The 280,561-nt window shown below is 41.8% G+C and overlaps 3 protein-coding genes and 4 long non-coding RNA genes across 18 annotated transcripts; 4 read left to right on the top strand and 3 right to left on the bottom strand.

Moving 5' to 3' along the window:
* Positions 1 to 26,543: 26,543 nt before the first annotated feature.
* CDV3 (CDV3 homolog) lies at positions 26,544 to 42,997 on the top strand (the record flags this gene model as incomplete). 7 transcript variants are annotated; one of them, XM_082393553.1, is made up of 5 exons in its annotated part: positions 26,548 to 27,188; positions 27,917 to 27,993; positions 37,866 to 38,011; positions 39,298 to 39,451; positions 40,638 to 42,997. In XM_082393553.1, exons 1-5 carry the CDS (start codon positions 26,949 to 26,951, stop codon positions 40,786 to 40,788), a joined length of 768 nt encoding a protein of 255 aa, XP_082249679.1. In that variant the 5' UTR covers positions 26,548 to 26,948. The 7 variants fall into 7 exon arrangements, with proteins under 7 accessions (XP_082249684.1, XP_082249679.1, XP_082249681.1 ...); XM_082393555.1 differs by lacking the exon at positions 40,638 to 42,997 and adding an exon at positions 39,897 to 40,617 and having other exon boundaries at positions 26,554 to 27,188; positions 39,292 to 39,451; XM_082393554.1 differs by lacking the exon at positions 40,638 to 42,997 and adding an exon at positions 39,894 to 40,617 and having other exon boundaries at positions 26,554 to 27,188; positions 39,292 to 39,451.
* A 22,423-nt stretch (positions 42,998 to 65,420) lies between these two features.
* Positions 65,421 to 145,273, bottom strand: TOPBP1 (DNA topoisomerase II binding protein 1). 4 transcript variants are annotated; one of them, XM_082392616.1, is made up of 28 exons: positions 145,109 to 145,272; positions 144,379 to 144,469; positions 142,231 to 142,365; positions 140,615 to 140,758; positions 139,760 to 139,941; positions 138,328 to 138,524; positions 136,692 to 136,871; positions 135,807 to 135,952; positions 133,939 to 134,102; positions 133,540 to 133,790; positions 114,112 to 114,455; positions 113,289 to 113,461; positions 109,031 to 109,242; positions 107,477 to 107,763; positions 100,992 to 101,165; positions 100,790 to 100,899; positions 98,080 to 98,203; positions 97,340 to 97,486; positions 97,120 to 97,222; positions 95,340 to 95,532; positions 93,670 to 93,890; positions 92,651 to 92,817; positions 92,299 to 92,410; positions 90,224 to 90,387; positions 89,547 to 89,684; positions 86,682 to 86,771; positions 86,383 to 86,544; positions 65,421 to 75,028 (listed from the first exon to the last, which is right to left on the bottom strand). In XM_082392616.1, exons 2-28 carry the CDS (start codon positions 144,460 to 144,462, stop codon positions 74,885 to 74,887), a joined length of 4,548 nt encoding a protein of 1,515 aa, XP_082248742.1. In that variant the 5' UTR covers positions 144,463 to 144,469; positions 145,109 to 145,272; the 3' UTR covers positions 65,421 to 74,884. The 4 variants fall into 4 exon arrangements, with proteins under 4 accessions (XP_082248742.1, XP_082248741.1, XP_082248743.1 ...); XM_082392615.1 differs by having other exon boundaries at positions 135,807 to 135,967; positions 145,109 to 145,271; XM_082392617.1 differs by lacking the exons at positions 144,379 to 144,469; positions 145,109 to 145,272 and adding an exon at positions 141,601 to 141,730 and having other exon boundaries at positions 135,807 to 135,967; positions 142,231 to 142,363.
* Positions 75,990 to 86,364, bottom strand: LOC309629134. 2 transcript variants are annotated; one of them, XR_014244877.1, is made up of 3 exons: positions 80,784 to 86,364; positions 76,429 to 80,480; positions 75,990 to 76,107 (listed from the first exon to the last, which is right to left on the bottom strand). It is a non-coding gene; the product is annotated as an uncharacterized lncRNA (long non-coding RNA). The 2 variants fall into 2 exon arrangements; XR_014244878.1 differs by having other exon boundaries at positions 76,036 to 76,102; positions 76,427 to 80,480.
* An 11-nt stretch (positions 145,274 to 145,284) lies between the features above and the next one.
* Positions 145,285 to 203,630, top strand: LOC309629055 (inhibitor of carbonic anhydrase-like). 2 transcript variants are annotated; one of them, XM_082392726.1, is made up of 18 exons: positions 145,285 to 145,361; positions 145,793 to 159,108; positions 168,644 to 168,816; positions 172,078 to 172,186; positions 173,006 to 173,167; positions 174,460 to 174,607; positions 175,426 to 175,481; positions 179,318 to 179,496; positions 180,814 to 180,985; positions 181,891 to 182,039; positions 184,077 to 184,167; positions 185,326 to 185,382; positions 188,067 to 188,222; positions 191,102 to 191,243; positions 197,291 to 197,355; positions 197,996 to 198,180; positions 199,440 to 199,626; positions 200,461 to 203,630. In XM_082392726.1, exons 2-18 carry the CDS (start codon positions 158,949 to 158,951, stop codon positions 200,493 to 200,495), a joined length of 2,226 nt encoding a protein of 741 aa, XP_082248852.1. In that variant the 5' UTR covers positions 145,285 to 145,361; positions 145,793 to 158,948; the 3' UTR covers positions 200,496 to 203,630. The 2 variants fall into 2 exon arrangements, with proteins under 2 accessions (XP_082248852.1, XP_082248851.1); XM_082392725.1 differs by lacking the exons at positions 145,285 to 145,361; positions 197,291 to 197,355; positions 197,996 to 198,180; positions 199,440 to 199,626; positions 200,461 to 203,630 and having other exon boundaries at positions 145,374 to 145,929; positions 146,181 to 159,108; positions 191,102 to 192,644.
* An 8,546-nt stretch (positions 203,631 to 212,176) lies between these two features.
* On the bottom strand, positions 212,177 to 217,679 carry LOC309629118. The gene is made up of 3 exons (XR_014244850.1): positions 216,649 to 217,679; positions 213,968 to 214,638; positions 212,177 to 212,299 (listed from the first exon to the last, which is right to left on the bottom strand). It is a non-coding gene; the product is annotated as an uncharacterized lncRNA (long non-coding RNA).
* Positions 212,293 to 224,259, top strand: LOC309629117. The gene is made up of 3 exons (XR_014244849.1): positions 212,293 to 212,990; positions 215,554 to 216,395; positions 221,714 to 224,259. It is a non-coding gene; the product is annotated as an uncharacterized lncRNA (long non-coding RNA).
* A 1,055-nt stretch (positions 224,260 to 225,314) lies between these two features.
* Positions 225,315 to 236,319, top strand: LOC309629133. Its single transcript, XR_014244876.1, has 2 exons — positions 225,315 to 225,973; positions 232,942 to 236,319. It is a non-coding gene; the product is annotated as an uncharacterized lncRNA (long non-coding RNA).
* The last annotated feature ends 44,242 nt before the right edge of the window (positions 236,320 to 280,561 follow it).

Here is a 280,561-nt window from a genome sequence, read left to right as displayed (position 1 = left end):
AAACCTACTATAGTAAAACAGATCAAAGAGAAACTGCTGGGGTGGAGGTAATAGTACATCTGAGGAACCCCCTAGGGTTTGAAGAAACACAGTTTGAAAACCATTTGCTCCAGGTGGGTTTGTTATATCCTTCCTGGCTTAGAATCTGAATATCCCATCTTGATCCCCTTCCAAGGTCCATCCTGGTCTCTGGAGGTTTGGCTTAGAGAGGACTCTCCCCATCTCTATTTTATACTTTTAGGAAAGGCCTGAGATTACAGCGCTCTTCAGTGTGTGGTATAAGGGCCACCAATGAAGGAATCAGCTGCTTCCTTTTTTTTTTTTTTTTTTGGCCGTGCTCCGCAGCATTTGGGATCCTAGTTCCCTGACCAGGGATTGAACCCAAGCCCCCTGCATCGGCAGCTCGGAATCGTAACCACTGGACCGCCAGGGAAGTCCCAGCTGGTTCTTGTTAAAATAAAAATTCTGGGATCCCATCCCACACTTAGAGAATGGGAATCTTTGGGGAAGAACCCGAGATTTTTGCATTTTTTTACATACTTCCTAGATGATTTTGATGCCCCTAAATTTGAGAACCACTGAACTGGAAGGTACTGAGAGGTGAAGGTTAGGAGAGTAAACACCTAAGATCGATAAGGCCACCATCTTACTGAACTGTTGTGAGCTTCCTCCTCTGCTCTTTGAGTGGGAGAGAGAAGTTGGATTTTGCTTTGGGATCCAAGTGCCAACTGGGACTACCCAAAGGTCATATTGGCACCACCTCTGGCCCACAGGACAGGGAAGTTCCAAAAGATAAGGACGCTCTTATGACCTCAGGAACTGTGCAGAGTGTTCAAGCATTTCCAAGTGGTAATTTTTTTTAATGATGGTTATTAGGTTACTTTTTGAAATTTAAAAATATAGCAAATCAGTCATAAAGCAATGACTGTTTATGTGAGTTTTTGCAGCATTAAGCCATGCCTTCTTTGTGCTGAGAATCAACATTATTTACTTTGGGAATCTTTCCCAGATTTCTGTCAACTCATTTACACACAGTTTCTCCTCCCAGACTTGTGACTCAATGAAGTTTTCCCCATCTGGGGCAGGGAACAAGGAAAACTGTCATATATAGACCCAGTTTAGTGCACTGAGCTCATAAGTATCATCAAAGGCCCCCTACCACAGTTATACCCCCAGAGGAGGAACCCCCTCTTCAGGCTCTGCTGGGATTCATCCAAGAATGAGGAGCTCCCCACCTGCTTTGGTTACCCATTGCTACGTAACAAATCTCACCAAAACTCAGTGACTTGACACAAAAACTATTTTATTATTAGTTCTCACCAGTCTTTGGATTGGCTGAGCTCAACTTAGCAGTTCTGCTACTTGTGATGTTGGTTGAGGCTGCAGCCAATTGGGGGCTCGACTGGACTGAAGAGTTGGGCTGTAGGGTCCAAGCTGGCTCACTCACATGGCTGAGAGCTGATGCTGGCTGGCAGCTGGGAGCTCAGCTGGGGCTGTTGGCTGAAATGTCGACACATAGCCTCTTCATGTGGCTTGGGATTCCCACAATATGGCAGCTGGGCTAGAAGAGGGAGTATCCTAAGAACAAGTGTTCCGAGCACTGATTTGGCTCTAAGGCCTTGGATAAATTACCTAATCTCTTGGAGCCTAAGCTTCTCCATCTTCCAAATGAAGATAATATCTTCCCCATCAGATTACTGTGAAGACTAAATGAGACAATATATGTAAAGTCCTTCACACAGTGCTCCATAAACAAGAGTGGGTTATGATCATGGCCACACCAACACTTAATCCTGGAGCATCCTTGATAGTACATGCTGAATCTCTCCATTCTTTCTCTCTGGTTCATACAAATTGCTGAGCTGCCACCCCTGACTTGAAGAAAAGGAGGTTGCCTTCTTTAGTGGGGTCCTGTAGGACTAGATGCAGAAATCAGAAACTATGACATGACTCCTTGGAATGTACCTTTTTAAAATAAATTTATTCATTTATTTATTTATTTTTGGCCGTGTTGGGTCTTCGTTGCTGCGCGCAGGCTTTCTCCAGTTGCTGCAAGTGGGGGCTACTCCTCGTTGTGGTGTGCAGGCTTCTCACTGCAGTGGCTTCCCTTGTGGAGCACAGGCTCTAGGCACGCAGGCTTCAGTAGTTGTGGCACGAAGGCTCAGTAGTTGTGGCTCGTGGGCTCTAGAGGGCAAGCTCAGTTGTTGCGGCACACGGGCTTAGTTGCTCTGCAACATGTGGGATCTTCCCCGAAAAGGGCTCGAACTGGTGTCCCCTGCAATGGCAGGCGGATTCTTAACCGCCGAGCCACCAGGGAAGTCCTGGAATGTACCTTAAAGGGAAAAAAAAAATCTTACAAGTATTCAAAGATATTTGAATGTTCTTTGCAACAGTGTGCATAACATCTTATCAATAGAAGCTTATCAACCTAAATATCTATCAATAAGGGATGGAGTATGATACATCCATATTCTACTGGATATTTGTTGCGTTTAGGGTATCTAGCATCTGATCATCCTTCCTTTTAAGGGAAAATTCTAAAATAAGAAAGAAGCACCCCTGCTTTCCACTACAGAAGCAGGAAGAAGGCAGATATGCCTACTCCCTTCTCCCTGGAAGGCAAGGTACAAGCATGTGAGCTGAGTGGCCAGTGTGATGCTCCTGCCTAAGGTTTTGCCCACAAAGACACAGGGACAGTTAGTGCTTTTCAAGATTGCCACGTTGGCAGTGGAGCCTAGATTCCAGTGGCGTAGAGGTAAGTGTCTGGTGGGGCAGAGCTGCCTCAGTGAGCTAGACTACTCACCTTGGAACTGTTATGTGCAAGAGAAATAAACTTCTATATTCATTAAGTCACTCTTAGTTGAACTTTCTTTGTTATGATGTCTTAGCTTATCCTAATTATGGTGATTTTAGAACATGGCCACAAATTCTCTGATACTCCTCCCATTGGGAAGTAGAGAGTATGTCCGCTCCTTTTGAATCTGTGCAGGCTTGTGACCACTTCAATCAATGGACCTTGGTGGAAGTGACTTCCAGGGCTAGGTCATGAAAGGCCATACAGCTTCCTCCCTGCTTGCTGGGACACCAGCTCCTGGAGCACTGAGCCACCTTGTAAGAAGTCAGACTACCCAGAGGCTGCCACACTGTGAGGAAGCCCAAGCCATGTAGAGAGACCTCATATAGGCACTCTGATCAAGAGTCCCCACTCAGCCCATAGTCCAACTCATGCCATCCCAATCTCCAACATGTGCATGAAGAAGTCTCCAGATGATTCCACCCCACCCCACCCCAGCCTTTCATTTCACTCCTAGTTTGAGTTTTCCCAGCCGAGGTCCCAGACATTGTGGCATCATCCCTGCTGTTCTCTATTGGAATTCTTGACCCACAGAATTTATAAATATATTAAAATGGTGATTCTTTTATTCCACTAAGTCTTATGGGTTGTTACACAACAATAGCTAATGGAACTCTAAACTGACATATCATAGATTCTATGGGCTATCCAATACCCTTCAAAAAATTTCCTTTTTTGCTAATTAAGTTAACCACAGTTTGTTTCTGTTGTTGCCATCAACAGTCTCAGTTGGTAGATATACAATGAAACACTATGCAACCCTTAAGCTGAGGTAGCTCTATATTAACTGTCACAGAAAGATGTTCGCAATGTAGTTTTAAGAGAAAATGGCAGATTCAAAAATAGTAGGTACAGAATGGTTACAGTTTTGTAAAATAAAATTAGTTTTCTTTTTTCATAAATTTATTTATTTTATTTATTTATTTTTGGCTGCATTGGGTCTTTGCTGCTGCATGCGGGCTTTCTCTAGTTGCGGTGAGAGGGGGTTACTCTTTGTTGTGGTGCGCGTACTTCTCACTGTGGTGGCTTCTCTTGTTGCGGAGCACGGGTTCTAGGAGTGCGGGCTGCAGTAGTTGTGGCTCACAGGCTCTAGAGCGCAGGCTCAGTAGTTGTGGTGCATGGGCTTAGTTGCTCCACGGCATGTGGGATCTTCCCGGACCAGGGATCGAACCCGTGTCCCCTTGCATTGGCAGGTGGATTCTTAACCACTGCACCACCAGGGAAGTCCCAAAATTGTTATTTTTGCATAGAATAAATTCTAAGATGCTATGTACCAAAATTATACAGTATTGTCTTTAGGTATTGGAATTATAGGGTTTTTTCTTATGCTTACCTGTATTTTCTATTTATAATGAAGCTCATTACAGTTACATGTGTAATTTTTTAACTAAGAATATTAAAAAAAAAATAAAGCCAGGGCTATAGATGCAGAAATTTAAGAATGCCTGGAATACTTCTCCACCCCTGGGGATTTTGCACATTTGCCAATGAGAGGCCTTGCAGCACAATCTTTGGGGAGTGGTAGCCCCATTAGGCAGTGTAGTAGCCCCTAATAATTTCTCCCCTTCCTATAAACATATGCTGTTCCTCACATCAAGAAGTATGGTTTATTTCCCCTCTCCTTGAATCTGGGCTGTCTCTGTGACTGCTTTGCCAGTGGAATGCAGTATAACTGTTCGAGGACTTCTGATCTCAAGTCTTAGGAGATTTGGCAGCTTCTGTTTCCTTGCTCTTACACACTTGTTCTTGGGATGTTCCCTCTCAGAACCTAGCCCAAGCCACGTGCAAAGGTCGCATGAAGCAGAACCAAGACGTTCCCATTGGCAGCCCTAGGTGAGCTCCTAGCCAACAGCCAGCACCAACTGCCAGCCATGGGAATAAGTCATTTGGGATTCCAGCCCAGTTGAGCCCTGAAGACTGCAGGTCCAACAGACATCATGTGGGACAGAAGAACCACCCAGCTGAGCCCTGTTAACCCACAGACTCATGAGAGATACTAACATGGTGGTTGCTTTAAACCAATGAGTTTGGGGTCCTCCAAGATGGCTCCACTGATCCCCACCTCTTGATATTTACACCTTGTACAGTCACTTTGCACACTGTACCAGGGCTCGTCTGTGTGACCAATAGAATAGACCAGAAGTGATGTACACGGTAGGTCACTTCCAAGATTAGATGATAAAAGACCTTGCGGCTCCTGTCTTGACCACTCTCTCAAGTCACCCTTCATGTTCTGAGCAGCCCCTGGGAGAGAGGTCCACATAGGATGACCAACTTGTCCCCAGGTTGCCCAGGACTGAAGTTTTAGACTGAAATTCTCACATCCTGAGAACGCCCTTAGTCCTGGGCAAACGAGGATGATTGGTCACCCTATGCCTATGTGGTGAGGAAGTGAGACTTCTGGACAACAGGGAGCAAGAAACCAAGGCCTCCTACCAACAGCCACATGAGGGAGGCATCTCAGGAGCAACTCTACCAGCCCCAGTCAAGCCTTGGGCCAACTGCAGCCCCAGCCAACAGCTCAACTGCAACCTCATGAAAGACCCTGATCCAGAGCCACCCAGGTAAGGTGACCCCCAGAGACTGTGAGATAATAAATATTGATTATTTTAAGCTGCTCAATGTGGGGTAGTTTTTTAAACAGCAATAGCTAACTTATGCGGGTGGTCTGTTACCCCCTAATAGATAACAGGAACAGGGGTGGCTAACAGATATTGATCTCCCCCTGTTTTAAACAGCTGTGATGGTCTTTCTGTTTGGGGATTTCTTTTCCTTTCCTGAAAATCAACCTGAGGGAATTCTGCTTCTAGAGTTCCTGAAGAACAGTGCCTGGCAGGGCCCCTGGTTGCTGCTGCTTCAGTTCTTTCCAACTCTTAATTGTTTTCCAAGTTTTAACAATGAATCTCTTGGGCTCACAAAGTCCTCCTGCCTCTCCATTTCTGAATGCTCTCTGAGGCTGTCCTGATTTCCCTGAAGGCCTGAGGTGCTTACCTGGGCTGCTTAAATCACCTTCTCTGCTAGAAAGTATCCCTTGATCTCTGGCACCATGGATATCTGCGTGCAGAGAGCAGTGCACGGGGTGCATGGCCTGTCAGACATGCAGATATTCTCTGGGGGCCTGAGGGGTCTTAACCTAGAATCTCTTCCAACCAGGCACCGAGGTATCTGAGATTTCGCCTTTCAAGTGTGATTAATTCATTTGGGAGGCACAAATTATCCACCAGCACCTTCTTCTGAATGAGTTTATTGAATACGTTCTGCCCTGCCTGGGATAGCATAAGAGTACCGTGGTTGGAACTTAATCCAGGGAGGCACAAAAGGCAGGTGGGATCTCAAAAAGCTGACCTTGGTCCACCTCCTAATATGTTAGACTGACTCTGTGTACAGTTAGGCTGCAGGGCTACTGTGTGTACCCAGAGACCCAGAGACGCATTGCAGAGTAAATGAAGGCACAAGTACCATTCACTGACCTATTAGATCCCTGGGGCTGCCATAGCAAAGTGCCACGAGCTGGGTGGCTGAAAACAACAGAAAGGTATTCTCTCATAGTCCTGGAGGCTAGATGTCCGAATTAAGGTGTCAGCAGGGCTGGTTCCTTCTGAGAGCTGTGAGGGTGAATCTGTTCCAATCCTCTACCCTAGCTTCTGGTGGTTTGCTGGCAATCGTTGGCATTGCTTGGCTTGTTGATGCATCACCCCTATCTCTGCCTTCAAGTTCAGATGGCACTCTCCCTTTGTGTCTGTCTCTGTGTCCAAATTTCTCATCCTAATTACCTCCTTTTAACTTCATCATCTCCAAAAACCTTATTTCCAAATAAGGTCATATTCATAGGAACCAGGTACTAGGACTTCAACATCTTCTGGAGGAATACACTTCAACCCATAACACTGAGCAGTTAGTAAAAAGTTAATATCCATGAAATGCCAGGCACTTGCCATGATAGTCATTTTATATACATTATTTCTAATCCTCCCAAAGATTTCCCAACTTTATACATCAGAAACTGAGGAGCAGAAAGATTACAGGGCTTCTCCTAACTCACATAGCTGGAAAGAAAGTATAGGCTCTGCAATCAGATAGCCTGGTTTCACCACTTAGCTGGGAGGTCTTGGGTAAGTTACTTAATCCTTCTGTGCCTCAGTTTCCTCATTTGTAAAATGAGGATAACAACAATCATACCTCCATCCATATAGAGTTGTTGTAAGGATTTTAAAAGATGCACAGAGCGTGGTATATAGTAATTACTGAACTCATGGTAGCTGTTATTTTAGTTGTAGAGTCAAGTGAAATAAGATAGAAAGTGAAAAACAAAAACCATATGATATCACTCATATGTGGAATCTAAACAAACAAACAAAACAAAACAAAAACAGACTCACAGACTCAGAGAACAAATTAGTGGTTACCAGAGGGGAAGGTGTTTGGGGGGGGTGGGTGAAATAGGTGAGGGAGGGTCAATCGTATAGTGATGGATGGTAACCAGACTTTTGGTGATGATTGCTTTGTAGTGAACACAGATGTCTTATCATAAGAAAAGTAGTGGAGTCAATATTTAAATCCACATCTCCTTAGCTCTGATACCTTCATTTATTCCTCTGATTCAGCATAGCTGGGTGTCAGGCACTTCTGCATCCATAGTCTCACTGAATCCTCACAATACACGAGGAGGTGAACACTTGTGGTTATAACATTATAGATGAGGGAACTGAGACGCAGAGAGGGGAGGTGACTGGACCAAGGTCACCCAGCAAATAAAACATTCTCACCTAGCTCTGCTGCTTCTAATATTTCTTCCACTATGTTATGTCATCCCAACGTATAGACATAATAGAGCAGAACATTTTCCTCTACGAAGGTTTGCTGATAACCTCTGGATGCAAGGTAATCAGCCAAGATTATGAGTTCAGTCAGTGGCCTCCCTCAAGTCTACAGCGGGCAAAGGGTTCTGTTTCCATAAAGGTCAGCTCCTGCCAGGTTCAGAAAGCCCAGTGCAGAAGATCTGCTAATCTGTTAATTCTGAATTCTTCAGAAGGAAGAACTCTTACACACACACACACACACACACACACACACACACACACACACACACAAATGCTTATATGAGGCCTCACCCCGGGACAAAGCAACAAACCACTGAAAGAGGATGGAATATATGACTTTTTAGTGAGAAGGCCTGAAAAGTGAGAACCAGCTGCCAGGCCCAATCCAAAATTCCCTGGCAAACCAGCCCTAGGGTAGAGAGGATTCCAAAAAACAAAACCAAAAACACATGCAAAAACTCTGGAGATGAATTCCCTCGGATTTCTTCGGCAGGATAGAAAGAAAACAAAAGTAGCTAAGTCCTCTGGCCGTGCCGTCCCCTGGTCTTCCCTCCACCCCCTCTGCCCCAGCCACCCTTCCAAACACAATTCAGCCCTACAAATATCCAAGGAGAGCAGACACCCACAGGCCTCATCTGGCCCATAGTTTTTACGTATTGTAGTGGTAAACATTTTAAAAGTGAGAAGTTTTGGGACTTTGCTGGTGGTCCAGTGGGTAAGACTCCGTGATCCCAATGCAGGGGACCTGGGTTCGATCCCTGGTCGGGGAACTAGATCCCACATGCATGCCACAACTAAAGAGTTTGCATGCCACAACTAAGTCCACATGCCACAACTAAGAAGCCCATACGCCACAACTAAAAGATCCCGCATGCTGCAACTAAAGATCCTGCATGCCTCAAATAAAGATTCTGCATGCTGCAATGAAGATCCCACATTCTGCAACTAAGACCCGGCACAGCCTAATATATATATATATATATATATATATATATATATATATATATATATATATATATATATATACATATATATATATATATATATATATGTATATATATATATATATATATACATTTTTTTTTTAAGTGAAAAGTTTTCCCTAAGAATCTGGATTTTTTTTTTAACTTCTTTCAGAAAATCAAAGGTTCTGGCCAAGTGGCTTCATATCCCTGAATGGTAACTATGACAAAGTTGAGTAGTGGCTGCCTCCAAGTTGATTATTTTTATACCCAGACTATTTGACTCACTTATCATCCCTGCCTGACCCCTGTGGGAATCTTTTTCACTCAGGCCAGGTGAGACTTCCCCTCTGCCTATCAAGTGAAACAGATCTAATCTCACCCTGGCATTCAAAGATCCTTCACAGCACAGCTTACTGAGACTTACCCCTGTGACTATACCTCATGCCGAATCTATATACTCCTTCATGCCCAAACAGGTCCCTTACCTTCCCACATTCACACATTTGCTGGTGCTTTTTTATTTCCTCTAAGATGCCTTCCATCCCAACTGGGCCTGGGAACTCTCCCACACCCTCAAAGGTCCATGTGAGGGCCTTTTCAGAATCTCTCACACAGATATAAGCTTTCTTTCATTTGAGGCTCCAAAGTACCATGTTATTTTGAAGTATGGGCATACCTCATTTATTGTGCTTTACAAGTATTGTGATTTTTACAAATCAAAGGTTTATGGCAACCATGCGTTGTCAGATGATGGTTAGCACTTTTCAACAGTAAAGACATAAAGCCATTGCACACTTAATAGATTACAGTATAGTGTAAACATAAATTTTATATGCACTGGAAAACCAAAAAAATTCATGTGACTCACTTGACTGCAGTATTTGCTTTACTGCAGTGGTCTGGACTGAACCCACAATATCTCCCAGGTCTGCCTGTACTTGCTCTGGACTTTCACAACTTCACACATTTGCATATTATAAGTTCTCCTGTGATCACTTCTGTCCTGGCCAATAGTCCGGCTGAGCCCAGCCTGCCAAGTCATCTTCACCAAGGCGTTAACCTGTGAATGAGGAAGCTGTCTTAACCCTCCTGACCAGCCCAGTCACCAGATAAATACCATGGAGTGGCCTCAGTTAATGCCATGTGAAGCAGAAGAACTGCCTGTGAGATTTGCACAAATTCCTGACTTTTGTGACAATTGTGTGATATGATAATAGTGAAACAGGAGGGAAGGGGGCAGGGCACAACCTTTGAAAGAATGACATAGCCCGAGGCCATGACATAAACTGATTAGAACCAAATGGGTCCAAGATGGTGGACAAGTCGACTTCCACCAGACCTTGAGCTTCAGTATATGTTCACTGTAACACAGCAAGCTAAATGACACATCCACAGGCACCATGACAGTTCCAAGACCGACCATAAGGATCAAAAAGTGGGTGGTGGCCCAATTCCTGGAAATCCCAGTCCCTTCCTGAAATAGCTGGAATACTCCTCCCACTCTTTAGCCTAGGAAATTACCCACCCCTATAAAAACTGACAACCCCATACCCTGGTGCCTTTCTCACCTTCTGAGATGGCCCACACTCTGTCTGTGGATTGTTTCTCTCTAAATAAATCCACTTCTTATCTATCACTTTGTCTCTCACTGAATTATTTCTGTGAGGAGACACCAAGAACCTGAGCTTCATTAAGTCCTGAAACCAGGTGTGTGAGCTCAGTTGTAAGACTGGGTTTTGGCTGGGTTCGAGTCCCAGCCGCTTGGGTTCAAGTCCCAATAAGGGTTTTGGCTGGGTTCGAGTCCCGGCACGTGGGTTCAAGTCCCAATCTGAGGTGCACGGTTTCAATAAGGTTGTTGTTTTAAGCCACTAGGTTGTAGGCTGCTTTGTCACACAGCAACAGATAACTGAAATGGTTCAGAAAATAAAAGTCTTTAATTTTGTTAATTATTTTCAAGTCTTTTTACAAAATTAAAAATATACACACACACACACACACACAAAAAATATACACACACACAACTTAGAGAAGGGGAACTAATATTTACTGAGCTCCTGTTTTGATTTCTGCCTGGCAATTTTATATGCATTATCTTATCTAACACTCAAGACAGTCTAGCTTGTGTTACTATCTACATTTCTAAAAAAGAAGAAACCAAAGCCCAGAGAAGTTAACTTGCAGATGATCACACAGCTTGTGAGTGGGGAGAGTAGGGGCGATTGAATGGCCAGTCTATATATCCAGCTAAAAAATCCATGTTTTTGTCACCATCTCCCATCCCTACACCACCTCTCTTGTCTCAGACTGTGATCTACATTCCACTTAATGTGACATCATATATGCTTCTTCATGTTGCAAAGCCTTCAAAACCTTCCTTTGATTTTTTAAATTTTATTATTTTTTTTTAATTTTATTTATTTATTTATTTTTGGCTGCGTTGGGTCTTCGTTGCTACTCGCGGCGAGTGGGGGCTACTCTTCATTGCGGTGCGCGGGCTTCTCATTGCGGTGGCTTCTCTAGTTGCCGAGCACGGGCTCTAGGCACGAGGGCTTCAGTAGTTGTGGCAGGTGGGCTCAGTAGCTGTGGCTCGCGGGCTCTAGAGCGCAGGCTCAGTAGTTGTGGCGCACGGGCTTAGTTGCTCCGCAGCATGTGGGATCTTCCCGGACCAGGGCTTGAACCCATGTCCCCTGCATTGGCAGGCGGATTCTTAACCACTGCCACCAGGGAAATGGCCCAAAACCTTCCTTTTAAATGGCAGCATATTATTCCAACCATAGTTTACATACCATTCCCCTATTGTTGAGTATTTAAATTCCTTCCAAATCTTTTGCCATTAAAAGGAATTTTGACAGTTGCATAGTGTTGATATAGAGTAGGAATTTTAGAGGGAGGGGTGGGCCATTCTTTGGTATTACTAGGAATCTCATTTACAAGACTCCACCTCCAGCCCCTTCCACAGTCCTCTCCACCCTGACTGCCTTAATGAACCTTATCACCAGCAGTCACCTAAGGAGAGTGTCACAGGCAGAGCAGAGAAGGGGGCAGGAAAAACAATTCCCTTGGAATTCACACCCATTCAAGCCAGATGAGTTAAACTTAATGCAGACCTCATAGATCTTAAATAGTTTTGACAGCTGGAAAATTAAGGTTGTGTCAGGATTCTTGTTGGTTTTGAAAAGATTATAAATCCTCTTATTTCAAAAGGGCCAGGTGAAATGTTTTTAAATCCTGTTAAGAATTTTAGCTGGTATCCTGAGAGCAATGAGTAACCATTGAATGGTTTTAAACAGGGGAGTGATAACCTGATCTGACTTTTTGATCCAGAAAAAAACACCCTGGTTTGGAGGGCAGGGTTTAGTGATTAACGGGATGGACCGTGAGGAACAAGGAGTACTCTAACATGACCCTAGGGCTCTGCCCAAGGCAGCTGGGTGGGTAGGATGAGAAGCAGAAAAGGAAGGGAATGATAAGTAGTTCTTTCTTGGACCAGGTGAGCTAGGTGTGCCTGAGGGCAGGGCCTGGGGCAGGCTGTGATGGGGGCAGGCAAGCAGGCTGACTTCAGATGCTTATGCCCCAGGGCTCTAGCTGGCTGGCTACTTGGTCACAGGGACTGAAGACCAGAAGGAGGGACCCATAGGCCAGGCCAGCTCATGGAATCAGGGGGTTCTAGGAAGGCACAGGTGGCCCAGCAGAAGAACTGAGGACACTGGGGAAGGCCCTGAGTCCATGAGGCCTTAGTAATCCAGAGACTGTTAATCCCCTCCTTTCTACCAAGGGACCAGGACTACCCCATTTTCAGGGACTGTTTGTGCTAGAGGTCATCAAATCCCTGGAGCTTTTCAATTTGAAGATTCTGACTGATTCTATACCTAAGGGAAAGCACCAGCTCAGATGTAGCCTCAGGAAGAAAATCCCCTGGGTCCCTGCCCTCTCAAAGATCTACAGCCAGCCAGTGACAAATACCAAGGTGACTAGCACAGGCTGGGATCAGTGCTTTAAGAGAGGTGCAAACCTGGGAAAGGCAGAGTTTAACTCCATCTGGACACCTGGGAAGGTGAAGAAGTGATGGCAGACCTAAAAAACAGGTTGACTTCCACAGGTAGACAGGAGAAGGCAGAACATTCTAAGAGGCAATGGCCAATGAAAAAGTCCAAAGAGGGGAGATACAGGACGTGCGGGAGACAGAGAAGCTTTGTGGTGGCATGATTCTTTCCAGATGTAAGGAGGCACAGCTGTTCATACAGCTCAGACTCACAAGACTGTGAGGGTCTGGGGCAACAATCCAAACATGGCCCCCAAATCATCTTCATTATCAGTGGCTAAAATCAAAATTTCTTGTGACATCATCTGGGAAAAATGCTAGGCAGCTCATTCTGAGCTTGCCCTGTCCCCACCTCCAAAAGCAACTTTCCAGAGCATTTGGATGTGCATTTTTTGTACTAGCTTCATCTCTCCCTGCCTTACTTTCCTACCTGTAGTTTTCCTTTTGCCTTCTTTCTATTTGCCTTTAGACGAGGAAATAACGTATGTAAAAATAAACCTATAAAACACTAAATCATATCTTTCAAAACCATTCCAATGTCCACCAAATCTCAAAGGGGCCATGAGTCTCGTGGGTGGAGCCAGACAGAGCAAGGATCCAGGAGAGGACCCTAAATGAAGTGCAGGAAGGAGCAGGCTTGGGAAGGGGACTCTGGGGACAGTGCTTTGAGTGAACTGGAACTGAATACAGGAAGTCCTCGGGAACCTCGGAAGGTTATCAAAGTCGACATGCACCTGGAGTCAGCTTCCACCGAGGCTGGTCAGGCAAGACCAAATGCCAGGTCGTTTTCATCCAAATGTCACACTCAAGGGTAAAGGGAGGAGATTTTCAGGCTGCACATTTTCCACATCCAGGAAATGAGGTTCCCTTTTGTGTAGGCCATCCTGGGGAATGTGAGGACCCAGGGACCTGGGAATTGAGTTGGAATATGGTGATAAGCATTCTTGGAGCCATTGCAGATTTGCTGCAGTTTGGCAGAGCAGGACAGGGTAAGCTGGTATCGGAGCTTCTTTGTCATGGATGTGGGGCTAGGGGAGACGGAAGGGCACAGCATCACTAAGAACCTTTAATTAACTTTGCCATTTTACGGAGAACTTACAAGCAGAGGTATTCTTCATTGAGCTGCGTTTAGCAGCAGCTTTAATACATAACCTTTGATTGTGTCTTATTGATTTTATTTTACAATTATTTTACAATTGGTTACAAATACGTGACATGCTTTTTGCTCCTCCAGGGCCAAGACCCACAGAGACCCATAAGGAGGAGGTTTGCCAACAAGGGTGAAAGCTCCCAGCAGCCTCACAAAAATTTTCCAGTTTCTACCGTCTGGCATTTCTCAGGCTGGGCATCCCACTGCATGGAGATGTCTGCCTGAGGATGGGCCCTGGGGTTGACGGGAGCGAGGTGCAGACCCCAGAATCATACCATCTTGGATGAACTCCACACAGGAGGTTGGTCCAACTCATCAAAATACTTTCTTCCTCTGTGTAACCATTTGACTGGGGGCTAATCAATGATTCCTTGAGGCAACGCCAGGCACCTCCCTCAAACCCCAGACTGGGGAGTAGGCCAGCAAGTCAAGTTCTATTGGGCTGAGAGGGAGGGTGCCTCCTCAGCTCAGAAGACTGAGCGGATGGCAGGTAGCACTGAGGTCCTCAGGGGAAGCCACGGGAGCTCTAGGCAGATGGGTACGTTGTGGTGGCTATTTTTGTCCAGCCATTTTGAGGTCACAGGTAATTTTGAGATTTGAGAGAAGAGGCCAATATACCAAGTGATTTCATATTTAATAACTACAATTACGCAGCATGAAACTTTAATTTTTTTAATTGTCTTTTTTTTAATTTTGTTTATTTTTTTATACAGCAGGTTCTTATTAGTCATCCATTTTATACACATCAGTGTGTACATGTCAATCCCAATCGCCCAGTTCATCCCACCACCACCCCCACCCCCCGCCACTTTCCCCGCTTGGTGTACATACGTTTGTTCTCTACATCTGTGTCTCAATTTCTGCCCTGCAAACTGGTTTATCTGTACCATTTTTCTAGGTTCCACATACATGCGTTAATATACGATATTTGTTTTTCTCTTTCTGACTTACTTCACCTGTATGACAGTCTCTAGATCCAACCATGTCTCTACAAATGACCCAATTTCATTCCTTTTTATGGCTGAGTAATATTCCATTGTATATATGTACCATATCTTCTTTATCCATTCATCTGTCGATGGGCATTTAGGTGGCTTCCATGACCTGGCTATTGTAATTAGTGCTGCAATGAACATTGGGGTGCATGTGTCTTTTTGAATCATGGTTTTCTCTGGGTATATGCCCAGTAGTTGGATTGCTGGATCATATGGTAATTTTATTTTTAGTTTTTTAAGGAATCTCCATACTGTTCTCCACAGTGGCTGTATCAATTTACATTCCTACCAATAGTGCAAGAAGGTTCCCTTTTCTCCACACCCTCTCCAGCATTTGTTGTTTGTAGATGTTCTGATGATGCCCATTCTAACTGGTGTGAGGTGATACCTCATTGCAGTTTTGAATTGCATTTCTCTAATAATTAGTGATGTTGAGCAACTTTTCATGTGCTTCTTGTCCATCTGTATGTCTTCTTTGGAGAAATGTCTATTTAGGTGTTCTGCCCATTTATTGATTGTTTGTTTGTTTTTTTAATATTGAGCTGCATGAGCTGTTTATATATTTTGGAGATTAATCCTTTGTCCGTTGATTCGTTTGCAAATATTTTCTCCCATTCTGAGGGTTGCCTTTTTGTCTTGTTTGTAGTTTCCTTTGCTTTGCTAAAGCTTTTGTTTCATTAGGTCCCATTTGTTTATTTTTGTTTTTATTTCCATTACTCTAGGAGGTGGATCAAAAAAGATCTTGCTGTGATTTATGTCAAAGAGTGTTCTTCCTATGTTTTCCTCTAAGAGTTTTATAGTGTCCGGTCTTACATTTAGGTCTCAAATCCATTTTGAGTTTATTTTTGTGTATGGTGTTAGGGAGTATTCTAATTTCATTCTTTTACATGTAGCTGTCCAGTTTTCCCAGCACCACTTAATGAAGAGACGGTCTTTTCTCCATTGTATATCCTTGCCTCCTTTGTCATAGATTAGTTGACCATAGGTGCGTGGGTTTATCTCTGGGCTTTCTATCCTGTTCCATTGATCTATATTTCTGTTTTTGTGCCAGTACCATATTGTCTTGATTACTGTAGCTTTGTAATATAGTCTGAAGTCAGGGAGTCTGATTCCTCCAGCTCTGTTTTTTTCCCTCAAGACTGTTTTGGCTATTGGGGGTCTTTTATGTCTCCATACAAATTTTAGGATTTTTTCTTCTAGTTCTGAAAAAAAATGCCACTGGTAATTTGATAGGGATTGCATTGAATCTGTAGACTGCTTTGGGTAGTATAGTCATTTTCACAATATTGATTCTTCCAATCCAAGAACATGGTATATCTCTCCATCTGTTTGTGTCATCTTTGATTTCTTTCATCAATGTCTTATAGTTTTCTGAGTACAGGTCTTTTACCTCCTTAGGTAGGTTTATTCCTAAGTATTTTATTCTTTTTGTTGCAATGGTAAATGGGATTGTTTCCTTAATTTCTCTTTCTGATCTTTTGTTGTTAGTGTATAGGAATGCAAGAGATTTCTGTGCATTAATTTTGTAACCTGCAACTTTACCAAACTCATTGATTAGCTCTAGTAGTTTTCTGATGGCATCTTTAGGATTCTCTATGTATAGTATCATGTCATCTGCAAACAGTGACAGTGTACTTCTTCTTTTCCAATTTGTATTCATTTTATTTCTTTTTCTTGGTTGGACTTCCAAAACTATGTTGAATAATAGTGGTGAGAGTGGACATCCTTGTCTTGTTCCTGATCTTAGAGGAAATGGTTTCAGTTTTTCACCATTGAGAATGATGTTTGTTGTGGGTTTGTCGTATATGGCCTTTATTATGTTGAGGTAGGTTCCCTCTATGCCCACTTTCTGGAGAATTTTTATCATAAATGGGTGTTGAATTTTGTCAAAAGCTTTTTCTACATCTATTGAGATGATTATATTGTTTTTAATTCTTCAATTTGTTAATATGGTGTATCACATTGATTGATTTATGTATATTGAAGAATCCTAGCATCCCTGGGATAAATCCCACTTGATCATGGTGTATGGTCCTTTTAATGTGTTGTTGGATTGTTTGCTAGTATTTTGTTGAGGATTTTTGCATCTATATTCATCAGTGATATTGGTTTGTAATTTTCTTTTTTTGTAGTATCTTTGTCTGGTTTTGGTATCAGGGTGATGGTGGCCTCATAGAATGAGTTTGGGAGTGTTCCTTCCTCTGCAACTTTTTGGAAGAGTTTGAGAAGGATGGGTGTTAGCTCTTCTCTAAATGTTTGATAGAATTCACCTGTGAAGCCATCTGGTCCTGGACTTTTGTTTGTTGGAAGATTTTAAATCACAGTTTCAATTTCATTACTTGTGATTGGTCTGTTCACATTTTCTATTTCTTCCTGGTTCAGTCTTGGAAGGTTATACCTTTCTAAGAATTTGTCCATTTCTTCCGGGTTGTCCATTTTATTGGCATAGAGTTGCTTGTAGTAGTCTCTTAGGGTGCTTTGTATTTCTGTGGTGTCTATTGTAACTTCTCCTTTTTCATTTCTAATTTTATTGATTTGAGTCCCCTCTCTCTCTTTCTTGATGAGTCTGGCTAAAGGTTTATAAATTTTGTTTATCTTCTCAAAGAACCAGCTTTTAGTTTTATTGATCTTTGCTATTATTTTCTTTGTTTCTATTTCATTTATTTCTTTTTCTTTTTTTAAAGTTTTTTGTTTTTGTTTTTATAAATTTATGTATTTTATTTTTGGCTGTGTTGGGTCTTCGTTGCTGTATGTGGGCTTTTCTCTAGTTGCGGCGAGCGGGGGCTACTTTTTGTTGCAGTGCACAGGCTTCGCATTGTGGTGGCTTCTCTTGTTGCAGAGCACGGGCTCTAGGCGCAAGGGCTTTGGTAGTTGTGGCACGTGAACTCAGTAGTTGTGGCTCGCAGGCCCTAGAGCGCAGGCTCAGTAGTTGTGGCGCACAGGCTTAGTTGCTCCGTGGCATGTGGGATCTTCCCAGACCAGGGTTTGAACCCGTGTTCCCTGCATTGGCAGGCAGATTCTTAACCACTGTGCCACCAGGGAAGCCCCTATTTCATTTATTTCTGCTCTGATCTTTATGATTTCTTTCCTTCTACTAACTTTGGGTTTTGTTTGTTCTTCTTTCTCTAGTTCCTTTAGGTGTAATATTAGATTGTTTATTTGAGATTTTTCTTATTTGTTGAGCTAGGCTTGTATTGCTATAAACTTCCCTCTTAGAACTGCTTTTGCTGCATCCATTAGGTTTCGGATTGTCCTGTTTTCACTCTAATTTGTCTATAGGTAATTTTTGATTTCTTTTTTGATTTCTTCAGTGATCTCTTGGTTATTTAGTAACGTATTGTTTAGCCTCCATGTGTTTGTGTTTTTTACGGTTTTTTTCCCCCCTGTAATTGATTTCTAATGTCATAACGTTGTGGTTGAAAAAGATGCTTGATATGATTTCAATTTCCTTAAATTTACTGAGCCTTGATTTGTGACCCAAGATGTGATCAATCCTGTAGAATATTCCATGTGCACTTGAGAAGAAAGTGTAATATGCTGTTTTTGGATGGAATGTCCTATAAGTATCAATTAAATCTATCTGGTCAATTGTGTCAATTAAAGCTTCTGTTTCCTTATTCATTTTCTGTCTGGATGATCTGTCCATTGGTGTAAGTGAGGTGTTAAAGTCCCCCACTATTATTGTGTTACTGTTGATTTCCTCTTTTATAGCTGTTAGCAGTTGCCTTATGTATTGAGGTGCTCCTATGTTGGGTGCATATATATTTATAATTGTTATATCTTTTCTCAGATTGATCCTTTGATAATTATGTAGTGTCCTTCCTTGTCTCTGTAACATTCTTTATTTTAAAGTCTATTTTGTCTGATATGAGTATTGCTACTCCAGCTTTCTTTTGATTTCCATTTGCATGGAATACCTTTTTCCATCCCCTCACTTTCAGTCTGTATGTGTCCCTAGGTCTGAAGTGGGTCTCTTGTAGACAGCATATATATGGGTCTTGTTTTTGTATCCATTCAGTGAGCCTGTGTCTTTTGGTTGGAGCATTTAATCCATTCACGTTTAAGGTAATTATCAATATGTATGTGCCTATTCCATTTTCTTAATTGTTATGGGTTTGTTTTTGTAGGTCCTTTTCTTGTGTTCCCACTTAGAGAAGTTCCTTTAGCATTGTTGTAGAGCTGGTTTGGTGGTGCTGAATTCTCTTAGCTTTTGCTTGTCTGTAAGGCTTTTGATTTCTCCATCGAATCTGAATGAGATGCTTGCTGGGTAGAGTAATCTTAGTTGTAGGTCCTTCCCTTTCATCACTTTAAATATATCATTCCACTCCCTTCTTGCTTGTAGAGTTTCTGCTGAGAAATTAGCTTTTAACCTTATGGGAGTTCCCTTGTATGTTATTTGTCATTTTTCCCATGTTGCTTTCTGTAATTTTTCTTTGTCTTTAATTTTTGTCGATTTGATTACTATGTGTCTTGGCATGTTTCTCCTTGGGTTTATCCTGTATGGGACTCTCTGCGCTTCCTGGACTTGGGTGGCTATTTCCTTCCCCATGTTAGGGAACTTTTCAAGTATAATCTCTTCAAATATTTTCTCAGTCCTTTCTCTCTCTCTTCTCCTTCTGGGACCCCTATAATATGAATGTTGTTACATTTAATGTTGTCCCAGAGGTCTCTTAGGCTGTCTTCATTTCTTTTCATTCTTTTTTCTTTACTCTGTTCCAGGGCAGTGAATTCTACCATTCTGTCTTCCAGGTCACTTATCTGTTCTTCTGCCTCAGTTATTCTGCTATTGGTTCCTTCTAGTGTATTTTTCATTTCAGTTATTGTATTGTTCATCTCTGTTTGTTCTTTAATTCTTCTAAGTGTTTGTTCTTTAATTCTTTTAGGTCTTTGTTAAACATTTCTTGCATCTTCTCAATCTTTGCCTCCATTCTTTTTCTGAGGTCCTGGATCATCTTCACTATCATTATTCTGAATTCTTTTTCTGCAAGGTTGCCTATCTCCACTTCATTTAGTTTTTTGGGGGGGGTTTTTATCTCGTTCCTTCATCTGGTACAAAGTCCTCTGCCTTTTCATTTTGTCTTTCTTTCTGTGATTGTGGTTTTCCTTCCACAAGCTGCAGAATTGTAGTTTTTCTTGCTTCTCCTGTCTGCCCTCTGGTGGATGAGGCTATCTAAAAGGCTTGTGCAAGCTTCCTGATGGGAGGGACTTGTGGTGGGTAGACTGGGTGTTGCTCTGGTGGGCAGAGCTCAGTAAAACTTTAATCTGCTTGTTTGCCGATGGGTGGGGCTGGGTTTTCTCCCTTTTGGTTGTTTGGCCTGAGGTGACCCAGCACTGGAGCCTACCTGGCTCTTTGGTGGGGCTAATGGTGGACTCTGGGAGGACTCACGTCAAGGAGCACTTCTCAGAACCTCTGCTGCCAGTGTCCTTGTCCTCATGGTGAGCCACAGCCACCCCCCACCTCTGCAGGAGACCCTCCAACACCAGCAGGTAGGTCTGGTTCAGTCTCCCATGTGGTCCTGCTCCTTCCCCTGGGTCCCAATGTGCACACTACTCTGTGTGTGCCCTCCAAGAGTGGAGTCCCTGTTTCCCCCAGTCCTGTCGAAGTCCTGCAATCAGATCCTGCTAGCCTTCAAAGTCTGATCCTCTAGGAATTCCTCTTCCCAGTGCCAGACCCCCAGGTTGGGAAGCCTGATGTGGGGCTCAGAACCTTCACTCCAGTGGGTGGACTTCTGTGGTATGTGTTCTCCAGTTTGTGCGTCACCCACCCAGCCATTATGGGATTTGATTTTATTGTGATTGCGTCCCTCCTACCATCTCATTATGGCTTCTCCTTTGTCTTTGGATGTGGGGTATCTTTTCTGGTGAGTTCCAGTGCCTTCCTTTCGAAGATTGTTCAGCAGTTAGTTGTGATTCCATTGTTCTCACAAGAGGGAGTGAGCGCATGTCCCTCTACTCTGCCATCCTCTGAAATTGTCTTTTTTTTTTTTACTTGTCAGCAAATGTTTAGTGATTGTTTACTATGGGGCTGGCACCTGCTCAGCAGGAAATGAAGACCCAATAATGAGCCACAGGGTCAGGGAGGACAGATAAAGGAACAGTCACCAAAAACCCCTATGCAACTATAAATCATGTTACATTCCTTAGTAATAACATGAATACTATTAATAATAATAACTAACCTTAACTGGGATGACTATTTGTCAGACACTGAGCTGGGTGGGCTTCAATTCTATCCTCTCATTGAGTCCTCATAGCTCCACAAGGCAGGTGTGTTTATCATCCTTACTTTACAGGTGAAAAAACCTGAGATGCAGAGAAGCTAAGTGACTTGCAAGGAAGAGGCAGAGTTGTGATTTGAGTCCAGGTCTGACTCTAGAAAACAGGCGCTTGACCATGAAGTAAAGAGCAAGGAGCTTGAGAGAATGTAAAGGACTTGCCTTCAGTATGGGACGCTCTCTCTAGACTCCCTACACCCTCACCCTTTTCCTGCTTTTTTAGTCCAAGATGGATGACAATACTATTGACCTACTGACCTGGTAAACAAGACTGGGCTGGCTCTGATTCAGAAGCAGAAAATGTCAGACAATTTCATATCTACTTGTTGGGTCATGAAATAGGATTAGGACTGGAGTTAAGGTCAGGGATAGGATAATGGTATCTTGCCAACATAATTATATCCTTGCACTCTATGATCAAAATGATTGAGTCAGAAGGTTTTGCATTGTGCCAGAGTCACAATGTGACTGGCTCCCAAAGAGGCCACCTAGGGTAGTTTTACCTTGATCAATTTACCACAGAGCTGAAACTGTTTCACAGCCAAGTCAGTGTTCTGAGGTTTGCCTGCCTAGAGAAGACTGACTCCCAGCAATCCAACTCATAGGAGGCTGAAGTATATAACCAGATGCCCATGTATTCATTAACAGTTGGTGTTAGTCCTTCAGTAACTGGCTGTCTCCTCCCTCAACCAGAGCACCCTTTTCCCAATATAAGCAATCCCTGGGAGCCAAATCAGTCATCAGCAGGCTGGTTGGTGAGTTAAGGGAGGCAGATGTAATCCAAATCAGGGTGGGGTTTGGAGAGTCATCTCCACCTCACAGCAGGGTACGGTGTGAGCTCCAATTTCATGTTGCTCTTTCCTGGACAGTGGTAGGTAATAAGTGCCAACTTCTGGCCTCTTGGGTTTACCCTTCTTCTTTTTCCTTCCTCTTTCTATATGCCAGCCTCATTCTTTATCTTTGTTTCATGCATTCTCCACAGAATACAATTGATTAGATTGCTGATTATTCAACTGTCATCACATTCCAGCCCTTCCCCCCTAAGATTACATCAAGGACGGCACCTTAGTGGGTGGGTTGGTTGTTCCCAAGCTCTTCATTCATTTACAGAATTTTTTTGTTTATTCTCAGATATGTTAGGTTGAACCATATGGAACTGCTATTTTGGTAGGTTAAAAAACAGATAGCTGCAACTTCGTGTGGTTCAACAAACAGCAGACCTGATCCACTAGGGGTGGGCTTAATGAGTCCAACTCCCTTTTACAAGCCTTGGTGGTAGGTTTATATATGGGGGGGGCGGTGCAGGGTCATGCATGGCAGCCCTTTACCTCTTTCTAGAAACAGGCTCTTCTGGGTAGCCACTGGTGTCTGGGACCTCATTCCTCTTGTTATCCATTTATCCTCCAACTAGAACCTTAATGTCAGGGACGAGCTAATGAGGGACTTGAGGTTGAGGAAGAAGGTCAAATTTTTGGCTACACATGACTGACTATGTATTCTAAAGCCAACAAGGAACAATGTTAAGGAACACTTAGATAGTCCATGGTTTGTACAATCCCCTGTTAATGTGGAAAACTGGGGACTAGTGGAGACATTTTACAAACTTCGGTCAAATGCCTCTGTGACGTAGGCTGTACGCCCAACACCATTCCTACCTTAAAGTGTTTTTGTTACCGAACACAAGGCCGTGTGTCCAATGCATAGTGAGGCGAAACAATACCAAAACATCAGAGTTTGGAGCAGAGAAAGGTTTGTTGCGGGGCCATGCAAGGAGAGGGGTGGCTCATGCCTTAAAAAACCCAAACTCTCCAAAAGCTTTCAGCAAAGCCCTTTTATAGGAAAGGTAAGAGAGAGGCGTGGTTAGTTGTTGCAAACTTCTTGGTGTCAGATCCTTTGTTCTTGAGGTCAGGTCACCATGTTCCTGTAAACCTCCACCAAAACAAATGTTATCCTCTGTTCTACCTAGAAAAGGCAAGGTTCCAAGGCTCAACTTTTGCCCTCCAAGGTCCAGGCCCTGGCTAAGGGGAAGGGGTCCCTGCATAGGCTGGTTACCCTGCCCAGGAGCATTTGGCCGGCACCCAGTCTGGGTCCTCCCTCCAATGCCCAGGCCGGGCTGAAGAGGCAGATCTCAGCTGGTGGCTCCCTCAGGGCCAGGTGCCCAGACCCTGCCCAGCCTTCCTCACTGAGGGGGCAAGGCGCACAGGACCCCACTGGCCCTCAGGCTCCTCAAGCCACCCAAACGGGGGCCAGGTCCTGCAGAAGACAGCTGCCGCCATTAGGTCACGGAAGTGGGGATGAGGGAGAGGTTCTCGGTTGCTTCAAGGCCTGGGCCTGGCCAATGGGTGCCTGTGGCGAGGGCTCTGGAGCCCCGCAGGACACAGCCCTGTCCCCGGGCCCCCCAGCTCACCTGCTGGCCACGAGGCCGGAGGGCCTGGAGGGTCCCAGGGAGAAAGCCATGATCCCCTTCTCACCGCACTCTCTGCTGCAAGGACCACTGCAAGGCTGACTGTTGGTGAAGCGGACCTCTAACCCAGGCTCTAAGGGCTGCGCACCCACCCGGCCCCTATTACATTTTCAATGTGCTATAATTGTATGTATACGTGTGTGCTTCTGGCTACCAGTTTACCATACAGTAAGCTCTGTGAGGGAAGCGCCTGTATCTGACTTACACTTAATTCCTAACATCAGGCCTGGCATACAGTAGGTGCTCATTAAATAAATGTTTTACATAAATGAATGAGTTAATGAGTGGATGAACAGTTAAACAACAAATCATGCAAATACCAGGAAAGCATCAAACACCCATACCAAACAAAAGGTCTCTGGGCCTTTAAAGGTCAGGAACCAGGCTGCCTGTAGAAATCAGCAGAGGTTTCACCAGAGGAAGTGACCTGAAAGTAGCTGCTCCCCAATTGGAAAAGGTCGTCGGTGGAACAGGCCAGGCAGCAGCTCACAGATCTGAGAGAGGAAGCCACAAATGAAAAGTTACTCCCCATTTCCTGGCAAGTCTTTGGCCAGCATGAGCTGCATTCCTTTGAGCTGAGTGTGTGTGGAATTTCCAGCCTAGGTAGCAGAATGGAACTTGGAATGAATAGCTCAGCAAAAAAGAACCCAGGGATAATGGGGCTGGGCCCAGCTGCCCTGTGCCAGCTCTTGAGCTCATGGAATATTGGAGCTCAGTGGGCCTTGTCGAGGGAGATAAATGATGTCCTTTGGATTATACCACTTCAGAGGACCCAGAGAGAAATTTCGACGTTCAGACAGCATTAGGATCCTTAGAAGATGTGCTGAAATACCTGGTAATGTTCCGAGTGCTCACCACTATTCAACTTTCCATCTACCAAGTAGAAATGAAGGCCTGTTTTGCTTTGAAGATGGGGAAGGTCCAAACATCGAGAGAGCTGGATGATGCTTCACGATGAGGACGGGGTGAAGATGAGGATTCGGGGCTCTGTGTAACCCATCTGGAGGAGGGTAGCAAGGGAGATTTAAGAGGAAAACCTGGTAGGAATATATGCTGTCAGTTTCAGGTCAGGGGATTCAAAGTGGAGGAGACTAGCTTTATGGAGGAGAGTATTAACTACAGATAATGACACAACCACAAAGACCCTGGTCTCTCTACTGGCCTGACCTGAGTTTTTTACATATGATCAAGTTTGGGGAGCATGCCATCAATCACACTGAAAGATGTAGCAGGGAATTTTACTGCATTAACCCTCAACTACTGTACCTTCTCTGCTTTTTCCCATCATTAATTCTTTCAAGACACGGATACATTGATGAGGACCTAAGAAAGGGAGGACTGAATTTCATTCATATCTAGATATTTTCTTCTAGATTATAACAGAGTTGAAGGCAGGAATGACAAATTACTCTGCCTAGAACAAAGCACATTGCCTTAAATATAGCTAAATAGGTCCTTCACAGATGAGGAAAGAAAGAACAAAAGGAAGGAAGGGAAGGAGGAAGGAGGAAAGCAAGGGAGGGAGAGAAAGGAAGAAAACGAAATTTGATCAGAGATGTTAAGGAAGGTGGGGGAGGGGCAATACTGAACTTGGCCTGCATCACAAGAAGATACCTGGTGTCACAGAAGGAAGTTACCTAGAGACCCATCCCAGGTGGTTGAGGTCAGTTTATGTTTGGGGAATTATACGTAAGCTTGCTGTTGGCCAAGGCCAGGCCCTTGATTTGCTTCTTTGACATATTCTAGACTTAGTTCGTTAATAGTAGTGGAGGTGGAGGAGGCATGGGGGAGACAAACTTTAACGGAAAAACTGTAAAGAAAAAGACAAAGAAGTAGCTCCATTTACTGGCTGTGCTCTATCTACCCCACAAGGCTACTAACATAAGTCTGAGTCATTTCCTCAGTGGTTGTGACAGTTCTCTGTCTTTAGAAGGAGGAAGTGGAAAGTTTAATACCTTACATTAGAGGCCCTTTTTCATATGCAAGGATTCATTTCATTCTCAAGGCCCAGAAGGTACTTAAATGGGACAACCACGTATAGCATGGGCACATTTGGTCCCCATTACTATGGTATGCCATTCCCCTCCTCTTATCAGGGACTGAAAAAAAAGATAGATTACAGTCATCATCTCATCAGGGCAGGGGATACTATTTAAGTGTAAAATCATTTATCGCATCCAAGTATTAAGCACTGCAACTAAGAGGTACTCTTTCCCCAAGTATCTTGCAAGAGCTAACATCTCCATTTTACAGATCAGGAGCTTGAGGGTCAGATTTATTTAGCTTGACCTTGGTAGATATATCAATATCTAGTAGAGGGTGGAGTATAAATAAAACCAATCTCCTTTTAACTACCTACTGGCTTACTAAGATCTTTTAGTAAATGAGAACTAAACTTCAAGGCCACTGCTCCTCACTTTCATAATAATCATCCCGTACGATGAAAATGAATAGTTGCCAGACCAGAGAGGGTTAAAGTACAGAGGCCTGCAGAGCGGATGGTACCATCTTTTAACACAGCTAGCTTAACACAGGGCCTTTCCGTCTCGCTAAAGTTCAAACGACTACAAGGCCCCAGCTAGCCCCGGACGAGCAGCCACTCGTGGATCCTACGCATGCGCCCAGACGGAGCCTACCCGCCCCTTCGACCGGACCTCTTTAGCCAAGTCACCAACCAGCCCTCTAAATGCCCGCCCCCAAGGCTAAACCTTCGACCAATTGGGAGGCAAGAGTCATCATAACGTCACTTATTTAGCATATACCCTCTCCCCGCCCCCAAGCCATGGCCCCGCCCCGTCCGAGACAGCGATTGTCGCCTAAGCGCTTCGTTCTGGCATCTGATTGGCTCCTTTGCCAGCCCCGCCTCCGTCTCCTCCCGCCGCCCTCCCCTCCACGCTCCCACAGTGGCGGGCGGAGCTAAGTACGCAGGCGCGGCTGCTGCCTCTCTCTTCTGGTGGCCCGCCCGCCCTCCTCCCACTCACTCCCCTCCCCACCCCCCTTCCCCTCCTCTCTGGGCCTGCGTGCGCGCGTCTTCCTCCTTCACGCGCCGCCGCTAGCCTAGCACTCTCACTGGAACCTCTGGCCCGCACGTTCCCTTTGCCCTCCGGCGGCGGAGCGGGCGGGATCCTGCACCGCTGTCGCTGCAGCCCGGGCGGGCGGGGCGGCGGCAGCGGCACGCGAGCCCCGAGGAGGGCCATACCACCGTTCGCCAGCACGCGGGGGGAGCCGCTCGCCCCGCCGCAAACGCCTCGGCGACCCCGCGGGGCTGAGGCGTCGCTGCGCCCGGGAGCTTGAGCGCCGAGCCGGCCTCGACCCCGAGCTCGGAGCCCCGCGGGCAGCGCCCGCCGCCGGCCCCACCCATCCGGGCCGAGGAGGCCGCGACCATGGCTGAGATGGAGGAGCGGAGCCTGGACAACTTCTTCGCCAAGAGAGACAAGAAGAAGAAGAAGGAGCGGAGCAACCGGGCGGCGAGCGCCGCGGGCTCGGCCGGCGGCGCCGGCGGGAGCAGCGGAGCCGCGGGCGCGGCGGGCGGTGGGGCGGGCGCGGGGACCCGGCCGGGCGACAGCGGGACCGCGGGCGCGGGGGCCACGGGCCCTGGGGCTGCCACCAAGGTTGTGACAAAGGTGAGGGGCCAGGGAGACTGGGAGTTGGGGCCCGGGCCGCGCGCTTGCGCCCATGTGCCCGCCCCCGCCCGCCTGCCTGCTTGCCTGCCCGGGGAAACGGCCGGGAGGGGCGGCCGGGCCCCGGCTGGCGGGCTGATGGGCGCGGAGGCTGCCACGTGACGCGGGCTTCCCACGGCGGGCCGCCTCGCTGTCCCCGCTGGACCCCCCGACACCCCGCTCCCGACCCGCATCGCTTGGCTCGGGCGAGGACGTAGGCCGCCGGCGGCTCCCTCCCGGGGAATCGGCCCGGGTCGGAAGTGCATCTGTCGAATGACGTCTACTCTGAGTAATTTAGCGTTCTGATTTCAGACCAGTAGTTTGAGCTGAATTTTCTAACAATCACATTTGTGGCAGCTCTAACTGCCACGACTTGGTCTCGAAGCCCGTAAAAGAAAAGTCTCATGGCAAGATTGAGCTAGACGTTTAGTTGTGGGCTTACTGTTGATTTCATCTGGCGTTTCCTGGTTGCTTTTAAAGTAACAGGTCTCATGAAGGAACGCGGTGGAAGTAAAGTTTACTCACGTTTGTCCTCCAGCCTAGTTGGCCTTGGGATTGAGCAAGGGCTTTGGCCAGAAAACGAGTCCACACTTTAGGTTCCAGCCGCTTGATCCCTTTTTCATAGTCTGATAGTTGTCTTAGTTGTGTTTTTACAAATAGCTTTAATTGACTAAGTGGTACCTGTTTTACAGGATGAAGATGAGTGGAAAGAATTTGAGCAAAAAGAGGTTGATTACAGCGGCCTAAGAGTTCAAGCAATGCAAATAAGGTATGGTTTGGTTACAGATGTGCTTAGATAACCCAAGGGATAGATACTGTATGTTTGGGCTTTTTTAGCCCCAAAACAGCATCACAGTACTCTTGTGCTTTAGATACGCTTATTAGGACTCTAATGGATTGTGCCTATTCCTCTGATGGCAGCCCTTTTATATGCTGGTCAAATTAGCTGCCAGCTCTAAAATCCTGTGAGAGCTTGCCTGCTTCAGATCTTGGTTAGGCCTTTTTGAGACAGCGAAAATGGATTTTGTGGTTTCAGAATTTTTACTTTTAATATCGGTGGGTCGAACTTAGTTTTTCTTTTTGTTTCAAAAAATAACTGGGGTGGTTTTCAGATCCTCTCTGACAGACAAGTTATATATGTATTCGTAATAGAAGCATAGTTAGAGGGAAATAACAGATTTTACCAACAAGTTATGTATGTATTCGTAATTGAAGCATAGTTAGAGGGAAATAACAGATTTTAGGTATTCACACAGTGAAACCAACTTGTGTAATTAGCAATGAGGTCAAGAAACTGAACATTACTGGTAGAGAAGAAAGCCGCCTCGTAGTCACTGTTTTCACCCCTCAAATAACCACTAACCTAACACTAGATTAATTTTCCTAGAAATTTATAGAAATGGAATCATAGTACATTTTTAAAGTTCAAAAAACAGTAATTTCTGAAAATTGGATTGGTTGGCTTAGAGGATTTGAAATTAACGTATTTTCTGAAGTCCAGTCTATGGTAGTCACATGAACTTTAAATTCATGTAAATAAATGTCATGTTTTTGAGGGTCTCGTGAAGTAGAAAATCCATTGGTTTAGATTAAAAATCCTTTATTCTCAGTTTCAAGAAATGAGTGATCCCTGGGAATTCCCTGGCAGTCCAGTGGTTAGGACTCAGCACTCTCACTACCAGGGGCCTGGGGTCCATCCCTGGTCGGGGAGCTGAAGTCCCGCATGCCACACAGCACAGCCAAAAAAAGAAGTGAACCCGATGCACTGCCTCCCAGTTTGAAGTCTGTGATTTATATATGCCCGTGACTGCCTGGCACAGTGGAGGAAATACTTTTCCTTAACAAAATACTGTCTTTTGACCTCTCTAGATGGTAACATTTATGGTGTTAAATAACTTATTAAAAAACCAGGGCTAACTTTTATGACATTTGTTGAATACTTACCACAACTAGGCATTCATGTCCTAGGTTCTTTCACGTCGCTGTGTGAGCTTAAGCAAAGTGAAACCTGATTGGTAGTGGGAAACTTTTAGGAAATGCAGGTTCCCCACATTTGAAATACCTTCCGTGGTGGTGTGAAGTAGAGGTGATTAGCCTGGAGGTTTATTCCCAGCTGCTTCTTGGCTTCCTTCGTGTGTTATATGTTTTTTGTTTTTGTTTTTTCTTTTTTCTTTTTTTGACTCTGTTGGGTCTTTGTTGCTGCGCACGGACTTTCTCTAGTTGCGGCGAGCGAGGGCTACTCTTCGTTGTGGTGCGCGGGCTTCTCATTGCTGTGGCTTCTCTTGTTGCGGAGCATGGGCTCTAGGCACACAGGCTCAGTAGTTGTGGCACGCAGGCCCTAGAGCGCGCGGGCTTCAGTAGTTGCGGTGCACGGGCTTGGTTGCTCCGCGGCATGTGGGATCTTCCCGGACCAGGGATCAAACCCGTGTCCCATCCATTGGCAGGCGGATTCTTAACCACTGCACTACCATCTAACATTGGAAGTCCCAATGTTAGATGTTTTTGAAGAGACATAGTTTAGAAAATATCCATTTTCTTTCCCTTGGGGCTTGACTTTTAAAAATGGGGAGGTAGGGATGTGGAGTTATGAACAGCCATTTGTGATTGTGGAACTGCCTGTGTTTGGTTCCTGTGTTCTGTTGTAGAATAAGGCTCTTGCTCTGCCTTTCCTGACTGCAGGCCCTAGACTGCATGTTCTCGAAGACTCAAACTTACTGAGCAATAGCAGCCCTTTCTGAGGGAAAGGTTTCAAGTTCATTGAATGCTAGAAGTTCATGAGGATATTTAAACTGCACCTATTTTTGTCCTTGAATATATATCCCGTATCCATTCAAGGTTATTTTTTCTTCATTTTCGGCTACTCCCGAGGTGGTGAAACATTTCTTAAATCACTTATATCCTTCACCTTTGCCAGGGGCATAAGTAAATCTCAGCTAGTATGAGCATTAAGGTCTGCTTGACCTGAAGTAGACCAGGTTTTATACTGCATTTTTCATTATTTAGCATCTAGTCATTGCCCCTAAGTGGCCATCCAGAGATCTTTCTCTTACCTGCTAACATTGAGAAACATACCTTCTTCAGGAAGCTGCTTTTGTGGATTCTCAGTCACTATGGAGTCTGGGGTCTATCTCCGTTGCCTTCATAAGTTAACAGAGGGGAATCTAACGGCTTCCAGGAAAGGCTTGAGAGTGAGAAGCCATCAGAGGGTTAATAATAATGACAAAAACTTTCACTTTATACAGCTGACCCTTGAACAACATGGGTTTGAACTGCATGGGTCCACTTATATGCAGATATTTTTCAACAGTAAATGCTGTATTACACGACCTGCGGTTGGTTGAATGTACCGATACGGAGGAACCGCAGATGAGGCATGTTAACACCCCTTTTGTTCAAGGGTCAACCATGTACTGAATATCTTTATAAACTTTGTATTAAATGTTCTTGACATTGAAACTCGGTAGGGGTGGGAGTCTACACATTGGTTCAATAGAATGGGAAGTAGGTTACTCACACAAATAGTATATAGTTGATAATGTGGCAAAAACATGGACTTCAGGGAAAAACAAACCTCGGCTTGCATTTTAGCCCTGCTGCTTATGTGTGACCTTGGGCGAGTTACTTTACTTGTGAATGTTATCTGCAAAATTGAGATGACTACTCAGGATTTTTGTGAAGATTTTGAACAGGATGTTCGTAATATATCCACTTGGTTAATATTAATCAACCTCTCTATTTAGTGGGTAAATTAGAATGTCTTACTCTTGGGTATTTCTCTGCTATTTAACCATGAGGCACCTGCTTTATAATACCAATGTTTGAGGAGAAGGGGTAGTGGAGGCACATAATATTATCATAACTAAAGTCCTACTCTGGTGAGTCAGTTCACTATGGACTTAATAGGAGAACATGACATGTTCAGGTTGGCATTAGTATAACCATACAAAGAAAAATCCTTCTCAGAGTTGCTGGAGATCTTGAATGATTGTCTTTTATGACTTGGTCTTACCTTTTGGGCAGAAGCCCTTAGAAGGGGAGAGAAATGAGATCTCTTTCTTCTCTGGAATTGGAGGGGGGTGGTTATGCCTTTAGTTTGTTACCTTTTCTATCCATGAGAGAGACAGCCTTGCTATTTCAATATGAAACAAGGGAAAATGAAACTTTGAAGTTGACTTAAAGATATCTTGAAATTCTCCATCTATAGTCTTAATTTTTTTTCTCCCAACTTTTTGTGTTGAAAAATTACAAACCTCAGAAAAGTTGCAAGAATAGTGGAATAAGTACCCTTATACTCTTGCCGTAGATCTACAAATCACTTTTGCCACACTTACTTTCTCTTTAGTTAGCTGCATACAGTCTTAAAAGTTCTTGGCACTAGTCCTTGTAGTAAGTTAGCATGCTGGACGTTTGTTGAAGGTGAGTGTGCAATTGAAAGGGGGAAAGTTTTCAGCAGCAGCAAGCGTACTGTATTAACGTCCTAGCTCACATTTACCCATTAGCTCAAGATTTAAGTACCAAGGGTATTATGAGGTCATGTGTCAAGTTTTGTGTCTAAGTTAATAAATCTTATTCAAGATCACATCATTGTTTACAGACAAGTTCTGAGAGGGAAGCCATTGAGATGGTGATAAAAGAAGGGGCCTAGCGCTTGAGCTTAGATTATTGTTTGATAGTAGGACCTATAGGCCTTTCCCATCTTTAAAATGGATTTGAGGAAGAAAGATTTCATTTACTACTTATTACTAAATGGTGAGCGTTTGTCATGTTTCAATAAAAAATTGAGTCCTTGGAGCCCAGTGGTTTTCTAGGAATCTTAAGAAATCTAGACTTTTAAACCCATTAGGTAGAGCTGGTTAAGTTGTCCTTTGAAGAGAAGAAATTATTACAGCATCCAAGCTGGATTCGTTGTAGCAAATATTTGTGGGACTGCTGTGTCCTGGATATTGGGCATCGACTGCTGGGTCTTGGAGTTGTAAAAAAATAACTCATGCTCTACTGAACACTAGTAGATCATTTCAGTGATGTGTAGGAGCCGTGGAGTCCAGGAGAGACGCTTAGGTCTACCATGAACGGGTCAAGAAAGAGTCCTTGGATGAAATACAGTGACATTTTAAGCTGCCAGCCATGGCTCATCAGGCCATTTCTATCCCCCCGGTTTACTGTTGTAACAGTGGTTGGATAATAGGGTCAAATCAGTGGAGCTGCCCAGCATTCCGGCAAAAGTGCAGTCAAGTCCGGATTTTGTTTTAGCTGCTTTTGGGGAAGGGGGAGTTAGGATACATAAATTCTCCTGTAATGTCCCTTGAGATGAGGAGGTAAGAATGTTCTGTTCTTTATAAATACACTGCTGTAGAATGTGTGATCCTGATCAATCTTACTAAAAAAAAAAGTGAATTTCTCAAATCTCAAAAGAGGGAAAATTTTTGTTTCATATTTTAGAGCTATAAAGAGAGTAAAATGAAGTAATAGGCAACCTGAAAGAATATGGGCTCCAGAGTCCCACTGACTTGGCTCTGCTACCTTGTAGCCCTGGTGAAGGTACTTAAGTATCTGAATATCAGTCTCCTCATATGTACAATGGGTCTTCTCCCTGCCTTAGTGTTATTTTGATTTTTAACTTTGTAAAACGGGTACAACACTGCCTGGCATAGTAGATGCTCAGTAAATATTCCTTTTTGTAGCATTATCATTCCCCCTACCCCAAAATAGTGCCTTACAGACTAATGCGTATTTAAGACGGTATACTTTGGATTGTGATAATGAATTTACAGTAGCATTGTAGTTTTTATTTTTATTTTATTTACTTATTTATTTTTTAAGCATTGTAGTTTTTAAAACATCAAATTTAGCTGATGAGACGTTGTATATTATATTTGGGTCAAACGCCAAATTTTAGCCTAGTTGTCTTCTGTGGAAATAATTCTTTGCAACGTGTTTTTTGTTCTTTGGCATTTGGAGGTTTGACATTTTCTGGAATATGTAAATGTGAAAGAGTAGTAGGCTATTTAAATTATTTCTATCCTGCCATTGTTACTATAGCACTTTGGCAAGGCTCTTAGCATCTCTGGGCCTTATTTCCTTCTGTTGGATGAAGTGTCTTGACTAGACAATTTCCAATGTTTAGTTTAGCTGATATTTCAGAATCTTATGAAGCAAAATACTAAGTTGTCTTGTGCCTATTATCAATATACAATCCCTCTAATTAAAACATCTCTCTTATTTTCTAGTAGTAGTTTGTAATCTAGAGGTATTTTAGATTTGTGATTTTTTAAATTCATTTCTTCACTTGTCTCTGAGGGTGAAAAGGTGATGAACACTAGACAGTAAAGGAATCTTTTCTTTGAGACTCTCAGCATTCTATCAGACCAAATTGGAGTTTTTCTTCAAAATTTTTTTTTTGCAGATTAGGAAAACAATGTTTTTGTTCTTTAGAACATTTGAAGAGTATAACAGCATAAGGAAATATGCAAGAATTATTCATAATCCCTTCTGCTTAGGGATAATCAGTGTTAAAATTTTTTTGGTTTTCAGTTTATTGCAAGCTGATAATTCTGGAGTTTAAATATTAAAATAATTTAAGGGAAAAGCTATTTTAATTCAGTGCATTGTTGAAATTAACCATTTCTAAATGTAACTGACCAAATGAAAGCTATCACAGTTTGGGGATATAAGAGTGTAAAAGTGCCATGAAGTCACTTAAATCTTTGTGGGGATCTTATCTCCCTGTCTGGCATGGATTGGGTTGCTGCGACATTGCTAACTACAGTCAATTATAGCTGGGTGAGTAACACCTGTGCTTTTACTCATGGACCAAGCAAATTACATTTTAGTGTAATTACATAGGTGTGGCTTCAGAGGTGGGTAACTTTTTAAAAAAACTTCTTTTGGGACAATTTTGACATTTGGATACCACTGTTAGACTCCTGGATAAATTAGGACTTTCATACTCTTACCTGATCATTCTACTTAAAAGCTTTAGGAAGCAAGGTCATACTGCTTAGTGTCCATTTTAAAAGAACATGTTTTCATGTTGCTTTTTTTTTTTTTTAATGAAAATTATGTTTTTTCTTATTATAAAGGTGGTATATGTGGTGCTTATATGAAAACTCAAATATTAAAATGCTGGAGAGGGTGTGGAGAAAAGGGAACCCTCTTGCACTGTTGGTGGGAATGTAAATTGATACAGCCGCTATGGAGAACAGTATGGAGGTTCCTTAAAAAACTAAAAATAGAACTACCATACGACCCAGCAATCCCACTACTGGGCATATACCCTGAGAAAACCATAATTCAAAAAGAGTCATGTACCACAATGTTCATTGCAGCTCTATTTACAATAGCCAGGACATGGAAGCAACCTAAGTGTCCATCGACAGATGAATGGATAAAGAAGATGTGGCACATATATACAATGGAATATTACTCAGCCATAAAAAGAAACAAAATTGAGTTATTTGTAGTGAGGTAGATGGACCTAGAGACTGTCATACAGAGTGAAGTAAGTCAGAAAGAGAAAAACAAATACCATATGCTAACACATATATATGGAATCTAAAAAAAAAAAAAAAAAGGTTCTGAAGACCCTAGGGGCAGGACAAGAATAAAGACACAGGCGTAGAGAATGGACTTGAGAACACGGGGAGGGGGAAGGGTAAGCTGGGACGAAGTGAGAGAGTGGCATGGACATATATACACTACCAAATGTAAAATAGATAGCTAGTGGGAAGCAGCCGCATAGCACAGGGAGATCAGCTTGGTGCTTTGTGACCACCTAGAGGGGTGGGATGGGGAGGGTGGGAGGGAGACGCCAAGGGAGGAGATATGGGTATATATGTATATGTATAGTTGATTCACTTTGTTATAAAGCAGAAACTAATACACCATTGTAAAGCAATTACACTCCAATAAAGATGTTAAAAAAATAATAAATAAAAAGCATGTAATACCAAATGTTTACGGCACTTACCATGTGCCAGGCACTGTTCTCAGTGCTTTATGTCTGTTAATCAATCTTCATATTGGGGCTGTTACCCCTTTTTACACGAGGAGACTGAGGCATACAGAAGTTAGATGCCGTACTTAGTCTTCCTGGCTAGTAAATGGCAGAGCCTGGGTGTATTGAACCAGGCAGTTTGGCTTTAAAATCTGCTCATAACTGCTTGCTCCATGAAGAAAATAAAGTCATGCATTCTAGCACCCACTTTTTAACATTTACCCAAGAAATCATTCTAGTTGTCTTTCTACCTATATTAGGTGCAGAGATTTTTAGTATTGATACATTGTTGGTTTATGTGACATGGGTATTACTTCCATGTTAGTGTAGACCTAACATATCATTTTAAATGGCTCCATGGGATTCTTACGTGTTAGCAAAAAAGGAAGACTGAAGGCTGGCTTAGCCATACTCCCCACGCTTTTTTCCTCTCAAACTATAGTCTTAAGTAAAATCGTGCTCTAAATGCAGATTGAAGGTAAGTTTGTTCCCTTGTCCGCCTCTGTTGCCACCCTAGGCCTCTAAATTCTGGAATCATCTCTGGTTGGTGGGCAATATGTGATGGTACTATTATCTGAGTGTCTTTAAAGAAGACCATTAGCTATTCAAGAAATTTGTCACATAGCCAGAACTTACTATAATAGACATGGAAAGAAAGCACCCTTAGATGTCATTTTGCAGAAACCAGGATATACCCTGATGTTCCCAAGGTCACAGTCAGGGTGGGAGTCATATATACATTGTTATGGCCATTGTCATTGTCATGGATCAGATATCAAAAGGAGAAAATGTCTGAAAGAGTGGAAGGCCAGGGACAGAGCTTTAGGCAGCAGCATGTAGCTTTTTTTTTTTTTTTCTTTTTGTTGCGTTGGGTCTTCACAGCTGTGCACGGGTTTCTCTTTGTTGCGGTGCACAGGCTTCTCATTGCATTGGCTTCTCGTTGAGGAGCATGGGCTCTAGGCACATGGGCTTCAGTAGTTGCAGCATGCAGGCTCAGTAGTTGCAGCATGTGGGCCCTAGAGCATGTGGGCTTCAGTAGTTGAGGCACATGGGCTCAGTAGTTGTAGTGCGTGGGCTTCAGTAGTTATGGCACATGGGCTCTAGAGCGCAGGCTCAGTAGTTGTGGCGCACGGGCTTAGTTCCTCTGTGGCATGTGGGATCTTCCTGGACCAGGGATCAAACCCGTGTCCCCTGCATTGGCAGGCGGATTCTTAACCACTGCTCCACCAGGGAAGTCCCGCAGCATGTTTTTTTAATAGAGGAAAGGACAGTTAGATTGATGACAGACACTGATAAGCTGAAGACCTAGGAAACACCACCACTGTCATGGAAAATAATCCAGGGAGAAGGTTGGTGGTCTGTGCCAGGTGCATCATCTGCAAGGGCAAAGAGTTGCAAAAAAGAAGTTTGATTTGACAGTTATCTTTGTGCTGTCAAGCCAGCGGTATAGAGAGGCAAGATACATGTACTTGATAATTTAGCAAATTCAGGCTTACATAAAACAGTAATAAGTAATCCAGCACAAGGAGAAATAATCAAAGATACCTTGCAGAGATCACAGACTTCTGACTCAAGTCAATTCAAGAATAAAGAAATAGGGACTCGCCTGGCAGCCCAGTGGTTAAGAATTTGCCTTCCAATGCAGGGGGTGTGGGTTCAATCCCTGGTCGGGGAGCTAAGATGCCACATGCCTTGTGGCCAAAAAACCAAGAAAACATAAAACAGAAGCAATATTGTAACAAATTCAGTAAAGACATTAAAAATGGTCCACATCAAATCTTAAAAAAAAAAAATTAAAAATAGGCATTAAATAGAACAGTTAAATCAGTCTTAGAATGGTATGTCACCACTGAGGATATATTTTGTATTTATAATCACTAGTAAGCCAAAGACTGAGTTCTTGTATTCTCTTCTTTAAATGGGTGACACATCTCTGATGGTAGGGATCAGTTCTATATATTTCCTATGTCTAGACAGTAGAGACTGACACTAATAAAGTATGAAGCACTGATGTAAATACTGAACGCTAACTTGTTTTCCTCTGTTGGAATGTGAATTAATTTTGAGAGTATTTTTTTACATGTACCCAAAGGATTAGCAAATGAAATTACACAACTTTTAAAACCCATTCATTTGATCACTAAAAATATGCTTACCATAAGTGCCTGTTTGCACACTTTGGTCCTAGAAAAAAATCAAGTAATTGTACTTTTAATCTTTCAAGTTGCCCTTTTCTCTACATTTCAGGTTAGATTGACCTGTCTTCCCTCCATCAGTAGAGGCTGCTATAAATAATCAACACAGATTGTTAAAAACCTGGCATGTCAGTATGTTAAATATTTCTAGATGTTCTTGAGTGTATGGAGTTTGCAAAAAGTGAAATGGAGACTGTCAGACAGAGAGGTTTTCTGAACCTTTTTCCAGCGATGAATCCTTTTACATGAAGTCCTAATGCATAAAATAGATAAAATCCCCTAATTCTTCCTCTTTTTTTTTTTTTTTTTTTTAAAACAAGTGAGGCATTTGGGCTTAAAGAGGTTAAAGTACCTTCTCCAGAATCACAGATCATTATTGATAGAATTAAGGATTTGGACTGACAGTTTTCCTGGTGTTTCTGTAATTGAATTAACTTGTTTATTTTCCAATAGTGAAAAGGAAGAAGATGAAAATGAAAAAAGAGAAGATCCAGGTGATAACTGGGAAGAAGGCGGAGGAGGTGGTGGTGGTGTAGAAAAATCTTCAGGTCCCTGGAATAAAACAGCTCCGGTACAAGCACCTCCTGCTCCAGTAGTTGGTAATCTTTATATTTCATTTTCATAAAGATGTCCATTTGTGCATAATTTTATATGCAGTCAGCTTTCAACTAAATGCATGCTTGCACTGGGTGAGTAGGGTCTTCTTTCCATTCCTAGGAGAGAGATTTGTGTCTGATCTAAAGACTTTCATATCCTCAATAAAGAAATTTGGAAGTTAAGGCTGTAGGCTGCTTAAATCTTACTGCAGTCCTATAGCTTGCCAGATTTACATGTTTAAGCATTTTTTTTTCAATGTTTGACAGCTGACTAAGGAATATTGGGTACCTGTGTCTTTTTTTTCCCATTCCCCATTTTACTCTGTCTAGAGAATGAATTCTCAGAAAGGTGGATTTTATCACTCCCAAGAGGGTGAAAAGTGCTTCTTGGCTGGAGGGAGAGTGGGAATGGTAAAGAAATCTTAGATCTTACAGTGGTTTGTGGCCCATAAGAGGGGCAGAGTATGTAAAAATATGTACAGTGTATCTGTGGTATTAACATTTTTTGCTTGGGGCGTGGGGATGGTACTGTTTAGGAGAAAGTTGTCTTAAAAAGGCTCTTTTAGGAAGGCAATAATGAAAAACTGTTGAGAAATAATGCTCTAATGTATACCCATTTTATACAGAATAATATAAAGAATAACAAATCACCCCAAATGTTACTGTCCAAAGATCACAGATTACTACCATGTATAGGTCTTGCATGTTTCTTTCTAGCTGTATTACACTTGAGCTGATAAATGATGTAGAGATGTTCATTTGAAAGGAAGCTTTTGATAACTAGAAAACGTGTAAAACACTGAATTCATGTTTAGGATGGGGGGGCGAATGGTATGTAAGAAAAGCTGGAAGGCTGTGTCCCCAAAATCTTGGTCATGGTACAAGACTTTGGACTGCTTAATTTTTTCTCCTGTTTTACTAGAAAATAAAAAATTCGTTGATGATGTAAAAGTGGTCATACTTTGAAAGGTAGTCCCTGATGAGGCCTGTCTCCCAGGACCAGCAGATTCCTTTCCCACTTCCAATAAGTTGACTTAATAGAACTCATTTACATAGATAATTAAAATTGTACATGGAAGAGAAATTGGAAGACTACTTTTACCCTAGAAAAATAGGCCTTTGCTTTTGGACATTTCCTCAGATTGCTTTCCTTCTGTTGTTCAGAGACCCTTAATGTAAATATTGGTTTTTTCCATAACTGTTAAAATGATCAGGAATTCAGGAGTAGCTTATTAAAACGCCAAGCACTTGAATAGTTTCTCTAAACTGTTTTGAAATGTTAGTTACAGAAACCCCAGAACCGACAATGACTAGTGGCGTGTATAGGCCTCCTGGGGCCAGGTTGACCACAACAAGGAAAGCCCCCCAAGGACCACCAGAAATCTACAGTGATACACAGTTCCCATCCCTGCAGTCCACTGCCAAGCATGTAGAAAGCCGGAAGTAAGTATTCTCAATATTGTGTTTTGGAGCCCTATCTTTTGGCCAGGGAGTGGGGTATTTGGGATTTGAAAACCCACCTGGGTGTTGCAGTAAAGCCCAAGCTGCAGCTGAGAGGCAACTGAGAATTAAGGTGGGACTTATATGCCCAGGACTTGGGGGAGAAGGGGGGAAGGACCCTGGTTGGGGTGGGGGGGGAAGAGCACAAAAGACAAACTTCATCTGCAAGTTTCCCTTATCCCTGGTTTATGTCATTCTGTAGCCATGACAAGTCTCATCTAGTGAGAATTCTTAATAAATATTAAGTACATTGTTGCTGCTTCTATGTTCCTTGTAATATAGAAACTAGAAAAGTCAGCAATATTTCATTATATTCCCAGTTAATGTGAGTAGGTGAAAGATGTTGGCATTTATAAATCTAATATTAAAAATAATCTTATTTCAGCAGGTACTTAAAATGAATGCTACCTGGAGTTAAATGACCACATATGGCACATCCACATCTTACTTAGGGACATGAATTTCTTACAAAGTAAATAAAATGGGAAGAAATGTAAATGACATCAGATGGAAATTTTTCGGGGTGGCTTTTAAATTAAATCCCAGCGTTTTTGCCTCTTTGAGAGCACAGCTGGCTTGAATTTAAACCTCCACTTGACTTGTTCCTCTGCTCTGTCCTCCACAAGAGGCAGTGATTCACCACACTCATCTTTATCTGACCCACTCCCATAAAGTAGATGTTTGGAGACTTCTTTGACTAATGAGTAGAACTTTACTTGAATGAGGAAATTGTTGTCCTTACTTTATGCATAAAGAAAGAGATGTGTATTGTCTATTATTTGCTAAGAGTAATAGTGAGTCTTAGAAGGAATCACCATGTCATTAGACAGCTTTTTAACTTTCCAGTTGTCTTGAAGTTGGTCCCAAAATAGGTTTTCAGTTAATAGTATTCAGTAGATTTGCTACCACAGAAAATAGGACCCTAGAGCTTCAGTACAGTATTCTATATTTTCTGTTCAATTGAAGCCTTAAAAATGGTTTTGGTAAGGACTTATATACCAGTTTCCCCCTCCTGTCCCTTCCTCAAGATTTTTCCAAGGGGTGGCTTTTTTTTTAATTCAAGAAAGGATATTTTCAAAACAACCTAGTGAAGAAGAAATATTTACTGATTACATTTCTTTTCCCTTAGGGATAAAGAAATGGAGAAGAGCTTTGAAGTAGTAAGACACAAAACTAGAGGTAGGGATGAGGGTTCAAAAAACCAGGCCCTTAAACTTCAGCTAGACAACCAGTACGCTGTGCTTGAGAATCAGAAAAGCAGCCACACACAGTACAATTAAGGAGTGGTGTTTGCTAACCCTTCTAAGGTAACTAGACCACAGCTAACCACCACGGACAGCCATCATCATCTGATCTCTGCTGGATCTACAACTGATGCAGACCACTCGGTGTACGGGACCGGCCCTATCGCACTATGGAAGTTTAAAGTATCACAACTGCTCTTTATGTGTATTGGATTTAGGGGGATTTTCATTGTTATATAAATGGGTGAACTAGATTCAGCAGTGTTCTTTCAGAGTTACTCTGCAAATACAAAAAAAATCAAAAACTGCAGCCAGTGGTCATTTCAAAATCTTTTTATGTTCAGATACTGAGCCTTCGTAAGGGTTGACTACCTCAGATTTGCTGCACTCATTGTGGACTTCATGTGGATCACAACTTCTGGATAAGAAGGTTACAGCTTTTAAGTGTCGATGTGAAACTTGAAACCAGCTCTACTGGATTCCTATCAGAAATTCTGCAGAAAGTCAGCCATCTGGGTTCTGATCTGCTGTAAAAGATGAAGATTTAAGTGACCTTAATTAACCTGTCCTGTGCCCCATTCATAAGGAACACTCTGTAGTGGGTATTAGACTTCCCGGAACATGCCGCTCTCAAAAGAACTGAAGTGTTCAGATAATCTGTGTAGGGCTGTGATTTATAATTTAAACTTTGAGTTGTATTCTGAGGTAACCACAAATTAAATTCAACCAAACTCGGGTCACCAAGTGGGAAAAGGGGTGGGGGGGGAATAATCTTATTTTTTTAGTAATTTTTTATTTGGGTAGTGCTTTTTCTGTGTTCCATATTAAGGCTTTTTTTTTCTTTCTTATTTTTCTTTCTTTTTTTTGCTTTGACTTGGAATAGTTCTTTGACAGAGCATATTGCTTGGCTAAGTAACCTGAAATATGCATTGGAATTGTGAAACGTCTCGTGAATTTGCCAATCCCTAGAGCAGAACCAGATGGCCTTTGATGTAAAGGGCAGTAGATGCAGGGGGCTCTACTTCAGGTGCTGCTAAAGCTTCCTCTAATCAGGTCTAAGTTGTATAGTAAACTGGTGGAAAGAGTATATTTTCTGCTCAGGCCAAGGGAGTCACAGATGTGTCCTTATAAATTCAAAGCAGTGAGAGCAGAACCTCAACCTAAAACCCACTGAAGTTTCATGGATCTTGCATGATCTCTGACAAGAATTCCAGATGCACTTGTGCCCAAACGTTTAAGGTATTAGACGCAGTGATTGTCCCAGCCTAGCTCTGTCATCAACCTCCTGGTGTGTCTTTTTACGTTGTTCATTTGGAGAGTCAGGGGCGAAAGACAGGTGATGTAGCACTTCTGTTTTTAATGATTACAGCTTAAACTATCCAGTAATTTTTAGTCCTGGAAAAGGACATCAGGACGCTACCCAGGATTACTGAAAAGTCTTTCCATCTAATGAGATAGTCTGGTAATTTCCTAGTTTTGTATCTTCGGTTCAATAGAAATATTTCAAAGTGGCTTGTGACCACTTGATGCAGAGTCTGGGTTTCTCTATAATAAAATCCCTTTGCCAAATGTAGGAGTTGCAGACTTGCTACTGGCAAGAGTGAAGCAAATGGGTGAGTAAATCTCCTGATGTGGGAGCATTTTCCTCTAGGAGTTCAGTCTTGATAAGTGTCAGTGCAGGAATCGCACTCCTAGGAGTGTTACAGAGTCATCTGCTGTCAGATGCAAACCATATCTGGGCAATAATGTTGGCATTATTTGAAGTGGCAGGCAGGATGCCTACGTTCTGGTGTACTTGGGTGAGTAGCTGAGCCAGCCAAGGAGAGGTTGGATGAGTGAGAAAGGATTCTTGGTTAATCTGAAGACTTCATTTGAGAACCAAAAATCTTTTAACAAGTAACCTCTTGGACCTTGAGCCACATATTTCCCCTAAAAAGTATGCTTTTTTTTCCAGCAAAACTTTGTTGGGGGTTATGTTATTGAGGAATGAGATGAATATGTGGAAATGTTACTTAATGGCATAGAAATCTGAAGACCTGCAGGAGATTTAAAAATTCCAACCCTTGTTATAACTTTTTAAAAGATTGTGAAATTATCAAAATGCACATGAATCAAGTTTTAATATGCTGTATGATGGGTGGATGAGGCTGTCCATTGTACCATTTCTTTCTTTGAATTCTCAGGCATGGTTTGGCAGTGCAAAAACTCTGTAACATTAACAAATTCAATAAAAAGTAAATATGTAGATTTTGGAGTCTGGTGGTTTTTACTCTTAGCTGGTAACTGATTCTTTATCTTTGAAAATGGAGAATTGATGACATTCCTCCTTTGCTCTAGGAGGCTGATAATGTCATCTCAAGTGACCTTTCCATTTGAGAAGTGTTTGTAGAGTACTCTTAATGTTAAAACTAGACCTGGAATGAAATTGGCTGTGAACTTGTGATTAATATTCTTTTCCAGAGATAAACATTGAAATGTACTCTTGTCTTCATTGCTATATTAAATTGTGTTATCTTAGACCATGGTAGGGAAATCTACAGTCTCTACTATGTAAAGATTTCAGGGCTTGTCCTCTGAGAAGCTTACAAATTTCTCAAATGAGAGCCATTTTAAATTTCAGGATTTAGTCTGGATTATAGTCCCTAAATTTCTAAACTGTAGGAAGTATATTTTCAGTCATTTTTGGTTGGAGTGTAAATTTTTTTGAAATACCAAAAATCAAATACAAGTTTTTTTAACTGAACTGTTCATTTTGGAATGTAAGTATATGTATTTTTTTCATACCTACAACTCATTTATTTTGTAACTGGAAGTGTATACCTGTTAATGTTCCTCATCTATTTCACCCATCCCCACACACACCCCTCCCCTCTGGCATGTGTTGTACTCAGTATCTATGACTGTTTCTGTTACGTTTGTTCTTGTTTTATAAATTCCACATATAAGTGAAATCGCTATTTGTCTGAACTATTTCACTAAGCATAATACCCACCAGGTCCATCCATGTTGCTAATGGCAAGTTTTCATTCTCTTTTACGGCTGTTACTTCATTGTATCTATGTAACACATTTTCTTCATTAGGTTGCTTCCATATCTTGGCTGTTGTAAATAATGCTGCATTGAACATAAGGATGTACATGTCTTTTCAAAATAGTGATTTTACTTTCCTTGGATGAATACCCAGGAGTGGTATTGCTGGGTTGTATGGTAGATCTATTTTTAATTTTTTGAGGAGCCTCCATACTGTTTTCCATAGTGGCTGCACCAATTTACATTCCCACAAATAGTGCATGAGGGTTCCCCTTTCTCCACATGCTTGAGAACTCTTGTTATTTGTTGTCTTTTTGATAATAGCCATTCTGACAGGTGTGAGGTGATAACTGTGGTTTTGGTTTGCATTTCCCTGGTGATAGTGATGTTGGAGCATCTATCTGTATGACTTCTGTGGGAAAATGTCTTCTCAGGTCCTTCAGGTCCTCTGTCCATTTTTAAATTTTTTTTTTTTTTTGGCTATGCCATGTGGCATGCAGGATCTTAGTTCCCTGACCAGGGATCGAACCCATGCCCCCTGCAGTGGAAGCGTGGAGTCTTAAGCACTGGACTACCAGTGACGTCCCTGTATGAGTTCTTTTTATATTTGGATATTAACCACTTATTTGATACATCCTTTGCAAATATCTTCTCCCATTCAGTAGGTGGCCTTTTTATTTTGTTGGTAGTTTCCTTCACTGTGCAAAAGCACAAAAGCTTTTTAGGTTTATGTAGTCCCATTTGTTTATTTTTTTTTTGTTTCTTTTACCTGAGAAGACATATATATACACACACACACACACACAAAACTAAGACCAACGGTAAAGAGTATCCTGCCTATGTTTTTTCTTCTAGAAACTTTATGGTTTCAGGTCTTACATTTAAGTCTTTAATCCATTTTGAGTTTATTTTTGTATATGGTGTGAGAAAGTAGTCCAGTTTATTTTTCATGTAGCTGTCCAGTTTCCCAAATCATTTATTGAAGATGCTGTCTTTTCTGTTGTATATCCTTTATCATAGATTAATTGATGATATAAGTGTGGGTTTGTTTCTGGGCTCTCTGTTCCATTGATCTATGTGTGTTTTTATGCCAGTACCATTCTGTTTTGATTACTATACCTTTGTAGTATACTTTGAAATCAGGGATCATGTTAACCTCTAGCTTCGTTCTTTCTCAAGATTGTTTTGGCTTTTTGGGGTCTTTGGTGTTTCCATACAAATTTTAGAATTATTCTAGTTCTGTGAAAAATAGCATTGGTATTTTGATAGGGATTGCATTGAATCTGTAGCTTGCCTTGGGGAGTATGGTCATTTTAACAATATTCTTCAATCCATGAGCACAGTACATCTTTACATTTGTTAGTGTCATCAATTTCTTTCATCAGTGAATACAAGTCTTTTACCTTCTTAGTTAGATTTATTCCTGGAATTCTTTTTGATGCAACTGTAAATGGAATTTCTCTTTCTGATAGTTGTTAGTGTATAGAAATGCACCAGATTTCTGTATATTAATTTTGTATCCTGCAACTTTACTGAATTCATTGATAAGTTCTAATAGTTTTTTGGTGGCATCTTTAGGATTTTCTGTATATAGTGTCATGTCATCTGCAGACAGTGACAGCATTACTTCATCCTTTGAAATTTGAATTCCTCTTATTTTTTTTCTTGTCTGATTGCTGTGGCTAGGACTTACAATACTATGTTGAATAAAAGTGGTGAGAGTGGACATCCTTGTTTTGTTCCTGATCTTAGAGGAGATGCTTTCAGCTTTTTACCATATGATGTTACCTGTAGGCTTGCCACACATGGCTTTTATTATACTGAGGTATGTTCCCTTCTGTACCCACTTTGTTGATAATTTTTTTTTAATATTTATGTTTATATTTTGGCGGCTCCAGGTCTTAGTTGTGGCATGCATGCAGGATCTAGTTCCCTGACCAAGGATCAAACCTGGGCCCCCTGCATTGGGAGCACAGAATCTTAGCCACTGGACCACCAGGGAAGTCCCTTTGTTGAGAATTTTTATCATAAATGGATTTTGAATTTTGTCAAAAGCTTTTCTGCATCTATTGAGATGATCATGATTTTTATTCAGTTTGTTAATATGGTGTATCACATTGATCGATTTGGGGATATTGAATCATCCTTGCATCCCTGGGTTAAATCCCACTTTATCATGGTGTATGATCCTTTTAATGTATTGTTGAATTTGATTTGCTAATATTTTCTTGAGGATTTTTACATCTGTGTTTATCAATGATATTGGCCTGTAATTTTCTTATTTTCTCAATATCTTTGGTTTGGGTATCAGGATGATGGTGGCCTTGTAGAATGAATTTGGAAGTGTTTCTTCCTCTACAATTTTTTGGAGTTTGAGAAGGGTAGGTGTTAACTCTAAATGTTTGGTAGAATTCAGCTGTAAAGCTGTCTGGTATTGGACTTTGGTTGGAAATTTTTGGGTTTTTTTGTTTTTATTACTGATTCAATTTCCATTACTGTTAGTCTGTTCATGTTTTCTCCTTCCTGAATCAGTCTTGGGAGATTGTACATTTCTAGGAATGTATCCGTTTCTTCTAAGTTTTCCAGTTTATTGGCATATAAATGTTCATAGTGTTCTCATGATCTTATATTTCTGTGGCATTGGTTGTAACTTCTCTGTTTTCATTGCTGATTTTTACTTACTTGGGCCTTCTCTCTTTTCCTTGATGTATCTGGCTAAAAGTTTATCAATTTTGTTTATCTTTTCAAAGAATCAGCTGTTTCATTGATTTTTTTCTATTGTATTTTTAGTCTCTGTTTCATTTATTTCTGCTCTGATCTTTATTATTTCTTTCCTTCTACTTAACTTTGGGTTTTGTTTGTTCTTTTTCTGCTTCCTTTAGGTGTAAGGTTGTTTGAGATTTTTCTTATTTTCTGAGGTTTGTATTACTATAAACTTTCTTCTTAGAATGGCTTTTGCTGTGTCCCATGGATTTTGGATCATTGTGTTTTCATTTGTCTCCAGGTTTCTTTTTATTTCCTCTTTGATTTTTTCAGTGACCTATTGGTTGTTCAGTAGCATATTGTTTAGCCTCCATGTGTTTATACTTTTTGCAGTTGTTTTTTTTCTTGTAATTAATTTCTAGTCTCATGGCATTACGGTTGGAAAAGATGCATCTGTTAAGTCCATCTGATCTAATGTGTCACTTAAGGCCAGTGTTTGTTGATTTTCTGTCTGGATGATCTGTCCATTGATGTAAGGAGAGGGGGGTGTTATTTAAAGTCCCCTACTATTGTGTTACTGTCAATTTCTCCCTTTATGTCTGTTAAAATTTGCCATATATATTGAGGTGCTCCTATGTTGGGTAAATGTACATTTACAATTGTTATATATTTACAATTGTTATATCTTCTTGGATTTACAGTTGTTATTTACAATTATTATACCTTCTTGGATTGATCCCTTGATCATTATGTAATGTCTTTCTTTGACTCTTGTTACAGTCTTTGTTTTAAAGTCTGTTTCGTCTGATATAAGTATTTCTGCCCTGGCTTTCTATTCATTTCCATTTATATGGAATACCTTTTCCCATCCCCTCACTTTCAGTCTCTGTGTGTCTTTAGATCTAAAGTGAATCTCTTATAGGCAGCACATAAATTTGGGTCTTGTTTTCTGGTTGTTTTTGTAGTTCTTTTTGGTTCCTTTTTTTGTTCTCTTCCCTTGTGATTTGATAACTCTCTTTCGTGTTATATTTGGCTTCCTCTCTTGTGTGTGTATCTATTATAGATTTTTGGTTTGTGGTTGCCGTGAGGTTTATACATAACAATCTATATATATATGTGATTACTTTAAGTTGATGATCTCAAGTTTGAACACATTTTAACAACCCTGCATTTTTAATGCTTAATGTTTTTGACACCATATTTTACATTTTTTTTTTGTTTTATGTATCCCTTAACTACTCGTGGATATAGGTGATTTTACTACTTTTTCATATAACATTCCTAGTAGCTTCATAAGTGGTTGATCTACTACCTTGACTATATTTGCCTTTACCAATGAGATTTTTCTTCAGTAATTTTCACATTTCTAGTTGTGGTCTTTTCTTTTCCACTTAGAGAAGTCCCTTTAACATTTCTTGTAGAACCAGTTTAGTGGTGCTGAACTCTATCTTCAAATATATTCTTTGCTTCTTTATTCTCCTGGGACCTCTATCATGCGAATGTTAATACACTTGATGTTGTCCCAGAGGTCTCTTATTAAACTGTCTTCACTTTTTTTTTTTCTCTTTTCTGTTCAGCTTGGGTGATTTCCACTACTCTGACTTCCAGTTTGCTGATCTGTTCCTCTGTATCATCTCATCTCCTGTTGATTCCATCTAGTGTATTTTTTTTTCAGTTACTGTATTCTTCAGATCTTTTTGAATCTTCTTTATATTTTCTAACTCTTTGTTAAACTTCTCACTGTGTTCATCCATTCTTCGGAGTTCATTGAGCATCTTTATTATTATTACCTTGAACTCTTTACTGGGTAGATTGTTTATCTCCACTTCATTTAGCTCTTCCTCTGGGGTTTTATCTTTTTCCTTGTTTGGAACATATTCCTCTATTTCCTCTTTTTGCCTAATTTGCTGTATTTATTTCTACATATTAGGTAGGTCTGTTATGTTTCCTGATCTTGGAGAAGTGGCCTTATGTAGATGTCCTATGTGTCCCAGCAGCACACTGCCCTCTGGTCACCAGACCTATATTCTCTAGGGGTGCCCTCTCTGTGAACTTCTGGGCTTTTCTCTTGTGATGGAGCAGACTGCCGTGGGCATGCTTGTAGTCATGACTGGTCCCTGGTCCAGTTGGTCACAAGGACCTGCTTAGTGCACAGGCCACCAGCCACTGGTGGGCAGGGCTGATTCATGGGCAGCTGGCTTCAGGAGGTGGGGTGGCGGGGGGGTTCCAGGGCTGGTGCCAGCTTGCTGGTGAGAAAGCTGAGTCCTGGGATGGTTGCTTGCAGGCCCAGGTGTCCCAGAGCTGGTGTTAGACTGCTGGTGGATGGGGCCAGGGCCCAGGGCTAGTGCTAGCCCACTGGTATGTGAGGCCAGACCCCAGGCTGCTGGCTGAGGGGCGCAAGGTGTCTCGGAGCTGGTGTCCAACACTGGTGAGTGAGACCAGGTCCAGGGCTAGTGCTGGCCCACTAAGGGGTGGAGCTGGGTCCTGGGGTCTCTGGCTGTAGGGTCCCAGGGTTCTGGAGCTGGTATCAGCCCACTGGTGGTCAGGGCCAAGTCCTGACATGGCTGGCTTATGGGCTTTGGGGTCCCCTCTAGTGGGTGGGGCCAGCTCCTGGGTTCTATGTTATGAGGGGCCAGGTCCAGGGACCCTGGAGGCCTCAGGGGGCCCCACAGCTGCTGTTGGCCTCCTGGTGGGTAAAGCTGTGTCCCCATGCAGATAGCTGCTTGGCTTGGGGGAGCCCCAGGACTGGTGATGACAAACTGGTGGGTGGGGTGGGGTCCCGGTGCTAATAATCTAGAAGGAGGATTCCAAAATGGCACTTGCCAGCACCAGTGTCCTTGTGATAGAATAAGCTCCCCAGAATGGCTGCTGCCAACCATTAATGTTAACGATTTACTATTTGGTCATTCTTTGTACTTGATTGAGATTATTCTCAATAGCCCTATTTAAAATAGAACAGACACAAAAACACACTTCCTATCACTCTTCCCTCCTCTAAGTTCCTCCATAGATTTTTTAACCAACTTTGTTTTCTGAGATAAAAGTCACCATTTTAAATTGTACAATTAAGTAGTTTTCAATATATTCTCAAAGTTATGCAACTATCACTACTTTTAATTCTGGAATGTTTTCATCATCCCCAAAAGAAACCCCATACTCATGAGCAGTCCTTTCCTACTTCCCTTCAAATCCCCAATGCTAGGTACCAACTATTATTTTTTCTCTATAGATTTCTCTATTCTGGACATTTCATATAAACTGGGCTATATAATATGTGGTCTTTTTTGACTGGCTTCTTTCATTTGGCATGTTTGTTGTTTTTGTTTATTTACTTATTTTTGGCTGTGTTGGGTCTTCATTTCAGCATGGGTGCATCTCTCTAGTTGTGGCACACGGGCTTCTCTCCACTTGTGGCATGCAGGTTTTTTTCTCTATTTGTGGCATGCAGGCTCCAGGGCGCATGGGCTCTGTAGTTGTGGTGTGCAGGCTCCAGAGTGCATGGGCTCTGTAGTTTGCGGCAGGTGGGCTCTCTCATTGAGACGTGTGAGCTCAGTAGTTGTGGCGCAAGGGCTTAATTGCCCCACAGCCATGTGGGATCTTAGTTCCCCATCCAGGGATCAAACCTGCATCCCCTGCATTGGAAGGCAGATTCTTTATCACTGGACCACCAGGGTAGTCCCAGTACTTGATTCCTTTTGATTGCCAGACTTGTGTGGATATACCATATTTCATTTACCCATTCATCATTTAATGAACATTTGGGTCATTTCCACTTTGTCCTTGTTATGAATAATGCTGCTATGAACTTACAAGTTTTTATGTCAACATGTTTTTCAATTCTCTTGGATATATATCTAGGAATGAAATTGCTGGGTCACATGGTAACTTTTTTTGAGTAACTACCAAACTCTTTTCCAAAATGGCTGTGCAGTGTCTGAGGATTTTGATTTCCTCATAGCCTCATAATTACTTGTTACCTGACTTTTAATTCTAGTCATCCTAGTTGGCGTGAAGTGATATCTCATGGTTTTGATTGCATTTCTGTAATGATTAATGATGTTGAGTATCTGCTTATGTGCTTATTGGCCATTGGTATGTCTTTGGAAAAATTCGTCTATGCAAATCCTTTGCTAATTTTTAAATTGACTTTTTGGCTTCTTATTATTGAGTTATAAGAGTTCTATATATATATTCTGGATATTAGTCCCTCATCAGATACATGATTTGCAAACATTTCTCCCATCTTCACTTTCTTAATAGTGTCTTTTGAAGCACGAAAGTTTTTAATTTTGATGAAGCCCAATTTATCTTTTTTTTTTTAATTGCTTATGCTTTGGATGTATCTAAGAAATTACCTAACCAAGATCACAAAGATACTTGTTCTAAGAGTTTTGCAATTTAGCTCTTTCATTTAGAACTTTGATCCATTTTGAGTTACTTTTTGAATATGGTGTGAGGTAGGAGTCTAACTTCATTCTTTTACACGTGGATATTCAGTTGTCCAGCACCATTTGTTAAAAAGACTCCTCCATCATTAAGACTCCTCCATTATTTTGCACATTAAACATCTTGTTTATCTCCCCCACTAGAATGTGAAATTGGAGTAGAAACATATGGGAAGTGATGTCAGGTTCGGAGTGTGGCATAGGATTTGGGGAGAGAGGTCAGGCGGAGGGTGGTAGACATGAAAGGATTGTGATCAGAATCTGTATTACAGGGACTTCCCTGGTGGCACAGTGGTTAAGAATCTGCCTGGAAATGCAGGGGACACGGGTTCAAGCCCTGGTCCAGGAAGATCCCACATGCCGCAGAGCAACTAAGCCCATGCGCCACAACTAATGGGCCTGTGCTCTAGAGCCCGTGAGCCACAACTACTGAGCCTGCGTGCCACAACTACTGAAGCCTGCACGCCTAGAGCCTGTGCTCTGCAACGAGAGAAGCCATCTCAATGAGAAGCCCACACACCATAACAAAGAATAGTCCCCACTCGCCGCAACTAGAGAAAGCCCGCAAACAGCAATGAAGACCCAACACAGCCAAAAAAAAAATGTTTTTAATTAAAAATTTTAAAAATTAAAAATTAAAAAAAAAGAATCAGTATTACACAGTGGAGACAGAATTTAATTGGATAATCAGAGCTAGGAAGGAGAATCAAGGAAGTAGAGAATCATATACACAGATGCTCTAATAACCAGTGTCCTGAAACTGCAGGTGTATAATAGTTTTAATTTATCACCCAGCTACTTTGACAAGGCATAATGGGGCCTTCAGAATGCAGGCAAGTTATGAATTGCTTCTTTTGTTTGTTTGTTTTTTTTTTTTTTTGGCCATGCCGTGCAACTTGCAGGGTCTTAGTTCCCCAACCAGGAATTGAACCCAGCCCTGGCAGTGAAAGTGCCAAGTCCTAACCCCTGGACCACAAGGGAATTCCAATGAATTGCTTCTAGAGCTTGATATAAAGGTAAAGAATATTATGAAGAATAAATTAATCAAAGAACATAAATAACTGCTCTAAATAAGTGTTTTTATAATCTAAAAATCAATGAGAAGGGATTATATCCACATCAAGGATTTCGAACATACATATATATATAAAATCATTAAGGTATTTTAAGCCTTTTGAAATTATAACCCAAGTGAGAACTAACATTTTAGACAATAACTGGATATAGTAACAGAATATGGGTTGAACTTAAGTTGTCAACTCTTATTTCACCCGTGAATATCCTCCCCACTGAGCACCCTCCTGCAACTGCACTCCACAGGGATCCAGTCAGAGCAGGCAGCAAGAAACTTGTGTGTAAGGATAAGATCCTTTGTCTCCAAATATGATGGAAGATAGTGTGTAAGTATGAAAGAAGCGGCATCCATAGTCTGTCTTAATTGGTAATAGGCCTGAGCAGACAGCTTTAATATCAGGTGAAAACATCTAAGGAGGTGGCCATTTTCTCCTTAAAAAGGGTAGCAGATTCAACTGAGGGGATGATTTTTAAAATTTATTGCACATATTTAGGGACTTCCCTGGTAGCGCAGTGGTTGAGAATCCATCTGCCAACGCAGAGGACACGGGTTTGATCCCTGGTCAGGGAGGATCCTGCATGCCATGGATAAACTAGGCTCGTGCACCACAACTACTGAGCCTGGGCTCTAGAGCCCACCAGCCACAAATACTGAAGCCTGTGCACCTGGAGCCCATTCTCCATAACAGCAGAGGCCACCACAGTGAGAGGTTCATGCACCGCGGGCCCCCGGCAGCAACGAGGACCCAGTGAGCCAATAATAAATAAATAAGAATAAATTTATTAAAAAAATTTATTGCAAATATTTAGTATGATGTTCTACATATTTGCAGTGCCATTTAAGGAAACATGGTCTTCTTTTTTTGTTTTTCTTTAAACCTGAGCAGTTTTGACTGAAGCTCTCGGGTTTTAAACCTTAAACCAGGGTATTTACATTTCCTTTGTTATGACAAAGTGGCAATAATTTTCTATACCATCTCTTAACTTCTGTTGCATAACTTTACCTTTTTTTCTCCGGAAAACTCAAACTTTGATTTTTTAATCTTTTTTGTGTAAGGAGGCAAAACGTACAAAATAAACTATTGGTAATTTTGAATGTGAGCATATGGAAACTCATAACATTACCTCGGGACAGAGACTGTGTCCTTGATTTTCACCTCCAAAGTTCAGCCAGTGTATCATCCCTAAGAAGACTGCAGCTGAAGTTTTTATCCTGTAACGATTTTCTTCTTAAGAAGTGAGGCAGGGCTTCCCTGGTGGTGCAGTTGTTGAGAATCTGCCTGCTAATGCAGGGGCCACGGGTTCAAGCCCTGGTCTGGGAAGATCCCACATGCCGCGGAGCAACTAGGCCCGTGAGCCACAACTACTGAGCCTGCGCGTCTGGAGCCTGTGCTCCGCAACAAGAGAGGCCACGATAGTGAGAGGCCCGCACACTGCGATGAAGAGTGGCCCCCGCTTGCCACAACTAGAGAAAGCCCTCACAGAGAAACGAAGACCCAACACAACCAAAAAAATAAAAAATAAATAAATTAAAAAAAAAAAAGAATAGCTCTTAAAAAAAAAAAAAAAAAAAAGAAGTGAGGCAGCTCTATGGGTTACATCCATGGTTCTCAAACTGCTTCATTTTGGAATAACCAGGAGATCTTTTTTAAAATACTGATGTCTGTGGGAGGAGTTCAATCAAAACAATATATCAGAGGGCAGACAACAGAAGCAAGAAGAACTACAATCCTGCAGCCTGTGGAACAAAAACCACATTCACAGAAAGATAGAAAAGATGAAAAGGCAGAGGGCTATGTACCAGATGAAGGAACAAGATAAAACCCCAGAAAAACAACTAAATGAAGTGGAGATAGGCATCCTTCCAAAAAAGAATTCAGAATAATTATAGTAAAGATGATCCAGGACCTCAGAAAAAGAATGGAGGCAAAAATTGAGAAGATGCAAGAAATGTTTAACAAAGACCTAGAAGAATTAAAGAACAAACAAACAGAGATGAACAATACAATAACTGAAATGAAAACTACACTAGGAGGAATCAATAGCAGAATAACTGAGGCAGAAGAACGGATAAGTAACCTGGAAGACAGAATAGTGGAATTCACTGCTGTGGAACAGAATAAAGAAAAAAGAATGAAAAGAAATGAAGACAGCCTAAGAGACCTCTGGGACAACATTAAATGCAACAACATTTGCATTATAGGGGTCCCAGAAGGAGAAGAGAGAGAGAGAGAGAAAGGACCCGAGAAAATATTTGAAGAGATTATAGTCAAAAACATCCCTAACATGGGAAAGGAAATAGCCACCCAAGTCCAGGAAGCACAGTGAGTCCCATACAGGATAAACCCAAAGAGAAACATGCCAAGACACATAGTAATCAAATTGACAAAAATTAAGGACAAAGAAAAATTATTGAAAGCAGTAAGGGAAAAACAACAAATAACATACAAGGGAACTCCCATAAGGTTAACAGCTGATTTCTCAGCAGGAACTCTACAAGCCAGAAGGGAGTGGCGTGATATATTTAAAGTGATGAAAGGGAAGAACCTACAACCAAGATTACTCTACCCAGCAAGGATCTCATTCAGATTTGATGGAGAAATCAAAAGTTTTACAGACAAGCAAAATCTAAGAGAATTCAGCACCACCAAACGAGCTCTTCAAGAAATGCTAAAGGAACTTCTCTAAGTGGGAAACACAAGAGAAGAAAAGGACCTACAAAAACAAACCCAAAGCAATTAAGAAAATGGTAACAGGAACATACATATCGATAATTACCTTAAATGTGAATGTATTAAATGCTCCAACCAAAAGACACAGGCTTGCTGAATGGATACAAAAACAAGACCCATATATATGCTGTCTACAAGAGACCCACTTCAGACCTAGGGACACATACAGACTGAAAGTGAGGGGATGGAAAAAGGTATTCCATGCAAATGGAAATCAAAAGAAAGCTGAAGTAGCAATACTCAGATCAGATAAAATAGACATTAAAGTAAAGAATGTTACAAGAGACAAGGAAGGACACTACATAATGATCAAGGGATCAATCCAAGAAGAAGATATAACAATTATAAGTATATATGCACACAACATACGAGCACCTCAATACATAAGGCAACTGCTAACAGCTATAAAAGAGGAAATTGACAGTAACACAATAATAGTAGGGGACTTTAACACCTCACTCCAATGGACAGATCATCCAAAATGAAAATAAATAAGGAAACAGAAGCTTTAAATGACACAATAGACCAGATAGATTTAACCGATATTTATAGGACATTCCATCCAAAAACAGCAGATTACACTCCCTTCTCAAGTGCGCATGGAACATTCTCCAGGATAGATCACATCTTGGGTCACAAATCAAGCCTCAGTAAATTTAAGTAAATTGAAATCATATCAAGCATCTTTTCTGACCACAACGCTATGAGATTAGAAATGAATTACAGGGGAAAAATGTAAAAAACACAAACACATGGGGGCTAAACAATACGTTACTAAATAACCAAGAGATCACTGAAGAAATCAAAGAGGACATCAAAAAATACCTAGAGACAAATGACAATGAAAACACGATGATCCAAAACCTATGGGATGCAGCAAAAGCAGTTCTAAGAGGGAAGTTTATAGCTATACAATCCTACCTCAAGAAACAAGAAAAATCTCAAATAAACAATCTAACCTTACACCTAAAGGAACTAAGAAAGAAGAACAAACAAAACCCAAAGTTAGCAGAAGGAAAGAAATCATAAAGATCAAAGCAGAAATAAATGAAATAGAAACAAAGAAAACAATAGCAAAGATCAATAAAACTAAAAGCTGGTTCTTTGAGAAGATAAACAAAATTGATAAACCATTAGCCAGGCTCATCAAGAAAAAGAGGGAGAGGACTCAAATCAATAAAATTAGAAATGAAAAAGGAGAAGTTACAATAGACACCACAGAAATACAAAGCACCCTAAGAGACGATTACAAGCAACTTTATGCCAATAAAATGGACAACCTGGAAAAAATGGACAAATTCTTAGAAAGGTATAACCTTCCAAGACTGAACCAGGAAGAAACCGAAAATATGAACAGACCAATCACAAGTAATGAAATTGAAACTGTGATTAAAAATCTTCCAACAAACAAAAGTCCAGGACCAGATGGCTTCACAGGTGAATTCTATCAAACATTTAGAGAATAGCTAACACCCATCCTTCTCAAACTCTTCCAAAAAATTGCAGAGGAAGGAACACTTCCAAACTCATTCTATGAAGCCACCATCACCCTGATACCAAAACCAGACAAAGATACTACAAAAAAAGAAAATTACAGACTGATGAATATAGATGCAAAAATCCTCAACACAATACTAGAAAACAGAATCCAACAACACATTAAAAGGATCATACACCATGATCAAGTGGGATTTATCCCAGGGATGCAAGGATTCTTCAATATATGCAAATCCTCTCACCACTATTATTCAACATAGTTTTGGAAGTTCTAGCCACGGCAATCAGAGAAGAAAAAGAAATAAAAGGAATACAAATTGGAAAAGAAGAAGTAAAACTGTCACTGTTTACAGATGACATGATACTATACATAGAGAATCCTTAAAATGCCACCAGAAAACTAGTAGAGCTAATCAATGAATTTGGTAAAGTTGCAGGATACAAAATTAATGTACAGAAATCTCTTGCATTCCTATACACTAATGATGAAAAATCTGAATGAGAAATTAAGGAAAACACTTCCATTTACCACTGCAGCAAAAAGAATAAAATACCTAGGTATAAACCTACCTAGGGAGACAAAAGACCTGTATGCAGAAAACTATAAGACACTGATGAAAGGAATTAAAGATGATATCAACAGATGGAGAGATATACCATGTTCTTGGATTGGAAGAATCAATATTGTGAAAATGACTATACTACCCAAAGCAATCTACAAATTCAGTGCAATGCCTATCAAATTACCAATGGCATTTGTTACGGAACTATAACAAAAAATCTTAAAATTTGTATGGAGACACAAAAGACCCCGAATAGCCAAAACAGTCTTGAGGGAAGAAAAACGGAGCTGGAGGAATCAGACTCCCTGACTTCAGACTATACTACAAAGCTACAGTAATCAAGACAATATGGTACTGGCACAAAAACAGAAACATAGATCAATGGAAAAAGAAAGAAAGCCCAGAGTTAAACCCATGCACCTATGGTCAACTAATCTATGACAAAGGAGGCAAGGATATACAATGGAGAAGACAGTCTCTTCAATAAGTGGTGCTGGGAAAACTGGACAGCTACATGTAAAAGAATGAAATTAGAATACTCCCTAACACCATACACAAAAATAAACTCAAAATGGATTCGAGACCTAAATGTAAGACCAGACACTATAAAACTCTTAGAGGAAAACATAGGAAGAACACTCTTTGACATAAATCACAGCAAGATCTTTTTTGATCCACCTCCTAGAGTAATGGAAATAAAAACAAAAATAAACAAATGGGACCTAATGAAACTTCAAAGCTTTTGCACAGCAAAGGAAATCATAAACAAGATGAAAAGACAACCCTCAGAATGGGAGAAAATATTTGCACACAAATCAACGGACAAAGGATTAATCTCCAAAATATATAAACAGCTCATGCAGCTAAATATTAAAGAAACAACCCAGTCCAAAAATGGGCAGAACACCTAAATAGACATTTCTCCAAAGAAGATATACAGATGGCCAAGAAGCACATGAAAAGCAGCTCAACATCACTAATTATTAGAGAAATGCAAATCAAAACTGTAATGAGGTATCACCTCACACCAGTTAGAATGGGCATCATCAGAACATCTACAAACAACAAATGCTGGAGAGGGTTTGGAGAAAAGGGAACCCTCTTGCACTGTTGGTGGGAATGTAAATTGGTACAGCCACTATGGAGAACAGTATGGAGGTTCCTTAAAAAACTAAAAATAGAATTACCATATGATCCAGCAATCCGACTACTGGGCATATACCCAGAGAAAACCATAATTCAAAAAGACGCATGCACCCCAATGTTCAATGCAGCACTATTTACAATAGCCAGGTCATGGAAGCAACCTAAATGCCCATCAACAGACGAATGGATAAAGAAGAAGTGGTACATATATACAATGGAATATTACTCAGCCATAAAAAGGAATGAAATTGGGTCACATGTTGAGACGTGGATGGATCTAGAGACTGTCTACAGAGTGAAGTACATCAGAAAGAGCAAAACAAATATCGTATACTAACGCATGTATGTGGAATCTAGAAAAATGGTACAGATGAACCGTTTTTAGGGCAGAAGTTGAGACACAGATGTAGAGAACAAACGTATGGACACCAAGGGGGAAAGCCATGGTGGGGTGGGGATGGTGGTATGATGAACTGGGCGATTGGGATTGACATGTATACACTGATGTGTATAAAATTGATGACTAATAAGAACCTGCTGTATAAAAAAAAAATTAAATTAAATTAAAAAATTTTAAAAAGCAAAAAAAAATACTGATGTCTGACTCCCACTCCCAGGCATTCTGATTTAATTGGTTTAGGGTGTGACCTGCACACAGGGATTTTTTTTCTCTTCAGTTAATTCTAATGTGTGGCAAATTATGGGAACCACTGGGTTATGTCAAAGTGAGAGACAAATGATCTCTCTGTGACTGAGTGGGAAAACAGTCACAGAGATCATTAGATTATGTAGGAAATCCTTTCTACTGTATTCTTAGCCCAGAAAAGATTATCATATTTCTAAATGCATTACTGGAGACTGTGAAATGGAGGGAAATGGATACTGAAATGGGGAGGTGGAAGACCTGTAAGCTGAAATACTAAGTTTTTTTGATTTTTCCATACACCTTTTTATAGTTCAGTAATTATCAGCATAAAGACTATGTTAAATATTTCCCAGAAAACTGCCTCACCATCAATATAATTACCGTAGCTACTTTGTTTTCCTTTTCATATAGTAATTTGTTTGACTTGTGTCTTGACAATAAGTCTGACCATTCCAGAAGTTACTCACTGTACATGTTAATCTGCCTTACACTGGCTACTTTTAATTTGTCCTTCCATTATGTTGCCCAGTGACAACACCTCTCGGTTTTATGGGTTTCTTTGGAATGCTGAGTTCTCCCTGGTGACTATGAAATGAACATGATTAAATTTACCAGAGACAGGCTTTAGCAACTGCACTATCCTACGGCTCACCTACTCAGCCCTGGAACCTCAGACGCTTTACTGCCCACACTCCTGGCCGGTGGCTGACTTCAGTCACCTTCTAGGGGTTGCTGGGTTGCACTGAAGCATCCTTTTGAATGGCGTGTGGGCACAGAGAGGAATCCTCTTAGGCTTGTCTTTGTCTTTAGATTGCTGGAACTAATGCAGTTGTCTTCCTGGGTTTCTCTGATTTTAGAGTTCAGACGTATGCCTTTAATTAGGACCTGAATTAAACTTGCACGTCAGGGACTCCCAACCTCAGTAACACCACATTAGTGTAATGGGGATGAAAGCAGGTTGCAGCTTCTGTTATGTTCCTGTGTCCTTCTCTAAGACTCCCTTCTTCCTTCCCTTTTTTTAACCTTAGCTCTAGTCTGGCAAGAGTGTTAAATAGCAAATCATTTGTTAGAATTTTTTTTTTAGAGAATTATTATTTTTTTAATATTTATTTATTTATTTAGGCTGCACCAGGTCTTAGTTGCAGCACGTGGGATCTTCGTTGTGGCATGCGGGATCTTTAGCTGCGGCATGTGGACTTCTTAGTTGTGGCATGCATGTGGGATCTACTTCCCTGACTAGGGATTGAACCCGGGCCCCCTACATTGGGAGCATGGAGTCTTACCCACTGGACCACCAGGGAAGTCCCCATTTGTTAGAATTTTTAAAAATTACTCATATAGTATTTAACCTTGGGCCAGGCACTCTTCAAAACAGGTAACAAGTGTTACTCATTTAATTCCTGGCAGTCCCTTAAAGATGGGAAAATAGGTTCTGAAAGGTTAGGTAAACTTGCCTGAATCACAGAGCGGGTGATGAAGGAGCCAAGATTCCACCCCAGGTGTTTTGGCCCTGGCGTGTTCTTAACCATGAGGCTTTGCTTCCACTCCACTTGCTAGATTTAAGGTTCGAGAAGGAAAGTGGGAAACTAACGTTTCTTCGAATTTGGCTTGAAAATGCCTTTTGCCATATTCCCATCCCAAGGTCGGCATGGGTGTCCTAGAGGCTGGCTTCCTTACAGTCTCCCTCTCAAAGGAGTAGAAGATAGAGTTCCTGATACTGAGGTGAGGTGTACTATCTTTAAATTTTTTTCTGGGTGTGGGATTTTATTTTTTAGGATGTTTTATGATTCAAATACATTAGTACAGAGATAGTATAATAGATGTCCTCAAACCCATAGCCCAACTTCAACGATTATCAATCTGTGGACCACTCTTATTTCACCTGGGAACACCCTCTCCATTTCCCGGATTAATTTAAAGCTAATCCCAGACTTATTTCATCCATAAATATTTCACCTAGGGGTAGAGATCCCTAACCATAACACCATTATCACACCTAAACAACTAACATTTTCTTTCTTTTTTTAAAATTAATTTATTTTTGGCTGCATTGGGTTTTCTTTGCTGCACGTGGGTTTTCTCTAGATGTGGCGAACGGGGGCTACTCTTCATGGTGGTGCGTGGGCTTCTTATTGCAGTGGCTTCTCTTGTTGCAGAGCACGGGCTCTAGGCACGTGGGCTTCAGTAGTTGTGGCTCGCGGGCTCTAGAGCGCAGGCTCAGTAGTTGTGGCGCACAGGCTTGACAACTAACATTTTCTTAATATCAGATATCCTATTGGTGTTAAAATTACTCTGATTTCTCCTGGTGCTTTACAGTTGGTTTGTTTGAAACAATCCAGACAAGGATGCATTTAGTCTTTAAGGCTCCTATAATTTTCCCACTGTCTTCTTACCACAATTCTGGTCATTTGGCTTGTAGAATTGTCCACATTCTGAACTTAGCAGGTTATTTTCCTATGTCTCCTATAAATGAGTAGTGTGCCCATTATTAATTTATAGCCTTATTTTGTGCTTCAAGAACTCTGGACCCTGTGCACATCTCTGCTTTGCCAACAGGGGGCGCCGGAGGAACACTGTAGAGTTAGCAAGAGGACGGTGTCGTTCTTCAGGTCCTCTGGAAGGATTGGCATGTGGATCCTGGGATGCTCACCTCAGCAGCCCTCATGGTTCAGCCACCCTCCAGAAGTTACTTCAGCCCATATTCTCCAGCAGGTTTCTCTGCCACTGGCAGGTTGGCTGTTGCAGTGGAAGCCATGCTCTCCCCACACAGGTTTGAACCTCAGCCTTGGGAGGGACCTTTGCCTTTAAGTTTCTAAGTTCCTTTCTTGTTCACTCTTCCTCAGCTCTAGGGCTAGTGGCTGCTTTCTGTAGTTGCTACTGCTGTACCCCTAAGCACACACTTTTACCCTTCTTAATCGTTAACCACTTTTACTAGTTAATAATTCTTTATATTTTTCCTGTCTAAATTGCTGGTTTAATGTTTCCTGACTGAATGCTGGCTGATGAAATGGTACCAGTAATGGTCTCAGGAGACAAATCTTCAAAGATTGGATTTGGGGATTGGTTTGGTGGTACCTTTGGACTCAAGCAAGATGATGAGCTCCTTGCCAGTGGGTAATGGGATACTCATAATCCACGACATGCATGACAGTTCAGCTACCACCTCTGCTTGTGATGAAGTGTCTGCTGAAGCAAGTGCTTTGGGAGCCCCTGGGACTTGGGCTGCACTTGAGTTTTATGGCAGTAATGATGCCTGCAAGGGCTAGTGTGGGGCTGGTTCTCCATGAACTGGAGTGCTTCCAAGAAGAAATGACAAGCTCAGGTCCTTAAACTCTCAGCTCAAGTCACAGTCCAAGGACCAGAGAGCATCCATGGCAAGCCCTAAGAGAATCATTTCATGGAGCCAGGGAGCTGATGTTGCTGAAAATCAAACAAAACTTAATTGTGCAGGTTGCAGAATTATGACATCAGTTGAATTCACAACCTCATTAAGTTGCTCATGTGAAATTTAGGATATTGACTGGGAGAGATGGGGGAACTTGGAATGGCAAATTCTGCTTGGACTCAGACTAAACTGAGAGTGTTAAAGTCAAGGCTCTCTGAGCCTTCCTTGTCAGTGGACATAGTTTGCCCTCCTGTGTTAGCTGAGGAGGCGAACCTTTTCTTGAAAATCCTGAGATTCTTCACTTGGGTCAGAGTGCCTTGCAAAGACATGCTCATTCTCAAGAACTTCTTTGATGCCAGTAGTTATGTCTGGCGGGCTCTAGAGCGCAGGCTCAGTAGTTGTGGCGCATGGGCTTAGTTGCTCCGTGGCATGTGGAATCTTCCCGGACCAGGGATCAAACCCGTGTCCCCTGCATTGGCAGGCGGATTCTTAACCACTGTACCACCAGGGGAGTTCCTTCTGCCCAATTTTTAATCAGATTGTTTTTTTGCTATTGAGTTGCATGAATTCTTACATAATTTGGATATTAACCTTTTATCAGTTATATGGTTTACAAATATTTTCTCCCATTCAGTAGGTTGCCTTTTCATTTTGTGGATGGTTTTCTTTGCTGTGCGGAAGTATTTAGTCCCACTTGTTTATTTTTGCTTTTGGTGTCAAATCCAAAATATCATCACCAAGACCTATGTCAAGGAGATCACTGCTATGTTTTCTTCCAGGAGTTTTATGGTTTTAGGTCTTATGTTCAGGACTTTAATCCATATTGAGTTTATTTTTGTGTATGGAATAAGATAGCGGTCCAGTTTCATTGTTTTGCATGTGGTTGCTCAGTTTTCCCATCACCATTTATTGAAGAGATTATCTTTCCCCCATTGTATATCCTTAACACCTTTTTTTGTAAGTTAATTGACTATGTATGTGTGGGCTTATTCTGTTCCATTGATCTATGTGTCTGTTTTTAATGTCCGCACCATGCTATATTTTTTATAAATTTATTTATTTTATTTATTTATTTTTGGTTGTGTTGGGTCTTCATTGCTGCGTGGGCTTTCTCTAGTTGCGGCAAGCGGGGGCTACTCTTCATTGCGTTGGGTGGGCTTCTCATTGAGGTGGCTTCTCTTGCTGTGGAGCACAGGCTCTAGGCACGTGGGCTTCAGTAGCTGTGGCGCGCGGCTCAGTAGTTGTGGCTCACAGGCTCTAGAGCGCAGGCTCAGTAGTTGTGGCCCATGGGCTCAGCTGCTCCACTGCATGTGGAATCTTCCCAGACCAGGGCTCGAACCCGTGTCCCCTGCATTGACAGGCAGATTCTTAACCACTGAGCCACCAGGGAAGCCCCGCACCACACTATTTTGATTATTATATCTTTGTAATATAGTTTGAAATCAGGAAACATGATGCTTCCAGCTGTGTAATTCTTTCTCAAGTTGCTTTGGCTATTCAGGTCTTTTGTGATTCCATACAAATTTTAGGACTACTATATATATGTATAAAATATATATTATATATATAATATATATTATTTTTAATCATCAAATTATATATATAATTATATATATATTTTATTGAAATATAGTTGATTTACAAAGTTGTGTTAGTTTAAGTGTAGAGCACAGTGATTCAGTCATATAGCTATATATATAGATATATGACAATATATTCTTTTTCAGATTATTTTCCCATATAAGTTATCACAACATATTGAGTATACTTCTCTGTGCTATATAGTAGGTCCTTGTTGGTCATCTATTTTATATATAGTAGTGTGTATATGTTAATCCCAACTTCCTAATTTATCCCTCTGCCACCGCTTTTCCCTTTGGTAACCATAAGTTTGTTTTGTATGTTTGTGGGTCTATTTCTGTTTTGTAAATAAGTTCATTTGCATCTTTTTTTAAAAAGATTCCACATATAAGCAATATCATATGATGTTTGTCTTTGTCTGGCTTACTTCACTTAGTATGACAATCTCTAAGTCCATCCACAGTGCTGCAAATGGCATTATTTGACTCTTTTTTATGGGTGACTAATATTCCATTACACACACACACACACACACACACACATCTTCTTTACCCGTTCATCTGTTCATGGATACTTGTGTGGTTTCTGTATCTTGGCTATTGTAAATAGTGCTGCTATGATAATTGGGGTGCATGTATCTTTTTGAATTAGAGGTCTTGTCTTTTCTGGATATATGTCTAGGAGTGGGATTGCTGGATCATATGGTAACTCTATTTTTAGTTATTTAAGGAGCCACCATACTATTTCTCATAGTGGTTGCATCAATTTACATTCCCACCAACAGTGTAGGAGGGTTCCTATTTCTCTGCACCCTCTCCAGCATTTATTATTTGTAGACTTCTTTTTTTTTTTGGTCATGTTGCACAGCATGTGGGATCTTAGTTCCCTGACTGGGGATCAAACCTGCACCCCCTGTATTGGAAGCATGGAGTCTTAACCACTGGACTGCCAGGGAATTCTATTTGTAGATTTTTTGATGATAGGCATTCTGACTGATGTGAGGTGATTTTGATTTGCATTTCTCCAATAATTAGTGATGTTGAGCATCTTTTCATGTGCTTGTTGGCCATCTGTATGTCTTCTATGGAGAAATGTCTCGTTAGGTCTTCCGCCCTTTTTGATTGTGTTGTTTGGGTTTTTTTTACATATTAAGTTGTATGAGCTGTTTATATATTTTGGAAATTAACCCCTTGTCATTATATCATTTGCAAATATTTTCTCCCATTCTGTAAGTTGTCTTTTCATTTTGTTTATGGTTTCTTTTGCTGTGCAAAAGCTTATAAGTTTGATTAGGTCCCATTTGTTTATTTTTGCTTTTATTTCTTTTGCCTTGGGAGATTGATCTAAGAATATATTTCTACGATTTATGTCAGAGGATGTTTTGCCTATGTTCTCTTCTAGGAGTTTTATGGTGTCATGTCTTTTTTTTTTAAATAAATTTATTTATTTATTTTTGGCTGCGTTGGGTCTTTGTTGCTGCACACAGCCTTTCTCTAGTTTCGGCAAGCAGGGGCTACTCTTCGTTGTGGTGCACAGGCTTCTCATTGTGGTGTCTTCTCTTGTTGCAGAGCACGGGCTATAGACACATGGGCTTCAGTAGTTGTGGCACGCAGCCTCAGTAGTTGTGGCTGGCAGGCTCTAGAGCACAGGCTCAGTAGTTGTGGCGCATGGGCTTAGTTGCTCCGAGGCATGTGAGATCTTCCCAGACCAGGGCTCAAACCCATGTCCCCTGCATTGGCAGGCAGATTCTTAACCACTGCGCCACCAGGGAAGTCCAGTGTCATGTCTTACATTTAGGTCTTTAAACCTTCTTGAGTTTATTTTTGTATATGGTATGAAGGAGTGTTCTTTTTTAAAAAAAAATAATTTTATTTATTTATTTTTGGCTGCATTGGGTCTTCGTTGCTGCACGTGGGCTTTCTGTAGTTGTGGCGAGCGGGGGCTACTCTTCATTGTGGTGCGTGAGCTTCTCATTGCAGTGGCTTCTCTTTGTTGTGGAGCATGGGCTCTAGGTGCACAGGCTTCAGTAGCTGTAGCACATGGGCTCAGTAATTGTGGCTGGTGGGCTCTAGAGCACAGGCTCAGTAGTTGTGGTGCATGGGCTTAATTGCTCCACGGCATGCGGGATCTTCCTGGACCAGGGATTGCACCTGTGTCCCAAATAATTTTAGGATTATTTGTTCTAGTTTCGTGAAAAATGTCATGGGTAATTTGATAGGGATTGCATTAAATCTGTAGATTTCTTTGGGTAGTAGGACTATTACAACAATATTAATTTTTCCAATCCAAGAGCATGGGATCTCTTTCCATTTCTTTGAATCATCTTCAATTTCCTTTATCAATGTTTTATGGTTCTCAGCATATAGGTCTAGGATTGTTTTCTTAATTTCACTTTCTGATAGTTCATTATTAGTGTACAGAAATGCAATTTATTTTTGCATATTGATTTTGTGTCCTGCATCGTTACTGAATTCATTATTTAATTCTAACAGTTTTTTGGTGGAGTCTTTAGGGTTTTCTTGCTATAATACCATGTCATCTGCAAACAGTAACAGTTTCACTTCTTCCTTTTCAATTTGGATGCCTTTTATTTCTTTTTCTTGCCTCATTGCTCTGGCTAAGACTTCCAATACTATGATGAATAAAAGTGGCAAGAGTGGGTATCTTTGTCTTGTTCCTGATCTTAGAGGAAAAGCTTTCAGCTATTCACTGTTGAGTATGATGTTGGCTGTTGGCTGGTCATGCATGGCTTTTATTATGTTGGGGTACATTCTCTCTATAACCACTTTTCTGAGAGTTTTTTAAATGGATGTTGAATTTTGTGAAAAGCTTTTTCTGCATCTACTGAGATGATCATAGGATTTTTATTCTTCATATTGTTAATATGGTGTATCACATTGACTGACTTGTGGATATCGAACCACCCCTATCCCTTGCATCCCTGGAATAAATCCCACTTAATCATGGTTTCTGATCCTTTTAATGTATTGTTGAATTCAGTTTGCTAATATTCTGTTGAGGATTTTTGCATCTATGTTCATTGTTGGCCTGTAATTTTCTTTTCTTCTAGTGTTTTTGGTTTTGGTATCAGGGTAATGCTGGCCTCATAAAATTGGTTTGGAAGTGTTCCCTCCTCTTTTGTTTTTTTGAAAGAGTTTGAGAAGGATTGGAATTCTTTAAATGTTTGCTAGAATTTACCAGTAGAATCATCTGGTCCTGGACTTTTGTTTGTTGAGAAATTTTGGATTACTGATTCAATCTCCTTACTAGTAATCAGTGTAATCAAATTTTTTATTTCCTCATGACTTAGTCTTTGTAGTCTGTATGTTTCTAGAAATTTATCCATTTTTTTATAGGTTGTCCAATTTGTTGGTGTATAATTATTCATAGTAGACATCGTAATGTCTCTGCTTTCATTTCTGACTTTGAGTCCTCTTTTGAGTCTAGCCAAGGTTTGTTTCTTTAGTTTATGTTTGATATTTCATTTTCAAAAACAGCTCTTAGTTTCATTGATCTTTTCTATTGTCTTTTAGTCTCTACTTCATTTCTGCTCTGATCTTTGTTATTTCCTTCCTTCTAAATTTATAAGTTTAGACTTAGCTTTTTCTTGTTTTTGTAGTTCCTTGAAGTCTAAAGTTAGGTTGTTTGAGATCTTTCTTGTTTCTTAATAAGGCTTTTATCACTATTAACTTCCCTCTTAGAACTGCTTTTGCTGCATCACATAAGTGTTGGTATGTTGTATTTCCATTTTCATTTGTCTCAAAGTATTTTTTTATTTCTCTTTTGATGTCTTCTTTGACCTATTTGTTGTTCAGTAGCATGTTGTTTAATCTCCACATATTTGTTGATTTTCCAGTTTTCTTCTTGTAATTGATTTCTAGTTTCATATCATTGTGGCCAGAAAAGATGCTCGGTATGATTTCAGTCTTCTTAAATTTATTGACTTGTTTTGTGGCCTAACATATTATCTATGCTGGAGAATGTTTTATGTGCACTTGAGAAGAATGTGTATTGTTGCTCTTGGATGGAATGTTCTATATATGTCTGTTAAGTCCATTTGATCTAATGTGTCATTTAAGGCCAGTGATTCTGTATTGATTTTCGTTGTGGATGATCTATTCATGAATTAAAGTAGAATATTAAAATCCCTTACTACTATATTGCTGTCTGTTTCTTCCTTTATGTGTGTTAATTTTTGCTTTATATATTTAGGTACTTCTATGTTGGGTGCATAAATATTTACAAATATTTTATTCTTTTGTAGGGTTGACCCTTTTATCATTTGTATAATGACTTTCTTTGTCTCTTTGACTTAAAACCTATTTTGTCCATTATAAGTATAGCTACTCCAGCTTTCTTTGGGTTCCATTTCGTGGAATATCTTTTTACATCCCTTCACTTTCAGTCTTTTTGTGTCCTTACATCTGAAGTGAGTCTCTTCTGAGACCCATATAGATGTTTTTTGTTGTTGATGTATTGTTTTGCTTTGTTTTTTTTGTCCATTCAGCTACTCTAGGTCTTTTGTTTGGAGAATTTACTCCATTTACATTTATAATAATTATTGATAGGTACATAGTTATTGCCATTTTGTTAATTGTTTTCTGGCTGTTTTGTAGTTCCTCTGTTCCCTTGTTCATCTCTTGCTCTCTTACTTTTTGATTTGATGGTTTTCTGTAGTGGTATGCTTTGATTCCTTTCTCTTTGTCTTTTATGTATCTACTGTGGGTTGTGCTTTGTGGTTACCATGAGCTTACATAAAACAACTTATGTTTTTATTTATAACAGTTTATTTTAAGTTGATAACAACTTAAGTTTTATCTCATTCTAAAGCTCTGCATTTTTACTCCCCACACTACCTTTTATATTGATGTCACAATTTACATCTTTTAATCTTGTGTATCCATTAACAAATTATTATTGTTATTGTTATTGTTATTATTATTAATATTATTAATAATATTGTTATTACTGTTAACAAACTGTAGTTATTTTTACTACTCTTGTCTTAACCTTCCTCGTACCTTTATAAGTGATTAACTCACCAATTTTACAACATTAGATTATTCTGAATTTTACTGTATATTTATCTCTAACAGTGAGATTTATACTTCCATGTTTCTCATTACTAATTAGTGCCCCCACCCCTCTTTCAGCTTAAAGAAGTTCCTTTAACATTTCTTGTAAGTCTGGTCTAGTATTGATGAACTTCTCTAGCTTTTCCTTGTCTGGAAAACCCTCTATCTCTCCTTCAATTCTGAAGGACAAGTTTGCCAGCACAGTATTTTTTTCTTTCAGCACTTTATATATATCATGCCACTCCCTTCTGGCCTGCAAAATTTCTGTTGAAAAATCTGCTAATAATCTTCATGGGGGTTCCTTTGTACATAACAAGTTGTTTTATCTCTTCCTGCTTTTAAGATTCTTTTGTTGTCTTTAACTTTTGACACCCTAATTGTAATGTGTCTCTTTGGGTTCATCTTATTTGGAACTCTGTGGGGTTCCTCGATCTGTGTACCTTTTTCCTTCTCCACTTTAGGAAAGTTTTCATCCATTATTTCTTCATAAATATTTTCTGCCCCTCTCTCTCTCTCTCTCTCTCCTCCTTCTGGGACTCCTATAATGTGAATGTTGGTATGCTTGATGTCGTTCCATAAGTTCCTTAAGCTATCTTTACTCTTTTTCATCTTTTTCTTTTTTCCCTTTTTGCTGCTTGATTCAATGAGTTCCACTGTCCTGTCTTCACATGCATTGATCTTTTCTTCCACTTCATCTAGTCTGATGTTGAACCCCTCTATTGTATTTTTTTAAAGTTTAGTTATTGTATTCTTCAGCTCTAAGACTGCAGTTTGATATTTACATTTTCTATCTCTTTGTTGAAATTCTCACTTTGTTCATTCATTGTTCTCATGAGCTTGGGGAGCATCTTTATGATTGTTATTTTGAACTCTATCAGCTAAATCACTTATCTCTGTTTCATTATAGTCCTTTTTTGAGGTTTTAGCTTATTCTTTTGCTTGGAACATATTCCCTTGTTTCTTCATTTTTCTTGCCTCTCTATATTTGTTTCTGTACATTAGATAAAACAACCACCTCTCCTAGTCTTGAAGGAGTGGGTTTGTGTTGGAGATGAAACTGATCATTCAACCCTGCTCTAGCTCTTGGTTGTCCTTCAAACCGTTGTGATTGTCCAAGCAACCTAATTTATTCTTAGTGGCTCCCAGTAGTTGAGGGTGTGCCAAGACCTGTCAGTGTCCTAAAGGATCTCAGTCAGCATCTAAGGTTCAGTCTGATTGGAAGCCAGACCCTTAGGAAGCAGCTTTTAAAGTATGCAAATATGCCTTTTTCAGGGGAAGACTGGGAAAAGAGCATTTCTGTTTGCTCCTCTGCACTGAGCCCTGGGGCGATAACCAGTTATGAACTGTTTGCTACCATCCCGTTGAACCTGTGAACACAAGTCCCCCTGACCACCAGAGCTGGGCTATCAAGGGATGTGTCCTCTGGGTGGTAGCCACAAAAGTTGGGACACCAGACATGTACACAAGCAACTTTCTCAGAGATACCAGTGACCTGGGGCAGGGCAGAGGGGGAGCAGGAAGATGGCGTCCACCTTCTGAGGTCTCTAGAGAAGACTGTAGCCAGCCCTTGTGTGTGTGTATAATTAGAGGCCTGCCCCTCAGGCCAAAGCTATGAAGACATGCTAATCTACCTCTTTCACAGAAAGGCTGGGTGTGTTTTAGTCTGCTGTCCTTGTGATGTGCCCTGAGGTTGGTAGCTGGTTAAAAACAGTTTTTCTATTTGTTACAGTTTGGGACCTGTGAACATAAGCCCTGCTGGCCACCAGAACAAGGTGATGAAGTGGTGTCCCCTGAGCAGCAGCCACAAAAACCTGGGTGCCAAGCGTGTGCACGCGCTCCTTTCCAGGAGATACAGGTGACCTGGAGTGAGGCACAGGGAGAGGTTGAAGGTGGCTCCCACCAGCCTCTATAGACTTTAGAAAGTATTTTAGGAGGCCTCTTGATGTGAGTTTAAATAGAAGCCTGCCCCTCAGGCTGTAGCAATGAAGGTAAGTACTATGCTTCTTTCACAGAAAGAATTGGTGTTTCGGTCTTTTGCCTCCCTGCTCTGCCTTGGAAGTGGTAGCTGTTTAAGAACTCTATCCATTTGTTACAGTCCCGTGGGACCTGCTGGCCTAAGCCCCAGTGGCTGCCACAGCCAGGTGATCAAATGGTGTCCTGTGGGTGGCAGCTGCAAAAATCAGGGCACCAGGCAAGTGCACAAGCTCCTTTCTTGGAGGTACTGGCGACCTGGAGCAAGGCAGAAAGAGACTGCCCAGAAGGCAGGCGTGGTGGCCTCTGTCTTTTGGAGATTGTTTCAGTGGTCCCTTCTTTGTGTGTTAAATGTCTGGTCCTCAGGCCAAAGCTTTTGTTTGTTTGTTTTATTGAGGTATAGTTGATGTACGATATTATATAAGTTTCAGGGGTAAAACAGTGATCCACAATTTTTAAAAGTTATATTCCATTTATAATATAAACGCCAAACCTTTACAATAACCAGCTGGGCCTCTTTTACAGAAAGACTGGCCCTTTTCAGTCTGCCTCTGCACTGTGTTCTCAGATTGCTGTAGCCTTGTGGGTCTTGTGGACACAAGCTCCATTGGCTGTCAAAGGTATATGTTTTGGAGGCTTATCTCTCAGGTACAGGGCTTAAAATTTGGGGTGTCAGATGCGGGGTTCAAAGCCTTTGCTCCTCAGGGAGAAGCTCAGGGCTGCCAGTTCCCTTGATTGTGGGTTGCTGTGCTGGGGGTGGGGTTTATGGTGAGATTGTGTCTCAGCTTCCTCCTACCTGCTTTGATGTGGTTTTCTCATTTGCCCGATGGGTAGGAGCCACTTAGCTAGTTTTGTGGTTTCTTTTAGAGGAAATTGTTCTGTATGCAGCTGTGGATGCAGTGTATCTGTTAGGTGAACCAATGACTGAAACCACCCACCCTGGCCAGGCACCATAGTAACCACTTGCATGAGTTAGTTATCTTACAGCAGGAGGTCCTGGTGAGGAACATGGAACTAACAAGCTACCACCAACTGGAAGAATTCAGGAAAGGTCAAAAGGAGATGCCAGTCCATAAGTACTACCAACCTCCCAGAATCCTTCTCACTGGAACTCATCTTGGCTGAGCTATGCACGCACAACCAGGAAAGAACCTGAGTTAGAATGATTGGCCAGAGACAACCTGGAAACTAACCCCATTGCCATAAAACCCAACACTGCAAGCCACATGGCAGAGCAGTTCTCCTGGTTTCCCTTACCCTGCTGCTCTCTGCCCAGGCGCCCCTTCCCAATAAAGTCTCTTGCTTTGTCAACACGTGTGCCTCCTCGGACAATTCATGTCTGAGTGTGAGACAAGAGCCCACTCTCGGGCCCTGGAAGAAAAGTGAAAGTGAGTTTATTTGGAGGGATACACACTCCATAGGCAGAATGCAGATGTCTTCAGAAAGTGAGAGTGGCCCCAGGGCATGGGGTTTTTGGGTTTTATGGGCTAATTTCATAGGCTAATGAGTGGGAGGAATATTCTTGCTATTTCAGTGAAGCGTGGGTATTTCCCAGGTATTCAGCCATTGCTCACTTTTCTGGTCCACGTAAGGGGGAGTGATTTTTAGTATTACAACAGGGGTCCCCAACGCCCGGGCCACACAGCAGGAGGTGAGCAGCGGATGAGCCAGCAAATCTTCATCTGCCGCTCCCCATTGTTCGCATTACCACCTGAACCATCCCCCCACCCCACCACCCCCCATCCGTGGAAAAGTTGTCTTCCTAGAAACTGGTCCCTGGTGGCAAAACGGTTGGGGACCACTGTATTACAATATAGGTATAATGAGCTAAAGGTCAATGACCAGACTATTCTTGAAGCCTCCTTGGTTTCAGCCAGTTCCAGCTTGTTTTCATTGCATCCCAACAGCTGTGCCCTTCCTTCATTTTCTAGCTGTTCTGTCCTCCCCTTTCCCTCCTGTCTTTTAACAGGTTTGGACTAGAGTAGTGGTTTGTGTCTTTTTTGGGTGGGAAGTCACGGATATGAACTCTAAAACTCTGAGCTCTACCCTATGAAAGTGTGCTTATGCCATTCCTGAGCATTATGGTGCAGCTTGTGAACCTCTGCACAGTAATATTGTATTAGTCTGCTGGGGCTGCCAAAAGAGAATACCAGAGTGGGTGGCTTGAACAACAAACTTCTCACAATTCTGGAGGCTAGAAGTCTAAGGCTGAGGTGCTGCCATGGGTGGCTTCTGGTAAGGCATCTCCTCCTAACTTGCAGACAGCTGCCTCTGTGTCCCCACATGGTCTGGTCTTTCCTCTCTGCCCATGAACTCCTGGTCTCTCCTCATAAGGCCACCAGTCTTATCAAAGTAGGGCCCCACTCACAGGACCTCATTTAGCCTTAATTACCCCCTTAATGGCCCAAGTTCCAAGTACAGTTATGTATGGGGTTAAGCTTCAACTCACAAAATTTTTTGGGGGGTCGAGGAAGACACGATTCTGCCCGTAATATAAATACTGAGTATAACTGACTGCTGTGTCTGCACTGAGGGCGCTGCCTCTGTAAGCTCTCTGAGAGAGCACATGCTCTAAGTGGTTTGCTCCTGAAGCCCACGCACTACCTTACAGCTAAGGTGTCTTATTTGTTGAATTAATGGTGATGAGATCAGACTAATGAACAAGAAAAATTCATGGAGGAATATAAGATGCTAATTTAAGTGGCACAGATTAAAATACTGTAGTAATTCTAAGGAGAAAATAAGAATAATCAAGGAAAGGTTTTTGGGTTTTTTTCCATTTTAAATGAGATACCTACCTATGCTTGGAATTATTTGCATGTTAAGAAGAACTTGCTGGCATTAGGACATTTACAGTGTAAGAGTCAAAGCCTGAGTTGAAATGATTTATGAATGGTGTAGACCGATGTGGAGCCTTAAAATTGTAAACTGTGTGTTGAAGGCCTGAACTGAAAAAATAGTTCATAATCTTGGCAGAAAAGAAAATGGTACATTAGTTAATTTTTTCTGGGATAGAGAAATAGGAGAATAACATTTGTTTTGTCAACAGTGCACTCATCAAGAAGATTTGTAGAGTAACTATTTCAAAGAATTTTTAAGTAGTGAAATTCAGGGAGAAACTTACTGCAAACTGCCAATGAAAGGACCCAGCTAACACAAAATGGCTCTAATAAAACCAGGCCCATGTGTTTTTTTGCTTGGGGGAGGGACAGGAGTACCGTTTATATAACAGTGCTACCTGTTTGGCGGTGTAGGAATTCGTATTGTGAAGGGCAGGGATAACCCCTACTCGATTTAGAGGAAAACCTGATGAAAACTTCAGGGGTTTGATGTCCAGGTTGAGGACTTTAATCCATCACCATTTGAATTTGGCTTTAAAAGAATTATTAGGAATTGAACAGTTTACATCAAAATTACAGTCAAACAAAATAAGGTAGCTTTATAATTAGAGAATTGTGGTATACATGTAGTACCTGGTGTTTAGATTTAGATTAATAGAGGCTACTGCAATTTTGTAGTTCCCTTTTTTTCAACCCACTAGAACAATATTCTATATAAACAACATCAGAAACATGACTAGATTCACTTTTTAAGGGTGTTTTACAAATCTTTTATTGCTTCAACAAGAGAATGGATACCAGAATGTTTTTCTTTTTAAAAACTTATTTGAACAACTACTTTGAGTCACTACTTTTATTCTTTATTGTCCTTATTTTCCAAGTTTTGGCGCCCAAACTTGGCAAACATCATGGAGATTTGTATAAACATGCATATACATATATACACACACATTTAAGTTTAAAGCCTCAGTTCCTCATTAAACCTTGTGCTCAGGCTCCTGTTAAAAAGAGGTAAAATGGTGAGAAGCTAAAAATCATGGAAAACATGAATAAATCCCAATTGATAACTTCCTCGTTGTTATGAATTAAAAGACATTTTAAGGCAAAATCTGTCACCTTGCTAAAAATTCCACTAAGCTACAGACTCAGATATTTACAAGAAAATAAATAAACGAAAAGCCCTTTACACATGTCAATATGGTTTAATGACAAGCTAGCTGAGGAGTTGAACTTTGTTATTTTAGGTAACTTTCCATTCAGGAACAGTTAATATTTCAATGATTAAAATTTCAGGTGTTAAAAACTAACTTCAAGCAGGGTCATTGTTACACTGAAGATGAATTCTTCAAGTTCTTGTCTTTAAATTACGATACAAATCCATCACAGTTACATTCAAGCTATTAATTTAAAACACATTTAATGTTTGGTAACTGAGTAAATACAATTACTGTACTCTAGGTCGTTTGATTTTATTTTTCTCTGTAGGAGCTTTCCTCTTTTGTGAGAATCCAGGCCCAGGTTCCTTATTATTCTGAGGAAATGAAACAGCTTCTGGTAGACAGTAATTTTCTACTTGAGGAGGGGATTCCTATAAAAGGGGGTAAAAAACCCAACATTATTCATTTTTTTCAGATTTCAAACTGTTAATTAGGTAATAGATTCCTTTACTCTGCTTTATGACCAAAAAACTTAAACATTTGTCTTTTAAGGTAGCTATTTAGCACTTGTCACCTTCAGTGAACAGATCCTGTGTAACAAAATTTCACCTTTTATCAGAAAAATGAGTTTATAGCTCAGGCAGAGTGGGGCTAGCTCAGATCTTAATGGTTTCATCTGTAAAATATGGATTAAATACAGAATATGGAAAATATGGTAAAATACAGTTAATAGCTATCATTTAACTGTGAAATGTTATGTTTAGTGTAAATTTTTGAAAATCTTTGAGTGGAATGGGATGAATTCCCCTTTTCATTTTTTATGGCTTTTAGTCTGAGGAGAAGCCCCTGTCTGTGTCATGTTCACTGGCTAAAACTCTAACAGAAAACTTTGAAGAACCAGAGGACAGAATGGCAACCACAGCACTAGAAAATGAGGTGGGAAATTCCAGAAAGTTTGGGAGGAGCTCCAAACTCTGTGTTATAAACGCTGACCAAATCCTTGCTTGACCCCTAAATCATGTATGTGCAGAGACTCAAGGTAAGGCTCAAAGAACCCAACTAAGATTTGAGCTGCCCCTCACTGTGGAAGGTCAGCCAAGTAAACTGCCTGCTAAACAAATAAAATGTTCCTCTTCAGAAGAACATGACAGGATCTAGTCTCTACAACTGATTTGTAATTTCTAGGATACATCCAAAATTACTATACACGTGAAGAAGCAGAACATGAACTATTCTCAAGAAAAAACAATCACCCCCCCAAATGGAAATACTTAGGTATCAACTTAAGAAAAAAATATATATATACTGAAAATTACAAAATGCCCATGAAAGAAATCAGACAACCTAAATAATCAGAGATAAGCTGTCCTCAGTGACTAAAAGACTTAACATAGTAAAGATGTCAAACACTCAAACTGATCTGTAGGTTTAATGTAATTCCTATCAAAATCATAGCAAGGTATTTTTATAGACAAACAGGCTTATTTAAAAATTTACATATAGGGCTTCCCTGGTGGCGCAGTGGTTGAGAATCTGCCTGCTAATGCAGGGGACACGGGTTCGAGCCCTGGTCTGGGAAGATCCCACATGCCACGGAGCAGCTGGGCCCGTGAGCCACAACTACTGAGCCTGCGCGTCTGGAGCCTGTGCCCCGCGACGGGAGGGGCCGCGATAGTGAAAGGCCCGCGCACCGCGATGAAGAGCGGTCCCCGCACCGCGATGAAGAGTGGCCCCCACTTGCCTCAACTAGAGAAAGCCCTCGCATGAACCGAAGACCCAACACAGCCAAAAAAAAAAAAAAAAAAAAAAAAAAATTTACATATAAAGACACAGGCAAAAAAAAAAAAAAAAAGTACAGGCCCTAGAATAGCAACAACAATTTTGAAAAAGAGGAATAAAGAGGAAGGAATCACTACCTAATATTAGGACTTATTATGTATACAGTAATTAAGAGTCTTGCAGAGGGAAAGACACATAGATTGATGGAACAGAACAGAGAATGCAGAAATAGACCCACACAAAATGCACATCTGAATACTGACCAAGGTGCAAATGCAACTAAATGGAGTACAGTTCTTTTAACAAATGGTGCTGGAGCAACTGGACATTCTGAGGCAGAAAACCCCTCAACCAAACTCCTAACAATTTTGACCTAAACCTTACACCTCTACGTATTATCATAGACATAAAACGTAAAAACTATAAAACCTTTTTTAAAACTTCTGTTTTGCAAAAATTCCTGTTAAGAGGATAAAGGTAGGGGATCCCTGGTGGTCCAGTGGTTAGGACTCAGTGCTTCCACTACTGGGAGCATGGGTTCAATCCCTGGTTGGGGAACTAAGATCCTGCTAGCTGTGTGGCTAAGCCAAAAAAAAAAAAAAAAAAAAAAAGGATAAAGGTAAATGGATGAATACATAAGCCACAGACTGGGAGAAAATATGTGCAAATACATATCCAACAAAAGACTAGTATCTATTACAAACAACTCTCAAGCGTAAAAAAAACAATTCAATTAAAGTGGACAAAAGACATGAAGAGACATTTCAAGGAAGAGGATATGAACATGGCAAATAAGAACACAAAAAGATGTTCACTTTGACTAGCCATTAGGAAAATGCAAGTTAAAACCACAAGAGAGATCATACACCAAATGAAATGGCTAAATAAAAAATGACAACTAAATGCAGGTGAGGATACAAAGAAACTGGATCACTCATACATTGATGGTGAGAATGTAAAATATGCCCACTTTGTAAACACACTCGAGCATTTATCCCAGTGCAATGAAATCTTATATTCACATATGAAGCTGTACATAAACAGAAACAAGCCAGATGTCCTCCAATAGGTTAATGATTAACTGTGGTACATCTGTACTACTCAGAAATAAAAGGTAATAAATGTATTCATTGTTGCATAAAAATGCAACAATCTGGATGAATCTCAAAGGAATTTTACTGAGTGAAAAAAGCCAACTGCCAAAGTTTACACACTACTATTAATTCCATTTATTTAAGATTTAAAAAATGAGGGATTCTTGTAGTGATAGAACTGTTCTGTATCTTGACTGTGGTGACAGATACATGAACTTACACATGATAAAACTGCAGAAATCTAAATACACACATATACATGAATAGAAGTAAAACTGGGGAAATCTGAATAAGCTTGGATTGTATCAAGCCAATATCCTGGTTGTAATACTGTACTATAGTTTTTGCAAGATGCTACCCACTAGTGGAACCTGGAGAAAGTGTACATGGAATCTCTCCGTATTATTTCTTACTACTGCATGTAAATCTACAATTATTTCCAAATAAAAAGTTTAATTAAAAAAAAAGTAACAGAACATCTTGCTCATGACCCAGATGTTGGAAATAGTAGACAATTCCAACATAGCTATCATAACTGTTCTTAATGATATAAAGGAAAATATGCTTGAAGTGAGTGAACAGAGGAAATCTCAGCACAAAAACAGAAACCACAGAAAAGAACCAAAGAGATTTTTAGATATAAACAAATAATACTTTTTAAAAAATTTTATTTTTGGCTGTGTTGGGTCTTCACTGCTGTGCGTGGGCTTTCTCTAGTTGTGGCAAGTGGGAGCTACTCTTCATTTCGGTGCGCGGGCTTCTCATTGCAGTGGCTTTCTTGTTGTGGAGCATGGGTTCCAGGCACGCAGGCTTCAGTGGTTGCAGCATGTGGGCTCAGTAGTTGCGGCATGCGGGCACTAGAGCACACGGGCTTCAGTAGTTGTGGTGTGTGGGCTCAGTAGTTGCAGCGTGCAGGCTCTAGGGCACGCGGGCTTCAGTAGTTGTGGCGCACAGGCTCAGCAGTTGTGGCGTGCGGGCTCTAGAGCACAGGCTCAGTAGTTGTGGTGCACAGGCTCAGTTGCTCCGCGGCATGTGGGATCTTCCCAGACCAGGAATTGAACCCGCGTCCCCTGCATTCGCAGGCAGATTCTTAACCACAGAGCCACCAGGGAAGTCCAAAAATATAAGACTTAAAGTCTCACTGGATAGGATTAAGAGCAGATGAAAATAACAGAAAAAAATCAGTGAAGTTGGAGATAGAGACATAGGAATTGGGCAATCAGAAGAACACAGAGAAAAATAATTGCAAATAAGTGAATACAGGCTTAAGGGCCTGTGGGACAATATCAAAAGAGTAACATGAGTAACTGAATTCCAAGACAGAAAAGAATGAAGCAGAAAAAATAGCAGAATGAAGAAATAATGCCCCAAATTTCCCAAACTTGGTGAGACACATAAGTTTAAAGAAGCTTTGCGGATACCAATCAGGATTCATACAAAGAAACCACACCTGGAAATATAAATGGTCGAAAATCAAAGATGAAGAGAAAATCCTGAGAACAGCCAGGAGAAAAATGACACATTGCATAAAGGGGAACAATTCAAATTACCATTAACTTCTTATCAGAAACAATGGAGGCCTTAGGACTTCCTCAGTGTCCAGTGGTAAAGAGTCCTCCTTCTAATTCAGGGGACGCAGGTTCGATCCCTGGTCAGGGAACTAAGATCCCACATGCCCTGGGGCAACTAAGCCCGTGCACCTCAACGAGAGAGCCCGCATTCCACAAAACTACAGAGCGCAGGCGCTCTGGAGCCCATGTGCCACAACTAGAGAGAGAGAAAAACCCACACACCACAACAAGAGAGAAGCCTGTGCGCCACAATGAAGAGTCCATGCCACAAAGATCCTGCATGCCTCAACGAAGATCCCAAGTGCCGCAACTAAGACCCAACGCAGCCAAAATAATATTATTTATTTAAAAAAATAAATATTTTTAAAACAAGTAAAAAGAAAAAGAAACAATGGAGGCCAGGAGAGAATGAAGTCTTTATTAAAGTACCAGAAGAAAAAAAACTCCACCCCAAATTCTATATCCTGCCAAAAATCTTCAATAATAAAGGTAAAATAGACATTTTCAAAAAAAAGAAAAGTGGGCTTCCCTGGTGGCACAGTGGTTGAGAGTCTGCCTGCTAATGCAGGGGACACGGGTTCGAGCCCTGGTCTGGGAAGATCCCACATGCCGTGGAGCACCTAGGCCCGTGAGCCACAACTACTGAGCCTGTGCGTCTGGAGCCTGTGCTCCGCAACAAGAGAGGCCGCGATAGTGAGAGGCCCGCGCACCGCGATGAAGGGTGGCCCCTGCTTGCCGCAACTAGAGAAAGCCCTAGCACAGAAACAAAGACCCAACATAGCAATCAATTAATCAATCAATCAATCAATCAATAAATAAATAAATAAAAAGAAAAGAAAAGAAAACTAGCATTGGTCCCCATCATATTTGTACTACAAACTAAAGAAAGTTCTTCACGCTGAAGGAAAATGATACCAGATGGAAACTTAGGTCTTCAGAAAAAAATAACACTCAAAATGGTATATATTAGGGTAAATATAAAAGACTTTTTTCCCTTTTGATTTCCTTAAAATACATTGGATTGTTTAAAGCAAAACTTACTTAAAGTATAACACTGTACTGTGGGGCTAAAACAGATAGATGGGCCAGACATTAAATATTTTAGTAGTTGCAAATTTCTGTTGCGACTACTCAACTCTGCAGTTGTAGTGCAAAAGCAGCCAAAGAGAATATGCAAATGTATGAACGTGACTTGGTTTCAATAAAACTTTATTAATAAAACAGGCAGTGGGCTGGATTTGGCCTGTGGGCTATAGTTTACTGGACCTTGGTTTGAAGAACAGGGGAAGCAAAGGAATCTATATGGTTCAAGATTTCTGCATTTTATGCAAAGTGGCACAATATTAACTCTAGGAAGATTATGAAAAATTAAGGAAGTATATTGTAATCTGTAGAGCAAAACACCCCCGCCCCTCCAAAAAAAAGCAGAGAAGTTTTTGCTTTAAAAAGAAAATGGGGGCTTCCCTGGTGGCGCAGTGGTTGAGAATCTGCCTGCTAATGCAGGGGACATGGGTTTGAGCCCTGGTCTGGGAAGATCCCACATGCCGCGGAGCAGCTGGGCCCGTGAGCCACAATTACTGAGCCTGCGCGTCTGGAGCCTGTGCTCCGCAACAAGAGAGGCCGCGATAGTGAGAGGCCCGCGCACCGCGATGAAGAGTGGCCCCCGCTTGCCACAACTAGAGAAAGCCCTCGCACAGAAACGAAGACCCAACACAGCCATAAATAAATAAATAAACAAATACTTAAAAAAAGACAATGGAGGGTCTTCCCTGGTGGCACAGTGGTTGAGAATCTGCCTGCCAATGCAGGGGACATGGGTTCGAGCCCTGGGCAGGGAAGATCCCACATGCAGTGGAGCAACTAAGCCCATGCGCCACAACTACTGAGCCTGTCCTCTAGAGCCTGTGAGCCACAACTACTGAGCCTGCGTGCTGCAACTACTGAAGGCTGTGTGCCTAGAGCCCATGCTCTGCAGCAAGAGAAGCCACAGCAATGAGAAGCCCACGCACTGCAACGAAGAGTAGCTCCTGCTCTCCACAACTAGAGAAAGCCCACGAGCAGCAACGAAGACCCGACACAGCCAAAAATAAATAAAATTAAAAAAAAAAAAAAAAAAAAAAAAAGAGACAATGGAGGGGACTTCCCTGGTGGCCCAGTGGTTAAGACTCCACACTCCCAATGCAGGGGGCCTGGGTTTGATCCCTGGTCAGGGAACTAGATCCCACGTGCAGCAACTAAAGATCTTGCAAGCCGCAACAAAGATCCCGCACACGGCAACGAAGATCCCCCATGCCACAACACAGCCAAATAAATAATAAATAAATATTTTTTAAAAAAGACAATGGATGAAATGGAATTCTAAAAAAATACTAAATATCAAAAAAAGCAAGAAAAGAAGAACTGAGGAACAAAGAACTGAAGAGACAAACCAAAAACAAATGGCGAAAAAAAAAATACAGTATCAGTAATTACATCATGGACTAAACATTCCAGAGAATAAAAAGCAAGGCCCAACTATATCCTGTTTACAAAAAAGCTGTTTTAAATATAAAGACACAAATAATTTAAAAATTAAAAAAAGAGAAATTAAATACCTGGGAAAAAATTTAACCAAGGAGGTAAAGCATCTGTAAACTGAAAACTGTAAGACACTGATGAAAGAAATTGAAAAAGATACAAATAAATGAAAGATAATCTGTGCTCATGTACTGGAAGAATATTGTTAAAATATCCTTACTACCCAAAGCAATCTACAGATTCAATGCAATCCCTATCAAAATTCCAATGGCATTTTTCAGAGAAACAGAACAAACAGACCTAAAATTTGTATGGAACCACAAAATATCTCAAATAGCCAAAGCAATGTTGAGAAAGAACAACAAAGATGGAAGCAACATGCGCCCTGATTTCAAACTATATTACAAAGCTACAGTAATCAAAATAATATGGTATTGGCACAAAAATAGATCAATGGAACAGAATAGAGAGCCCAGAAGTAAATATATGCATACATGATCAATTAATTTACGACAAAGGTGCCAAGAATATACAATAGGGAAAAGATGGTCTTTTTGATAAATAGTGTTGGGAAAACGGAACCCCCACATGCAAGAGAATTAAACTCGACCACTATCTTACATCATACACAAAAATAAACCCAAAATGGATTAAAGACTTGAACATAAGACCTGAAACCATAAAACTCCTAGAAAAAAACATAGGCAGCAAGCTCCTTGACACTGGTTTTGGTGATAGTTTTTTGGATTTGACACCAAAAGCAGAGGTAACAAAAGCAAAAATTAACAAGTGAAACTATATCAAACCAAAAAACTTCTGCACAGTGAAGGAAACCATCAACGAAATGAAAAGGAAACTTATCAAATGGGAGAAAATATTTGCAAATTATATATCTCATAAGGGGTTAATATCCAAAATATATAGAGAACTCATACAACTCAACAGCAAAAAAAAATCTGATTAAAAAATGGGCAGAGGGTCTGAATAGACATTTTTCCCAAGAAGACATACAGATGGCCAACAGGTACATGAAATGGTACTCAACACCACTAATCAACAGAGAAATGCAAATCAAAACCACAATGAGATACCACCTCACATCCGTTAGGATAACTAACATAAAAAAGACAAGAGATAACACATGTTGGCAAGGATGCAGAGAAAATGGAACCTTTGTGTGCCATTGGTGGGAATGTAAATGGTGCAGCCACTCTGGAAAACAGTATGGAGGTTCCACAAAAAATTAAATACAGAAATACTATATGGTCCAACAATTCCACTTCTGGGTATTTATCCAAAGGAAACAAAAACACTAACTCGAAGATATCTAATAGCCAAGGCATGAGTGTCCAGCAATGAATGAATGGATAAGAAAAACTGGTATGTATACACACACACACACAAAATGGAATATTTTTCAGCCATTAAAGAGGAAATCCTGCCAATTGTGCCAACATGGATAGACCTTGAGGGCATTATGCTAAGCAAAAAAAGTCAGACAGAGAAATACAAATACTGTATGATCTCTTATAAGTGGAATCTAAAAAAAACAAAACCCTCAAAACTCAATAGATACAGAGAACAGACTGGTGGTTGCTTGACAGAGGCAGGGGGGTGAGGGGTGGGCAAAATGGATAAAGGTGGTCAAGAGGTACAAATTTGTTATAAAATAAGTAAGCTGTGGGAATATAATACACAGCATAATGGTTATAGTTAATATTACTGTATGGTATATTTGAAAGTTGTTGAGACTCCATTTTGGAAGTTCTTATCACAAGATTAAAGAAAATTGTAATTATGTGTTGTGATGGATGTTAACTAGACTTACTGTGTAGATCATTTCATAAAATATACATATATACTGAATCATTCATTATTTTGTACACCTGAAACTAATGTTATATGCCAATTGTATCTCAATTCAAAAAAAAAAAAAAAAAGGTGGCCAGACTCATTATTTAGGCAGATCAGAAGACTCCTCTTTGGATAAAAATGAAACAATTCAAGAAGCACATAAAGTTATGAATCTAAGAGAGGTGTCCAATAACTAGTTCACCCACACCATCTCACCCAGCTCAAAATGGACAAGACCCAACTGTGCTCAGTACTTCTAATCAGTTTTTTACCCCCTATTTTTTTTTTAAAGTGATTTTTAAAAAAATTATTTATTTTTATGTTTGGCTGTGTTGGGTCTTCATTGCTGTGTGCAGGCTTTCTCTAGTTGCGGCAAGTGGGGGCTACTCTTCGTTGCGGTGCGCAGGCTTCTCATTGCAGTGGCTTCTCTTGTTGTGGAGCACGGGCTCTAGGCGCGCAGGCTTCAGTAGTTGTGGCACACGGGCTTAGTTGTTCTGCAGCATGTGGGATCCTCCCGGACCAGGGCTCGAACCTGTGTCCCCTGCACTGTCAGGCGGGTTCTTGACCACTGCGCCACCAGGGAAGTCCCTACCCCCTACTCTTAATCATGGACAGAAAACCAAGAATTACTAGATATCTGATAAATTCTTCTAACATGGAAGATAAAAACCCAGATAAAGGGAAAAATACACCTTGGTGGAAGTAGAAACTATGCAGAGATAAGAAAACTTAAAAAAATACATCAATAAATCCTCTGAGAGCTCACAGAAGGTATTAATCGATGAAACAAGAAAACATTAAAACAATAAAATGTAAATTCAAAAAATGAAAACACGTCTAAAACATGATAGCAAAATGAAGTTGATAGAATATTGAACTGCAAGAATCTCTCAAAAAGATAAAAATAAGTGAAAAATAATAAAATCTAATATACAAATAGCAGAAGTACAGAAGGAGAGAAGAGAAAGTGGAAAAAAAACCCCTCATCATTGAAATCATTCAAGATTTCCCAGAACTCAAAGATAGAAGTTACCAGACCAGAAAGGGCCCAAGTGCCCAGCATAATATAAACAGATCCTCATGAGAGTGTATCATTTTGAAATTTCATAGAACTGGGGCAAAAAGAACTTCCTAACTAGATTACAGTTACATATAAAGGATTAAGAATCAGATGGCTTTAGGCTGCTCAACGGCAATACTAGAAGCAAGGAGACAATCAAAAGTCTAAGAGAAAGCAGTTTCCAACCTAGAATTTGATGTCCAGCCAAACTATCAGTCTAATAGGAATGAGCATAGAAAAAAGAATTTCCACACATAGAAAGTCTCAATTTACCTTCCATGTGTTCCCTCTCAAGAAGTTACGAGAAGAGACCTCCATCACAATGAGACAGCAGATCAGGATGACATGCGATTCAGAAACAGGAGATTCAACAGAAAAGAGACAAATGGTGGTGAATGGAGCTCCTGGGATGATGGCAGTGTACAGAAGTAGACAGAGGGTGACAACCAGACTGCAGCAATGTGACTGAAGACATGCTGAAGGCTGTCATCACCAAGATCCCTGCAGCCACCACACCTAGTTTCTAAGCTGAAGTCAGAACACTGGGGTGAGCCTATCTCAGAGTCCTATCTGTGCTTGGCTTATCTTGGCCATGAACTTGACATGATGCTGCTGCTCTCCCCTCCTTAGCCTGCTGCTTCACGTTATAGAAGTGTTCTGTTTTGACCTACTCCTGAGAGCTAGAGATAGGCAATAATGAGCTCAGATGCAGAAATACAGAGCAGCTCACTCCCCAATGTGTTTCTCCAGACATCTAGTATTTGACACACATTACAACCCTGAGAAAGGCAGGGACATGAACAACCGGGAAGGAGCAACAGGGAACTCCTATGGGACTAGCAATCTTCTATTTCTTATCCTGGGCACCTGATGACATTTTGCTATTCTTTAACCAGGACATATTTTCTATACACTCTTTTTTATGTAAAAAGAAAAAATACCCCAAAATTATAGCACATGTACAAACATTTAACACAGCACAAGTTTAAGCAATTAATCTATGTTGGGTCCCATCTTAGATGGCAGCTGTATCCCTGAAACAACCAGGAATTTCTGGAGGGATGAGGTATGGGAGGTTCTCTACATTTCCCCAATCCCTGCCCTTTTCCCAGTGGGTAATATTTTAAAACCTCATGTCTCAACAAATAGAGATTTTTAAAAAGTTATTTAGATGTTCAAGGAGAGCTAGTACTGGTTTACTAAGTCCTAATCAATACACCCCACTGCTTTATGACAGAGGCTTTGTATGCATGTTTCAGGCACTCCTATTAAAAGCTGACCAACTTCCAAGCACAAGCAGCAACAACCACAAAGCAGGTTAGTTTTGGTTTCTCCCTATTTCTACACTAATCTGTTTGAAATCCTTTGTTGTAAGACATTTACAATCATGTGTCATATCTTGCTGATTCCTGATGGCATTTTAGGCACTCTGGTGTCAAGAAGATTTTTCTTTGCCCATTCAAATCACCCAACATAGGCCAATTCTGAACAGGAGTATAGTGAGCCCTCCATGTAGTAAGTGCTTCATTTCCCTTACTGTCTAACACAGGTATTTACAGTGTATCAAAACAAAAGGTCAAGAAAATTTAAAAAGGACCCTTGGATAAATGTTTCTCCTTGGACTCCTGGAATCAATTTCTGCTTTCTTTATATTCCAACATTTTAGAGGGCACTTTTAGAGGTACCCAGATTTTTATACCCGTTTCATATTTAACTTCTAGGCTAAATGTTTACATAGGTTTTCATTATTTTAAAAAATAGACTGAAACTGAAAGGGGTTGAATGGGGGAGACTAACAAGAGATTAACATTCTATGAATAACAAGCCGAGGGTTTTGTTGTGTAGTTATGTCTCTATGCATATAAGCACATTTCTGGTGGCAAGGAGGTCAAGGACAGGATCTTACAAACCTGCATAAGAAAATCAGCAATGTATTCCGTTTTCAAGCAGTATACATTCTGGGCAGCAGCTTCTGCTATATTAACTCCCAAGTCATCTGGTTTTAGTTTATTAAAGTCAGAAAAGAGATGTGTAGCTTCTTTAAATAAAGATACAGAATGACCAGGTAGCACCTAAGGAAAAAACAAAAAGCATCACAATCTATCAGTGTTTCAAAGTAGTTCAACTGTATAATCTACACGTAAAGGATTACCATCTCAGAAAGCACAGAAAATCAAGAATTGATCACAGCAACCTTGTCAATACAAACCTTTGCTCCTCCTGACTGAAGAAGACGTTTGAATCCTGCTTCTCGGGACTGATCGACATGTAAAATAACCTTCCATCCACTAAATGCCCCCTACAAATAAAAAAATAATCAGTGTTGAAATTATTTGGAAAAATAAATGACAAAATAATACAAAAAATACATTATTTTCTCTGTAGACTTAGTTTTATGCCAATGAATAATCTTATAACCTTTATTTCTGATGAACACACTGATAACTATCTTGGTCAGAATACTCTGAAACACATAGCCACGGTGTCTGGCACACAGTAGGCCATCAATAAATACTTGAAGAATGAAGGAAAATGATTTAATGATTAGGTAACATTAAAACAAAGCAACTTGACATTTGTTTAGTCTTTTCTACTATTTTTTTCTTACAACTAATCAAAGGTAGAGCCTAAAGCACAGCTTCTTAGATTAGATGTAGCCTCCAGTTAATATTTCTCTTGAAAATGTTTACAAATTTGAAACATAAAATATTTAAGTACAGAATTAACAATTAACAGAAGCCAGTGGAATTACTTTAAAAGAAAGGGAATCAAGGCTAACAGGGACTTGGAGACAGCAGAGAACTCAGAATATAACACAAAAGATGATATAACTCGGGTTCTTAACCTTTTTGTGAGCCACGGACCCATTTGGAAGTCTAGTAAAACCTATGGATCTGTTCTCTAAATAACTTTAAAAAAAATAACAGCTTTATTGAGATGTAATTTCCATACCATATGAATGTTTTTTAAATGTCCAAAATAAAATACAAAGTATTACAAAAGAAACAATTTTATTGAAAAGTATCAAAATATTTCAAAATTTGTGACATAATAATAGATGTGCTTCTATATTAAACCCATCATAGGGTTGAAAATACGGTTTAGTCAAAAATGCATTTAGGGACTTCCCTGGTGGTCCAGTGGTAAAGAATCTGTCTTCCAATGAAGGGGATGCAGGTTCGATCCCTGGTCAGGTCCCAGGGATCCCACATGCCACGGGGCAACTAAGCCTGTGTGCCACAACTACTGAGCTCGCATGCCTCAACGAGAGAGCCTGCATGCTGCAAACTACAGAGCCCACATGCTCTGGAACTCACGCACCACGACTAGAGAGCCCATGCGCCCTGGAGCCTGCGTGCCACAACTAGAGAGAAGCCTGCACGCCAACGAAGAGCCCATGCACTGCAATGAAAGATCCCGCGTGCCTCAACGAAGATCTCATGTGCCACAACTAAGATCCAACACAGCCAAAAAAAAAAAAAAAAAAGCATTTAAATACACCTAACCTACTGAACATCATAGCTTACCAGCCCAGCCTACCTTAAATATGCTCATAACACTTACATTAGTCTGTGGTTGGGCAAAATCATCTAACACAAAGCCAATTTTATAATAAAGTGGTTGAATAGCTCATGTAATTTATTGAATACTATACTGAAAGTGAAAAACAGAATGGTTTTAAGTGTATCGGTTGTTTACCCCCATGATCACGTGGCTCACTGGGAGCTGTGGCTGCTGCCGCTGCCCAGTATCACCAGAGAATACCGTACTGCATAATGCTAGCCTGAGAAAAGACCAACATTCAAAATTTGAACTATGGTTTTTACTGAATGTGTATCACTTTTGCACCATCATAAAGTCGAACCATGACAAGTTGGGGAGGTCTGTATGTACTATTTTAAAGTTGTGACAAACATAAACAGTATTTCAAGTTGCAATCATAATGCAAGCAAAAATATTTGATTCCTGTGGGGCAAAATCACAGTACTGTTAATAGTGTTGCAATTTGTTGCCTAGACTTACAATGAAGGAAATGTTAACTTTCAATTAGAGGTTAGTAAAAATAAGGATGTATTTCTTCCCCCATCCAAAGTGTATAGCCTTCCTGGATCCCAATGTTCATTGTAGCACTATTTACAATAGCCAGGACATGGAAGCAACCTAAATGTCCACCAACAGAGGAATGGATAAAGAAGATGTGGTACATATATACAATGGAATATTACTCAGCCATATAAAGGAACAAAATTGGGTCATTTGTAGAGACGTGGATGGACCAAGAGGCTGTCACAGAGTGAAGTAAGTCAGAAAGAGAAAAACAAATACCATATATTAACGCATATATGTGGAACGTAGAAAAATGGTATAGATGAACTTATTTGCAAAGCAGAAAGAGAGACACAGATGTGGAGAATAAACGTATGGATACCAAGGGGGGAAGGGAGGGGGTGGGATGGATTGGGAGATTGGGATTGACATATATACACTACTATGTATAAAATAGATAACTAATGAGAACAGAATGTATATAGCACAGGGAACTCTTAGGGCTCTCTGGTGACCTAAATGGGAAGGAAATCCAAGGAAGAGGGGATATATGTATACACGTGGCTGATTCACTTTGCTGTACAGCAGAAACTAACACAACATTGTAAAGTAACTATACTCCAATAAAAGACAAAACAAAACAAAAACAAAGTGTATATAGCCTTCCTGAATTTGATCTATAAAACTCCTTTGGGAGAGTGTGTGGACCTCAAGTTGAGAAGCCCTGAAGCTGGATGCTAGAAAGACTCTTTGTAAGAAATACAGTATGGGTCACATTTTACACATATAAATGATTTTTAAGAGAGCTATCAACATTATATATATCTTACTGTTGATCACAATTAGAAGAATTAGGAATTAACACTAAGCTCAATTTAGAATGTCCAAATTAAGTATATCAATCAAGGGATAAAAGACAAACAGAATTATTATTTTGTCAAGCACATTCTCTGAAAAAAAAAAAATCTGGACTAGTCATGACATCGAATGCCATTTATACTACCTACATAATTATATACGTTAATACCTCAATAATGCCTGATTGTTGTCTTTGCTGGATTTTCTTCCTCCATCTCATTGCTGCAAGTGCTAGTTTTCGTTGCTGTACACTGATTCCAGTCAAAACATCAAGTATGGAACTACTTCCCCATTCATAGTCTTCTTCCTAGAGAATTAGTCCAACAAACTTTTGAGTTCCTAGAATATGTCCTCAAAGAATCCACAATCTAATAAGAGTTACAAGCTATACATTCCATTCTTCTAAATACAGAGGATACTAAGTAAGCATCAGTTTATGAGCATGGAGGAAATGTAGATTAATTCGGCTTCATATGAAAGTCAAGTACATCTGGCTTTTGATTAGAAATCAGAAGAATATTGCATACATTTCTAAGAAACAGATAACTATACCTTAGCAATTGGTAATAGATTATTGGGCTTCACCTACTGTAAGATGAACTTCACAGAAGGACATGGTCTCAGAGGAGGTATGTATTAACAGCTTGATTACCTGTCTACACAGGCGAGATCCCTGAATGATCTTGATGGAAAACTTCAAAAAGTACATGATAGATATTACTGCGATGGTCAGTTAGGAATCAAAATATTTCAAATAATTAGCTTAATATTTTATGTGCTGGAATCAGTTATTACGACCTTTACTCTTAAAGAAAAACAACCCTTCACATGAATTTGCATACACACCAGCATGAAGCGCCCAGCAGTCCTGCAAGCTTCAAGGTAGGAGCGATGGAGCACCCACTTCCCAGCTGCCACTGAAGCTAAATACTTCTCGTTTCGAAGTGGATGTCCCACAACAATGTGTGTACAGTTGGGATCAAAGCACTGCTTCTCAATCACTAATCCACCTTGATTAGAAAAAAATAGGTCCTTTATTGATTCTTAACTTTTCCTGAGGGAAAATGTACCTCAACTATGCAGAGGAATTATTTATAAACAAAATGCACCAATAAACAAAACCCCTAACGTACTTTACATATATTTTTTTATAAAATAATGTTTATTATGAAAATTTAAAATCCAACAGTAGATGAAACAGTAAAATGAACTGCCATACACTGGCTACCTAGGGTCTAAAATTATCAAAATTTCACTATCCTTACTTCAAACTACCCCCTTTTTTTGCTTAACAATTTTAAAGCAAATACCAGATATCATTTTAATCTATCCCTATGTATTCAGTATGCATCTCTAAAATACATGGAAATTTTCTCATACAGCTATAATGCCATTATCAGATCTAATATAATTAAGAAAAATTCTTTGCTATCTCAATACTAAATCCTTGTTCAAAGGGGGAATCTACAGACTAAAAGCAGAAGAAAAAATTTTTCTTCTGCTTTTAGTGGAAATAAGGTCAGTAGACCAACACAGAAGTTTGGGAGGAAAACACTACGTAAATAGAGATGAAGAAGGTGGGAGCTGAATCCTTTTTTCAGATATGTATTATGAAGTCTGACTTTGAGGACAGAAGAAGGCATAAGTAAATGTAAGCTTATGTAAAGCATGGCTTTTGATTACACTTTAGAGGTTAGGCAGAGTGGTATCAAGAACTTTCTAAGATTTCAACAAAACAATGGAGCTCCACTCATGCTTTACAGATGACTCTAATAATAATAGCAACAAGACTTTTTGAGCACTTACTATATACATGTCAGGGACTGTTGAAAGTTGAAAGTATTAACTCATTTAATCCTCACAACTCTATGAACGTACTATTATTATGTGCAATTTACACATGAGGACACAGGTACAGAGTAACTCACCCAGAATCACAGTGACAAAAGAACAATAGGTAAAGATTCCGTTATTAATATCAATATCTAACTCTACATAACAAATTTAGTCTGTGACCGACAGAATAAATAGTTCTCCACATCCTTAAAAGGATAGCACTAATGACATTTAATCTTTTCTTGATGATTCAGGGCCACTATTAAAAACAACCATTATTTCTTAATGTTTTCTCTAGGTCAAGCTGTCATATTAAGTTCTTTCCAGTAATGTTCTTAACTCTATAGGGCTGCTTTGTTCAATACAGTAGCCACTAGCCACATGTGGCTACTGAACACCTGAAGCACAGCCAGCCCAAGTTGAGATGTGCTGTGCGTGTAAAATATATCCCAGATTTCAAAGACTTAGTAAGAATAAAAGGTAAATTATCTCACTGATATTTTATACTAATTACACATTGAATATAATATTTTGCATATACTAGGTTAAATAAAATATATATTTAAAATTAATTTCACCTCTTTCTTTCTTCTCTTTAAAATGTAGCTCCTAGAAAGTTTACCTTTCTAGTATGTTGCTTTCAAAATGGTGTCAGATGGAGAGCCTGACAACTAGTGGAATAAGAATGTCACATGAGGAGGAGCTCCTGTCTGGATGTCACTGTACCTTCAACTTCATAAAAATGTAGTTTTAATCATATTTTAAGTCTATAATTCCATTGATTTTGTCCAAGGTTTCAACAATGAACAAACGCTCAAAGCAGCACAAGATTCTTAAACCTTAATGGTTGGTTTCAATTTAAATCTTTAAATATTTAAATGCTATGACCCAGTGACTTTAGATTTAGATTAGAGCTTTATAAAATCAAAGTTCTACTGGTGACTCAGTGTATGGCCTGAGGCAAGTTACCCATCTTTTTAATCTCAATTTCTACAGCTTACAAATGATATCAATAATTAGCTACATTTGACTTCCAAATAAGGTTACCATATGGGATATTTTTGACCTAAGTAAAATACTTGTACCTAGTTTTTCAATCAGATGACAATAATCAATACGTTCTTGAGGATTCAGAGATGACAACTGAAATATGTACTGTTTTTTTAAGTCTTCGTGAGTCTCCTCTATCGTTATAATCTGGAATGGAAGAGTTTATTTTAGAAAAAATTAACATTAAAAAAGTTATCAGGCCTATGGTTCTTTTATAGTGACATTTTACTTAGTCTTCTGAGTTATCAAATATAGAAATAATAATAGAGTGCAAAGAAATGCAGTTTTCAACATTCGACGAACCCTTGATATTGATATCAATAAATTCTGAATGCAGCATAAGAGCAATATCCAAAAGCCTTACCACCAAACTAAGGATAAACGAACCTTTTCTCTAGGGTGTGGAGCCACAGGTGGGTTGGCTAGGGGGAAGGCAATACTGGGGGCTTGAGGCGTAGGGATCAGGTGGCTGTCTTTTATTGGAGTCTCCAGTTCTTCAGAGATCGGGTGTTTTGGGGCTTCAGTCACACATATGTTCTCAGGATCACAGACAGCTGAGGGCAATAAAATGCTGCAGTGTGATATTATCCAAATACGACTAAGAACAAAGTCTGGGAAATATTCTCATCTGTCTTAGCCAAGATGAAATTAAACACAAATTCTGGAATGTAAAAAGTACATCCAAAAGAAGTAACCTATTTCTAGAGCTTATAATTAAATGCAATTAGTTAGCTTTAAAAGGGCAAATGGCTTATCTGTGGGTTTCCCTACCCCTTTCTTTAAGTACCACGCTCTCACCAGTAAAATGTAAACAAAATTTTTAAAATGAGAGCAATTCTACACCTGAAGAAAATCAGAAGCAGAGATAAATCTAAATATCTAGTATAGAGAAATAATCATGTGAAAGAGAAAGGGGGGGAAAATGACCAATGATGAGAGATGGGAAGTATTTTTTTTTCAAGGTAAAGTCCAAGGAAGAAAAAAATAGGGAATTCAGAAAGAAACACATACAACTCCAAATGTAGGTATGTGCTGGGTGGAATTCAGAAGAAGACTTAAATGAAAATAAGATGACTGGAAGAAAAACCAAGCATTAACTACACAATGCAAAAAGGACTGGAAAAATGTACGGGGAAAAAAATGCCTAACCCTAAATTTCCAAATTTAAGAATCAAAATACATTTTTCAATTTACTGATAAATTACCTCAATTTATAATTATTTTTCTGACTTCTTAAAGTTTAAACCCAAATCTAAGGTTTGGGTTTACACTTAAAACATCTAGTGAGTTTTTCATTTGCATGTACAATTCAGAGAACCACAGTAACCACAGGTGCTTATCTGTTTATTGTCAAGAGGTCAACATGTACCTAATACAAACAACTAAATAGATTTCTTTCTCGTTACCCTGTTCAGCAATTTCTGAATCATGTAAAGGCTCCTGGAAAGGAGAATCCTCTGATTTTTTAACGTCAGCCTGAAGCTCAGAGTACTGTGTGGGACAACTAGGCCACTGCAAATTGCTGGCAAGTCTTGCTCTCTCTTCCCTGGCTGTAGGGTCATCCCAAATGATCTGTTCATTTTGGGAGGGCTCTGTGTTGACATCAGGTACTGTTTGACGAGACTGCCTAAGGAATAAAAGTCACAATTTTAGTAACGGATAGCCATAACAAAATCCACACTCATAAATTCTGTAAGTCTTGTAAATTGGTGGTTCACCTTTATATGTCCACCATCTAGCACATAGTAAGCACTTGAAAATACTTATTGAATAAGTGAACTTCGGGAAATTTTTTACTTTTAAAATGTTTCTTCCAGAAACTTATCTGTTTTACCTAGAAAATGAAACACATATTTTGACTGAATGTCCATATATTTAAAACTTCAAAAGGGGAGTTTACTGTCAAGAAATTTTAAAAAAATTCTAAATGATTACTGCTTTTAAAAAGGGATTTCTCTTAATTATATAGGCTTAGGGTAACGTGGTAATGTTTAGAAACCTGGTTACTTTGCTGACCAGTCAACAGTTGTATTTTTATCACTGGAAATAGGAAGAACTATAATTACACAGGAAGTGTACTATCTACAGGCTGCCTTAAAAGCAGGTCCTTTTGGCTACTGGTAACCAAACCTCCCAGAGTCTAAGGTAGAACAGCCTTACAGTGAACTAGGGTGAAACATGTTTTATGGTATAACAGTAACAATTCCACTGGAAAGTAAATAGAATTCCAATATCTTCCTTCAATACTGTGTATACTGAATATTTCAATTCCATATATATTCAGTGTATACTGAATATTTCAATTCCATATATATATGGAATCTTAGTAAAAATAATTTGCCAAAGCTGATGGTACTCCCAAAGTGTTCATTTGCCTCAAATACAAGGAAGATGGCCTTTTATTCTCAGAGCGTATTTATTTACTCTGACTTTGACACAAGATTTAGGCTCTCTAAAATGATAAAACATGATCTGGTCTATTAAACAAAAAAACATTTTTGCTCAGCACTCAGATAAAAGAAATAGCCTCATGAAATATACAGTTAATGTAGATAAATGCACAGTTCAGTTAATTCAAGATATAAGTACCATAATTCATTAAACAGTTAGAGATTTTTCTATCAAGGAAAAGACGAAGTTATTCTACTGAATTTATGTCACATCACACTAAGATCTGTAATCACCTTCCCTAGAAGATAGATTTATAAAGAGAATACAAAACGCATGTAGTTCCAATAAGAAATAACTGCTTAAATATATATATACACATATATATATGCACTTACTGTTTAATAACAATATTATTTAATTCTAATACTAAGAACTGAGGGGACTATCCATTGAATCCATTTCAAACAAGGCAAACTGGATCTTAAAATCATTTCTTTCTCAGGGGAGATAATAAAATGTATTAATCATGCCTCGCTGGAAGCAGTTGCTTCATATGGAATAAACCTCTGCTTCCTGTCCCCAAGTAAGAATTCTAGAACTGCCTGGAACAAGAGAAGGAAGAAGGAAAAGTTAGGAAGGAAGGAAGGAAGGAAAAGCTATTCTGCCATCAGCGACAGGTACGGACCTCAGTGCCTCTAGGACTCTACTTCGTCCGCTGCGGGCAGAGCGAGCGCTGTCAGGGGTTGAAGAAGCACTGTTACAACCACTTCTTGAAAGGGAAGCCCTCTGCCCTTGGGGTTTCACTAGTGAAGTTGCAGACATTATCTCCTGCAGCTGCTTTTGAAAGTTCTCTCTCATCTCCAAGGTCTGTGTCAGAGCTTGAAACAAACACAAATACACCAATCAAGGTAAGTTTCTCCTTTCTATCACACCCTATTCACATTAACTATTTTGTCTAGATTTGGTTGAACATAAATTTATTAACTTGACATTTATCAGATACTTACTATAGGCTATAGTAATGTTCTAAGACTATGAATCCTGCAGAACATAAAGGCAACCCTTACTACAAGGACTGTAGAGGAAATAATCAGGAAGCCCTTTGCAGATACTGTGCTAAGACCCACAGTCGTCACCCTTTTGTAGAGCTCCCTGCCTGCTTCTGACCCTCTCATGTTCTGTACTACACCGAGGTACATTACAGTCATTTATGATTTTCCCCTATGGTCCTCAAAAACACAGACCACAACATACTTATCTTTGGTTTCCTTGTAGACTAAACATTGAAGTAGGTACTAAATAAACATTTTTGGAATGAACAGAGTAGGACTAACTAAACAGGTAAATCATAGACAGGGAAAGCTATGGTAGGGTGAGAAAAATAGAAAATATTAATCCATTAAAAAGAGGACACCTATAGATATAAGGTTATTCAATGCTGCACTCTTTATAACAGCAAGAAATTAGAAATAAACTACATTCACATCAAAAGGAACTGGCTAAATAAAGTGGGCCATTCATACTGTGAATACTATACAGTTGCCAAAAAAAGGGAAAATGACTGAAAAAGATCTTATGTACTAATAGACACTCCACAGGTAGAACTGTTAAATAAAAAGATCAGGATCAAAGTATAAAACAGAATATAAAATAGTTCAGTATTTACATATTTTTTTAAAAGTGGGGAAGGAGAAAGCTTATTTATTTATTTTTGGCTGTGTTGGGCCTTCGTTGCCGCGCACGGGCTTTCTCTAGTTGTGGCGAGCGGGGGCTACTCTTCATTGCGGTGCACGGGCTTCTCATCGCAGTGGCTTCTCTTGTTGCGGAGCATGGGCTCTAGGCGCGCGGGCTTCAGTAGTTGTGGCACACAGGCTTAGCTGCTCTGTGGCATGTGGGATCTTCCTGGACCAGGGCTCGAACCCATGTCTCCTGCATTAGCAGGTGGATTCTTAACCACTGCACCACCAGGGAAGTCCCAGAAAACACGTTTGATTGTACGCATAAAACAGCTCTAGAAGGTTCCATAAGAAAATAACATCAGAAGGGTGGGAGAAACTTTTCACACCTCCTTCTGTACCTTTAAAACCATGTGAATTTATGTTAAAATATATTGTGCACATAATAAAACTTTTTGAAAGTCACTGAAAGGAACTGAACCAAAGGACAAATGTTTAAAAAATTACCAACTCCACCTACCTTTAATAGAATAGGGCTGTGTCACACTAACTCTGTAAAATACCTAGTTCCACACATTTCACAGGTTTCACACTTAAATCACTTAAAGCTTTGTTAACTATTACTTAATGACTGTCACGGAACCTCAATTCAATCCTCAAATATATGCTTTACTTGTATTCAGCAACATAGAAAAAAACTTTTATTTGTCCATCTGATGCAAAGGAAGCATTCCATATTAAAGATACATATTTATAAATTTTTTATGTTCGTAATTTAAAATATTTTACCTCCTTTAGAGTCATTCCTTCCATTTCCATTTGATGTTGCTGATTCTTTATTACTGATGGTCATACTGTCTATATCATTTTCTTCTACAGGCAAATGATCTGGCTATTGAAGGAGAAAAATTACCATTTCTCAAACCAAACCCAGTATAAGGTTTCATAGCAATATATGATTGTACATTCAGCTTAAAGAGGGGGTAAATGTATCATCCATATCATCTACCTCATCATCCTTCGTTGTCAAATCAGCTGAGAGTAGTCGGTTATTACAAAGTCTGCCATCTTGCACTGCACTGATATCCAAGCTCATTTTGGGATTATAAGTATGTGGATAAAGAGATTCAGGAAGATGTTTATACTCTTGGGCACACTGCAATACAATGGTGTGCTTTAAAACAGGACTGAAAAAAAAATCTTAGCAAATAAATGATGTTAAGTAGAATAAAGACAGCCAATACATTATGTTCTAAGATGGCAAGAGTCCACAAAATTAAAGTTTTGAAAAGTAGTTGACACTTAAAAATTCCATCAAATGACAAATTGTCCTCACTTTTTAAATGTCATGTCCACTAAAGTATAAAATCTAATTCTATTTCTATGCTTTTGCCAAGGTATCTATCACATTCCAGGCAATACCCAGAAAGAAAAGGAAAGGGAAGAAGAGGAAAGAAAAGAAGCTGTATTGGCATGCTAAATTAATTCTCCTCAAATTATTATAAAATTTTCTTTCATACCATTTTTAATTAGCAAAAAGAATCAGAGAATCTGAAAGAGTACCCATTAAAGACTCGTTAAGCATTTAAGGATTAAAGATCTTAATTTTTTGATGCCAAAGATGTGAAATGTGTAATTAACTAAGGTTATCGAACTTGTTTACATACAAAGAAATGGGTTTGTGCCTTGAAATACTGTTTACATGCATTTTCATTTAACAGGGAGGGGAGGGAAAAAAGTATGGCTTACTTCTAAAAGCCAGTGCTCTGAAACAATGTGTATTCCTCTTTCTTTTACAGATTTATACTCCCGATTAGTGTCATTTGGTCTCCCTTGATAAATGAAATGAGTCACTGTCTCATCAAAACTCCACCTGAAACAAGCAAACACACAAAAAAATGAATACCTGAGAGAAATAACTACATTCGTTTAAGATGATCATTACTGTCTATAAACAGAATACTCTGACCTTCACAAAACTTTCAAGAACCAGAGTAAGCAAAAAACATTAAATGACAGGCTCCACTTTCATTGTCAAATTTTATACATATATCTCTAGGTATATAAATGCAGATATATGTTTAGAAGGATATTCTTGAAAATATTACTTTCCTTTGTATACTTTTCTAAATTTTCAATTTTCTTTTATAATATCATTTTATAAAGGTGATATAACAATAAAAGTATTTTCAAGTTAATGAAATGGCAAAGCATCCAATCTGTCCTCCAGTTGCTGGCAGTCACTATTCACTGTATATTTGCTCTGTGCCCCATAACACACTGTGTACTTTACAGAGCATTATTTCATCCATTCCTCACAACAATCCTAAAACAATGTATTATTTTACTCATTTAACAGATAAGAAAACTGAAAGGCATGGTTAAAGTAACCTGTTCAAGGATATTCAGTGAATAAGAGGCAGAGCCAGTTTCGACTTCAAAACTCACACTCTTAGCTATTACATTATGCTCCTGATTTCTTTCCATTTAATATTTTCTTGATTATTTTAGGAAAATAATCTAAAAAAAGTAAAATATGTCATCCTTCAAAAGATCAAGTAAAAACCAAGGAGGAAATAAAAATTGTAATTCTAAATGTAATCACCAAAATAAAGGGAGGTTTCTCTTTATGGATACCTAACATACTTCCCATTTCCTAAATAAGAAATATCTCTGAACTTTTTTTTTTTTGGCCACGTCGCTCGGCTTGCGGGATCTCAGTTCCCCGACCAGGGACTGAATCCTGGCCACGGCAGTGAAAGCCCAGAATCCTAACCACTAGACCACCAGGGAACTCCTATTTCTGAACTTTTTAAATAGCCAAGTTAAACAAATTAAGAAGGAATATTCCCTCCTAAATTATATTATAAACATTCTATTTCTCACTGCCCATGTGTCCTTAAAAATAATAGTGAAAAACCCCTTGCTAATTGAATTGCCAGTCTTTCTAATAATTGTTTCTATTTCTGCTGTGAGGTAAAACAGTAAAATGTAAATAAATTATCAAGATAATTTTAAAAAAAAGGAATATTTTTTGCCTGAATCATCTTGGTTTACTACTACCCGACTCCACTGTGATAATACAAAAACTGTGCCTTTTAGTCCTTCAAGAACAGACCATCAATGGTTGTAGACAGTAGATGTAGGTAGATCAGGAGTTGGCAAATTTTTTCTTTCTTTCTTTCCTTCCTTTTTTCTTGGCTGCACTGCACAGCATGCAGGATCCCAGTTCCCCGACCAGGGATGGAACCTGTGCCCCCAGTAGTGGAGGCTCGGAGTCTTAACCACTAGACCACCAGGGAATTCCCAGGACTGGCATTTTAAATCTTATAGAAACACAAGTCCTATATGTTCCTTTTAAATCTTACATCAAGTCCACATCCAAACAGAATACCGAAGGAAGCATTCAATTTTGACGAATATGAAAACTCTCATAGGGCTACTGTGAGAATGAAATGAGATAATACTTGCCTCATACTAAGCGCTCAGCAACTAGTAATAGGTAATATAAATATAATAGTAATTGTATAATATTAGATAATTACACAATAATTATTATAGAATAATATATCTATAGACAATACAAATAATAGTTATAATAAGTAAGAAAGCTTTACTCTTCGACAATAGATGAATTAAACACTAAGGTGCTTATAACTATCACAGACCCATTTTATTTTTACATTCTCCTGATCTAATTTCTTTATTAAAAAGAAAGATAACTGAAGTGACTTACCAAAGGGAAAGATAAAGCTAATCATATTCCTCAAACTGTTACTTGTAAAACCAATCATTATGCTATCTATGAATGGCTGAAAATAAGTGATCAAGAAAGCAAGCACCACAGACAGTGGAGGAATACAATCAATTCAGGATTGGCCAGAATAGGCAAGGGTCTCTCATTCCCTGATACTGATGCCATTTATGCTAGAGACCTGTCTCTAGTTTGGCTGTAAGGTTGAGAGTGGATCTGATAAACTATGCCTCCAAAGTAGTAAAAATGATAGCAATTCAAACATCCTCAAAAAGACACTTTTAATTCAGGAGTGCTGCAGTACTTAGTACTACTTACAGAAAGGCTCTAATTTGAAAATCACTAAGAAACATGCTTAATGTCAGACCTAAATGTATTACTAGACTATAAACTCCTTGAAGACAAGGATTTTTTTCTAGATTATACTGATTCATGGATCCCAAGTTTTTAGAATAGTGAGTGGCACAAAATAAGTTCTCATATATTTGTTAAACATGCCCTAAAAACAAACTTGTAAGAGTGAATTGATATGGGAGAGAATATTTTAAAAGGATGTGCTAAATTAAAAATCAATTGGAGAGATTTTATAGATAATATGACAAACTAAAAGGCAAAATAATGTTTTTTGTAGATGCTCACAACAGTTTTAGGTTTCCCTATAAATTTAGGCCGTATCACCAACAAAGAGAAAGATGAGCCAACTACCTGTAGTCTGCACCTAGAGAGGCTGCAATCCCATTTAGTTCACTCTGCCTCTTACTGAGTTTTTTACTAACACATACCACTACCTTGTGAAGTGGCTTTGGAGCTTCTTCCTGCCCATGGAAAATAAAAGAAACAGATCAATCATTATTGTTTTAAGTGTTTTTTATCTAAAACTTCCTTATAATGAGAGATTTAATTCTACCTTTTCTGACTGGGCACCTTTCAGTTGAGGGCTGGCAGAAAGAGCGACAGTATTTCGAGAGCTATTTGCCAAAGCAACTTTCAAGTTTCTGACAATGACTTCTGAGAGTGGTGTACTCAGTTTCCTTTTCTGCTGGCTGGGACCTCCTGGAGTTTCCAAGGCTGCAAGTGCATCCTGTATGTATGGAGGGGGAGAGGGAGAAAGGAAGAGAGGAAAAGGAGAGAGAAAGGAAGAAGAGGGGAGAGAAGGGAAGAGAGAGAAGTAAACAGAATAAGGAAAGAGGGAGAGAAAAAGAGGTAAAGAGAGAAAGGGAATAATCCTCAATATTAATTGGATTATAGCTTTAACCTCCTCCAGTTTTCCTCTAAACAACAATAAAAAGACTGAACTAGTATCTATTATGAAGAAAAAAAATTTCATACTGTCCAGCAAATTAGTTCAAAGAGACTGACAAGCTTACATTTTCAGCAGCACTTACCACATTTGTCTGATCTTAGAGTTGAAGTTGGTTAAAATTAATGATACCAAAAAACAAAATAAACGAACAAGTAAACAAACAAAACACACAGACGGAAACAAGTAAGCAAGGATGGATATAAACAAGACATGAACTATAAAGGTTAAAAAGTTAGATTGAGCTGAGAATTGTGAAAAATCTTCAAAGGTACAAAATGTATTCCTGTTCCCAAGCCACCCACAATTCCCTCGTGAGCAGAGGCCACTGCTGTGCAGGGCTTGTGCTCATTCTCTTTCCCATCTGCATAGTATTCCATGCATACAGCAGAAGGTATTTAACCAGTGCTCAACTGATGAATATTTAGATTAACAATCTTTTGCCAGTATAACGATGTAGTGAATAACCTTGTACACACACATTTTGCACACACAAGAATAAAGGTAACCATTTAAGCAAAATGTGCGCACCAACACTGACATTCTCATGAGCAAAGCGTTAGTGTTTCCCAACATGCTTGACAGCACAGTGGGTAATCAGATTTTTCTTTTTTGCCAATCTGATAGGTTAAAAAATATATCTGCATGCTTTAATTTTCCATCCTCTTATACTGAATGAGATTAAACATCTTCATGCATGTATAATATTTCTATTCAATTTTTTGTGACAGATATCTCTTCCTATCCTTTGCTTATTTTCCCATTAGGTTATTAGTCTTTTTAAAATATCCACTTGCCTAAATATATCTGTATATATTTTTATGCACATATATACCCACTATGATATGCACATATTTGTTCCCAATTTGTCATTTGTCAAATTTTTGCCATGGAGAATTTTTCCTAAAACAAATACTTTTATTGCATATTTATAAGATCTGCATAGTTGAATGTAGAGAATTTTTTAATGCTGTCAAATTCATATGAATCTTTTATTTCTTTTGATATTATGTTATAGTTAGAAAGGCCTTCCTCACAACGGAATTATTTAAAAACAAACTCACTCTCTCATGGCCTGTTCTAGTATTTTTATGCCTTCCTTTCTTGTACTTAAGTATCGGATCCTCTGAAATTCATTCTGATGTAAGGTTTGAGGTTTTATCCTAACTGTTCTCTCAGATGGCTACCCAGTTGTCTGATTTGAATGTCCCCTTAATCATATAATGCATTCTTCTATCTATGGGGTGTAATCTTCTGCATTGATTTGATTATTCATGTAACAATAACACACTGCTTCAATTACTGAAGCTTTATGTTTTAATAATTTAGTAGGGCTAGAGCCTTCCCTTAATTATTCTTTTCAGAATTTTTATACTATTTCTGCTTACATTTTAAATAGGATCTATATTATCTTTTTAGATCTTTAGGATGTTTAATCTTTTTTCTGAGAACATGGTAAGGCTTTCTATTTGCAAGTTTTTGTTTTTTGTTTTTTTTAAATTTCTCTGCAGCATTTAAAAGAATTCTTCATATACAAAAGAAATCAGAGCTCCCACACCATGTCTACCTGCCTTCTGCACCTATGCCATGAGCACTGCTTTCCTTCTGGTACTTTCCCCCACTTAAACATTAGATCCCAACCCCTCTCACTAATTCTCCCCTCTCATCTGCACCATCAACTGGATGTCTACTGATCCATCACGTTGGCATACAGTTATTTCTTCCATTTTAAAAACAAAACAACCTTCTTTTGATCATACTTTGCCCTACAGCTAGCACCCCATTTCTTGATTCCCCTTTACAGTAAGACTCCTCAAACGCATAGTTTATAGTCAATGTCCCAAACTCTTCCCACATTCCTGCAGGAACCCACTTGCTTCCACCTCCACAATGTCATAATAACCGTTATTGTTAAGATCACCAGTGTCCACAATGCCAAATCCCGTGGTCAACTTTCTATTCTCACCTTTGTTGATCTTTCAGCAGCATCTGATATAGTGAACCACTCCTTCCTCAATACTTTCTTACTTGGCCTCTAAGACAATCTCTAGGCTTTCTCTTCCCTAACTGGTGGCTCCTCTCAGTCTCCTTTGCTGTTTCCTTCCCTAAATGTGAGCCCCTATGGGTGTTCCTTAGACCTTTGGCTCTTTTCTTCTTCTGCTCTCTTGGCATCTCTTCTCATATGGCTTTAAATATTACCTACAAACTCGGATCTACAAATTTCTTTCTCTAGCCCAGACCACTCACCATTCCTCAAACTTCAGGCTTTATGTGTAACTGCCTATTTGACAAAAGTACTTGGATGTCTAACAGGCATCTCAAACTTTATGTGTCCAAAACACGAGCTCTTGATCTTTAGGCTCCAATCCCAAAGCGTTCTATTCAACTCAGTTGATTGGCAGCTCCATTTTTCTAATCTCAGACCAAAATTCAGAGAAGCCAAATTCTAAACATTTAAAAACTCACCATGTATTAGGGAAAATTGATTGAGAATGATCAATATCTAGACATATCCTTGTAAAACGATTAGACTTTAAAAATAAAAGAAAAATCCACATGGCTTTCAGGCAAAAAAGAAATAATTTACAAAGACAACATAATTAGATTGGCATTACAATTTTCAAAAACAACATACATAAAAGCAAGGTAGCAGTGGACCAGCATTTTCAGGAAACTCAAGGGGAAAAAAAAAAAAAACCAAACCAAGAATAGTACATCTGAACAATTTGTTGAAGAATCAAGGCCTTAGTAAAAGTTTTAAAGGTGCAGAACTTCATTCCTACCAAAAGAGGACAGGGAAGCTTCACAAAGGACAGACAGTGAGCATTTCATATATTTAAATGCAGAGTTAAGATTAAAACAAGGGTGAGGTCCATGGGTTGAAGAATATATAAACATTTTATTTTCTGACAAAGTAGACAAATGTAACTAAAAATAGTGGAAGAGAGAAAAGGTGGAAACAGAATAAGATCACTGACTGCAATAGAAGCAGTAAGCAGGGGATCTAGACATAATTTAAAACTGACATATAAAAGGTTAAGAAGAAGGGGGATTAAGAACACTATAAGAAACCATGAGAATAAAACAAACTCTTTCCTAAATACCAAAAGGAAAAAAAAAATGCAAAGAGGACACAATAACTGAAGAAACATATAATAAACATATGTAAAACATAATCACAAAGCAATTACAATATATGACAGAAATGAGACCAAATACAATATAAGTCATATTAAATGTGAATGGGCTTAACCTGCCTAACTGAAAGATTTTCAAAATGGCTCAAAAAGCAAACCCAACTCTATGCTGTATACAGGAGACCCACTTAAAACACAGCAATCCAAAAAGGCTAAAAATGAAGGAATGCACAGATTTATAAGGGAAATGAAAAGAGTAAGAGAGAAGCGATTGAAATCCTGATACCAAAGTACACTTCAAGCCAAAAGCATTAAATGAGACAAAGGACACATTCCTACTTACATAACAGTTATGAATATCTATGCACTAAGTAATACAGCAATGATCTATTCAAAACAAAAACCACATCAGATGCAGGGAGAAATAAAAAACACACCAATATTAGGAAACCTGAAAATACCGCTTAGTATAAGAGGAGTTAAATGAACAAAAAATAGGAAAGGATATAAAAGATCTAAACAATATAATCAATATGTCAGACTTTTATCTATAGAGAGAAAACCCTGATAAAGAATATATCTTCTTATCAAAGAATGTTCTCAAAAATCAAAGAATGTTCTCAAAAACTGCTCATATATCAGGGTACAAAGAAAAGATCAGTAAGTTCTGTGAAGTAGAAATATTACAAACAAAAGTCTGATCACAATGCAATAAAACTAGAAATTAAAAATGAAACAAACAAAATCCTTCCATCTGGAAATTAATGGAAACTCTACATATCTGAGTAAAAGGTTATGTGAGTATTCCTTATACTATTTTTATTTTGCAACTTCTCGTAAGTTAGGAATTATTTCCAAGTATAATGTTAAAAAAAAAAAACTTATAATACTTCTTTGGCAAGGATGGGGAAACTGGGTGCTCAATACACTATTGGTGGGAGTATAAACTGATACAACCATTTGGACAGCCTGTCAGTCTCTACTGAAGGTGAAAGATGACCCAGCAATTTCACTTCTAGGTATATACCAAAAAGCAAAGCATGTATACATATTCCAAGAGACATGCACAAGAATGTTCACAGTAGTGCTATTTGTAAGAGCAAAAAACTAGTAACCACCTAAATGCCCATCAACAGTAGACTGAATATGTAAGTTGTGATATATCCATACACTGGATTATTATACAGTAATAAAATCAAGGAATTATAGTTAGAGGTAGCAACATTGACAAATCTTCTAAACAAAGGTTGAACAAAAATAGACAGACTCATAATACATGTTATGATTCCACCTATTTAAAAGTGAAAAACAATCATAACAAAGCTAGTGTTAGACGTCAGGAGTATTACCTTTGGGGAGGAAGGAGGAAGAAGTGATGGGAAGGGGGGACTTGAGGAAGATTCTATAGCATTGGCAATGATCTCTTTCTGAATATGTATTGTGTCTTCCCAACTGTTAACACTAATGTTTCATTTACCAGCACATCTGTTGTACTTTTCTGGATGTGTGTCAATTAAAAATTAAGTTAAATAAGGGGTGCTTTTTATTGTAAGGCCTAATGTATGTTCAATTTTGTGATCCATATGGAATCATGCGCCCTTCTGTTTTCAGAGAAAAAATTCAAAATACTATATTACATCAATTTGAAGAACCACTTATTATAAGATGAAGAACTATTTTATATATCACAAAAGACAGAAGAGAGAGAGACACTGCTAAATACACTATGACTAAACAATGAAACCTTTAAATGTGTTTTGTACCTTCACTGAGACTATTTCAGAACCATCAGCTTTTCATTGCAAGGTAGAAGAATGGTCTCAATGACTAGAAATACTTCTACTATCTTCTTGTCTCCTAATATTATTTCACTTACTATTCAAAGAGTCTATAAGCTTTGAGACCTTGGAAATCATCTAGATATGCTCCATGATTTTACAGACGGGGATAATGAAACCCAAAGAGGTTGACTCGCCTTAAAAGGCTGCAAGAGGAAAAGCAGAGGCCTGACTCTAGATCTTGCAGTTCCCAAACCAGTGGTTTTCCTCTACTTCTTAAGGCACAAGGAACAGTGTTAATCACAGCACAAAATGTTACTTCAGAAGAAATTTGATCAAAGATTTAGCTTGGAGAAAACTGTCCCGGGTATCAATTTACATTTATTTTCTGAAGATGAACAATCTGTAAACTTTAAGTCTGCTCCAAAACATACTAGTAAAAATTATTAAACTCTATGAGTAAAACCTCAATAGATAAACCATACAATAATTTTGCAAACTCATGGATAAAAAAAACATGGTTTGAACAGCCATTTGAAAGGCCAAAAACTACTAAAGGAATAGTGAAGAAATTATCTTTGGGGAATGAAAGGAAACCATTTGAGAAGCTTGAATTAGCCCTTGATTTGTGAATGAATTTTTCAGAAAGGGAGCCATACTCCAGTGCTCAGAAGATCAAAGAAAGATGCACACTTAACTCATCTTTTTAAGGGAAATGATTGAAAAGTAAAGTGATAACAAACATTTTCAGAAAGAGCACCAGGTGTACTCCTAGAATCAAAACATAAGTAGCAATGTGTTTATGTTATTTTACAGTTTATGAAATTATTTCATCACATAATTTCACTTAATCCTTATGATAAACCTGTAAGTTTTCAGAGTAAGTGATACTATGCTCTTTGTACAAAAGGAACTAATGCTCAGATATGTTAAATGATCTGTGAGTCATACCGTTCATGACAGATATAGGACTTGAATCCAGATGTCCTGATTTCACACTATATATCTCTAGCTGTTACCTCAACCCTGGATATATGTAGGGACTCAATACTAGGCATCTATTTGCCAACATTTCTGGAAGTTACTACTACAAACTTCAGAGGTGATGGAGAACTTGGTGCTTTACTTTATAAGCTATAGAACTGTTATCTCCAGGACCATTTTCTATAAGCCTTACCTTCACATCAAAGGAAGGCTTGAAGAGTTTGTCCTTGGACAGAAACTTTGATGGTGTATCCAGGCGTAATGAGGGCTCCTTCTGAAGTGGTTGTCCTGCTGCAGGGGAGACTGAAGCCTGTCCGGAGTGCTGTGAGATCACTGCACGGAAAGCTTTACTCTGAAAGCGGTTCATATCTAAAGGTGTAACGGCTGTTTTTCTGTGAGTTTCCAGGTCTGTGACAGGATGCTCTGGAGTATCTGGATTTAGATTCACCCCGTTTGTTGTTTCAGTTTCCAAACTTTGTTCTAGAGATTTAAAATGAAAAGAAACAAATGTGAGCCACTAATGTCTTTTTGTGTCTAAAGAGGCACACAAGAAGTGATGTTTTTACATCTTATTGTGAGTTTTCATGTGAATTCTCAAGTATACTTCAAACCACAAAGTTATATACCTACTTTCAAAGAAACAAAGCAGACAATATATTAAAATATGTGTTGAGTTAGACAAGTACATCAACTGAAACAAATAATTAATGAAATTAGATTTCCTGTTTCATCTTGTTGTAACTTGAAATATTCTCAATAAACCTCATAATTTGCCCAAAATTATATAAATAATGTCATCTTAGTCAATGGCAGAGTAAAAAAGAAAATCCCAATTACATGTACTCAGAGTTAACAACTACGGTCAAGTTTTTGGAAAGTGCTTAATGAAGTTTTGATATTACTTTGCCTGCATTGTAAAATTTCCAGGTTGTCTAGATAAAAGTAGTAAGTAATAGCTTTGAGAAGCTTCCCTGAAGTTTGCACAGGGATGCCATCATCATCTTACAAGAGAGGCTACTGTGTCCTCCCACCCTGCCTCCTACCTTTTTTCAACATTTAACAAATACACTTATTAGACGGCTGCTCCGTGCCAGGCCTAATCTAGACAATGAAAATATATAATGCACAAGACACACGTACTCCTTGCCTTTTCAGAGCTTATGGTTTAGCGGGGTAACATGAAAGTAAACTAGAACGGTAACACTGGGATGAGAGCTACAAAAGGCCAGGATGTTATGGCAAGACAAAGGCCATACTTGGTGAGTCAAGGAAGGCTTTCCAGGGAAAGTGACATCCAAGTTGAGAAATGAAAGATAAGGAGGAACAGGCAAGCATGAAGCAGGCAAGAGATGACATGCAAGAGATAACATGCAAAAGCCCAAAGATGAGGAATAGAGAGCACTTTACTCATAAGATGTGTCAGTGTGAGCCACTGAAGGAACAGTAAATGGGATCTAAGCTCATTAGACTTCAAACACTGAGACCCTAGAATGCTCCTATATTGTTCTGTACCCTCTAGCTTTCAGATAGTGCCTACACTTGATAGTACAGATACAAATTAAACATTTGTGCTATGAACACATATTTATTTTGCCCACACCCCCAATAATGAGTGCCCAAGAGTTGCTCACGTGAAAGGGAGAAATTTTAATGACCTGTCCTAAAAATAAGTTTTAGCACATTCATATCCCAGAAACCATCAAATTGTAAAAAAATATATATAAAAGGACAAAATAAAAGTATTAACCTTCTTTAGGTGAATTTTTGATCAGAAAATGGCTTTCATTTGCTCTCTCTCCCAATCTAGCAGTCTCCAACAGCCAAGCTATAGTGACCGCTGGTAAATTCCACTTCTTGGCAGCTTCATATTTAGAACCACCTGGTTCTTTCAATACAAGATGTGTACTGGCAAACATGCCTTTCTTTGCATTGGATTTCCGAACAAAGAATTCTTGAACACTGAAAGTTACATTTAAAGAAAAGCAAATGTCATTTGCACAATCAGCCAGCAAAGTAAGAATGAAGTTTCTAATACAATGGTTTTGTTAGAGTTCTGAATATAAGAAAATACTCACAGATTAAAAGTTGGTTCTATTTCTTAAATTAAGCTAATCCCCTTACAAGTGCTTACTCTAGAATGAAAATATATTGCTACAATTAAACTTTTTATAAAAACATAAGCAAATTAAACTAGACTTACAAGAAATAACCAGAAAAACCATCTATTTAATTAGTCATCACCCATCCACCTTGTCTTTCCTCCCAAAAGGAGGCAGCATGGAACAACTAGGGGAGCAAAGGAAGAGTATGAATAACACATTATATATGTTAGCCCACTACAACTTCTCCAAGTATTTTCACATATCTCATTCGATCCTCTCAATATTTGTGAAATACCAATATTTTACAAATTATTGTAAAAATACGACCTGGGAAAAGATGCAGAGAAATTAAACGCCTTCCTCATGATCACAGAATATTAAAGAGAATATGGGGGCAAAAACAGAATATGAGATATAAACAGAATTGTCTTTTCTTTTAGGACTTCTGGGTTTTAGGTCTAGATTCCCACTTTTAAGATTTTTTTTAATATTCCACATTTTTCCTAGTACTTTCATGGATTCATTTTTCACATTTAACCCACTGATCAATTAATTTGGTACTTATTTTGGGATGAGATGTTGCTCCAACTTTACTGAATCATATTTATTAAATAAACCATCTCTTCCTCAATAAGTTGAAATATCACTTTTATCATATACCAAATTCCTGTTTGTGTTTAGGTCTATTTCTAGACTTTCTGCCTGTTCACTGAACTTTCTGCTACTTACAGACACACTATTTTATCTAGTGAGGTTTACAAAATATATTTAAATAACTATTCTATTTCAGAATTTTTATGACTTTCCTGCTTGCTAATATTTTTTTTGAATTTAAGAATTAGTTTGCTATTGCCCTCTCTAAAAAATTTCTTTACAATGTTTAGTCTTCCTGTCCAAGAACAGATACATCTTTCATACTGTTCAAGTCATATTTATTTCCCTCAATAGCATTTTACAAGTTTCTGTAGCTCTTCCAAGTTTCACTTTAAATTTTTTTAAAAAATTGAAATATAGTTGACATACAATATTATATTAGTTTCAGGTGTACTACGTAGTGACTCAACATTTAAATGCATTACAAATGATCAACACCAAAAGTCTAGTAGCCATCTGTCAACATACAAAGCTAGTACAGTATTACTTTTTTCCTTATGCTGAATATTACATCCCCGTGACTTTTTAATTTTATAACTGGAATTTTGTACCTCTTAATCCCCGTCACCTATTTTGCCCAACCTTCCATTCCCTTCCCCTCTGGTGACTACTAATTTGTTCTTTATATCTATGAGTCTATTTTGGTTTTATTTTGTTTGTTCATTTGTTTTGTTTTTTTAGATCCCACATCATGTTGCTAGGTGTTTTATCTCTTACTACAGATTTAGTAAGAGACCTTTGTTTTCATTAGCTCTTCTAACTGGTTGTACATATGAAGGTCAGTGACTTCTGTATATTAATATTCTACATAACCACTTTGCTGAATTTTTCTGTGAGCACCGCTTTAGTCTGTTGCCATATTTTGTTATTGTTATTTGCTACAATTTCAGTTTTTTCCAAAATCTTACTGTTTAGTATAATCCAAGTACAGAACACAGCAAAAAAGGAAATATACAATTTAATGAATTATCATAAGATGAAAACCCTTATATCCACCACCCACGTCAGAAGACAGAATCTTACCAGTCACTCCAGAACCTCTCCAACGTGCCTCTTCTCAGTTACTAACCCCCTTCCCTCCCTTGCTAACAGTAGCCACTATTTGGATATTTATGATTATCACTTCCTTACTTTTCTTTAGTTTTATCACATAGTGCATCCTTAAACACTACATTTAATTTTTTATGTCTTTTAGCTTGCAGGTTCCCTCTTCTTTCCTTGCTCCCTTGCTGAAGACACTATAATGTAGAGTTATCTCAGAGTCTGGATTTTGCTGACTGTATTGCTGTGCTGTAGTAGAACATGTTATTCTCTTGTATTTCCTATAATTCAGTAGTTGAATCTAGGTTTTATTAGATTGAGGTTTCATTATTTTGCTAAGACTACTTCAAGGTGGTGATGTATTCTTCACAAGGAAGCATATAATGTCTGGTTTTCTCTTTAGTATGTGATTAACTGTTGATTTTCAATGCCTAGATTCTTTCATTTATTAGTCACATTTAAGAATCACAATCTTATCATTCTTTTTTCACTTATTTGTTGGAATACTTCTATAAAGGGAAACTGTCTTATCCATTACTATGGTACTCTGATACAGACTGTATAGGAAAAGCAGGATAAATACTTGATCCTTTCTCTTTATTTATCAGCTTTCAAAATAATGAGTTGGATTCCTAGCATCCTTCAAACATGACCAATTAGCTTAGTTTGTTTGGTGCCATTATGAAGTTATGATTTAAACATTATTTAAATGTGTCTGGATCCACTGCCATTATTATCTCTAGTGACACTTAACTTTTCCTGTCTTTGGCCAGTGGAGGTCCTTTTGACACAACCCTTCCTACTAGTCTTCAATAATATATCAATACTTGCTCTCTGTTCTGACAAAATGTTCCAGACTCACTGGTATCTTTTCTGCCCCAGACCTAGAACCAATCATTTCTTTAAGCTTTAGTTTCTTTTAGTGGGAAGTGGTATTTTAAGGTCACAATGTGGGCACTGGTGTTGCTTGTTACTATCAGGTTGATAATGATTTCTAGGCTTAAAAGTGGTTTTGAATTCCTCTTTGAACCAAGAGTTACTAAAAAGTTCTAAAATGTCCAGTTGATAAAGTCTTTTCATTTTCTATTTCTACTACTCATTTCTAGTTTTTTGGTTTTTTTTTTTTTGCACTGTGATTACAGAATATGGTCTCCACTCTTTCTACTTCAGGGAACTTACTGAGGTTTTCTTTGTGGCCAATTTCTATACAGGCAATGTTTATCAGTGTTCCACAGGTGCCTGAAATGGTATGGTCACTGTTTTAGGGTGGATAGCTAACTATGCTGTTTAACTCTGTATCCTTATAGTTTTCCATTTGACCTGTCATGAGGTAAAAGGTGGGAATTAAAGTCTCCTACAATTAACGTTTCTGCTGATTCCTCATTGAATTTCCTGCTGTTTTTGTTCTACGAATGGTAGTCATGCTCTATTTGGTATATACATATTTTTTACCTTCAGTGTGAATAGCACTCTTTATTTACAGTGCTCTTCTTTTTCCTGTTTAATGCCTTTTGATTTGAATCCAAACTTGTCTGACGTTAAAACTGCAACACTCTCCTTTCTTTTGATGTATCTTTGCCCATCTTTTGTTTCTTCCCGAATGTTCCGAATCATTTCGGTTTAGATGTGTCTCTTGTTTAAAAGCATTTTAAGTGCTGCTTCATGATATAATCTAAAAGAACTTTTCCTTTAATGTAAAGTTTAGTTCATTTATATTTATTTATATAATGAGTTTTCTACTTCCTTTTTAAACAGCCACCATTAAAGTTCACTTACAGGTTGGGCTAATTTGGATTTTGGAACTTTAAAATTCATTTTCTTTCTCCCAAAGTATTCATTATTCCTGCTTAACATTTGCATTGCAGAAAAACAACGAATGTACACTGAAAAAGAATAAATCATCCATATGGCACATGGAAGGGAATAAATAATGCTTAGACAAGCAACACTCAATAACGACCCATGTATCAGCTTTAAATATTCCCTTTCCTGGTAGGTAAGCATTAATACCTGGAGTCTTAACATTTGCCAGGCATCCATCTAATAGCATTCTCCCTCTCCCACTTTGAGCCATCACATAGATATGCAACACATTCCTCATAAATATTATAAAGACACCCAGTGAAATCCTAATTTGAATGCTCTTCTATAAGTCAAAACAAATAAAAAGTACACCAAGACAGCAGGTACACTAAAAATACTACATACCTTGCTCCAAGGCGATTTGCTAAGAATGTCAATGAATCTTTTTCAGCTCCTGCACACTGGCTGAATGAAAGAACACAATCCTCTAAAGGAGTCATTCCTGCCATTACTGGGACTGGTGTGAAGAGAGGATTTGACTTTGGATCAATTAAAGTCTGATAGTCTATACAAGTTACCTTTTAAAAACAAGAGAAACAATAACATCAACCTGAAATAAGCGACTAGTGGTTAACACTGGTTCAGTTACAGTAAACGTAATTTTAGTTTAGATGAAAAGCAATTTTACTTTCATATAAATGTGTATATATGCTCATTCTCAACACATTTAAAATTATAACATTAAAGAAATACATACACATCAATCCATTATATAGGATGTTAAAATCAGTCAGATTTATCATCGAATTTATTGAATTTTGCTTAAAATTTAATTTCTTCTGAAGTATTATCATTTTTTCTCTTTGAAAGTTGAAAAAAAAATCAATGATGAAATTATTAGTGATAAGCCAACAAGATGGAATAATGCAAAAGTGTATGTCATGTTTTGGTAGTAAGAAAACTAGGAAAATTGAAATAGTATGAGATGTCCTGGAGTAACTTCCTAAGAAGGAACACTGCTAGTGTGGCCCCTCTATTCTACCAGGATTAGGACCAAGAAGCTTGCATAGTTTATTATTTACAATTTCCTTTGCTAAAAGCAAAATCCAGACAGTGCTCAAACCCAAATACCAATTTACTGAAACTGAACTGCCTAAGAAATAAACGTGTACTCTTAGTTTCAGACATCCTTCAATACTACATTTCAACTGCTACAGTGTTTTCTTACCAGCCACGTATTTGTAACAACTTCTCCCACAGTTGCCTGTACTTCACACCCCAGCAGAGGAACCACAGCATAATCAGCAACAACTCTGCTCTGAAGTGACACAATTTTTCCAGCATTTTCTCTTATGATAGTTGCAATATTAAATTCATTTTCATTACTAAAACCTAAAACAAGAAAACTCTTTTGGCTAAATAAACCTTCTTCAGTAATTGTAGAAGCATCAGGGAGGCAATGACTGACGGAAGACTGGTTTTCTTCTTGCAGAGAAATATGAGTAGAATCATCAGGGGGCTCCACATGAGCAGAATCATTAAAGGGCCCAACTTCAGACTTCGCAACTTCAACTGCAACAGAAAAAGAAATGTTTTCTAACAGGTAGTTTATTTTATAAAGTTTATTTCCTAGTAAGGATATTAAGGTAACATGGAACCTGAGAACTGTGACTACACATATAAAACTAAGGCTTTATAAGTATACAATGAAGAAAGAATATGAACCATCCCATTCTTTGGGTTCCCAGGAGTGTTATCAGTATTACTATCCTAGAAGAACAGCAATCATGTTACTATTCTAAGTATTGCTAGTGTACTAGAAAACTCTAATTAGTTGAAAATTATGAAGCTCCAGTAACTCCATGGGCCTGTTTGAGTTCCGAAACTAGTTCAGATAATTCATAACAGAATTAAGAAAATATCATTAAGGAAAAAATGGAAGCAACAGGCCTAAGTGGTCAAGGCCATCACATGGAAATAACTGAATAAATGCAATAATAAGAGAATTATGGTTACTTCTCTTTCAAAAATTTCTAAAAAGTTTCATAATGAAATTGGAGCTATTTAGCTTCTATATAGATTCTTAAGACAACAACTGATCAAGGACCCAACAGTCTCAACTATTTCATTTCAGGATAAAGTTGGCTAATAAATGGGTAGTAGAAGAACAAAGCATAGCTATTTTAAAATATAAATGTCAATAATGAAAATGCAGCTGCTGCCAGTGTCCTAGTCCTCACGGTGAGACATAGCTACTCCCTGCCTCTGCAGGAGACCTTCCAACACTAGCAGGGTGTTATACACTGGAAAAGTCCTGGTTTAAAAATAAAGGGATTAGGAGAGGGCAGACAGCAGAAGCAAGAAGAACTACAGTTCTGCAGCCTGTGGAACTAAAACCACTTTCACAGAAAGACAGACAAGATGAAAAGGCAGAGGGCTATGTACCAGATGAAGGAACAAGATAAAACCCCAGAAAAACAACTATATGAAGTGGAGATAGGCAACCTTCCAGAAAAAGAATTCAGAATAATGATAGTGAAGATGACCCAGGACCTCGGAAAAAGAATGGAGGCAAAGATCGAGAAGATGCAAGAAATGTTTAAAAAAGACCTAGGAGAATTAAAGAACAAACAAACAGAGATGAACAATACAATAACTGAAATGAAAAATACACTAGAAGGAATCAATAGCAGAATAACTGAGGCAGAAGAACAGATAAGTGACCTGGAAGACAGAATGGTGAAATTCACTGCTGTGGAACAGAATATAGAAAAAAGAATGAAAAGAAATGAAGACAGACTTAAGAGACCTCTGGGACAACATTAAATGCAACAACATTCACATTATAGGGGTCCCAGAAGGAGAAGAGAGAGAGAAAGGACCCGAGAAAATATTTGAAGAGATTATAGTCAAAAACGTCCCTAACATGGGAAAGGAAATAGCCACCCAAGTCCAGGAAGCACAGAGAGTCCCATACAGGATAAACCCAAGGAGAAACACGCTGAGACACACAGTAATCAAATTGGCAAAAATTAAAGACAAAGAAAAATTATTGAAAGCAACAAGGGAAAAACGACAAATAACATACAAGGGAACTCCCATAAGGTTAAAAGCTGATTTCTCAGCAGAAACTCTAAAAGCCAGAAGGGAGTGGCATGACATATTTAAAGTGATGAAAGGGAAGAACTTAAAACCAAGATTACTCTACCCGGCAAGGATCTCATTCAGATTCGATGGAGAAATCAAAAGCTTTACAGACAAGCAAAAGCAAAGAGAATTCAGCACCACCAAACCAGCTCTACAACAAATGCTAAAGGAACTTCTCTAAGTGGGAAACACAAGAGAAGAAAAGACAAAACAAAACACAAAAACAAACACAAAACAATTAAGAAAATGGTCATAGGAACATACATATCGATAATTACCTTCAACGTGAATGGATTAAATGCTCCAACCAAAAGACACAGGCTTGCTGAATGGATACAAAAACAAGACCCATATATATGCTGTCTACAAGAGACCCACTTCAGACCTAGGGACACATACAGACTGGAAGTGAAGGGATGGAAAATGATATTCCATGCAAATGGAAATCAAAAGAAAGCTGGAGTAGCAATACTCATATCCGATAAAATAGACTTTAAAACAAAAACTGTTACAAGAGACAAGGAAGCACACTACATAATGATCAAGGAATCAATCCAAGAAGAAGATATAACAATTATAAACATATATGCACCCAACATAGGAGCACCTCAATACGTAAGGCAACTGCTAACAGCTATAAAAGAGGAAACCGACAGTAACACAATAATAGTGGGGGGGACTTCCCTGGTGGTGCAGTGGTTAAGAATCTGCCTGCCACTGCAGGGAACACGGGTTTCAGCCCTGGTCCAGGAAGATCCCACATGCAGCAGAGCAACTAAGCCTGTGCGCCACAACTACTGAGCCGGCTCTCTAGAGCCCATGAGCCACAACTACTGAGCCCACGTGCCACAAGTACTGAAGCCCGCACACCTAGAGCCCATGCTCTACAACAAAAGAAGCCACCGCAATGAGAAGCCCACGCACCGCAACGAAGAGTAGCCCACTCCCCGCAACTAGAGAAAGCCTGCGCACAGCAACGAAGACCCAATGCAGCCAATAATAAATAAATAAATTAATAAAAATAGTAACAGTGGGGGACTTTAACACCTCACTTACACCAATGGACAGATCATCCAAACAGAAAATTAATAAGGAAACACAAGCTTTAAATGACACAGTATACCAGATAGATTTAACTGATATTTATAGGACATTCCATCCAAAAACAGCAGATTACACTTTCTTCTCAAGAGCGCACAGAAGATTCTCCATATTGGATCACACCTTGGATCACAAATCAAGCCTCAGTAAATTTAAGAAAACTGAAATCGTATCAAACATCTTTTCCAACCACAACACTATGAGATTAGAAATCAATTACAGGGAAAAAAATCGTAAAAACCACAAACACATGGAGGCTAAACAATACGCTACTAAATCACCAAGAGATCACTGAAGAAATCAAAGAGGACATCAAAAAATACCTAGAGACAAATGACAATGAAAACATGACGATCCAAAACCTATGGGATGCAGCAAAAGCAGTTCTAAGAGGGAATTCTATAGCAATACAATCGTACCTCAAGAAAAAACAAACATCTCAAATAAACAATCTAACCTTACACCTAAAAGAACTAGAGAAAGAAGAACAAACAAAACTCAAAGTTAGCAGAAGGAAAGAAATCATAAAGATCAGAGCAGAAGTAAATGAAATAGAAACAAAGAAAACAATAGCAAAGATCAAAAAAACTAAAAGCTGGTTCTTTGAGAAGATAAACAAAATTGATAAACCATTAGCCAGACTCACCAAGAAAAAGAGGGAGAGGACTCAAATCAATAAAATTAGAAATGAAAAAGAAGCTACAACAGACACTGCAGAAATACAAAACATCCTAAGAGACTACTACAAGCAACTCTATGCCAATAAAATGCACAACCTGGAAGAAATGGACAAATTCTTAGAAAGGTATAACCTTCCAAGACTGAACCAGGAAGAAATAGAAAATATAAACAGACCAATCACAAGTAATGAAATTGAAACTGTGATGAAAAATCTTCCAACAAACAAAAGTCCAGGACCAGATGGCTTCACAGGTGAATTCTATCAAACATTTAGAGAAGAGCTAACACCCATCCTTCTCAAACTCTTCCAAAAAATTGCAGAGGAAGGAACACTTCCAAACTCATTGTATGAAGCCACCATCACCCTGATACCAAAACCAGACAAAGATACTACAAAAAAAAAAATTACAGACCAATATCACTGATGAATATAGATGCAAAAATCCTCAACAAAATACTAGCAAACAATCCAACAACACATTAAAAGGATCATACACCATGATCAAGTGGGATTTATCCCAGGGATGCAAGGATTCTTCAATATATGCAAATCAATCAATGTGATACACCACATTAACAAATTGAAGAAGAAAAACCATGTGATCATCTCAATAGATGCAGAAAAAGCTTTTGACAAAATTCAACACCCATTTATGGTAAAAACTCTCCAGAAAGTGGGCATAGAGGGAACCTACCTCAACATAACAAAGGCCATATACAACAAACCCACAGCAAACATTATTCTCAATGGTGAAAAACTGAAACCATTTCCTCTAAGAACAGGAACAAGACAAGGATGTCCACTCTCACCACTATTATTCAACATAGTTTTGGAAGTCCTAGCCACGGCAATCAGAGAAGAAAAAGAAATAAAATACAAATTGGAAAAGAAGAAGTAAAACTGTCACTGTTTGCAGATGACATGATACTATACATAGAGAATCCTAAAGATGCCACCAGAAAACTACTAGAGCTAATCAATGAATTTGGTAAAGTTGCAGGATACAAAATTAATGTACAGAAATCTCTTGCATTCCTATACACTAATGATGAAAAATCTGAAAGAGAAAATAAGGAAACACTCCTATTTACCACTGCAACAAAAAGAATAAAATACCTAGGAATAAACCTACCTAGGGAGACAAAAGACCTGTATGCAGAAAACTATAAGACACTGATGAAAGAAATTAAAGATGAAACAAACAGATGGAGAGATATACCACATTTTTGGATTGGAAGAATCAACATTGTGAAAATGACTATACTACCCAAAGCAATCTACAGATTCAATGCAATCCCTATCAAATTACCAATGGCATTTTTTACAGAACTAGAACAAAAAATCTTAAAATTTGTATGGAGACACAAAACACCCCGAATAGCCAAAGTGCTCTTGAGGGAAAAAAACGGAGCTGGATGAATCAGGCTCCCTGACTTCAGACTACACTACAAAGCTATGGTAATTAAGACAATATGGTACTGGCACAAAAACAGAAACATAGATCAATGGAACAAGATAGAAAGCCCAGAGATAAACCCACGCACCTATGGTCAACTAATCTATGACAAAGGAGGCAAAGATATACAATGGAGAAAAGACAGTCTCTTCAGTAAGTGGTGCTGGGAAAACTGGACAGCTACATGTAAAAGAATGAAATTAGAACACTCCCTAACACCATACACAAAAATAAACTCAAAATGGATTCGAGACCTAAATGTACGTCTGGACACTATAAAACTCTTAGAGGAAAACATAGGAAGAACATTCTTTGACATAAATCACAGCAAGATCTTTTTTGATCCACCTCCTAGAGTAGTGGAAATAAAAACAAAAATAAACAAATGGGACCTAATGAAACTTCAAAGCTTTTGCACAGCAAAGGAAACCACAAACAAGACAAAAAGACAAACCTCAGAATGGGAGAAAATATTTGCAAACGAATCAACGGACAAAGGATTAATCTCCAAAATATATAAACAGCTCATTCAGCTCAATATTAAATAAACAAACGCAATCCAAAAATGGGCAGAAGATCTAAATAGACATTTCTCCAAAGAAGACATACAGATGGCCAAGAAGCACATGAAAAGATGCTCAACATCACTAATTATTAGAGAAATGCAAATCAAAACTACAATGAGGTATCACCTCACACCAGTTAGAATGGGCATCATCAGAACATCTACAAACAACAAATACTAGAGAGGGTGTGGAGAAAAGGGAACCCTCTTGCACTGTTGGTGGGAATGTAAATTGGTACAGCCACTGCGGAGAACAGTATGGAGGTTCCTTAAAAAACTAAAAATAGAATTACCATATGACCCAGCAATCCCACTACTGGGCATACACCCAGAGAAAACCATAATTCAAAAAGACACATGCACCCCAATGTTCACTGCAGCACTATTTACAATAGCCAGGTCATGGAAGCAACCTAAATGCCCATCGACAGACGAATCGATAAAGAAGTTGTGGTACATATATATAATGGAATATTACTCAGCCATAAAAAGGAACGAAATTGAGTCATTTGTTGAGATGTGGATGGATCTAGAGACTGTCATACAGAGTAAAGTAAGTCAGAAAGAGAAAAACAAATATCGTATATTAACGCATGTATGTGGAACCTAGAAAAATGGTACAGATGAACCGGGTTGCAGGGCAGAAGTTGAGACACAGATGTAGAGAACAAACGTATGGACACCAAAGGGGGAAAACTGCTGTGGGGTGGGGATGGTGGTGTGCTGAATTGGGCGATTGGGATTGACATGTATACAGTGATGTGTATAAAACTGATGACTGATTAAAAAAAAAAAAGTGGTGCTGGGAAAACTGGACAGCTACATGTAAAAGAATGAAATTAGAACACTCTCTAACACCATACACAAAAATAAACTCAAAATGGATTCGAGACCTAAATGTAAGACCAGACACTATAAAACTCTTAGAGGAAAACATAGGAAGAACATTCTTTGACATAAATCACAGCAAGATCTTTTTTGATCCATCTCCTAGAGTAATGGAAGTAAAAACAAAAATAAACAAATGGGACCTAATGAAACTTAAGTTTTTGCACAGCAAAGGAAACTACAAACAAGATGAAAAGACAACCCTCAGAATGGGAGAAAATATTTGCAAATGAATCAATGGACAAAGGATTAATCTCCAAAATATATAAACAGCTCATATAGCTCAATATTTAAAAAAAAAAAACCCAATCCAAAAATGGGCAGAAGACCTAAATAGACATTTCTCCAAAGAAGACATACAGACGGCCAAGAAGCACATGAAAAGCTGCTCAGCATCACTAATTATTAGAGAAATGCAAATCAAAACAATGAGGTATCACACCTCACACCAGTTAGAATGGGCATCATCAAAAAATCTTCAAACAACAAATGCTGGAGAGGGTGTGGAGAAAAGGGAACCCTCTTGCACTGTTGGTGGGAATGTAAATTGGTACAGCCACTATGGAGAACAGTATGGAGGTTCCTTAAAAAACTAAAAATAGAATTACCATATGACCCAGCAATCCCACTACTGGGCATACACCCAGAGAAAACCATAATTCAAAAAGACACATGCACCCCAATGTTCACTGCAGCACTATTTACAATAGCCAGGACATGGAAGCAACCTAAATGCCCATTGACAGATGAATGGATAAAGAAGATGTGGTACATATATACAATGAAATATTACTCAGCCATAAGAAGGAACGAAATTGGGTCGTTTGTAGAGATGTGGATGGATCTATAGACTGTCATACGGAGTGAAGTAAGTCAGAAAGAGAAAAACAAATATCGTATATTAACGCATATATGTGGAATCTAGAAAAATGGTACAGATGAACTGGTTTGCAGGGCAGAAAATGAGACACAGATGCAGTGAACAAACGTATGGACACCAAGGGGGGAAAGTGGCGGGGGGTGGTGGTGTGATGAATTGGGAGATTGGGATTGACATGTATACACTAATATGTATAAAATGGATAACTAATAAGAACCTGCTGTATAATAAAATAAATAAAATTAAATTAAAAAAAAATAAAGAGATTAGGAGCAGTTGCTCTACTGACTTGCTGTTTAAAAAAAAAAAGAAAATGCAGTTCCTAATATGTAATAAATATTATGAAATCAATGCTAAAAGTTTAAGGGGTAAAAACTTAGTATGTTTTTGAAAACTCTAGTGGTGCTGTGTTGAAGAGTAATGCCTTACAGCAGAGATAGGCAAACTACAGCCTAGGGGCCAAAGTGGGCCCATGGCCTGTGTATTAATGGTTTTTACATTTTTAAATGGTTGCAAAAACAGAACAAAACAAAATAGAATGTGTGACAGAGAAAGAATGTGGCTGGCAAAGCCCAAAATATTTACTGTCTGGCCTTTTACAAAAACAGTTTGCCAAGCCCTGCTTCATGGGATTCCAACAAGCCTGGAAGCTATTCAAGGATTCTTAACATTTATTTACATAGGCACTGTGCCTAAGTGCTTTACATGCATGTAATTAATGGTCATGATACTATTAGGTTCGTTCTATTGTTGTATCTATACTCTTTCTTCAAGAAGAATACCAGGCTTAAAGAGGTTATGTAACTTACCTAAAGTCATACAGTTATTAGGTGGCAGAAATGAGATATAAACCGAAGTCTGTCTGACTCCAGGGTCCATAACATTATGTTATAATGCCATCTTCTTATTTCTATTTCATCTCCAATAGACATGACCGTTTTCACTTTTAAACTAATTACTGTTTATATATACTTCAATTCCTACTTAATACAAGTATTTAAATTGCTCTTACTGACAACTCTGAAGAAGCAGTTTTGTCTAGAGCATTACTGATCAGTAGGTCAGGAGACTCTATGACCCTCAGTTTCATATTATAAGGAATAAGGGATAACAGTATATTTATAATTTATAGAGATGTATGAGGATGAATAAGCTTAGATGGAAATAAAGGTGACATGATACTATAAAACATTTTGGAAAGTAGTTTTTAAAATAGATATTTCTAATATAAAATGTAAAAACAAAATATTTTGCCATTAAAATTGTTCACAATCACATCTAGGAGGAAAAAAACAACTTTGTTTGATGTCTATATATAGGTGGTGAGATGGGAAGAAGGAAGAAGCCCAGGGGAATTTTAGACTACTAGAAGAACAAACTAGAAATACTAAGTTCTTATAAATGATAAGTAAAACCCTGAAGTTATTAAAGACTCAGAATAAATTAACATGTTCTACAGTAGTTCTTCCCATTTATTTTAGAAATAAAACCCTTTCTCAAATAGATGTCATTCGGTAGCCCAACAGACTACTGAATAATAATAGGCTTTTTGACAAGCCTATTATTGAAAAAGCTCTCTCAAATCAAAAGTAAGTTTGTTTTAAGAAGTAATTGTAAAATACTTGATTACATTCTTCTAAATTAGGTGCTTGGGGATTCACTGAGATTTACTGTCACTAAATCCTTTAAAAGTCAGTAGACTACTAGCTGCTTTAGAAAGGAAGGTTTGAGAAACGAACTGCCTGCCTCCAGCAAGTACCCTTGTTGAAGGATAATGCATAAAACTACTTCCAGTCAATCTGTGGCTTCTTTATACTAGAACATCCTAAAAAATTAGGATGATCTGATATGATACACTACTAAAGCATGAGCAAGTGGTCTGACAAAAGTCAATTCTGCAGTACACCGTGAAGAGAAATAGTGTGGATAAAAAAATAAGAATACTGAAAGTTCCCTTCTAGAAATATGGTAGGCTAGACATTCAAAACCCACTCACTAAAAACACCTGAAATACAGGATGAAATATTAAAGGTATCCTTATAAATACATAGCTGAGTTTGCAAGAAAGCAAGGGAAATTCTCAAGGGCTAAAAATGAAGTAGTAGCATGAATTCAGATCACTAAGTGATTACTAAAGCTAACGATTACCATCTATTTTGGCAGTGACCCTATACCCTTAGAATTTAAGGATATCACATAGAGGGATAAGAGTCAAGCCTTTGGTCTCACACAAATTAGAGGTGGGGCAGAGTATAGCTTACCACTCAGAAACCCTAAAGGGAAATGCCTTCAGTGAAAATGTCGAGCAAAACCCAATCAACCACCACTACCACCAAGTCCACCCTGCAAAAGATGACAAGTACACTTTATTTTTCTGAGGCACAGAAGAACATTTATGAAAACCACTTCCTAAACACCTCATAGACCAAAGATATGGTAAAATTAGAATATATTTAGACTTGAACAAGTACAAAAATGCTACATAAAAGATCTTTTGAAATATAACTGAGTTAGTACTTTCAGAGAAATCTATTGACATAAACACTTAGATAAAAAGACTACAAAAAAACAAATTGTGCAACTTAAGAAATCAGAAGAAAAAAGAGAAGAAAAAAAAGAATAAGACAATAAATTAATGAAACAAAAACAAAAATCAAAGTTGGTTTGTTAAAAAGACTAATAAAACTGGTGTTTAAGTCTCCTAGAAAATATAGCTTACCAAAATTTATTCAGGAAGAAACAGAACAATGAAATAGTTTCATATCCATTAAATAAATCTGTACTATAAAATCTTCCTACAAAAAAACACCAGGCCGTTAGACAGATGAGTTTCATCACACATTCAAGTATAAGGGAACTCCAATCTTACACAAACTGAGATTAAAGAAAAAAAAAAAAAGTAACTCACCAATCCATTTTATCAATAATAACAAAACCCAACAAAGACAACAGGAAAAGGAAAATTATAGGCCAATATCACACTGAATAGATAAAATCCTAAATAAAATATTAGTAAACTGAACACAGTAAAAAAAAGATGAATGTATCATATCCAGAAGAATTTAAACTTGATTTAACAATGTAAAATCTACTAATGCAATTTACCACATCAAGGAGAAAAAACCATATGATAATTCTAATGAGCACAGGAAAAGTACATAGTACCCAGATCAAAGCCCTAAAGAATAAAAACTACAAAACTTTTAGAAGAAAACATACAAGAAAAGCATAATTATGTTAGATTTGGCAATGATTTCTTAATTATGACACCAAAAACACAGGCAATGAGAAAACAATAGATAAATTGGACTTCATCACAATTAAAACTTTTGTCCATCAAAGAATACAGGGTGAAAAGGCTAGGCAAAGAATGGGTGAAAATATATGCAAATCATATATCTGATAAGGGATCAGTATTCAAAATACATAAAGAACTCCTACTACTCAGGAACAAAAAAAAGCAACCCAATTGAATAAACATTTCTCCAAAGAAGATTTATAGATGGCCAATAAAAACATGAAATGATGCTCAACGTCACTAATCATCAGGGAAATGCAAATCAAAACCACCAGTGAGATACCACTTCATACCCATTAGGATGATATTTATTAAAAAACCCCAGAAAAACAATATGTTGGTGAGGATGCAGAGAAACTGGAACCCTTGTGCATTGCTGGTGAGAATGTAAAGTGGTACACCACTGTGGAAAACAGCAAGGTGGTTTCCCAAAAAATTAAACATAGAATTACCATATGACTTATCAATTCCACTTCTGGGACTATATCTAAAAGAAATGAAAGCAGGGACTTGAACAGATATCTGTACAGCAACGTTCACAGCACCATTATTTACAATAGCCAACCACAGAGAAAACTCAAGTGTCCATCAACAGAAAGGAACAGACAATTCCAACATACAATGAAGTATTATTCAACTTTAATAAGGAATGAAATTCTGACACATGCTAAAACATGGATGAAACTTGAGGACATTACGCTAAGTGAAATAAGCCAGACACAAAAGGACAGATATTGTATGAGTCCATTTATATGAGCTACCTAGAATGGTCAAATTCATAGAGACAGAAAATAGAGTGGTGGTTGCCAGGGACTAGGCGGAGGGAGGAATACAGAGTTACTGTTTAATGGCTATAAAGTTTCAGTTTGGGAAGATAAAAAAGTTCTGGCATGAATGGTAATAATGGTGGCACAATAAGTGTGAATGTAGTACCACTAAATTGTACACCTAAGAACAGTTAAAATGGTAAATTTTATGTTAGGCATATTTTACCACAATTTTTAAAAACTCAATATCCAAAATGTTCTATAGAAAAGTTTAAATATGAGATCTAATATTAAAAATATTTCATTCTTATATACCAGCAAACAGTTCAAAAATGTAATTTTAAGACATAAGAATTAAAATATCAAAAAGAACAAATGAACATAAATAGAAAACAAAAAATTAGGAATAGTTGTTAACATAGCATGTGTAAGATCTTATGAATGTAGTTATACTTTATTGAAAAACATTAAAAAAGATAAAACTGTATGCTGATATTCTATATTCATGGAAAGGAAGATCTTTTCATTGTAAAGATGTCAATTCTGCTCCAAATTATAAATTCAATACAATCCCAACCAAATTCCCATACTGATTTATGCAAACTGACAAACTAATTTTAAATATTAGAAGCAAAGGTCCAAGAAAGGGTATGACACTTTTGTAAAGAAAATTGGAGAGTCCTTTTATTTCAGATATCAAAACATATTACACAAAGCTATTATAATAAGATGGTTTATCAGTGCGGTATCTCAATGGAACAGAATAAAAAGCTTAAACACAGATCCCCACTTAACAGACCCTTAATAAATGACAGGGGCGGCAGTGCAAATCAGTAGAGAAAGGATGGCCTATTCAATAAAAAGTTTGAAAACAAGTGATTATCCACTTGGATAATCTGAACGCTTCTTATCAAATACAAAAATCAACTCCATGTGGACTGAAGACATAATGTGGAAAGAAAGGCAAAACTTTAAGACTTCTAAAAAATATACATAAAAATAACTTTATGACCTTCAGATAGGAAAACTTGTATAAAATAGAAAACCACAAACCACAAAATAACAGATTGAAAAATCCAACTACTTTAAAATATTTGTCAAATAACACTCAAAAAGATGCTCTACCTTATTAGCAATCAGTTATACAATTAAAACCACAATGAGATCCCACTTTACAGCCATCAAATTAATAAGAATTTCAAGTCTTATGGGAAATTCGGAATGTTGAAAGGATGTGCAACAGGGATCCTTACTATTGTTCTAGTATAAAGTGGTAAACTAGAACAAACACTTCAAAAAGCAACATGCATTATGTAAGAAAGTGGAAGACGTACATATCCCAGGAATCAGCCATGCCCACCTTAGAAAAATTCTTACTCATGTGCACAGAGACGTACATAAGAACAATCTCAGCAGTACGGTTTGTACTGTATCGGCAAAACAACAAAGCAAAACCAAAAAAAACACAATAAAAATATCCTTAGGTGGGAAAATAGATAAACTGTGGTATGTTCATATACCAGTGTGGTACATTCATAACCAGTTACTTGGATGAGATGAATATCTCTCATGCTGAGGTTAGGATAGCAAAAGAGTACATACCATGTATCACTTATGTAAGTTAAAATACACACAAAACAAAGTAGTGTATATATTACTTACAGATATATACACGTTGTAAACCACAAAGAAAATGGGAAGGGGTTCACAGGAGAATTTTGACCAAGTAGAATATTTTATTTTTTCTAATAGCTAGATTAGTAGTATAAGGTTACTCATTAAATTATTCTTTATATGTTTTTGGATGTATTAAATACTTCATAATAAATTTTTTAACACCTTTATCGGAGTATAATTGCTTTACAATATTGTTTGTTTCTGCTGTATAACAAAGCGAATAGGCTATATGCATACGAATATACCCATACCCCCCACCTTCTTGTGTCTCCCTCCCACCCTCCCTATCCCAACCCTCTAGGTGGACCCAAAGCACAGAGCTGATCTCCCTGTGCTAGGCAGATGTTTCCCACTAGCTATCTATTTTACATTTGGTAGTGTAAATATGTCAATGTTACTCTTTCACTTCATCCCAGCTTACCCTTCCCCCTCCCTGTGTCCTCAAGTCCATTCTCTTCGTCTGCGTCTTTATTCCTGTCCTGCCCCTAGGTTCATTAGAACCTTTCTTTTTTTAAGATTCCATATATGTGTTACCATACGGTATTTTTCACTTTCTGACTTACTTCACTCTGTAAGACAGACTCTAGGTCCACCCACCTCACTACAAATAACTCAATTTTGCTTCTTTTTATGGTTGAGTAATATTCCATTGTATACATTGCCACATCTTCTTTATCCAGTCATCTGTCCATGGATACTTAGGTTGCTTCCATGTCCTGGCTATTGTAAATAGTGCTGCAATAAACATTGTGGTACATGACTCTTTGAATTATGGTATTCTCAGGGTATATGCCCAGTAGTGGGATTGCTGGGTCATAGGGTAGTTCTATTTTTAGTGTTTTAAGGAACCTCCATACTGTTCTCCATAGTGGCTGCACCAATTTACTTTCCCACCAACAGTGCAAGTGGGTTCCCTTTTCTCCACACCCTCTCCAGCATTTATTGTTTGTAGATTTTTTGATGATGGCCATTCTTACCAGTGTGAGGTGATACCTCATTGTAGCTTTGATTTGCATTTCTTTAATGATTAGTGAGGTTGAGCATCCTTTCATGTGCTTGTTGGCAATCTATATATCTTCTGTGGAGAAATGTCTATTTAGGTCTTCTGCCCATTTTTGGATTGGGTTTTTTTTGACATTGAGCTGCGTAAGCTGCTTGTATATTTTGGAGATTAATCCTTTGTCAGCTGCTGCATTTGCAAATATTTTCTCCCACTCTGAGGGTTGTCTTTTCATCTTGTTTATGATTTCTATTGCTGTGCAAAAGGCTTTACGTTTCATTAGGTCCCATTTGTTTACTTCTGTTTTTATTTCCATTTCTCTAGGAGGGGGGTCAAAAAGGATCCTGCCGTGATTTATGTCATAGAGTGTTCTGCCTATGTTTTCCTCTAAGAGTTTTATAGTGTCTGGCCTTATATTTAGATCTTTAACCCATTTTGAGTTTATTTTTGTATATGGTATTACAGAGTCTTCTAACTTCATTCATTTACATGTAGCTGTCCAGTTTTCCCAGCACCACTTATTGAAGAGGTTGTCTTTTCTCCATTGTATATTCTTGTCTCCTTTATGAAAGATAAGGTGACCATTATAGGCAGGGGTTTATCTCTGGGCTTTCTATCCTGTTCCATTGATCAATATTTCTGTGTTTGTGCTAGCACCATACTGTCTTGCTTACTGTAGCTTTGTAGTATAGCCTGAAGTCCAGGAGCCTGATTCCTCCAGCTCTGGTTTTCTTTCTAAAGATTGCATTGGGTATTTGGGTTCTTTTGTGTTTCCATACAAATTGTGAAATTTTTTGTTCTAGTTCTGTGAAAAATGCCATTGGTAGTTTGATAGGGATTGCACTGAATCCATAGATTGCTTTGGGTAGTATAGTCATTTTCACAATGTTGATTCTTCCAAAGCAGAACATGGTGTATCTGTTTGTATCATCTTTAATTTCTTTCATCAGTGTCTCATAGTTTTCTGCATACAGGTCTTTTATCTGCTTAGGTAGGTTTATTCCTAGGTATTTTATTCTTTTTGTTGCAATGGTAAATGGGAGTGTTTCCTTAATTTCTTTCAGATTTTTCGTCGTTAGTATATAAGAATGCAAGAGATTTCTGTGCATTAATTTTGTATCCTGCTACTCTACCAAATTCATTGATTAGCTCCAGTAGTTTTCTGGTAGCATCTTTAGGATTTTCTATGTATAGTATCATGTCATCTGCAAACAGTGCCAGTTTTACTTCTTCTTTTCTGATTTGGATTCCTCTTATTTCTTTTTCTCCTCTGACTGCTGTGGGTAAAACTTCCAAAACTATGTTGAATACTGGTGAGACTGAGCACCCTTGTCTTGTTCCTGATCTTAGAGAAAATGGTTTCAGTTTTTCACCTTTGAGAAGGATATTGACTGTCGGTTTGTCATATATGTCCTTTATTAAGTTGAGGTAGGTTCCCTCTGTGCCCACTTTCTGGAGAGTTTTTATCATAAATGGGTGTTGAATTTTGTCAAAAGTTTTCTGCATCTACTGAGATTACCATATGGTTTTTATCCTTCAATTTGTTAATACTGTGTATCACATTGATTGATTTGTGTATACTGAAGAATCCTTGCATTCCTGGGATAAACCCCACTTGATCATGGTGTATGATACTTTTAGTGTGCTGTTGGATTCTGTTTGCTATTATTTTGTTGAGGATTTTTGCATCTATGTTCATCAGAGATATTGGCCTGTAGTTATTTTTGTGACATCATTGTTTGGCTTTGGTATCAAGGTGATGGTGGCCTTGTAGAATGAGTTTGGGAGTGTTCTTCCCTCTGCTATATTTTGGAAGCATTTGAGAAGGATAGGTGTTAACTCTTCTCTAAATGTTTGATAGAATTCGCCTGTGAAGCCATCTGGTCCTGCACTTTTGTTTGTTGGAATGTTTTTAATCACAGTTTCAATTTCAGTGCTTGTGATTGGTCTGTTCATATTTTCTGTTTCTTCCTGGTTCAGTCTTGGCAGGTTGTGCATTTCTAAGAATCTTTCCATTTCTTCCAGGTTGTCCATTTTATTGGCATAGAGTTGCTTGTAGTAATCTCTCATGATCTTTTGTATTTCTGCAGTGTCAGTGGTTACTTCTCCTTTTTCATTTCTAATTCTATTGATTTGAGTCTTCTCCCTTTTTCTCTTGATGAGTCTGGCTAATGGTTTATCAATTTTGTTTATCTTCTCAAAGAACTAGCTTTTAGTTTTACTGATCTTTGCTATCGTTTCCTTCATTTCTATTTCACTGATTTCTGATCTGATCTTTATGATTTCTTTCCTTCTACTAACTTTGGGGTTTTTTTGTTCTTCTTTCTCTAATTGCTTTAGGTGTAAGGTTAGGCTGTTTGTTTGAAATTTTTCTTGTTTCTTCAGGTAGGATTGTATTGCTATAAACTTCCTCCTTAGAACTGCTTTTGCTGCATCCCAGAGGTGTTGTGTCATCGTGTTTCCATTGTCATTTGTTTCTAGGTATTTTTTGATTCCCTCTTTGATTTCTTCAGTGATCTCTTGGTGATTTAGTAGTGTGTTGTTTAACCTGCATGTGTTTATATGTTTTACAGATTTTTTCCTGTAATTGATACCTAGTTTCATAGCGTTGTGATTGGAAAAGATACCTGATACAATTTCAATTTTCTTAAATTTACCAAGGCTTGATTTGTGACCTATGATATGGTCTATCCTGGAGAATGTTCCATGAGCATTTGAGAAGAAAGTGTATTCTGCTGCTTTTGGATGGAATGTCCTATAAATATCAATTAAGTCCATCTTGTTTAATGTCATTTAAAGCTTGTGTTTCCTTATTTATTTTCATTTTGGATGATCTGTTCATTGGTGAAAGTGGGGTGTTAAAGTCCCCTACTATGATTGTGTTACCGTCGATTTCCCCTTTTATGGCTGTTAGCATTTGCCCTATGTATTGAGGTGCTCCTATGTTGGGTGCATAAATACTTACAATTGTTATATCTTCTTCTTGGATTGATCCCTTCATCATTATGTAGTGTCTTCTTGGTCTCTTGTAATAGTCTTTATTTTAAAGTCTATTTTGTCTGATATGAGTATTGCTACTCCAGCTTTCTTTTGATTTCCATTTGCATGGAATACCTTTTTCCATCCCCTCACTTTCAGTCTGTATGTGTCCCTAGGTCTGAAGTGGGTCTCTTGAAGACAGCATATATATGGGTCTTGTTTTTGTATCCATTCAGCCAGTCTATGTCCTTTGGTTGGAGCATTTAGCCCATTTACATTTAAGGTAATTATCGATATGTATGTTCCTATTACCATTTTCTTAATTGTTTTGGGTTTGTTATTGTAGGTCTTTTCCTTCTCTTGTGTTTCCTGCCTAGAGAAGTTCCTTTAGCATTTGTTGTCAAGTTGGTTTTGTGGTGATGAATTCTTAGTTTTTGCTTGCCTGTAAAGGTTTTAATTTCTCTGTTGAATCTGAATGACATCCTTGCTGGGTTCAGTAATCTTGGTTGTAGGTCTTTCCCTTTCATCACTTTAAACATGTCCTGCCACTCCCTTCTGTCTTGCTGAGTTTCTACTGAAAGATCAGCTGTTAACATTATGGGGATTCCCTTGTATGTTATCTGTTGCTTTTCCCTTGCTGCTTTTAATATTTGCTCTTTGCATTTAATTTTTGATACTTTGATTAACATGTGTCTTAGCGTGTTTCTCCTTGGATTTATCCTGTATGGGACTCTCTGCGCTTCCTGGACTTGATTGACTACGTCCTTTCCCATGTTAGGGACGTTTTCAACTACAATCTCTTCAAATATTTTCTCAGTCCCTTTCTTTTTCTTTTCTTCTTCTGGGACCGCTATAATTCGAATGTTGGTGCGTTTAATGTTGTCCCAGAGGTCTCTGAGACTGTCCTCAATTCTTTTCATTCTTTTTTGTTTATTCTGCTCCCTGGCAGTTATTTCCACCATTTTATCTTCCAGCTCACTTATCCGTTCTTCTGCTTCAATTATTCTGCTATTGATTCCTTGAGTATTTTTAATTTCAGTAATTGTGTTGTTCATCACTGTTTGTTTGCTCCTTAGTTCTTCTAGATCCTTGATAAATGTTTTTTGTATTTTCTCCATTCTGTTTTTGAGATTTTGAATCATCTTTACTATCATTACTCTGCATTCTTTTTCAGGTAGGTTGCCTATTTCATCTTCATTTATTTGTCTTGTAGGTTTTTACCTTGCAACATGTTTTTTTGTTGTGTCATTTTTTTTTTTTTTTTTTTTGATGGGTGGTGCTGTCTTACTGGTTGTTTGGCCTGAGACGTCCAGCACTGGAGTCTGCAGGCAGTTGGATAGAGCCGGGTCTTGATGCTGAGATGAGGACCTCCGGGAGGTGTCACTCCAATTAATATCCCCTGGGGTCTTATGTTCTCTGTTAGTCCAGTGGTTTGAACTCAGAGCTCCCACCACAGGAGTTTGGGCTTGACCTCTGGCCTGGGAACCAAGATTCCGTAAGCCTCATGGGGAAGGGGAGGGAAGGGGAGGGAAGGGGAGGGAAGGGGAGGGAAGGGGAGGAAAGGGGAGGGGAGGGGAGGGAAGGGAAGGGACGGAGCAGTACAATATCAGAGAATAAAAAACAAAATACAATTAGAAAGATAAAAAATATATTAGGAAAAATAAAACTATAATTGAAACAACTGCAACAAGGTAAAATAAAACCACAACAGAAAAAGAAAAAAAAAAAAGGGTTGGGGGCGGGAACAAGCCAAAAGGAGAGAAGAATAACAAAGCATAAAGAATAAAAAAATAAGAAATGCTGCCCACAACTCTTTACTGGCAATTTTGCTTACCACACTGAGAAGACTACATCCTGAGATGGTAGTCTACAGTGCAGCATTATACCCATCAAAGAGCACAATTACCAAGTAAGAGGCATTTGTTACAAGATTAAAATAAAAGCTCAGGGTGTTACAAACTCACACAAACCAAGTGATTCCTGTGTATAAAACAGATCTAAGAGGAACAAGTGAGTTGAAGAGAGAAGAGGGAGTCAGAAGGTCCAGAATCCCTTAGCCTTGCCTGTTTAAAAAAAAGAAGTAACACACATAAAACTTCAAGGGAAGAAAAACGTAAGTTTAAGTAAATTCTAGAGAACCTGGCAGAAATCACATATGTATGTATTCTGCTACCAAAATATTTTAATGACTGTAAACACTAATCACTCTTTCTTACCTATGGTTGGGTTATTAGTCGCATATTGAGAGAGCAGATCTTCATCAGCTTCCTCATGCTTTCCATTAGGAGCAAAGTCTTTCTTAGAGAAGCTGCTGTTCTTCCTTTTTAAAAGGGTTGTTTTACTTTCAGGTTGATCTGAAACTGGAATTTCCACTGGCTGGTAGTTAGCATGGATATATGGCTCTTCAGGAAGCATATTACCTTTACTAAAACACTCTAGCAACCATTTTGCTCCCACTACATGAGGCCTACAAAAATAGTACATAGTTATATATTAGTTTAAACTATAAAGACCACAATCCCACTTGCCATGCAGTTTACATAACTGCCGGGACATGCAATTTAAAAAAAATTATTACAGCGTAGAAATTGCTTTGAATTAAAAACTGACAAAACCTGTGGGCTGATTTATCCCAAAACTGCTTCAATTCATCATCATAATCTCCCACAATAACATGAGTTACATCTTCATTGAGCTGATTAAAACGAACTCCACCTCCACTGTTAATAAGTCTTCTCAGTTTATCTAGCTTTCTGCCACTAAAACCGCAAAGATAGATCTGCAAAGAAAGAAAACATTTACTTTAGATTAATATATTTAAAATGGCTTATTTCTCTCAATAGAAACCTATTTATTAAAAGCATATATCTAAATCCATTGTGTGTAAATAAGACAACTCTTGTTTACATTTTAAGATACATTAAGAAGTGAAGTATATTCTGAAGGTTTGAATTTTAAAGTATTCTTAAATTTTATCATTTCTTCACAATCCCATAGCATTATTACCCTTTACAGTAGACACTACTTGATAAGTATTCTGAGGCTTTAAATAAAATAGAAGCCAGAATAATTCAATTATCTTCTGAACATTAGTGCATAGCAATTTCTAAAATCAGGTAGCTTCTTAAATTGGCCTTACTACTTTTAAATTTTAAAGTAATTACAGAAATAAACTGGCGTTGAACACTTGAATTCAGAAAAGCTAGGTTTAAATTTTGGTTCAGCTGCCAATGATTAACCACATGACCACCTCAAGATACTCAGACTCTTTAAACCAATTTTCTTACTTATATACTGAGATATCTTTTTCACAGAGTTGATTAAACAAGAAAATTTAAGTCAAAGAGCTAAGCAGAATGCTTAGGATGATACGTAAGCAGTAACTTATTTTTAACTATCAATATGTATATATATACTTTTTGAGGCACGGATGGGGTTATGTATATATTTAAACCAATTTAATCAATATAACAATCTTCTTCAACTCTATTTTACATAACGTGTCTTTAAAAAACTTCTTAATGACCAATCTATTCCTAACTGCATTTATATCCCAAACTAAATAACCTCCATCACTAGAATACACTTTAACAAAAATGAGGAATCATATGTTTTTCTGTAAGAATAATTAAGTCATATCCAGAATTAGTATAGTCTAGATAAAAGATTATACAACACACTTCTTGTTCTGCTAGTAAACTGGTAAGTTTTAAAAGTATAGAAAGGAAGGTAATTTGCCCAATTTCCTTAACAATAAAGTTAAATCTTTGCTACTCTAGAATTAATGCTTAGCCTATTGATTCTACAAGCAAGAATATATTAAGTATTCAGTTCTAGAAGATATATATGATGATCCCATCAAAGGCACTTATAAGATAGTTACTCAGACACTAAAAAATAAAATAGCCCAAGAGATATTAAACAAAGCAGTGCACCTAATGGTTAGGAATATAGGCTTTGGAGTAGATGTCTGGCTACTTAATGTCTGTGAAATTCTGAACAGGAACTTCAATCCTCTAAGTATCAGTCTCAATATTATCTGTTTTAGAGTTATTTGTGGGAATTAAATGGGATTATATATAAAACGTATCAACAATGTATATGAAATAATTAGCACAGTGTCTATCATATTATAAACACTTAATAAATGATAGCTATAAATAAAAATCCATTAAGTGGTTCAGAAACTAAATGCTCTCAAAACACAGTAGATGGAAAGATTAAGGTAGTTATTAGGAAGGTTCAGAGAAGAGTTGAAAAAAATGATATGAACTTTTAATGGATGAGAGATGAAGGTACATCCCAGGCAGAGAGCCCCTAATAGCTAAAAGATAGACATGGTCTAATGAGTGCATCTGCTTAGCTAGAGTGGAGGGCTTATGTAAATTAGGAACAAGCCCAACTCTGAAGGGTCTTCAAAGTGAAGCTACAAGTACTAAAGTATATTATCACTTACTGCATTTATTACATGATAAAGACATACCCGACAACCATCTAATAAATCTTCAGGTGCCTCAAATGCACTGACATCCAGATTTTCAAGTGTGGTCTCCACTTTGCTATTAAGAACTGAACTACATATCGATTCATTTATGCAACTTGCACTGATGTTGGAAATATCACTGACATCTGAAAGAGTACGACCTACATATTAAAAACAAAGATGTAATTTATGGAGATAAAATAATTGTGATTACATATTTTCCTACACATGAACTTTTCTTATACAAAAAGAGCCATGAACAATTTCTAAAGTAAGATTCAAATGCTTTTACTGAAATCTTGGTGGCAAAGTATGAAAAGGGAAAATGAAACTAATTAAGGCTCATATCTTATTTAAATGAAAATATATTTAATACATTCTCTTAATAGTGACTTGCTTCCAATAAAAATCTGAAGTTGCTGGCTTTAAGGTCCAGGAAAGTTACATTTGAAAAAAAATTTATAACATTTGTTAAATTGCCAACATAATACCTCCAAAACAGAAATGGTTTTAAATTTTTATGAATAGATGATCTACAACAATTGCAGCAAACTAATAAAGAAAATGTACTAATACCTGCATGCCAGTCAAGTTTTAAAAAATTAATTCTCTTAAGTCTTTATTAATATTCTTAATTTCTTTAATAATCTTGCACATTACATGAGAGTATGAAAGTTTGCATTCATTATAAAAAGAAATATCAGGAGTTCTGGACTAATTTTTAATACAATTTGGTTATTTTATTATACAATTATACCTGGAAGCATAGCAAGAAAAGATGGAATTCCCTACTGTATCTCCCTGATCCTATTAACAAATCAATTCTTACACAGAAAACTGACTGTCTTAAAACTGATTGTTTACTTTAATCCGAAAGAGACTTACTATCAGTTGTGTTGATCTGGCCAGTAGGAGTTGAAGTATCAGGCATAGTCTTTGTTTCTGGTCTAGGCTCTGTCTTATATATGGATTCATCCTGACAAAAACCTTTCTCAACACTGTCAAAAAACCACTGCACAGTCACACAGTGTACATTCCATCTCCTGGCACATTCATATTTTTGACCTATTATGTTCATTAAGAAAGAGAAACAGAGAGAGAGAGAGAGAAATGCAAACCATTAAAATCTTTGCAGAAATATTTAAATGACAGGTTATAAAAAAAATCTACCTGGGACAAAATTAAAGTTACCAGCAATTACTCTTACTTTTAACAGTATGCTATACAGTGTATTAAAAGGTAATATATTAGGTTATTGCTCAATTATATTTTCTATGTGTTGTTAAATACACATGCTATGTGAGGGGGTTTATCTTTTACAAAACTGCACAGAGACAGAGGCAACTGTGGGGTAACTCAATATTTTTGAGTACAGCCTCCATCATTTAAATTCTTTAAACCATTTTCTTAATCTGTAACATGGGGATAACTCACAGAACTATGTGGTTTAATAAACTGTATAAAATAACCGTGAAAATTATAAATGTCTGCAATATAAAAAACACCAACTTTCAAGAAACTACTCCTATGTCAACAGGATTCTACTTGAAGTCCAGGATAGAGAGGCAAATAGTTAAATAAGTCATATTAAAACTACGTATCTTTTATTACCTTACAACAACTTTTTAACACAATGTATTTTGAAATGGTATAGAGAAACTGAGGACAATATATAGTAAACAACAAGAAAGGTTTCTTTGACATTCTTGAGAGCTGAGCGATGTACTGTCTTCAGATTCAGAAAACCAATAGCAATTATCAACTTTACTCAATATCATAATTGGCCATACCCAAAGTTCTCACTTAAAGACAATTATTAATTGATTTTAATTTTTTCCCCTAATTTTACTTATTTAGGGAGCTTAATAAAACACAGTATGGATATAAAAAGATATAATAAAAATATTAATGAAACTCTGCTCTTATCAATTTTTATATATTTTAAGAGTACTGGTAAAAAAAATATTCTCCAGAATAAAGATTATAGAACACCAAAATTAACTGCAATTTTAAAGAATTCTTCTTCTTGGTAATATATTTTTCTTCTTTTGGTTGTCTCATGTTCTGCAAGGTGCATCTTCAAGTTAAAACTTGTAGTTCATTGAGTAAGGCTGATTCATTCAATTAAAAACTAAGCCAAGCCTTTAAAATTTATAATTAGAAAGAAATGTAATTTAGCGACATCTATTAGCTTTCTTGTTATTCATCCAAATCTCTCATCTCTTAAGTACTGGGTAACCGTGTGGGGACTTTAAAAAAAAAAAAACAAAAACAAAAGATCTGAAAATAAATTTAGATAAAACACCACTGGAAATTTTTGTTTTTTAATATTTATTCAATGACCTGATAAAGACTTGGGAAGTCATATAATTTTTCTGAAGATTATAAACCAAACTATGTTTGCAAGAAAAAAAATCATAGCAGATTTATGACATGTCAGAAGTAAAAGGTATTCTATAATGATCTTAAAATGTTAAATAGTAGAAAATGTTGCATTTGTTCATTTGGGAAACAGTTTTACCTTTTGGTTCTTGCACAATGAGGTGTGTACACTCATTCATTTTCAACTGTCCCATGTATTGACCTCCATGCTTAACTGTGAGTTGCTGAACTGCTTTCCTGTCTAAGCTACGTAAGCCAGTGACACAGATTATACAACCAAGAAAAATAGGACACTTGAAGTCTTCCATGTTTACATCGGTATATCTAGCTATTTTTCTGGGGAAAACAAACAATAAAAAAGAAAAAACATTAACATATTAAATATACCAGATAGTTTAAATTTTACCAGAAGAATAATGACAAACAACAGAAATATCACTAATGCTTTCCTCATTTTTTAGGATTTTAATCATTATTAACAAAAGGGAAACTGACAAACACACTTCAAATGATATTAACTGTTCATCTAACTCAAACCATGTCTCTAATAAAAACTAATGTTTCAGAGTCTCTCAAATAAAACTGTTTTACGGGAAAATATGTATTTCATTAACTGTAAATCCATGCTGGTCAAAGTGGTTCATTTTCCAAAATTATAAGTCTAAATTTCTACCTAAAAACCCAAAGGTTCTTTGGTTGCTTACTAGAAAAACAGACTTTTAATTCTTCCATTATACTATACAAATAATAAGGAATGATTTTTGGCAGAATGCCAACAAAAATATCATTATCATTCTGTTGCCATGCTAGGCCGATGTGCTGACGAAACAGGCTAGGAATAAGGGTGCCAACATGGAGACGTGTTTAGGATGTGCTAGATGGTGTTGAAAGGAAGACTGGAAAATGCCTGTTTAATTCAAACAGTGGTACCTTGACTTATTGGTTGTTAATCTAATTCTAATGGAAACTCAATTCTATCCTTTGAAATAGGCTCTAAGTTCCATGAGGGCAGGGATGCTGTCCTGTTTTGCTCTCCACTTACATCTGATGCCTAACTCAGGCCAGGTACATAAAATGGGCTCAGTTAATGTTTACTGAATGATCACATCTCAGTTAATGGCTTATATGTGTTTATATTCAACCTTAAATATGTCCCTTTTGGGAGGGAATACAAATGCCAAAGTGGCTAAAATTTACTCTCCATCTTAACAAGTTGACACAGTACTGAAGGATAAACGCAGCATAAAAGCTACAGTTGCCACACTGATTTTCTCAACTATTTTATAAATGTTTACTTCTGAAAACCATTTTATTATCAAAGCATTTCTTACTTTGTAGCTAATACTAAAGCCGATAGCCCATTCCACCTATCAACTTATACCTTGATAATAAGAGCTTGTAGATTATCTTTTGTTTTCATTGGAGAGAAGAGTAATGATCCTATTTTTGTCCCCAAATAACAAATCCAAAGAGGATACCATAAAACCTCCCCTATGAAAACCCACAATGTGCCAAAATGATTGAATGTATCATTTATTCAAATCTAGAAAATATCTGAATATCTTTCTTACTTCTCTTGTGACTTCTCCCAAAGTGTTTTTATCCAAGAAGGAAGTAAAATAGGTTTCTTCAGGTTTGCAGCAACTAAATACTTTTTGCTACCAACTTCTCCTGCAATAAGGTGAGTTACTGATATGTTAAGGTCTCTGTATACGCGTCCACCCATCATTTGTACGTATTTATGAACTTCTTCCTGTAGCCCCAAAAGAAAATATATTATTAATGCTGAAACAAACACTATGTCTTCCATTTTTTTATACAATATCCCATAAGCACCTTTTGTTGTTGTTAGCTTGAATGCACAAATGTTTCTCACCACTATAAAGTTAAATAATTAATGAAATTACTTTTTGGAAGATAAAGTATAAATTTTAGAATAATTACCTTTATATACATTATTTTCCTACATTTATCTTTTGCAACTTCATGAATTTAACTATGTTGGTTCTACAGTAAACACTATATATTTTAATATACTACATACATATTGATACTTAAAAATATACAAATTATATATAGAATATATAAAAACATACATGTAAATCTCAATCCTTTTTTAAAAGATTAAGTAACTATGGTGGAAAAATGTGACTCAAAAACAAACGGAAAATTACACAGGGAAAAAACTGAGTTTCCTTTTTAAATCAAAACAAAAAACTTCAACTAGCCAGTCTGCAATAAAAGATTCCACTGTATTCAATTTATTAAAAAATAAAATAAGATATACACTGTCATCTTGACTTGGTTATTGGTCATAAACACCAAGTGCAAGGTCTTTCAAAATATCCCCTACACAGTGAAAAGTTAAGTGTGGAAATATAATACATACATATTGACCATATTCCACTCAATACCGCAACACCTACCCTTTTATCATTTTCCAGGCTTGTACAAGATATGGTTACATCAGACATAACCATGTTATAAACTGGATGTTCAGCTCTTGGGACACATCGTTGGTGGTGCATACAAAATATGACTACTTGAGGACCAACAATTCTGCAGCCAAGCTACAAAAACAGAGAACGTTTACTAAGTAGAAAAAGACCTCCAGTCTTATAAAATTACATTTTGTAATACTGTATTTACCAATTCTTTACAGAAGTTGATGACCACTGCAGAAAAACCACCAAATTGTTACAAGAAAAAAAAATAACCATTATATAATTTCTCAGACACACCACACGTTAACATACACACACAAGCAAATCAAACAATGCACGCTATCAAAAGAAATAAGCTCCAAAAGCCACACTCACTCAAAATTGCCATTAAAATTTTAATCTCTGAAACAAACACAATCTTAGCAATAGGGGATATGAGTAACAGTCTTATGCCATAATAATTAGGAAATATCTACATTTACTTTTCAAATGAAGCACCCAGCCAATGAAGCAGTTAAAAAGTGTTGAGAGCCCAACTAACCCCCCTCTAAAAAACCTATTCTGCTACAAAAAAAGTATAATCCTAGGCAGTTCCTACATTTGTTTTTTAAATACTTTGTTTGCAACTCAATGTCTTTCCAAGGAAGACACACAAAGACTTCTCCTAAGGTATCACTTTCATTGATAACTGAGAAACGTGACAATCTTGCTCAACATCAGCACATCCAACCCAGACTAAAAAGCCTACAGCTGCCAAAGTCACCAAAGCATGACCGATGTAAACATCTACAAGGTAAATGATTATTGCTATCTTTTTAGTCAGTCATAAGAAAACTGAGTTTTCGATGCTATTGATTCTATCTTACAAGCGGTGTTATTTTCAAAAGGAGGGTAAGACCAACAATGCTTTTGGCAAAGGTGGGCACAGACCTTCCATATACTGTACAGACAGTATTGCATCTACCTACTCTTCTATGTTTTCTTCTCCTTCAAACAAGAATCACTTCTTTGTAATCTGGATGGAATTACAGCCAGTTTACTTTTATTTCAAAGCTTCTCTCTTGTCCAGACACCAAAAAAGTAATGAGTCAGTAGACTCTAGAATCAACAAAAAGAAATAAGATGGCTCAATGGTATATTAGCAATGCTCGGCCCGCAAATGCTTCCTTTAGCATATAATTTTTCAGACCCTATACAAAGTACAGGTACTAAAATTCAAGAGCACATAGGAAAGACAGTAAATAACCAAGGATTATGTTGAAGTCTTTTCCTACTCTACTATTTTTCCCTAATATATCTTGCAATCAAACTGAGTTTAAGTACAGTAGAACTTCATCAATAAAATGCTTCATTACTACAGGGTTAAATTATTCTAAGTGAAGTTAAATTTCCTGAAATATAAAAATTACATACTAACCAAAGCCTACTGTAATATGATTAACCTTGAAAAATACTATTCTGGTCTTCCAAAACCAAAGGACTCTTCTCAATTCATAATTTGCAAAATACTTCATGATCAGTAAAGAACTTACGTCTACTGAAGCAAAAACAAACCAAAAAACAGACTACCTGAAAGGACACACTAAAAGTTAGCAAACCTTTTTGAGATGATCAAAGACTTTGCCACTAAAAGGGTCACAGATATAAAGTGATCTGTCATTCTCCTTCATTTTCAATGCCTCTTCTTCTGTAATAATCTGAAGATATTCTTCTGATTGGAACTCTTTTATTGACTGAAAGAAAAAGAATGCATATGCAATAATTCACCTGTATTTATGTCCTATGAACTCTATCTTTAAAATTCATCTCAAACCCAGCCCTTCTCCTATTGAAAGGAACTGTCATCTCTCACTAGACCTGGGCAGAAGTCTCCAAAGTGGTTCCTTCTCCCTCCCTTGCCCTAAACCTATTCTCTACCCAGCAGCTGGTAATCTTTTTAACAATACAAAAAAGGTCATGTCACCCTGCTCAAAACCTCCAGCAGCTTCCCACCACACTCAGAATAAAATCCACATTTCTTACAATTGCCTGTAAGACCATAGAGTCTGGCCCCTGCCTGTCTCCCCACACTTACCTTCTTCCTCTAATCCCTTTTGCTCACTCTTCCCTAGCCACTCCTGCTTTCTTTTGCAACCTAGAACAAACTAAGCATGACCTCATTTAGAGGTTTTACTCTTTTTCCCGCTGCCTGGAATACTCTTCCCCCCAGGACTTCACCTGACTTACCTCACTTCAACCACATCTGCTCACATGTCACTTCCTCAGAGATGCCTTTCCTTATCACCCTTTTCTAAAATATTCTTTCCCTATCCCTCTAGTGTATTTTATGAAGAAAAATAGCATAGATATTATATATATATATACACACACACACACACGTGTGTGTGTATATATATACACACACACGTATACACATACTGTTTTTGTCTCTCTCCCTTCTAAGAATGAAAATTTCATGATCTATCTTGTTTGCCAAAATATCCTGGCTCCCAGTAAACACTCGAATATTTTCTGAACAAATTTTGAAGTCCTTACATTAAATACTTAGGGTGATCCTTTTAAAACGATTAAGTCAGATCATGTTACTCTTCCGATTAAAACCCCCCAGTGGCTCTCCATCTCACTGGAAGAAAAATCCAAAGTCTTTACCATGGCCCACAAGGCCCTTCATGACCTCCTTACTCTTACTCTCTAAAGCATACCTTAGCATTCTTTCCACATCCCTTGTTCACTACACTACAGCCACACTAAAGCAGGACAGACACCGCAAGCACTTTCCCAGGGCTTGTGTATGATTATTTCCTCTGCCTGAAACCTTCCTCTGCAGATATCCACATGGCTCATTTTCTCACCTCCTTCAAGTATACTCAAATATCATCTTCTCCATAAAGTCTACCCTGATCACACTCCATTTAAAATAAACTGTAACCTTCCCTTCTCCCCCAACAAACAACCTCCAGAACACCTTAACCTGTTTTGTTTTTCTCTTCCCATAGCACTTGGCACCTTTAACATATTATATAGTTTACTCATTTATATGTCTGATTAATGTCTATTTCCTCCAGCTAGAATAGAATGTAAGCTCTGAGAAAGTATGGATCTTTGCCTGCTCTCATCACTGATGTATCCCAAGTACTAGAACAGTGCTTCTTAGATGATGGACACTCAATAACTGTTTGCTCAATGAATGAACTTTAAAGAAAAACCTGCTACAACAGCGTTCCTTAAACTTTAACGTACACAGGATCTTGTTAAAAAGCAGATTCCAACTGGTAGGTCTGAGTTGGGGTCCAACTCTCAGGCCATGGTGATGCTACTGTGGTCTGTGAGTACCAAGGCTCTACACTACCTAGATGATATAATACTGTACATAATGAGACATAGTTAACAATTAACAACAACAAAAGTGAAGTGTAAACAATATAGGACTGACTCAAATTTTTTCAACACACAAAGGTCTATGGTTAGTAGACAAAAAAAAAACAATTTAATTTCCAAGAATAGTAGGTCCATCACTTTCAATAGAAATGTCATTAAAAATTTCAAGCCCCCCAAAATACATAATGATATACTAATATCAATTCAAAAATGTGTAACAATGAGATACCTACGCATGTAGACTACAGTAAAACTATTACGAAAATAAAATAACTATGACTAAGACAAAAAAGCCTAATAAATCAAAAACACTAAAAACAAGAAAATGAATTCACGGCATCAAACAAGACATTTTCAAGTAGTCTTACCTCAAGAGCTTTAAAAAAACATTCAGAATTGTCTGAAGACTTTAAAAACTTCACAAATAACGGTTCTTTGTCATTTTGGGACATTTTTGAACTGTCAAAATAAAGGAACCATTAACAAGAACAAAAACACATTACATATTAAGTTAAATGTTTAAAGCACCTATTTTTCTGCGAAGACAAGAATGCCAAAGGACAAACATTCCGGCCTTGCCCATGAATTCACCCATTACGGTTTGTAAGAAACACTGGAATGTGGGCACAATCAAGGAAAAAGATGACAACACCAATCCTTGCAAATCAGAGAACGAAATTAATGTCGCTAAACTGCATACATCGAGGACCTTTGCTCTGGGGCTAAGTCCCCGAAGCCAATAGTCATTCAATTGCATTAAGCGTAAGGATGCTCAGAACGAATCGGTCCCTGCGGGTATCCGCGGCCCTCGAGGTAGGTTCAGCCCTCAGTAAACGGACTTCAAATATAAACATGAGAGCCAGCCAGCAAAGTCAGGTGCCTAAAAGGCCGGACGCTCTAGCTCCCCAGGTCCCAGGGAAAGGCCCGGCTCTCGGTCCAGCCGCAGTTACTCCCTCTCCGGCGTCTAAGTCCTATCCGCCGGTCCAGAGGCCGGTTACAAGGTCCGGAAACCAGGGCCCGGAAGGCCAGAGGCAGCATCGCGATCCCCCCAGCGGGGCGGGGGGAGGGAGCTGGGTCCTTACTCCGAGCCTCACTCACCTCCGTGGAGCCTGGGGGTCTCCGGGCGGCGAGTGGGGGGCCGCACGGTCCGCGGGACGGCGGCTGGGGTCGGGAGCCAGCCCGGCACACAACCGCCGCCCCCAGCGGCGCCCCCAGCCCTAGCAAGCGCAGACCCGGAAATTGCCGAACCGCGACCCGACTTTCGCGCCAGCCGCGCGGACGCGCCCGTCCCTTCCGGCGGAAGTGACGCCACCGCAGTTGCGGGAGGAGGGCGGAGGCGTAAGCTGCGGAGGTGGGTGGAGCGTATGTCGCGATGGGCCGGGGGCGAGGGGTACCAGGAGCGTTGAGGTCGGAGACTCGAGGTCGGAGCCTCGCGATCAGGGCTTGCAAGCGCGGGCCTGTGCTCCGCTGGGAGCTGGCCAAGCGCCCACGGCTAACGGGTGGGGCCGCAGGCCAGAAGTGCCTTAGAGGAGGCCCTAACATATCAAAAAATATAGGCAGGGAAAAGGTTTCCTTAATAAATATTTTATACTGAGAAACCATATATTATCATCCAGAACAACTCTGTGAGGCAAATAGTGGTATCTCCATTTTACAGATGTAAAAACTGAGGCTTAGGGAAGGTAAATGAAGTGTTCAAGGTCACAGTAAGTGGTAGAATTAAGACTGCATCCAAGTCTTTTTGACTCCATGGATTGGCGGACTGGATTCTTTTTCCTCCAGTATAGCCCGAATGTACTCACCCGCTACCACAGCCAAGAGGTCTAAAGGGAAGAAAGATGTCAGGATGACGTGAATTACACACCTGGTGCAAAGGGGTCTTTGCCAACTTCTTCAGGAGTGCCACCCCACCCCCTTCAGTGAGCATCTCATTTTCTTTCTCTGTAATTCCCCGAGTGTTGGGCATGTTCTGGGATGGAACCTAATGTTCAAATAGCACAGGTCAGGGGAGAGGAGGTGAAATAGGACTGTAGGGTCTCCGCTTGTTGATGGCCAATGACAAACTACTTAGTTAGCGTTTTTCCTCATTTTATTCTTGACTACTGAGATTGAGAAAATCAGGACTTGAGTAATGTGACAGTTTCATGACCTGTCCTTCGATTGTTTTTAGTGTCTCAAGATGGCAAAGAGCGGCAGTGTGTGAACACACCTGTGGAACGTGAGTCAGAATCAGTAACACTGGGGCTCAAAGGTAAAGGCCTGTTGTCAGGGAGGGAGTGAGGAAAGCCTTACGAATAAACCAAAGTTATTAGACTTGTTAAACAAAAAAAAAGAGAGAGAGAGAGAGATGACCCTGCCGCAGTCCCTCGTGAAGGAGCAGGTCTACGGTGGGGCGTGTCACAGTGGACAGAGGGCTCCTGCTTATACCGCCTCTGCGCACTCCGCTCAGCAGTCCTCTAGAACACGGACATCGCTGGCCGCATCACGTCGATGGGAAAGTGAGGCTCAGGGACGGTGTGACTTGCCCGGGGCCCCACAGCCGGAAAGTGGCTGCACCTGGGTTTGAGCAGAGGCGCCGTGACTGGAACCCTCCTGCCCTTCCTGACCCACCGCAGTGCTCCCTGTCACATACCGCCACCCATCTCTGCACCGGGGCAGGAGCCCGTTGCTGACACTTCTGGGGCCCAGTGGATGCCTTGGAGGAGGAGGAGGGGAGTCATAGATGCTGCTACTGAAGAGGAGGGGGATGAAAATGAAATCAGCCCTTTAGCTTTTAGTGGCTGGCTTTGAATAGCTGGGGAGTCGCCCTCCTCTTCAGAATAGGAGACCAGGTGACAAGTTTTCCCATCTGTGTCTCCCCATGGGCAGAGAGGTTCTGTGTCTGTCCCTGAGGTACCTAGTCTTGGGCACTGGCTGGAGCAGTGGTCCTCTAGGTAGTGCGGTGTCTGGACCAGCAGCATCAGCGTTGCCTGAGAACTTGTGAGATGCGAGCGTTCTTGAGTCTGACCGCAGGTCTGCTGGGGTCCAGGATGGGGCCGCTGCTCTGTGTTTTAACAAACCCTCGGGATGATTCTGATGCATATTAACGTTTGCTTGAATAGCAATCCCTTAGGAAAAGGTGAAAATGGTTATATGGGTTGTGGTCCATGAAGATGTTGGTGACAGCGGGGAATAGTTGTGATGTGTCCTCAGGCAGCTGCCTCTGAAGTTGGGGTCTGGGCATTAACTTCCCCCTTACTTCCCTGTTTCCTTGGCACTTCTGTCACCTAGAGCCTGTCACTGCAGACCCTGCTTGGAGTAGAATTAAAGGGAACTTTATCTGTTTGTAAAATGAAAAAATACAGGAAACAAATATGACAAAATAGTTACTTTTAAAATATGGGTGGTGGGAATATGAGTATTTCTTGTTATATTTTGCTACGTAAGATTTCTGAAAACTAAAACATAAACTAAAAGTAGATTTTTTTTCAGTGATAGGGTTTTAGATTTGTTTCCAGTGCTGTAAATGAATAAATATGTACAAATAAGGGGATGCATAATTAAAAAATGAGATTAGTAAATGATCTTTCTTGCTGCAGAAATAGTCTTTGCAGTGGCAAAATATTTATTTAAACTGTTGTCTTCAGTACCTGGAAGGTAGAACATAGGCCTACTGAGTCTGCTGAAGTGTTGGGAAGAGGAGGTAAAATAGAATGTTAGCGGCACGTGTTGGTTGCTATTGGCTGCATTTAATTAGGCATTATAAGAAAGTGATAAACTCAGGGAAGAACTGGCTTGTTTGCAAGCAAAAAATAAAAGGAATTAAAAAGTTCAAAACTGACGATTTGCAAGTTGGAAAAGCTGACTGCATCTAGACTCTAAAAGTGAGAGAGAAACCCAAGAGAGGTTTTCCAGAACAAACGTACATTACAACCCATCCACGTGGAAAAGACCTAGTTAAGAGTGTGGTCCTCCCACCCAAGCTAGGTAGCCACCATTAATTGAGAGAGAAAGGTTTGGGGCCAAGGATAGCAATCAGGCGTGAAAAGTAGTCCAGGAGAGAACTGTGGGTGTGGCAGCTGCTGTAGGGGAGCAGCTCTGCCATGGCTTCCTGGCAGACATGCACACATCCATGCAGGCTAAGGTTGGGATTGCAGCATATGTAAGCCAAAACACTCTGTGATCCTGCAGGAACATGAGAGGATGGAGGCCACCTCCCACTTGTCTTCCTGCCTCCCCCGGAAGGCTGTCATCAGATAGTTTCTCATCACCTCCCAGATTCTGATGAAGTGTGGGGCTTTCTGCACCACTCCCCTCAGAATAGAGCTACAGAATATAAAACGACTTAGCTACCATCTAGATTTGGCTCCCCAGTGATGGGGTTTCCCACAACTCAAGTTGCAGTCACCAGCCCCTTCAGTGTCATCCTTTTTGGGGTGTGGGTAAGGACCCAGGGAGCTGGCACCTTTGGCTTCTTCCTTTTTGCTATCTATGGAATAATAAACGTGTCTCATGTATCTTCTCCAGCCTGATCAGTCAGGCCTTGCCCTTGACCTTGTCTTGTATGTGTGAAACTGACTGGGAGCAAATAGATCTGAAGGTTACTAAGGTTCTGAAGGTTCATTGTTTTGTGAAGAAAACCAGAAATCCGGAGTATTCAAACTTTGTACAACCTTCAAGCTTGCATAGTCAGAAGTGGGTGAAAAGTCATACAGCCCCCAGGGAGCACAAGCTCCTCAGTACCCCATCCAGACCTGGCTAGAGAGGATAATATTGATAGAAAAGGAAGACCATCCAGAGAGAGGGGCCAGGGACCTTGGAGAGCAATGAGCAAAGGAACTGCTTTCAGAGGGCAGAACCTGGATCTAATCAGGCAGAGGAACCACCCAATGCCTGCCCAGCAGGACTTCAAAGTTAATGCTGATCAGCAACAGCTAGGAGTCTCCCCTCCTTCCCTTTCTGAAAAGGAATTTTATTGTAATTATTCTGTCCCTGCTCCACCATTGTACATCAGGTATGCGATTGGGTCGGGGTGAGGGGTGGGCAACAACTGGTCTTGTTAGTCCACGTGTCACTGGACCATCCTGTGGACTCTGGCTGAGACTGTGTAGCAGATCCTTAGTATCCCATACATACCCCTCAGCCTTACCACTCACAGACATATTGGGAAACTTCCAACTGCCAGCACCTGCATTCCTTTGCATGAAGGCATTCTTTGACACCAGGAGTCTGCTTAGCCACCTGTACAGTATCCCAGAAGGCAAGGGGATTTATGACCCATGGGAAAAAACCCTCAAACAATGACTGACAGGAGTTCGTGTATAAAGACTCATGTTTGCAAGCCTCTTAATGGGATATTCTACCCAGGCTCCCAGAGTTTCCCCAGTGGAATTAAGCCCCAGTCTCCACAGTGGTAACTGACCTGTCAGTACATCCTTTGGATGCCTTCTTATCCCTGTCTCCCTTCCCCATTCTCTAACCTTTGTTTCTTCACTTACCAAATAAAACATTTAGAAAGGCTTGTCTAAAAGTGTGCTTTCTGGGGAAACTCAAACTGAGACAAAAGACCCAAGGCATGCGGTCCTCTTTGATAGTGTGTGTTGTTGCTGGGACAAAGTTGCCCAGCCAGGGATTCCAGTTCCCATCCTATTTGCATCTCGGTGGGATCGTGTGACTTAGTTATAGCCAATAGAATATAGGTAGAAGTGATGTTTAGCACTTCCAGGCCTGGCTCATGGAAACTTCTTGTACCGCCTTACACAATTCCTTATTCTAGATGTCAATACATAAGGCAGTCTTGGAAACCACATGTTGAAAATGGCAGAGCATCTCTTAGCCTGGATCTCTGAATCTTAGCCTGGAGCTCTGACCAGAGCTATGAAGGTGAACTCCCCATCCCTGCCTCTCCAACAAAACAAGACCACTGCTGCCATCTGGGCTTTATATTAGCAAGAAGCCAACTTCCATTATGTTAAACCATTGAGATTGGGAGTTTCATCTGTTATGTCAACTAGTGCCAACCTAATCAATTCTGAAGTTGCCAGGGTTTAAACAAATGTGCTGCCACTTCAAAAACTGTTTTTATTACCACAAAGGCCCTTGGAAAGAGGAAAGTGAAACTGCTTCAGAGACAAGTGCCAGAGGCCACATGGGGAGAGCCTGGACCTGGAAGCAGGCTGCCTAGTTTGAATGCCGGCTCTGACATGTACCGGCTGGCTGACCTTCGGCAAGTAACTTAACCTCTCTGTGCTTCGCTTTCTTCCTGTATGAAATGGGGATGACAATAGCACCTACCTTATGGAGTTGCTATAAATTAATATCTGAAAAGCACTTAGCTCAGTGCCTCGCACACAGTTAATGATAAATTCACAAATTCCTAATTTTCCAAAGGCCATCATGAAGTCTTTAAATTGTTTCCTACAATACAGTCTCCTAACCTCCTGCTCTGCTGTTAGGAGAGATTGTGCCAAAACAACAGAGATGGCTTTAGGACTATGGATGTCCTTCCTTTGCAATATGACTTTGTTCCGGTACATAGGAACTTTCCAGAGTTTGCTCCACTCAGAGGTCAGAGGGCATCTTGGTCTATTGGATTTAGGCTGTGTTAGCTTTAGGTAGATCATTAACCTTAGGAGCAATGCTCACCTCTTGACCCTATTTGGTTTTTGTCCACAGGCCTACAGAGAAGATTGTTCAACCTACTTTTGAGTCAATCCTTTACATGCATTTATTCATAATAATTATCATATATTTGATCATTTTTTTTGAGTCTTATACCAGGCACTGTTTTCCAACCTAGGGTTAGCATGCTGAACAAGAAGAATGTGGTCTCTGCCCTCATAGACCCTATTTCCTTTCAAAGGTATGAATAAATGAGGATTTAAAGCAGTTGTGAGCACAATAACTTGTAAAATTCATTCATTCAGTAACAATATACTAGAATCTGCAAAAATAAAGATTAAAAATTAGTAGTTAATGTCCTCATTTGTGCTTCTGTAATGGTGAAGTAGCTTGTTCAAGAGCTGTGCTCTTGTTGAGCACATCTAGATGTGGATAAAGCACCAGAAAACATCTATTTAAGAGCATTAGACGTTAGAGGTGACAAATTTCTGGAAAAGGGAAGGGGTAACCCAGGGAGGTGAGATGACATTCTGCAACCACGTTTCCTTGGGGAAATTTGCCACTTCCTGGTACAAGGTAAGAGGTATCTGGCTTTGCCTGAGCAGAGGGCTCCTGCTAGCAGAGCTTCGGCAGTCTCACGGCTGGAAGAAAAACACAAGTGGAGACAAGATCCAAATGAGAAGGGAAGTGCAGAGAACTAAGCCTGATAAATGACCAGTTCTCCCCTTAAGATATTTGGCACAATTTGAAGTTCCATGGAAAGGGAGGCAAAAAATATAATTCCACACCTTAGAGAGGTCCCAAACAATATACCAGGTGTATTAGTTTCCTATTGCTGCTATAACAATCACCACAAATTAAGTGGCTTAAAACAACACAGATTTATTATATTACAGTTTTGTAGGACTAAAGTCTGAAATGGGTCTCACTGGGCTAAACTCAAGTTGTCAGCAGGGCTGCTCTCCTTTCTGAAGGCTCCATAGGAGAATCCATTTTCTGGCTTTTCCTGCTTTAGAGCTGCTCACGTTTCTTGGCTCATGGCCACAGCCCATTCCATCTTCAAAGCCAGCAACGGCAGGCTTTCTTTGCCTTATTCAGACACTAACTCTTCTGCTTCCCTCTTCCACATTTAAAGGACCCTTGTGATTACATTGACCCTCACAGATAATTTAGGATAATCTCTTTATTCCCAAATTGCCTGGCTAGCAACTTTAGTTCCATCTGCAACGTTAATCCTCCCTTGCCATGTAGCATAACATATTCACAGTTTGTGGGATTAGGACATGGATGTCTTTGGGGGGCCATTTTTCTGCCCACCACACCAGGCTTTCAGTGGGAAGACATAGGAGCCTATCAAAACTGCAGGCTAGTCTTGATTCAGCCAAACCTCGATTGGATGAAAGTGATCAGTCCCCAATTTATCTTCTTAGTAGAATAAAAGGGTGAAAAAGGTGGAGAATTTCATTTGAGAATTGGAATCTATGACGAAGAAATAAAAATGGGAATTCTAGCAGTGAAAAAGGCAATCGTTCCACTAAAGATGCAAGAAAAAGTGTCTTTGCACTTGTGGCAGCCAAGAGTGAATGGAGAAATACAGGAATTACAAAACCATGGAAAGAGAATTTTTGCAACTCAGAAATAACCTTCTAAACAGCAAAGAGCCTGTTTTACTCCCCCCAAAAAGTCTGAAATGTGAGTTTACATGAAAAAGGCAATAATTTATGTTTATTTCTCATTAAGTAGATTTAACAATACAATAGCTGCAAAGAAGAGAGGATTAGTAAACTGAAAGTTAGATTAATATAAAATATCCAAACTGAAACACAAGAAAAAAAAAAAGGAAATACAGAAAAAGGCATGATACATGTGTGCATTTGAAAAAGATTACTACAGGGACTTCCCTGGTGGTCCAGTGGATAAGACTCCACGCTCCCAATGCAGGGGGCCCCAGTTCAACCCCTGGTCGGGATACTAGATCCCACACGCTGCAACTAAGAGTCTGCATGCCACAACAAAGATCCTGCACGCGGCAACAAAGATCCCATGTTCCGCTACTAAGACCAGCCAAAATAAATAAATAAATATTAAAAAAAAAACGATTACTACACATACAATTATAGTTGTAGAAGTAGAATCAACAGAATAGGCAGGAGGAATATTTAAACAAACAATGGCTGAGAATTTTCCAAAAGTGATAAAAAAATAGCCCAAACCTTCACAGCTAGGTAAAATCACACTTAGGCATATGATGGTCAAACCAAAGAACATGAGGAAGATAAAGGGAATATTTTAAAAGCAGCCAGAGGAAAAAGACAAATTACCTTCAAAGGAACAACAGTTGACCTCAGTTGACTTCTCAACAGAAATTATGGACAAAAGAACACAGTACAGTGACATTATTAAAGTTATGGAAGAAAAGAACTCTACAAACTGTTAGTTAAAAACATTAAAAATCCTGAGAAAATGCTCTGCCAGAAGATTTGCACATTAAAAACAGGTTAGCCAAATAGAAAACAAATATAAGGTGGCAGATAACACTCTAACATATCAGTAATTACATTAAATGTCAACAAACTATATATGCCAATTAAAGTCTAAGATTGTCAGATGGAGTTTTTAAAATATATGCTGCTTGTAAAAGACACACTTTAAATATAAGGACACAGAAACACTGAACACAAAAGGATTAAAAAATATACAATGCATACAATAGCCAAAAGAAAGCTGGTGTAACTACCCGAATATTAGACAAGACTCTAAAGCAAGAAACATTACTAGAGTTAAAAAGAGGCACTTCATAACAATTAGAATTATAAAGGGAATAACCTAACAGTAAGGTATCACAATCTCAAATATGTATGTACTCAAAAACATAGTTTTAAAATATATAAAGCAAAGGTCAGCAGCGTTAAAAGAAGAAATAGACAAATCCACAATCATAGTGGGGAATACACTTTTCTCCAGTGCTAATAGAAAAATCGGATTAAAAAAAATTGTAGAGCTGAACAACACAATTTTCAATGTGTGTGTATATATATATATATATATATATATATATATATACACACACACGCATATGTATGTATTTGATTTATATATAGCATTATAAATAAAACACTTTACCCAACAACCATAGAATACTCATTATTTTAAAATGCATATTAAACAACAAAAAGTGACTGTATGCTGGGCCACCAAACAATCTTCAGCACATTTCAAAAGACTGAAATCATTCTGAGTATGTTATCGTACCATAGTGGAACTCAGTTAGACATAAATAACAAAAGATAACCAGGAAATTGAAAACACTGGAAATCAAGCAATACATTTCTAAATAAACTATGAGTCAAACAAGAAATCACAATGAAAATTGGAATATATTTTGAATTAGAATATATATTTAAATATATTTTAGATAATCATACAGATATAATAATATATCAAGAAAAAGGAAATTTATAGCCTTCAATGCATATATTAGAGTAGAAGAGAGGATGAAAATCAATGATCTTAACTTCCTTTTATAAAAACCAGAAAAAGAACAAAGCCCAAAGAAAGTCAAGAAAGCAGAAATCAATAAGTGAATTTACAACAGAGAAAATCAACAAAGCTGAAAGTTGGCTCCTTATGAAAATTAATAAAACAGATAAAACCTTGGCAATACTAATCAAGAAAAAGGAGAAAACATAAATTACCAATATCAGAAATGAAAAAGAAAATTATAGCAAGGATCCTCCACACATTAAAAATGTATAAGAGCTTCCAGGTTGGTGAACACTTTCACGTGCTGGGAGGATGGTGCATCCCAGTTTCTCAGGGACAGAAGCTCCTGTAACAGGACCCTTCCAGACCTCACCAATGAACCTCTACATCTGGTTATTCATCTAAATCCTTTATAATAAACTGGTAAACATAAAAAATGAATAAAGATAATATTGTGCACAACTTTACATCAATAAATTTGAAATTTAGATGAAATGGGTAAATTTCTTGAAAAACTTAGCAATACCGAGACTTGAAGAATCAGAAAATCTGAACATTTCTTTAGCTATTAAAGAAATTTAATCTGGAATTGAAAACCTTTCCACTAATAAAACTCTAGACATGGGTGTCTTCACTGAGATATCAAGACTTATTATAAAGCTACAGAGACTGAGACAGATATAAGTGGAAGGATTGATATATAGCTTAGTGGAACAGAGTGGAGAGTCTAGAAACACATAGACAGTTACCTGATTTTTGACAAAGTTTATACTAAAGTGCAGTAAAAAAAGAATTATCTTTCAAGCAAATGGTGCTGGGTCAACTGGGCACACATATGGAAGGAGAAATGAATACAGGCTTCTATCCCATACCATTCACAAATATCAGTTCCAAAAAGATCTAGGCCATGTGCCTTAGCTTTGTCTTCTATGACATCATGCTAGCTCACTAAGTTATTCAGTTTATAACTGTAGTTATATAGCACAAATTAGAGGGTCTATACATCATTTGTTAAATTCCAGGAGACCTACTGAGTGAATATTTGGGGCAATAAAATGTCATGTTAAGAAAAGTCATCCACTTCTTTTAACCTAATTTCTCTTTCACATGAATGGAAAATAAATGTCTGTGTTTTTTAAAAAAAATCAATTCCAGGTGGATTCTAGATCTAAATGTGAGGGGTAAAACTATAAAGCTTCTAGAAGGAAACATAAGAGAATATTTTCATGAACTTGGGACAGGCAAAGATTTCTTAAACAGTTTACAAAAAGTGCTAAACATAAAGGAAAATGTTGAAATAGGACTCAGAAATATATAAAACTTCTGTTTATTAAAAGATGCCATCAAGAGAATGAAAGAAAACCCATAAAATGGAAGAAGATATTTGAAATACATATGTCCAACACAGTTCTCATATCTAGAATAAATAAAGAACTCCTACAACACAAAAAATTTGCAAATAATCCAATAAAAAATAGGTATATCACAAAAGAAGATATCTGAATCACCAATAAACATGTGAAAAAGTGTTCAACTTTATTAGTCATCAGGGAAATTAATATTAAAACTACAGTGAACTTCATCATATGCTCCAGGAGAGCTAAAATTAAAAAGTCAGCCCAAACCAAGGGTTGACAAGGATGTGAGGCAACTGGAACTTTCATACACTGGTTGGAGTGGGAGGAGAGTGGGAAGTGTACAACTACTTTAAAAACAGTGTGGCAGCACTTATTAAAGCTGAACATAGGCATAGGCTGTGATTCAGCAATTGTGCCCTTGTGTGTATAATCAACAGAAATGCAGACACATGCTCAGCCACAGACATCTACAAAAATTTTCACAGCAGTATTACTTCATAATAGCCTCAAATTGAAAAACAAAACCCCCAAATGTCCATCAATAGTCATTGATATATTCACTATTGGAATACCACACAGCAATGAGAATGAACAAATTACAGTATATGAAACAGCATGGTTGACTGTCGTGAATATTACATTTGGACAAAGAAGCAAGACAGAAAACAGTGCTTACTTTATGATTCCATTTGTGTGAAATACAAAAACAGGTGAAACATCTGTGGTGTCTGAAATCAGAATAATGGTTACTTTTGATCACTGGTGACTCTAAGGTGGATGAGGGGGCTTCTAGGGAGCTGGTAATATTCTCTTTATCTGAGTGCTGGTTACATGGGTGTGTTCATGCTGTGTTAATCCATAGGCTGTACACATGATGTGTACACTTTCTATATGTATGTATAAGTTCAATAAAAGGTTCACATTAAAAAGATATAAATCCCTTTTTCTCTAGATTAAAAAGAGGAAGGGACTGCTATTCTCATTTTCAAAAATTCTAAAGGTCAAAGAATTCCTTGAGTGGAAGGAGACACAGAAGTAGCTGAGAGTCCCAACTTGGAATCTCTGGCTTCTAGTGTCTTTGGCATGGGGGGGCAGCAGGTGGCCTTCAGGACTTTGTGTCACCATCACAGCAGGCCCAGAGTAAGGGTTTACCCCATAGCAGTCTCTGGGACAAACCCCATGCCAAGAACCCCCTGATGAGTGTCTCACCAAGGAGGGGACATGTTCATCCTTTCCTTTGAGATGGTGTTCAGCAGATTGCTGGTCTAGAGGTTGCTTTAATCTCTGACCAGAAATATGCTGGCTATTTCCAGCTCATGAGCATATGGGATGTGGTCTCAGGGACCCCGACAGCCTCTCTGCACAGCACGGACCTTGTGTGACCGAGGCTCCTAAGCCTTTCTCAGTGCCCTCCAGCTGGTCATACTCCAAAGCCCAGACGGTCACCTCGAAAGCTGACCAGATGTGAGAGGTCCCCTCCTCACTCTATCCCGTCCCTAGTTATCTGGCACATAGAGACAATACATTTCTTGAATTGAAAACTCAACTTAGCTGGCTAGAGGTGGTGTGAAGGGGGAGAGAATGGGGACAATCTCCCATTGGTTGTCCAATGATGGTGATGTCTGTAAGATGTGGAAGGAAGAGGATACATTGTTTACTTTGAGGTATGTGTGTGAGTGTGTGTGTGTGTGTATAAGAGAAGGGGAGGAGAGCCCAGGTTTGTGTATAATAGTCTCATGCCTTTGACCTTGTGAATTCTGTGATTTACAACCTCTTCCTATTCCCTCAGGACTATCTCTGGCCTCAGTGGAAGGCAGGGTTAATCTCTGACAGAGGGAAGAACTTTTCATAATTTTGGTAGGAGCTGAAACAAACAACAATATTTCCTTAGCAAAGATTCACCCTTTGCACACAAGAAGAGGGGGGCAGAATAAAGAGTTATGGTGGGCTAAAATAATAAACTGTTTAAATTCAATTATAATACATTCTTACAGTCTTAAGACTCAATTTAGAGGATGCTTTATTAGATGAGTCTTGGTTTGTAGTTTGAATTACTATATTGCCAGTCCTAATACTTAATTTGAGAGAAAGTCTACTTAAAATGTATTCAGGGCAAAAGACTTGAACAAGAGGGCATTTAAATAGCTAATAAGCATATAAAGATACTCAACCTCATTAGTCATCAGAAAAACTCAAAATTATGGTGCAAAACCACCAACACTCCCAGTAAAACAGTAAAAATGTGGAACAGCCAAACTCTTGTACTCTTAATGTGGGAGTGGAAATTGGTTCAACCACTTGAGAAAAGTGTTTGGCAGTATCTATGAGTTGAACATATGCCTACTTTATGACCAAGCAGCTACTCTTCCAGGAAAATATCCTGCAGAAATGTATACCTATGTGCAGGAAAAGACATATACTAGAATGTTCACAGCAGCACTCACTGTAAGAGCCCACTAGAAACCACTATTATCAACAGGCAGGATAAATAGCAAGTCCTGCATAAACAATATGGGGTCATATGCAACACCAAGATCGCCTGATGGGCAAACTATACACAGCAACATAGATGAATCTTACAAACGTAACCAGAAAGAAGTCAGATGCAACATTGTACATATTGTATGATTCCATCTCTGTAAAGTTAAACAATCAGCAGAATTAGTCTCTGTTGCCAGAAGTCAAGATAATGGATATCTTTGTGGGGAGATGGGAAGTAATTGGAGGAGAGGCATCTCCCGCTCTGTTAACGTTTTGTTTCTTGATGTGGGTGCTGGTTACATGGGTGTGCTCACTTGGTGATAATTGTTCAAGTTGTATACTTAGGATATGTTAAGTTTTATGTATGTTTATTACACTTCAAGAAAAATTTTGAAAAATCTAAATTCGGAAGACTTCCCCCAGGCAGAGCTCATAGACTTCAGGAGGATGGGGCTGCGGGCTGCACTGGTGAGTAGAAGCAGCCCTGCCAGGGTTCAGCGCTTCTCCTGACCTCAGCCTTCAGCCGAGGGTTGCAGGAGACCGTGTCAGGGGGATTGGGGGTGGGAGAGCTTCCGGGAGGGACCCGGAGTGGGCAACCGAGACGCTTTTGGAGGAAGAGTCTGAGGATACCTGAAAATTGCGTTCAAAACGTTGTGTATGCGTGGGCACGTGCTCTCCTGGGGGAAGGGTCCACAGTGTTCACCTCGTGGACCGCCCCTCAGTCCCGAAGAGTCTGTGTTGGAGACATCGAAGAGTTGCTTGTCTAGATGAAGGTCCAGGGGTCAAGGAACCCGCATTCTAGTAACTAACCTGGGGCCCAGGCGGTCACTCTCATCTTGGGCCTCAGCTTCTCTCTCCAGCAGGCTCCAGGGTTGCTGCGGCTCGTACCTCCGGGGTGCGGACTCCTAGCCCGCGAGCAGAGATCCAGCCTCGCAGCTCCGGGCGCTGGGCAGAGGTGCAGCCGCGGCGAGCCCCTGCGAGCTGTCTGGGCGAGGGGTGGGGGTGTGGCGAGGGCGATGGGCGGGAAGGGCGAACCCTTCGGAGGAGGCGGATCCGCCCCCTCGCGGGCAGGTACAGTTGACCGAGGCCCCGGGAGCCGGGAGCCGGGTAGGAGTCGCGTGCCGCCGAGGAGAATGAGGCTCGCGGTCTGCGCAGTGCTGTGCGCGGGGGCCCTGGGTGAGTGCGCACTGGGAGCCGGGTGGGGGCCGGCCGTTTAGGATGGGACCGGGTGCTAGCCGAGGGTCAGCGACGGCGGGACACTGCACTGCCTCGTCTAGGCGGCTTCGAAGCAGCCCAGCGCCTGGCTGGCCCCAAAGTGCCTTCCACAGCCGGTGGTGCATCAGTGCACCTGACCAACTTTCGCCCTTGCAGAAACCCTGTAGGCTAGGGCAGGAGTTCGCAAACTCTGACCAGCCGACCAAATCCCGCCAGCTGCCTGATACACAGCCGAACGAGCTAAGAATGGGTTTTACATTTTTACATGTGTGAAAGAAAATAAAAAGAAAAATAATTTGACACATGAGAATTATATGAAATTCAAATGTCAGCATCCATAAATAAAACTTCATTGCAACACGATCATGCTCATTCAGGTAAGTATTGTCCACGGCTGCTTTCAGGCTTTAAGGGCAGAGTTGAGTAGTTGCCACGGAGACTGTATGGCCCACAAAACTAGTAATTGCCTAGCTAGCCCAGTACAGAAAAAGTTCATGACCCCTGGCCTGGAGGCTGTTCGTCCAGTTTACAGTGAAGGAAACAGGGTCAGAGGAAAGAAGGGATTTTTTCCGAGGGCTCAAGGACTATTATTAAGAGGGGGAGGGGCACATCAGGTAAGCTTGTCATGTCAGGTATCTAACCAGAAGGATCTTTCCTGCTCTGAACTGTACAATGCCTCCCATCTCTACTACACACTAAGGAGGTGGAGGAATATAGGGGAGAAACAATCACCCTAGAATGGAATCCACCTGCCACTCGGTGCCATGTGACTGGGTGGTCCCTTGCCTTCCTCTCTGAGCTAATTTCCTCCTCAGTTCAGTAGAAATTACTTTTTCACAGCAAACACACAGTTGCTGTGAAAGTGACATGAAGTCATGTACCTAAGGGCAGAGCTCTAGGCACAGGTGAGTTATCACTGGAAAAAAATCCTGCACGTAAATATAGGGGCCCCTTCCCGTGTTGGGGTGCTGTCAGGGCTCTTGGCTGGGTAACTGTAAGGAAGGTAATGGTGCAAAGTCACTGAGCTCATGCAGGTGGAGACCCCTCCCTGGCGGGACAACTGGGTTCTGTCCAGCCCTGATTCTGTCAGGTCTCAGGCTGTCTTAAATCACTTCTGGGGTAGGGTATCTATCATGGGGGGAGGGGTAACCTGGGTTGAGCAGAAGAAGGCAGGAAAGGCAAGGAGTGCTTTCAGGGATGGGGGGGTGGCCCTCCTTGGCCCAGTGCTGCCACCTAGGGCCACACGGGGAGCTCTGCTGGGGCTGGGGAAGGCTGGCAATGTCGCTACAGCTGTGGTCCAACTATGGCTGCAGAAAATCCAGAGTGCAGCCCCCTGGCCTCTCCCGTATTCTGCCCGAACAGGGCTTCTGTTGTTTGTTCTTCCTCCATCCCCTCTCTTGGCAGTGTCAGGCACTGACCAAAAGTTCACTTTCCCAGTCGGCTCTGTGTTTACTAAACAGAGGCAAGAGCTGCCTCTCCCTGGCCCTCCGCCCACTCCATCCCAACAATCCTTCTCTCTTGGCCACTGGACAAGGCTGGAATCGAGGACCTGTTTTCCTCAAAGCTCAGTGTTCTTTTCCTATAAAAACCCTTCTGGTGGCAGGTGACAGGAATGTAACCAAACTAGCTTAAACTCAAAGTGTCAGAGGAGCGGGAGTGGTGATTAGCAGGCCTTGCAAGAGCCAAGAACCAGGGGCTCAGTACAGCCTGTACCTCCACCTTGGCTGCCACCTCCTTTCTCTACCTTTTGCTCTTCTGGGGAAGAGATTTCTCCATGCAGTGAGCATGTGGCCACCAGCAGCTTTTCCCTTCTAGGAGCAGACTGAAATATTCACGGTGGGCTCTGATTGCCCCTTCTTGAAATTGTCACATGGTTGGATGGAGTGTTATTGATGGCTGTCCTAGTTTAGGTTACTTGACTCCATTGACCCTTAGCTTGCTTGCACACACTCTTTCTTTTTAAAATCATTTTTATTGAAACATAACTTACATTTAATAAAATGCTCTCCTAGAAGTATACATACAGTTCAACGAATTTCAACAAATATGCCTACCCCCATAACTACCACCACAATCAAAATATAGAACATTTCCATCACTCCCAAATTGTCCCCTACCCCTTCCCAGTCATTCCCATTTTTTCCCACTTTAGATAAGTTTTTCCTTTTCTAGGATTTCATATAAATGGAATCATGCACTACATAGTCTTTTGTGTCTGGCTTGTTTCATTCAGCACAATTGTTTAGAGATTCATCCACATTGTTGTATGTATCAAAGTTCATTCCTTTTTATTGCTGAGTAGTATTCCATGGTATGACTTTATCACAGTTTGTTTTCCATTCATTTGTTAGTGGATGTTTAGGTTGTCTCCAGTTTGGGATATTATGACTAAAGCTGCTATGAATGTTAGTGTACAAGTCTTTGGGTGGACATATATTTTCATTTGTTTTGGGTAAATATCTAGGAGTAGCATTGCTGGGTCATAATGGTAAGTTATGTTTAACTTGTTAAGAAAATGTCAAACTTTTTTGAGTAGTTGTACCATTTTCCATTCCCACCCACAATATGATAATTTCAGTTGCTCCATATCCCGCTAACACTTGGTGTTGTCAATATTTTCACATTTAACCATTCTGACAGGTGTGTGTAGTACCTCACAACGGTTTTAAATTGCATTTCTCTGATGAGTAATAATGTTGTGGCTTAGCTTTCCATTTTCTTTTTTTTTTAATTAATTATTTTTTTTTGAATTTTATTTTTTATACAGCAGGTTCTTATTAGTTATCCATTTTATACATATTAGTGTATATATGTCAATCCCAATCTCCCAATTCATCACACCACCAATAAATAATTTATTTTATTTATTTATTTTTGGCTGCGCTGGGTCTTCGTTGCTGCACGCGGGCTTTCTCTAGTTATGGTGAGCGGGGGCTGCTCTTTGTGGCCGTGCGTGGGCTTCTCATTGCAGTGGCTTCTCGTGTTTCAGAGCACAGACTCTAGTCTCACAGGCTCAGTAGTTGTGGCACATGGGCTTAGTTACTCCGTGGCATGTGGGATCTTCCTGGACCAGGGCTCGAACCCATGTCCCCTGCATTGGCAGGCGGATTCTTAACCACTGTGCCACCAGGGAAGCCCTCCATTTTCTAAATGATACCTTCTGAAGAGCAGATGTTTTACATTTTGATCAGGTTCACTTACCTAATTTTTATTTTTTGTTATTATGTTTTGTGTCCTCTCTAAAAATATTGATATAATTGGCTACCCCCAAAGTTGCAATAGTTTCCTCTTTGTTTTATTTTAGAAGTTTTATAGCTTCAGCTTTTATGTTTTGGTCTATGATACATTTTTAGTTAATTTTTGTGTATGGTATAAAGTAAGAGTTGAGATTCACTTTTCTCATATGGATATCCAGTTATTCCAGGACTTGTTTTTGAAAAGAATATCCTTTCTTCACTGAATTACCTCGGCAGCTTTGTTGAAAATCTATTGACCCTATATATATGGGTCAATTTCTAGACTCTCTGTTCTGTTACATTAAGCTTTATATCTCTCCTTGTGCCAATATCACACTGTCTTGGTTACTGTAGCTTTATAAGAAGTCTTGAAATCAGGTAGTATAAATCCTCCAACTCTATTGTACTACTTCAGTGTTGGTTTGGCCATTTAGATCTTTTGCATATCCAAACACAATTTTGAATCAGGTTATCAAATTCTATAAAAAACAAGTTTAGGCTTGGATTATTATTGAGATAGCATTTAATTTATAGATTATTTTGAGGCTTGGCATCTTAACAATATTGAGTTTTCTAATCCATGAACATTCTATATCTATTTATTTAGGTCTTCTTTCATTTATCTTGGAAATATTTTGTAGTTTTCATGTACAGCTCTTGTTCATAATTTGTTAAATTTATCCCTAGATATTTCATATATATATATTTTTTAGATTTTTTTCTTTCATTTTTCTTGGCTGCATCAGGTCTTAGTTGTGGAACGCTGGGTCTTCATTGAGGCATGTGGGATCTTTCGTTGCGGCGTGGGCTCTTTGTTGTGGTGCGCAGGCTTCTCTCTACTTGTGGCGTGCAGGTTTTTCTCTCTCTAGTTGTGGTGCGTGGGCTCCAGGGCACGTGGGCTCTAGGGCGCGTGGGCTCTGTAGTTGGCGGCAGGTGGGCTCTCTCGTTGAGGCATGTGAGCTCAGTAGTTGTGGCGCAAGGGCTTAGTTGCCCCGCAGCATGTGGGATCTTAGTTCCCCCACCAGGAATGGAACCCGTGTCCCCTGCATTGGAAGGTGGGTTCTTTACCACTGGACCACCAGGGAAGTTCCGATATTTCATATTTTTGAAAGCCATTGTAAGTAGTATTTTTAAAGTTTCATTTTACAGTTTTTTCTTTTTAGCATTGTAGAGATTCAACTGATTTTAGTGCTTTGACCTCAGATCCTAAGACCTTTCTAAACTCATTTATTCCTTAAAATTTTCTGTGTAGAGAAACATGTTATCTGTGAATATAGACAATTTTCTATCTTCTTTTCCAATCTGTATGCCTTTTGTTTCTCTTTTGAGCTTTGTTAAAATGGTTAAGACCTCTAATACAGTGTTAAACAGAAGTGATGAGAATGTCTGTCTTTGCATTGTTTCTGACCTGAAGGGGAAAGCATTCAGTCTTTCACCATTAGGTATAATATTAACTGTGGGGTTTTTTGTAGATGTTTTTATCAGGTTGAGGACATTCCTTTCTATTCTTACTTTGTTTGGAATTTTGAATTGGCAAGTGCCTTTTCTGTTCTATTGAGATAATCGTATGAATTTTTCTGTTTTATTCTGTAATATGATGAACTATATTGATTAGTTTTTGCACGTTAATTAGACTTAACATTCCTGGGCAAGGGATAAACCTGCGTGTGTGTGTGTGTGTGTGTGTGTGTGTGTGTGTGTGTGTGTGTGTGTGTGTGTTCATGTACTCAAGAATTTTTTTTTGGCTGGATTTGATTTGTTAATATTTTGTAAATGCTTTTTGTGTCTATGTTCATGGGGGATATTTGGTTGTAGTTTTCTTTACTTATAATGTCTTGTTTGGATTTGGTATCAGGTTAATGCTGGCCTTAGAAAATGAGTTAGGAGTATTACTTTCTCCTCTACTTTATAGGATAGTTTTTGCCACATTGGTGTTATTTCTGTTAAGTGTTTGATAGAATTCATCAGTGTAACCACTTGGGTCTGGAACTTCCTTTAACATTCATTGTAGTGCAAGTTTGCTGCACCCAAATTCTCAACATTTGTTTGTCTGGAAAAGTTTATTTTTGCCTTCAGTTCTGAAAGTTATTTTCATTGGTTTTAGATTTCTAGGTTAGCAAGTTATTTTCCTTTTAGCACTTTAAGGATATTCCATCGTCTATGACTTGTGTGGTTTCTGACAAAAAGTCTGAGATATTTATTGCCTTTGCTCCTCTGTACCTAATTTTGTCTCTTTTCTCTGGTTGCATTAGAACTGTGAGTTTGTAGTTTTCATAATATTAGGAAAAATTCTGGCCAAATATTTCTTCACATATTTTTTCTTGCCCCTTCCCCCCTTTTTTATCCTGGACTCCAGTTACACATATGTTAGATCACTTGATACTGTATGACAAGTCACTGAGGCTCTGATCATTTGTTTTCTATCTTTCTTTCTCTCTGCTTCATTTTGGATAGTTTGTAATAATGTCTTCTAGATCATCTTTTTTCTTCCGCAGTATCTAATCAGCTGTTAATCTCATCCACTGGAATTTTCATTTCAGATATTCTATTTTTCATCTCTAGCAATTCTTTTTGGCTCCTTACACCTTATATTTGTATCCTCATTATGCTCATGTTTTTCTTTTCTTGGGGGGAGGGTTCACTATCTATTTATGACAAATATTCCACATCCATGATCCTCTCCAGTCAGAAGTTCTTTGAGAGGATGCCATGGGCCTTGGCCAGTTGGAGAATGGAGTCATCTGACTTTCCCATCCTGTGAATGGCCCCGCAGATAGCTTAGGTTTTGAACTGGGTGTTGAACCTTCCATAAGCTTACTTATGGAATCTTTCATAAATGCACTATTTATTCAATAAGATTTTCTCCACTCTGAATGGTGGGAACCCAAATGATTCCTAACCCCACTTGAGTTCTGAGAAATGTTTGGTTTAAGCTCCCTATTAAATTTTCTTTCCCTAGCAGCGTTGTACTTACTTTGTTGACCTCAGCCAAGTTCACCTGGACTGACACGTGGTCTTTGGCGCCGAAGATGCAGTTGCTGGCAGAGTATTTCTGCGGCAAATACAGGTCCACGAACTCTCTGGTATCATTTTGCATGTTGAGGGCGTGTCTGGTGGCACCATGACAAGCATGGGAGCAGAAAGGAAGCACCGCATCCCCCGACAGCGCTGATGTTCATGTTTTTCTTTAACTCTCCGAGCATACTTATAACATTTAATATAGCTGTTTTAAAGCTATTTTCTGTTTTAAAGCTATTTTCTGTTAATTTCCTCATCTCTTTCATTTCTGGTTCTGATTCTATTGACAGATTTTCCTCCTGGTTATGGGTTACATTTTCCTGCACCTTCACTTGTGTATTAATTTTATTGGTTGCTGGACACTGTGAATTTTACCTTGCTGAGTACTGTATTTTGGTTTTTGGGTTTGTTTGTTTTTTTTTTAATGTAAGGAGTGTCAACCATTTTTTCTGGCAGGCATTCATAATGTCTTCAGATCAGCTTAATCTTCTCAAGACTATTTTTCAAGGTGTTTAGGCAGTGTCTAGAATACCCTTCTTTCTAGATCTAGTTTAGCTTACTTATGGAATCTTTCATAAATGCACTATTTATTCAATAAGATTTTCTCCACTCTGAACAGTGGGAACCCAAATAATTCCTAACCCCATTTGAGTTCTGAGAAATGTTTGGTTTAAGCTCCCCATTAAATTTTCTTTCCCTAGCAGTTGTCCTTGACTGGCCTCCACAATGCTCAAATTGATATTTAGCCAGAATCTCCAAGGTGTGACAATTCTGGATTTCAATCTCTCTTCTCTTTCTCCTCTCTTTTTGCATTCCCTGCTCTTTGGTACCCTGTGCTGCACATTCTAATTGCCTCCACCTTACCAAACTATGATCTCTGTCTCCTCAACTTGGGATGACCATCGGGCTGTTTGTTTTCTCTTCTCTGCCCTGCTATCTGGACATTTTGTCCAGGAAGAAAGCTAGTGTGATTACAGGGCTTACTTTATTTGTTTCCCTTCTCTCGGGGATCACAGTCCTGCACTTCCTGTTGTCCAATGTTTTAAAACATTTTTTTCATATGTTTTTCCCCAGGTGTTTTTTTTTTTTTTTCTCACCTGTTTAAAGTGCTAGGGCAAGTCCTATATCAGTTATTTCTCATAGGTGGAAACAGAAGTCCATCCTGGTTTGATTTTTTGTTTGTTCGTTTTGTGTTTTATTTGTTTTGCCTTTGTTTAGTTCCCTGTTTTAGTACCATGTTTTTGTCAAGACTTTAGCTTTTCCCCTAACGATGCAAATATCATTCACCCTATTTTATACTCACACTGAATGAACTAGTGATTACCACTGGGGAGAGGGAAGGGATGAGGGGCAATATAGAGGTAGGAGAGGAAAAAAAAGGTTATTATAGGATTATATGAAATTATCTGTGTGAAACTTTTGGAAATTGTAAAGCACGGTAGAATTTAAAGAATCTTTCATTCAATAATAAATAAATAAATAAATAAATAAATAATTTAAAAACATCGGAAGTTCAAAAGCTACAGTTTTAATCATTTGACCATAAGCACAGGTGACTGAAAATAGACTTTCAAAAAGGCTTTCTCAGTAAGTGCAAACTTTTGAAAAAGAAAAAAAAAACTGCAATTGTATACAGTAGCTCTTTGTGTAACTTAACCTGCTTACAAAGCTATTTTCATTTATAGAGTTGTATTGTCTCTACAGCTACCAGTCATTTCCAAGAGCAGAAATCTTTTAAGAATCTGTATTGGCAAGCAGAGTAAACATGTTTTGAAAGGCTCAAAATGCAATATGAGCTATTACTCCACACACTTCTATTCTGCACAAGGGCACATGTCCTGACAGCTCCATTCTCTCACTGGCTCTTCTACCCTGGCGGCTACTATGGAAGGCCTGTTCAAAACAGAGCCGAAGCACTCCATTTGTCATTCCCTGTCTTTGGTATGGGATTCTCTCTAAGGAAATTTGACATCTCCTGTCCCATTTATTTTGATATTTCCTACTTGCAGACAGTTAAAAGGCAATACAGGCTTTGTAGTCAAACAGACCTGGGTGTTTCAAGTGTTAGCTTCATCTCAAGTTATTTGATATCTCTGACAGTTTTTTTTGTTTGCTTGTTTAAACTCATCTACAAAATGGGAACACCAGGATTTAACTGGCAGGACAATTGTGGGCATTCGAGGAGGGTCGTGTGCCTGGTCCACTGACTGACACACAGGGCCTCCTCAAAAACTCATAGCTGTGACTGCTGTTACTTTCATCTGCTAGATTTCATCTAAGATGACATTTTGCTCAAATACCACAGATTTGTAAACAGCATTTTGCCTTTGCATTATTGTTAACACTAATTACTACAGCTTAAAGTGCCAGTGAAATGAACAGACACTGATTTTAATGCCCCAGCAGTTACTACCATGTAAGGTTAGAGTATCTAATGCCAAGACAAAGACTAAATCATTAGGCCCAAAGCTTCCTTCCCATAAGACTATTTTCTTTTTTGAGGTGAAATTCACTAACATGAAATTAATCATTTAAAAGTATACAATTCAGTGGTATTTAGTATGTTCACAGGGTGGTGCAACTACCGCCTCTATCTAGTTCCACCATAGTTCAAACACCCCAAGAGAACATACTGTACCCATCCTCCTCTTCCCCAGGCCCTGGCCACCACCAATTTGCTTTCTGTCTCTATAGATTTACTTATTCTAGATATTTCATATAAATGGAATCATATAATGTGTGGCCTCTTGTGTCTGGCTTCTTTCATTTAACGTATTATTTTTGAGCTTTATCAATGCTGTAGCATGTAGCAGTACTTTATTCTTTTTACGGTAGATTATATTCCATTTTGTGGGTGTACTATATTTTGCTCATCAGTTCATTCACTGCTGTACCTTTGGGTTGTTTCCACCTTTTTTGACCATTGTGAAAAGTGCTGCTCTGAATATTTGTATATGTATTTAAGTACCTGTTTTGAATTCTTTTGGGTATATACTTATGAGTGGAATTTCTGGGTCATATGATAATTCTGTATTTAACTTTTGGGGGATGCTTTGGCTTTTTTCTCCAAAGGAAAAGGCACAACCAGAGAAATGGGACCTGAGAATTTATGTGAGCCAGGCAGCCAGTCCAATTTGTGTCTACCCCTCTCAGCCAACCCTTGACCTTGCCTTTAACCTCTTCTTACAGCAGAGAAAGGTGAGTGCTGTGGGTCCCTTATACCCCTGGCCTGTCTCCCGTAGGGCTGTGTCTGGCTGTCCCTGAAAAAACTGTGAGATGGTGCACTGTCTCAAACCATGAGGCCAATAAGTGCTACAGCTTCCATGACAACATGAATAATGTCCTTTCAGTGGATGGTCCTCATGTCACCTGTGTGAAGAGAACCTCTTACCTTGAGTGCATCAAGGCCATTGTGGTAAGTCACTGCTGCCTAAGAAGAGTGGAAGAAAATCCATACTTTCTCCTTCTTTTTCTGTACTTGTTATTAGTTTATTGCTTCAGAACAACTTTCTCCCCCAAGGAACTAGACCATGCTTTAGAGGAGAAAGAAATAAGCTAAAGACTTGAAAGTACAGAGACTATGTGTAGATGAAAATATAGGTGCTCAACATTCATTAATAGTGAAAACAACAATAATAATAATTAAACAACTGATAGAGAAGGATTCAGTGAAAATGGCCATGGTAAAGCAAAGCCAGAATTGCACTGAAAGAGAAATCTATAAAGACTCAGAAATAAACAAGAAGCTCTAGTATCACTATTATTACTTAATATTGTTTTTGGAATTTCCTAGTAATGCAATGATATAAAATACATATGAGATAGAAACAAACAAAATATCAATATTTTCAGATGCTTGCATGCCTAGAAAGTACAATGGAATCAAGAGAAATGTTACCGTAATTATTAATGAAAAAATTAGTTTGGTAAAAGATAAATATATCACAATTAATGTCATTTTCATATATCAACAGTCACTAGTTGGGGAAAAATAACCCCAAATTGTGATCTAATTTACATTTAAAATGATATACAGAAAAATGTTGCAGGGAAAAAATCATATGAGAGATCTGCAAGATTATTATAAATGTAATACAAAAGTCTGAGACAAATGAACAGTACTTATTAATAAATTAAAACATATGCCATATTCCTAGACAGGAAGACTAAACTTCATATATTTGCACAGTTTCCCAAAGTTAATTCATAAATTTAATATAATTGTTATCAAAATTATATTATAAAATTTAAAAAGTCAGTAAAATAAGTTTACAATTCTTAAGAAGAAGTATGGGTGAGAATATAAAATAGTATTATGAAAAATAAAATGAGCTGGGGAGTAGCTGAGGCCTGCCTGAAACTATAACATATTTAATAACAGTATTACAAGGAACAGGGTCCTCGGACAGATGTAGAAGATCTGGAAGAGAACAAAATTCAGACATATTCCGAGCTTTCTATACATACATCCATCTATCTAATTATCAACATGATATGATGTAGATGCAAACTATGATGAATGTCCAACTCTAGGGCAGTATGGCCCTAGGCTTAATGGTTACATACACATAGATTTAGATATTGTATGATAAGGCATGCTTTCCAAAGAAATGTCTGAGAAAGGATTCTTTAGTTGGACAACTGGATAGACGTTTAGAAATAAAATCAAGTGAGATTTTTAATCCATTTACCAAAATAAACTCCCAGCTTGACTCAATTTGACTAATGTAGATAGATATAAAAAGATAAATCACAAAAGTAGACAAATTTGGAAATGTAAAAATTTTAAATCTCTGACAAAGAAAAAAAATTAAAGCCCTAAGCATACAGAAAAATATATTCACATCAGCTATAACGAAACAGTGTAGTGTAAAAGCTATATAAAGATGTCATTTAAATTTATAAGAAATGCTTAAGAATAACAAGCTATAAACAAACTACTCACAGAAATTACAGCTAGTAGACGATACAAGTAAGGAAGGGAAAATGTTCATTCTTTATAATAATCAAAGGATGCAAATAAAACCACCTTAAAGTAACAGTTTATATCTGATAATGTGATAACATTTCTTAAATGATAGTATTTCTTGCCAGTAGTTTTGCATGAAATTGGTATGCATTGCTATGGGCATTAGAAATTATAAATTTCTACATCATTTCTGGAGAAAAATTTGGAAATATTCAGTAAGGGTCATAAAGATGTACACAAACTTTATTTATTTATTTTCTCTAATTCATTCATATTTATATATGACCTTATGCAATTGGGGGAGCTGGTTAAGAGGTGTCTGTAAGACTATTGTCTTTGCATCTGATACTGGAACTTGAGGAGGAGGTGGTCAGGAGGGGGAAGATGTGTGTAAAGCAGGAAAGAGTGAGAACCACCTAGAACCTCAGTCATGAGCTGGAGCCCATGCGGATGGACTGAAACCTGTGACAGTTCTTGTTGCTCCTGACCTTGATGGTGTTCACAAGGCCTAGTGGCCTTCTTGTCTTTTACCTTTATACTAAATCCCTCCTTTTCTTAAATTGGTTTCTGATACATGCAACCAACAGAGTACTAACTTGATATATGTATATACATATGTATACATATACTTATATATGAATACACATTGTAAAATATATGTAAGAAGAAATGAGATGGGGTAAAGGGAGGCAAGTATACAGAAATGTAGTATTAAATTTATAAAAAGCTAAATTACTTTAAATGTCAATTAAGAAATGAATAAAAAGCACTATTTACAATAGCCAAGATACAAAAGCAACCTCAGTGTCCATCAGTAGAAGAATGGATAAAGAAGATGTGGTGTATATATACAATGGAATATTACTCAGCCATAAAAAAGAATGAAGTCTTGCCATTTGTGACAACATGAGTGGACCCAGAGGGTATTATGCTAAGTGAAATAAGTCAGACAGAGAAAGGACAAATGCTGTATGATTTCACTTACATGTGGAATCTAAAAGACAAAACAAATGAACAAATATAACAAAACAGAAACAGAGTCATAGATACAGAGAACAGGTGATTGCCAGAGGGGAAATGGGTAGGAGGAGGAAAGATATAGGTGGGGGAGATTAAGAGGTACAAACTTCCAGTTGAAAAAAAAGATTTCCATGAGGAAATGAGGGGTAGGGAATGATCCAACCTCATTTTTGAGAAGAGGTTGTGAAGTTACTGCTTCTCTCAGGGAGGAAGGAATTCTTGGCTGAGAGATCCTTGAAGAGGGAATCCAGACTCAAGAGTGCAAACCATGACTTCTTATGGGTGGAAATATTCTACAACTCATTCACTCAATTCAACATTTATTGGACACCTACTGGCAGTCGGTGCTGGGGTTTGGAAGGATAAAACAACACAATAACATCCCCACCTTGGTGGAGCTTGCATTTCAAAGGGGAGGACAAACAATAAATGAAGGTTTGTCAGGTGGTTGATAAGGGCTCAGGAGAGAAACCGAGGGCTTCCAGCATTTATGAGGTGGTAGTTTTAAGAGCACAGTCGGAGAAAGGCTCACTGAGAAGGCTTTTGAGCCAACGCTAGGGAGATGGAGGAGGTCTGAGCCATACCAAGTATCCACGGCGATACTTGTCAAGTGTCCCTGGCAGAGGGTTAGGTGAGTCTTCCTCAGAGGTGAGGGGCTTCATTCATGTCTGACCTTTTCTCTTTCAGGCAAACAAAGCAGATGCTGTGACCATTGATGGAGGTTTGGTGTTTGAGGCAGGCCTGGCCCCCTACAACCTGAAGCCCGTCGTGGCAGAATTCTACGGGTCAAAAGATGGTGCGTCTTCCGCGGGGACTCAGGTCTCTGTTCTGACACAGCAGCCACAGCGGGAAGCAGGGACTCTGTTGGCATTACACTTTCAGGGAACAAAGCTGCTGGAGTTCTTTAGACTGTGAGAGGCTGTTACCTCTGCTAGCTCACGGGGGCTGGGATCTTGGCTCTTTCTGGGAAGCTGTGAACTTGGAGCATCCTGATGGGAATGCTGCTGGTGCTGCTGAGTGAGAGGGGACACGCTGTCCAGAGTCCACTGCCCACCTGGTGGGGTTGCCCATCTCTGGAGACACACAGACCTGGACAGCCTCTCCGTGTGCCAAGTCCTCTGCAGGTGCTAGAGAACACAAAGAGTTTGAAGAATGGGGTTTGGGGAGTCGAAGAATGGGGTGCCTGCCATACTTGTCCATGAGTGTCACCAGTGTGTGTGTGAGCACAGTCTGTCTCAATTTGAGTCCAACTTGCAGGGCCCTGGCGAAACCCTGGAGATGCCCTCCATACTTTCCTCCCACACCTTCATCTTCGTTTCCAGGCTGCAGACAGAGAAGGGAGAAAAGCCCGTGGGGAGAGACAGTAAATCTCAATGACTGGAAGCTGTAGGCCCTGTAATAGCTGGTGCAGAAAAAGAACTCAAGTGTATTGCCTTGAAAAGGGGCAGTTTCCTTTCTTCTGTCAATCAAGGGCCTTCCCTTTCCTTTTCTACCTGCTTACCAGGAGATGTTGCAGGTCCTAGGATCCCCCCAAGTTCCATTGCACACACTCTGGAAGATTAGTGGCAATGATGTGGCATCTTCCTTTGGCCCTTCTTTCTCTGCTCCTTTTCAGATCCACAAACTCACCATTATGTCGTAGCCGTGGTGAAGAAGGGCAGCGATTTCCAGCTGAACCAGCTCCAAGGCAAGAAGTCCTGCCACACAGGCCTGGGATGGTCTGCTGGGTGGAACATCCCCATCGGGATACTTCTTCCCTCTGACTCGGTTGAAAAAGGTAAGCTGGCTGGGACGGGGTGACCTGAGGCAGGGCTCCTACTCCCGGCACCCACGTGGATTCTATCGGGGCCTTACGATCACTATCAGGCATACAGGTTTCATAAACTCCAAGATGGGGACAACCTGCTTTAAACGTGCGCTGTCTGGGTTTGCTGCACCAGCGAGCCTTGGGAACTGGCAGCTGAGTCTTTCCTTCTCTCAGCAAAGGAACCCCGGTCTCTGAGCTCCTGGCAGCCCCACATTCACGGTAATCCCAGCAGTTTGGCTTGACAAGGGCCATCGTGGAGGCTAATGAGAAAGGGGAACTCCCTTCCAGCTGGCCAGGAAGGCTCACTGGGGATGATCGCCATACCACCAGCAGTCAGGCCTCAGTGCTGTGGGTGAGGGCTTGGGATGAAGGCGAGAGGGGATGAGTGGATCAGAGCTATGATTTTTTGTGTACTCCAGTCTCTTGTTCAGTTCCGATGAGCCATGGTGAGCCTAGGGTGTCTTTTCAGCCCCTGAAAAATGACAGCCAAATTTTCTGTGCTCTGCAAAAGTGTGTCTTTTTGAGCCCTGCCGACTCTGCAGCATTCATGTTTCACCTGTGTTTGGGGCTGCAGAGGTCAGATGGGGTGCTGCAGCCTGGGCCACAGCTCTGGCCATGTTTGCCCTTTCTTGGGGTTCCTGCTTGCCTCGGTGTCAGACGCTGTTGGACGTCTGTCTGGGCGGTTATGAGGCAGCTGTTGGCATACCCCCGCACCCATGAGGCAAGTTAATCCAAACCCCTCCCATGAATTCCTGGAAGAGGGATCCCCGGGAGCCACCACAGACCCTGGATCAGAAGAGGAGAGGGGTGGGTGGGACCATGTCCTGAGATAAGGAAGGGCTGTCAGGGGTTCCTGCGTGTTTAGAGTTCTGCGGCCTCCCCCACCAACCCCAAGCCTCCGTGTTGGTGAGCTAACCAGGTGAGTGGTGCTGGGGCTGCAGCTTGGTGCTGGGGCTGCAGCTTGGGTCAGTGTAGCTCAGCAGCTTTCGCGCCCTGCAGGGAACAGGCTGGGTAGCTGCTCCTGGGCTGGAGCCCCGGGCCCACGCGTGAGCCATCCACGCCCTCAGACCCGGGCACTGTCGGCCACCTCTGCACACCCACTTCCTCATGACAGTCCCGGGCAGTGCATGCAGACCCCTGGGCTCTCACATACGGACACACACACACACACACACACACACACACACACACACACACGCATGCATGACAAAGGGGCCCCGCCAGCTCATGCCCTGAGGTTCGTGTGTCTCCGTGTTGAGCAGCAGCGGCTGAGTTCTTTGCGGGCAGCTGCGTCCCCTGTGCGGATCAGACAGCTTTCCCCAAACTGTGCCAACTGTGTGCGGGGAAGGGGACCGACAAGTGTGCCTGCAACTCCCACGAACCATACTTCAGCTACTCGGGGGCCTTCAAGTGAGTGGGGCCCCCTTGCTCCTCCTCCTCACTCTGATGATGGGGAAACTAAGGCACAGGGAGTGGACGGGGCCTGCCCCAGACCACCTAGAGTGTCGGTGTGAAACACAGGGTCTCGAGTGCCTCCCACGGCCCACCCTCGTTCCTGCCCGTCCTGAGGGGCAGTCTTCTGTGGGGGAGCCCCGCTTGTCTCCCCAGATGCAGGGGTCTGGACCAGGGAAGTCTCTGGGATCCATGGACACAGGCTTGGGCTCCCAGCTGGGCCAAGGGCTAGGAACCCTCCCCCACACCAGCTGCTTCTCTCTGCCTGAGCATCTCCGTGTCAGGGACGCGTGCTGCTTCTCCCCACCTCCCTCTCAGCCCCCTGCCTACAGGCACTTCTCCATACTCCACGCCCTGCAAGAGACATAGCTACTGCTCAAAACCAGAGCAAAACTGGCCGGGAGTCCAAGGCTGTCTAGAGTTTTTATCCTCTATGTAAAAGGCTTTAAACCTTTTTTTTTTTTTTTTTTAATCTGTTGCTTTTGGCTGCCTTCGAAGAGGAAGGTGGTGGGTCCCTCTTTTGCATCCTCCCTCCCCAGAGTTGCCTGGGATGTAGCTTAGGGGGCTCCTGCCTGCTTCAGACCTGGGCTTGGCTGTGGAGATTCAAAGGGTCTTCAGACAGGGCCATCACCTCTGTGAGGGCAGACCAAAGCCCGGGAAACTGTGGGTGAAGCCCTGTGAGCCAGTGGCCGGAGCAGAGCCTGGGGAGGGGGGACTGGGGGAGGGGCGAGGCTGTGTTGTGGACAGTGCCTGACCACAGCTGTCCTGGTCCTCAGGTGTCTGCAGGACGGTGTGGGGGACGTGAGCTTCGTGAGGCACATGACGGTGTTTGGTAAGTGCTGGCCGGAGGAAGAATCCTGCGGGCCACCCTCTGGCCAGAGGAACTCATTCCTTCCTGAGCCGCCTTACATCTAGAGATGGATGGTGCTAAGATCTTAATGAAATAGGAGAGTTTCTGTATAAAAAACACTTCCACTATTTGTACTTTGTTTAGTGCTCAGTTTGTTCAGTCTATAAATCTACCAAACAAATCTGAGCATTTAAGCATTACTTACCAACTAATAAAACAAGTTTTAATAATCAGATTCTCTTAGTCACTGGAATACCAGTTCCAGATCTAATCACTTTCTCTTGAATGCTTCATTATAAAGGGCTCCTAAATGCTTTAATCACCTTAAACAAACACAGATTATTATAATGATTTCAGAACTTATTAGCACATCTATAATTAAATCTGTTGCAAAAGCATTACTACCATGGACAAAGATGTATTTCTATGTTAAAAAAAAACAAACCTTCCAGACTTTTGGGCAATTTATCAGAAACAAACAAACAAAATAATATTTCAGACAAGTTCAGTTTACAGATTCTGGATTTTATAACCAATTAAATTTCTATTAGATACAAAACACACTTGTATCACTTAGGATGTTTAAATAAGAGATGTGTATTCTATGCTAGGTTCATTTTTAAAAATGTGTCTGCCACCTCAAGGAGAACTTTGAGCCCTCACTCTTTCCAGGGGCCTTGGTTCCTCGCAGCCTGGTGTCTTTCCCTGACATGGAGCAGAAGTGTAGTGGCTTTGGTCCCTTGCTCAGCCGTTCACAATTCACTGTCCCCTCATTATCACACATTGACCTGGTTTGCTAGCATTTTGGCAATTCATGTGTGTCTTATCATCAACAATTTTAATTAGTGGTGTCATCTATGGGTTTCGTCTCCCAGAATCAAGTTGCTCCCGATAGCCGTCATTGTTATTTCCTCTGGCTGCTCAAGTTGGCACAGTTAGGTCAATGGGTAGCATCTTCTAATGCTCACCCTGGAGAACTGAAAACATCCTCACTTTCTGAAAACAACCAATTGTCCGAGACCATCCCAGTTTCCCTTTGCTGAAAGGCACATGTCCACTATTATACAAGATCCCTCGTTGCCTTTTTTTTTTTTTTTTTTTTTAATTATAGGGATAGGAGATGGATCAGCAGGGGTGAGAGGAGGGTGTTTAAATTTATTTATTTATTTATTTTTGGCTGTGCTGGGTCTTCGTTTCTGTGCGAGGGCTTTCTCTAGTTGTGGCAAGCGGGGGCCACTCTTCATCGCAGTGCGCGGGCCTCTCACTATCGCGGCCTCCCTTGTTGCGGAGCACAGGCTCCAGACGCGCAGGCTCAGTAGTTGTGACTCATGGGCCCAGTTGCTCTGCGGCATGTGGAATCTTCCCAGACCAGGGCTCGAACCCGTGTCCCCTGCATTGGCAGGCGGATTCTTAACCACTGCACCACCAGGGAAGCCCCCTCATTGCCTTTTAAGCAGAAGTTTCTGAGAGACTATCCACTGGGCTGTAGGGTAAATGAGTGTTGATGGTGAGCTGCTGCCACCACTGGGCCCTAGAGGGACTGAGGTGGAAAAGTTATTTCTTTCTGAAGATGTTAGATCATATTGATTCTTTTAATTCTAACATTACCAAACTGTTTAAATTTTTTTCTTATAATATAAAGATTTAAAATGTATTTTCTCTGCAACATGCTTGATTAAAATAGAACTATTCACAGGAACTCTAATTGTACTACTCCTTCCCTTTCAATGTGAGATTTTATCAACCTAAGATCTTCTATGTGAGTTTGCTAGGGCTGCCATAACAAAGTACAGTCATCTCTCGGTATCCATGGGGTGTTGGTTCCAGGACCCCTGCAGATACCAACATCTGCAGTTGCTCAAGTCCCTTATATAAAACTGTGCAGGGCTTCCCTGGTGGTGCAGTGGATGAGAATCCGCCTGCCAATGCAGGGGACATGGGTTCAAGCCCTGGTCTGGGAAGATCCCACATGCCGCGGAGCAACTGGGCCCGTGAGCCACAACTACTGAGCCTGCGCGTCTGGAGCCTGTGCTCCGCAACAAGAGAGGCCGCGATAGTGAGAGGCCCACACACCGCGATGAAGAGTGGCCCCCGCTTGCTGCAACTGGAGAAAGCCCTCGCGCAGAAATGAAGACCCAACACAGCCATAAATAAATAAATAAATTTTTTTAAAAAAAACTGTGTAGTATTTGCATATAACCTATGCACATCCTTTAAATCATCTCTAGATTACTTAAATACCTAATACAATGTAAATACTATGTAAATAGTTGCCTGTGTGGCAAGTTCAAGTTTTGCTTTTTGGAATTTCCTGGAATTAAAAAAAAAATCTTTGATCTGCAGATGTGGAACCCACATCCACTGCAGATATAGTGGACCAACTGTACCGCACACTGGGTGGCTTAAGCAACAGAAGTTCATCGTCTGAGTTCTAGAGGCTAGAATTCCAAGATCAAGCTGTTGGCAGGGTTGGTTCCTCCTGAGGGCTGTGAGGGATAACCTGTTCCATGCCCTACCCATGGCTTCTGGTGTTTGCTGGCAATCTTTGGTGCTCCTTGGCTTGCAGTTACATCACCCCAATCTCTGTCTTTCTCTTCACATGGCATTCTCTCCGTTTCCAAATTTCCCCTTTTAGGAAGGACACCAGTCATACTGAATCAGGGGCCCACCCCTCCCCACTCCACTATGACCTCATCTTAACTAATCATATTTGCACTGTCTCTGTTTCCAAATAAGGTCACATTCTGAGGTGCTGGGGATTAGGACTTTAACATATGAATTTTAGGGGGACACAGTTCAGAACACCTTCTAATACCTAGACAAGGGGAACCAAAGAGCCTGTTTTCCTCACACGGTTTTCTGGTCCTTATTTGCACCTATAGAGTGTCCTGACTGGGCCCCTAGGCCTCCGTCTATCCCTCAACCTCTCTGCCACCTTTACCCAGCAGGCTCTGCCCCAGGGGAGTGTTGCCGCTTTAGTGGGGGACCTGGATTGTCCTAGCATGGCGCTGTGTCAGCCACAGACTAACTCAGACTTTGATGAGTTCCCTTAACCCTCTTAGCCTCAGTCTCCTCATCTCTAGAAAGGGATAATCTGGATAATCTACCAGCCTCCCCCAGTCGTTATGAGGATTAAACGAGACAGAGCATGGAGAGCCTTCAGGTCAGTCTTTGGTGTGCTGTGAGCTCTCAGAAAACATTTGCTGTCACCATCCTTGTTAGCAGAGCCTTGGGCCTAGCATGCCTCCCAGCCCTGGGACTCTCTGCAGTGAGAACGTGTCATTTCATCTCCTGAGGGCTCAGCATCTTCACCTGTATAAAATGTATTTGGAAAAGATTCTCTTTTAGTCCTCCTCAGGCTGTTAAAAAATGATTAAAGAAGACAGTTTAGGTGATACAAACTTCAACACTTCTTGAAGTGGGCAGTCTCCATTCAGAGAACTGCAAAATAGGGCAGAAGGCAGGAAGCTTTCATAGGATAAAGAACAACAAAGAGAAAAATAGATAATATCTGATTGACTGGGGCCACTTTGCCAAGGGTGAGAAGGAAGAAGGAAGGAAGTATAGAGCCCAGAGTTGGCTTGGCATTGGGGGCCTGGCTGACTGGATAGACTGCATTTCTGGTCAAGCAGAACATTTACAGGCACAGGAAGTTATCTAAGTTTCCGTGGTGATGTGGCATCCCAGGCAGGAGTGGCTCCATCTTGGGCTTAGAAAGTTATTTCAACAAATCCCCAAACAATCTGGAATCCAGGGAGAGGCGGGGACCACACCTCCTTCTCTGCCTGCCGTCAGCTCATGTGGGCTTCTCTCCACAGAGAACCTGGCTGACAAGGCTGACAGGGACGAGTATGAGCTGCTCTGCAGGGACAACACCCGGGGGTCTGTGGACAAGTATGAAAGGTGCCACCTGGCCCGGGTCCCTTCCCACGCCGTCGTGGCCCGAAGCATGGGCGGCAAGCAGGACTTGATCTGGGAGCTTCTCAACCTGGCCCAGGTAGCCCCATCCACCATCCTCCCCTCCTGCGTAGGGGGCCCTGCTTGGATTTGGGGCGCTCGCCTTCACTCCCTTCTAGCCACTGTGGAAGTTGTGGGTGTCCAGCACAGCGGGAACCATGCCACATGTCCTCCGCTTCACTGACAAGCCCTCGGTCTGGATACGTGATGGGCAGCAGTGGCCATAAAACTCCCTCCCTTGGCATCATCAATGCCATGGGCCAAAGACTCCACAGAAGCCCCTTGTTGCCCCATTTTATTCTTCTCAGTTGTAAAGAGGTCCTCAGGCTGCAATGCAGGTGCCGTTCCTCCATGAGGTGCTCCCCTCTTACCCCATTGGTGGGGACTCCTCAGCGGCAGGTTCCCGGCCGTGAGCATTCTGTGTCCTGTGCTGGCGGCCCTCTCTCCCAGCCCACCCTCATCTGGTCACCTGTCCCGTCTCTGTCAGCACCCTCTGCTCAGCACTGGGTGGTCAGAGATGAACTAGACACAGACCTGCCCTTGGGTCACTCACAGACGACTGTGGAAGATATGGTGAGCACGTTATACACACAGATAATCACCAGAGGGCACAACCTTGGGGGCATGGATTATGTACTTTGAAGGGACTGATTTGCAGGGCATCTCTGGAAAGGTTCCTGGGCCCCGGGGGTAAGCTGTGGGCACCCCAAGGAAATGCGGGGTTTGCCAGAGAAGGCAACATGCAGAGCCACTGCAAAAGCAAAAAGCAGACAGACGTCGCAAAGAGCATGTGGGTAGGTGTTACCGTCAGCTACCATCAGGAACGACTTTGGGCCAGTCAGCGGGAGTTATACGCAAAGGGCCCTTCGTTTTTGGGGGGGCCAGAAAGAGGAAGGGACTGCTTGAAGGCCTTCAGTGGCAGGCCGGGGGTGGCAGACGCGCCCAGGACTTCTGATCTCCAGGCTTGGTGGTCCTGGATCAGCACCCGCTCCAGGATGAAGCCCACCGGAGCCACCTGGGGCAATCAGATGGCCAGCAACAAGGCCACCATCACTGGCTGCCCCATGGGAATGCAGCACAGGAGAGGAGCAGCTGCCTGAGTACCCTTTTTGCAGACCTGGGGGCAGCCCCCGGCAGTTTCCCTGAGGCCCACAAAGCAGACAAGCTGGGATTTGCTGGAGAAGATTTGAGAACCCCGTGAGCCACAGGGACTCTGGAGGGCCTTGCCATGGTCTTTACTCTCAGGCACTCATATTTCTCTCGCTTTCTGCTCTCCTTGTCTAGTTTGGGGTTTGTTTTTCCTTTACTTCCTTATGCTAGCCTCCTTCCTTCACTGTTTCTTTCATCCTTTGAACAGGAGAATTTTGGAAAAGGCAAGTCAGCAGAATTCCAGCTCTTCGGCTCTCCTCATGGAAAGGACCTGCTGTTTACGGACGCCGCCCTTGGGTTTTTAAGAGTCCCACCTAAGATGGACGCCAAGCTATACCTGGGATACGAGTATTTTTCTGCCATCCAGCATCTAATGAGTGGTGTGTAAGGTCCTGGGGGGGACCTGGAGAGCTTGGGCATGGGGCAGGGTGTGGCCATGGAGGTTTTCCTGGTGCCCGCAAGCCTCACCTCACCCAACCTTCACTGGCCTGCAGGGCCCAAGGGAGCTACCACCTGCATTGGGTTCATGCAAGGATTTTCTGCTGAGCTGGGGAAAAGGCCTGAATTAGGGGGTCACAAAAGGCTTTGAAAGACCTTCAGATTACAGGCAACTTGAAGTAATGATGGTTCTGGCTCCCTTGTGTGAACCAGAGTTGCCCCACCCTGCAGTAGGTCTGTTTGACAGGGAAAATAGCCCATCCTAAACTGCAGTGGGAACACAGCCTCTGCCACCATCAGGAGCAGAGCTAGAATTTCAGAGGGTTTTAATCCAGTGCCTGCTTTCCTTTGGATCCCCATGGTTTATTTCTTCCTTCCTTCCTTCTTTCCTTTTTTTTCCCCCCCTTCATTTAGTTAACCAGTAGTTATGGAGCATCTACCAAAGCCACTGAGATTGATGTGGGCGTCAGAGCAAGCAGGCCCACCCAGAACAAATGACACTGGCTTCCAACTGGGGGATGCTCCCTGGATGGGAGAACCCCGTCCTGGAAGAGAAAACCCCAGAAGGCCCTGAGCTGGGCTGCTGCTCAGAGAGGCCTCCCCTGGGGAGGTGACATCTGAGTAGGGGAGGTCAGGAGGGGGCTGGGTCTGCCTTCACTGCTCTTTCTGGGAACCGAGTTCGCCATTTCTCCTGGGAGGTGATAGGCGGGAATGAGCAGTGACATGGGCATGAGACACTGCTGCCAACTCTGGTGTTGGGCAGCCGCTCGGAAGCCAGTGGCGCTAACCGCCCCCTCCCCTCCCCCATCTGGGGGCTTCCTTTGGATCCCTGGCTCTTCTCCACCAGACCTAGGGGCAGAAGACCCCCAGAGGGTGATATGGTGTGCAGTGGGCCAGCACGAGAAGGCCAAGTGTGACGAGTGGAGTGCCCTGAGCGGTGGCATCTTGAAGTGCACCGCGAAGGAGACCACCGAGGGCTGCATCGCCGCCGTCGCGGTAAGGAGGGCCCGCTCCTGCAGTTGGGCTCTGACACGCGGTGCTTCTGTGAGTCTGGCGGTGAAGCCCCCTTCCTGGATGTCTTCCCATCAGCTGTGAGGCTGAGACGCACCTGTTACGTGCTGCCTTCCCCCAACCCCCACCCCCAACTCTCCAAAGCCCCACCCCGCTGCTCCCACAGGCCCCTGCCGCTCGGAGCCGGCGGAAACACAGAGCAGCCCAGGACCCAGACTCCTTAGGAGCTCAGCTCTGGAGCCCAGGGAGCTCTGAGGGGTCCTGCCTAGGAAGCTGGGTGACACCCCAGGGTGTGGTCAGCACCCCTGTGGATTGGGAAAGCAAATCAACCTTTTCAGTTCTCTGGACAGGTTCAGTTTTTTTTCTGGTGATAAAATTATTACATGCTGGAAAAGAAATGCAAAATAAATGATATCATTTACAACTTCATAACTTAGAAATCAGCACCACATAATTTTTGAGTTATGATGTTGTGTTGGTATTAACTGTCCATTTTCTCTATGAGCAGACAATATTTTTGAGATTAGAAAAAAATAAATTTATAACTAAAAGATTGAAAAAATGACAAACTTAGGAGACTACAATTTTTCTTAAGAAAGAAGATCTAATTTTGGTAAACGTCCCTGGGACCAACTTCTAAGATTAAAGTCTTGCTATTTATACAGTCTCCTAAATTTGTCAATTATAAGAATTAAATGAATTTGAGTGCTTGTAACATTGCCTGGCATATAATAAGCAGTCTATAAATGTTAACGGTTGTTATTATGATTTCAATTCTTGAGCACAATTGGTGCACTTTCTTAGGTAATGAGGTATTCATTTAAAATATGTTTTTAATGGCTGCATAATAGTCCACCAAAAATTTATTCAACCAATTTCTAAATGTCTATATCTGAATGATTTCCAAATCCTTTGCTGTTATAAATAATATGGGATTGAAGATTTTTATTCTATACCCATCAATATTTCTAAGTATATCTTTAATATTAATGACAGTGAATATGTCTGGAGTTACTTACTATGTGCCATGCATATGTATGAGCGCTTAACTTGTATTAACTCATTTATTCCTCATGATGAGCCTATGAGGTAGATTTTGCACCCATTTTGTGGATGAAAAAAACGTACCTAGAATAGTATTTAGGGATGTGTCCTTTGGAGTAGTCAGATCCTGGAGGCTGACACATTCCATAGTGGTTATGAGCAGAAGCTAAGGAATTAAACTACCTAAGTCTTAGTGACCATCTATTGGATAAATTACTTAGCTTCTCTGTGCTTCAGTTAACTAAGGTATAAAAGGGGGAGAATTATAGTACCTACCTTACTGGGTTCTGTGAGGGAGTACATGAGGAAGTCATTGTAAAGTGTTTAGAAAAGGGCCTGGCACATAGTAGGGGCTTGATAAGCTTTTGCTTCTATAGTTACTACTGTTTTAAGATAGATTTCTAGAAGAGCAATTAACAGGGGAAGAGCAAAGAGTGTGCCCGTGTCTGTGTGTTTGTTTCTTGATGACCTTATCTATGAATATAAGTATGCATTTTTTTGGTCTCTGTTGTTGGAAAAGTTCATTGATTAAAATCATAAGTTAATTATTAATGAATTATTAATTAGAGTAGAGTACTAATGGGGTTATAAGAACAGAATTGAACTCTGCCATACGGAAGAAAACATGTTCCATAGAAACAGATTAGACACATACCCTGAGTCTGATTGTCGAGTGAGTGACGATGGTCACAAAGAAAGTGTAGTGATGGCATGTCCAGTACTCAGAACGGGGTCTCATGTGAGGGCACAGAGATGACCAGGGAGCATGACCTGGGTTGGGTGCTTGCTTCTGGGTTAACAGGCTAAAGGCATGTCCAGTTTTCTAAACCCTGTGTTTATGTGGCAGAAGCTTTGGGTCATACACCATTTGGTTTATCACAAGGACGTGTGACATGAAGCCAATGAGATGGAAACCTCTGAGGGTGAGACAGGATAACAGCCTCACTGTTGTGCTATTGGTTTATTTCTTAACTTCAGAAAGGAGAGGCTGATGCCATGAGCTTGGATGGAGGCTTCATCTACACAGCGGGCAAGTGTGGTCTGGTGCCTGTCCTGGCAGAGAACTACTGTAAGTGGAGGGGAGGGTCTCTGTGTTTTCTTCCCTCTGGGCTATGGACACAGAAAGGTGAGGAAATAATTTAGTTCAGTGCGGAGATAACAATAGCTGTTATCTGGAGTGTAGGGAGCTAGTAGATAACATCTATCTTCCCCAGAGTCAGAACCAGTTAAGATATAGATGCGGAACTTAGGCAGAAAGAAATCAAAATAAAACCTTTATTACTGAAAGAGTGATATTGGAGGGCATGGCATAGAGCTGGCCATGGGGCTTGTCAAATTGTCCTTGAGTTAGAGTCACCCACCAATTCAGGAAGACAGGTCTGCTGGCAGACCGCATGCTGAGGGCAGAGGGAAAACACATTCTGTCACAGATGAGGAGATCGAAACCACCCTCTCCCCATTCTCTTCAACAAAGAAAGAGCCACAGGTGCCTAGATCCTTTTGCCAAATTTACTAATCCAAAATTAGCTCACCCAAGCTGCACTGGGACATTGAGGGATGGGGCCACAAGATCATGGTCTTTGTGGGGATCCATCCACCTGGAAAAATAAAGCCAGGGGAAAAGAGGATTTCACCACTATTTGTTAAACTCCTCATCTGCTATGCAGTGAGTGAGAAACCATATGTTATCCTTCAAAACAAAACAACTCTATGAAGTAAGTAGTGGTATCTCCATTTTGCAGGTATAAAAACTAAGGCTTGGGGAAGTTGAATGATGTGTCCAAGGTAGAATAAAGATTGCAACCAGGTCCTTCTGACCCATGGGCTGGATCCTTCCCCTCCAACACAGAATGACTATAAGGATTGTGTTCACGGCCCAGAGCTCTGAAGGGAAGAATGTCCGTATGCCTAGAATCACACAGCAAATCGAAAGGATCTCTGTCAAGGTCTTCCGTGGCTTCTGTTCCCCACCCCACCCCCTTCAATGAGCATCTCATTTTCTTTCTCTGTAATTCCCCGAATGTTGGGATGAAACCTAATGTTCCAGTGGCAAGGGTCAGGAGAGAGGAGGTGAAATAGGACTGCAGGATCTCGGCTTGTTGATAGCCAATGATAAACTGCTTAGCTAGCGTTTCTCATTTTATTCTTGACTATTGAGACTGAGAAAGTCAGGACTTGAGTAATGTGAGAATTTAATGTCCTGTACCTTAATTCTTTTTCTTTTTAGTGTCTCAAGATGGCAAAGAGCAGCTTGGGTCTAAGTGTGTGAACACACCTGTGGAAGGTGAGTCAGAATCAGTAACACTGGGGCTCAAAGGTAAAGGCCTGTTGTCAGGGAGGGTGTGAGGAAAGCCTTACAAGTAAACCAAAGTTACTAGAGTTGTTAAAAAAAAAAGAGAGAGAGAGAGATGACCCTGCCGCAGTCCCTCGTGAAGGAGCAGGTCTGTCGTGGGGCGTGTCACAGTGGACAGAGGGCTCCTGCTTGTACCGCCTCTGCGCACTCCGCTCAGCAGTCCTCTAGAACTGCTCTAGTCCTAGTCTAGAACTCTAGTCCTCGCTGGCCGCATCACGTCGATGGGAAAGTGAGGCTCAGGGACGGTGTGACTTGCCCGGGGCCCCACAGCCGGGAAGTGGCTGCACCTGGGTTTGAGCAGAGGCGCCGTGACTGGAACCCCCCTGCCCTTCCTGACCCACCACAGTGCTCCCTGTCACATACCGCCACCCATCTCTGCACCGGGGCAGGAGCCCGTTGCTGACACTTCTGGGGCCCAGTGGATGCCTCAGAGGAGGAGGAGGGGAGTCATAGATGCTGCTACTGAAGAGGAGGGGGATGAAAATGAAATCAGCCCTTTAGCTTTTAGTGGCTGGCTTTGAATAGCTGGGGAGTCGCCCTCCTCTTCAGAATAGGAGACCAGGTGACAAGTTTTCCCATCTGTGTCTCCCCATGGGCAGAGAGGTTCTGTGTCTGTCCCTGAGGTACCTAGTCTTGGGCACTGGCTGGAGCAGTGGTCCTCTAGGTAGTGCGGTGTCTGGACCAGCAGCATCAGCGTTGCCTGAGAACTTGTGAGATGCGAGCGTTCTTGAGTCTGACCGCAGGTCTGCTGAGGTCCAGGATGGGGCCGCTGCTCCGTGTTTTAACAAGCCCTCGGGATGATTCTGATGCATATTAAGCTTTGAAAACCATTGTGATGGAGGATCTTGAGATGAAGACAAGTGCTCACCTGGGTTTGGAATTTCTTATGAGACAGGAGAGCTGCAGGAGGTGGGCGGGCACACAAGCTTGGGGTCATGAGGCCCTGCACCGCCCACCTCCACAAAGGCCTCAGGGGTGCAAAGCCGCTCACCCTGCGGCAGCTGCCCTTTGTTTGCAGTAGGACCACAGCCCTGGGATAAACTGTCCCTCTTCCCTCTCTGCTTTCATGGCTTTCTGTCTTCTCTGAATTGGATCTGTATCCTTAACTCTAAGGGCTGGCATTTCGTTGTTCTGATTATAGAATATGTAAAGTCAGAAAGAATTCTAATTGATTCACAAGTGATTGAAATTTCCAGGAACTGCAGCGATGTACAAATGTAGGTCAATGAGGATGCTTGGAAGACGGTTCAGGGTGATGGAGAAAGTTAGACTGGAGTAGAGATGGAGAGGGTTAATCCCAAAGCCACATACACACACACCAGATGACAATAAATCATGCCATCTGTGCAGAAATTGTTACAGCTCAAGAAAGGCACTGTAACAGTATTTGGCCGCCGGAATGGCGTAATAGAACCCAGTCTGATAGGCAAGAGCTTGCGGTGGCCTCAGGAGAATCTGCTTTACCAAGAAAGGGGCTCTGGTACTGCTTCTGCCATTAGCAACATGGCTGGAAACCTATCCACATAACCTCCCCTTCCCATTCCTAACGTACAGTGTGCTCATATTAGCATTACTGTTACCATTTCACTGAGGAGAAATTTAGGATCCTAGATGCTAAGCAACTTGTCTGAGATCAGTTAGTAACTGGTGAGGCAGGTCTTCCACTGCCATGTTGATTCCCAACTTTTCCAGGCATGAATATATAGACACCTCAACCACAACAGCAAGAAAGTGTGTGTGTGTTGGGGGTGGTGGGAGTGGTGGTAGTGAACCACATTACCCATGATTCCAGTCTCTAAATTCAGCCTTGCAGTTTAGGCCTTACTCAACAAGCAGGATTCTGTTACACTCTACTGCAATAGGAATACATCAAGTATCAATGGTGTTCCCATAACAATCAGGAACAAGAATGCCCACACCCACCAAAGATATTTGACATTATTTTGTAAGTGAATGCAGAAAGATAAGAAAAAGATTAAAAAATATTGGGGAAAGGAAGAGATTAAATTGTCATTATTAGAAAATGGTATTATTGTAAACCTAGAAAATCAGAGACTTGACTTTAAAAAAGAAGTCATTAAAGCTCTTTCTTTTGGACTTCTATTCAACAGAAATATTTAAACAGGTGCACACTCCATACAAAGATTTATTTAGATAAGTGATTTTTAATAGGGAAAAATGGGTCACAACTTAAATGCCCACCAGTAGGGGGATTATAAAACACCGTACTTCTATACAGTGGACATAACTTAGATTCAACTAATAAATAGAATGAGACGGCCATATCTATTTCTACTGAATCAAAAAGGGATATCATTGAGGAAGAATAAAGCACTGGCAGAAAAGAATGCTCTGGCAGGATTCTGTTGAAAAAGTATGAAGTGTGTGTGTAAATACCTGTGAGTGTATGCCTGTAGACATATCTGGAGAGCAGTAGAGTCGCTCTGTTTGGCTGAGTACCTAACAATGATGGTTACTGGGAGGATCTGCTAGAGCAAGGTGAGGGCTTCAAGCTCTTCTCCCTCCCCTGGGAGAGCGGCAGGCAGCAGCTCTGCAGTACATTTTGGGAGGGCCCTGGAGGTACTGAAATTGCATCTTGGTATCTCTGTTGCAAGGTTATTACGTCGTGGCAGTGGTCAAGAAGTCAGATGCTGACCTCACCTGGAACTCTCTGCGAGGCAAGAAGTCCTGCCACACTGCAGTTGGCACTTCTGCAGGCTGGAACATCCCGATGGGTTTCATATACAACCAAACTGGGTCCTGTAAATTTGGTAAGTGTGCTCTGAGCGGTGGTGCGGCAGCCCCTTCCTTGGGCCTGTGCCTGTGTAGGGGAGAAATTCAGTTCAGTGAATGGCATAAGTGGATGGTGTGGACAAGGGCTGGACAGCCATGTGGGCAAGCTTCACATCTCCTTAGCAGGACCCCCCTTTCTCCTCGCCCATTGCTTCTGAGGGAAGTGGTTTGGCCCAAAGGGCAGATCTCAGGGAAATACGCTACTCTTTATGTCTTTCAAATCTGGCTCAGGGAAGAGGCCTGGGTTGCAAAGCAAGAGTGGGGCGTAGGGGTGCACATGTGATATGTGTGCGTGTTTGTGTGTATGTGTTGTTTTGCCACATAAACTGAATTGGCTGCTTTCTTAATTGAAAACCTTACACCAGTAAGTCTTTGAGTGCTTTAGCATTCACTTTCACCCTCACCTCTCTTAAATTTCCATATTAGTCATTTCAGCAACACTCTTGCCAATACCTAAAAGGCTCCTGCTCCCCTGCTTTCCCCACCCATGTGACAAATCCGAGCCCTGCAGGAACCCCATCACCCACTCTCTTGGCCCTCTGCACCTGATCAGCTGAACACAGCTGGAGAATGTCGCAGGGCAGAGCAGTTCATTCCATGGAGATGCTCCAGCTGCTGACCCCAGCGCCCCCTGCTCTGCCCTGGCGCTCACGAGTACCCCCACTGATCCTCTGCTCCACACCCACACTTCCCAGTAATTATCCTAATGTCCTAGTTGTCCGTACACCTCCATCCCACGCTTACCTACCTATCACCCTTTCTGAGCACATGATCTCATCTGCACCTGCAAGAGATACTTCAAACCCTCAGGAAGGTTCCCATCAACACCCCACCGCCAAAGCTGGGGGCTCCTGCTGGCTGCACCTGCTCAGCTTCCCTCTACAACGCAGCCCGTCCTCCTACCTGCACTTGGCTGTGGGCCCTGCCTCGCCCCTCCCCAGAGCTGCACCCTGTTACTACCTCTTCCTCTGGTATGGCCAACAATTTCTTTCAGCATGTGAATGCACCCAGTGTCTTCCACCTTTAAAAACCCTCCCTCTCCCCACATTCCCCTCCAGCTCCTGCCTCCTTTTTCTCCCCTTTATGGCTAGACCTCTTAAAATCATGGTCTCAGCCACTCACCCCACTCACGGCTGCACTCCCTGCCCTCTGGCTCCTCCGCCTTGTTCCACAGGGAGAACTCTGGTCAAGGCTACAGGGACCTCCATGTTGCTTAACTGGAAGGATGGGCTCCAGTCTGTGCTTCCATGACCTTTCCTGCTTCAGATCACCTTAAACCACCATCTCCTGGCTTTTGTGAAAACACACTGGCTTCTTTTTACTCCTACCCCTACAAAGTCCCTTTCCCAACCTGGTTAATAAATGTTTGAGTTGCTGAAAGCAACTTTTTTCCCCACTCTAAACTCAACCCCCAAGCCCTCACATCCATGCCTATAGCCTAGATGACGATCTAAACAAACGTTATACGTACAAAGCTAGGCACATAGAAAGCACTAGATAAATGTTTGCTGCTGTACTATTATTGTGTCTATATGCTGATAACTGTCAAGTTTTTGTCCCTGGCACAGACCTCTCCTTGATCTCCAAACCTATGTATATTGAACTGCTTGTTTGACATTATCTAGTCCAGTATTTCAAAAAGTACATTAAACTCAGCCTGTACAACATGGAATGCATCATCTCAGCCGAGCCTGGTCCTGCTCCAGAGCTGCCTAGCTTGGTGGAGGCCCCCCACACACAGTCCATCCACTGGCCCCAGCTGGAAATGAATCTGCCATGCACCACACACCTGTCCATCACCAGTGATGTCAGCTTCTCCTCCTTCCACGTAGCTCCTCCCTCCCCTTTGTGCTACTTCAAGCTGCCCTCATGTCCCCTGGACCCCTGCAGTAGCCTGCTGCCTGCACCCCACATCTGTCCTGGCTCACCCTGCTGCTAGACCCCTGGCCCAACATTGTCTAAAGCCCGTCAGAGGCTCCCCATTTCTCTACGAATAAAGAACAAAATGTACACAAAGGTGTAAAATATCACATGTGGTCTGGACCCTGACCCCTCCCACTCACTGGACCACTGGGTGGTCCAGGCCCAATGGCCTCCAGTAAGCTCTCTGTGCTGTTTGCCCCCTCCCCCAACCCCTGCCCTAGGCCTTTGCAGATCCTGCTCCCTGTCTGGAAAACTCGTCCCTTTGCCCTTCACTTGGGTAATTCCTATTCATTCTTCATCTCTCCACTTGAGGCCTCTCCCTGACTCCCAGGTCTGCACCACGTTCCTTTATCTGTAGCCGTGGAACCATGTTCTTTTTCCCAGAGCACGGTGGGGAAACACGATGATGGGGAAACATGAATTCACTGGCATGGCTACTTGAGTCGTGACTGTCACCACAGAAACTTGGGGTCCAGGAGGGCGGGGCTTGTGTGGTTTCCTCACCAGAGTGCCCTGGGGCTCAACACAGGGGTGGGCAACTGGGCCTCTTGGTCCCCTTCCTGGCCTTCAAGTCATGATGGCAGACCTTGTAAAGATGGACAAGGGCAGTAGAGATCGGAAAGCATACAGGACAGGTTCAACCACCCAGGACTTCCAATTTTGTCCACTCTGTGTCCACCCGTCCATGCCACTGACCTGTGCCGGGACTTCTGTGATCTCAAAGACCCTTGTCCCAGCTTCAGCCAGGCCCCCTTTACTTTGCTCCAGCTGCAACCTTTTTTTTTTTTAATTCCATAAGGTTCTTGTTTCTAATCATATGGTACTAAATACCTGAGTGTGTCTTTATGTCACTCAGGCAATTTTAGGAACAAAGTCTGAGGCTTTCTTGCCAACACAGGCAGGAAGAGCTGACCTCTCGTGTCCTCCTGTGCAGATGAATTCTTCAGTCAAAACTGTGCCCCTGGGTCTGATCCAGCGTCCAGTCTCTGTGCCCTGTGCAACGGCAGCAGCACGCCAGCCCACACGTGTGCTCCCAACAGCCACGAGGCGTACTATGGCTCGAGTGGGGTGCTCAGGCAAGTAGCCTCTGTCCACCACCTTTCACTTTGGCACCAGCCTGGTGAACTTCTTGCCCTTTCACCTTTCTCATCATCCCACCATCTGGGTGCTGCATTTAGGAGGAGCCAGAATTAGAGAACAGAACTGCAGATTCCCAGGGGCCCTGAGGACTCAAGCCCGGCCCCTTCCTGGAGCACTCTTGGGCAGAGCCAGTGGACTCGGGGCACCTGGGGAGAGGCCAGACTGATGGACACAGGTCACAACCCTGCTTCTACTTTTGATCTGTTCTTCTGTGTGATTGTGGACAAGTCACAGGATCTTTCAGAGCCCCAGTTTAAGATCAAAGGAAGGACACCGGATACATGCTTCTTACACCTGGTCGAAGAGTGTGTTTAAAAACACATATTCCTGGGCTCCTCCATCCATTCAAGAAATATTTATTGAGCACCTAGTATGTGGCAGGCACTGTTCTAAGTAGAGAGGTTAGAGCAACAGCAAGACACACGGGCTCTGAGTCTCGTGGGGAGAGTAAGACAATAAACACATAAAGCATAATCACTTCCTGACTGTGATAAGTGCTGGCGGGGGGGGGGGGTGGTGACCAAGGGGGGTGATATGGCAGTGACTCAGGGACAATCTTAGAAAAGGTGGTCAGGGAAGGCCTCAGGATCAGAGGGGCCATGTGAACTGAGGGTTAAATGTTGAGAGGGAATCAGGCCTGAGAAAATCTGGAGAAGAGTAATCCAGGAAGAAGGAACAGCAAGAACAAAGGCTGGGGCTGGACAAATGATGCCATATTTGAGGCCAGAGAAGGTGCCAGAGTAGAGCATTGGGAGGGAGGGGATCAGGTGAGGGAGGAGGCTGGAGCTGCAGGCATTGGCTGTCTCGGTGCCTTGTGGGCCTGGCTAAGGAGGTAGAGTTAATTCTCAGTATGAAGGGCACTCTGTGGAGTTAGGGTGGTGTGGAGAACGCGCGAGCCTCTAGAAAGGAGCCTTCTATTCATCACACTGCCAGACTGCTTTGTCCCTCCCTCTCCAAAGTTTTGTCACTTTCATAAGCCGTGCATAAATTACATATTTTCACAGATCCCACTACAAAAATATATGCTGAACATTAAACCTAAGCTAAAATAGTTGAACTTCTCTTTACACTGGGAGGTACGTTGGTATTAGGGTCCATGGTCCCATTTTGGTATGATTACAGTAGAATCACAGAGACCTAGAATTCTGTCCTCGGAGTTCTATCCAGAACCACGGAAGTTCCAAAGTGAAGATGAGCACACAAAGAACAGTCTTAGCTCTAGACATCTCATTCTGCCTGCCACCACCTGCCTGCCTTTTCACTCCTTCTAGCTTCCCGGCTCCACCATTCCTACTGACCTGAGGTCCGTTGATCCTGTTCACACCCACCCTCATGTCCTTTTCCCCCTCCGGATGCAGCATACATTCCACAGCCAACCGTGATAATTATTCCCCTGGGCACATCCGCAAATGCCGGTCATCTCTCCTGGCTGAACCTCGACCTGGGTTGGGTGCAACATTCTACTTCGGTGCCAGCGCCTCCAGGCTGACTGGCCTCCCTTTAAAGTAATGCGAACCCAGCTCAGATGAGCCAGAAGTCTCTAGTCCATGGCTACCCCACGCTCCTACAAGACCATTCCATACTCTTTCCTCTCCTCAATCCTCCAACACTTCTTCCTCCATCTATCACACCTTTGTTTCCTATTTCACCTGAGAAAATTGAAGCAATCGAAAGAGAAACTCCACAACGTCCCACTGCCACATCTGCCGAGTGCTGGCGTGTGTGACCCTGGACGCTGCCCTCCCTCCTTTTACTGGGGAGGAGCAGGCCACCTCCTCGCCAAGCCCAGCCCTGCACCTGCAGCAATTGTCTCCCGGCGGCAGGCAGCCCCCTCAAGGGTGTTGCCCCAGCGCTCCTCCCCTTTCTCTCCTGTGTTCTCGCATCTTATTCTCTAAGGGATCATTTCCATCAGCATACAAACATGCTGATGTTTTCTCATCTTAAACATAAAGAGATAAGTAAAACTTCTCTTGATCTCACTTTCCTCTGCAGCAGCTTTCCATTTCTCTCCTCTTTACAACAAAATTCCTTGAAGGAGGATATTTTAATGTCCTTGCTCAGTTCACTTTCTCTCCTTTCAATCTCCCCAAAGCCTAGTTTAAGATTCTGTTCACCTCCCCCACCCCAACCAGTGGAGTTGGTTTTATTATTGTATTTAAATTATCTACAGAAAACATTCCTCCTTACTGTTGGCACGTGGGACGACTACTCCCACCACACCTCCCCCCTCCCCCCCCCAACCCCCCTCCCGCGTACACCACCACCCACCACGCAGCTGAAACTGCACTTTTAAATTGCCAGGGACCTCTGTGTTGCTAAATAAATCCAAAGCCCAGATCACTGACACCACCGATCTCTTCCCCCCCTTGCATACATTTTCTTCCCTGGCTTCAGGACCCCACACTTTCTTGGATTCCCTCCTCCCTCTCCTGTTACTGCATCTCATCCTCTTTGCTGGCTCTACCTCATTCCCCAACCTGTACAAGTTGGCGTGCCCCAGGGCTCCAGCCTTGGTCTTCTCTCTTCATGCCCAGACCTTGGTAGTTTTATCTAGTCTCGATCTATCTATATGCTGACAATTCCCAAATTTATGTTCCTGTTCAGACATCTCTTCAAAACTCCAGATGAAACTCCAAACGCATATATCCAACTGCCTCCTGGGCATGTCCACTTGGATTTCTAATCACCAGGTCAAGTTTAAATGTCCCAAGCTGACCTTCTGGAATTCGCACACTCCCACCCAAACCAGTACCTCCTGAGGTCTTTGCCATCTCAGTTAAAGGCAACTCCGTTTTTCCTTAAGGAAAAAGTCAAAGCCTTGGTGTGTGATAACCGTGTCTACTCTCTCTCTCTCTCAAACCCCATGTCTGGGTCATCATCAAATCATGTTAGCTCTGCCTGCAAAGGGTAACGAGAATTGTCCTCATCGCCCATCTCCAGTGATACCACCTTGATCTAAACCACCATCATCTCTCCCTGGATTATAACCCCCAACAGATCTCCATGCATCTGTCCTATCCTCCTCCCCGACTCTCGTTGCTGTGTTGTCTCAACACAGCAACGAGAGTGATTCTGTTTAAACATAAGTCAGAGCATCACATTTCTCTGCTTAAAGCCCCCCAGTTATTTCCCATATAACTCAGAGTAAAAGTCAGGGTCCTTCTTTGACCTATGTGGCCCCTTTGTGATCTGGGAAGGCTCTGTGTGACCTCATCTCCTACATCTTTCCCCTTGCTGTCTCTGCTCCGTCTGTGATCTTGGCATCACAGCTGTTCCTTGAAGATATCAGGCACACTCCTGCCTCAGGGCCTTTGCACTTGCTCTTACCCCCATCTGGAATGCTCCTCCTTCTCATAGCATCATGGCTAGTTCCCTCATTTCCCTTAAGATTTCTCAGGGAAGTCTTTCCTGGCCACTCTCTGATTTTACACACATACCCTTACCAATATTTCATATCCGCCTTTCTTGCTTTATGTTTTCTTTAGCACTTTTCACTCTCTAGAATACTATACATTTTATCTGCTGATCTTGGTTCACATCTTTTTTCTTTAATAAAGTGAATAAGGACTTTGGTTGCAAGTGAAAACACCCATGTGAACCATCTTAAGGCAAGGGCATATTTTAACAGGTGCTGTGGGAGCTTCCTCCTTGTAAGGGCTGAGAGAGACCTGAGCCTCAGGAGTGGCCAAGATACTTTAAGGCGAGGGTTGCCAGGTAAAATTCAGGTCATCCAGTTAAATTAGAATTCCAGATAAATGACGAATGAATTTTTAGCACTCTGCTTCTCCTCTCTCTCTCTGTCTCTGCACATCTGCCTCATTTCTCTTTCCCTGCAGGGTGGTTTTCTCTGTTTCTCAGTCTACACAGAAGGAATGTCTGTGACCAGAAGCCCCAGCATTGTTACAGGTCTTCAGTTATAAAGAAGCAAACACAGACCACAACGTATTAGTCCCAGGTCCCAGGACGTAGGATTGTCAGCCCAGTTCAGGTCAAAGTTTCCCGCTCACATAACTCATGCCATGAAGTTGCATTGTGAAGTTTCAGCTGTCTCCGCTGTGACCAGATGGATTAAAGGGGATGGGGAGGGGGAGTCAGTACTCAAAAAAGTATTAAAGCTTGGTAGACCAAACAAGAGCCAAGAATTTAAAAATAAAATTATACAAAGGGAATTTTGTTTCCTTAGATATAAAAATCATAGTATAATACTACTTAATATGGTAATGCTGTGATCAATACAGGCTGGTTTATGTGAAAAATGACAAATAAATCAGTGGAAGAGAAAAAATTTCCAAGACAGGTACATGGACATACTATATTTAATCTAAAACAAAGCTGACATTTCAGATCACTGGGGAAAGGATGAACTTGAGAGATCAAACAAAATGAGTACAGTGAACTGGCTTCTGGATCTGGTGACCCAGGCGGGAGGAGATTCAATACTGAGTCAGTCCCCTAAGATGACTGGCAAGGGTCAGAGAGTCATGTGCAGGGGTGCTGATGGCAAGTGCGATGATCCTTTCAGGTGTTTGGATGAGTCCTGGAGAGAGGCCCCTTGCTAAGGGCAGTGCGGGGTCAAGGCAGGGCTTATTGTTTGTTTTTACAAGAAGTGTGGAAGCTGATGAGAAGAGTGAAGAGGGTTATAGAAGAGAAAGAGGATGACTACAGTGGAAAGTGCCTGAGCATGGGTGAGGTGCAGACCACCCAGGGAGGAGACTTTTGCTGGAGAGAGACCTTCCCTCCTCCTTTGTCCCTGGAGGGCAGGAGAGTGCTGGAGGCTTGGGCTGCCAGATTTGGCAGAAGGATGCTGAAAGGAAGCCCACGTGACGATTTCTGTGTTTCCTCCAGGAAGCCAAAGCACATGTCAGAGTGTGAGTGTTGGGTAGGGGTGTGTGGAGAGACAGAGGTTTACAGGAAGTGGGAGAACGTTTTGGAGTCCATGCTCTATAGAGTTGAGGGGGTACTGTCTCAAGCTCTATAGAGTGGGGGGTGGGGGCACTGGTTCACACTTGAGCACAAATCAGAATCTCCCAGAGAACTTGTTAAAACACAGATGGCTGGACCCCACCCCCAGAATTCCTGAGCCAGTAGGTCTGGGGTGGGGCCCGAGAACGTGCATTTCTAACTAGTTCCCACTGGTGCTGATGTTGCCGGCCCAGCCCACACTTGGAGAATCACAGATCTAGAGTAGAGGAGGGACAACAGGAATGCCCAGGTGAAGTTAACGATAGGAAGCTCTGGTTTACCTCACTGCCGAGGTGCAGAGACACCTGAGGCAGACGATCAGGCTCCTTCAGGACTGAGATTGCACTGGCCAGCGTGGAGGGGGTGGTGTTGAAGCAAGGAAATAGAGCAAGATGGAAAATTGAACGGAGTAGCTGAGCCTAGCTAATGATAGAGGGACCCGAAGATTAGGAGAGAGAGAGAACTGGATCAATTCCAACTGATTGAATATCGCAAAACTGATTTTTAGTGCGCTCGACATTTCTCGCAAAGAATGCACCTTAAACACAGAGAAACATTTTTCAGGGGATTAAGCATGAAAATATCTCATGATGCACATTAACTTTTGTTAAGGCTGAGTAGACATATGGATGTGATAGGACTCCTTCAGAATCACGTCTTCCATGCTGATTTTAATCTCTGATGTGAGTTTTGATCCAACCAGAGAATTATCCTTGGATATCCCTATTAATAGGAGAACACAAGCATCTCTTGTGGAGAAACCGATCAGTGTTTAAAACAAGGAACCAAACAATAGGTATCTACAATAGAATCTAAATAAGCAGACTTCTTTTTTCCATGACATTTCCCCTTGAGTCCCCAGGGACAGCAGGCATCAGAGTAGCGTGTGTGACATAAGTGGGCCATGTCAGATGTGCCCAGTGACCCGGGGTAGGGCTGGGAGCTCCCAGTGGTTCCCTCTTGGAGCCTCTCCCTCCCACTGCTGTGAGTCCTCCTTGCTGACCTGACCCTCTCTGTGCAGGTGTCTGGTTGAGAAGGGAGACGTGGCCTTTGTGAAGTACACCACGGTCCTGCAGAACACTGACGGTACGCGCCTACACTGTCCTTTCCTCTCTCGGAAAACTCAGAGTCCTTCCTGGGAAATGACTCCCCAGATGGGCAAGGGGGGAAGTTTATTAACCCCATCAGACTCTGGTGACTTTGGTCCTAACCATTTTTATTTAGCGAATGAGACAATTCTTCATGTCTGGGCAGACTTGACAGGGTTGGTTATCACATTGGTCTTGAACTCAACTGACAAACATACGGCTGCCGCAGTCCATATGAGCACATCTGGCTGTCTTGATTTTTAGGCATTCTTTATACGTTCTGGATACAAGTTTTTATCAGCTATGTGTATTGCAAATATCTTGTCCCTCTCTGAAAAGGCTTGCCTTTCACTTTCTTGATGATGTCTTTTGATAAACATTCTTCATTTTAGTATGGTTCAATCCATCAGTCTTCTCCTTTCTGCCTAGTGCTTTTCAGGTCTGTTGAAGAAATCTTTGCCTTTAATAGAATCTATGAGTTTATGAATGTTTCTCTTCTGCTTTATTGTAAAGGCTTTATTCTTTTTTTTTGTGGCTCTGTGATTCTCCCAGGCACTGGTGGTCGGTCACACCCCCTATTGAGGGTGTCTTGACCAAAGCTGTCAGCTGTGGCCCGTCCACCTCCTCTCTCTCCCCAGGAAAGAACCCTGAAGCCTGGGCGAAGGATCTGAAGCAGTCAGACTTCCAGCTGCTGTGCCTCGATGGCACCAGGAAGCCTGTGACCGAGGCTCAGAGCTGCCACCTGGCCATAGTCCCAAGTCATGCTGTGGTCTCAAGGAAAGATAAGGCGGATTTTGTCCGCAGAATGCTCTTCAACCAACAGGTGTGGGAATTCAGTCCTCATCCCCCAAACCTATGCTTAGGTTACTTGCAAAGCTGCACAGGCGCACCCCAGCCCAGTCGCACGCTCTTTCTCCCTCGGCAGTGGGCCCTGACTCTGATGAAAGTGGAAGGCTGGCGGCTGTGCTCACTTCTTGCTCTGGGGCTGTCTAGGGTATCACAGTGGACTGGAAGAGTCCCAGATGCATGGGTATCTCAAGCGTCTCCCTGAGACTCACTTGACTCTCTAAGCAGAGTCGTGGTACCTCTTGGACTTGTTCTGTCACAGAAATGAGGGAGTTGGCCCAGTGCCCTTCACAGTAGGCTGGGCTACATGTGGAAAAGGCAGAACGGAGGTTACTCTGTGTGACCTAGGGAGGAAGGATCCCAGTGAGCTTCCTGGACCTGGGCAGGCTGAGACTGTTTTGGGCTTCGTGAAAGTCAAAGAGCCAACATGCAGAAAACTCATGACCTCTACAGGCAGCCAACAAGGGATGACCCTATGGAGTAGTGGCTGTCTGAATCAGGTGATCTTAAGGAAACCCAAAGCCTTGTCTGCCTTTTGCCCTAGCACACCCCATTCCAGGAGGAGCCCCAAATGAGTAATACATATCTTAGCACATGCTGCCCACACATCACAGTTGAAAGGTGATGACCCAGGGACAGGTGGAAATACAGAGGCTCTTGGTCATGGACTTTTGAAGGGATGGGTCCCACACAGGGCGAGCTGCCACCTGGGCTACAAGGAAAGTGGACAAAGGAAGGGGGGGCAGGAAACGGGGGAGGGGCAGGGGCAGTGCCTGGGGCAGGTCCAGAGAACAGAAGAGGCAAGGTAGCAAGGGCTCCGGCCACAGGAAGACATGGAAGGATGACCCAGAGAGTTGAAAACATCCGGCAGTGATTGGTTGGGATAGTGATATACCTGTGAACTTGGAGCTCTTTCTATTTAGCAGTTGCTTTACATACATCATCTCAGTATTTAGCGTAATTACCTCCATATACAAATGAGTCAACTGAGGTTCACTGAGCTCCGTCAAGAATTTTCTTAAAGTCACTCGACAGGAAAAGCTAGGGCCTGGATTTGAACCTAGAGGCCATGCTTTGTGCCATTTTACTATGGTACCTCCTAAGCTGTCTCTGTGTCCCAGGTTTCCCAGGGCCTGGAGCTGAGCAGTCCAGCAGACTCGGGGCTTCTGAGGCAGAACACACAGCTCCGTGCTGCCCGGTGCTGCTGGTCACTCGTTGTCTGTCTGTCTAACCCAGGAACTCTTTGGAAGAAACGGGTTTGAATACATGATGTTCCAGCTGTTCAAATCCTCAACCAAGGATCTGCTCTTCAGCGATGACACAGAATGTTTGGCTAACCTTCAGGACAGAACAACTTATCAAAAATACTTAGGGCCAGAGTATCTTCGGGCTATTGCTAACATGAGACAGTGCTTACCCTCTGGTGAGTAGAATAAACACCAAGGAGCAATAACGTGGGGGTCAAGGTAAACATGTTTGTCTTAAGGATGACGGTGTGCCAAGCCTGGGCCAGTACGAATAGGACACAAAGATTAGGAAAGCTTGCTCCTGGCCCCGCAGGAGGATTCAGGCTTACCAGGGAGGCAGTCAATTAGGCCACAGTATAAGACACTAACTGAAAAGGCCAAATCATTTGAAGGAGCCAGAGAGTGCAACAGAACTGAAGATCATTTGGAAATTGAACTTGTTTACATGTATATTTCCATTTTTTGGCTAATAGAAAGAAAATGTCTGTGTGTGGGAGCACTTCAGTGTAGGGAGGACGTTGGAAATGACACATACATACCACTCATCGTGGACCAATTTTCAAAGATTTTAAATAAAATGTATAATTAATATTAATAGAAACAAGTGTTGTTAGCCTAAGCAGGCCACTTCTACATATATACATATGTAGAAGTGGCACTAAGTAAGTCATTTCTCTCTATTTCTATGTACTATAGACATGGCATAGCTGCCTCAAAAAAAATAAGTTGGAGAAATAAAATTAGAGCTGGAATAATCAAATTATTGGGAGTGTGCCTGAATTTTTGTTAAATTATATCATGTGTTAGAGACGTGGAGAGTAGGAGGAGAGGAAAATGTAGATGGTGAAGGATAGCACTGACATCAGTTAGAGGAGAGAGAGAGAGAGAGAAAGATTTTTTTTAAAAAAATCTTCATTACCTACCATTTACTTTTAGAAAATAGGAACAGCATAGTACTTAATAAGCACAGGCAGTACCTGACGGTCTTTCTCTTATGTTACCTCTCACAGAACTTCTGGATGCCTGCACATTCCATGGAAATTAAAAATTGATCAAAGTGGGCAACCGCAGAGATGCTCAGAGCCTGCAAATCCAGTGGGGCCACATTCTCACTTGTCTGCATGGTGGGTCTGTGTTAACATCAGTTAATCTTTATAATTGTGTCCTGTAACTGATGCAAAAATTAAAATGAATAAAAATTATTGTGTCTGTCAGAAAACTTCATGAAATGTTCTCAGATTTTGGCAGGGGCAGGGGTAGAAAATGGTTTGTTTATACTAGAATTGTGCTTCTGAATTTAGTATGTATTAAATTATATCTTTTTTTAGACCTCTACCAGACTAGCTCAACTTCCCTCCCTATTGTTTGATGATTTTACCCAAGAGTCAACTCACTTAAATAGAATTTAAGCAATAAATCTGTCTGAAGGGAGTCTGAGTGTGCAAAAAAAGCGTTAATGTGTGCAGTATCAAGGACTTACATAATGAAAATAAAGGATAAGGAATGAGTTTCTGCATTTTAAAAATATATTTGAGCATTTAAAATCCATAATGTCAAGCGGAATCAAACTCCTGATCAGATTAATTGAAAAATATGAAAATTACCGCAAAAATCTCATCCTACTACCCTTTTGCAGTAAATTTCCTAGAAGTGTGATTTACATTCATTTAAGTCAGTTTCTTATCAGAGATTTTGCCTTATCTATTATTACCATGATTACAGCCTATGGTAGCGCCTCAATAAATGCTGCATGGGAACCCAAGTTATATATTGTGAAGTGTCAGTTTGGTGTGTGGACTTCTGCTTCTGCCTGTGAACGAGTAACCAGTACAGGATTTGCTGTCCTTCCATAAACAACTACAAAACTGGAAAAAATACATGAAATAAATGTTCTCAAACATTGGGCTATAACAGTGCAGGACTATGGTCCTTGAAAGAAGGAAAAGAAAAGAGGTGAGCAGCGTGATGACCTTACTTTTTCCTTAGAGGAAATTTCCAGATCACGGCAAAGGGAGCAGGAACCCAAGAGAGTCCATCACACTGAGTTGAAGAAACAGAGATAGGAGTTTGGGGAAGCCAGAGTGACTGGAATTTGTATACAGAGAGATCTGTACAGGAGTCTCCTTGAAATGTTTGGCAAAATACTAATCTGCTTGTGTATAGAATGAAACTGAAGTCCGTCAGGCTAGGCAAAGAATGACTGTGAGAGATCCATAAGCTGAACAATGCCCAGGGCTCCCACGGGGCCAGGGGTCAATCACGTTCCTACCAACCAGTGTGAAGAGACCTCACTGAACACCTAAGCTTTTCTCTGAAAGCAGCTGGGCCTGAAATAGCTGTAGACTAAGGGCTGCTCCATAACTGCCCTTACTGAGAGTGACACTAGCCTTGGTGAGATCAAGCAGATCTGCAAGTCACCTGACTGCCCTCTAAAATAAACCTCAATACTCACTAAAGGAATACAACAAAATCTAAATATTCAACAGTGTGGCATGCATAATATCCAGCATCAGATACAAAGATTACCAGATGTGCAAAGAAGCACAAAATGTGACCCAGAGTCATCAGAAAAATCAACCAGTAGAAACTCACCTAGAAACCACAGAGATGATGGTATTCAGACAATTAACTTTAAACAGTTGTTATAAACAAGCACAACGATTAAAAGAAAACATGAAGAGAATTCCCTGGCGGTCCAATAGTTAGGACTAGGAGCTTTCACTGCCAAGGGCCTGGGTTCCATCCCTGGTTGGGGAACTAAGATCCCACAAGCCACGTGGCCAAAAATACATACATACATACATACATGAACATAACAAAGTAAAAAGTGTAAGGTTTAAAAAAGAACCAGTGAAAATCTAGAGCGGCAGAATTTGTGTTTCAAGGAATTTGTTTGATCTAAGTTGTCTATTTTTGCCATAAAATTGCTCAAAATATTTCCTTATTATTATTTTAATATTTATAGGTTGTGTAGTGATATCTCTTCTTCTATTTTTCATACTGGTAATTTGTATTTTCTTTTTTTTTCTTGACCTGTGTAGCTGTAGCTTTATCAATTTTCTTGAACTTTTCAAAGAATGAATTTTTAGTTTTATAAATTTTCATATTATTATTATTTTTTAAATTTTTATTTATTTAATTCATTTATTTTTGGTTGGGTCTTTGTTGCTGCGCTCGGGCTTTCTCTAGTTGTGACGAGTGGGGGCTACTCTTCATTGTGGTGTGTGGGCTTCTCAATGCGGTGGCTTCTCTTGTTGCAGAGCATGGGCTCTAGGCTTGGGTCTTCAGTAGTTGTGGCTCCCCGGCTCTAGAGCGCAGGCTCAGTAGTCGTGGCACACGGGCTTAGTTGCTCCACGGCATGCGGAATCTTCCCGGACCAGGGATCAAACCTGTGTCCCCTGCGTTGGCAGATGGATTCTTAACCACTGTGCCACCAGGGAAGTCCCGCTATTATTTTTTAATCTCCTTTTCTGTTCTTAGCCTTACTTCCTTTCTACTTATTTTTCATTTATTTTTCTTTTTTCTTAGATTCTTAAGATGCAAGCTTATATCAATATTTAGAACGTTTTATTTTTCTAATATAGACATTTAAAATGATAAATTTCCCTTTAAGCACTGCTTTAGCTGAATCCCACAAATTTTGATATGTTTATTTTCATTATCCTTGAGGTACATTTTTTTTTCTAGTTTTTCAAAGATTTCTTCTTTGATCTGTTGATTATTTAAAAGCTCTTTTTAATTTCCAAATATTTGGCAATTTTCCAGATACGCTTTTGTAATTTATTTCTAATTTAATTCCTTTGTGGTCAGAAGATATATATTCTATATAACTTCAATCCTGCTAAATTTATTGAAGTTTTTTTTTTTTTTGGCCATCATATGACCAATCTTAGTGGATGTTCCATGTATACTTAAAAAAAATAAGTATTCTTAATTGTTTGGTGTAGTTCTGTAATATGTAGTGTAGTGCTATAAGTAGCAGTAGGTCAAGTTGGCTAAAGTTATTGTTCAAATCCTCTGCCTTGACTCATTTTCTATCTACTTTTTGCATTAATTACTGAGAGAAGAGGATTGAACTCTCCAACTATAAGTATGGATTTGCTCATTTCTCTCTCCAGTTTAAATAGATTTTGCTTTATATATTTGGAGGCTTTGTTACATACACATTTACGAGATCAGGCTTTCTGAAATGAAATGTCCCTAGTTGTCCCTGTAATACTTTTTCTCTTTAAGTCTGTTTCATCGGATATTAATATGACCACTCCACCTTTCTTATGATAGTTTGTGCTTGGTTTATTGTTCTACATTCTTTTACTTTTAATTCATCTGTTTCTTTCTATTAAGGAGGGTTTCTTATAAAGAGCACATAGTTGTTTTTTTTTTAATTCAGTGTGACATTCTCGTCCCTTTTAAATGATGTGTTTAGTTCATTTATATATAATGTAATTGTTGATATTTGTTTTCTATCTGTCTCATCTGTTCCTTGTTCTTATTTCCTCTTTTCTGCCTTCTGTTGGATTAATTGAATAATTTTTAGTATTTCATTTTATCTTCTCTGTTGGTTTATTAGCTATTCTTTTATTTTTAATATATTCTCCAAGGTTTGTAATATACATCTTTAGCTTAATACCAGCATCAAATAACATTATATCACTTTGTGTCTAACATAAGATCCTGTAATACTACAGCTCCACTTTCCCCAATGATGTGCGGATAAACTTTTAACAACCAGATCTTCAAGGTAAAAAAAGCCTTGATTTGTATCATTTGCCAGTTTCATGGAGTATGTACTCTCACCATGGATGATTTCAAGCTACCAAAGTGATGTCAATGAATTCAGAGTTGAGTAGAGATGCACACAATCACCCTTTGCAAGCCATCACAAGCTGGCTGTACTACCCCACTGATTTCCCTGTTTTATATTTTGTGCTCTTACTATCATACATTTTACTTCTACATATGTTAGAAACTCCACAGTATATTTTTATTATTTTTACATCAAGCTGTCAATTACCCTTTAAAGAAATTTTAAAATGAAAAAAATCTTTAATATTTACCCACATCTCTACTGTTTCTAGCTCTCTCCATACTTTTGTGTAGGTTGTAGATTTTAGATATTTTGAGGCTAGGTCTTTCTGGCATGCTTTCATTGTCTGTAGAGATGTTATTTTTCTTCTTATTTAATTTTTTGTAATAACTTTGTATAGTATGGGACCCTGTGATGACATGGTTCATGGAGCATTGTGATAACAATGGTCATGGCGAATTGTGATGACAATGTCATGGGGCATTGTGATGGCAGTGGTCATCTAGAAATGTGATTAAAGTTATTATGGAGCCAAGTAATGAGAGGGGCCATGGAGCAGTGTGATGACAAGTGTCATGGAGCATGGTGATGAAACGGATATGGAGCATTATAATGACAAGAGTTCTGGAGCCTTGTGATGACAAGAGCATGGAGCACTGTGATTACAGGGGCCATGGAGCAGTGTGATGACAAAGGCTTGGATCACTGTGATGACAAGGGCCATGGAGCATTGTGATTCCAGGGGTCATGGGGCATTGTGATGAGTGAGGTCATGGAGCATTGAGATGAAACAGGTCACGGAGCACTGTGATTACAGGGGCCATGGAGCATTGTGATGACAAAGGCCATGGAGCATTGTGATGACAGGAGTCATGGAGCATTGACATGAAACGGGTCATGGACCAATACGATTACAGGGGTCATGGAGAATTGTGATGACAGTGGCCATGGGGAATTTGGATGAAAGGCGTACTGGAGCATTGTGAGGAAATGTTTCATGGAGCATTGTGATGACAAGGGCCATGGAGCATCGTGATGACAGGGGTCATGGGGCATTGTGCTGAAAGCGGTCATGGAGCATTGCGATGAAAAGCGCTATGGAGCATTGTGATGACAAGGGCCATGGAGCATTGTGATGACAAGGGCCATGGAGCATTGTGAATACAAGGGACATGGAGCCTTGTGATGACAAGGGTCATGGATCACTGTATAAACAGGTATCATTGGGCATTGTGATGACAGGGGCATGGAGCATTTTTATGTAAGTTGCCATGGAGAATTGTGATGAAAGGGATCATGTGGATTTGTAATGACAAGGGCCATGGAGCATTGTGATGAAACAAATCTTGCAGTATTTTGATGAAAGTTGTCATGGAGCATTGCGATGAAAAGCACCAAGGAACATTGTGATGACAAGTGTCATGGAGCATTGTGATGACAGGTGTCATGGAGCATCGTGATGACAAATGCCATGGAGAATTGTGATGAGAGGTGGCATTGGGCATTGTGATGAAAGGGGTCATGGAGTACTGGGATTACAGGGGCCATGGAGCATTGTGATAACAAGTGACATGGAGAATAGTGATGACAGGCGTCATAGAGCATTGTGATGACAAGTGCCATTTAGCATTTTGATGACAGGTGTCATCAGGCATTGTGTTGACAGGGGTCACGGAGCATTGTGATGACAAAGGCCATAGAGCATTGTGATGACAGGGGTCATGGAGCATTGTGATGACATGGGCCATGGAGCATTGTGAAGACAAGTTTCATGGAGCATTGTGATGACACGGGCATGAAGCATGGTGATGACAACAGACCTGGAGCATTGTGATGACAAGGGCATGGAGCATTGTGATGACATGGACCATGGAGCATTGTGAAGACAAGTTTCATGGAGCATTGTGATGACACGGGCATGAAGCATGATGATGGCAACAGACCTGGAGCATTGTGATGACAAGGGCATGGAGCATTGTGATTACAGGAGACATGGAGCATTGTGATGACATTGGCAGGGATCATTGTGATTACAGGGATCATGGAGCATTGTGATGACAAGTGTCATGCAATATTGTGCTGACACAGATCATGGAGCATTTTGATGAGAGTGGCCTTGGAGCACAGTGATGAGAGACGTCATGGGGCATTATGGTGACAGTGGTCAAGGAGCATTGTGATGAAAGTGTTCATGGAGCAACGCGATTATCGGGACAATGGAGCATTGTGAATACAAAGGCCATGGAGCATTGAGATAACAGAGTTCATGGAGCATTGTGATGAAAGTGGTCATGGATCACTGTGATGACAAGTGTCCTGGAAACTAGTGATGACACGGTTCATACAGCATTGAGATGACAAGGGCCAAGGCGAATTGTGATGACACGTGTCATGGGGCATTGTGATGACATTGGTCATCTTGCATTGTGATGACAGGGGTCATGTAGAATTTTGATTAAATGTATGGAGCACTGTGATGACAAAGGCCAAGGAACATTTTGATGACAAGTGTCATTGAGCAATGGGATGACACGGGAATGGAGCATTATGATGACAAGTGTTCTGGAGCATTGTGATGACAAGGGCATGGAGAATTGTGATTACAGGGGTCATGGGGCATTGTGATGAGTGAGGTCATGTAGCATTGAGATGAAACAGGTCACGGAGCACTGTGATTACAGGGGCCATAGAGCATTGTGATGACAAAGGCCATGTAGCATTGTGATGACAGGTGTCATGGAGCATTGACATGAAACGGGTCATGGACCATTACGATGACAGGGGTCATGGAGAATTGTGATGACAGTGGCCATGGGGAATTTGGATGAAAGGCGTACTGGAGCATTGTGAGGAAATGTTTCATGGAGCATTGTGATGACAAGGGCCATGGAGCATCGTGATGACAGGGGTCATGGGGCATTGTGCTGAAAACGGTCATGGAGCATTGTGATGAAAAGCGCTATGGAGCATTGTGATGACAAGGGCCATGGAGCATTGTGAATACAAGGGCCATGGAGCCTTGTGATGACAAGGGTCATGGATCATTGTATAAACAGGTATCATTGGGCATTGTGATGACAGGGGCATGGAGCATTTTTATGTAAGTTGCCATGGAGAATTGTGATGAAAGGGATCATGTGGATTTGTAATGACAAGGGCCATGGAGCATTGTGATGAAACAAATCTTGGAGTATTTTGATGAAAGTTTTCATGGAACATCGTGATGAAAAGTGCCTGGGAGCATTGTGACGATAAAGGCCATGGAGCATTGTGATGACAAGTGTCATGGAGCATTGTAATGAAAGGTTTCATTGTGCACTGTGATGAAACTGGTCCTGGAGCATTGTGATAACAAAAGCCATGGAGCATTGTGATGACAGGCATCATGGAGCATTGTGAAGAAAGGGGCCATGGGGAATTGTAATGACAATAGAGAAATGTGATGAAAATGGTCAGCGAGCATAGTGATTAAAGTGGTCATTGAGAATTGTGATGAAAAGTGACATAGAGCATTGTGATGGCTAAGGTCATGGAGAACTGTGATGACAGGTGTCATGGAGCATTGACATGAAACGGGTCATGGACCATTACGATGACAGGGGTCATGGAGAATTGTGATGACAGTGGCCATGGGGAATTTGGATGAAAGGCGTACTGGAGCATTGTGAGGAAATGTTTCATGGAGCATTGTGATGACAAGGGCCATGGAGCATCGTGATGACAGGGGTCATGGGGCATTGTGCTGAAAACTGTCATGGAGCATTGTGATGAAAAGCGCTATGGAGCATTGTGATGACAAGGGCCATGGAGCATTGTGAATACAAGGGCCATGGAGCCTTGTGATGACAAGGGTCATGGATCATTGTATAAACAGGTATCATTGGGCATTGTGATGACAGCGGCATGGAGCATTTTTATGTAAGTTGCCATGGAGAATTGTGATGAAAGGGATCATATGGATTTGTAATGACAAGGGCCATGGAGCATTGTGATGAAACAAATCTTGGAGTAGTTTGATGAAAGTTGTCATGGAGCATTGCGATGAAATGCACCAAGGAACATTGTGATGATAAGGGCCATCGAGCATTGTGATGACAAGTGTCATGGAGCATTGTGATGACAGGTGTCATGGAGCATCGTGATGACAAATGCCATGGAGAATTGTGATGAGAGGTGGCATTGGGCATTGTGATGAAAGGGGTCATGGAGTACTGGGATTACAGGGGCCATGGAGCATTGTGATAACAATTGACATGGAGAAGAGTGATGACAGGGGTCATAGAGCATTGTGATGACAAGTGCCATTTAGCATTTTGATGACAGGGGTCATCAGGCATTGTGTTGACAGGGGTCACGGAGCATTGTGATGACAAAGGCCATAGAGCATTGTGATGACAGGGGTCATGGAGCATTGAGATGAAACGGGTCATGGACCATTACGATGACAGGGGTCATGGAGAATTGTGATGACAGTGGCCATGGGGAATTTGGATGAAAGGCGTACTGGAGCATTGTGAGGAAATGTTTCATGGAGCATTGTGATGACAAGGGCCATGGAGCATCGTGATGACAGGGGTCATGGGGCATTGTGCTGAAAGGGGTCATGGAGCATTGCGATGAAAAGCGCTATGGACCATTGTGATGACAAGGGCCATGGAGCATTGTGAATACAAGGGCCATGGAGCCTTGTGATGACAAGGGTCATGGATCATTGTAAAAACAGGTATCATTGTGATGACAGGGGCATGGAGCATTTTTATGTAAGTTGCCATGGAGAATTGTGATGAAAGGGATCATGTGGATTTGTAATGACAAGGGCCATGGAGCATTGTGATGAAACAAATCTTGGAGAATTTTAATGAAAGTTGTCATGGAGCATTGCGATGAAAAGCACCAAGGAACATTGTGATGATAAGGGCCATCGAGCATTGTGATGACAAGTGTCATGGAGCATTGTGATGACAGGTGTCATGGAGCATCGTGATGACAAATGCCATGGAGAATTGTGATGAGAGGTGGCATTGGGCATTGTGATGAAAGGGGTCATGGAGTACTGGGATTACAGGGGCCATGGAGCATTGTGATAACAAGTGACATGGAGAAGAGTGATGACAGGCGTCATAGAGCATTGTGATGACAAGTGCCATTTACCATTTTGATGACAGGGGTCATCAGGCATTGTGTTGACAGGGGTCACGGAGCATTGTGATGACAAAGGCCATAGAGCATTGTAATGACAGGGGTCATGGAGCACTGTGATGACATGGGCCATGGAGCATTGTGAAGACAAGATTCATGGAGCATTGTGATGACACGGGCATGAAGCATGGTGATGACAATAGACCTGGAGCATTGTGATGACAAGGGCATGGAGCATTGTGATTACAGGAGACATGGAGCATTGTGATGACATTGGCAGGGATCATTGTGATTACAGGGATCATGGAGCATTGTGATGACAAGTGTCATGCAATATTGTGCTGACACAGATCATGGAGCATTTTGATGAGAGTGGCCTTGGAGCACAGTGATGAGAGACGTCATGGGGCATTATGGTGACAGTGGTCAAGGAGCATTGTGATGAAAGTGTTCATGGACCAACGCGATTATCAGGACAATGGAGCATTGTGAATACAAAGGCCATGGAGCATTGAGATAACAGAATTCATGGAGCATTGCGATGAAAGTGGTCATGGATCACTGTGATGACAAGTGTCCTGGAACCTAGTGATGACACGGTTCATACAGCGTTGAGATGACAAGGGCCAAGGCGAATTGTGATGACACGTGTCATGGGGCATTGTGATGACATTGGTCATCTTGCATTGTGATGAGAGTGGTCATGTAGAATTTTGATTAAATGTATGGAGCACTGTGATGACAAAGGCCAAGGAACATTTTGATGACAAGTGTCATTGTGCAATGGGATGACACAGGAATGGAGTACTATGATGACAAGTGTTCTGGAACATTGTGATGACAAGGGCATGGAGCATTGTGATTACAGAGGCCATGGAGCATTGTGATGATAACGGCATGGAGCATTGTGATGACACGGGCATGGAGCATTGTAATGATAGGATATCTGGAGCATTGTGATGAAAAGGGGATGGAGCATTTTGATGACAGGGTCCAAGGAGCATTGTGCTGACAATGGCATGGAGCATTGTGATGCAAAGGGTACTGGAGCACTGTGAGGAAAGGAGTCATGGATCATTGTGATGACAGGGGTCATGGAGCTTTGTGATGACAAGGGTCATGGAGCATTGTGATGACACGGTCAAGGAACATTGCGATGACAAGAATTCTGGAGCATTGTGATGAAAGGGCATGGAGCATTGTGATGAAAGGTGACAAGGACCATTGTGATGATATGGGCAGAGAACTTTGTGATGACAGGGGTCATGGAGCATTGTGATGAAAAGTGTCATGGAACATTGTGCTGACAGGGATCATGGAGCTTTTTGGTAAGAGAGGCCTTGGAGATTTGTGAGGGCAGGCGTCATGGGGCATTGTGATGACAGCGGTCTTGGAGCATTGTGATGAAAGGGGTCATGGAGCACTAAGATTACAGGGGCCATGGAGCATTGTGAATACAAAGGCTATGGAGCATTGAGATGACAGGCTTCATGGAGCATTGTGAAGAAAGTGATCATGGATCATTGTGATGACACGTGTCCTGGAACTTTGTGATGACACGGTTCATGGAGCATTGTGATGACAAGGACCATGGCGAATTGTGATGACATCTGTTATGGGGCATTGTGATGACAGTGGTCATCTAGAATTGTGATGAAAGGTATCATGGAGTACTGTGATGACAGGGGCCATGGAGCATTGTGATGACAAGTGTCATGGGGCATTATGATGACATTGGCAAGGAGCATTATGATGAAAAGAGTTCTGGAGCATTTTGATGACAAGGGCATGGAGCATTGTTATGACAGGGGCCATGGAACATTGTGATGACAAAGGCCATGGAGCCTTGTGATGACAAGTGTCATGGGGCATTTTGATGACATTCGCATGGAGCATTATGATGACAAGAGTTCTGGAGCATTTTGATGACAAGGGCATGGAGCATTGTGATGACAGGGCCGATGGAGCATTGTGATGAAAAGGGCAGGGAACATTGTGATGACTGGGTTCATGGAGCATTGTGATGAAAGGGGCCATGGAGCATTGAGATGACAGGCGTCATGAGGCATGGTGATGACAGTGGTCATGGAGCATTGTGATGAAAGAGATCATGGAGCAATATGATAACAGGGGCCATGGAGCATTGTGATGACAGGTGTATTGGAGCATTGTGATGAAAGTAGTCATGGATCATTGTGATGACATGTGTCCTGGAACACTGTGATGACACGGTTCATTGAGTATTGTGATGACAAGGGTCATAGCGAATTGTGATGACAGGTGTCATGGGGCATTGTGATGACATTGATCATCTAGGAATTGTGATGAAAGATATCATGGAGCACTGTGATGACTGGGGGCATGAAGCATTGTTCTGAAAATTGTCCTGGATTATTGTGATGACAGCAGTCATGGAGAATTGTGATGACAGGGATTATGCAGCATTGTGTTGACAAGGGTATGGACTATTGTGATGACAATGGTCATGGAGCAATGTGATGAAAGTTTTCATGGAACATCGTGATGAAAAGTGCATGGGAGCATTGTGACGATAAAGGCCATGGACCATTGTGATGACAAGTGTCATGGAACATTGTAATGAAAGCTTTCATTGTGCACTGTGATGAAACTGGTCTTGGAGCATTGTGATAACAAAAGCCATGGAGCATTGTGATGACAGGCATCATGGAGCATTGTGAAGAAAGGGGCCATGGGGAATTTTAATGACAATAGAGAAATGTGATGAAAATGGTCAGCGAGCATAGTGATTAAAGTGGTCATTGAGAATTGTGATGAAAAGCGACATAGAGCATTGTGATGGCTAAGGTCATGGAGAACTGTGATGACCAGGGTCATGTAGCATTGTGATGACCCGGTCATGGAACATTGTGATGACAAGAATTCTGGAGCATTGTGAGGAAAAAGGCATGGAGCATTGTGATTATAGGGGATATGGAGCATTGTGATGACATGGGCAGGGAACACTGTGATGACAGGTGTTATGGAGCAATGTGATGACAAGAGTCATGGAGCATTGTGATGAGAGGGGCCTTGGAGAATTGTGATGACAAGCGTCATGGGGCATTGAGATGGCAGTGGTCATGGAGCATTATGATGAAAGGTGTTATGGAGCACTGTGATTACAGGGGCCATGGAGCATTGTGAATACAAAGGCCATGGAGCATTGAGATGACAGTGGTCATGGAGCATTGTGATGAAATTGGTAATGGATCATTGTGATGACAAGTGTCCTGGGACCCTGTGAAGACATGGTTCATGGAGCATTGTGATGACAATGGTCATGGCGAATTGTGATGACAATGTCATGGGGCATTGTGATGGCAGTGGTCATCTAGAAATGTGATTAAAGTTATTATGGAGCCCAGTAATGAGAGGGGCCATGGAGCCTTGTGATGACAAGTGTCATGGAGCAGGGTGATGAAACGGATATGGACCATTATAATGACAAGAGTTCTGGAGCCTTGTGATGACAAGGGCATGGAGCATTGTGATTACAGGGGCCATGGAGCAGTGTGATGACAAAGGCTTGGAGCACTGTGATGACAAGGGCCATGGAGCATTGTGATTACAGGGGTTATGGGGCATTGTGATGAGTGAGGTCATGGAGCATTGAGATGAAACAGGTCATGGAGCACTGTGATTACAGGGGCCATGGAGCATTGTGATGACAAAGTCCATGGAGCATTGTGATGACAGGTGTCATGGAGCATTGAGATGAAACGGGTCATGGACCATTACGATGACAGGGGTCATGGAGAATTGTGATGACAGTGGCCATGGGGAATTTGGATGAAAGGCATACTGGAGCATTGTGAGGAAATATTTCATGGAGCATTGTGATGACAAGGGCCATGGAGCATCGTGATGACAGGGGTCATGGGGCATTGTGCTGAAAGCGGTCATGGAGCATTGCGATGAAAAGCGCTATGGAGCATTGTGATGACAAGGGCCATGGAGCATTGTGAATACAAGGGCTATGGAGCCTTGTGATGACAAGGGTCATGGATCATTGTTTAAACAGGTATCATTGGGCATTGTGATGACAGCGGCATGGAGCATTTTTATGTAAGTTGCCATGGAGAATTGTGATGAAAGGGATCATGTGGATTTGTAATGACAAGGGCCATGGAGCATTGTGATGAAACAAATCTTGGAGTATTTTGATGAAAGTTGTCATGGAGCATTGCGAGGAAAAGCACCAAGGAACATTGTGATGATAAGGGCCATCGAGCATTGTGATGACAAGTGTCATGGAGCATTGTGATGACAGGTGTCATGGAGCATTGTGATGACAAATGCCATGGTGAATTGTGATGAGAGGTGGCATTGGGCATTGTGATGAAAGGGGTCATGGAGTACTGGGATGACAGGGGCCATGGAGCATTGTGATAAAAAGTGACATGGAGAATAGTGATGACAGGCGTCATAGAGCATTGTGATGACAAGTGCCATTTAGCATTTTGATGACAGGTGTCATCAGGCATTGTGTTGACAGGTGTCACAGAGCATTGTGATGACATGGGCCTTGGAGCATTGTGAAGACAAGATACATGGAGCATTGTGATGACACGGGCATGAAGCATGGTGATGACAACAGACCTGGAGCATTGTGATGACAAGGGCATGGAGCATTGTGATTACAGGAGACATGGAGCATTGTGATGACATTGGCAAGGATCATTGTGATTACAGGGATCATGGAGCATTGTGATGACAAGTGTCATGCAATATTGTGCTGACACAGATCATGGAGCATTTTGATGAGAGTGGTCTTGTAGCACAGTGATGAGAGACGTCATGGGGCATTATGGTGACAGTGGTCAAGGAGCATTGTGATGAAAGTGTTCATGGAGCAACGCGATTATCGGGACAATGGATCATTGTGAATACAAAGGCCATGGAGCATTGAGATAACAGAGTTCATGGAGCATTGTGATGAAAGTGGTCATGGATCACTGTGATGACAAGTGTCCTGGAACCTAGTGACGACACGGTTCATACAGCATTGAGATGACAAGGGCCAAGGCGAATTGTGATGACACGTGTCATGGGGCATTGTGATGACATTGGTCATCTTGCATTGTGATGACAGTGGTCATGTAGAATTTTGATTAAAGGTATCATGGAGCACTGTGATGACAAAGGCCAAGGAACATTTTGATGACAAGTGTCATTGAGCAATGGGATGACACGGGAATGGAGTATTATGATGACAAATGTTCTGGAACATTATGATGACAACGGCATGGAGCATTGTGATTACAGGGGCCATGGAATATTGTGATGACAACGGCATGGAGCATTGTGATGACAGGGGTCATTGAGCATTGCGATTACAAAGAACATGAGGCATTGTGATGACAGGGGCCTTGGAGCATTGTGATGACAATGGTCATCAAGCATTGTGATGACAGGGGTCATAGAGCATTGTGATGAGAAAGACCATGGAGCATGGTGATGACAGAGTCCATGGAACATTGTGACGACAAGGCCATGTACCATTGTGATTACAAGGGTCATGGAGCATTGTGATGACAAGGGCAGGGAATCTTGTGGTGACCGGGGTCATGGAGCATTTTGATGACAACTTTCATGGAACGTTGTGATGACAGGGGTCATGGAGCATTGTGTTGAAAGGGTACATGGAGCAGTGTGATTACAGGGTCCATGGAGCATTGTGAATACATAGGCCATGGAACAATGTGATGACAGGGGTCATGTAGCACTGTGATGACAGGGTCATGGAGCACTGTGATTACAGGGGTTATGGGGCACTGTGATGACAGGGGGCATGGAGCATTGTGATGAAAATTGTCCTGGAGCATTGTGATGACAGCGGTCACAGAGAATTGGGATGAAAGATATCATGCAGCATTGTGATGACAAAGGTCATGGATCATTTTGATGACAGGGCTCATGGAACATTCTGAGAACAAGGTTCATAAAGCATTTTGATGACAGGGGTCATGGAGCATTGTGTTGACACGGGCATGGAGCATTGTAGTGATAGGATATCTGGAGCATTGTGATGAAAAGGGGATGGAGCATTTTGATGACAGGGTTCAAGGAGCATTGTGCTGACAATGGCATGGAGCATTGTGATGAAAAGGTTACTGGAGCACTGTGAGGAAAGGAGTCATGGATCATTGTGATGACAGGGGTCATGGAGCTTTGTGATGACAAGGGTCATGGAGCATTGTGATGACACGGTCAAGGAACATTGCGATGACAAGAATTCTGGAGCATTGTGATGAAAGGGCATGCAGCATTGTGATTAAAGGTGACAAGGTGCATTGTGATGATATGGGCAGAGAACTTTGTGATGACAGGGGTCATGGAGCATTGTGATGTGAGGGGCCTTGGAGAATTGTGATGACAGGCGTCATGGGGCATTGAGATGGCAGTGATCATGGAGCATTATGATGAAAGGTGTTATGGAGCACTGTGATTACAGGGACCATGGAGCATTGTGAATACAAAGGCCATGGAGCATTGAGATGACAGTGGTCATGGAGCATTGTGATGAAATTGGTAATGGATCATTGTGATGACAAGTGTCCTGGGACCCTGTGATGACATGGTTAACGGAGCATTGTGATGACAATGGTCATGGCGAATTGTGATGACAATGTCATGGGGCATTGTGATGGCAGTGGTCATCTAGAAATGTGATTAAAGTTATTATGGAGCCCAGTAATGAGAGGGGCCATGGAGCCTTGTGATGACAAGTGTCATGGAGCATGGTGATGAAACGGATATGGAGCATTATACTGACAAGAGTTCTGGAGCCTTGTGATGACAAGGGCATGGAGCATTGTGATTACAGGGGTCATGGGGCATTGTGCTGAACACGGTCATGGAACATTGTGATGAAACAGGTCATGGAGCACTGTGATTACAGGGGCCATGGAGCATGGTGATGACAAAGGCCATGGAGCATTGTGATGACAGGTGTCATGGAGCATTGAGATGAAACGGGTCATGGACCATTACGATGACAGGGGTCATGGAGAATTGTGATGACAGTGGCCATGGGGAATTTGGATGAAAGGCGTACTGGAGCATTGTGAGGAAATGTTTCATGGAGCATTGTGATGACAAGGGCCATGGAGCATCGTGATGACAGGGGTCATGGGGCATTGTGCTGAAAGCGGTCATGGAGCATTGCGATGAAAAGCGCTATGGAGCATTGTGATGACAAGGGCCATGGAGCATTGTGAATACAAGGGACATGGAGCCTTGTGATGACAAGGGTCATGGATCATTGTTTAAACAGGTATCATTGGGCATTGTGAAGACAGGGGCATGGAGCATTTTTATGTAAGTTCTCATGGAGAATTGTGATGAAAGGGATCATGTGGATTTGTAATGACAAGGGCCATGGAGCATTGTGATGAAACAAATCTTGGAGTATTTTGATGAAAGTTGTCATGGAGCATTGCGAAGAAAAGCACCAAGGAACATTGTGATGATAAGGGCCATCGAGCATTGTGATGACAAGTGTCATGGAGCATTGTGATGACAGGTGTCATGGAGCATCGTGATGACAAATGCCATGGAGAATTGTGATGAGAGGTGGCATTGGGCATTGTGATGAAAGGGGTCATGGAGTACTGGGATTACAGGGGCCATGGAGCATTGTGATAACAAGTGACATGGAGAATAGTGATGACAGGTGTCATAGAGCATTGTGATGACAAGTGCCATTTAGCATTTTGATGACAGGTGTCATCAGGCATTGTGTTGACAGGGGTCACGGAGCATTGTGATGACAAAGGCCATAGAGCATTGTGATGACAGGGGTCATGGAGCATTGTGATGACATGGGCCATGGAGCATTGTGAAGACAATATTCATGGAGCATTGTGATGACACGGGCATGAAGCATGGTGATGACAACAGACCTGGAGCATTGTGATGACAAGGGCATGGAGCATTGTGATTACAGGAGACATGGAGCATTGTGATGACATTGGCAGGGATCATTGTGATTACAGGGATCATGGAGCATTGTGATGACAAGTGTCATGCAATATTGTGCTGACACAGATCATGGAGCATTTTGATGAGAGTGGCCTTGGAGCACAGTGATGAGAGACGTCATGGGGCATTATGGTGACAGTGGTCAAGGAGCATTGTGATGAAAGTGTTCATGGAGCAACGCGATTATCGGGACAATGGATCATTGTGAATACAAAGGCCATGGAGCATTGAGATAACAGAGTTCATGGAGCATTGTGCTGAAAGTGGTCATGGATCACTGTGATGACAAGTGACCTGGAACCTAGTGATGACACTGTTCATACAGCATTGAGATGACAAGGGCCAAGGCAAATTGTGATGACACGTGTCATGGGGCATTGTGATGACATTGGTCATCTTGCATTGTGATGACAGTGGTCATGTAGAATTTTGATTAAAGGTATCATGGAGCACTGTGATGACAAAGGCCAAGGAACATTTTGATGACAAGTGTCATTGAGCAATGGGATGACACGGGAATGGAGCATTATGATGACAAGTGTTCTGGAGCATTGTGATGACAAGGGCATGGAGAATTGTGATTACAGGGGTCATGGGGCATTGTGATGAGTGAGGTCATGTAGCATTGAGATGAAACAGGTCACGGAGCACTGTGATTACAGGGGCCATAGAGCATTGTGATGACAAAGGCCATGTAGCATTGTGATGACAGGTGTCATGGAGCATTGACATGAAACGGGTCATGGACCATTACGATGACAGGGGTCATGGAGAATTGTGATGACAGTGGCCATGGGGAATTTGGATGAAAGGCGTACTGGAGCATTGTGAGGAAATGTTTCATGGAGCATTGTGATGACAAGGGCCATGGAGCATCGTGATGACAGGGGTCATGGGGCATTGTGCTGAAAACGGTCATGGAGCATTGTGATGAAAAGCGCTATGGAGCATTGTGATGACAAGGGCCATGGAGCATTGTGAATACAAGGGCCATGGAGCCTTGTGATGACAAGGGTCATGGATCATTGTATAAACAGGTATCATTGGGCATTGTGATGACAGGGGCATGGAACATTTTTATGTAAGTTGCCATGGAGAATTGTGATGAAAGAGATCATGTGGATTTGTAATGACAAGGGCCATGGAGCATTGTGATGAAACAAATCTTGGAGTATTTTGATGAAAGTTTTCATGGAACATCGTGATGAAAAGTGCCTGGGAGCATTGTGACGATAAAGGCCATGGAGCATTTTGATGACAAGTGTCATGGAGCATTGTAATGAAAGGTTTCATTGTGCACTGTGATGACAAGGGGGATGGGGTATTGTGATGAAACTGGTCCTGGAGCATTGTGATAACAAAAGCCATGGAGCATTGTGATGACAGGCATCATGGAGCATTGTGAAGAAAGGGGCCATGGGGAATTGTAATGACAATAGAGAAATGTGATGAAAATGGTCAGCGAGCATAGTGATTAAAGTGGTCATTGAGAATTGTGATGAAAAGCGACATAGAGCATTGTGATGGCTAAGGTCATGGAGAACTGTGATGACAGGTGTCATGGAGCATTGACATGAAACGGGTCATGGACCATTACGATGACAGGGGTCATGGAGAATTGTGATGACAGTGGCCATGGGGAATTTGGATGAAAGGCGTACTGGAGCATTGTGAGGAAATGTTTCATGGAGCATTGTGATGACAAGGGCCATGGAGCATCGTGATGACAGGGGTCATGGGGCATTGTGCTGAAAACGGTCATGGAGCATTGTGATGAAAAGCGCTATGGAGCATTGTGATGACAAGGGCCATGGAGCATTGTGAATACAAGGGCCATGGAGCCTTGTGATGACAAGGGTCATGGATCATTGTATAAACAGGTATCATTGGGCATTGTGATGACAGGGGCATGGAGCATTTTTATGTAAGTTGCCATGGAGAATTGTGATGAAAGGGATCATGTGGATTTGTAATGACAAGGGCCATGGAGCATTGTGATGAAACAAATCTTGGAGTATTTTGATGAAAGTTGTCATGGAGCATTGCGATGAAAAGCACCAAGGAACATTGTGATGATAAGGGCCATCGAGCATTGTGATGACAAGTGTCATGGAACATTGTGATGACAGGTGTCATGGAGCATCGTGATGACAAATGCCATGGAGAATTGTGATGAGAGGTGGCATTGGGCATTGTGATGAAAGGGGTCATGGAGTACTGGGATTACAGGGGCCATGGAGCATTGTGATAACAAGTGACATGGAGAAGAGTGATGACAGGCGTCATAGAGCATTGTGATGACAAGTGCCATTTAGCATTTTGATGACAGGTGTCATCAGGCATTGTGTTGACAGGGGTCACGGAGCATTGTGATGACAAAGGCCATAGAGCATTGTGATGACAGGGGTCATGGAGCATTGTGATGACATGGGCCATGGAGCATTGTGAAGACAATATTCATGGAGCATTGTGATGACAGGGGCATGAAGCATGGTGATGACAACAGACCTGGAGCATTGTGATGACAAGGGCATGGAGCATTGTGATTACAGGAGACATGGAGCATTGTGATGACATTGGCAGGGATCATTGTGATTACAGGGATCATGGAGCATTGTGATGACAAGTGTCATGCAATATTGTGCTGACACAGATCATGGAGCATTTTGATGAGAGTGGCCTTGGAGCACAGTGATGAGAGACGTCATGGGGCATTATGGTGACAGTGGTCAAGGAGCATTGTGATGAAAGTGTTCATGGAGCAACGCGATTATCGGGACAATGGAGCATTGTGAATACAAAGGCCATGGAGCATTGAGATAACAGAGTTCATGGAGCATTGTGATGAAAATGGTCATGTATCACTGTGATGACAAATGATCTGGAACCTAGTGATGACACGGTTCATACAGCATTGAGATGACAAGGGCCAAGGCAAATTGTGATGACACGTGTCATGGGGCATTGTGATGACATTGGTCATCTTGCATTGTGATGACAGGGGTCATGTAGAATTTTGATTAAAGGTATGGAGCACTGTGATGACAAAGTTCAAGGAACATTTTGATGACAAGTGTCATTGAGCAATGGGATGACACTGGAATGGAGTACTGTGATGACAAGTGTTCTGGAGCATTGTGATGACAAGGGCATGGAGCATTGTGATTACAGGGGCCATGGAGCATTGTGATGACAACGGCATGGAGCATTGTGATGACACGGGCATGGAGCATTGTAATGATAGGATATCTGGAGCATTGTGATGAAAAGGGGATGGAGCATTTTGATGACATGGTCCAAGGAGCATTGTGCTGACAATGGCATGGAGCATTGTGATGCAAAGGGTACTGGAGCACTGTGAGGAAAGGAGTCATGGATCATTGTGATGACAGGGGTCATGGAGCTTTGTGATGACAAGGGTCATGGAGCATTGTGATGACACGGTCAAGGAACATTGCGATGACAAGAATTCTGGAGCATTGTGATGAAAGGGCATGGAGCATTGTGATGAAAGGTGACAAGGAGCATTGTGATGATATGGGCAGAGAACTTTGTGATGACAGGGGTCATGGAGCATTGTGATGAAAAGTGTCATGGAACATTGTGCTGACAGGGATCATGGAACTTTTTGGTAAGAGAGGCCTTGGAGATTTGTGATGGCAGGCGTCATGGAGCATTGTGATGAAAGGAGTCATGGAACACTGTGATTACAGGGGCCATGGAGCATTGTGAATACAAATGCTATGGAGCATTGAGATGACAGGGTTCATGGAGTATTGTGATGAAAGTGATCATGGATCATTGTGATAACAAGTGTCCTGGAACCTTGTGATGACACGGTTCATGGAGCATTGTGATGTCAAGGACCATGGCGAATTGTGATGACATCTGTCATGGGGCATTGTGATGACAGTGGTCATCTAGAATTGTGATGACAGTGGTCATGTAGAATTTTGATTAAAGGTATCATGGAGCACTGTGATGACAAAGGCCAAGGAACATTTTGATGACAAGTGTCATTGAGCAATGGGATGACACGGGAATGGAGTATTATGATGACAAATGTTCTGGAACATTGTGATGACAGCGGCATGGAGCATTTTGATTACAGGGGCCATGGAGCATTGTGATGACAATGGCATGCAGAATTGTGATGACAGGGGTCATTGAGCATTGTGATTACAAAGACCATGAGGCATTGTGATGACAGGGAACTTGGAGCATTGTGATGACAATGATCATACAGCATTGTGATGACAGGGGTCATAGAGCATTGTGATGAGAAAGACCATGGAGCATGGTGATGACAGAAGCCATGGAACATTGTGATGACAAGGCCATGTACCATTGTGATTACAAGGGTCATGGAGCATTGTGATGACAAGGGCAGGGAACCTTGTGGTGACTGGGGTCATTGAGCATTTTGATGACAACTTTCATGGAACGTTTTGATGACAGGGGTCATGGAGCATTGTGTTGAAAGGGAACATGGAGCAGTGTGATCACAGGGGCCATGGAGCATTGTGAATACATAGGCCATGGAACAATGTGATGACAGGGGTCATGTAGCATTGTGATGACAGGGTCATGGAGCATTGTGATTACAGGGGTTATGGGGCACTGAGATGACAGGGGGCATGGAGCATTGTGATGAAAATTGTCCTGGAGCAGTGTGATGACAGCGGTCACAGAGAATTGGGATGAAAGGTATCATGCAGCATTGTGATGACAACGGTTATGGAACATTCTGAGAACAAGGTTCATAAAGCATTTTGATGACAGGGGTCATGGAGCATTGTGTTGACACGGGCATGGAGCATTGTAGTGATAGGATATCTGGAGCATTGTGATGAAAAGGGGATGGAGCATTTTGATGACAGGGTCCAAGGAGCATTGTGCTGACAATGGCATGGAGCATTGTGATGAAAAGGTTACTGGAGCACTGTGAGGAAAGGAGTCATGGATAATTGTTATGACAGGGGTTATGGAGCTTTGTGATGATAAGGGTCATGGAGCATTGTGATGACTCGGTCAAGGAACATTGTGATGACAAGAATTCTGGAGCATTGTGATGAAAGGGCATGGAGCATTGTGATTAAAGGTGATAAGGAGCATTGTGATGATATGGGCAGAGAACTTTGTGATGACAGGGGTCATGGAGCATTGTGATGGAAAGTGTCATGGAACATTGTGCTGACAGGGATCATGGAGCTTTTTGGTAAGAGAGGCCTTGGAGATTTGTGATGGCAGGCGTCATGGGGCATTGTGATGGCAGCAGTCTTGCGGCACTGTGATGAAAGGGGTCATGGAGCACTGTGATTACAGGGGCCATGGAGCATTGTGAATGCAAAGGCTATGGAGCATTGAGATGACAGGGTTCATGGAGCATTGTGATGAAAGTGATCATGGATCATTGTGATGACTAGTGTCCTGGAACCTTGTGATGACACGGTTCATGGAGCATTGTGATGACAAAGACCATGGCGAATTGTGATGACATCTGTCATGGGGCATTGTGATGACAGTGGTCATGTAGAATTGTGATGAAAGGTATCATGGAGCACTGTGATGACAGGAGCCTTGGAACATTGTGATGACAAAGGCCATGGAGCATTGTGATGACAAGTGTCATGGGGCATTTTGATGACAGTTGCATGGAGCATTATGATGACAAGAGTTCTGGAGCATTTTGATGACAAGGGCATGGAGCATTGTGATGACAGGGGCCAATGAACATTGTGAAGACAAATGCCATGGAGCATTGTGATGACAAGTGTCATGGGGCATTTTGATGACATTGGCATGGAGCATTATGATGACAAGAGTTCTGGAGCATTTTGATGAGAAGGGCATGGAGCATTGAGATGAGAGTGCCCATGGAGCATTGTGATGAAAAGGACAGGGAACATTGTGATGACTGGGTTCATGGAGCATTGTGATGAAAGGGGCCATGGAGCATTGAGATGACAGGCGTCATGAGGCATGGTGATGACAGTGGTCATGGAGCATTGTGATGAAAGTGATCATGGAGCAATATGATAACAGGGGCCATGGAGCTTTGTGATGACTGGTGTATTGGAGCATTGTGATGAAAGGAGTCATGGATCATTGTGATGACATGTGTCCTGGAACACTGTGATGACACGGTTCATCGAGTATTGTGATGACAAGGGTCATAGCGAATTGTGATGACAGGTGTCATGGGGCATTGTGATGATATTGATCATCTAGGAATTGTGATGAAAGGTATCATGGAGCACTGTGATGACTGGGGGCATGAAGCATTGTTATGAAAATTGTCCTGGATTATTGTGATGACAACAGTCATGGAGAATTGTGATGACAGGGATTATGCAGCATTGTGTTGACAAGGGTATGGACTATTGTGATGACAATGGTCATGGAGCAATGTGATGAAAGTTTTCATGGAACATCGTGATGAAAAGTGCCTGGGAGCATTGTGATGATAAAGGCCATGGAGCATTGTGGTGACAAGTGTCATGGAGCATTGTAATGAAAGCTTTCATTGTGCACTGTGATGAAACTGGTCCTGGTGCATTGTGATAACAAAAGCCATGGAGCATTGTGATGACAGGCATCATGGAGCATTGTGAAGAAAGGAGCCATGGGGAATTGTAATGACAATAGAGAAATGTGATGAAAATGGTCAGCGAGCATAGTGATTAAAGTGGTCATTGAGAATTGTGATGAAAAGCGACATAGAGCATTGTGATGAGAAAGGTCATGGAGAACTGTGATGACCAGGGTCATGTAGCATTGTGATGACACGGTCATGGAACATTGTGATGACAAGAATTCTGGAGCATTGTGATGACAAGGGCCATGGAGCATTGTGATGCCATGGTCATTTATCATTGTGATGACAAGAATTCTGGAGCATTGTGAGGAAAAACGCATGGAGCATTGTGATTATAGGGGACATGGAGCATTGTGATGACATGGGCAGGGAACACTGTGATGATAGGTGTTATGGAGCAATGTGATGCCAAGTGTCATGGAGCATTTTGATGAGAGGGGCCTTGGAGAATTGTGATGACAGGCCTCATGGGGCATTGAGATGTTAGTGGTCATGGAGCATTAGGATGAAAGTTGTTATGGAGCACTGTGATTACAGGGGCCATGGAGCATTGTGAATACAAAGGCCATGGAGCATTGAGATGACAGTGGTCATGGAGCATTGTGATGAAAGTGGTTATGGATCATTGTGATGACAAGTGTCCTGGGACCCTGTGATGACATGGTTCATGGAGCATTGTGATGACAATGGTCATGGCGAATTGTGAGGACAATGTCATGGGGCATTGTGATGGCAGTGGTCATCTAGAAATGTGATTAAAGTTATTATGGAGCACAGTAATGAGAGGGGGAGCATTGTGATGACAAGTGTCATGGAGCATTGTGATGACAGGTGTCATGGAGCATCGTGAGGACAAATGCCATGGAGAATTGTGATGAGAGGTGGCATTGGGCATTATGATGAAAGGGGTCATGGAGTACTGGGATTACAGGGGCCATGGAACATTGTGATGACAAAGGCCATGGAGCATTGTGATGACAAGTGTCATGCAATATTGTGCTGACACAGATCATGGAGCATTTTGATGAGAGTGGCCTTGGAGCACAGTCATGGGAGACATCATGGGGCATTATGGTGACAGTGGTCAAGGAGCATTGTGATGAAAGTGTTCATGGAGCAACGCGATTATCGGGACAATGGAGCACTGTGAATACAAAGGCCATGGAGCATTGAGAAAACAGAGTTCATGGAGCATTGTGATGAAAGTGGTCATGGATCACTGTAATGACAAGTGTCCTGGAACCTAGTGATGACACGGTTCATACAGCATTGAGATGACAAGTGCCAAGGCAAATTGTGATGACACGTGTCATGGGGCATTGTGATGACATTGGTCATCTTGCATTGTGATGACAGTGGTCACGTAGAATTTTGATTAAAGGTATCATGGAGCACTGTGATGACAAAGGCCAAGGAACATTTTGATGACAAGTGTCATTGAGCAATGGGATGACACGTGAATGGAGTATTATGATGACAAGTGTTCTGGAGCATTGTGATGACAAGGGCATGGAGCATTGTGATTGCAGGGGCCATGGAGCATTGTGATGACAACAGCATGGAGCATTGTGATGACAGGGGTCATTGAGCATTGTGATTACAAAGACCATGAGGCATTGTGATGACAGGGGCCTTGGAGCATTGTGATGACAATGGTCATCCAGCATTGTGATGACAGGGGTCAGAGAGCATTGTGATGAGAAAGACCATGGAGCATGGTGATGACAGAGGCCATGGAACATTCTGATGAAAAGGCCATGTACCATTGTGATTACAAGGGTCATGGAGCATTGTGATGAAAGGGCAGGGAACCTTGTGGTGACAGGGTCATGGAGCATTTTGTTGACAACTTTCATGGAACGTTGTGATGACAGGGGTCATGGAGCATTGTGTTGAAAGGGAACATGGAGCAGTGTGATTACAGGGTCCATGGAGCATTGTGAATACATAGGCCATGGAACAATGTGATGACAGGGTTCATGTAGCATTGTGATGACAGGGTCATGGAGCATTGTGATTACAGTGGTTATGGGGCACTGTGATGACAGGGGGCATGGAGCATTGTGATGAAAATTGTCCTGGAGCATTGTGATGACAGCGGTCACAGAGAATTGGGATGAAATGTATCATGCCGCTTTGTGATCACAACGGTCATGGATCATTTTAATGACAGGGGTCATGGAACATTCTGATAACAAGGTTCATAAAGCATTTTGATGACAGGGGTCATGGAGCATTGTGTTGACACGGGTATGGAGCATTGTAGTGATAGGATATCTGGAGCATTGTGATGAAAAGGGGATGGAGCATTTTGATGACAGGGTCCAAGGAGCATTGTGCTGACAATGGCATGGATCATTGTGATGAAAAGGGTACTGGATCACTGTGAGGAAAGGAGTCATGGATCATTGTGATGACAGCTGTCATGGAGCTTTGTGATGACAAGGGTCTTGGAGGATTGTGATGACACGGTCAAGGAACATTGCGATGACAAGTATTCTGGAGCATTGTGATGAAAGACCATGGAGCATTGTGATAAAAGGTGACAAGGAGCATTGTGATGATATGGGCAGAGAACTTTGTGGTGACAGGGGTCATGGAGCATTGTGATGAAAAGTATCATGGAACATTGTGCTGACAAGGATCATGGAGCTTTTTGGTAAGAGAGGCCTTGGAGATTTGTGATGGCAGGCTTCATGGGGCATTGTGATGACAGGGGTTATGGAGCATTGTGATGACAGTTGTCATGGTCAGCGTCAGGGCTTACTTTGGGAAAGTTTCAGGACCTTGGTAAGACATGGGTCAGGCTATTAGCTCAGGATAATATCAGGTGTTCAGATATTGACGGCAGCAGGGCCTTAGTTAGAGGCAGTGTCAGGGCCTAAGTTAGGACTAGCATCAGAGCCTTTGTTAGGTACAGTGTCAGTGACTGAGTTAGGTGTAGTGTCAGAGCCTTAGTTAGGGACAGTGTCAGGGCCTGCATTAGGACGAGCCTCCAGGCCTCAGTTAGGGACAGGTTCATGGCCTCGGACCTAAATTTAAGGCCTCATTTAGGGACAGAATCAGGGATTTAGCTAGCATAAGGGGATCTACAGCTGAAAGCAACCTGAACACCACCACAAGCAGATGCAGAAGTGAACCATGCACGCTCCTATGAAGGAATATTCCACAGCAGTTGAGTACATTTTGTTTAACGTTAGTAACACTATAAAAATTATGTTTTGAAGAAAACTATATTCAGAAGATGAAAGAATCTCGTTCTAAAGAATCTCTTTAGCTAATCTCGACATTAGCTAAAGAGAAGGTTAGGTTAAGGTCTAGGGAGAGTGTCAGGAAATGACCTAGGGATAGTGTCAAGACCTTAGTTACTTAGCACATCAGGACCTAATTTAGGAGCACTGAGTGTCAGGGCTTCGGGTAGGAACAGCGTCAGAGCCTGACTTAGGGAGTGGGACAGGGCCTGAGTGAGGCCTAGCGTCAGGGCCTTAGCGAGAGACAGTGTCAGGGCATGACTTAGGAGCAGCATAAGAGCCACGGTAGGATCAGCCTCAGGGGCTATGTTAAAGATATTATCAGGGCCTCTGTTAGGGACAGCCTCAAGGCCTCACTTAGAGACAGCATCAGGGCTTCCTTAGGGACAGTTTCAGGACCTTGGTAAGAGATGGGTCAAGAAATTAGCTCAGGATAGTGTCAGGACTTTAGATATTGACGGCAGCAGGGCCTTAGTTAGGGACAGTGTCAGGCCCTGAATTAGGACGAACATCGAGGCCTTAGGTACGGACAGGGTCACAGCCTCGAGAGTAATTTTAGGCCCTTAGTTAAGGACAGCAGCAGGGCTGTAGTTAGCATAAGAGGTACGACATTTGCTAGGGACAGGGTCAGGTTAGGGTCTAGGGATAGTGTCAGGAAAGGACCTAAGCATAGTGTCAAAACCTTAGTTACTGAGACTCTCAGATCCTTATTTAGAACCAGTGTCAGGGCTTCAGGTAGGGACAGCATCAGAGCCTGACTTAGGGAGAGCGACAGGGCCTGAGTGAGGCCTAGCGTCAGGCCCTTAGCTGAGGACACTGTCAGGGCATGACTTAGGAACAGAATCAGCGCCTCTGTTGGATCAGCCTTAGCGTCTTTGTTACAGATACGATCAGGGCCTGACTTAGTCACAGCTTCAAGGCCTCAGTTAGGGAAAGCTTCAGGGCCTGAGTTAGGGACAGCCTCAGTTCTTAACACAGGGACAGCGACAGGGCTTTCTTAGGGACAGTGTCAGGACCTTGGTTAGAAATATGTCAGGATATTAACTCAGGCTAGTGTCCAGTTTTGAGTTATTGCTGACAGCAGGGTCTATATTAGGGGCAAATTCTGAGCCTTACTTAGAGACAGTGTCAGGGCCTGAGTTAGGACTAGCATCAGAGCCCTTGTAAAGTACAGTGTCAGGGACTGAGTTAGGTGTAATGTCAGGGCTTTAGTTAGGGACAGTGTCAGCGCCTCAGTTAGGATGAGCCTCCAACCTCAGTTAGGGACAGGTTGACGGCCTCGGGACTAATTTCAGGCTCTTAGTTAGAGACAGCATCAGGGATTTAGTTAGCATAAGAGGCTCGACAATAGCTAAAGACAAGTTTAGGTTAAGATCTAGGGATAGTGTCAGGAAATGACCTAGGGATAGTGTCAAGACCATAGCTAATTAGAGCATCAGTGCCTAATTTAGGCCCAGTGTCAGGGCTTCAGGTAGGGACAGAGACTTAGCCTGACTTAGGGAGAGCGACAGGGCCTGAGTGATGCCTAGAGTCAGGGCCTTAGCTACGGACAGCGTAAAGGCATGACATAGGATCGACATAAGGATCTCTGTAAGATCAGCATTAGAGTTTAGTTAAAGATATTATCAGGACCTCTGTGAGGGACAGCCTCAGGGCCTCACTTAGGGACAGTGTCAGGGCTAAGGTTGGGAGAGTTTCAGGACCTTGGTAAGACATGGGTCAGGATATTAGCTCAGGATAATGTCAGGACTTTAGATATTGATGGTAGCAGCGCCTACGTTAGGGAAAGTTTCAAGGCGTTAGTTAGGAGTAGCAGGCCTCTGATAGGTCCAGTGTCAGATCCTCAGTTAGCAAAAGTGTTAGGGCCTTAGTTAGGGACTGTGTCAGGGCCGGATGTAGGGCGAGCATCTAGGCCTTAGTTCGGGACAGTTTCATGGTCTTGGGACTAAATTCAGTGCCTGAGGTAGGCACAGCCTAAGGGCTTCAGTTAGCATAAGAGGCAGGACATTAGCTAGTGACCGTGTCAGTTTAACATCTAGGGATAGTGTCAGGAAATGACCTAAGGATAGTGTGAAGACCTTTGTTACGGAGACTCTCAGGGCCTTATTCAGAACCAGTGTTAGGGCTTCAGGTAGGGACAGCATCAGAGCCTGACTTAGGGAGAGCGTTAGGATCTGAGTGAGGCCTAGCATCAGACACTTAGTGGGGGACACTATCGGGGCATGACTTAGGAGCAGCATCAGGCCCTCTGTTGGATCAGCCTTAGGGTCTTAGTTAAAGACATGATCAGGGTCTGAGTTAGTCACAGCATCAAGGCCTGAGTTAGTTAGGGAAAGCTTCAGGGCCTCACTTAGGGACAGCGTCAGGGCTTACTTTGGGACAGTTTCAGGACCTTGCTAAGACATGGGTCAGGTTATTAGCTCCGGAAAATGTCAGGACTTTAGATGTTGATGGCAGCAGCCGTTAGTTAGAGACAGTGTCAGGCCCTGAGTTACGACTAGCATCAGAGCCTTTGTTAGATACAATGTACGGGACTGAATTAGGAGTAGAGTCAGGGCCTTAGTTAGTGACAGTGTCAGGGTCTGACTTAGGGAGAGCGACAGGGCCTGAGTGAGGCCTAGTGTCAGGCCCTTAGCTGGGCACACTGTCAGGGCATAACTTTGGAGCAGCATCAGCGTCTTTGCTGGATCAGCATTAAGGTCTTCGTTAGGTACATGATCAGGGCCTGAATTAGTCACAGCTTCAAGGCTTCAGTTAAGGAAAGCTTCAGGGCCTGAGTTAGGGGCAGCCTCAGGTCTTCACTTAGGGACAGCGTCAGGGCTTACTTTGGGACAGTTTCAGGACCTTGGTAAGACATGGGTCAGGTTATTAGCTCCGGATAATGTCAGGACTTTTGATAGTGATTGCAGCAGGGCCTTAGTTACAGACGGTTTCAGAGCCTGAGTTAGGCCTAGCATCAGGGACTTTGTCAGGTACAGTGTAAGGGACTGAGTTAGGAGTAGTGTCAGGGCCTTGCTTAGGGACAGTGTCAGGGTCTGATTTAGGTGTACTGTCTGAGACCTAGTTAGGGACAGTGCTAGGGCCTGAGTTAGGATTAGTGTCAAGGCCTTATTTAGGACCAATTTCAGGGCCTTAGTTTGGACTAGCATCAGAGCCATTGTTAGGAATCGTATGAGGGCCTGAGTTAGGCATACTATCAGGGCCTTAGTTAGGGACAGTTTTAGGGCCTGAGTTAGGATTAGTGTCAAGGCCTTATTTAGGACCAATTTTAGGGCTTTAGTTTGGACTAGCAACAAAGCCTTTGTTAGGTATCATGTCGGGGCCTCAGTTAGGTGTAGTGTCAGGGCCATTGTTAGGGACAGTATCAGGGCCTGACTTAGGAGAAGTTCAGGACCTTAGCCAGGGAAAGTGTCAGGGCCTTAGTTAGGGACATTATCAGGGCCTGAATTAGCAGTAGTGTCCACAGTCCTTAGTGAGGGGAGTAAGGAGTAAGTCAGGACTCAGACCCTGACACTGTTCTTAAATAAGGCCCTGACATTACCTGTAACACAGGTCCTGATCTGATTCCTATCATAGGCGCTGATGTTGGACTTAACTAAGGCCCTGACACTGGTCCTAACTAAAGCTGTAACACTACTCTTAACTCAGGCCCTGGCACAGTCCCTAACAAAGGCCTGCCACTACCCCCAACTCTAGCACTGAGAGTGTCCCTAACTACGGCCATCACACTACTCCTAACTCAGGCACTGACGCTGTCCCTAAGTAAGGCCCTGACACTACTCCCAATGCAGGCACTGACGCTATCCCTAACTAAGGCTCTGACACTACTCCCAACACAGGCATTGACACTGTCCCTATCTAAGGCCCTCACACTACTACTTACTTAGGCACTGACACGCTTCCTAACTAAGGCCCTGAGACTACTTCTACCTCAGACCCTGACACGGTCCCTAACGAAGGGCCTGATACTACTCCCAACACAGGCACTGACACTCTCCCTAACTAAGGCCTTGACACTACTTTTAACTCATGCCCTGATGCTGTCCCCAAAAAAGACCCTGAGACTCTTCCCAACTCAGGCACTGACACTCTCCCTAACTAAGACCCTGACGCTACTCCCATCGCAGCCACTGACACTGTCCCTAATGCCCTGAAACTACTTCCAACTCAGGCACTGACACTGTCCCTAACTAGGCCCTGACACTACTCCCAACTCAGGCACTGACACTGTCCCTAACTAAGGCCCTGACATAACTCCCAACTCCGGCACTGACACTTTCTCTAACTAAGGCCCTGAAACTACTCACAACTCAGGCCCTGACACTGTTCCTAACTACCGGTCTCAGACTACTCCTAACTTAGGCCCTGACACTATTCCTAACACAGTCACTGACACTGTCCCTAACTAAGGTCCTGAGACTATTCCTAACTCAGACCCTGACACTGTCCATCACTTAGGCCATGTCACTACTCCCAACTCAGGCACTGACGCTGTTCCTAACTAAGGGTCTGACACTACTCCAAACTGAGACACTGACACTCTTCCAAATTAAGGCCTTGACACTACTCTTCACTCAGGCCCTGACACTGTCCATTATCAAGACCCTGACAAAAATCCCAACTTAGGCACTGACAATGTCCGTAACTAAGGCCCTGACACTATTCCCATCTCAGCCACTGACACTGTCCCTAACTATGGCCCTGACACTACTCCCAACGCAAGCACTGGTGCTATCCCTAACTAAGGCACTGGCACTACTCCCAACTCAGCCTGGCGCTGTCCATAACTAAGGCTCTGACACTACTCCCAATTCAGGCAATGACAGTGTCCCTAACTGAGGCAATGATACTACTCCCAACTCAAGCACTAAGGCTCTGGATCATTGTGATGACAAGCGCCATGGAGCACTGTGATGACAAGGGTCATGGAGAATTGTGATGACGGGTCATGGAGAATTGTGGTGACAAGGGCCATGGAGCATTTTGATTACATGGGTCATGGGGCATTGTGATGAAAGTGGTCATGGAGCATTTTGATTACATGGGTCATGGGGCATTGAGATGAAAGTGGTCATGGAGCATTGTGATTACATGGGTCATGGAGCATTGTGATTACATGGGTCATGGGGCATTGAGATGAAAGTGGTCATGGAGCATTGTGATTACATGGGTCATGGGGCATTGAGATGAAAGTGGTCATGGAGCATTTTGATTACATGGGTCATGGGGCATTGTGATGAAAGTGGTCATGGAGCATTTTGATTACATGGGTCATGGAGCATTGAGATGAAAGTGGTCATGGAGCATTGTGATTACATGGGTCATGGGGCATTGAGATGAAAGTGGTCATGGAGCATTGTGATTACATGGGTCATGGGCCATTGTGATGAAAGTGGTCATGGAGCATTGTGATATAAAGTGCTATGGAGCATTGGTATGACAGGGGTCATGGAGCATAGTGATGACAAATGCGTGGAGATTTGTGATGACGAGGACCATGGAGCATTGAGATTATAAGGATCATGCAGCATTGTGATGACAGGGGCCATGGAGCATTTTAATGACAAGGGACATGGAGCATTGTGATGACAGCGGTCATGGAGCATTGTGGTGACCAGCGGCATGGAGCATTGTGAAGAAAGGGGTACTGTAACATTGTGATGAAAGGGTCAAGGAGCATTTTGATTCCAAGGTTCATGGAGCATTGTGATGACAAGGGCCATGGAGCATTGTGATGACAGGGCTCATGTGGCATTATGATGACAGTGGTCCTGGAGCAACGTGATGAACGTTGTCATGGAGCACTGTGATTACAGAGGCCATGGAGAATTGTGATGACAAAGGCCAGGGAACATTGTGATGTCAGGGGTCATGGAGCATTGTGATGAATACGGACCTGGAGCATTGTGATGAAAGGGGTCATGGCTCATTGTGATGACAGGGGGCCTGGAACATTGTGATGACAGGGGTCACGGGGCATTGTGATGACAAGGGCCATGGAACATTTTGATGACAGTGGTCATATGGCATTTTAAATGACAGGGGCCATGAAGCATTGTGATGACAAGAGTCATGGAGACTTGTGATGACAGGGGGCATGGAGCTTTGTGATTTCACAGGCATGTAGCATTTTAGACAAGGGTCATGGAGCATTGTGATGAAAGGGGTCATGGAGCATTGTGATGATACGGGCATGGAGCATTGTGATGACAATGGCATGTAGCATTGCGATGACAAAAGTCATGGAGCACTGTGATGACAGGGGTTATGGAGCATGGTGATGACAGGGGCGTGGAGCATTGTGATGACAGTGGTCATGGAACATTGTGACGATAAGGGCATCGAGCCGAGTTAGGGACAGTCTAGCGGCCTTGGGACTAAATTCAGTGCCTGAATTAGGCACAGCATAAGGGCTGTAGTTAGCATAAGAGGTAGGACATTAGCTCGGGACAGGGGTAGGGTAAAGGCTTGGAATCGTGTCAGGAAATCACCTAAGGATAGTGTGAAGACCTTTGTTACTGAGACTCTCAGGGACTTATTCAGAAGCAGTGTTAGGGCTTCAGGTAGGGACAGCATCAGGGCCTGACTTAGGGAGAGCGACAGGGCCTGAGTGAGGCCTAATGTCAGGCCCTTAGCTGGGGACACTGTCAGGGAATGACTTAGGAGCAGCATCAGTGCCTTTGTTGGATCAGCTTTCGGTTCTTAGTTAAAGACATGACCGGAGCCCTAGTTAGTCACAGCGTCAAGGCCTCAGTTAGGGAAAGCTTCAGGGTCTGAGTTACAGACAGCCTCAGGTCTTCACTTAAAGACAGCGACAGGGCTTTCTTAGGGACAGTGTCAGGACCTTGGTTAGAAAGGAGTCAGGATATTAGCTCAGGAGAGTGTCAGGATTTTAGTTATTGCTGGCAGCAGGGCCTATATTAAGGACAGATTCCGGGCCTTTGTTAGATTCAGTGTCATGGCCTTAGTTAGGAGTAGTCAGGGCCTTAGTTAGGGAGAGCATTAGGGTTTCAGTTAGCATAAGATGCAGGAGATTATCTCGGGACAGAGTCAGGTTCTAGGCCAGAGATAGTGACAGGAAATGACCAAGGGATAACGAGAAGACCTTAGTTATTGAGAACATCAGGGCCTTAGTTAGCAGCAGCATGAGCACCTTAATCAGGATCGGCGCCAGGGCTTGATGTATGGACAGCATCAGAGCCTAACTAAGGTACAGCAACAGGGCCTAAGTGAGGCCTATCTTTAGGGCCTGAGTAAGGGACAGTATCAGGGCATGACTTAGGAGCAGCATAAAGGCCTCTGTAGGATCAGCATTAGGGTCTTCGTTAAAGCTATTATCAGGGCCTCCATTAGGGATAGCCTCAAGGCCTCACTTAGGGACAGCGTCAGGGCTTACTTTGGGAAAGTTTCAGGACCTTGGTAAGACATGGGTCAGGATATTAGCTCAGGATAATGTCAGGACTTTAGATATTGATGGTAGCAGCGCCTACGTTAGGGAAAGTTTCAAGGCGTTAGTTAGGAGTAGCAGGCCTCTGATAGGTCCAGTGTCAGATCCTCAGTTAGCAAAAGTGTTAGGGCCTTAGTTAGGGACTGTGTCAGGGCCGGATGTAGGGCGAGCATCTAGGCCTTAGTTCGGGACAGTTTCATGGTCTTGGGACTAAATTCAGTGCCTGAGGTAGGCACAGCCTAAGGGCTTCAGTTAGCATAAGAGGCAGGACATTAGCTAGTGACCGTGTCAGTTTAACATCTAGGGATAGTGTCAGGAAATGACCTAAGGATAGTGTGAAGACCTTTGTTACGGAGACTCTCAGGGCCTTATTCAGAACCAGTGTTAGGGCTTCAGGTAGGGACAGCATCAGAGCCTGACTTAGGGAGAGCGTTAGGATCTGAGTGAGGCCTAGCATCAGACACTTAGTGGGGGACACTATCGGGGCATGACTTAGGAGCAGCATCAGGGCCTCTGTTGGATCAGCCTTAGGGTCTTAGTTAAAGACATGATCAGGGTCTGAGTTAGTCACAGCATCAAGGCCTGAGTTAGTTAGGGAAAGCTTCAGGGCCTCACTTAGGGACAGCGTCAGGGCTTACTTTGGGACAGTTTCAGGACCTTGCTAAGACATGGGTCAGGTTATTAGCTCCGGAAAATGTCAGGACTTTAGATGTTGATGGCAGCAGCCGTTAGTTAGAGACAGTGTCAGGCCCTGAGTTACGACTAGCATCAGAGCCTTTGTTAGATACAATGTACGGGACTGAATTAGGAGTAGAGTCAGGGCCTTAGTTAGTGACAGTGTCAGGGTCTGACTTAGGGAGAGCGACAGGGCCTGAGTGAGGCCTAGCGTCAGGCCCTTAGCTGGGCACACTGTCAGGGCATAACTTTGGAGCAGCATCAGCGTCTTTGCTGGATCAGCATTAAGGTCTTCGTTAGGTACATGATCAGGGCCTGAATTAGTCACAGCTTCAAGGCTTCAGTTAAGGAAAGCTTCAGGGCCTGAGTTAGGGACAGCCTCAGGTCTTCACTTAGGGACAGCGTCAGGGCTTACTTTGGGACAGTTTCAGGACCTTGGAAAGACATAGGTCAGGATATTAGCTCAGGATAATGTCAGGACTTTTGATAGTGATGGCAGCAGGGCCTTAGTTACAGACGGTTTCAGAGCCTGAGTTAGGCCTAGCATCAGGGACTTTGTCAGGTACAGTGTAAGGGACTGAGTTAGGAGTAGTGTCAGGGCCTTGCTTAGGGACAGTGTCAGGGTCTGATTTAGGTGTACTGTCTGAGACCTAGTTAGGGACAGTGCTAGGGCCTGAGTTAGGATTAGTGTCAAGGCCTTATTTAGGACCAATTTCAGGGCCTTAGTTTGGACTAGCATCAGAGCCATTGTTAGGAATCGTATGAGGGCCTGAGTTAGGCATACTATCAGGGCCTTAGTTAGGGACAGTTTTAGGGCCTGAGTTAGGATTAGTGTCAAGGCCTTATTTAGGACCAATTTTAGGGCTTTAGTTTGGACTAGCAACAAAGCCTTTGTTAGGTATCATGTCGGGGCCTCAGTTAGGTGTAGTGTCAGGGCCATTGTTAGGGACAGTATCAGGGCCTGACTTAGGAGAAGTTCAGGACCTTAGCCAGGGAAAGTGTCAGGGCCTTAGTTAGGGACATTATCAGGGCCTGAATTAGCAGTAGTGTCCACAGTCCTTAGTGAGGGGAGTAAGGAGTAAGTCAGGACTCAGACCCTGACACTGTTCTTAAATAAGGCCCTGACATTACCTGTAACACAGGTCCTGATCTGATTCCTATCATAGGCGCTGATGTTGGACTTAACTAAGGCCCTGACACTGGTCCTAACTAAAGCTGTGACACTACTCTTAACTCAGGCCCTGACACTGTCCCTAACAAAGCCTCTGACACTACTCCTAAATCAGGCCCTGACACTGTCCCTAACTAAGGCCCTGACATACACCTAACTCAGGCCCTGACACTGTCTCTAACTAAGGCCCTGATACTACTCCAAACTCAGCACTGACACTGTCACTAACTAAGGCCCTGACACTATTCATAGCTCACGCCCTAACACAACTCCTAAATCATGCCCTGACAATGTCCCTAACTAAGGCCCTGACACTACTCCTATCTCAAGCAATGACACTGTCCCTAACTTAGGCCTTGACACTACTCCCAAACTAGGCACTGACATTGTCCCTAACTAAGGCCTTGACATGACTCTCAACTCAGGCACTAACACTGTCCCTAACTAAGGACTTGACACTACTCTTAACTCAGGCCCTGGCACAGTCCCTAACAAAGGCCTGCCACTACCCCCAACTCTAGCACTGAGAGTGTCCCTAACTACGGCCATCACACTACTCCTAACTCAGGCACTGACGCTGTCCCTAAGTAAGGCCCTGACACTACTCCCAACGCAGGCACTGACGCTATCCCTAACTAAGGCTCTGACACTACTCCCAACACAGGCATTGACACTGTCCCTATCTAAGGCCCTCACACTACTACTTACTTAGGCACTGACACGCTTCCTAACTAAGGCCCTGAGACTACTTCTACCTCAGACCCTGACACGGTCCCTAACGAAGGGCCTGATACTACTCCCAACACAGGCACTGACACTCTCCCTAACTAAGGCCTTGACACTACTTTTAACTCATGCCCTGATGCTGTCCCCAAAAAGACCCTGAGACTCTTCCCAACTCAGGCACTGACACTCTCCCTAACTAAGACCCTGACACTACTCCCATCGCAGCCACTGACACTGTCCCTAATGCCCTGAAACTACTTCCAACTCACGCACTGACACTGTCCCTAACTAGGCCCTGACACTACTCCCAACTCAGGCACTGACACTGTCCCTAACTAAGGCCCTGACATAACTCCCAACTCCGGCACTGACACTTTCTCTAACTAAGGCCCTGAAACTACTCACAACTCAGGCCCTGACACTGTTCCTAACTACCGGTCTCAGACTACTCCTAACTTAGGCCCTGACACTATTCCTAACACAGTCACTGACACTGTCCCTAACTAAGGTCCTGAGACTATTCCTAACTCAGACCCTGACACTGTCCATCACTTAGGCCATGTCACTACTCCCAACTCAGGCACTGACGCTGTTCCTAACTAAGGGTCTGACACTACTCCAAACTGAGACACTGACACTCTTCCAAATTAAGGCCTTGACACTACTCTTCACTCAGGCCCTGACACTGTCCATAATCAAGACCCTGACAAAAATCCCAACTTAGGCACTGACAATGTCCGTAACTAAGGCCCTGACACTATTCCCATCTCAGCCACTGACACTGTCCCTAACTATGGCCCTGACACTACTCCCAACGCAAGCACTGGTGCTGTCCCTAACTAAGGCACTGGCACTACTCCCAACTCGCCCTGGCGCTGTCCCTAACTAAGGCTTTGACACTACTCCCAATTCAGGCAATGACAGTGTCCCTAACTGAGGCAATGATACTACTCCCAACTCAAGCACTAAGGCTCTGGATCATTGTGATGACAAGCGCCGTGGAGCATTGTGATGACAAGGGTCATGGAGAATTGTGATGACGGGTCATGGAGCATTGTGGTGACAAGGGCCATGGAGCATTTTGATTACATGGGTCATGGGGCATTGTGATGAAAGTGGTCATGGAGCACTGTGATTACATGGGTCATGGGGCATTGAGATGAAAGTGGTCATGGAGCATTGTGATTACATGGGTCATGGGGCATTGAGATGAAAGTGGTCATGGAGCATTGTGATTACATGGGTCATGGGGCATTGAGATGAAAGTGGTCATGGAGCATTGTGATTACATGGGTCATGGGGCATTGTGATGTAAGTGGTCATGGAGCATTTTGATTACATGGGTCATGGGGCATTGTGATTACATGGGTCATGGGGCATTGAGATGAAAGTGGTCATGGAGCATTGTGATTACATGGGTCATGGGGCATTGAGATGAAAGTGGTCATGGAGCATTGTGATTACAGGGGTCATGGGGCATTGAGATGAAAGTGGTCATGGAGCATTGTGATTACATGGGTCATGGGGCATTGAGATGAAAGTGGTCATGGAGCATTGTGATTACATGGGTCATGGGGCATTGAGATGAAAGTGGTCATGGAGCATTTTGATTACATGGGTCATGGGGCATTGAGATGAAAGTGGTCATGGAGCATTGTGATTACATGGGTCATGGGGCATTGTGATGAAAGTGGTCATGGAGCATTTTGATTACATGGGTCATGGGGCATTGAGATGAAAGTGGTCATGGAGCATTTTGATTACATGGGTCATGGGGCATTGAGATGAAAGTGGTCATGGGGCATTGAGATGAAAGTGGTCATGGGCCATTGTGATTAAAGTGGTCATGGAGCACTGTGATTACATGGGTCATGGGGCATTGAGATGAAAGTGGTCATGGAGCATTGTGATTACATGGGTCATGGGGCATTGAGATGAAAGTGGTCATGGGGCATTGTGATTACATGGGTCATGGGGCATTGAGATGAAAGTGGTCATGGAGCACTGTGATTACATGGGTCATGGGGCATTGAGATGAAAGTGGTCATGGGGCATTGAGATGTAAAGTGCTATGGAGCATTGGTATGACAGGGGTCATGGAGCATAGTGATGACAAATGCGTGGAGATTTGTGATGACGAGGATCATGGAGCATTGAGATTATAAGGATCATGCAGCATTGTGATGACAGGGGCCATGGAGCATTTTAATGACAAGGGACATGGAGCATTGTGATGACAGCGGTCATGGAGCATTGTGGTGACCAGCGGCATGGAGCATTGTGAAGAAAGGGGTACTGTAACATTGTGATGAAAGGGTCAAGGAGCATTTTGATTCCAAGGTTCATGGAGCATTGTGATGACAAGGGCCATGGAGCATTGTGATGACAGGGCTCATGTGGCATTATGATGACAGTGGTCCTGGAGCAACGTGATGAACGTTGTCATGGAGCACTGTGATTACAGAGGCCATGGAGAATTGTGATGACAAAGGCCAGGGAACATTGTGATGTCAGGGGTCATGGAGCATTGTGATGAATACGGACCTGGAGCATTGTGATGAAAGGGGTCATGGCTCATTGTGATGACAGGGGGCCTGGAACATTGTGATGACAGGGGTCACGGGGCATTGTGATGACAAGGGCCATGGAACATTTTGATGACAGTGGTCATATGGCATTTTAAATGACAGGGGCCATGAAGCATTGTGATGACAAGAGTCATGGAGACTTGTGATGACAGGGGGCATGGAGCTTTGTGATTTCACAGGCATGTAGCATTTTAGACAAGGGTCATGGAGCATTGTGATGAAAGGGGTCATGGAGCATTGTGATGATACGGGCATGGAGCATTGTGATGACAATGGCATGTAGCATTGCGATGACAAAAGTCATGGAGCACTGTGATGACAGGGGTTATGGAGCATGGTGATGACAGGGGCGTGGAGCATTGTGATGACAGTGGTCATGGAACATTGTGACGATAAGGGCATCGAGCCGAGTTAGGGACAGTCTAGCGGCCTTGGGACTAAACTCAGTGCCTGAATTAGGCACAGCATAAGGGCTGTAGTTAGCATAAGAGGTAGGACATTAGCTTGGGACAGGGTTAGGGTAAAGGCTTGGAATCGTGTCAGGAAATGACCTAAGGATAGTGTGAAGACCTTTGTTACTGAGACTCTCAGGGACTTATTCAGAAGCAGTGTTAGGGCTTCAGGTAGGGACAGCATCAGAGCCTGACTTAGGGAGAGCGACAGGGCCTGAGTGAGGCCTAATGTCAGGCCCTTAGCTGGGGACACTGTCAGGGAATGACTTAGGAGCAGCATCAGTGCCTTTGTTGGATCAGCTTTCGGTTCTTAGTTAAAGACATGACCGGACCCCTAGTTAGTCACAGCGTCAAGGCCTCAGTTAGGGAAAGCTTCAGGGTCTGAGTTACAGACAGCCTCAGGTCTTCACTTAAAGACAGCGACAGGGCTTTCTTAGGGACAGTGTCAGGACCTTGGTTAGAAAGGAGTCAGGATATTAGCTCAGGAGAGTGTCAGGATTTTAGTTATTGCTGGCAGCAGGGCCTATATTAAGGACAGATTCCGGGCCTTTGTTAGATTCAGTGTCATGGCCTTAGTTAGGAGTAGTCAGGGCCTTAGTTAGGGAGAGCATTAGGGTTTCAGTTAGCATAAGATGCAGGAGATTATCTCGGGACAGAGTCAGGTTCCAGGCCAGAGATAGTGACAGGAAATGACCAAGGGATAACGAGAAGACCTTAGTTATTGAGAGCATCAGGGCCTTAGTTAGCAGCAGCATGAGCACCTTAATCAGGACCGGCGCCAGGGCTTGATGTATGGACAGCATCAGAGCCTAACTAAGGTACAGCAACAGGGCCTAAGTGAGGCCTATCTTTAGGGCCTGAGTAAGGGACAGTATCAGGGCATGACTTAGGAGCAGCATAAAGGCCTCTGTAGGATCAGCATTAGGGTCTTCGTTAAAGCTATTATCAGGGCCTCCATTAGGGATAGCCTCAAGGCCTCACTTAGGGACAGCGTCAGGGCTTACTTTGGGAAAGTTTCAGGACCTTGGTAAGACATGGGTCAGGCTATTAGCTCAGGATAATATCAGGTGTTCAGATATTGAGGGCAGCAGGGCCTTAGTTAGAGGCAGTGTCAGGGCCTAAGTTCGGATTAGCATCAGAGCCTTTGTTAGGTACAGTGTCAGCGACTGAGTTAGGTGTAGTGTCAGGGCTTTAGTTAGGGACAGTGTCAGCGCCTCAGTTAGGATGAGCCTCCAACCTCAGTTAGGGACAGGTTGACGGCCTCGGGACTAATTTCAGGCTCTTAGTTAGAGACAGCATCAGGGATTTAGTTAGCATAAGAGGCTCGACAATAGCTAAAGACAAGTTTAGGTTAAGATCTAGGGATAGTGTCAGGAAATGACCTAGGGATAGTGTCAAGACCATAGCTAATTAGAGCATCAGTGCCTAATTTAGGCCCAGTGTCAGGGCTTCAGGTAAGGACAGAGTCTTAGCCTGACTTAGGGAGAGCGACAGGGCCTGAGTGATGCCTACAGTCAGGGCCTTAGCTACGGACAGCGTCAGGGCATGACATAGGATCAACATAAGGGTCTCTGTAAGATCAGCATTAGAGTTTAGTTAAAGATATTATCAGGACCTCTGTGAGGGACAGCCTCAGCGCCTCACTTAGGGACAGTGTCAGGGCTAACGTTGGGAGAGTTTCAGGACCTTGGTAAGACATGGGTCAGGATATTAGCTCAGGATAATGTCAGGACTTTAGATATTGATGGTAGCAGCGCCTACGTTAGGGAAAGTTTCAAGGCGTTAGTTAGGAGTAGCAGGCCTCTGATAGGTCCAGTGTCAGATCCTCAGTTAGCAAAAGTGTTAGGGCCTTAGTTAGGGACTGTGTCAGGGCCGGATGTAGGGCGAGCATCTAGGCCTTAGTTCGGGACAGTTTCATGGTCTTGGGACTAAATTCAGTGCCTGAGGTAGGCACAGCCTAAGGGCTTCAGTTAGCATAAGAGGCAGGACATTAGCTAGTGACCGTGTCAGTTTAACATCTAGGGATAGTGTCAGGAAATGACCTAAGGATAGTGTGAAGACCTTTGTTACGGAGACTCTCAGGGCCTTATTCAGAACCAGTGTTAGGGCTTCAGGTAGGGACAGCATCAGAGCCTGACTTAGGGAGAGCGTTAGGATCTGAGTGAGGCCTAGCATCAGACACTTAGTGGGGGACACTATCGGGGCATGACTTAGGAGCAGCATCAGGCCCTCTGTTGGATCAGCCTTAGGGTCTTAGTTAAAGACATGATCAGGGTCTGAGTTAGTCACAGCATCAAGGCCTGAGTTAGTTAGGGAAAGCTTCAGGGCCTCACTTAGGGACAGCATCAGGGCTTACTTTGGGACAGTTTCAGGACCTTGCTAAGACATGGGTCAGGTTATTAGCTCCGGAAAATGTCAGGACTTTAGATGTTGATGGCAGCAGCCGTTAGATAGAGACAGTGTCAGGCCCTGAGTTACGACTAGCATCAGAGCCTTTGTTAGATACAATGTACGGGACTGAATTAGGAGTAGAGTCAGGGCCTTAGTTAGTGACAGTGTCAGGGCCTGACTTAGGGAGAGCGACAGGGCCTGAGTGAGGCCTAGCGTCAGGCCCTTAGCTGGGCACACGGTCAGGGCATAACTTTGGAGCAGCATCAGCGTCTTTGCTGGATCAGCATTAAGGTCTTCGTTAGGTACATGATCAGGGCCTGAATTAGTCACAGCTTCAAGGCTTCAGTTAAGGAAAGCTTCAGGGCCTGAGTTAGGGACAGCCTCAGGTCTTCACTTAGGGACAGCGTCAGGGCTTACTTTGGGACAGTTTCAGGACCTTGGAAAGACATAGGTCAGGATATTAGCTCAGGATAATGTCAGGACTTTTGATAGTGATGGCAGCAGGGCCTTAGTTACAGACGGTTTCAGAGCCTGAGTTAGGCCTAGCATCAGGGACTTTGTCAGGTACAGTGTAAGGGACTGAGTTAGGAGTAGTGTCAGGGCCTTGCTTAGGGACAGTGTCAGGGTCTGATTTAGGTGTACTGTCTGAGACCTAGTTAGGGACAGTGCTAGGGCCTGAGTTAGGATTAGTGTCAAGGCCTTATTTAGGACCAATTTCAGGGCCTTAGTTTGGACTAGCATCAGAGCCATTGTTAGGAATCGTATGAGGGCCTGAGTTAGGCATACTATCAGGGCCTTAGTTAGGGACAGTTTTAGGGCCTGAGTTAGGATTAGTGTCAAGGCCTTATTTAGGACCAATTTTAGGGCTTTAGTTTGGACTAGCAACAAAGCCTTTGTTAGGTATCATGTCGGGGCCTCAGTTAGGTGTAGTGTCAGGGCCATTGTTAGGGACAGTATCAGGGCCTGACTTAGGAGAAGTTCAGGACCTTAGCCAGGGAAAGTGTCAGGGCCTTAGTTAGGGACATTATCAGGGCCTGAATTAGCAGTAGTGTCCACAGTCCTTAGTGAGGGGAGTAAGGAGTAAGTCAGGACTCAGACCCTGACACTGTTCTTAAATAAGGCCCTGACATTACCTGTAACACAGGTCCTGATCTGATTCCTATCATAGGCGCTGATGTTGGACTTAACTAAGGCCCTGACACTGGTCCTAACTAAAGCTGTAACACTACTCTTAACTCAGGCCCTGACACTGTCCCTAACAAAGCCTCTGGCACTACTCCTAAATCAGGCCCTGACACTGTCCCTAACTAAGGCCCTGACATACACCTAACTCAGGCCCTGACACTGTCTCTAACTAAGGCCCTGATACTACTCCAAACTCAGCACTGACACTGTCACTAACTAAGGCCCTGACACTATTCATAGCTCACGCCCTAACACAACTCCTAAATCATGCCCTGACAATGTCCCTAACTAAGGCCCTGACACTATTCCTATCTCAAGCAATGACACTGTCCCTAACTTAGGCCTTGACACTACTCCCAAACTAGGCACTGACATTGTCCCTAACTAAGGCCTTGACATGACTCTCAACTCAGGCACTAACACTGTCCCTAACTAAGGACTTGACACTACTCTTAACTCAGGCCCTGGCACAGTCCCTAACAAAGGCCTGCCACTACCCCCAACTCTAGCACTGAGAGTGTCCCTAACTACGGCCATCACACTACTCCTAACTCAGGCACTGACGCTGTCCCTAAGTAAGGCCCTGACACTACTCCCAACGCAGGCACTGACGCTATCCCTAACTAAGGCTCTGACACTACTCCCAACACAGGCATTGACACTGTCCCTATCTAAGGCCCTCACACTACTACTTACTTAGGCACTGACACGCTTCCTAACTAAGGCCCTGAGACTACTTCTACCTCAGACCCTGACACGGTCCCTAACGAAGGGCCTGATACTACTCCCAACACAGGCACTGACACTCTCCCTAACTAAGGCCTTGACACTACTTTTAACTCATGCCCTGATGCTGTCCCCAAAAAAGACCCTGAGACTCTTCCCAACTCAGGCACTGACACTCTCCCTAACTAAGACCCTGACGCTACTCCCATCGCAGCCACTGACACTGTCCCTAATGCCCTGAAACTACTTCCAACTCAGGCACTGACACTGTCCCTAACTAGGCCCTGACACTACTCCCAACTCAGGCACTGACACTGTCCCTAACTAAGGCCCTGACATAACTCCCAACTCCGGCACTGACACTTTCTCTAACTAAGGCCCTGAAACTACTCACAACTCAGGCCCTGACACTGTTCCTAACTACCGGTCTCAGACTACTCCTAACTTAGGCCCTGACACTATTCCTAACACAGTCACTGACACTGTCCCTAACTAAGGTCCTGAGACTATTCCTAACTCAGACCCTGACACTGTCCATCACTTAGGCCATGTCACTACTCCCAACTCAGGCACTGACGCTGTTCCTAACTAAGGGTCTGACACTACTCCAAACTGAGACACTGACACTCTTCCAAATTAAGGCCTTGACACTACTCTTCACTCAGGCCCTGACACTGTCCATTATCAAGACCCTGACAAAAATCCCAACTTAGGCACTGACAATGTCCGTAACTAAGGCCCTGACACTATTCCCATCTCAGCCACTGACACTGTCCCTAACTATGGCCCTGACACTACTCCCAACGCAAGCACTGGTGCTATCCCTAACTAAGGCACTGGCACTACTCCCAACTCAGCCTGGCGCTGTCCATAACTAAGGCTCTGACACTACTCCCAATTCAGGCAATGACAGTGTCCCTAACTGAGGCAATGATACTACTCCCAACTCAAGCACTAAGGCTCTGGATCATTGTGATGACAAGCGCCATGGAGCACTGTGATGACAAGGGTCATGGAGAATTGTGATGACGGGTCATGGAGAATTGTGGTGACAAGGGCCATGGAGCATTTTGATTACATGGGTCATGGGGCATTGTGATGAAAGTGGTCATGGAGCATTTTGATTACATGGGTCATGGGGCATTGTGATGAAAGTGGTCATGGAGCATTTTGATTACAAGGTTCATGGAGCATTGTGATGACAAGGGCCATGGAGCATTGTGATGACAGGGCTCATGTGGCATTATGATGACAGTGGTCCTGGAGCAACGTGATGAACGTTGTCATGGAGCACTGTGATTACAGAGGCCATGGAGAATTGTGATGACAAAGGCCAGGGAACATTGTGATGTCAGGGGTCATGGAGCATTGTGATGAAAACGGACCTGGAGCATTGTGATGAAAGGGGTCATGGCTCATTGTGATGACAGGGGGCCTGGAACATTGTGATGACAGGGGTCACGGGGCATTGTGATGACAAGGGCCATGGAACATTTTGATGACAGTGGTCATATGGCATTTTAAATGACAGGGGCCATGAAGCATTGTGATGAAAAGAGTCATGGAGACTTGTGATGACAGGGGGCATGGAGCTTTGTGATTTCACAGGCATGTAGCATTTTAGACAAGGGTCATGGAGCATTGTGATGAAAGGGGTCATGGAGCATTGTGATGATACGGGCATGGAGCATTGTGATGACAATGGCATGTAGCATTGCGATGACAAAAGTCATGGAGCACTGTGATGACAGGGGTTATGGAGCATGGTGATGACAGGGGCGTGGAGCATTGTGATGACAGTGGTCATGGAACATTGTGACGATAAGGGCATCGAGCCGAGTTAGGGACAGTCTAGCGGCCTTGGGACTAAACTCAGTGCCTGAATTAGGCACAGCATAAGGGCTGTAGTTAGCATAAGAGGTAGGACATTAGCTCGGGACAGGGGTAGGGTAAAGGCTTGGAATCGTGTCAGGAAATGACCTAAGGATAGTGTGAAGACCTTTGTTACTGAGACTCTCAGGGACTTATTCAGAAGCAGTGTTAGGGCTTCAGGTAGGGACAGCATCAGAGCCTGACTTAGGGAGAGCGACAGGGCCTGAGTGAGGCCTAATGTCAGGCCCTTAGCTGGGGACACTGTCAGGGAATGACTTAGGAGCAGCATCAGTGCCTTTGTTGGATCAGCTTTCGGTTCTTAGTTAAAGACATGACCGGACCCCTAGTTAGTCACAGCGTCAAGGCCTCAGTTAGGGAAAGCTTCAGGGTCTGAGTTACAGACAGCCTCAGGTCTTCACTTAAAGACAGCGACAGGGCTTTCTTAGGGACAGTGTCAGGACCTTGGTTAGAAAGGAGTCAGGATATTAGCTCAGGAGAGTGTCAGGATTTTAGTTATTGCTGGCAGCAGGGCCTATATTAAGGACAGATTCCGGGCCTTTGTTAGATTCAGTGTCATGGCCTTAGTTAGGAGTAGTCAGGGCCTTAGTTAGGGAGAGCATTAGGGTTTCAGTTAGCATAAGATGCAGGAGATTATCTCGGGACAGAGTCAGGTTCCAGGCCAGAGATAGTGACAGGAAATGACCAAGGGATAACGAGAAGACCTTAGTTATTGAGAGCATCAGGGCCTTAGTTAGCAGCAGCATGAGCACCTTAATCAGGACCGGCGCCAGGGCTTGATGTATGGACAGCATCAGAGCCTAACTAAGGTACAGCAACAGGGCCTAAGTGAGGCCTATCTTTAGGGCCTGAGTAAGGGACAGTATCAGGGCATGACTTAGGAGCAGCATAAAGGCCTCTGTAGGATCAGCATTAGGGTCTTCGTTAAAGCTATTATCAGGGCCTCCGTTAGGGATAGCCTCAAGGCCTCACTTAGGGACAGCGTCAGGGCTTACTTTGGGAAAGTTTCAGGACCTTGGTAAGACATGGGTCAGGCTATTAGCTCAGGATAATATCAGGTGTTCAGATATTGAGGGCAGCAGGGCCTTAGTTAGAGGCAGTGTCAGGGCCTAAGTTAGGACTAGCATCAGAGCCTTTGTTAGGTACAGTGTCAGCGACTGAGTTAGGTGTAGTGTCAGGGCTTTAGTTAGGGACAGTGTCAGCGCCTCAGTTAGGATGAGCCTCCAACCTCAGTTAGGGACAGGTTGACGGCCTCGGGACTAATTTCAGGCTCTTAGTTAGAGACAGCATCAGGGATTTAGTTAGCATAAGAGGCTCGACAATAGCTAAAGACAAGTTTAGGTTAAGATCTAGGGATAGTGTCAGGAAATGGCCTAGGGATAGTGTCAAGACCATAGCTAATTAGAGCATCAGTGCCTAATTTAGGCCCAGTGTCAGGGCTTCAGGTAAGGACAGAGTCTTAGCCTGACTTAGGGAGAGCGACAGGGCCTGAGTGATGCCTACAGTCAGGGCCTTAGCTACGGACAGCGTCAGGGCATGACATAGGATCAACATAAGGGTCTCTGTAAGATCAGCATTAGAGTTTAGTTAAAGATATTATCAGGACCTCTGTGAGGGACAGCCTCAGGGCCTCACTTAGGGACAGTGTCAGGGCTAAGGTTGGGAGAGTTTCAGGACCTTGGTAAGACATGGGTCAGGATATTAGCTCAGGATAATGTCAGGACTTTAGATATTGATGGTAGCAGCGCCTACGTTAGGGAAAGTTTCAAGGCGTTAGTTAGGAGTAGCAGGCCTCTGATAGGTCCAGTGTCAGATCCTCAGTTAGCAAAAGTGTTAGGGCCTTAGTTAGGGACTGTGTCAGGGCCGGATGTAGGGCGAGCATCTAGGCCTTAGTTCGGGACAGTTTCATGGTCTTGGGACTAAATTCAGTGCCTGAGGTAGGCACAGCCTAAGGGCTTCAGTTAGCATAAGAGGCAGGACATTAGCTAGTGACCGTGTCAGTTTAACATCTAGGGATAGTGTCAGGAAATGACCTAAGGATAGTGTGAAGACCTTTGTTACGGAGACTCTCAGGGCCTTATTCAGAACCAGTGTTAGGGCTTCAGGTAGGGACAGCATCAGAGCCTGACTTAGGGAGAGCGTTAGGATCTGAGTGAGGCCTAGCATCAGACACTTAGTGGGGGACACTATCGGGGCATGACTTAGGAGCAGCATCAGGGCCTCTGTTGGATCAGCCTTAGGGTCTTAGTTAAAGACATGATCAGGGTCTGAGTTAGTCACAGCATCAAGGCCTGAGTTAGTTAGGGAAAGCTTCAGGGCCTCACTTAGGGACAGCGTCAGGGCTTACTTTGGGACAGTTTCAGGACCTTGCTAAGACATGGGTCAGGTTATTAGCTCCGGAAAATGTCAGGACTTTAGATGTTGATGGCAGCAGCCGTTAGTTAGAGACAGTGTCAGGCCCTGAGTTACGACTAGCATCAGAGCCTTTGTTAGATACAATGTACGGGACTGAATTAGGAGTAGAGTCAGGGCCTTAGTTAGTGACAGTGTCAGGGCCTGACTTAGGGAGAGCGACAGGGCCTGAGTGAGGCCTAGCGTCAGGCCCTTAGCTGGGCACACTGTCAGGGCATAACTTTGGAGCAGCATCAGCGTCTTTGCTGGATCAGCATTAAGGTCTTCGTTAGGTACATGATCAGGGCCTGAATTAGTCACAGCTTCAAGGCTTCAGTTAAGGAAAGCTTCAGGGCCTGAGTTAGGGACAGCCTCAGGTCTTCACTTAGGGACAGCGTCAGGGCTTACTTTGGGACAGTTTCAGGACCTTGGAAAGACATAGGTCAGGATATTAGCTCAGGATAATGTCAGGACTTTTGATAGTGATGGCAGCAGGGCCTTAGTTACAGACGGTTTCAGAGCCTGAGTTAGGCCTAGCATCAGGGACTTTGTCAGGTACAGTGTAAGGGACTGAGTTAGGAGTAGTGTCAGGGCCTTGCTTAGGGACAGTGTCAGGGTCTGATTTAGGTGTACTGTCTGAGACCTAGTTAGGGACAGTGCTAGGGCCTGAGTTAGGATTAGTGTCAAGGCCTTATTTAGGACCAATTTCAGGGCCTTAGTTTGGACTAGCATCAGAGCCATTGTTAGGAATCGTATGAGGGCCTGAGTTAGGCTTACTATCAGGGCCTTAGTTAGGGACAGTTTTAGGGCCTGAGTTAGGATTAGTGTCAAGGCCTTATTTAGGACCAATTTTAGGGCTTTAGTTTGGACTAGCAACAAAGCCTTTGTTAGGTATCATGTCGGGGCCTCAGTTAGGTGTAGTGTCAGGGCCATTGTTAGGGACAGTATCAGGGCCTGACTTAGGAGAAGTTCAGGACCTTAGCCAGGGAAAGTGTCAGGGCCTTAGTTAGGGACATTATCAGGGCCTGAATTAGCAGTAGTGTCCACAGTCCTTAGTGAGGGGAGTAAGGAGTAAGTCAGGACTCAGACCCTGACACTGTTCTTAAATAAGGCCCTGACATTACCTGTAACACAGGTCCTGATCTGATTCCTATCATAGGCGCTGATGTTGGACTTAACTAAGGCCCTGACACTGGTCCTAACTAAAGCTGTGACACTACTCTTAACTCAGGCCCTGACACTGTCCCTAACAAAGCCTCTGACACTACTCCTAAATCAGGCCCTGACACTGTCCCTAACTAAGGCCCTGACATACACCTAACTCAGGCCCTGACACTGTCTCTAACTAAGGCCCTGATACTACTCCAAACTCAGCACTGACACTGTCACTAACTAAGGCCCTGACACTATTCATAGCTCACGCCCTAACACAACTCCTAAATCATGCCCTGACAATGTCCCTAACTAAGGCCCTGACACTACTCCTATCTCAAGCAATGACACTGTCCCTAACTTAGGCCTTGACACTACTCCCAAACTAGGCACTGACATTGTCCCTAACTAAGGCCTTGACATGACTCTCAACTCAGGCACTAACACTGTCCCTAACTAAGGACTTGACACTACTCTTAGCTCAGGCCCTGGCACAGTCCCTAACAAAGGCCTGCCACTACCCCCAACTCTAGCACTGAGAGTGTCCCTAACTACGGCCATCACACTACTCCTAACTCAGGCACTGACGCTGTCCCTAAGTAAGGCCCTGACACTACTCCCAACGCAGGCACTGACGCTATCCCTAACTAAGGCTCTGACACTACTCCCAACACAGGCATTGACACTGTCCCTAACTAAGGCCCTCACACTACTACTTACTTAGGCACTGACACGCTTCCTAACTAAGGCCCTGAGACTACTTCTACCTCAGACCCTGACACGGTCCCTAACGAAGGGCCTGATACTACTCCCAACACAGGCACTGACACTCTCCCTAACTAAGGCCTTGACACTACTTTTAACTCATGCCCTGATGCTGTCCCCAAAAAAGACCCTGAGACTCTTCCCAACTCAGGCACTGACACTCTCCCTAACTAAGACCCTGACACTACTCCCATCGCAGCCACTGACACTGTCCCTAATGCCCTGAAACTACTTCCAACTCACGCACTGACACTGTCCCTAACTAGGCCCTGACACTACTCCCAACTCAGGCACTGACACTGTCCCTAACTAAGGCCCTGACATAACTCCCAACTCCGGCACTGACACTTTCTCTAACTAAGGCCCTGAAACTACTCACAACTCAGGCCCTGACACTGTTCCTAACTACCGGTCTCAGACTACTCCTAACTTAGGCCCTGACACTATTCCTAACACAGTCACTGACACTGTCCCTAACTAAGGTCCTGAGACTATTCCTAACTCAGACCCTGACACTGTCCATCACTTAGGCCATGTCACTACTCCCAACTCAGGCACTGACGCTGTTCGTAACTAAGGGTCTGACACTACTCCAAACTGAGACACTGACACTCTTCCAAATTAAGGCCTTGACACTACTCTTCACTCAGGCCCTGACACTGTCCATAATCAAGACCCTGACAAAAATCCCAACTTAGGCACTGACAATGTCCGTAACTAAGGCCCTGACACTATTCCCATCTCAGCCACTGACACTGTCCCTAACTATGGCCCTGACACTACTCCCAACGCAAGCACTGGTGCTGTCCCTAACTAAGGCACTGGCACTACTCCCAACTCGCCCTGGCGCTGTCCCTAACTAAGGCTTTGACACTACTCCCAATTCAGGCAATGACAGTGTCCCTAACTGAGGCAATGATACTACTCCCAACTCAAGCACTAAGGCTCTGGATCATTGTGATGACAAGCGCCGTGGAGCATAGTGATGACAAATGCGTGGAGATTTGTGATGACGAGGATCATGGAGCATTGAGATTATAAGGATCATGCAGCATTGTGATGACAGGGGCCATGGAGCATTTTAATGACAAGGGACATGGAGCATTGTGATGACAGCGGTCATGGAGCATTGTGGTGACCAGCGGCATGGAGCATTGTGAAGAAAGGGGTACTGTAACATTGTGATGAAAGGGTCAAGGAGCATTTTGATTCCAAGGTTCATGGAGCATTGTGATGACAAGGGCCATGGAGCATTGTGATGACAGGGCTCATGTGGCATTATGATGACAGTGGTCCTGGAGCAACGTGATGAACGTTGTCATGGAGCACTGTGATTACAGAGGCCATGGAGAATTGTGATGACAAAGGCCAGGGAACATTGTGATGTCAGGGGTCATGGAGCATTGTGATGAATACGGACCTGGAGCATTGTGATGAAAGGGGTCATGGCTCATTGTGATGACAGGGGGCCTGGAACATTGTGATGACAGGGGTCACGGGGCATTGTGATGACAAGGGCCATGGAACATTTTGATGACAGTGGTCATATGGCATTTTAAATGACAGGGGCCATGAAGCATTGTGATGACAAGAGTCATGGAGACTTGTGATGACAGGGGGCATGGAGCTTTGTGATTTCACAGGCATGTAGCATTTTAGACAAGGGTCATGGAGCATTGTGATGAAAGGGGTCATGGAGCATTGTGATGATACGGGCATGGAGCATTGTGATGACAATGGCATGTAGCATTGCGATGACAAAAGTCATGGAGCACTGTGATGACAGGGGTTATGGAGCATGGTGATGACAGGGGCGTGGAGCATTGTGATGACAGTGGTCATGGAACATTGTGACGATAAGGGCATCGAGCCGAGTTAGGGACAGTCTAGCGGCCTTGGGACTAAACTCAGTGCCTGAATTAGGCACAGCATAAGGGCTGTAGTTAGCATAAGAGGTAGGACATTAGCTCGGGACAGGGTTAGGGTAAAGGCTTGGAATCGTGTCAGGAAATGACCTAAGGATAGTGTGAAGACCTTTGTTACGGAGACTCTCAGGGACTTATTCAGAAGCAGTGTTAGGGCTTCAGGTAGGGACAGCATCAGGGCCTGACTTAGGGAGAGCGACAGGGCCTGAGTGAGGCCTAATGTCAGGCCCTTAGCTGGGGACACTGTCAGGGAATGACTTAGGAGCAGCATCAGTGCCTTTGTTGGATCAGCTTTCGGTTCTTAGTTAAAGACATGACCGGAGCCCTAGTTAGTCACAGCGTCAAGGCCTCAGTTAGGGAAAGCTTCAGGGTCTGAGTTACAGACAGCCTCAGGTCTTCACTTAAAGACAGCGACAGGGCTTTCTTAGGGACAGTGTCAGGACCTTGGTTAGAAAGGAGTCAGGATATTAGCTCAGGAGAGTGTCAGGATTTTAGTTATTGCTGGCAGCAGGGCCTATATTAAGGACAGATTCCGGGCCTTTGTTAGATTCAGTGTCATGGCCTTAGTTAGGAGTAGTCAGGGCCTTAGTTAGGGAGAGCATTAGGGTTTCAGTTAGCATAAGATGCAGGAGATTATCTCGGGACAGAGTCAGGTTCCAGGCCAGAGATAGTGACAGGAAATGACCAAGGGATAACGAGAAGACCTTAGTTATTGAGAGCATCAGGGCCTTAGTTAGCAGCAGCATGAGCACCTTAATCAGGACCGGCGCCAGGGCTTGATGTATGGACAGCATCAGAGCCTAACTAAGGTACAGCAACAGGGCCTAAGTGAGGCCTATCTTTAGGGCCTGAGTAAGGGACAGTATCAGGGCATGACTTAGGAGCAGCATAAAGGCCTCTGTAGGATCAGCATTAGGGTCTTCGTTAAAGCTATTATCAGGGCCTCCGTTAGGGATAGCCTCAAGGCCTCACTTAGGGACAGCGTCAGGGCTTACTTTGGGAAAGTTTCAGGACCTTGGTAAGACATGGGTCAGGCTATTAGCTCAGGATAATATCAGGTGTTCAGATATTGAGGGCAGCAGGGCCTTAGTTAGAGGCAGTGTCAGGGCCTAAGTTCGGATTAGCATCAGAGCCTTTGTTAGGTACAGTGTCAGCGACTGAGTTAGGTGTAGTGTCAGGGCTTTAGTTAGGGACAGTGTCAGCGCCTCAGTTAGGATGAGCCTCCAACCTCAGTTAGGGACAGGTTGACGGCCTCGGGACTAATTTCAGGCTCTTAGTTAGAGACAGCATCAGGGATTTAGTTAGCATAAGAGGCTCGACAATAGCTAAAGACAAGTTTAGGTTAAGATCTAGGGATAGTGTCAGGAAATGACCTAGGGATAGTGTCAAGACCATAGCTAATTAGAGCATCAGTGCCTAATTTAGGCCCAGTGTCAGGGCTTCAGGTAAGGACAGAGTCTTAGCCTGACTTAGGGAGAGCGACAGGGCCTGAGTGATGCCTACAGTCAGGGCCTTAGCTACGGACAGCGTCAGGGCATGACATAGGATCAACATAAGGGTCTCTGTAAGATCAGCATTAGAGTTTAGTTAAAGATATTATCAGGACCTCTGTGAGGGACAGCCTCAGGGCCTCACTTAGGGACAGTGTCAGGGCTAAGGTTGGGAGAGTTTCAGGACCTTGGTAAGACATGGGTCAGGATATTAGCTCAGGATAATGTCAGGACTTTAGATATTGATGGTAGCAGCGCCTACGTTAGGGAAAGTTTCAAGGCGTTAGTTAGGAGTAGCAGGCCTCTGATAGGTCCAGTGTCAGATCCTCAGTTAGCAAAAGTGTTAGGGCCTTAGTTAGGGACTGTGTCAGGGCCGGATGTAGGGCGAGCATCTAGGCCTTAGTTCGGGACAGTTTCATGGTCTTGGGACTAAATTCAGTGCCTGAGGTAGGCACAGCCTAAGGGCTTCAGTTAGCATAAGAGGCAGGACATTAGCTAGTGACCGTGTCAGTTTAACATCTAGGGATAGTGTCAGGAAATGACCTAAGGATAGTGTGAAGACCTTTGTTACGGAGACTCTCAGGGCCTTATTCAGAACCAGTGTTAGGGCTTCAGGTAGGGACAGCATCAGAGCCTGACTTAGGGAGAGCGTTAGGATCTGAGTGAGGCCTAGCATCAGACACTTAGTGGGGGACACTATCGGGGCATGACTTAGGAGCAGCATCAGGCCCTCTGTTGGATCAGCCTTAGGGTCTTAGTTAAAGACATGATCAGGGTCTGAGTTAGTCACAGCATCAAGGCCTGAGTTAGTTAGGGAAAGCTTCAGGGCCTCACTTAGGGACAGCGTCAGGGCTTACTTTGGGACAGTTTCAGGACCTTGCTAAGACATGGGTCAGGTTATTAGCTCCGGAAAATGTCAGGACTTTAGATGTTGATGGCAGCAGCCGTTAGTTAGAGACAGTGTCAGGCCCTGAGTTACGACTAGCATCAGAGCCTTTGTTAGATACAATGTACGGGACTGAATTAGGAGTAGAGTCAGGGCCTTAGTTAGTGACAGTGTCAGGGCCTGACTTAGGGAGAGCGACAGGGCCTGAGTGAGGCCTAGTGTCAGGCCCTTAGCTGGGCACACTGTCAGGGCATAACTTTGGAGCAGCATCAGCGTCTTTGCTGGATCAGCATTAAGGTCTTCGTTAGGTACATGATCAGGGCCTGAATTAGTCACAGCTTCAAGGCTTCAGTTAAGGAAAGCTTCAGGGCCTGAGTTAGGGGCAGCCTCAGGTCTTCACTTAGGGACAGCGTCAGGGCTTACTTTGGGACAGTTTCAGGACCTTGGTAAGACATGGGTCAGGTTATTAGCTCCGGATAATGTCAGGACTTTTGATAGTGATTGCAGCAGGGCCTTAGTTACAGACGGTTTCAGAGCCTGAGTTAGGCCTAGCATCAGGGACTTTGTCAGGTACAGTGTAAGGGACTGAGTTAGGAGTAGTGTCAGGGCCTTGCTTAGGGACAGTGTCAGGGTCTGATTTAGGTGTACTGTCTGAGACCTAGTTAGGGACAGTGCTAGGGCCTGAGTTAGGATTAGTGTCAAGGCCTTATTTAGGACCAATTTCAGGGCCTTAGTTTGGACTAGCATCAGAGCCATTGTTAGGAATCGTATGAGGGCCTGAGTTAGGCATACTATCAGGGCCTTAGTTAGGGACAGTTTTAGGGCCTGAGTTAGGATTAGTGTCAAGGCCTTATTTAGGACCAATTTTAGGGCTTTAGTTTGGACTAGCAACAAAGCCTTTGTTAGGTATCATGTCGGGGCCTCAGTTAGGTGTAGTGTCAGGGCCATTGTTAGGGACAGTATCAGGGCCTGACTTAGGAGAAGTTCAGGACCTTAGCCAGGGAAAGTGTCAGGGCCTTAGTTAGGGACATTATCAGGGCCTGAATTAGCAGTAGTGTCCACAGTCCTTAGTGAGGGGAGTAAGGAGTAAGTCAGGACTCAGACCCTGACACTGTTCTTAAATAAGGCCCTGACATTACCTGTAACACAGGTCCTGATCTGATTCCTATCATAGGCGCTGATGTTGGACTTAACTAAGGCCCTGACACTGGTCCTAACTAAAGCTGTAACACTACTCTTAACTCAGGCCCTGACACTGTCCCTAACAAAGCCTCTGACACTACTCCTAAATCAGGCCCTGACACTGTCCCTAACTAAGACCCTGACATACACCTAACTCAGGCCCTGACACTGTCTCTAACTAAGGCCCTGATACTACTCCAAACTCAGCACTGACACTGTCACTAACTAAGGCCCTGACACTATTCATAGCTCACGCCCTAACACAACTCCTAAATCATGCCCTGACAATGTCCCTAACTAAGGCCCTGACACTATTCCTATCTCAAGCAATGACACTGTCCCTAACTTAGGACTTGACACTACTCCCAAACTAGGCACTGACATTGTCCCTAACTAAGGCCTTGACATGACTCTCAACTCAGGCACTAACACTGTCCCTAACTAAGGACTTGACACTACTCTTAACTCAGGCCCTGGCACAGTCCCTAACAAAGGCCTGCCACTACCCCCAACTCTAGCACTGAGAGTGTCCCTAACTACGGCCATCACACTACTCCTAACTCAGGCACTGACGCTGTCCCTAAGTAAGGCCCTGACACTACTCCCAATGCAGGCACTGACGCTATCCCTAACTAAGGCTCTGACACTACTCCCAACACAGGCATTGACACTGTCCCTATCTAAGGCCCTCACACTACTACTTACTTAGGCACTGACACGCTTCCTAACTAAGGCCCTGAGACTACTTCTACCTCAGACCCTGACACGGTCCCTAACGAAGGGCCTGATACTACTCCCAACACAGGCACTGACACTCTCCCTAACTAAGGCCTTGACACTACTTTTAACTCATGCCCTGATGCTGTCCCCAAAAAAGACCCTGAGACTCTTCCCAACTCAGGCACTGACACTCTCCCTAACTAAGACCCTGACGCTACTCCCATCGCAGCCACTGACACTGTCCCTAATGCCCTGAAACTACTTCCAACTCAGGCACTGACACTGTCCCTAACTAGGCCCTGACACTACTCCCAACTCAGGCACTGACACTGTCCCTAACTAAGGCCCTGACATAACTCCCAACTCCGGCACTGACACTTTCTCTAACTAAGGCCCTGAAACTACTCACAACTCAGGCCCTGACACTGTTCCTAACTACCGGTCTCAGACTACTCCTAACTTAGGCCCTGACACTATTCCTAACACAGTCACTGACACTGTCCCTAACTAAGGTCCTGAGACTATTCCTAACTCAGACCCTGACACTGTCCATCACTTAGGCCATGTCACTACTCCCAACTCAGGCACTGACGCTGTTCGTAACTAAGGGTCTGACACTACTCCAAACTGAGACACTGACACTCTTCCAAATTAAGGCCTTGACACTACTCTTCACTCAGGCCCTGACACTGTCCATAATCAAGACCCTGACAAAAATCCCAACTTAGGCACTGACAATGTCCGTAACTAAGGCCCTGACACTATTCCCATCTCAGCCACTGACACTGTCCCTAACTATGGCCCTGGCACTACTCCCAACGCAAGCACTGGTGCTATCCCTAACTAAGGCACTGGCACTACTCCCAACTCAGCCTGGCGCTGTCCATAACTAAGGCTCTGACACTACTCCCAATTCAGGCAATGACAGTGTCCCTAACTGAGGCAATGATACTACTCCCAACTCAAGCACTAAGGCTCTGGATCATTGTGATGACAAGCGCCATGGAGCACTGTGATGACAAGGGTCATGGAGAATTGTGATGACGGGTCATGGAGAATTGTGGTGACAAGGGCCATGGAGCATTTTGATTACAGGGGTCATGGGGCATTGTGATGAAAGTGGTCATGGAGCATTTTGATTACATGGGTCATGGGGCATTGTGATGAAAGTGGTCATGGAGCATTGTGATGAAAGTGGTCATGGAGCATTTTGATTACATGGGTCATGGGGCATTGTGATGAAAGTGGTCATGGGGCATTGAGATGAAAGTGGTCATGGAGCATTGTGATGAAAGTGGTCATGGAGCATTTTGATTACATGGGTCATGGGCCATTGTGATGAAAGTGGTCATGGAGCATTTTGATTACATGGGTCATGGGGCATTGAGATGAAAGTGGTCATGGAGCATTGTGATTACATGGGTCATGGGGCATTGTGATGAAAGTGGTCATGGAGCATTTTGATTACATGGGTCATGGGGCATTGTGATGAAAGTGGTCATGGAGCATTGTGATTACATGGGTCATGGGGCATTGAGATGAAAGTGGTCATGGAGCATTTTGATTACATGGGTCATGGGGCATTGAGATGAAAGTGGTCATGGAGCATTTTGATTACATGGGTCATGGGGCATTGAGATGAAAGTGGTCATGGAGCACTGTGATTACATGGGTCATGGGGCATTGAGATGAAAGTGGTCATGGAGCATTTTGATTACATGGGTCATGGGGCATTGAGATGAAAGTGGTCATGGAGCATTGTGATGTAAAGTGCTATGGAGCATTGGTATGACAGGGGTCATGGAGCATAGTGATGACAAATGCGTGGAGATTTGTGATGACGAGGACCATGGAGCATTGAGATTATAAGGATCATGCAGCATTGTGATGACAGGGGCCATGGAGCATTTTAATGACAAGGGACATGGAGCATTGTGATGACAGCGGTCATGGAGCATTGTGGTGACCAGCGGCATGGAGCATTGTGAAGAAAGGGGTACTGTAACATTGTGATGAAAGGGTCAAGGAGCATTTTGATTACAAGGTTCATGGAGCATTGTGATGACAAGGGCCATGGAGCATTGTGATGACAAGGCTCATGTGGCATTATGATGACAGTGGTCCTGGAGCAACGTGATGAACGTTGTCATGGAGCACTGTGATTACAGAGGCCATGGAGAATTGTGATGACAAAGGCCAGGGAACATTGTGATGTCAGGGGTCATGGAGCATTGTGATGAATACGGACCTGGAGCATTGTGATGAAAGGGGTCATGGCTCATTGTGATGACAGGGGGCCTGGAACATTGTGATGACAGGGGTCACGGGGCATTGTGATGACAAGGGCCATGGAACATTTTGATGACAGTGGTCATATGGCATTTTAAATGACAGGGGCCATGAAGCATTGTGATGACAAGAGTCATGGAGACTTGTGATGACAGGGGGCATGGAGCTTTGTGATTTCACAGGCATGTAGCATTTTAGACAAGGGTCATGGAGCATTGTGATGAAAGGGGTCATGGAGCATTGTGATGATACGGGCATGGAGCATTGTGATGAAAATGGCATGTAGCATTGCGATGACAAAAGTCATGGAGCACTGTGATGACAGGGGTTATGGAGCATGGTGATGACAGGGGCGTGGAGCATTGTGATGACAGTGGTCATGGAACATTGTGACGATAAGGGCATCGAGCCGAGTTAGGGACAGTCTAGCGGCCTTGGGACTAAATTCAGTGCCTGAATTAGGCACAGCATAAGGGCTGTAGTTAGCATAAGAGGTAGGACATTAGCTCGGGACAGGGGTAGGGTAAAGGCTTGGAATCGTGTCAGGAAATCACCTAAGGATAGTGTGAAGACCTTTGTTACTGAGACTCTCAGGGACTTATTCAGAAGCAGTGTTAGGGCTTCAGGTAGGGACAGCATCAGGGCCTGACTTAGGGAGAGCGACAGGGCCTGAGTGAGGCCTAATGTCAGGCCCTTAGCTGGGGACACTGTCAGGGAATGACTTAGGAGCAGCATCAGTGCCTTTGTTGGATCAGCTTTCGGTTCTTAGTTAAAGACATGACCGGAGCCCTAGTTAGTCACAGCGTCAAGGCCTCAGTTCGGGAAAGCTTCAGGGTCTGAGTTACAGACAGCCTCAGGTCTTCACTTAAAGACAGCGACAGGGCTTTCTTAGGGACAGTGTCAGGACCTTGGTTAGAAAGGAGTCAGGATATTAGCTCAGGAGAGTGTCAGGATTTTAGTTATTGCTGGCAGCAGGGCCTATATTAAGGACAGATTCCGGGCCTTTGTTAGATTCAGTGTCATGGCCTTAGTTAGGAGTAGTCAGGGCCTTAGTTAGGGAGAGCATTAGGGTTTCAGTTAGCATAAGATGCAGGAGATTATCTCGGGACAGAGTCAGGTTCCAGGCCAGAGATAGTGACAGGAAATGACCAAGGGATAACGAGAAGACCTTAGTTATTGAGAGCATCAGGGCCTTATTTAGCAGCAGCATGAGCGCCTTAATCAGGACCAGCGCCAGGGCTTGATGTATGGACAGCGTCAGAGCCTAACTAAGGTACAGCAACAGGGCCTAAGTGAGGCCTATCTTTAGGGCCTGAGTAAGGGACAGTATCAGGGCATGACTTAGGAGCAGCATAAAGGCCTCTGTAGGATTAGCATTAGGGTCTTCGTTAAAGCTATTATCAGGGCCTCCGTTAGGGATAGCCTCAAGGCCTCACTTAGGGACAGCGTCAGGGCTTACTTTGGGAAAGTTTCAGGACCTTGGTAAGACATGGGTCAGGCTATTAGCTCAGGATAATATCAGGTGTTCAGATATTGAGGGCAGCAGGGCCTTAGTTAGAGGCAGTGTCAGGGCCTAAGTTAGGACTAGCATCAGAGCCTTTGTTAGGTACAGTGTCAGCGACTGAGTTAGGTGTAGTGTCAGAGCCTTAGTTAGGGACAGTGTCAGGGCCTGCGTTAGGACGAGCCTCCAGGCCTCAGTTAGGGACAGGTTCACGGCCTCGGACCTAAATTCAGGGCCTCATTTAGGGACAGAATCAGGGATTTAGCTAGCATAAGGGGATCTACAGCTGAAAGCAACCTGAACGCCACCACAAGCAGATGCAGAAGTGAACCATGCACGCTCCTATGAAGGAATATTCCACAGCAGTTGAGTACATTTTGTTTAAAGTTAGTAACACTAGAAAAATTATGTTTTGAAGAAAACTATATTCAGAAGATGAAAGAATCTCGTTCTAAAGAATCTCTTTATCTAATCTCGACATTAGCTAAAGAGAAGGTTAGGTTAAGGGCTAGGGAGAGTGTCAGGAAATGACCTAGGGATAGTGTCAAGACCTTAGTTACTTAGCACATCAGGACCTAATTTAGGAGCAGTGAGTGTCAGGGCTTCGGGTAGGAACAGCGTCAGAGCCTGACTTAGGGAGTGGGACAGGGCCTGAGTGAGGCCTAGCGTCAGGGCCTTAGCTAGAGACAGTGTCAGGGCATGACTTAGGAGCAGCATAAGAGCCACGGTAGGATCAGCCTCAGGGGCTATGTTAAAGATATTATCAGCGCCTCTGTTAGGGACAGCCTCAAGGCCTCACTTAGAGGCAGCATCAGGGCTTCCTTAGGGACAGTTTCAGGACCTTGGTAAGTGATGGGTCAAGAAATCAGCTCAGGATAGTGTCAGGACTTTAGATATTGACGGCAGCAGGGCCTTAGTTAGGGACAGTATCAGGCCCTGAATTAGGACGAACATCGAGGCCTTAGGTACGGACAGGGTCACAGCCTCGAGAGTAATTGTAGGCCCTTAGTTAAGGACAGCAGCAGGGCTGTAGTTTGCATAAGAGGCACGACATTTGCTAGGGACAGGGTCAGGTTATGGTCTAGGGATAGTGTCAGGAAAGGACCTAAGCATAGTGTCAACACCTTAGTTACTGAGACTCTCAGATCCTTATTTAGAACCAGTGTCAGGGCTTCAGGTAGGGACAGCATCAGAGCCTGACTTAGGGAGAGCGACAGGGCCTGAGTGAGGCCTAGCGTCAGGCCCTTAGCTGAGGACACTGTCAGGGCATGACTTAGGAACAGAATCAGCGCCTCTGTTGGATCAGCCTTAGCGTCTTTGTTACAGATATGATCAGGGCCTGACTTAGTCACAGCTTCTAGGCCTGAGTTAGGGAAAGCTTCAGGGCCTGAGTTAGGGACAGCCTCAGTTCTTAACACACGGACAGCGACAGGGCTTTCTTAGGGACAGTGTCAGGACCTTGGTTCGAAATATGTCAGGATATTAACTCAGGCTAGTGTCCAGTTTTTAGTTATTGCTGACAGCAGGGCCTATATTAGGGGCAAATTCTGAGCCTTACTTAGCGACAGTGTCAGGGCCTGAGTTAAGACTAGTATCAGAGCCCTTGTAAAGTACAGTGTCAGGGCTTTAGTTAGGGACAGTGTCAGCGCCTCAGTTAGGATGAGCCTCCAACCTCAGTTAGGGACAGATTGACGGCCTCGGGACTAATTTCAGGCTCTTAGTTAGAGACAGCATCAGGGATTTAGTTAGCATAAGAGGCTCGACAATAGCTAAAGACAAGTTTAGGTTAAGATCTAGGGATAGTGTCAGGAAATGACCTAGGGATAGTGTGAAGACCATCAGTTAGTGCCTAATTTAGGCCCAGTGTCAGGGCTTCAGGTAGGGACAGAGTCTTAGCCTGACTTAGGGAGAGCGACAGGGCCTGAGTGATGCCTAGAGTCAGGGCCTTAGCTACGGACAGCGTCAGGGCATGACATAGGATCAACATAAGGGTCGCTGTAAGATCAGCATTAGAGTTTAGTTAAAGACATTATCAGGACCTCTGTGAGGGACAGCCTCAGGGCCTCACTTAGGGACAGTGTCAGGGCTAACTTTGGGAGAGTTTCAGGACCTTGGTAAGACATGGGTCAGGATATTAGCTCAGGATAATGTCAGGACTTTAGATATTGATGGTAGCAGTGCCTACGTTAGGGAAAGTTTCAAGACGTTAGTTAGGAGTAGCGGGCCTCTGATAGGTCCAGTGTCAGATCCTCAGTTAGCAATAGTGTTAGGGCCTTAGTTAGGGACAGTGTCAGGGCCGAGGTAGGGCGAGCATCTAGGCCTTAGTTCGGGACAGTTTCATGGTCTTGGGACTAAATTCAGTGCCTGAGGTAGGCACAGCCTAAGGGCTTCAGTTAGCATAAGAGGCAGGACATTAGCTAGTGACCGTGTCAGTTTAACATCTAGGGATAGTGTCAGGAAATGACCTAAGGATAGTGTGAAGACCTTTGTTACGGGAGACTCTCAGGGCCTTATTCAGAACCAGTGTTAGGGCTTCAGGTAGGGACAGCATCAGAGCCTGACTTAGGGAGAGCGTTAGGGTCTGAGTGAGGCCTAGCATCAGACACTTAGTGGGGGACACTATCGGGGCATGACTTAGGAGCAGCATCAGGGCCTCTGTTGGATCAGCCTTAGGGTCTTAGTTAAAGACATGATCAGGGTCTGAGTTAGTCACAGCATCAAGGCCTGAGTTAGTTAGGGAAAGCTTCAGGGCCTCACTTAGGGACAGCGTCAGGGCTTACTTTGGGACAGTTTCAGGACCTTGCTAAGACATGGGTCAGGTTATTAGCTCCGGATAATGTCAGGACTTTAGATGTTGATGGCAGCAGCCCTTAGTTAGAGACAGTGTCAGGCCCTGAGTTACGACTAGCATCAGAGCCTTTGTTAGATACAATGTACGGGACTGAATTAGGAGTAGAGTCAGGGCCTTAGTTAGTGACAGTGTCAGGGCCTGACTTAGGGAGAGCGACAGGGCCTGAGTGAGGCCTAGTGTCAGGCCCTTAGCTGGGCACACTGTCAGGGCATAACTTTGGAGCAGCATCAGCGTCTTTGCTGGATCAGCATTAAGGTCTTCGTTAGGTACATGATCAGGGCCTGAATTAGTCACAGCTTCAAGGCTTCAGTTAAGGAAAGCTTCAGGGCCTGAGTTAGGGACAGCCTCAGGTCTTCACTTAGGGACAGCGTCAGGGCTTACTTTGGGACAGTTTCAGGACCTTGGAAAGACATAGGTCAGGATATTAGCTCAGGATAATGTCAGGACTTTTGATAGTGATGGCAGCAGGGCCTTAGTTACAGACGGTTTCAGGGCCTGAGTTAGGCCTAGCATCAGAGACTTTGTTAGGTACAGTGTAAGGGACTGAGTTAGGAGTAGTGTCAGGGCCTTGCTTAGGGACAGTGTCAGGGTGTGATTTAGGTGTAGTGTTTGAGACCTAGTTAGGGACAGTGCTAGGGCCTGAGTTAGGATTTGACCGCGGTAGTTTTGGTTACTGTATTTTAGGTGAAATTTGCTTTTCTGAACTTTTAGACTAAGGCTATTTTCAGGAAAGGTTTTCTAACTTTACAGAGCTCCGTTTTCTGTTTTTTTGTGCATTATTCAAAAACATAGTAGCTTGCTTTCTTGGGTTTTTTCGTTTTATTCCCTTGTCCACTTTCGTCTAGTCCTTCCTTTTACTTCATCCTTGTTTTCCCTTTCCTACACAAATTTGATTCCACGTTCAGCAGTCTCTTGCTCCAGACTGCTCCAGGTCCTTTTGTCCTTCTTGCGAAAGGTATTTTCACATCTCGTCCTAGGCTGTCTCCCTAGAGGATACCCCTAGGAAGCCACAGGCATGCTTATCCTTCAAACTGGGGCTTCTAGGAAGAATCTCTTCTAGAGTTTCACCTGCTACAGAATCCTCAGTCTCTGTTGCCTGAAGCCTCAGAGACTATTGCCTCTGATGGGCTTGAGTCTCTGCCACCAGTTTCCCCTACCAGGAGAGCCACCCTTGCATTCTTGAGTGGAATAGATTTGAGGCAGGAGCCTGAAGATCCTGATCCAACAGGGACTTCTCTCTGTCTGGGGAAAAGCTATCAAGCACTCTACTTCTACTTTCTCTCAATTCTAAGACTTGGAAAAAAGACCAGAGCAGATAATAAATGTTTAGAATTTCAACATGTTTGGGGTACTGATGGACCCCTTTGAGTATTAATAAAATCCTGGGACTCTCACCATCATAACACACACACACACACACACACACACACACACACACACACACCTTGGTGTATAATATTTGTGTATTCATAGCTCCAGTCCACTGATTCTTCTGCAACCTCACACCACTTTCCCCTGGGGTGGAGGGGTGGGGATAGAGGCTACTTAATCTATTTTCAGGCAGATACTACCCTGTGGGGCTAATAAGTCTTGTTGCACATATAGACAAGTTGCATATATTTATGTAAAAGGTCTAACTGTGGAACATTTAGGACAACTAAAAGGGTAGGATAATTCAATTGTAAAAACCAAGAGTTGACACCAATTGTCTACAAATCTGTATAGATCAAAGGTTTACTTTGAAACAGCTGAGAAACCAGGTGGACTTTGCTATCCTCTTCCCAAGCAGAGCAGGGACATCAAACAATGGCATTTGCTGTCAGGGCAGTAGAGGAATCTGCGCTCTGTTTGTTTTGCCGCAGGAGCACTAGACTCTGCCCAGCTTAACCAGCCACTCCTCATGGGCCCGCCTGAAGATCTCAGGACTTGGCTCCTCTTGGTGAAAGAGCAGGGGAAGTGAAATCCCTAAATGACTTAGAAGGCATTATGAATGACACCTTTCAAGAAAACATGTCACAGGATGGTGGGGATAGCTCAGGATATTGAGTCCAAAGTCCTGGGTTCTGGCTTTGTCTGCTGGGCACCCTACCAGTTATGTCCTCTGGCTGGGCTTCAGTTTTTCTCTCTATAAAATGAGATCATTGTACTAGATGGTCTTGCAGGGTGTGTTTTGCTGACGGGCCCATTAGCAATGGACGGTGCCATAAAGAAATTATGTGGGGTCACTTCACTTCGTTAATTCACTGAATGTGCTGTTAGTACTCAGTCTGTGCTGAGTGTTCCATAATAATGATAGCATTACCATCTATTGGTGACTGCTACATGTCAGGCAGGACTAGCACTTTAATAGCACTGTAAGTAATCTTCGAAATGACCCAAGAAGTTCTCATATTCCTATTATTAAAGAGAAAACATGCTAGGAATAGGTAAGTAACTTGTCCAGCATCATGTATCTTCTAAGTGGCCTATGATTCAAAACGAGGAGTCTCTGACTCCAATTTCATACCCATTTTATTCTACAGATTGCACATGATAATACCCAGTAACTGTTCTCAAGAATGGACTGGTGAATAAAAAGCGTGCATAGGTAACTAGCATAAGGTGAAAAATTTTTTGAAGCATCTGCTTGCTATATTCTTTATGATGCATTGTCTAGGATCTAGTGGTGAGCATGCTTGCAGGGCTCCCTGATGTGGTGTGACTCAGGAGCTGGGGTCACAACACTGTGCACACGGGAATTGAAGGGGAAGATATTGGTCATGACATAAATAAAAATAAGAAGGAGAATAATGTGCTGGGTACTGTACAAGGTGATTTACTTTAATTGCTAATTTAGTTCTCATAATAACCCTATGAAGTAGGTATTATTATTCTCATTTTCTAGGTGGGAAACAAAAGGCAGTGAGAGTTAAGTAACTCGCCAAATTCACTAAACAACTGAAAGTCTTACTGAATAGAAGTAAATGTGTAGAAGCAAATGACCAAATCACACTAGATATAGTGGTGTCCCCAGTCAAGGAGAACCAGGGCCAGGTTCTCCTCTTGTCCAAGTCTTTGCAGTTGTGATCATTTCTCACGTTTACTTAATGTTCCTTCTATCACCACAACATTCCTGCTTAGCACTGGACAGGTGATTTCCAAATACAAATCTGGAAATTAACTCCACTTCTGGGAGCAGATTCCTCTACCTGAGATCCTTCTTTCATTTTAAAATGAAGACTCCTTGACACCCTGGTGTCCTGGCCCACTTTATACCAGGCTCTCAGAATTCCCCAACCTTCCTTTCCCCTCCATAGTATCCCACTGTGTGGCCTGGGAGAAGTCAATTGCCAGAGGGGCTTTTGAACAGATGTTCCATCCTGGGACAGATCCTGCCTGTTTCACAATTTTGCCTGAAATCAACCCTGCCATGGAGCTCTAAACTGTGCCCCAGCCCTGACCTCTAACTCTCTTCCCATCTTTGCCAGACCTGTCCGAGTGCCCTGCCAAGAGCATGCCAGAGAAGACCAACTTTTCCTGCACACCTGCCTTTGATCAGGGACTTTTGTTCCTTTACACATGACAGTTTCCATAGTCCACTTAGCTCCAGGGTCAGTGGCCTCTGCACCTATTGGCCTAGAGGTCAGATACAGCCAGGTTAGGTTGAACATTATACTGATAAGGAGAGAGTTTTATTAGGAGGTTCTTTTGCTTGCAGAATGGACATCTCTGGCTTTTGAAACAAGAACAAACACCAGCTAGTTTCTCCCAGTACATTATAGAAGAATGATGGTGTTGAGGAAAAGGAGCCCAGAGCTTTGTTTAATGGTAAAAAATGTTAACTATCTCTGTTCAGTTTTTCCTCATTCTGCACACAATCCTGCTCTCTGCCCTTCACAGTTTACTGTGTGACTGTGGAGACAGGTAAAAAGCTCCTCTTCCTTTTCCTTTTCTCTGCTTTTCTCTTTCTCTTCCCTTTTTTGTTCTTCTCTTCAGTTAAAAAATACTTATTTGTTCTCCTTCATTTCCATTCCTTGAGGTGGCCAGGGGGAGTGAAGCCTGAGGGACTGGGGCCAAAGAGGCAGCATTATCAGGAGATTGATAATATACAGGGGAATGGAACAAAGAGCTAAAAATATTGAGAATATCAAGATCCAGCTTTCTCACTGTCAGGAAGAAGGGAGTTGAAAATATGGGGAGGGAGAAAACTAAAAGATTTGCTGTGATGTTCAACTTGAATTGGAGGAATCAGTGTGAACTCATGGTTGGAGAGAGAGAGAGAGGGGGAGGGAGGCAGGGAGGGAGAGACGGATGTAGATGTGTGTTATTATGGAGCTCTATATCTATATATCTATATCTATATCATCTATACATATGTTGAAAGATCCTACTATCAATTTCTCTCCAAAGCAGTTACCACACCTAGCACCCATATTTTGGTTCCTAAATACCATTCTATACTAAAAGGATAAAGTTTCTTAGAGAAATGAGATTCCTGAAACAGAGATTCCACAGCTAGTATAGGGAAAGTATGAGATAGGCCTGAATGTCTTATTCTGCCAGAAAGTGAAGTGCCTAAAAAATTATGGGGCTTGTAATAAATACACAGGAGTAAGTGTGAAGGGCCACAACAATCTAATCATCAAAATAAATGAGGAGGAGGGTACTGGGAAGATGGCAGAGTATAAAACACCAAGAATCAGTCCTCCCGCTCAAACAACAATTACACTGGTAGAATCTGTTTGATGTAAGTATTTTTGAATGTTGGCATCCATTGAAGGCTTCCAACTTCCAGGGGAATGTTTAAAGGGTAAATTGCCATTAATTTCAGTCAATTTCAGTTCTTAGCCTAGCAGTGGCTACCCATCTCCCTCCCCCATGCCCCGCATCAGGCAGCTGTGCATGTATTCCTGGAGCAGCTTGCACACAGCTTGTGGGATCCAAGGTGGGCAATAAGGATCCTGTTATGAAGTATTAGGGATCTGTGTTATGGTCATTGATTGCGGCTTCTGAACATCGAGGTGCAGATACAGAGGAGGGAAGCCATTGTTATTGCACTTCTCCTCTTTGTTGCAAGACCCTCCTCCTCTGACTTCCAGAGGGTTTAAAGGGCCAATACCTTTTTACCAACCCCCTCACTTTTTTCTTTTTCTCACTTTTGAAGGTGAGACATTTAAGACTAGGGCATTAAAAAGCAACTGCATATTCAAGAGAAATTAGAAAGTCATTGTGCATATCCAGGGAAAGGAGCAGGATCAAAAATAACTGAAAAGACCTTAAGTTTGTACTTCAGCTGATCCTTGGCACAGAAGTAGTCTACAGCAATAGAAAACAAAACAAAACAAAACTACAAACCCTGAGGAAGAAGGAGAATCTGATTTCCAGAGTTACTATATTGTTAGATTCAAATGTCCAGTTTTCAACAACAGCAACAAAACAAGGCATACAAAGAAACAGAAACGTATGGACCATTCAAAAGAGAAAAAAATCAACAGAAACTGTTCCTGAAAAAGACCTGATGATGGGTCTACCAGATGAAGACTTTAAAACAACTGTTTCAAAAATGCTCAGAGAGAGAACTAAAAGGATATGTGCAGAAAGTAAGCAAACAAAAAAATGATGTATAATAAAAATGGAAATATAAGTAAAGAGATAGAAAACCTAAAAGAAATTCTGAAGCTAAAAATATAATAACTGAAATAAAAATTCATTAGAGGAATTCAAAGGCATTTTTGAACAGGGAGAAGAATCAGTGAACTGAAAGACAGGACAATTGAAATTATTGAGTCTGAAGAGCAAAAAGAAAAAATATGGAGCAAAAGTGAACAGAGAATAAGGGACCGGTGTGTCTTCATAATGCAAAATAACATATACATTGTGGGGTCCCAGAAGGAGAATAGAAAGAGGTAGAGAGAATATTTGAAAAAATAATGGTCAAAAATTTCCCAGGTTTGATGAAAGACGTGAATATAAATCCAAGAAGCTCAATGAACACCAAGTAAGATGAACTCAGGACCCACACCAAGACATATTATAACCAAACTGTCAAAAGTAGAGACAAAAAAAAATCTTGAATGCAGAAAGAAAGAAGCAACTCTTGACATACAAGGGATCTTCAACAAGGTTATTAACAAATCCCTCTTCAAAAATTTTGGAGGACCACCACTTCCCTGGTGGTCCAGTGGTTAAAACTCTGCACTCCCAGTGCAGGGGACCTGTGTTCAATCCCTGGTCAGGGAAGTAGATCCTACATGCTACAATTAAGAGCCCACATGTCACAACAAAGATCCCGCATGGGCAATGAAGATCCTGCATACCCCATCTAAGACCCAGCGCAGCCAAATATATAAATAAATATTTAAAAACAAAACTTTGGAGGACAGAAGACCGTGGGCTGATACATTTAAGGTGCTAAAAAAAAAAAAAACCACTATCAATCAAGAATCCTATGTCTGGCAAAATTTTTCTTCAAAAGTGAGGGAGAAATTAAGACTTTCCCAGATAAACAAAAGCTGGGGACATTTGTTACCACTAGACCTGCCCTGCAAGAAATACTAAAGGCAGTTTTGCAGGTTGAAATCAAATGACACGGGGTTCCCTGGCGATGCAGTGGTTAAGAATCTGCCTGCCAATGCAGGGGACATGGGTTCAAGCCCTAGTCCGGGAAGATCCCACATGCCGCGGAGCAACTAAGCCTGTGTGCCACAACTACTGAACCTGCACTCTAGAGCCCACAAGCCACAACTACTGAAGCTCATGTGCCTAGAGCCTGTGCTCCGCAACAAGAGAAGCCACTGCAATGAGAAGCCCACGCACTGCAAGGAAGAGTAACCCCCACTAGCTGCAACCAGAGAAGGCCTGCACACAGCAACGAAACCCAACAGAGCCAAAAATAAACAAATAAATTAATTAATTAAAAAGAGAAAGAAATCAAAGGACACTAGACAATAACTTGAAGCCTTATGCAGAAATAAAGATCACAGTAAAGGAAAATACATGAGTGATTATAAAAGCTAGTATTATTGTAACAAGGGTTTATAATTCCACATTTTGTTTTCTACATATATAAGACTAATGCATAAAAAATTATTAGCTTATGTTTGAGACACAATGTATAAAGATGTAATTTTATGAAATCAGCAATTGAAAGGGGTGGGGAATGGAGCTGTAAACAAGCAGTTTTTGTATGTTATTCAAGTTAAGGTGGTATAAATTCAACTTAGAGTGTTATAACTTTAAGATGTAATCTCCATAGTAACCACATGAAAAATAGCTATAGAATACACACAAAAGGAAATGAGAAGGAAATTAAAATATTTCACTACCAAAAAAAAAAATCAACTAAACACAAGAGGAGACAGTAATGCTGGAAATGAACAGAAAAATGCTGTATGGCATGTAGAAAACAAATAGTACTACGACAGAAGTCCCTCCTTATCAGCAATTGCTTTCAATGTAAATGGATTAAACTCTCTAATCAAAAGACAGAAATTAGCAGAATGGAAAAAAAACATGATGTAATAAAACATTGTCTACAAGAGACTTACTTTTATCCAAAGACACAAATAGATTGAATGTGAAATGATGGAAGAAAATATTCCATCCAAATAGTAACCAAAAGAGAACAGGATTGGCTATAATAATATCAGAAAAAATAGACTTTAAATCAAAAAAGCTTATAAAAGACAAAGAAGAACATTATATATTAGTAAAGATTTCAATACAGCAAAAAGATATAATAATTACAAACATTTACCAACCTAACAATAGACCATCAAAATATATAAAGCAAAAATTGTCAGAATTGAAGGGAGAAATAGACCGTTCTACAGTAATAGTTGGAGACATCAATATCCCACTCTCAATAATGGACAGAATAACCAGATAGAAGATAAGCATGGAAATAGAGGACTTCAACAGCTCATTAAATCAGCTAGATCAAACAGACATATACAGAACACTCCAACCAATAACAACAGAATACACATTCCTTTTAAGTGCAAATACACATTCTTTTCAGGATAGATCATATGTTAGGCCACACGTTAAGTCTCAATAGATTCTAAAATATAGATATAATATAAAGTATCTTGTCTGACCAGAACGGAATGAAGTTAAAAACCAACAATAAAAGGAAAAATGGAAAATTCACAAATTTGTGGATGTTAAACAATACACTCTTAAACAACCAATGGATCAAAGAAGAAATCACAAGTGAAACTAGAAAATACTTAGATATGAATCAAAATGAAGACACAACATACCAAACTTATGGGACACAGCAAAAGCAGTGCTAAGGGGGAAATTTATAGCTATAAATGCTTACATAAAAAAGAAGAAAGATCTCAAATCAACAGCTTAATGTCACAACTTAAGAAACTAGGAAAAGAATACAAACTAAACTCAAAGCTAGCAAAAGGAAGGAAATAATAAAGACTAAAGATAAATGCAATCGGAGAATAAAATAGAAAACCTAGAGAAAAATCAATACACCCAAAATTTGGTTCTTCAAAAAGATCAATGAAATTGACAAACTTTTAGCTTGATTGAAGAAAAACAGAAAGAAAAACAGAAGCCTCAAATTACTAAAATAAGAAATGCAAGTGGGGACATTTCTACTGATTCTACAGAAATAAAAGGGATTTTAAGACAGTAATATAAACAGTAGTATACCAACAAATCTAATAGCATAAATGAAATGGACAAATCCCTTGAAACACAAAACCTATCAAGACTAAATCACAAAGAAATAGAAAATCTCAATAAGCCTTTATCTAGTAAGGAGATTGAATGAGTAAACAAAAATCTCCCAGAAAAAAAAAAAAAAAAAAAAGCTCTGGACCTGATGGCTTCACTGGTGAATTCTACCAAACACTGAAAGAAGTAAGACTAATCCTTCTTAAACTTTTCCAAACAAAATAGAATAAGAGGGCACAGTTCTTAACTCATTTTATGAGGCCAGAATTACCCTGATACTAAAGCCAGACAAGATCACTACAGGAAAACTATAGACGAATATCACTATGAAGACTGATTTTTAAATCCTCAACAAAATACTAGCAAACTGAATTCAGCAGCATATTGAAAGGATTATACACAATGACCAAATGGAATTTATTTCTGGGATGCAAGGAATAGTTCTACATATGAAAATCAATCAATGTAAGACATCACATTAACAGGATGAAGGAAAAACTCCATGTGACCATCTAAATTGAGGCAGAAAAAGAGTTTGACAAAATTCAAGTCTTTCATTGAAAAAAATCACTCAACAAACTAGGAATAGAAGGAAACTACCTCAGCATAATAAAATCCATACATGGAAAAACCCGCAGCATAAATCATACTCAATGGTGAAAGACTGAAAGCTTTTCCTCTAAGATCAGGAACAAGGCAAGGATACTCACTTTTACCACTTTTGTTCAACACAGTAGTGAAAGTTCCACCCAGAACAATTAGGCAAGAAATAAAAATAAACTCATCCAAGTGGAAAGGAAAAAGTAGAATTTTTTCTGTTTGCAGATGATCTGATCTTAGATGTAGAAAACCCTAATGATTCCACCAAAAAAAGAAAAAATTAACAAATTCAACAAAGTAACAAGACACATAATCAATCCACAAAAACCAGTTGCTTTTCTATATACTGACAATGAACAACCCAAAAAGGAATTTAAGAAGACAATTCCATTCATGATAGCTTCAAAAAGATGCTTAGGAATTATCTTAACAAAAGAGGTAAAAGTTTTGTACAGTGAAAACTACAAAACATTGCTAAAAGAAGTTAAAGAAGACATAAATGTAAAGACCTTCCAAGTTTATTGATTAGAAAACTTAACGTTGTTATGATGTCAATACTACCCCAAATAATCTACAGATTAAATGCAATTCCTATCAAAACCCCAATGACTTTTTTTCTTCTCAGAAATAGGAAAAAGTCCTAAAATTCATATGGAATCTCAAGTGATCCTGAATAGCCAAAACACTTTTGAATAAGAACAAAGCTGGAGGACTGACATTTCCTGATTTCAAAACATACCAACAAACATAACATTATATGTTACAGATTTCAAAAGAGTATGGTGCTGGCATAAAGACAGACACATAGATCAAAGGAATAGAATAGAAAGCCCATAAATAATCACTGACATATATCCACAAAGGGGTTCAAATCATTCAATAGGTGAAAGGATAGTCTTTTTGACAAATTGTGCTAAGAAAACTGGGTATACACATGGAAAAGAATGAAGTTGGACGCTCACCTAATACCATAAAAAAATTAACTCAACATTATTTAAAGACCTAGACTTAAGACCTAAAAGCATAAAACTCTTAGAAGAAAACATAGGGAAGAAGCTTGATGACATTGGATTTGGCAGTGATTTCTTGGATGTGACATCAAGGCACAGGCAACCAAAACAAAAATAGACAGATTGAAGTTTATGAAAATTAAAACTTTTGTGCATCAAAAGATACTATGAACAGTGAAAGGTAACCCACAGAATGGGAGAAAACATTTCCATATTAGATATCTGTTAAGGGATTAATATCTAGAATATATAGAAAATTCCTAAAACTCAACAAGAGAAAAACAAACAACGAATTCAAAAATGGGAAAAGAACTTGAATTTTTTTGAAAAGAAATGATATGAATGGTAAATAGGCACATGAAAAGATGCTCAACATCATTAATCATTAGAGAAATGCAAATTAAATCTACATTAAGATACCACATACTCATTGGAATGGCTACTAAAAACCAGAAACTAGTAAGTGTTGGTGAGGATGTGGATTAATTAAAACCCTGTTGGTGGGAATGTACAGCCATTGTGGAAAACAGTATGGAGATTTCTCAAAAAAAATTAGATGTAGAGTTACCATATGATCCAGAAATTCACTTCTTAGTATATACCCAAAAGAATTGAAAGCAGGGTCTCATAGAGATATTTATACACCCATGGTTTATAGAAGTATTATTTGCAAGAGCTAAAATGTGGAAGCAACCCAAGTGCCCATTGCTAGATGAATGGATAAGCAAATATGGTATGTACATACAATGGAATATTATTCAGCCTTAAAAAAGAAGGAAATTATTGACATGTGCTACAACATGGATGAAACGAGGATATTATGGTAAGTGAAGTAAGACATCACAAAAGGCAAATAGTGTATGATTCCACTTAAATGAAGCACTTAGTGTAGTCAAAATCATAGAGATAGAAAGTAGAGAAGTGGTTGCCAGGGGCTGGGGGTAAGGGAAAATGAGGAATTATTGTTTACTGGGTATAGAGTTTCAATTTTGCAAGATGAAAAGAGTTCTGGAGATGGATGGTGGTGACAATTTACACAGCAATATGAGTGTACTTAATATCACTGAACTGTATACTTTAAAATGGCTAAGATGATAAATTTCATGTTATGTGTTTTTTACCACAATAAAAAATGGAAAAAAAAGAATAATAGTAAAGTATTATAACCCACTGAATATAAAAGAAACCCCCAAGCCCATGCTGATAAAAACAAATAAAAGGAAATCAATAAATAAATGGAGAAAGAGAAGTACTTGTCTATTTTAGAATGGCAATTGATAAATGCACAAGGAATGATATAATCAGAAAAATCAATATTTGGCAACCAATATAGTAATAATGATTCAGGCAAGAATCATCAATGGATGCTAAAACTGGAGGATGAAAGTCTAATGAGGAACAAAATATTAAGTAGTCTCAAAGTGTCTCCCCACAGACTACTCATTAATTACAAAGGAAAATTTACAGTGTAGAAACCTGTCAGACACCACCTTAACCAAACAAATAAAGGTAACAGAAGTGATAATGGGACAAATTACTATTGTGTTCCTTCTAATGCAATACTCTGAGAACCCAGCCTCACTTCTGTGATGTTACTGTCAAAAATGCACACCCTGAATCAAATCATGAAGCAATTTCAGACAGACCCAAATTGAGGGACTTTCTGTAAAATGCTGTTAAATGCAAAATAACATGTTAAATCACACCAGCCAAATCCAGAATGTTGGAAATTCCAAAGGACAAATGATGCAGTTTCTTCAACAAGTAAATAGCATAAAGGGTAAAAAAAAAGAGTGGAAGAGATTTAAGATATATAACCAATTCAATGTCTGGATCTTGTTTTAGGTTCTAATTTGAACGAGGTAATAAAATTTTTTGACAACCAGGTAAACTGGCATATTAACTGGGAATTAGATAATAATATGGAATAATTGTTCATTTTTGACAGGTGTGATAAATGCATTATGGTTATATATTAAAAATTCCTTAGCTGTTAGAGATGCACACTTTTGTGGGTGAAGTAATGCACTGTCTGTTATTCCAGAAAAAAATGGGGAAGTGGAAGGATGGATGAAATAATATTGACAAAATGTTGACAATTGATGAAGTTGGGTAAGGTGTACATGGGAGTGTATTACATCATTTTCTCTACTTATGTGTATATTTGAAAATTTCATATATCTATGTAAAAGAAGGAGGAGGACGAGAAGAGGAATCTGGAAGAGAAGAGGAATCTGAAATAGACCTTAAACCACAGCTAGTGAAGAGTTTCATTTGTTTTTTAATGTTAAAGAATTGGAATAAACATAAGAACTAAATTATATACCAACTGTGGTGGATGTATGTCTACAAATACTTATTTAGTGGACTGTATATAATTTTTATTCATAGTACTAGTCCAATATCAAGTTATAGAAAGCACTTAGGTAATTTTATTGATAATGAACACCTGAATTGGATAGACATGACAATTATATTTCAGATGTCAGTACTTAGAGTTAGGCAGAAAAGTTTAGAAAAATCAAATGCATTTTGTTCTAATCTTGGAATGCTACAACTTACACAACCAAACAAATGTCTATTTAAGGTCTTTTGCATTTCCTTATAAACTTTAGAATTATATTGTCAATTCCCACTAAAAAATATTAAAAACTTATTAGGAGTTAGATTGGGAGTTCATCGAACCTATATATTATAATTTGAGGAGAACTGACATCTTTATGATATTGAGTCACCACTCCATTTTCTGTGTATAGCCTTTCATTAACTTAAAGTTTCTTTAATATTTCTCATCAATATTTTACAGTTTGGTGTGTAAAAATTTTAGATATCTTTTGATAGACTTATTCCTGGACATTTGTGATTCTTATACTACTTTAAATAGCATTTTCATTAAAAAAATTTTTAATCTAGAAATATAATTGATTTTTGTAAATTTATCTTGTATCCAGCAACACTGCCTAACATTTATTTTTCTAACACTTAATCTAGTTTTTTTTAGAATTTTATACATTTTCAATCATATCATTAGTGAAAATAAGAGTTTTATTTTTTCCTTTTCCATCCTTTTATATATTATATCTTTTTCATACCTGAGCAGACTTGCAGGTATACCTACCAGACTTGTAGCAGGTAGGGCTGCAAGTAAAAATGTTGAATAGAAATGATAATAATAGACCTTCTGATCTTTTCCTTGATCTCAAAGGGAAAACTTTCATTCACCATTTCACCACTGAATATGATGGTTTCACATATACATTTCTTATGTATATTTACATATATATTTCTTTTATGTATATTTCACACACACATGTACATACTCTTTATCAGATTAAGCAAACTTCCTAGAATAAGTTTGCTAAGAGGGTTTTAAAATGAATGGTTGTTGGATTTTACCAAATGCTGTTCCTCTACCCACTGATGGTCATATAACTTTTCTCCTTTATTCTGTTAATGTGATCAATTACACTGATTGATGCTTTTTTTTTTTTAAAGATAACTTGCATTCCTGGAATAAACTCAACTTGGTAATGATTTAGTATCCCTCTTAGATGTTGCTGGATTCAATTTGCTAATATATTGCTCAGGATTTTTGCATCTATATTCATAAAAAGAATTTTTTTTATCTTTCTCATGATATCCTTGACAGTTTTTGGTTTTTGCTGTACTTGCCTTAAAAATTTAGTCAAGGAGTGTTCCTTCTTTTTCTGTTACCTGGAAGAGTGTGTGTAAGAAGAAGAATTCTTCTTTAATGTTTGGTAGAATTCATCTGTGAGGCTATCTGGTCCTGGACTATTCTTCATGAAAAGGATATTTTTATGAGCTCCCCTGGGGAAAGAATAGAAACCCAAGAACCATCCATTGTTCAGGGACTTCTGAGGGGTAGAACTAAGAGGGAGACAGAGGTGGTGGTGTATGACATTACAAATTACCTGGCATTTTCCTAAAAAGACTCTGCTCTTTGTTACCAACTATCACGCCACACATCCCTGAGCTGGCAGGTCTGCAGGATAAGGAGTCTACGAGTGTAGTTCTCAGGCTACCTGATCCCACCTTCCCAATGACCACAGGCAGGTCTTTCAGAGGAGAAGCCTTGGTGTTGGGCAGAGAGCACTGAGGGAGAGGGGGAGGAGGGACGGGTTCAAGCAGACAGAGGCCCTTTGTTTGCTCTGCTTCTTTGTAAATGAGGCAACATTTAGAAATAAATATTGGTTCAGAGGACCAATGCCTTCATGCCATCTCCTTTAGGTCAGCTACCCAACCTCCCTGCATGTGCACACAAGTCCACCTCTTTCAACAAGAGGGCCAATCCTGTTGAAATTTAAGAGTTTTATTCAGCTTATGGTGGAAGATTTGGATCATGACTTAGATTCATTTGTAACTGGAAGTTCTCTTCTCTCTCTCTCTCTCCTCCATCCCTTCCTCCCTTTCTCCCCTCCTCTCTGGACAAAGAGAAGATCAATATAGAAAAAAAGGAGAGATGATCAATATAAAAAAAGGAGACAAGATCAATATTAAAAAAACAAAAGGAGAGAAGATCAATATCAAGAAGGCAGCTGTGGTGTAGAGAAGACTGGGACTTAGCAGATTTGAGTTCAGGTCCCAGAGCTCTGTGAATGAGGACCTGTCATTCTACTGTAATGTTCACATCTAAAAAATGGGGGACTGATCTTATCTCCTTAGGCAGTTAGTCAAGATCACAAGGTCTTGCCACAGAACAGTGCCTGGCATGTGGAACAGCTGAAAACATGATCCTTTCCTTCCATCTGAGCATGACAAGCCAGTGCATGCCTGAGGTGCTGCAGTTGGGGCACCCACACCTCTCCCAGAGACAAGCCCCTCTGCAGCAGAAAACAGGGGCTGTGTGTCTGTGGAGAAATGGCAGTCCTGGAGGCCTCTGGTCTGTTTCTCTCTCAGTGTGAACCCAGACAAGGCTCTTGGCCTCTGTGTGTGTCCCTGTTTCATGGGAGAGGCAGTGTCCCTGGTGGATGGGTACGTATGCTCTGGAACCAGACAGCCTGATTTTGCACCTGGCTCGCCAGCTGACCTTGGACAAGTTAATAGCCCTTCAGGACCTCAGTGTCCTCATCTCACCTGTAAAACGAGGATTCTAATGCACCAATCTCAGAGGGCTGTGGTGAGGGCCCAGTGAATCTCTCAGCAAGTATTAGCCATCATTAAGCTGTAAAAGAGGGACAATGAGTTTCCTGACTCCAGAGTGTTTCTAGTAAAGAATTAAACACCATAAGGGAGAGCACAGGGACAAGTGTCATGGGCCACCAAGGACACAGGACACTGACACTTTCACCTCTCACCACCACACACCCCCATACACATTATAGATGTGGGCACAGCCATACAACCAGGGTCATGCACTCATGTACACCCACAGCTGGCCTCACCCCTGCCTCCTAGGAGTGGCAGACACAGGCCTCTATCCTGTCCTCCTGAGCAAGAACCAAGGCTCTTGTGAGTAGATGGTGTGGGATCCTGTTCTCCATGTCTCGTCTGGCCCTTCTTCAGATCACGTGGGCTCTGTACTTCCTCCCCTGCATGTCTTGGGCTCAGACTCAGAGGGCTCCACTGAGGCAAGGCATGGGCTTGGCTGGCCCAGAGAGGGCTCAGCCTGGCCAGAGTGCTCCCTCTGAGGGCCCAGGCCAGGCTGTAGGTCTGTCCCTGGAGGAGCTGCCTCAGGGAAGGCTCACTGTGTGAGTGCAGAAGGGGCCCAGGGGGGAGGATCAAGGTCCATCTGCCTCGCATGCCCTCCACTGAGCTCCTGTGTGTTCGTGGATTAGCTCAACATTCGACAACTCTCCTTCCTGCTTCTGGGCAGACTCTGCAAGCTCACTGCAGGACCTGTAGAAGGCATGAGCTGAGTGTGGGTATCCTGCTCTGTGGAGTCTCTCCCAGCCAGCCCTGCCCCTGACTTTCCCCCTCCATCCTCCTCTCTGTACCTCAAGGTGCCCCATGAGGGCAGGCCACTCCCTAATGCCTGCTGCAGTAGGCAGCAGGAATTCGCCCCTTCTGCCAAGATTCTGGGTTTCCCATGGCTTGAGCCGGAGGGTCCACAAAGGCAGGGACACAAGGGCGGCAGCCGCCACTTTTCTACACGGTGAGGCAGGGATTTGGAGGGCCAGGCTTGTCTTATGTCCCCCCTGTAAACAGAAAGTCCCTGCTAAAGTAGCGCTCTCTGAAATGGGGCATGTGTAGCCCCTTGTACATGAGACAATCTATTGGGGCGTGGGGAGTTTATGCTAGCTTCCGATTATATTTACTCCTCATGCAAAAGATGAATAAGTTAACACTCACTCTTGTTTCATATGAGAATTGGCACTGCCTCCCACCTGATTTGCAAGGCAGGCAGACGCATGTCATGGAGGGCCTTTGAGGTTCCTGAGGGAAGATGGGGAAAGCCTCACAAGGGGTGGGGTGGGGAAGGGGATGCTGGAAGGCTGTGACTCCCTGAACTGTCCTTTACTTTTGGCTTTTGTGGTTCCACATTTTGTGGTTTGCATATGCCCAGTAAAATGGATGTACATATTGAGTAACATGATTTAACTCATCAGATCTCACAAAATGCATGAGTGCCTTAGAAAGATTCCTGCAAAGAAACTAGACCTAGA

Source organism: Balaenoptera borealis (genome assembly GCF_965194805.1).
Source record: "Balaenoptera borealis genome assembly, chromosome: 5".
In the NCBI taxonomy this organism is placed as follows: Eukaryota; Metazoa; Chordata; class Mammalia; order Artiodactyla; family Balaenopteridae; genus Balaenoptera; species Balaenoptera borealis.
The sequence above is the reverse complement of the archived record's forward strand: the minus strand, read 5'-3'. Positions and strand labels throughout refer to the sequence as shown.

Bases quoted from the DNA above. Each gene is read 5' to 3' on its own strand.
- TOPBP1 (XM_082392615.1), bottom strand. From the start codon at position 144,462: ATGTCCCAAAATGACAAAGAACCGTTATTTGTGAAGTTTTTAAAGTCT. The intron at 107,764-109,030 runs GTTAATACTTTT...TTAAATCTCTAG, and splicing joins CAAAAATTCACCTAAAGAAG to AACAAAGTTTGGAAACTGAA. The intron at 86,772-89,546 runs GTATTAACGTAT...TTTTATTTGTAG, and splicing joins AACAATCAGGCATTATTGAG to GGGGCATTTAGTGGATGGAA.
- LOC309629055 (XM_082392726.1), top strand. From the start codon at position 158,949: ATGGGCGGGAAGGGCGAACCCTTCGGAGGAGGCGGATCCGCCCCCTCG. The intron at 172,187-173,005 runs GTGCGTCTTCCG...GCTCCTTTTCAG, and splicing joins ATTCTACGGGTCAAAAGATG to ATCCACAAACTCACCATTAT. The intron at 184,168-185,325 runs GTAAGTGGAGGG...TTTTCTTTTTAG, and splicing joins TGTCCTGGCAGAGAACTACT to TGTCTCAAGATGGCAAAGAG.